The sequence below is a fragment of the Drosophila takahashii genome, chromosome 2L (genome assembly GCF_030179915.1).
Source record: "Drosophila takahashii strain IR98-3 E-12201 chromosome 2L, DtakHiC1v2, whole genome shotgun sequence".
Classification (NCBI taxonomy): domain Eukaryota; kingdom Metazoa; phylum Arthropoda; class Insecta; order Diptera; family Drosophilidae; genus Drosophila; species Drosophila takahashii.
In genome coordinates this window covers 6,477,629-6,712,184 of record NC_091678.1, presented here as the reverse complement: position 1 = coordinate 6,712,184, position 234,556 = coordinate 6,477,629, and the positions used below count along the sequence as shown (strand labels likewise).

The window sequence follows — 234,556 nt, the reverse complement described above, 5'->3', positions numbered from 1 at the left end:
AGCTGGTTCTTTGCAATTTTGCGGCACTTGGCTTGTCGGTTTATTGACACGCCCCGCACACGTCAATCATTGAATGACAGACAGCCAAACACTTGACTTGGAGAGCAGATTGACAGACGATGTTGTGCTGCATCCTTCAGGTTTTTGAGCCAGACATGCAGCTCAAGTGCAACTTTGCCCCCCCGCCCATCGTTTTTCTGACGTTTCTTGTCTACGAATATTTTGTATTCAATCCAAACATTTGTCAAGCCATTCAGCCAGATATGCGATGTCGATGCCTGCCAGTGATTTTCGATTTGCAAAATTGATTCCATTTTGTTGTTGCCAGAGGGTAAGTGCATTTGTTGCCGTCTTTTTGTTTGCACATAATTCATTGCGAATGCATGGCAAATGACCTATGAAAAGCTCAACGTAATTATTCGGCACTCTATAATTAAAGTCATCCGTAATTTAAATGGCAGACAATGTGGCTCATTATGACAAATAAAAAAGAGAGGAATATAGAATCAAATAAAAACACCTCTTAACGAGGTAAAAAACTAGTGACGATCGCACCTTCAACATACAAAAGTTCTGATATCAACATTTGTGACGAAAAATTATTACACTCGTCATTAAATAGACTTTCTAATATTTTTTTATTCGGCCCGCCCTAGCAGACTATTCCAGCCTTTTTCCCTTCACAGGCATTATCTATTGCAGCGTGCCGAATAAAAAAATATTAGAAAGTCTATTTAATGACGAGTGTAATAATTTTTCGTCACAAATGTTGATATCAGAACTTTTGTATGTTGAAGGTGCGATCGTCACTAGTTTTTTACCTCGTTAAGAGGTGTTTTTATTTGATATCAGAAGTTTTTGTTTGTTTACATTTGCTCTCATAGGAGCTAATATATACATTTAAATTTAAATTGGTCAATCATAATTTGTAAGCCATTGTATTTAAACAAATTAAGTTAAAAAGGCGTTTAAGTATTTCAAAATACCTTTTAAACGAGGTATAGCACATGTCGGTACCTTTAGTAGTGTAGAACTTACAAACTAACGAAATTTAGCTATTTTTAGCTTTTTCCCGCTAAAGTAGCGGCTTTTTCCAAAAGTCGTAGAACAAAAGATTCCTATATGGAAGTCTTAAGTGCAAATTTACTGATTCCATGACCCTAAAATACAGTTCGGATACCCTCCCACAAAATTCAATACTCAGGGAGCGTTAATTGTTCGAGCTGGCAACAGTGGCTATTTTCGTATAAAAATAACTTTTAAATGTGACTTTTTACAGTAATGTGTTATATACCAAAATTTAAGGAATCTCAAGGGCTACACAGTTTAAGGTTTTAAAGAAAATCGTTAGAGCCGTTTTTGAGAAAAATAAAAAAAGCTAAAAAAAAAGGTTTAAAAAATTGTCTTTTGTTCATATTTTTTTAACTATTACATTTACACAAATTGCATATAGAAGGCGTTTATAGCATTTCAAAATACCTTTCAAACGAGATGCAGCACAAGTCTGTAGCTTTAGTAGTATAGAAGTTACGGCTTTCCAAATTTTAGCTATTTATAGCTGTTTTCCCGCTAAACTAGCGAGTTTTTCCAAAAGTGGTAGAAGAAAAGTTTTTTATATCGATGTGATGAACGTCATATCAAATTTTCAAAACTTAAAAAATCATTTGATTTTATTTCAAATCATTTGAATTGATTTGATTTGATTTGAATCATGATTTGATTGATTTGATTTGATTTGAATCATGATTTGAAATCAAATGAATCATGATTTGAAATCAAATGATTTGAAATCAAATCAATTCAAATCAAATCAAATCAATGATTCAATGATTTCAAATCATGATTCAAATCAAATCAATTCAATGATTTCAAATCATGATTCAAATCAAATCAAATTTGATTTTATTTCAAATCATTTGAATTGATTTGATTTGATTTGAATCATGATTTGAAATCAAATGAATCATGATTTGAAATCAAATGATTTGAAATCAAATCAATGATTCAATGATTTCAAATCATAATTCAAATCAAATCAAATTTGATTTCAAATCATGATTCAAATTAATTTCAAATTTCATATCATGATTCAAATAAAATCAAATTCAAATCATGATTCAAATCAATTGAATTTGATTTGAATTGATTTAATTTCAAATCATTTGATTGATTTGAATCATGATTCAAATCATTTGATTTTATTTCAAATCATTTGAATTTGATTTGAATCATGATTTGAAATCAAATGAATCAATCAAATGATTTGATTTCAAATTTGATTTCAAATCATGATTCAAATCAATTGAATTGATTTGATTTGAATTGATTTGATTTCAAAGCATTTGATTGATTTGAATCATGATTCAAATCATTTGATTTTATTTCAAATCATTTGAATTTGATTTGAATCATGATTTGAAATCAAATGAATCAATCAAATCATGATTCATTTGATTTCAAATCATGATTTAAATCAAATTCAATTGATTTGAATCATGATTTGAAATCAAATTTGATTTGATTTGAATCATGATTTGAAATCATTGAATCATTGATTTGATTTGATTTGATTTGATTTAAAATCATTTGATTTCAAATCATGATTCAAATCAAATCAAATCATTTGATTGATTCATTTGATTTCAAATCATGATTCATGATTCAAATCAATTCAAATGATTTGAAATAAAATCAAATCAATCAAATGATTTGAAATCAAATCAATTCAAATCAAATTCAATTGATTTGAATCATGAATTTGATTGATTTGAATCATGATTCAAATCATTTAATTTTATTTCAAATCATTTGAATTGATTTGATTTGATTTGAATCATGATTCAATTGTTTGTTTACATTTGCTCTCATAGGAGCTAATATATACATTTAAATTTAAATTGGTCAATCATAATTTGTAAGCCATTGTATTTAAACAAATTAAGTTAAAAAGGCGTTTAAGTATTTCAAAATGTCGGTACCTTTAGTAGTGTAGAACTTACAAACTAACGAAATTTAGCTATTTTTAGCTTTTTCCCGCTAAAGTAGCGGCTTTTTCCAAAAGTCGTAGAACAAAAGATTCCTATATGGAAGTCTTAAGTGCAAATTTACTGATTCCATGACCCTAAAATACAGTTCGGATACCCTCCCACAAAATTCAATACTCAGGGAGCGTTAATTGTTCGAGCTGGCAACAGTGGCTATTTTCGTATAAAAATAACTTTTAAATGTGACTTTTTACAGTAATGTGTTATATACCAAAATTTAAGGAATCTCAAGGGCTACACAGTTTAAGGTTTTAAAGAAAATCGTTAGAGCCGTTTTTGAGAAAAATAAAAAAAGCTAAAAAAAAAGGTTTAAAAAATTGTCTTTTGTTCATATTTTTTTAACTATTACATTTACACAAATTGCATATAGAAGGCGTTTATAGCATTTCAAAATACCTTTCAAACGAGATGCAGCACAAGTCTGATGCTTTAGTAGTATAGAAGTTACGGCTTTCCAAATTTTAGCTATTTATAGCTGTTTTCCCGCTAAACTAGCGAGTTTTTCCAAAAGTGGTAGAAGAAAAGTTTTTTATATCGATGTGATGAACGTCATATCAAATTTTCAAAACTTAAAAAATCATTTGATTTTATTTCAAATCATTTGAATTGATTTGATTTGATTTGAATCATGATTTGATTGATTTGATTTGATTTGAATCATGATTTGAAATCAAATGAATCATGATTGAAATCAAATGATTTGAAATCAAATCAATTCAAATCAAATCAAATCAATGATTCAATGATTTCAAATCATGATTCAAATCAAATCAATTCAATGATTTCAAATCATGATTCAAATCAAATCAAATTTGATTTTATTTCAAATCATTTGAATTGATTTGATTTGATTTGAATCATGATTTGAAATCAAATGAATCATGATTTGAAATCAAATGATTTGAAATCAAATCAATGATTCAATGATTTCAAATCATAATTCAAATCAAATCAAATTTGATTTCAAATCATGATTCAAATTAATTTCAAATTTCATATCATGATTCAAATAAAATCAAATTCAAATCATGATTCAAATCAATTGAATTTGATTTGAATTGATTTAATTTCAAATCATTTGATTGATTTGAATCATGATTCAAATCATTTGATTTTATTTCAAATCATTTGAATTTGATTTGAATCATGATTTGAAATCAAATGAATCAATCAAATGATTTGATTTCAAATTTGATTTCAAATCATGATTCAAATCAATTGAATTGATTTGATTTGAATTGATTTGATTTCAAAGCATTTGATTGATTTGAATCATGATTCAAATCATTTGATTTTATTTCAAATCATTTGAATTTGATTTGAATCATGATTTGAAATCAAATGAATCAATCAAATCATGATTCATTTGATTTCAAATCATGATTTAAATCAAATTCAAATGATTTGAAATAAAATCAAATGATTTGAATCATGATTCAAATCAATCAAATGCTTTGAAATCAAATCAATTCAAATCAAATTCAATTGATTTGAATCATGATTTGAATTTGATTTTATTTGAATCATGATATGAAATTTGAAATTAATTTGAATCATGATTTGAAATCAAATGAATCATGATTTGATTGATTCATTTGATTTCAAATCATGATTCAAATCAAATTCAAATGATTTGAAATAAAATCAAATGATTTGAATCATGATTCAAATCAATCAAATGCTTTGAAATCAAATCAATTCAAATCAAATCAATTCAATTGATTTGAATCATGATTTGAAATCAAATTTGAAATCAAATCATTTGATTGATTCATTTGATTTCAAATCATGATTCAAATCAAATTCAAATGATTTGAAATAAAATGAATCAATCAAATCATGATTCATTTGATTTCAAATCATGATTTAAATCAAATTCAATTGATTTGAATCATGATTTGAAATCAAATTTGATTTGATTTGAATCATGATTTGAAATCATTGAATCATTGATTTGATTTGATTTGATTTAAAATCATTTGATTTCAAATCATGATTCAAATCAAATCAAATCATTTGATTGATTCATTTGATTTCAAATCATGATTCATGATTCAAATCAATTCAAATGATTTGAAATAAAATCAAATCAATCAAATGATTTGATTTGATTTGAATCATGATTTGAAATCAAATGATTTTAAATCAAATCAAATCAAATCAAATCAATGATTCAATGATTTCAAATCATGATTCAAATCAAATCAAATTCAAATCAAAATCAATTGATTTGAATCATGATTTGAATTTGATTTTATTTGAATCATGATTTGAAATCAAATTTGATTTGATTTGAATTATGATTTGAAATCATTGAATCATTGATTTGATTTCAAATCATTTGATTGATTTGAATCATGATTCAAATCATTTGATTTTATTTCAAATTATTTAAATTGATTTGATTTGATTTGAATCATGATTTGAAATCAAATGAATCATGATTTGAAATCAAATGATTTGAAATCAAATCAATGATTCAATGATTTCAAATCATAATTCAAATCAAATCAAATTCGGCACGCTGCAATAGAAAATGCCTGTGAAGGGAAAAAGGCTGGAATAGTTTGCTAGGGCGGGCCGAATGAGAAAATATTAGAAAGTCTATTTAATGAAAAGTGTAATAATTTTTCGTCACAAATGTTGATATCAGAACTTTTGTATGTTGAAGGTGCGATCGTCACTAGTTTTATACCTCGTTAAGAGGTGTTTTTATTTGATATCAGAAGTTTTTGTTTGATTTGATTTGATTTGAATTATGATTTGAAATCATTGAATCATTGATTTGATTTCAAATCATTTGATTGATTTGAATCATGATTCAAATCATTTGATTTTATTTCAAATTATTTAAATTGATTTGATTTGATTTGAATCATGATTTGAAATCAAATGAATCATGATTTGAAATCAAATGATTTGAAATCAAATCAATGATTCAATGATTTCAAATCATAATTCAAATCAAATCAAATTCGGCACGCTGCAATAGAAAATGCCTGTGAAGGGAAAAAGGCTGGAATAGTTTGCTAGGGCGGGCCGAATGAGAAAATATTAGAAAGTCTATTTAATGAAAAGTGTAATAATTTTTCGTCACAAATGTTGATATCAGAACTTTTGTATGTTGAAGGTGCGATCGTCACTAGTTTTATACCTCGTTAAGAGGTGTTTTTATTTGATATCAGAAGTTTTTGTTTGTTTACATTTGCTTTCATAGGAGCTAATATATACATTTAAATTTAAATTGGTCAATCATAATTTGTAAGCCATTGTATTTAAACAAATTAAGTTAAAAAGGCGTTTAAGTATTTCAAAATACCTTTTAAACGAGGTATAGCACATGTCGGTACCTTTAGTAGTGTAGAACTTACAAACTAACGAAATTTAGCTATTTTTAGCTTTTTCCCGCTAAAGTAGCGGCTTTTTCCAAAAGTCGTAGAACAAAAGATTCCTATATGGAACTCTTAAGTGCAAATTTACTGATTCCATGACCCTAAAATACAGTTCGGATACCCTCACACAAAATTCAATACCCAGGAAGCTTTAGTTGTTCGAGCTGGCAAAAGTGGCTATTTTCGTATAAAAATAACTTTTAAACGTGACTTTTTACAGTAATGTGTTATATACCAAAATTTAAGGAATCTCAAGGGCTATACAGTTTCAAGTTTTCAAGAAAATCGTTAGAGCCGTTTTTGAGAAAAATAAAAAAAAGCTAAAAAAAAAGTTTTAAAAAATTGTCTTTTGTTCATATCTTTTTAATTATTACATTTACACAAATTGCATATAGAAGGAGTTTATAGCATTTAAAAATACCTTTCAAACAAGATGCAGCACAAGTCTGTAGCTTTAGTAGTATAGAAGTTACGGTTTTCCGAATTTTAGCTATTTATAGCTGTTTTCCCGCTAAACTAGCGAGTTTTTCCAAAAGTGGTAGAACAAAAGTTTTTTATATCGATGGGATGAACGTCATATTAAATTTTCAAAACTTAAGAAACATGTTTTGGACAAACTGACAAACTGACAAACAGAATTAAATTTTCATTTTGGGAAGAAGAAGGAAATCTTATTTTGGCTATAACTTTTGAACGGAGCGTCGGATTTTGACAAATGACCCCTCATTCGACGGGTATTTTCAAAAGGAATACAACTAAAACATTGCGAGGGGGAATTTATCCCCACCGGCCCCAACAGCTCCAAATTTCGAAATTTTCATTTTTTCACTTTCACCGCTCTCTCTCCCAAGCCAATTGATTTTCTTAAAGTCTTGGTATGCAATCCTTTAAGTTATTGCAATACCTTTCGATTGGTGTATTACTCATTACGATCGGACTATCACAGCAGATTTTCAATTTTGCGGCTATATAATAGTAGTCGCCTTCGCACACTCTCCTGGTGCGCTTCGTCACTACATGGACTGCCGTCCATAGTGATAAATTATTTGCTCTTACAAAAAATCAATATGAGTAACTGCCTATTAATACTGAAAATTTAAAATGAAAAAATTAGAAACTTTAAATTATTAACAATTTAGCAAAAAATTAATATCTGTAAAAATATTTCCTTTCTGTTTAGCTAAGCAATTTTAATTAATTATTATATAGTTTCTGCTATCGATGAGCTAAGAAAATACAAATAAATTCTCCACTAAACTCATACTCCCTAACTCAGCGCGTTAGCCATTTGTCAAATTAAGTATACGCCATGGTGCCACATAAATTGCCGCAGATAGAGTGGCTGGGTAAACGGATACTTTGTCTTGCTCGCATTTTAATTGAGTACATTATATGGCCGCTCGGGATGCTAAGAACCTTTTCTGAATATTAAACGCCATTAAGTGTCCCCCAATCGGCCATTTGGCGAGGACTTCTTTCCTTTCGCCGCTGATTGATTGCCGGCCATTTCGTAATTAGTGACACATTTAACCATTCATTTGTCCATGTTTGCTTGTGGCCCGGCACATGTTTGCACACTTATTTACCCGTTGTTGGCCTGTCCGCAATCCGAAAACAAATGCAAAGTGCAAACAAGCCAGCTTCGAGTGTTCAATTAACAGCAAATTCGAAAATTCAAATTGGCAAATTTTTAGCAAATTGCAATTTGTGCAAATATTTGCAAGGCCTTTCATTAAGGTCCAATTAAAATTCATGTAATAAACCGCAAGCAGCTGTAATAAACTTTGGGAGACGGCGAGCTGAGTATATATTTTCAAATGCTAGGAATAATTTTGGGCATGCAAGGTATTTACACAGAAATTCGATGGCCACTTAATTAACTTATCAAATAAAAACACCTCTTAACGAGGTAAAAAACTAGTGACGATCGCACCTTCAACATACAAAAGTTCTGATATCAACATTTGTGACGAAAAATTATTACACTCGTCATTAAATAGACTTTCTAATATTTTTTTATTCGGCCCGCCCTAGCAGACTATTCCAGCCTTTTTCCCTTCACAGGCATTTTCTATTGCAGCGTGCCGAATAAAAAAATATTAGAAAGTCTATTTAATGACGAGTGTAATAATTTTTCGTCACAAATGTTGATATCAGAACTTTTGTATGTTGAAGGTGCGATCGTCACTAGTTTTTTACCTCGTTAAGAGGTGTTTTTATTTGATATCAGAAGTTTTTGTTTGTTTACATTTGCTCTCATAGGAGCTAATATATACATTTAAATTTAAATTGGTCAATCATAATTTGTAAGCCATTGTATTTAAACAAATTAAGTTAAAAAGGCGTTTAAGTATTTCAAAATACCTTTTAAACGAGGTATAGCACATGTCGGTACCTTTAGTAGTGTAGAACTAAGGGGCTGTCCATATATTACGTAATCACGTTTTTGGTGATTTTTGACCCCCTCCCCCCCCCTGGTGATCAAACGTAATCATTCAAAAAAAAACCCCCCCCCCCCCCCCAATGATTACGTAATCCCAAGAATAAACTTTTTTTTGTTTTAATCTGTGGATTCAAACGGAGATGCAACCCAATCTTATATATTGTTTATAAATGGAGTTTGGTATGACACATTCGGTTCGTCTACGCTGAAATTATCTCCAACATACTCTTCGTCAAGCCATTCCAGGTCTTCGCGTCCTTCGTGTGATTGAACCACTAACAAAATTTTTCTCTGCTTTCCTATCTAAGTTTGTAGATATAATTAAAGGAAAAAAGTTTTTAAATAAATTCTTTAAATAAAAAAATGTATATAAAATGATTACGTAATCATTGTGCAAGACCCCCCTCCCCATGTAATCAAACATAATCATTTCAATGACCCCCTCCCCCCCCCTAGGTGATTACGTAATATATGGACAGCCCCTAACAAACTAACGAAATTTAGCTATTTTTAGCTTTTTCCCGCTAAAGTAGCGGCTTTTTCCAAAAGTCGTAGAACAAAAGATTGCTATATGGAAGTCTTAAGTGCAAATTTACTGATTCCATGACCCTAAAATACAGTTCGGATACCCTCCCACAAAATTCAATACTCAGGGAGCGTTAATTGTTCGAGCTGGCAACAGTGGCTATTTTCGTATAAAAATAACTTTTAAACGTGACTTTTTACAGTAATGTGTTATATACCAAAATTTAAGGAATCTCAAGGGCTACACAGTTTAAGGTTTTAAAGAAAATCGTTAGAGCCGTTTTTGAGAAAAATAAAAAAAGCTAAAAAAAAAAGGTTTAAAAAATTGTCTTTTGTTCATATTTTTTTAACTATTACATTTACACAAATTGCATATAGAAGGCGTTTATAGCATTTCAAAATACCTTTCAAACGAGATGCAGCACAAGTCTGTAGCTTTAGTAGTATAGAAGTTACGGCTTTCCAAATTTTAGCTATTTATAGCTGTTTTCCCGCTAAACTAGCGAGTTTTTCCAAAAGTGGTAGAAGAAAAGTTTTTTATATCGATGTGATGAACGTCATATCAAATTTTCAAAACTTAAAAAATCATTTGATTTTATTTCAAATCATTTGATTTGAATCATGATTTGATTGATTTGATTTGATTTGAATCATGATTTGAAATCAAATGAATCATGATTTGAAATCAAATGATTTGAAATCAAATCAATTCAAATCAAATCAAATCAATGATTCAATGATTTCAAATCATGATTCAAATCAAATCAATTCAATGATTTCAAATCATGATTCAAATTAATTTCAAATTTCATATCATGATTCAAATAAAATCAAATTCAAATCATGATTCAAATCAATTGAATTTGATTTGAATTGATTTGATTTCAAATCATTTGATTTATTTGAATCATGATTCAAATCATTTGATTTTATTTCAAATCATTTGAATTTGATTTGAATCATGATTTGAAATCAAATGAATCAATCAAATGATTTGATTTCAAATTTGATTTTAAATCATGATTCAAATCAATTGAATTGATTTGATTTGAATTGATTTGATTTCAAAGCATTTGATTGATTTGAATCATGATTCAAATCATTTGATTTTATTTCAAATCATTTGAATTTGATTTGAATCATGATTTGAAATCAAATGAATCAATCAAATCATGATTCATTTGATTTCAAATCATGATTTAAATCAAATTCAATTGATTTGAATCATGATTTGAAATCAAATTTGATTTGATTTGAATCATGATTTGAAATCATTGAATCATTGATTTGATTTGATTTGATTCAAATCAAATCAAATTATTTGATTGATTCATTTGATTTCAAATCATGATTTATGATTCAAATCAATTCAAATGATTTGAAATAAAATCAAATCAATCAAATGATTTGAAATCAAATCAATTCAAATCAAATTCAATTGATTTGAATCATGAATTTGATTGATTTGAATCATGATTCAAATCATTTAATTTTATTTCAAATTATTTGAATTGATTTGATTTGATTTGAATCATGATTTGATTTTATTTCAAATCATTTGAATTGATTTGATTTGATTTGAATCATGATTCAATTCAATTAATTTGAATCATGATTTGAAATCAAATTTGATTCAAATCAAATTCAAATCATGATTCAAATCAATTGAATTTGATTTAAATTGATTTGATTTCAAATCATTTGAATTTGATTTGAATCATGATTTAAAATCATTGAATTGATTTGATTTGAATCATGATTTGAAATCATTGAATCATTGATTTGATTTGAATTGATTTGATTTCAAATCATTTGAATTTGATTTGAATCATGATTTGAAATCAAATGAATCTCATGATTCAAATCAAATTCAAATGATTTGAAATAAAATCAAATGATTTGAATCATGATTCAAATCAATCAAATGATTTGAAATCAAATCAATTCAAATCAAAATCAATTGATTTAAATCATGATTTGAATTTGATTTTATTTGAATCATGATTTGAAATCAAATTTGATTTGATTTGAATTATGATTTGAAATCATTGAATCATTGATTTGATTTCAAATCATTTGATTGATTTGAATCATGATTCAAATCATTTGATTTTATTTCAAATTATTTAAATTGATTTGATTTGATTTGAATCATGATTTGAAATCAAATGAATCATGATTTGAAATCAAATGATTTGAAATCAAATCAATGATTCAATGATTTCAAATCATAATTCAAATCAAATCAAATTCGGCACGCTGCAATAGAAAATGCCTGTGAAGGGAAAAAGGCTGGAATAGTTTGCTAGGGCGGGCCGAATGAGAAAATATTAGAAAGTCTATTTAATGAAGAGTGTAATAATTTTTCGTCACAAATGTTGATATCAGAACTTTTGTATGTTGAAGGTGCGATCGTCACTAGTTTTATACCTCGTTAAGAGGTGTTTTTATTTGATATCAGAAGTTTTTGTTTGTTTACATTTGCTTTCATAGGAGCTAATATATACATTTAAATTAAAATTGGTCAATCATAATTTGTAAGCCATTGTATTTAAACAAATTAAGTTAAAAAGGCGTTTAAGTATTTCAAAATACCTTTTAAACGAGGTATAGCACATGTCGGTACCTTTAGTAGTGTAGAACTTACAAACTAACGAAATTTAGCTATTTTTAGCTTTTTCCCGCTAAAGTAGCGGCTTTTTCCAAAAGTCGTAGAACAAAAGATTCCTATATGGAACTCTTAAGTGCAAATTTACTGATTCCATGACCCTAAAATACAGTTCGGATACCCTCACACAAAATTCAATACCCAGGAAGCTTTAGTTGTTCGAGCTGGCAAAAGTGGCTATTTTCGTATAAAAATAACTTTTAAACGTGACTTTTTACAGTAATGTGTTATATACCAAAATTTAAGGAATCTCAAGGGCTATACAGTTTCAAGTTTTCAAGAAAATCGTTAGAGCCGTTTTTGAGAAAAATAAAAAAAAGCTAAAAAAAAAGTTTTAAAAAATTGTCTTTTGTTCATATCTTTTTAATTATTACATTTACACAAATTGCATATAGAAGGAGTTTATAGCATTTAAAAATACCTTTCAAACAAGATGCAGCACAAGTCTGTAGCTGTAGTAGTATAGAAGTTACGGTTTTCCGAATTTTAGCTATTTATAGCTGTTTTCCCGCTAAACTAGCGAGTTTTTCCAAAAGTGGTAGAACAAAAGTTTTTTATATCGATGGGATGAACGTCATATTAAATTTTCAAAACTTAAGAAACATGTTTTGGACAAACTGACAAACTGACAAACAGAATTAAATTTTCATTTTGGGAAGAAGAAGGAAATCTTATTTTGGCTATAACTTTTGAACGGAGCGTCGGACTTTGACAAATGACCCCTCATTCGACGGGTATTTTCAAAAGGAATACAACTAAAACATTGCGAGGGGGAATTTATCCCCACCGGCCCCAACAGCTCCAAATTTCGAAATTTTCATTTTTTCACTTTCACCGCTCTCTCTCCCAAGCCAATTGATTTTCTTAAAGTCTTGGTATGCAATCCTTTAAGTTATTGCAATACCTTTCGATTGGTGTATTACTCATTACGATCGGACTATCACAGCAGATTTTCAATTTTGCGGCTATATAATAGTAGTCGCCTTCGCACACTCTCCTGGTGCGCTTCGTCACTACATGGACTGCCGTCCATAGTGATTGAGTGGCTCAAGATTTAAGGTAGCCAAACACCAAAAATTTGAAATTTAACTGGGGTATTTATGTGGAAAATTTATAAGTAATAAAGGGAATAGCTTTTCACACAATGTTAAGTTTGAAAACCAATTTAAGGGTCATTTTAACACTAAAATGTTGCTATAATTTACTTAAACATCGAAACTATTATTTTTTAAACAATAAACTTTTCTGACAAACGTTGAAAAGCCCTGTATATTAGTTTAATATTCAATTTCTATTACCGGCTCCAATATTTCCTGGCTAAACTATATTCCAAAATTTACCATTAATCATCAAAGTTCAAACGAAATTGCCTAGAAATCGTTAGGCAAGCCAAACAAGCTCAAACTCTTTGCATAAATCTAGGCAAACTTTGGCAGGCGAATAAAATAAAATGAAAACCCAAACTTAAAACTGTTCGAAAAATTCAGCAAAAATGCCTGATGTTATATTCCGCACTTTTCAGTTATTTCTCTTATTATGTCGTAACTAACCAACTCAACGGGAACAATATCTGGAGCAGGCCAACACCATACTCCTTTTGGCCAACAACGAACCGGGCTTTGACAACGCTCTCCGTGCTCCATTCGCAGGATCCAGCGAAGCCAGTTAACCGCAATAATTTATGCCTTTGAGCCGTGTTTGAGTCAAAGTCTTTTGTTTGTCTGTGTGTGTGGTGGTGCTCCCTGTGCGTCTGTGTGTGTATTTGTGTGGCCACATAATTTTGCCTATTAAAGTAAAACACTAACAGCGCTTATCATTACAGCGGAGCACAGGAAAAACAAGGCAAACAACAGCGAGCATCTCAGTTACGTAGCTACGTACCGCATCCTTTCGTCGACGCCATTTTGTTTAGTTTATGCCGTGTCAGTGTGTGTGCGAGTGTATCTGTGTGTGTGTTTGTCTGATGGGGTAGTCCCTGCCTCGCACTTCCTAATGCAAAAAAGCGACTTTTCAGCACAAATTTTTAGCAAAATTAAAATATTTATGTTGCCGACGTGCTTAATGCCCGTGCTGTTTCGCCCCAAAAACCCATGCACCCATCCGTCCATCCACCCACTTTCCGTTACTTTCTACCCCCCTCTTGTTTAGTTTTTGGAGTGTATGGGTTTCCTGGTCCTGACTACGTGCGTGGTCCGGATGCTGGCGATGATGAGCAGCGGCTGGCTACACTATCTAAAAACAGGAATAATACAGACCAACATTAGTCTTTCACAAAGAAATGCGAGGAGAATGGTATTTCAGCACTAAAATTATATTATGTACTTTGGTAATAAAAAAAGAAAGAAAAATATTTTAAATATTGTTTTAATTATGGCTATAAAAAATCATTTAAAAATATTTAATTTTTAGAATTTATTTTAAACATTTTCGAATTTTTAAATTTCCATTTTATTACAAAATTTGTATTTTACTTAGTAAATTTCGAATAAAATGGAAAAAACTTGATTTTTATAGACCCTCTTTTTTTGTAAAGCTTATTAAGGGATATACTACGTCTGCATTAATGCCATTCAGCTTACCCAGAGTATTTTCCATTCGATATTCACCATCCAATTATATATTCCTTTCCTGTTTTAATGTTGCCGTGCACACAAACACAAACAGTTTCGCACACACGAACGCCCGTTCACCCACACTCACGCACCCAGAGGCAAATGCCCTGCATTAACTTCCTTCCTGTCCCGCTCGCACTTTAAGCAAAAAGGACGACATCGCCAGGCGACAGTGCCACTTAATGTTCGCGCTTTAGCAATATGAAACGCAGGACGAGGGTCCTTCGTCTTCCCACCATTTCCGTTTCCGCTGCAAGCTGCAAGCTGCAGTTACTGCCATATTAAAAACAATATATTTGCGTCAACTTTCCCGCCGGTCATTTATGGCCCTTCAATGGCCATTAACTATTTACATTTTGGCCTGCACTTTGTGCGCGTACATGATTTACGCTTTTGTGGGCATTTTTAAAGTGTCATTAAGGTGACGGGCAGAAGAAACTGAAACCGAATCAGAAAAAGACAAATAAAAAGTAGTAAATTAAAGCAAACTCCTTAGGCGCTGTCCCACTTATTCTCCAGATACTTCTTTTGTTATTTTCTATACTTTTTTCCGCTTGCTCTTTACATTTCCCATTTGCCGTCTGCTCCTTGTTAAAAACGCTCGAAATTTATGACTATTTTGGGACCTGCGGCAGCTTGCGGCTGAAATGCTCTTAGATTTTTCCACTCTGCCTTTTGCGGTTTGCCTCCACTGGGCTCTTTTTCCCATCCATTGTCCTGGATTGTGGTCACAGGGTTTAAAGTTTAAACAATTGCAGATTTGCCTTTTAATTGTTGCCTCTGTTTCGGTCCAGAAAGTAAGAGAAACATTAGGCAAACTGTAGAGCTGCAAACTAATTTGAAAAATAAAAACCCATTTTTCGGTTGTACTTTTTGGATGTCAAGGGATGACTTTTTTTTTTACGTACAAGATTTTTCCCTATAAAAGCAAAAACATAAAAAACAATTAGTTTATAAAAACAGTCAATAGAAAAAGATATTGATCTCGAGTTTTTAAAAAAAAGCTGTCTTTCTATATATTTGATAGATTTTATAGTCTGGACTTATAAATTCTACAATCAAACGCCATAGTTTTCCTTATCTTTATTTGACCAACTTAATCTACAAAAATATTATGGCAAATGTTTCACACACAACCCTTCAAATGCTTTACACCACTCAAAGGATGCTCAATTCGAAAGTTTGAACAAAACGCAACAAAAAGAAGTTCTTTCAAAACTCTTCTACTTTTCTCAATTTCTCAGTCGACTGCATTTGATTTCATTTCATTTCTCAAGCCAGCCACGACAGATGGCAAATAAGTTGCCCATACGCCACGTTGTGCAGCACGCAAGAAGGACGAAAAGCAGAAGAAGAAGGAGCTGCCATCGAAAACCTCAAGAAATTCAATTCCATAACAAATGAAGTGCAAAACAGATGTCCATCTGCTCACAAATGTAAACGGTGAACTTTCAAATCGGGCAATGAAAATACAAACGGAAATTAAGTCGACTGCCAGCTGGAAAAATAGTTAAAATATTCAATGTGACTTTTGACCTCTTGCTTTGTTTTCCGTTTCTTCTTTCTTTTTTTTAGTCCCTCAACTTAAATTTAAACAACTAAAAGCTTGTTGGTCTCCCTAGTTGGGCCAAAATGAACAACAAAGCCGCTGCAACTCGCAGAGCAACAAACTAAAACCCACAAAAACCGAAACCGAATGTGGATGACGGAGAGTGTTTGTGTCGATGAGACTGCGGCCGCATTTCGCACAAATATTGACACATGTGCGGGGGGTGAGGCAAAATCCCCGAACCCATTCCCATCCACCTCTCCATCATGATCCCCACCCCTAGAACCCAACGAAAACCCAACCTGTCCCGGCCATTAGATGATTTATAGGTCAGAGATGCCAGACCAAAGCCAAAAAGAAAAACAAAAGCGAAACCGAAATGAAATCGAGGTCCGGCAACTGCAACATCGATTGACAAGAACTGCAGCAAATGAACTTGTGCACTGAGAAAAATGTATATTTTTATTTTATTTTATTATAATTTATATTGATTTTATATTTGTTTTTAAAACAAAAAGTTTGCAAAATTTTTTTATTTGTGGTCTACATTATTTAACAGAAAAAATACAATATTTAATCCTATTTTATTTATATATTTATATTTTAATTTTTTACTCTGCATTATTCGACTCCCGAAAAATTGAAACAGACACTTTACCGACGTGCCTTCAAAGTGTTTTCCCTTTCCCTTTTCCCATCGTTAGTCAGCAGTAATTAACGAAAATTGCTCTAATGAAAAAGGCTCTGGTAAATGTGGATTGCATTGACAGCAGTCAGGTATGGGGAGGGGTATATACTATATGGTGCGGGTTTATCTATATATCTCCGATTCCACACACATGTCGAGTCCGAGTTTGACAGCGGGAAAGTGTTAGGTTCCAATGGCATTGTTCTGTGCGGTCCTATTGTTGATTAATAATTCAGTCGATGTCGGAACAATGGATGGGATAGATTGGGGTCATGGTTTGTTGAAGTCTGGTCGCTAAAACACAGCCTTGGGCACTGCGAGTTGGATATCGGGATGGTCGATATGACAGGCGATATGCAGAGAGCGTCACCATTGTTTTACTCGAGATTTAATGTCTTTGATTTCAAGGGAGAGTTTTGATTTTATGTTTTTAAAGCAATACAAATCTAGAACAATTTTAAATCGCAAGACATTCAAAGAAATCCTACAAACGGGAAATATAAAACAATAAAGAAAATATAAATAAATACTTCAATTTGAAAGAGAAACTAATATAAGTAAATATTCTCATACCTAGGTATTTTTTTAATATTAAAAAAAAAAATTCGATTGCCATTGCTTCAACATTTATTGTATCCTTCATTTCTTCAGATATTTCAAGTCACAATTTAAATATTCCAAAAGCATTTACCAAAAAATCCTCTATTGCTTGCAATGTCGTTCTTTCGTCTCTTCTAACTTTTTCCTTTCACAATCCCATAACATCGTCCTTCTCCTTTCTTTCCCCGCAGTTATTAACTATTCATAACTTTGTGAATTCAATTTTAGCAACCAGCCATCCTGCAAGTCCTTCCCCACCCCGAATCCAATCAGGGAATTCCCCTTGGCCAGGATTGCGATCCCCAAGCAGGTAAACACTTTAAGGTGTCATATGTAGCTAATGTGCTGGCAAAACTTTGTGCGATCAAAACGAGAATGAAAATGAAACGGAGAACCCCACCCGCATGGAGCTGACCACCGCAGCAGGATATCGCAGGTGTTGGCAGGACATAAATTCAAATTTGTAACACAACTTGTTTCGGACTTGGGAAACTGTGCGGAAAGCGGAAAAGTGGAAAAGTGCGAAGGGAAAAAATTGAAATTAAAAATTTGTGCTGTTCGAGGGTATGACAATAACAAGGCACCCACATCAAGCATTTGTCCTGTCGGCATTTGCCTTGCACTCCATCTCCATTTGTATGTCCTTCGTCCATGTGTGTGTGTGTGTAACAGTGTTGCATGAATATTCGTGTGGCACTCGCTCGTTTATTTGCTCGCATTACAATTACCAAAGGACCAAAAGGACCTCGCTGCCCGTACACGTACGCAATTTGTTTGCACACCTCCACCTCTGAAGGGAGCAGGAGCAGAAACAGGACGAAAGGACTAGTGTTAGTTTGCCCAGTTACACAAACAAATTAATTTCAGCCAGACACTCGAAATGTTTAGAACATTTGGCAATGTTTGTAATTGAATATCGTGCTGGGGGACAGGACGAATTTTCACTCCCGAAACGCCAACCGAACAACCAGTGGCTCAAATTATGCAAAACTAATTATGATTATGCGATGAGCATCGCATTGTCGATGGAACGCCAACTGGAATCGAGGCCAGGATGTCACAATAATGCGTCAAATGACGCATGGCCCTGGTAATTCACTAGAGAATTCCATTAGAGAGTTAAAAATGTTCATATTACACGAAAAACACGAAATGTTGGGCATTTATTAGTGCCAACTAATTGGCGTTGGAGGAAAATAATTGATAACATTGAATGATGAGGACCAAAGGCATCAGCTTTTAAAAACACCTATAGACTCTGCTGTAATTACGAAAGTTGACAACGTACATACATTATGCACAATGAGTTTATTTCGCAGATAATTTAGCCATTTTCCGTATAAAGCTGTTACTTTCCATACTTTTATGGGAAGGTATGTATAAATTATAAGTAATCATTCAAATAAGTATTAGCAATAAAATTATTATTTCTTTATTAGAAAAATATACTTTTTAAATTTTGTGAAATATATTCTTTATCTAATATTAAAAAATTATACAAATACTTAATTGTAAATTAAATATTCGCACTTTTTCATTAAAGTTGTAAATTAGTCATATAAAAAGTGAATGTTTGAGCAATTAAAGCCCATTTAAACATATCTTGCAGCAAAAAATAAATATATACCAAAAAAATGAAACCTGCTTTGTTTATTATATTTTATTTATTTGCCAGCGGAAGTTTTGAAGCGGCGCCTGTACACACAGGATATTAAAAGGACACGTAGTCATGCATGTAAAGTGCCGACGGTCACATATGGAGGCTGTCCTCCCATTTCCCCCCACCACTTTCCTTTTGGGCGCGGGAAAATTATGGACCAGCGAGGGTAATGCCTGGCCACAAAACAAGTTCTGTGCTCATTTTTATTTTTGTTAAGTTTCTGCCGCAAAACTTCTTTTGTGAGCTGTCAGAACGTTAAGTGTTGAAAGCGCCTTTGTGGGCCACACAGAGAATTTTAATTAAAACTCCTAATGAATTTTTAACACGAACTCCCGAGCAACTTAAAGAGCAGAAGCCAAACAGATAGCAAAGCCGGAGACAATCCCCGGAGTCGAGTCAGCGAATTGCCTGTGGTTTCTTTGCCTCATCTCCTGGCTTCCTCCCTTTTTTTGTGGCTGAAATTATGACCACAAGAGCAGCGCCAAAAAGTCATCACGTGACCACACAATTGTGTGGTCAACACGTTGACCCCTTGATGACTTTTGGCCGAGAGCCCCGAGAACTGACCCCTTAAACCCCCGAGATTTTGGTGCCAATGACATTTCAACTATTTTAATCTCGTCTCTCCCTCTCTCACTTGGCATTAATTAAATTGCAATTTCTTTTGCCTGCGGTTTTCCCCCTGTATTTACACCAGAGAAAGAAAGCCTATTTTGCGGCCAAAAGTAGGGGAAATCCATGAAGATAAGCCCCAACAACTTCCGATTAAATTGACAACCCAATTAGCTAAGGACCCTCCGGGTAGACCATAAATACTTCGAATATCCGGCAAACAAACAGCAGCAGAAGATTGCATAAATCTCCAGCTGGAAGGGCTGAGCGAAAAAAAGAAAAGGAAGCGATTGCCAGGATAACAAAGCGCCAAGGATGCCGACTCCGTCTGCATTAACCCGATGGCTGCTCTTGGCATTATTTAAAATCACAGAGCCTTCAAATTGCATTTTAATAGAATTTATTGCGCCGAACCGATTTCGCCAAACGGGGAAAATATCCAGAAAAAATATAAAAAAGGGGGCAAAGGGAGGGTGAACAATTCCGAGCGACTGCAACACTTGACTTTCCATGTTGTTTGAAGCAATAAAATGCTATTCTCAAGCAGTCGCATTGATATGCCGGCACTTGGGGAAAAAGAAGGAGGAGAGCGCGAAAAAGGATACGATAACAATGCCAGCTCCTCCCAGCTGGGTTCCTCTGATGGGAGGACGAGGATAAGACCCGGGCTCAGTGCAGTCGAGCGCATCAATTCCGCCATTTCCATACCCTTTCCCATTCCGATTCCCATTCCCATTCCACAATTCAAAATGCGAAATCCGTTGCCAGGACGAAGGATGCACAAATGCAACACAAATTATTACTTGGCTTCGCTCCAGAATGTTTTAAATTACAATTTGAAAAATATATATTTATACGTCTTGCACAGCAGGTTTTTTTTGATGATGCGAAGGGGAAAGCTGGTGAAAAGCGAAGAGCGGAAAACGGGAAAAACTGCAGCCACAGGAAGCCATTTAGTTCGGCTTTTCGCCCCCAAGGCGAGGCCATAATTCTTTCATTAAAATCAACAACCAAATGGCAACTGTTGTCTGTCGCCCAGAAGATAAACTTTGCTTGCCACTTTTGTAAATAAATTATCTGCCATGGTCACCACTGCGTATGCTTGATAATCGTAATTACCATAAGAGGTTTCCAAGAAGTGGCCAAAGAAAATGTATTTCACGCGTAAATTAATGTTTGAAAACGCAGTCTGCACTGAAAACTTTTATGTACCTATTTAAATAAAAAAATGAAATCTACTTGAATCTACTTGAAGTAGACCTATTTGTAGATATTTAATTTGCGTTTTCCCTTCGATACTGTCAAAATATCGAAAATATTGATCATTTTCAAGCTCTAAATTATAGAATGAAAAAATATATATGGGTATAATTTTTTTTTCCAGTATTCACTGTACTTATTTTGGAAGCCTCAATTAATGAGCAAAAGCGACTGTGAATATATCTGTTTTGAAATGCATTCTCTAAAATTATATCATTTATTTAATGAGGTTAGTGAACAATAGGTTAAGCTGCTTATTTTAAACAAAAGCTTGGCAGAAAAGCAATAACATTGTTTGTTTACCGATTTAGTAATCGTCGTTACAACCACTTGCATCTCTCTCAGTAAAAATCCAACAAGTTATCTATATAAAATAAGTTAATAGGCTATTTCACATGCACTCTATAAAGAACGTAGCAGCAGAATGCTGCTCAAAAGTTTTCTGCTAGTTTTATTAGTTTCTGGGATATTTTCGGACTCGCTGTTGGATGAGCTACCTATCGGCATTGGTCAAGTTCCCTGGCAGGCTTCGGTTCAAATAAACGGCAAGCATCATGGCGGAGGAGTTGTATATAGTGAAGATATAGTCCTAACTATAGCAGAGTGTGTAAGAACAACCAATGTGAAATTCATCTCAGTGCGAGTGGGTTCCGCGTTGAAAAACTTCGGAGGTATTGTGGGTTATGTAAAGAAGAAAAGCATCCAAGTTATGGGTCTAAGACCCAGTGATGTTGTTATACTTCAACTGACTAAACCTTTGATATTAAGCGGCAATGTTAGATCCATTGAGTTGGCCACCTCAGTGCCATCGGCTGGAACTAAAGCTACGGTTTCGGGTTGGGGACAACTCTCGTCTTTGATCCCCTCATCGGAAATACTATTGAGGGTGAATCTTAAGATTCAAAACCAAATGATGTGCACTGTACGACATGCTATTAAAGGACGGTTTCTTAATGTGGACGAGATTTGCGCTGCACCCCGGGGAATAGTGCCCCTCGCCTGTCAAGGATTCGTTGGCGGTCCTCTGGTTTCCGGCAACAAACTAATTGGAATCGTCTCCTGGAACAATGCCTGTGATTTCCTCAATACCCCCAGTGTATTCGCCAACATTCCCTGGCTTAAAACCTGGATTGATACCACTGTTCGACTAATGAAAACATTCAACCTATGAAAACAATGTATACATTTCTGAATAAACCAGATTAATGTAATCAGCACTGGCTACTTTAGGTCTCTTCCCACTCAAATATGCATTTCATGCAAAAAAAAATCTGTGCCATCGGAAAAACCAAAATAAAATCCCTGATAAAATGGTACATCCCCAAAAAAACTACACAAATATTTATATTTTCAAATTGTTTTCGTTTACCCATAAAATGTATACATGCGCAGATACGTTTTTTTTTTTTTTTTCTGGCTGCTTGTATTGCAAAATTGAAATTTAATTCATTTGCATTTTATTCTATGATCTGGGGAGTGCGGCACAGATGAATATTATTAATACGGCCCATAAGCCCAATAAATGCTCATGATTCCTCGCGTTGTTCCCGCCGTTGTTGTTCTCGTTCTTGTTTCACTGCTGTTGCTGGTTGGCTGTGCATTTTTTATGGTTATGAGCCGCATTGTAATGACCATTAAAATTGGCATTGTTATGACCGTTGTCAGCCATGAGCCATGAGCCATGAGGGGTTTGACCCACAGAGGATGACAGGGCAAATAAAGCCAGGGATGCAGTTGCGATCAGCAGGGGATTTAAGTGATTTTACTACTGATGAAGGCCCCCAATAATTCTTTTAATTCAGTTTCTTAATTTTATCCCAAGCCATAATATTAAAGATTATTTTTTTTTTCGCTGCTAGGACTCTAAGATCTTAGAAATTCAATAGAATCCCTCCACATATATCTTATATCTTATCATAATAGATTAAACAAAAATTAAACAATAAACGATTAAAAGACTTTTATCAAACTAAAAACTTTATTCAACACCCTTTAATTCGTTGCTTTGGGAAATGCATTTTTTTTAGTTTTATAAATGTATCTGGTTTCAAATCGAAATGCAACCCTGCTCAAATCAGCGGGAAGAGCAGCATCTGCATTGTCAGCTTAATAATTACAACTCACACACGCACACAATGCCTCACACTCACACTCATACTCATGCAAACACACGCACACTGGCAAACAATTGCGTTGCATCTGCGAGCAATTTGAACATGGAAAATTCGCTGGCGAACTGAAAACCTGAAGGGAAAAACCTGCTGGAAAACTGGCAGACATTTGCACGTCGTCAGCGTCGACACATTAAAATAAATGAGACTTTTGCCTTAAAGCAGCTGCTGTTGTTGTTGCCGTTGTTGCTGTTGTTGTTGCCGCTGTTGCAGTTGCAATTATTATTGCCGCTGTTGTTGCAGAAGCATTTCCACGTTTTTCCCAACGCCTTGAAAATTACACGCAAATTACAATGCATAACGAAGAAAGCTTTCACAGAAAGGAACTTCCTTTTCACCCTTCGACTTTCGGTTTTTCTACAGCCTCCTCCTTCTCCACCCCTTCCTTCTGCCACGCCCCCTGACCTCATTTACCCCCGGTTAAAAAGCATAAAAAATAAAAAGTTCCCTGTCTGCTTAATTACATTGTAAAACTCATTGGCAGTCGGCAGGATTCATTGCCAGACTTTGGGATCCAAAGTTTTTGGGCCACCAATGGAAATGCCACACCTTTTGTTGCCCCACTTTCTTTAGTGGTAATTAAATTGAACTTTTGTCTGCGGCTTTTTGACAGTTGAATGCATTTAACCATTCGACAAGGTGTAAAATGGCACAAAGAGTCCTGTGAGTCTGCTAAGGAAACTGCGTGGAACTCGATGGGAAGGAGTTTTTGTGGCTTTATATACTGAAAATTGGAAATTTAAATACGCGAGTAACAAATTTACTTGAAGTTTAAAATATCCCTTAACTTGAGTCTTAAATATCTAATTTCTTTACCAACGCTTTACTTATTCAATTTAAATATCAGATTTTTTAAATATTTTTTTAAACTCAAATAAACAAATCCGCAATTAAAATTAAAATATGCGGGTGACAAATTTACTTAAAGTTTACAATATCCCTTTATATGAGACTTTAATAACTAAATTCTTGAACAACGCTTTTCTTTTTAAATTAAAATATCAGATTTTTTTAATCCTGTAAATATTCAAAATATTTTAAATATTTTTTCTGAACTCAAATAAACATAACCGCAATTATTGCAAATAATATGTTGTAGATCAACAGAATCCTGCAAAAGCTTAAATCTGTATATGAATTTAAAAAAGAGAAGTAAAAATGCTTTTTAAATAATTAAATTCCTGCAAACGTGTCGCCTCGCCATCAAGTTAATTTTTATTTTAACCTGACCCTGTGATGCTTCAAAAAAGAACCTCTTCCACGGGCACCTCTGGGATGCCATGGTTTCAGGACTGCAATATATGGAATTATCACGTACATCAGGACACCAGAGGGTTCCCCCTCCCCCCTCTTGCCAGTCATTTGCTTGCTGAAATTAAAAAAACCGAAAATGCGCCATAAAAATTCATAGTATACTTTTTGGGGACACCCTTATGATCACTTCTTCTCCTTCTTGCCGTCCCTTTCCTGCGTATGTGTGTGTATGTGTATTTAAATTTATCCCGATTTTTTTCTGCTGTTGTTTTGAGCGTTTCTCCACTTTTTTTGTTGACTCGCTTTTGTTGCAGCCAACTGAAATTTCTGTGGCATGATGCCAACCAACTTTGACGTGATGCCAGTAACACGTACGTGTGTACATGTGTGTGTGTCTATGGATATTTGCGATGGTGTGCCTGTCACTTGTTGACGGTGTGAAACTGAGGCCAACAGCAAAAGTCGCCCGCCGTTCGGTTGTCGCCCCTAAAAGTGGTTTATTGGGTTAACGGTTACGGTTACGGGGGCTCAAAGTTATAGCTTCTGCTCCGCACAGATGGCGAATCCGAACACTTTAATGTTCTGCGAATCTGTGTAGAGAAGAATCCGGCATTAATCTGATTTTGCAGAGATTTCTAGAGGTAAACTTACAAACAAGGTAAAAAATCAGTGCAAAGGAAAAAACATCAGAAAAATTTAAATACACAATTTAAAAAAAGTTTTAGTGTAACATTAAGCTATAATTTAATTAAAAGGATATCGTAATATATCAGTAACTTCAGTTTTAGAAATTCAAAATTAAATTACATTAATTTGCTGGCATTTTAATTATCCCCTAACGTTCCAGTCATTAAAATCCAAATATAATTTCATTACCGAAATGAAATCAAGCTAACGATCTAAGCTGAACAGCAATGAATTTACGGAATGCAAATTGAATCATAAATATTTTTATATCCATCAATTCATCACCATACCAAAAACTGCGAGCGTAAAAAATTCCATTTTAATTTCCATGCCCAAGTGACAAACAGTCAATCAAAAAGCAGGCCAACAGGGGGAGGTCAGAGGTCATGGGGAGAAAGAGCTTGCTGCTGCCATAATTTCACCTTGACACCTTTGTGACCCGTCGCCACCCGCTGCTCATCCTCCCCCACGCGGATATTTATGACAGAAATTTAAAATTAATGATGTGTGACGTGGAATTGTCGCCAAAAATACGAAAAAAAAATATTTAAAAAAGAAAAGGCAGGATAAAAAGCGCTAGGATAAGCGGAAAGTCTAGGAAAATGTGGCGACACCCACCCGTTTCATTTTACTTCACTTTTTGGAGCCCCCAAAAATTTCTAGAAATTATTATGAAAAAATAAAATTAAATGGATGAAGAAAATACGCCAGAGAAATGTGGTGAAGAAAATCCTCCTTTCCAGTTAATTCAGCACAATGACACCAAATTCGTTGCCTGCGATCTGAGGAATCGAAATTTGGGCAAGTGCCGCAGCTGTCTCGCACCTTTTTGCCAAAAACCCATTAAGGTGTACCACCATTCCCGGAATTACCTGGCCTGCGAAGTCCAGAGGTCTTTGTCAAAAAAATCCACAAGGTCACTTCCTGCCAATTCTACATCAACGGCAAAAAGGAATATTAAGACAGATCTTAATAATAAATCTCGGTTGCCTTTGTTCGGTTTTAAAGGATGTGAAGAGTGCATAGCTCCAAAGTGCAAAACCTCTTCTAGGTGTTCCATTCTGAGCAAAACGAATTATGAGAAGTCTCTTCTGCAGGAGTTCTATAAAACCAAAGCTCCAAAATTACAAACCAAGGCAGTTAAACAATCTATACTGAGAGAAAACAATAAATATCGAAAACTCCACAACGCCAGTCCCTTGAAAATGGATGCGGAACTAGCTTCATATGCACAGGAGTGGGCAGATGTAGGTGAAACCAACAGATTACTGAGATTATTATTGAGAGATATTCTAGATTTATTTACTCTAACACTTTTTCCCCTTCAGCACCTGGCTGAAAAGAATCTCCTGGAAACTCGACCTCTTCCCCTTTATGGTGAGAACATTATGTGTGTCCGTAAATCACTTTTCTGTGTTGATCAAATAATGAGACTCTGGTATCAAGAGAAGTACAATTACAATTACTATAGGCCAAGTTTCGATCTATATACCGGACATTTTACTCAGATGGTTTGGAGAGAAACAGAGTTCCTGGGAGTGGGCGTGGCCTCCAAGTGGGTTTAGTTATTTAGTAACCATCGAAAACCTGTATATTTAACTAATTTTATTTTTAGTGATTCTCACATATGGATTGTGTGCAATTACCACCCACCTGGTAATGTAAGTGGTCATTACAAGGAGAATGTTCAGCCAAGAAAAAACTTGGTAGACGATTCGGAGGAAATCAAAAGATCTAAAAATATTCGATTCAAGTCGAAACTTAAAACTTTTTACTAATTGTTTCAATAAAATCGTAACAAATATACATAATATAATTCGCTCCTTTTTGTGTGTTGGCATAATGCCGACGTCTTGGACTTCTTGAAGTCTAAGCCGGCATGACCTCGAGTTTGCTAAAAACTTCTCTATAACGAAAAAAGGTCGTATCAAAAAAGCCAAACTTTGGACAAAAAACGGTCAACACGCCGTAAAAGGCTGCTATATGGAAGCCTAAAAATATGCAGTAATGCATATTCTTCACAATCTGCCACGGAACTCTGATAGAGATCAAAGACAGAACAAAGTCCAACACACACTAAGGGCTTGATCAGCTTTTCGAAGTTTACCGATCTGGCGACGCTATAATTCCCAACCAGTTATAGCGCGGCTTACATGGTAACCCACTTCGATCGTTGACTAAGACAGCGATTTCACTGCTGATGATTGTAGTTGGCTACTACATGAAACATGCATGTACAGTGAAGCCTCTTCGCTCCTTTTTGTGTGTTGGCATAATGCCGACGTCTTGGACTTCTTGAAGTCTAAGCCGGCATGACCTCGAGTTTGCTAAAAACTTCTCTATAATATTAATTAATTTTATTATACTTTACATTTCGATAAGTAAAGCCAAAAGATTAGTTTTTAGGAGGCACATTATCTTTGAACAAATTCACAACATTGCCGGGAGGATTGTAGTTGCAAACTACCCACGTTCTGTCCGCTCTGATGACAAGAAATAAATAAATCAAGTTAATATAAATGAACTGAATCTCACTTGCGCGCCACACCCGAGCCCATTTCCTTCGAGGACTTCCAGATGAGCTGCGTAAAATGACCAGCAGTGGGCACGAATTGACCCTTTTGAAAGTCGTAGCTATTGATTTCCCGATACCACATTTCCACTGGCAGATCTCCGGTCACATCCATTCCACCGGATAGGAAAATGTTTTCGCCGTACTTGGGATTGGGTCGGTGTGCCATTGTGTTCTGATCCCGAAGATGCTGGTAATTAAAAATAAATATTTTATATCATTTTAGGTTGTGTTATAATTTTTCTTATCCCACATTAGCCCATTCTTGAGCCAATTTATTCAGCTCCGCATTGATGGTTAAGGCAGGACAGCCATGCATTGCCCGATATTTATTGGTGGTATTAAAGACCTCCTTGAGGAAGAGCTCATTGTTCCCCTTGGTGTCTTGACCTCGCGGTCCCGGGGTTCTTTCATGGGTTTTGGGTATGGGCGCTGCGGATCTCCTGAACATTTTTCTTGGGAACAGGCGAGTGCCCAGGTCCGGTTAAAAAAGTTTACTTAGATCTATTGACATTTCAGGCAGGTTCACTTGATTAAACATAAATATTTCAGGCAACAGTTTGTATTTTAAATTATTTAAAAATTTAGGGAAGTGTACTAATAAATAAAATGTAAATTTTCTCAGCTTTCTTAATTTTTACTAAACACTTGGCCATCAGTCATCCTGTTTGAGAATGTGTCTGCTTACAACTGAAAACCCTTTCAACTCCCCCACATAATCTGGCCTAAACATCGGGATTAACAGTGTGATTGATACCGCAAACACAGGCTGCGGGTTATGGGCACATCCATAGACACAGATTAGACAGACACTTAGGGGGAACCCCCTTCAAGCACATCCCCTGCTGAACCTGACGAATGGATTAACCAACGTGACGTATGAGTGATGTATGCACACGCCGGGTTCGGTTATTAATGAGACAGCGTTTCTTTCGCCTATCCATCGGAGGTATAGGCAAATCAGGCAATTCGAGTGGCATTAATTGCCGATTGAGTCGAGCTGAATATTGTGAGTTGGCTGACATGGAGGCCTCTTATCAAACGCCCGCAGCTCCGCCAATCGATGTGTGCGAATTTCGATGTCGAAACACTCGGAATATTAAATTATTTAAGCGTAAGTGTGTGTCTGTTGGGGGAGAAGGGGTTGGGGAAGTGTGAATCCTTAATGAGTTGTGCAAATGCAAATCAATGACCCAGCCGACCGACCGATGTTGCTGCTCCCGGCAGAGATTAAGCCAGTATTCCGATATGCAGATATATAGCCGCCGGACAATCTGACTCGCTGAAATGATCCTGTTGGCCGGAAGGTAGATAAGGGGTAAGAGGATTGCGTTTGATACACCCATGTACCAGACACTAAATTATGTTCCTGCTCATTGATTTATGGGTATTTCTGTAAGCGGTACTCTAGTAGATAACACTAAGCTTAAAACGGGAAAAAAATAGTTCTTAAAGTTGTGAAATTAATGAAGTACCTAAAAGATAAGGGGATTACAAATTACACGGCAATTGGGTTTAATGTTAATTGATTTTTAATTTATGGTCCTGGAGATTAACAAATTTAATTCAATCCAATTTCATTGAAATACTTGAAAAATATTTCGTTAGTCGTGGACAAAGAACCAGAATTTCACCAAATGGTTAAAAATATAATTTTCTGAGTTCCCAATACGATTATTTGTAGATAATTTTTTTGGTTTCTTTTAAGCCTTCAGTAAAATTTCAATTTTACAATTTTACAAAAAAAAAAACTTTAAATCTATCCGATGAATTTCAGGCTTTCAAGGCTTCTGCTTCAAATGTGATTCACAGTCGCGTCATCCGCACAATGCACAATTCACAATTACGTATGTGGTTGGGTGGTTGAGTGTTTGGGTGGTAGGTGGTGGGTGGTTCGGTGGTTCGGTGGTTGGACGGCTGAATTGTTTGGGTTGTAAACTGGCCGCAGTCAAAGCGTAAAACGCAAAGCGCACACGTTACTTTGCTGTCGATTTAATTAATTTCGCAAATTTGGTTTCGTTTCGTTTATTTATGGATTCCTCGGCGAGTGGGAGATACAGTCCGCGCCATACGCAAAATAAATACTAGCAGCATGCGGGCATTATACGCTGCACACATATGTATGCAGCATACACATATAGGTGGATATATCTGGTATCTGGACAAACAGGCTCGCATTTCCATCTCCCAACTCGATGCAAGGACAACCGCACAGCATCTGCCGCCGGATGCGCTCGATTGCACACACGGATCCTGCATTTAATTCCGATTCCCATTGATTCGAATTGGCCATGTTTTGGCATAAAGGAAGTATCAAACAAAAAATTCAGGCAAAAAACAAATGCACTTTTTATAAGGCTTAAAGGTGGCCGGTAAAAAGTGGAAGAGGCTTAATAAACTTCCTCGCAAATTGAAGCCAAATTAATCTTTTTATATTCAGCCAATAATTGTTATATTTATTGTAAAAGCATTTTTAAATACAAATCGGTAAAATAAGGTCGCAATAATTTCACAGAAAGTTTGTTTAAAATGCATTAAAGGGAGTATAAGTAAACCAAAAAAAACTTTACATGAATCGATGATCATTTTGATATTATGTGGGGTTAAATTTGACTTGATATGCGGCATATCAATTCGATATGATCAAAATGTAAGCAGTTTTCTTTCCCTTCTAGTATATATAATACCATTTTAGTACCTATCACTTTCATTTTAAATGCTTCAACAAAGTGCCAACGGTTAATGAAAAGCTTTTCCGCTTTTCCACTTGCCGCCCACCTGGAATTCAATTAGTCTGATGCCATTTCAGTTGCCTTTGACCCTCGGTAATGTCAATTAACGATAAACTGCAACTGCAGAAATAAGTCAGTGCAAAAAATCGAACAAACAAAGCTTATTCCCCGTCGGTCGACAGGAGCTCCTTGAATCCTTGATCCCCGCGAAGGGCAGTCAAATGGAAATTTTCCACCTAAACGACATAAAATTTGCTACCAAATCGGTTTATGGCAAAGCGAAAACTTTTTCCCTCGCTTTCCCATCTTTTTTCGGCGGGGTTCGCTATCGAGCGACTTAAAACTACAACAACGGAAAATTTTTGGGTTCGCTTTTGCGAACCACATTTCCATAGACGACTTTTTGGGCGTAAAATTTTTTGGAAATTGCATTTGCATGTGTGCGCGCCGACAGTCTGACTGGCAGTCATATTTTGCGCCTTTCGGCCATAAAAGCTAAAATGTTTGCGGCTCAAACGAAAGGCAGCAGGAGGAACAGGACACGAAAGTGGATTACGAACAGTGGCCGCCGTCGCCAAACTTCAGGACTCTACTTCTGAGCTACCTCTTTTTTAAGCAACCATTGCACAGAAAAAAAAAGTGCCAAACTTCTAATATTTTAAAACTTTTATGCAGTAGATAACTTTCTTACACGTTTTGTTTGTAAAAAATGTAAATAAATATTTAAAAAATATTGTTTAACCTTTACCATTATTTTATTTTTGGTTATAAAAATTTTTAGGTTTTTATAGTAATATACTTTTAATATTGAAATTTTCCCACAAACATAAATATGAAATTTATATAACCTCCTCATGTTAAACTTACAGTAGGCTTTAAGCTCTGAATTCCCCTACGTTTTCAAAGTTTAAACGCCAATTTAACTTTTACAAGCAGTCTAGAAAACGACCCTTAGATTAAAAAAAAAGTTTCCATTGGTTTATGGTACCTGTAAACTTTAAGCATATAACGAAGGCAAACAAGCCTTTATTTGTCTCAGTGTAATAACCCCCAATTGTGGCCCTTCTGATCCCCTGCAATCTGGCTGTCATTCTGTCTCCATCAATTTGGCGTTGCACAGAACAGGTGAATTCTGGGCTCCAAACACCCTTCTGTCGATTTCTGAGAGCCTGTTAAAAATGCCACCTCCTGCGCAGTGGGGGGGGGGGTTCCTGGGATTCTGTGTTGAAAGGGGGCGCGTCTGAGAGCCCCTCTTTGTCTATTCAATTGAGCGGGTTACGGAGATCGCCTTTCCTCCGGCTAAATGGCCCTGTTCCGCTCTCTTTTTTTTTTTTATTGGCTTTTGCGTTCTGATGCAATAAACTTGGCTAAAAGTTCTCGCGTCAATCGGTGGTGGGGATTTTTCCGCCGTCAAGCAAAGTGGATGTGAAAAGTGCGTGTATGCGAAGGCAGCGTGATGATGCTGCAGGAAACCAGCTGAATGGCATTGGATTTAAAAACTATAAGCTCGGGCTTAGTTTAAGTAGCTGGAAATGGAGATTTAAACTGGAGCGCTCTACCTATATATTTAAAAAAAATATTAACAAACTATTCATTTGAAACTTATTAAATTACTATATTTATAAAGAGCTCAAATAATTAACAAAACATTAAATAAACTAGTTTAATACTTGAATTTCCATAAAAGTAAATTATTTCAGTAGCATATGTAATCCAAAAAATATTATTATTTTATTGCCTGCCAATAACTGCTGTCCAAATATGGCACTGCATTTTTTAACCGAAATTTGAGGCATTTAAAGGAAAAAGGCAGCTGCCAGTTTCTATTATGCTCATCAAATGGGTATAATTCAATTTTTCCAATCGAGGAAATCGCTGCACGATTCGCTGTTCGCTTTTCGCGTACGTTTAAATAAATGGCGAGGGCCATAAGCACCGAGGGACACGCCCCCAATGGCTCGGCCGCCCCCAAAATCCAACCAATTTCCACAATTTCCATGGGTTCTGCTGCCAACTCCCGAAACGAGTGAAACAATCGTCCATTTTCAAGTTGGGCCATAAATCATTGTGGCATTGCATTTGGTTGCATTGAAAGTTTCAATTTTCCCTTTGCCTTTTGCCGCTTTCCATTTTCCATTTAGTTTTGTTCGACTGGCTGGAAATGCAGTAAAAGGGGTTGGTTCGTTTTTCCGAATACTGTTGACAATGCCACATTAATCATACGCACATGCCGGCAGTCCAAAATGTTTCTTTAAAAGCCCCAAGAAAATTGCTGACGTTTATTAAAACAATAAACAAATCATGCTGTTGCATATCCAAAAAACAAAAAATGAACAAATAAATACAAGTCAGAGGAAAATGGAAAATGCAGCCAAGACTGCTCCCCCAATGACACATAAACATGTGGCTCACGTACAAAGCATAAATATTTTAATTCTACCAAAATTTGCTGATAGTTTTATGGACTTGCCAACGAGACATGTCCCAAGCCTGAAGATCTAACCAAAAAATGCATTTCTATTTTTATTTATTTGCCTCAGCTGTTGACTGGCAAATAATTTATGTGCCTGCCTTGCATTTCAATTTATTTCACAATTTCCGCTCGGCAATGGCAAAAACTTTTGACCAAGAATAAAAATTCAAAGTTCAGTGAAGACAGATGAAAAGTTAAAAATATGATGTGAGCCAAAAGTCTTAAGTGAATAAATGCAATCTAATGGGTTTTGTCAAACCCGAGATGTAATCAAAGTGGATTTCTTTTGTAATTGAATAAGGGAATAATCTGAAATGATGATTAGATTATTTTATTCATGTCAGCAGAGAAGAAACTGACTTCTTTGTGCATTTCCCCCCAGTTGACAAGTTGACTTCGCCCCAAACTAATTTGTCAAAAAATAAAGTTCACAAAGAAACTGTCAAAGAAAATGCAAAAGACCCGGCGAAGCATAAAATTTAAACAAACATATGTAAATATTTGTTTACTCCGGCAAATAGTTGTGTTCCCCTCGAGATTCCTGCACCTTGTCATCTCGAGTCTCGAGTTCCCCCCCTTTTTGCAACTTTTTGTCTGGTTGAAAAGAGAAGGAACCGGCAAAATTTCGATTACCCACTTCAGCCCACTTACTCGGGGCACCCTTTCTCCACTTTTTCCCTCAGTTTTTCTACAGTTTCCTCTCCGCTGTTTACCGATTCTCGTTGCACTTTCCCAAGTGCGCTCCATTGGGATGCAATTAAATACTCCGCATGAGCGGACAAATAACAGTAGCTACGACTTTGAAGCTCCTTGGAAAAAGGGGAAGGTAACGTAAAAATGCCGAAAAACGAAACCGAAACCAAGGGAGAACAATATTTGTATTGGCTCGCTTTGTGAGTTCCTCGGTTCTGTTTGTCATTTCGTGATTCTCCCATTGCACATTGCTTCAGTTTCCCAGCGTTTAATTAAAAAGCCAAAGGTTGTACCACACAGATATTACAAGCCATTGAGTTATATACATTTCGTTTGGTTCTTTGGCATTTCTTGTTTTTGTGTCTTCTATGGCCATCTGATGCTACCTCATAGTATCCTTATTTATTTTAAAGAATTATAAAACTTTCTCTAGAAATAAAGCATCGTATGCAATCGATTCCGATTGATCCATATAAATTTAAAATATTTATTTAACATTTCGCAGGCTCACTACTTGGGAGATTTCGCATTTAGGTGGCTTTCGGGCTGTCCTGGCAAAAGGATAGCAGCTGTTGATTCGCTGCGTTGACGTATTTTAATTTATAATGCAATCGCTGGCTGGAATCGGCTCCTTTTGGGATTCGTGCGACATCCCCATAGGGGCAAAACCTTTACAGCTCCATATTGCTTAACCCCTACGTGGGACACCTTTTCTTTCTCTTGTGTGTGTACTGCAGAAATGCACCGAAAGAAATTTTAGTCCTTAATTCAAACACGTTCAAAAAAATATTTATAAAAACAATAAATCATCAAGGATCTTAATAAATAAATTTATATGAATTAAACTAATTTTATTATTTTGGGAATCAATGCAGAGACCAAACCATATAGTTACTAAATATTTTTACTGTATTGTGGGTTTAATCACTTAATTAATATTTGTATGCAACTAAAGACTAGTAAATACATATATTAAAAATACTGCTCATATTCCAAAAAAAGCTTTAAAAAAATATAAGTTCCATTTTTTAGTTCTTATTAATATCTATCGAAATGAAGACACAATTTTTGAACGCGAACCATTCATTTAAATGCATACATAACTCCATCTCCCTCGCACTTATTTTAGCTGAGTGACGGGCATCTCATAGTATTCTTTTAATTTGCACTTTTATGCATTCTTCAAAATTTGATCACATTTTTGGATTCTAATTTTTCTCCGTGTAGGAGCCTCTTGGCACGCGTGTTGTGTCACCGTCTGTCGCGTTGTCTCCGACTCTCGGATTCCCTATTTCTCTGCGTGTGTTTGCTCTCGTGAGATTTACAACGTGACAGCGCACAAGTCCAAAAGTGGTAATGGAGAAGGGGCCAAAGGGGCATTGGGAATCCGGAACCGAAGACTGAAGACCGGGGGCTGGTGGAGGACCCTTTAGGTTGACCCATGGGTCTTACACCTGGGGAACAAAATGACTTCGACGACGACAGCGACACGTGCCAAGGACACTGATTTATATGTTTTCCATTTTTGTTTTATTAGCGGCCTCGTATCTCCGCACTTCTCTCACTCGGTGGAAAACGTGCATGGAATTAATGAGGGCTTTCCGCTATCTCACTCCGCCAGCTGCAAACCGAGAACACTACACTAGTATTTTCCCCGCCCTTTAAAGCGGTCTGCTGAATGGGCAAATTAAAATGAGCATGAAATAATCATAAATTGCGCATTGGCGCATTAAAATTTCCATCGCTTAAAGTCAAGCTTCCATTTGCCAGACGATTAAGAGGGGGGGTCAGACGATTTCCCGACAGCTGTGGGCGTCCCGTCAAAGTGCCAGGGGGGTGGCAAAGGGGTGCCAAGGTAAAGTGGAAGCTGGCTGCAATGGCGCCGGAAATGGCTGCGTATATCCTGGAATAGGAAGCCATCGCTATCGCCATCGCTGGCAATAGTTTTGCGGTGCTTTGGTCGCAGTTGCATTTGTATTTTACGATATGAATAGATCGCAGATTGGCGGGGCAGCCGGGAAAAGGGCTATTATGAGGCTGTGGGGTGTTGTTCTCAAAAGCAGATTTTATCAAAAGATGTTTATGGTTCTACCGAGATAAAAACTATCCCAAAATAACAATTAAACAAATTTAATATTTGTATATATTGTGTTTGTTTTTATTTAAATATATATAGGGTTAATTTTTAGTCACCTTCCTGACAATTATTATATATTTAATTTAATTAAAATATTTATAAAAACTTTGTTTTAATTTTTGAGTTCTGATTTTTGGAACTCCCCAGGAACTAAATTCTATGCAGGTCCCTATTCCCCCCATCGCCTTTTTATCAGCCATCCACCAGATTTCGTCCGCTAGCCAACCGGCGAACAAAGCCAGAAAACCGCGGCGAGATTTTCATTTCAATTTGCTGCCAAAAATGCCCACAGATTTTGAGCGGGGGTTTCCATGAAAAGCGGGAAAATGGGTAGGGGAATCCAGAATGGTTAGGTGAAATCGGGAGCTCAGCAGACACGCAGTCGTTTGGTCGCTCGTTGGCCAATTCAGTTTTAACGTTGCAGCTGCTGCTTGTGTTATCATTCAATTGCCGTCTGCACTGGAATTTAGCATAACAGGTATAAATATTTAAGGTTAAAGCTTAAAAGGGGGAATTTAACTGAAAGTTATGATGTATCTTAAATTACAAATTATTAAAAAATTAATCAGTAATTTGAAAAATTGTAAATATTAAATAATACAAATTGTACATTTTAATGTGTAAAATATTTACCTTCAGTTTTACAAACTTATCCTCAAAACCTAGAAATTAAATTGATAGCTTTGCTCTAATTTTCCGAGTGCATCAGATCAAATAAAAACACCTCTTAACGAGGTAAAAAACTAGTGACGACCGCACCTTCAACATACAAAAGTTCTGATATCAACATTTGTGACGAAAAATGATTACACTCGTCATTAAATAGACTTTCTAATATTTTTTCATTCGGCCCGCCCTAGCAAACTATTCCAGCCTTTTTCCCTTTACAGGCATTTTCTATTGCAGCGTGACGAATGAGAAAAGATTAGAAAGTCTATTTAATGACGAGTGTAATAATTTATCGTCACAAATGTTGATATCAGAACTTTTGTATGTTGAAGGTGCGGTCGTCACTAGTTTTTTACCTCGTTAAGAGGTGTTTTTATTTGATATCAGAAGTTTTTGTTTGTTTACATTTGCTCTCATAGGAGCTAATATATACATTTAAATTTAAATTGGTCAATCATAATTTTTAAACTATTGTATTTTAACAAATTAAGTTAAAAAGGCGTTGAAGTATTTTAAAATACCTTTTAAACGAGGTATAGCACATGTCTGTACCTTTAGTAGTGTAGAACTTACAAACTAAAGAAATTTAGCTATTTTTAGCTTTTTCCCGCTAAAGTAGCGGCTTTTTCCAAAAGTCGTAGAACAAAAGATTCCTATATGGAACTCTTAAGTGCAAATTTACTGATTCCATGACCCTAAAATACAGTTCGGATACCCTCCCACAAAATTCAATACTCAGGGAGCGTTAATTGTTCGAGCTGGCAAAAGTGGCTATTTTAGTATAAGAATAACTTTTAAACGTGACTTTTTACAGTAATGTGTTATATACCAAAATTTAAGGAATCTCAAGGGCTATACAGTTTAAGGTTTTAAAGAAAATCGTTAGAGCCGTTTTTGAGAAAAAAAAAAAAAAAGCTAAAAAAAAAGTTTTAAAAAATTGTCTTTTGTTAATATTTATTTAATTATTACATTTACACAAATTGCATATAGAAGGCGTTTATAGCATTTAAAAATACCTTTCAAACGAGATGCAGCACAAGTCTGTAGCTTTAGTAGTATATAAGTTACGGATTTCCGAATTTTAGCTATTTATAGCTGTTTTCCCGCTAAACTAGCGAGTTTTTCCAAAAGTGGTAGAACAAAAGTTTTTCATATCGATGTGATGAACGTCATATCAAATTTTCAAAACTTAAAAAACATGTTTTGGACAAACTGACAAACTGACAAACTGACAAACTGACAAACTGACAAACTGACAAACAGAATTAAATTTTCATTTTGGGAAGACGAAGGAAATCTTATTTTGGCTATAACTTTTGAACGGAGCGTCGGATTTTGACAAATGACCCCTCATTCGACGGGTATTTTCAAAAGGAATACAACTAAAACATTTCGAGGGGGCTTTTATCCCCACCGGCCCCAGCAGCTCCAAATTTCGAAATTTTCACTTTTTCACTTTCACCGCTCTCTCTCCCAAGCCAATTAATTTTCTTAGAGTCTTGGTATGCAATCCTGTTAGTTTTCGCAATACCTTTCGATAGGTGTATCATTCATTATGATCGGACCATCACAGTAGATTTTTATTTCTTCGTGTATATATAGTAGTCGCCTTCGCACACTCTCCTGGTGCGCTTCGTCACTACATGGACTGCCGTCCATAGTGATTAGTGCCCATAACTATGAGTAATGACCATTTCGGTATGTAACTCCCATCTGCAGCCCCCTTCAAGGGCTTTAGCCGGATTCTGGTCTAGTTTAATTGGGCGAGGGCAATGCTCACTTGGAGCAGGCCACTTGACTTGCCAGCCTTCGATGAAACGCCTGCTGAAATTAGCTTAACTAACCAACCCCGGGGCAGTCGTATCTGCTCCTCATTCCCAATGTGCCTGACCAACTCCCCCGGATCCCGTTCTCACCTCGACCCCAAAAGGCGATAGTTGTTGACATGGACAACAGCCCGTTGGGCATTTTGACCCGGCGTCAAGTGCATGACTATCTGATTGCATTCTATGCGAATTTTGGCCGGAAAAGCGTTTAAAACATCGAACTGCGTGGGGGAAAACGTGCTCGGAATTTAAGCTGCACAGAAAACAAATTTATTGAAAAGAAAAGCATTTTAAAAAATTGTTGGTCATGATAAAGATTGCTGTATATTTTTTAATTATACTAAAAATACTACCAAAGATTATAATGATTATACATTTTACCAATAAAATAATTCGTGTTTGTTAAATATGTTTAAATTAAAAACAAAAATTAGTAAAAAACAACTAGATATTTAAGGCAGCTATATTCATTTATTCACAGTAATTGAAATCCATACAATTATTAATATTCATATAGCTATTAAATGCTGAATTTTTAAATTAGAATGTTATTAAACGCAAATAAGGCAAAGACAAAAGAAGACCGGATTATTTTTCAGTGTTCCTTAAATAGTATAGGTCCTATATTATAGGATCCTAATCCTAACGAGAGTTTGCTCCACTTGCATACCAAATTGGTTTAATTCAATAAAATTTTCAAACAAACTTGTTTCTGCGGCCACATCGGTTATGAGTAGGGGTTTTAAATTGCTTTTGTTCATTGGCTTGGAGCTCTAAAGCCGCGGGCCATTTTCAGCTATGCTGTTCAAAAGTCCGTAAAGTAATTCTATTAAAAAAATTACAACAAAAAAATAACTACGTTCGGAAAAAATAACTAACTACATCAGCGGCGTTGAACGAGGGGAGGAGGACTAAAAACTCGATAGCATTTTAGCTGGATAAACAAATTTCTTCGGCGAGCGAGCAAGAGCCAAGCAAATATGAAATTCCATTAATTTGATGGATGCTCCGGGCGCCAAGAAGTGGAGGAAATGTGTGTGATAGCGATTCGAGTACAACACCATGCACCCCACGGGGCGTATGATTAATGCAATTTTCTGTTGCCGACAGGCAAGTCAATGTCAGTGAAAACACAATGCATTTATTAATGAAGAACAAATCATTCAGAACGAGAAATCTAATATCGAATTCACTTTGTTAAGGGCTAGTACTCAACCCAACAAAAAGTCGTCCAAAACAAAAACTTTATATGAAACAAAATTTTTTGACGTTGTTTTTCATATGAAGTTTTTTGTTTTGGACGAATTTTTGTTGGGTTGAGTACTAAGCCTAAGTCTTGACTTTGTAAAGTTTTAAATTAAAATTATAGAAGTATGTTAAAGTAGTTGGAAAAAGATTGTTTAAAAATGTGTTATACTACCAAATAAAACTTTAACGTAAATAAAAAATTGTTGAAATTCTGTGATAATAAGTAACAAGTAAGAAATGTCAGCAGCTAGCTGGTTTTCAAACTTTTTCACTTTTGTTATATCTTAATTGACATTTTTCCCTAAACTAATTTATTTGTAATTAGCATTTAACATTTTTGGTTTCACAAGTTTGGTGTAACACTCAAGGGTAAAACTGTATAAAGCCGAAGTATTTCTTGTGGTAAGAACAAACTACTTTCAAAGCAACAGAAACACAGTTCGAAATGTTTTTCCAAGGGCTTAGCCTGCTCTTAGCAATTCCTTTGATGTGCCTTCCTGGAGTTCCTGGAGGTTTCGAGCCTACAGACCGCATCGTTGGTGGAAAAAATATAGCCATCACTGAAGTTCCTTGGCAGGTCTCTCTACAATATAAGGGTCAGCATTTCTGCGGTGGATCCATCTACAGTGAAACCATGATTATCACGGCTGCCCACTGTGTTAAGGATAAGATGACCTTGCCCCTCGAAATTCGAGCGGGATCCTCGAAATACAATAACGGTGGCACTTTGGTAAAAGTAGAAGCCATCCGATATCACGAAAAATTCAGCAGGAGATTGGGCAACGATGTTGCTGTTATAAAATTAAAAAGCCCTCTAACGTTTTCCGATACCATCAAACCCATTTCCTTGGCAGAAAAGGACCCAGCCGTGGGATCGGTGGCCTTATCGACTGGCTGGGGCGCTACAAAAAGGAATAGTGGTCCCCAAGATCTACAGGGAGTTGTAATAAAGATCGAAAGACTATTCTGGTGTAAATTTAGATATCCGTTTATACTTCCCTATATACATAGTAACGACATTTGCGCTGGAACGAGGGGTAAATCAGCAAGTGACGGAGATTCCGGTGGACCATTGGTCGTGAATAGAAAGCTAGTGGGGATCGCTTCACGGAAAGGAAACTTCCTCTGTTGGTCATCTGGATTTTACGTCAGTGTGGCGAAATTCAACAAGTGGATTCAAAAAGCAATCAAGTCCTTTTAAAACTATTTTATTCACTCTTTTCATAATTGGCATTACATCCACAACCATTTCTTGGAAAATTGAAACAAAATGAATATTTATATATTACCCATATAATTCAGGTTTCGACGAAAGTCATTACAAAACTTAAAAACAGTACTTTTAATTTTCTTTTAACCATTAATATATTTTTTATATCATGTATTGAAATTTCACAACAAACTTAAAACAAAGTTATTATAAAATAAAATATTTGTCTATATCGGTAATATATTTTAGACAAATACAAATTGAAATGGAAATTTCAGAACAAACTTAAAACAAAGTAATTATAAAATAAAATATTTGTCTATATCGCTAATATATTTTAGACAAATACAAATAAGCTTATTTTATAAATTTTGGCACCTTTATTGAAAATTATGGACGCCTATTTATGATAATGATAAAAGGAGCAAAAATATTTATTTTATATTTAGACTTTATTGTAATCAAAAAATTAATTAAAATTATGTGATATTAGGTATGTATAATCTAAAAGTACTAAACTTGTTTAATCTTTTAATCTTAATTGAAATTTTTCCCTAGCAAATTTATCTAAAGAAAAGTGTATAATCTAAAAGTACTAAACTTGTTTAATCTTTTAATCTTAATTGAAATTTTTCCCTAGCAAATTTATCTAAAGAAAAGTGTATAATCTAAAAGTACTAAACTTGTTTAATCTTTTAATCTTAATTGAAATTTTTCCCCAGCAAATTTATCTAAAGAAAAGTGTTAAAAAGTAATTAGCATTTTTTGTTTCATAATTGTTGTGTAACACTCAAGTGACAACTCTATAAAGGCGGAGTGTTTCTTGTGGTAAGAACAAACTTCTTTTTACACAAGAGAAACGCAGTTTAGAATGTTATTCCAAGGGTTTCATCTGCTGCTAGCAATTTTTTTGCTGAGTCTTCCTCGAGTTCCCGGCATTTTCGAGCCCACAGACCGCATCATTGGTGGAAGTAAAGTAGCTATCACAGAAGTTCCTTGGCAGGTGTCTCTGCAATATAATGGCCAGCATTTCTGCGGTGGATCCATCTACAGTGAAACCATTATCATAACGGCTGCGCACTGTGTTGAGGATAAGATGACTTTGCCCCTCGACATTCGAGCTGGATCCTCTGATTACCAGAACGGTGGCACTTTGGTACAAGTAGAAGCCATCCGATATCATGCAGAATACAAACGATTGGCCAACGATGTTGCTGTTTTAAAATTGAGATATCCTCTAACTTTTTCGGATGCCATCCAACCAATTTCCTTGGCTGAGAAGAACCCAGCCGAAGGATCGGTGGCCTTAACCACTGGCTGGGGTTCTGTTGGTTTGATTAATGATACACCGCAAGAACTACGGGGAGTTCAAGTCAAGATCGAAAATTGGTTGTGGTGTAGAATAAAATATTTTTTTGTAATGTATTCAGATGACATTTGCGCCGGAAGCGCCTTTCAAGCTATTTGTAGAGGAGACTCCGGTGGACCCTTGGTCGTCGATGGCAAACTGGTGGGCATCACCTCAAGAACTGGAAACTTTTTGTGTTTGGCCTCTGGACTTTACGCGAGTGTGGCGAAATACAACACGTGGATTCACCAGGCAATCGAATCGTTTTAATCGCATTTTCCCCACAACAAGATGTTGAAAAATGTAACAAAACTTTATTTAAACCCAAATAAAATTAAATACAGTATCAGTCAATTAAAATGTGAAAGTGAAAAATATATTTATTGTTCTTATAAATAAATTATTTAACCAAAATAATTTTAGAGTAGTCAGTCTAGTAAGTCTATAAATCTAGTAATTTTTTAAGTGTAGATTAAACAAGCTAGAAAAAACGACTGACAAACTTTAACTCCGACTATTTTGTTAGCATTTTCACTTAAGTTTATCTGACTGAGCATCGGTATTTCAAATATTCGTCAACATTCTTCTTTATTTGTATTTCTGTACGAAAGAGTGTTATTAGCTAAAATTATTATAAAAGCATTCTTCTAACGCCTTCTAGTCACTCGTCTTTTAAACAGCAGTTTAGAATGTTCATCCATTGGATTTTCCTGATCTCATGCGTCACTCTGATCTCCTCCAAAAGGATTCCAGGGCGCATTGTGGGAGGCAAAGTGGTGGCAATTAAGTCGGTTCCCTGGCAGGCTTCCCTTGAAAAGCGCGGAGAACCTTGGTGCGGTGCTGTCATCTATAGTGAGAAAATCGTTATAACAGCAGCTCACTGTACCGAATTTCTTTGGCCTGCCATTCTCTCCGTAAGAGTGGGCTCATCGAACTCCGAATCCGGTGGTCAGGTGGTGAGGGTATCCAGAATCCTGGCACATGAGAAATTTGGCGAATATTATGATATATCCGATGACGTAGCCGTTATTAAACTTAAAACCAGTCTCAAAATGGGCGTCAGTGTCAAATCCATTCCACTGGCGAATAGATCTCCGAAACCTGGATCTTTGGCTTCGGTTTCTGGATGGGGAAGGATAGGATACAGTATGGACCCTTCTAGAACTCTGCTGGAGACCACGGTAGCCATAGTTGATTGGCATAAATGCCGGAAATCGTACTACGGGAGAGTCACGAAGGATATGATTTGTGCCTCCGCCCCGGGAAAGGATTCCTGCGCGGGGGATTCCGGAGGTCCTTTGGTGTTCGGTGGCAAACTGGTTGGAATAGTCTCATTCGGGTACGGATGTGCTGATCCACAGTATCCCGGTGTCTATGCTGATGTGGCTGAGCTCAAGCCATGGATCTTAAAAGCTATCAAACGTCTGTAAAGACGTAGGAAAAGGGATTTACAATCCTTTAATAAAAGCAATGCCAAATTGAAAACTGTTAAATTAATTTATTTAAAGGTTATTTCTTATGCTAGTCTAATAAAATTGTATAGGTGAATTTTAATTGCTTTAGGGGCGTATTGTAAATATTTCTTTATTATTACATGTTTTCTTATTCCACCAATAACTCTATTTCAGAGGGTGTAACTAAATTTAATCCAGTGAAATTCGTTTTTAGATAAAGGCATTGTATGAAAGTTAGAAACACAGTATCAGTCAATTAAAATTATCTTATTATGAAGTATTCTTCATTCTTATCTTGGAAATGGGACAGAAAACGTTTTTTCTTGTTTCTATTTTGTTTGTTTTCAGTAGATACATTGCAACTCCTACACATCCAAAATGAGATGTTTATCAAACGATTATATTTTTTTTGGGAAAATCAGATCCAATTTTTCTATAGCCGAGAATTATTTTAAGGTACCCATTTAGGTTTAAAGTCTTACCTTAATAATTATGACTTCTTTCTATAAATATATATAAAAATGAATATAGCAATTAAATAATTAGTTATTAAAAAAAAATAATAAGTTATTACAAATAACTAACAAATTGACTTCTAAAATTAGTTTTAATAGGTAATATTTTTAAAATTTTTCCATTTGCTTATCTTTAAAGAAAATATTTTTGCAGAAATGAAAATATTATAGGAATTTCCTATTATACATTTTTATAACAGGGTCTATTCTAAATGTAGAAAGATTGGCTCACTCAAGAAGTGTTAACTGTGTCCTATAAAAGAAATTTTCCATTCGAAGTAAATTTATTGTGATCTAAAGTCTCATCCAAACCAGTCGAAATGTTCATCCGGTTGTTTCTGCTGCTATTGGCAATTAGTTCCCTGTCTGCAGGACGAGTTCCCCAACTGGAAGAACGCATTATCGGTGGAAGTGACATTGAAATCGAACAGGCTCCTTGGCAGGTGTCCTTACAAGTTGAAGGACGTCATGTTTGTGGTGGATCGATTTACAGCAAAGATATTATTATCACTGCGGCACATTGCCTTTTTGATGATGATGTACGGCAACAACTTGATGCCAAAAACTTTCGAATTAGCGTAGGATCCTCATTAAAAAACTCTAACGAAAGTCTTGTCAAAGTAGCAGCCATAAAATCTCATGAGAGGTTTCATGATCCTCCTTATAAAAACGACATTGCCGTGATGCGATTGAGTGAGCCGCTCGAGTTTTCCAACAAAGTACAGCCTATTCCTTTAGCCGATAACAATCCTCGTTATGGGACGCCCGCATTTGCTTCTGGCTGGGGAGCTACATCATTCGAATTGGTTTTTGTGAATGGCTCTCTTAAATGGAGCCCTACATATCCCACACATCTTCAAGGCGTATCGCTCCGAATTAGATCATTTTTTTTTATGCCACAAGATATAATTTATGCCGGAGTATTTGGACAAAGTGGTTGCCGAGGCGACTCCGGTGGACCTCTGGTTGTTGACAAACAACTTGTGGGTGTCGTCTCATCAGGTCCGAAATTGTGCGATGGAAAAGGGAAGTTCACCAGTGTCCCTGCCTTCAGGAATTGGATTTTAGATGCCATTAAATCTTTTTGAAAAATATAATAGAGTATAAAAATAAATACAACTTCACAATGGCATGTGTCTAACGAAAACTTTTAAATGCTTTATTTTTGCTTATATCTATTTCTCGATCGATGGCATCTTTTATGATGTTTACAACGCTATAGTTGAGTACTTTGCCTCCTGCTTAAGCAAGTGCAAGGAGATGGATCTTTGCAAGCATATCCGACCATGGCATAACATCGCCATCTGGCCCCTATTTCATTATCTTCTCTTACCCCAAAAAAGATCAGATTTGTAAAAAATTTTGAATTCCGATAGCTTTCAAGAAATGAAATAAAATACAATTTACACTGCAAAAACATCTTTGAAATTGTGGGTGCTTCTTACACTCAAAATAAAATTAACCCTAAAGTCAAGGAAATCGCCCTACTTTTGTCTTCAAGACAAGCTCGCCCTAAATTTTAGGGTCACATTTTTCTATATTTTTGATTTTTTTTGACGTCATATTTCTAAATTTGAGGGTAATTTTACTAAATTTAAGGGCAAAAATTTCTAAAAATTAGGAAATTTTCCTAAAAAATAGAAATTAAAAACAAAACAAAAAAACATGTTTAATCATGATTTTTTTTTGTATATACGTTTATATTATGTACTTCTCCCTATATACATAAGCAGGCGTTGTGTGTCATGTATATTGTGAATGTTAAAGGTTATGTATTTATTATTATGTATTTGCGCTTGGATTTCTTATCTAACCAAAGCCAAATGTGGTTGTAAATGTAGACTACTGGACTGCGGAAGATTGGGAATGTAGAAATTATGATTAGTTAATATTTTATATTCATGAAAAAAACTTACAATTTTTACTTGTCCGTCGTGAGAATCGAACCCGGGTCTCCCGCGCGAGGAGCGAATGGCCTACATACTGGGCCATTGTAGCACTTAAACTTGCTGTGGCAAACCGAGCATTGCATGTAAAGGGTGAAGCGGACAACACATTTGAATACTAATTACATAATTTTGACCATTCGCGTTTTACTTATTTACATACGTATATACATATGTATATATTTATGCTAGCGCAATTTATATTATGTGTAGTATATAGTAAATAGCTGAATATAAACCTAATTATTTTTAGTTTACCGCTTGCCATCAATAAAAAAAGGAATAAAAAAAAGTAAAAAAATAAATAAAAAGAAAACAAAACAAAAAAAAAAAAAATAAAATAACATTAAAAAAAGTTAAAAAATTTTGCTCTGGGGCTCGAACCCGCGTCGATTCGATTGCTAACCAAGTGCTTTAACGGTCTGCGCCACGAGTACAGCCGGCCGGCAGCTGACAAGTTGTGGCATTGAACATTTTGGTGTGCCAGAGCATGTGAAAACAAATATTTCTATTTTTTAGAAAAAAATTTATACTTTTTAGAAAATGTTTCTATTATTTAGGGATGGTTTCATTTTAGGGTTAGGGCACTAATTTTTAGAAAAGGTGTTGCCAAAATATTTTATTATTTTCGTTTGCCTTTCTATTTTTCAGAAAATAATTTCTAATTTTAAGGGCATTTTTTCTAGATTTTAGGGTGATTTTAGTTCATGGTAACCATTTTCTACATTTAAGAAAAACTTCCTGGATCTAAGGAAAACTTTCTTGACTTAAGAAAAATTTCCTTAAATTTAGAAATAACTTTCTTGTATTTAGAAAAAAGAAATTTTAATTGCGATTTTCTAAAATTTAGGGTTTAATTTATTTTGAGTGTACGTTAAATATAGAAAAAATATAAAATTTTATTTATGTGTTTGCTTTACCTAATATATTAACAAAAGTTAATTACCTAAAAATTAGCTTAAATAAGTATTGAAATTTTTCAATTTGCTTATCTTTAAGGAAAATATATTTGCAGAATCATAAGAATTATTGGAATTTTCCTATTATACATTTTTAGAGCTTGCTAAATTTAGAAATTTTTAAAGATAAGCTCACTCAGAAAATGGTTATTCATATCCTATATAAGACGTTTTCTATTTGCAGTAAATTCATTGTGATCTCAAGTCTCATCCAAACAAGTCGAGATGTTCAGGTGTTTTCTGCTGCTTTTGGCATTTGATTTCCTGTCTGCAGGACGAGTTCCCCAACTAGAAGAACGTATTGTCGGAGGAAGTGACATTGAAATCGAACAGGCTCCCTGGCAGGTGTCCTTACAAATTAATGGACAACATTATTGTGGTGGCTCTATTTACAGCAAAGATATTATTATCACTGCCGCACATTGCCGTTTCACTCGCGAAGGCCGACGACTTGAGGCCAAAGACTTTCAAATTAGCGTAGGATCCTCATTGAAAAACACTAACGGAAGTCTTGTCAAAGTGGCAGCCATAAAATCTCATGAAAGGTTTCATGATCCACCTTATAAAAACGACATTGCCGTGATGCGATTGAGTGAGCCGCTCGAGTTTTCCAACAAAGTACAGCCGATTCCTTTGGCTGAGAATTATCCTGCTCTTGGAACGAACGCATTTGCTTCTGGCTGGGGAGCTACATCATTTGAATTGGGTTTTATGAATGGCTTTCTCGAATTGAATCCGATATATCCCGTACATCTCCAAGGCGTATCGCTTCAAATAAGATCAAAACTGCCAGGAGATCTAACTTATGCCGGAATTACTGGACAAACTATTTGCGGTGGCGATTCCGGTGGACCTCTGATTGTTAACAATCAACTTGTGGGTGTCGTCTCATCAGGCCCAATATTTTGCAATGATTTTGGAACTTTCACCAGTATCCCTGCCTTCAGGAATTGGATTTTAGATGCCATTAAATCTATTTGAAAAAAATGTAATAGAAAATACAAAATAAATACAATTTTACAATGGCATTTGTCGAAAAAAAAATTTCATTATTTTACTTGCATTGCAATTTACTTAATTTCGAAAATATACTTATTTGCATATACAATTATTTATACATTATATAAATATATTTGCATATACAATTATTTATACATTATATAAATAATTGTTTATGCAAATAAGTATATCACATAAACCGTGATATGCCAATTTGGGTTCTTTTTTTTCGATAGAGGATTAAAATATAAGGATTAGTTTTTATTTTTATACCCGTTACTCGTAGAGTAAAAGGGTATACTAGATTCGTGCAAAAGTATGTAACAGCTAGAAGGAAGCGTTTCCGACCCCATAAAGTATATATATTCTTGATCAGGGTCACTAGCCGAGTCGAGTTAGCCATGTCCGTCTGTCCGTCTGTCCGTCTGTCTGTCTGTCTGTCTGTCTGTCTGTCTGTCTGTCCGTCTGTCTGTCTGTCTGTCTGTCTGTCCGTCTGTCCGTCTGTCCGTCTGTATGAACGCTGAGATCTCAGAAACTACAAAAGCTAGAAGGTTGGGATTTCCCACACATATTCTTTGGCTTCCTACGCAGCGCAAGTTTATTTAAGCCGAGCGCCACGCCCCCTCTAACGCCCACAATCGCCCACTAACGATTTTAAAATGGGTCCTGCGCCCACATCTTTAAAGATTTCCGAGAACTATAAATGCAATTTTGTTATGTATATTTATACCTATCGAAATGTAGAAGACATTTTTCAAATCGGACCATTCATTAAAAAGTTATACGCAATCAAAAATTATATATCTATCTCCCTCGCACTCCCTTTAGCTGAGTTACGATTATTAGTCGGGACACCAACCCGACAAGGCGTTCGCACTCCCTTTAGCTGAGTGACGGGTATTAGATAGTCGGGACAACAACCCGACTATAGCGTTCTCTCTTGTTTTTTGTTTAACTTCTACGTTTATTTAAAAAAATATTTTTGTAAATTAGCTCAGATTTTTCAGTTACGCAGCACTTCATTCGTTTGAGTTATTTTAATATTTGGTATGCAACTTTGTGGAGTATCATAATATCTTTCAGAAAAATATTTTTAAAATTTTTTAAATTTAAAATTACGTATTTTTTAAGGGAATTTAAATAACTCTGTACGCCGGAATACACGCGATTTCGGCAAAAATTATTATCCTCATGTTGCTTCATCGATTCTTCACGAAGTGGTAAAATACAATTTTTGTATTTGCAAGACCTACTAGTATAGACAATGATTTTAGTTTAGCAACTTTGCATCAAGCAACAACAGCGCATTATTGTTAAATACAACACTATATTCGATTACTTCGACTATACTTGCGCACTCCCCTTGCGAAGCTAAAATCCTTTCAGGTTTGGTAGCGAATATTCTTGGGCCAAGAAAAAGTCTTGATTTTGTTCACCTGTGTTATATTACTATTGGTATTATTTTTACTTTAATTTTGCGATTCTTCTGGGATTAGTTTACTAATCCGGTCCGTTCCGACTTATATACTACCTGCAACAGAAGGAACACTTTTGGAATTTTAAAACTGAGAAACTAGTCTAGGGGTATTATTTAAGTCTGAATTTATGAAAGGAGCAAAAGGAGCCAAAGGATTATCTTGCCCCGCATTTTTTGGTGGCCTTAGATCGTTCCCATACAAAAAGGTACAAAATCAACGGGAACGGAGGCAATCGGCTGGCGGTGTTGGCCTCCCAGCCTTGACCGGTAAGCAATCTTATAATTGGAGTAGTGCTTACTAGTTTTTCTAAAAATATAAAGCAATGTAACATTTAAATTATTTGTTTGTTATAACTAACAAATTAACTTTTATTATTAGCAAAAACAGGTATTGATATTTTTAAAAGGGCTTATCTTTAAAGAAATAAAAACCTTGTTGGAATGGTTCAATTATACATTTTTAGAAAAGGGTCGTTGCTAAATTTAGAAATGTTAAAAGATAAGCTCACACAAAAGGTGTTAACTGTGTCCTATAAAAGACTTTCCTGTTGGTAGTAAATTCATAGTGATCTAAAGCCTCATCCAAACAAGTCGAGATGTTCATCAGGTGCTTTCTGCTGGTACTGGCATTTAATTTACTGTCGGCAGGACGAGTACCCCTGGAAGAACGTATTATCGGAGGAAGTGACATTGAAATAGAAATGGCTCCCTGGCAGGTGTCCTTAGAAGAGGAAGGTCAACATGTTTGTGGTGGCGCGATTTACAGCGAAGATATTATTATCACTGCGGCACATTGCCATTTTGATAAAGAAGGACGACGACTGGAGGCCGAAGTCTTTAACATTCGCGCAGGATCCGCGTTAAAGGAAGAAGGTGGAAGACGTATTCAAGTGGCATCCATAAAATCTCATCAGATGTATAAATTTACTCGCAAAGTATACGACATTGCCGTGATGCGATTGAGTGAACCGCTTGAGTTATCCAACACAGTACAAACAATTCCTTTGGGAGAAACTAATCCGTCTCCTGGAACTCTAGCCTTCATTTCTGGCTGGGGAGGAACATCCGCTATAGGGTATTTAGAAAATGGCGACGAAAAAGTACAGTATATTCCTGCTGAACATCTTCAAGGCGTACGGACCCAGATTATTTCGCTGTGTTCTTTGTCATCATTATATTGTCCTGATCGTCTGGATGTAATTCGTGTCGGATCCTCTCAACAAACTAGTTGCGCTGGAGACTCTGGTGGACCTCTGATTGTTAACAATCAACTTTTGGGTATTGCCTCGCTAGGTGCGAAATATTGCAATGGCTATGCAATATACACCAGTGTCCCTTACTTCCGAAACTGGATTTTAGATGTTATTAAGTCTATTTAATAAAAGGTACAACAACCTTGCTTAGATATGCAAAATAAAAGTATATTGGCAACAGCAGTGCCTAAAGGAAATCTAAAAATATTTTTTTTACATTTTTTTGGGACAAAGAATTGAAATAAACTTTTTCAAATGGCTACCTACCCAAATTCGAAGTTGGAATATAAAGCCAACCAGCAAGGTTGCTTAGAATACAGTCGGAAATTTATCACTAAAAAAAAACATACACTGATAACCCTTGACTGAGACAGATTTGAACCATTTTAACTACGTTAAACTAATTAAAAATATTCATAAAAAATAATCATTAACATTCCACATGATTTGTTTCTACCTTAGGATGATTTCGAAGTCCTTTGGTGGATTTTTCTGATCTCCAGCACTACGCTGATCTCCTCAAAAGGGATTTCGGAGCGAATTATGGGGGGCCGTCGAGTGTCAATTGAATGAGTGCCCTGGCAGGCTTCTCTTCAAAAGTATGGCGAACATATTTGCGGTGCGGTAGTTTACGGTGAGCAAATCGTTTTAACGGCAGCTCACTGTACTGCACGTGCTTCGCCAACTATTTTCTCCGTGAGAGTCGGATCATCAAATTCCGGATTCGGTGGTCAGGTGGTGGAGGTATCCCAAATCCTGGAACATGGGGACTATGACCAGGACGATGATATATCAAATGATATAACCGTGATCCTACTTTAATCCAGTCTTGAAATGGGCATTGGTGTGAAATCCATTGCACTGACAGATAATTCACCTGAACCAGGATCTTCAGCCTCGGTTTCTGGATGGGGACATATTGGAGTTGATAAGGAATCATCTGAGATCCTACTTGAGGCCACGGTGACCATAGTGGATTGGAATAACTGCCTGAATGCCTGGAATGGTGAAATCACGAAGGACATGATTTGTGCCTATGCCCCGGGAAGAGATTCCTGCTCAGGTGATTCAGGAGGTCCTTTGGTGTCCAATGGCAAACTGGTTGGAATAGTGTCCTTTGGACCGGAACCTGATGATCCAGAATCTCCCGCAGTTTATGCTAATGTGGCTGAGCTCAAACCTTGGATCTCAAAAGCAATTCAACGTCTCTAAAGTCACATCAATAATGTTAAAATCTTTTTTAATAACCATTGAATAAATCACAGACAATTATTCTAAAAATATAACTTTTACTGTCATCTTCTTACTTTAATTAGTATACTGTCTATTTATAAGGATTTAGTAATTTCCGCTTATTGTTTACCAGAAATCTAGTTGAATAACATATATTTTCGCTTAGTCGACATGTCCGCATATTTAGTTCTTACAGTAATTGGTTTCTTTTAATTTTCTTATTTATTTTTGCAAAATCCATTAACATTCTTGTGTTACAATGTTTGAAATTGCAGGTTTAAAAAACCTTTAAAGTGGGGTAGAAACGTTTGGTGAAATCACTCTTAGCTGTAACTCCATTTTAAAATGTTCGTTCAGTGGATTTTTCTAATCTCCAGCGTCACTTTGATTTCCTCCAAAGGACTTCCGGAGCGAATTGTGGGCGGTGACTCTGTATCGATTCAGTCGGTACCTTGGCAGGCTTCCCTGCAAAAGTTTGGACTACATGCCTGCGGTGCTGCCATCTACAGTGAAGACATCGTCATAACGGCCGCTCACTGCTTGCGTGACACTTACATTTTCTTCCTTTCCGTGCGAGTGGGCTCATCATACAACCACTTCGGAGGTCAGGTGGTCAAGGCCGCAAAGTTTTTGGCCCACGAGGGTCACTCCAAGCGAATGACCAACGATATTGCCCTGATTCGACTTCAATCCAAGCTCACGATGGACCACAGAGTGAGTTCCATTCCTCTGGCCGACAGTCCACCCCAAAGTGGATCTACAGCTTCGGTTTCGGGATGGGGAGCTCTTGGATTTAACGGACAATTTCCCAACTCTTTAATGGAAGTCAATGTGGACATTGTCGATCAGGATCAGTGTCTAAGATCGTACGGTAGAGTCACCACAAAGGACATGATCTGCGCCGCCGGCCCGGGAAAAGATGCCTGTGCCGGGGATTCGGGAGGTCCTTTGGTCTCCAATGGAAAACTTGTTGGCATTGTATCCTTTGGAACGGAATATGCTCATCCAAAATATCCCGGAGTCTATGCCAATGTGGCTGAGCTTAAGCCCTGGATCCTAAGTGCTATTGAAAGACTTTAAATGATTTAAAAAGTTTTTAATAAAAACACCTCATAATAAAAAGTATCTAAATAAAAAGTGTATTTCTATTTCGTTACACAAAAAGAGAATATTTATTACATGGTACTGTAAAATAAATATATTTTTAAATCTATTTTCCTTTGGTTTTGGTTTTTTTAAATTTATTGCTATAAGATCCAGTACCTTTTTGTTGTTGAATTTTAATTGATAACGTTGTGTTTATGTTTTTAAAAGTTATTTGTTGTAATATTTCGTATCCAATTGGTTCAATAAAGAATAATAATCAATAAAATAGAGACAGATAAGATAGATACAAATTTTAATTACAACACACTTTTATAATCAAAGGACGAAAAGACCACTAACCTTTTAAGTAGGCATACCTGCAAGGGTATATAAGCTTCGGCTGGCCGAAGTTAACTTCCTTTCTTGTTTTTTTTTTCAAAAAACAAATTCTCTAATAATAAGCTTTATAATTAGTTTTAAAAGGTATTGATATTTTTCAATTAGCTTATATTTAAAGTGAAAAATACATTTTGCTGAAAATGAAAACCTCGGTGAATTTTTCAATTATATATTTTTAGAACAGGGCTTTTGCTAAATTTAGAAATTTTACAAGATAACCGGACACAAAAATGGTTATCCGTGTCCTATAAAAGATGTTTCCATTCGCAGTAAGTTCATTGTGATCCTAAGTCTCTTCCAAACTAGTCGAGATGTTCATCAGGGGATTTCTGCTGCTATTCGCACTCAAATTCCTGTCTGCAGGACGAGTTTCTCCACCGGAAGAACGTATTATCGGAGGAAATCCCATTCCAATCGAACAGGTTCCCTGGCAGGTGTCCTTACAAGTTCACGGACATTATCAATGTGGTGGCTCCATTTACAGCAATAATATTATTATCACTGCGGCACACTGCCTTTTTAGTCGCGATGGACGACCTCTTAAGGCCGAAGACTTTCGTATTCGCGTAGGATTCCCATTGAACAACGCATACGGAACTCTTGTCACAGTGGCAGCAAAGAGAATATAAACACTAAGAGGTGTAACGCCCATACAACTGAATGTACGGCAAAATTTTTGGTGTGGATTCAGAAAGTGGATTTATAATTTCTTAGTGTGCGTTGTCCGTGTTAGATTCTTTGGTTGTGTTAGTGTGCAATTTCGTTTGCTCTACTGCGAAATAGGCTCAATGTCGCATCTGTCTGACGTCTCGAAACAAGGCACTGTGGGCTAAAGGTGTAGTCGCTCGACTGCGGATCGTGTCGGACCGAGTTCAACTCCGACTGAACGCAACCTTTTTTTTTAAGTATTTTTTTTTTTAAACATTGTTTATTGAATATATATTTTTTTAAATTGAAAGAAAGGTAAAGACCATTAATGGATTGAATGATTTCGGTGTAAATCAATTCTTTCTAGGGATTGTGTGCTCGCTTTTTTGTTTAAAAAATAAAATTATTGTTATTTTTAGTCCCTGAATTGCATTTAAATTGTATACTTCAATAAAAATTAAACAAAATTATAAAAGTAAACTCGGATGCGTAAAATAAAAAAAAAAATGAAGATAAAAATAAAACCACTTCGCCTCATAGTGGACTCGAACCTCAATCGCATTATTCGCGGGCCACCAACTAACGCAATGCGCCACAGCCCTTTTTGACGATTCCTTTTCGGCAACATAATTCAAGAATCAACAAATGAGACAAAAATTTAATTTCGACTTTTCTGCAGCGCGGAGTTTTGAGAGCGAAAGAGCAAGTGAGCGAGAGAGAGAGAAATCAAGAAACGGCATTCTAAAAATAGACTGAATACGTGTGAGTCGCATTTGACAAAAATGACGCTGCCTCCGTACATTTTCTTGCTCCTCGTTACACATCTTAGTGTTTATAATATCTTTGGTGGCAGCCATAAAACCCCATGAGAAGTTTTTTAATCCTTTTTTTTAAAAACGACTCTATCGTGATGGACCTAGGACCCTATAAGAAGGTTCACATAAACTTTATTGTACACGACTTAGGAGTGATGCGACTGAGTAAACCGCTTAAGTTCAACAACAGAGTTCAACCGATTCCTTTGGCCGAGTCGATTCCTGTTCCTGGAACATACGCACTTTCTTCTGGATGGGGAGCAACGTATTATGTTGATGATACGAATTACATACTTCCTATAGATCTTTAAGGCATATGGGTCAAATTTGATTGGTCGCCATATTGTTTTGGAGTACAGAATATTATTTGCATAAGACATCATGTTGGACCTATTTGTGGAGGCGACTCTGGAGGACCTTTGGTTGTTAGTGGACACCTTGTAGGTGTCGCATATGCATCACATTGCACTGGAGAAGGAATGTATACCAATGTCCCTTATTATCGAGAATGGATTTTAAGTGCCATTGGATCACTTTGATAACATGTCCAAATAAACAAAAATATTTACGAAAGTCTGAGCAAAAAAATCTGTTTACATAAATAAGGGCTTTGAGGGAATAATTTGTTTAAATTCTTTAAAAACTTATAAAATATCTTTTAAAAAAATCTTGAATAAAAAAAAATAAATCAGATACCCGTGACTTAGCTAAAGGGAGTGCAAGGGAGATGGAGATATAAAACTATGATCGGGCATAACTATTTAACGAATGGTCTGATTTGAAAGATTTCTTCTACATTTTGATAGGTATAAAAAAACGCAACAAAATTGCATTTTAAAACCGCACATTTTAAAATCCTTTCTGGGCGATTTTAGGCATTAGACGGGGCGTGGCGCTTGGCTGAAATAAACTTGCGCTGCGTAGGAAACCCAAAAATATGTGTAGTAATCCCAACTTTCTAGCTTTTGTAGTTTCCAAGATCTTAGCGTTCATCCAGAAAGACAGACAGACATGGCTAGATAGACTCGGTTAGTGATCCTGATCAAGAATATATTTACTTTATAGGGTCGGAAACGCTTCCTTCTCTCTGTTACATACTTTTGCACAAATACAATGTACCCTTTTACTTTACGAGTAACGGGTATAAAAACGTATTTCTTTAAAATAGGACTTTGTAAACCTATAAATAAGTGCGTTTTTACCTTTTCTCGTCCGTTTGGGCCAAAACCTTGAGATCGTATGGGAAATCAGAGTTTTATTCCTACTTTAAATTTAACAAGCGGACGAGAAAACGGTCCTAAATAAAATAATATAATAATAAATGTTTTTCTAAGGAAAAAATACACACATATTTACAGAAAACATAATTGTATTCGCTTCTGAAAAGTTGATAAATTTATGAGTGAAACCAATTTTTATATGGATTTGTTCGCTTATCAAAACAAACTATATACGTAAAAGTATTTATCTTTGCTTTTATTAATTGTAACCTTAAATATTTAATTAAAATGTTTGTAATATTACCTAGCTTAAATTGATAGAAAATAGCTTATTTATCACTCAGTTTAATTGCTAAACGTTTTATTTTTAGTAACTTAATAACAAACTATTTATAAACATTCTTGAGTTAATGGGCTACAAATGTAGTTCAGCGTTTAAGATATATAAGAGAAGGGCACACCTGGGTTTAAGTCACTCCTAACTTTAACCCCGTTCGCAATGTTCACTCAGTGGATTCTTTTGATCTCAAGCTTTATCCTGGCGGCTTCTGAAAGGACTCCTGAGAGGATTGTGGGAGGCTACTCGGTGCCCATTTCCTCAGTTCCTTGGCAGGCTTCTCTCCAGAAATTTGGAACGCATAAGTGCGGTGCTGCGATCTATAGTGACCAGATCCTTATAACAGCTGCACACTGCATTCCGCGAAGATATTTCGGATACTCGGTGAGAGTTGGCGCTACGAATAGGAACTTTGGAGGCCAAGTGGCCAGAATAGCAAACATCATTGCTCACGAAGGCTATCGTCGATTACCATTCGGAGCTATCAACGATGTTGCCGTGATTCGACTGAAGACCAGACTCCAGATGGATGACACTGTTCGTCCCATTCCTTTGGCAGATAGTACCCCCGTAATGGGATCTTCCGCCTCGGTTTCTGGATGGGGAAGTGTTGGATATAATCAGCATGAATCCGACATTTTACTAGAGACCACGGTGGCCATAGCAGATTGGAATTCCTGCCGGTATTCCTACAGACATTTGATTGACATAACCAAGGATATGATTTGTGCTGCAGGCCCGGGAAAAGATTCGTGTTATGCTGATTCTGGAGGTCCCCTGGTGTCCGATGGTAAACTTGTTGGCATAGTAAGCTTTGGAGAGGGTTGTGCTAATCCCGATTATCCTGGAGTCTATGCTAATGTGGCTGAATATAAACCCTGGATCCTAAATGCTATTCAAAGAATTTAGGGGCTAAAGAAGTGGCTAATTAGCTTCAAAAATAAAACTGGAATAAAAGAATGTATTTTTTCGAAGTGGTTTTGTATTCGTGTTAAGCGGATATTAATTTCTGTATTATTAGTGAACACATTGGTAAGAATATGATATTATATTATTCAGGCCTTCTGTAAAATGGTATTTTAACGGTTAAATAGCAACCATACTTCGTTAAAGTGGTTTCAGATATCTTAACTATTCATTAACATTTTTGTGCGATAATGTTGGAAAAATAGAATGTAGGAACAATTTATAAAAGGCGGGCTTAACCCTTAGTAAAGTCACTCATAAGTGTCAGTTTGGTTTGGAATGTTCACCCTGTGGATTTTCCTGGTCTTCGTTGTCGTACTGATTTCTGCAGAAGGCATTCCGGAACGGATTTTTGGAGGTCACTCTGTGCCCATTTCTGCCGTTCCCTGGCAGGCTTCTCTGCAACAAAATGGCAAGCATACGTGCGACGCTGTAATCTACAGTGATCAGATTGTTATTACGGCAGCCCATTGCATTCCTTCAAATAATAGTACTGAAATAACAATTCGAGTTGGCTCATCAAAGGGCAATTCCGGTGGTCAGCTGGTAAATGTTTCTACAATCCAAATCCACGAGGGTTTTGGCCAGAGTTGGTCCAACAATATAGCCGTAATCAGACTGAAGACCAGTCTTCGAATGAGTGCTAATGTAAAATCCATTCCACTGGCTGATAGTTCTCCAGAACCCGGATCTTCTGCCTCGGTTTCCGGATGGGGACGTCTAGGATGTTATCAGCTCTTGGAAACTACAGTGAACATCAAGGATCTGAATAGTTGTCAAACGTCCTATGGACAGGGTATTACTAAGGACATGATATGTGCCGCTGCTGAAGGTATAGGTTTTTGTTCCGCGGCTTCTGGAGGACCTTTGGTATCGGAGGGAAAACTGGTTGGCATTGTTTCTTTCGGAAAAGGTTGTGCTCATCCCGACTATCCCGGAATCTATGTTGATGTGGCTCAGCTCAAGTCCTGGATATTGAAGGCTATTAGAAAGCTTTTTTGTCCATGTACAAAAAAAGTGTAAAACAAACAAGCATACTTTAAAAATTTAATTTAAAAAAAAACTGATAATAATTTTAACACAAATAAATTTGTACTGTAAGCTTTTTTTAAAGCTTCAAGAATATGTATAATTTTTATACCATCACCATCTGGGTACTAAAGTTTATCCGCGACGTTGGAAACTATTTGCATTCACCCCTTTTTCTTTCAGTTGGCTCCTTGAAAAGACCGTGATATTCTCCCTTTTTCAGGGATTGTCTGCAACTTAATCTCCTCGCTGAGTTTGGGGGGCAAGAAAAAGCGATTTCCGAGTCATTGGGCAATGCAAACTATGCAATATAATCGCATGATATATGCCTAATCTCTGCTGCAAACTTCCCATCGCCGAGAAAATGGAAAATGGAGCCCGGGTAAAATACCCAGCCGCTAAGCCAGTGGAAGCTGCCGCTGGAGAGTCAATTCCAGCGATTAAATTAAGAATGCATAACTTGCAGGGTTAACAATGTTACAGGACGATGGGGTGGGCATAAGGAATAGGTGGATGGGGGGGATTGGATGGGAGAGAACCCATAGAACAGGGAGCAATTGCCTTGACAGGAGCACGAACGGAGTCCCTGATTTTTATTTGCCATTCTCTTTGCTCCCATTGCCACGAGAGAGTGCAAAAAAAAATGCAGGGAACGGTGCAACTTCTGCTACTTATCTGCTTTTTTCAATTTGCGATTTGTTTGCTGCAACCCCACTGCTATTAAAACACTTCGAAAATTGTTTACGAATTTTGTATTTAAAAAAAATAATATTTTTTCTCTGTCACAACTTTGTTTTCACTTTTAAGTAAAATAAATGTAATTCATTATCTTTAGTTTATCAGATTATAAAATAATTTTAAGTTGTAAAAAAAATTTATTTGAAATCAATAATTTTTAAACTTTATTGTTATTTAGAAAAATAATTTTTTTTTATTCTCGTATTTTAACAAATTTATATTTTTACTGTGTAAAAATATTAAATTTGCAGTTTTCCGAATAATTTACAAATAAGTACAAAATAACATAAATATAATAATAATATTATCATTAATATATTTTTATTTTTCTCAGTGTACTTTTCCTGACCTCAGAGCTGCATTCTCTGCCTCCTTTCTCCCATCAAGAAAGTCATGTCGGAAGGCTTGCTGCTTCTGGTTCCTGTTACCCTTCCTGCTTGCTTATTTGTTTGCACTCTTGGACATGGAACGTGCCTGGTCGGGCCTTTTATAAACATCTTGTATAACTGGCGGGCAGCTTCCTTCATCCGCCACCCACTTTCACCCGTTATCCACACCATACCTCCCCTTATATATTTGTTTTTAATACAATTTCTTTTCTGCTGCGCTTTGCTTTGAGCTCTGCAAATAGTTTTCATAAATGTTGTGGTTATGTAATAATGGTGGAGTATCGTGGATCCCAGAGGGCCATCTCTTTTAATTTGTTCGAAAGCGAGAAAAGGGAAATAAAAGCCAAACAGCTGAGGCCAGGACATGTTGCTATCACAATAGAATTCACCCACACCTTTTTGTTCATTTTTTTTATGGTTACGTTTATGCGGAGCAGTTCGTAATATCTCTTGGGAAAAACAAGCAAGAATATAAAGGCTTCTAAAAGTTTATTAGAGATCTCTTTTTTAAAGCATGCTTTTAGGCACTTTAAAATGTGATTTCAAGCCCCATCAGATTTTTTCAAAAATTTATTTTAATATTAATGTGAATACTTTCTTAACGCTTTTCGTTTATTTCCCCCCATAAATGTGTGTATTTTTTATGCCAGACATATAATTGAATTAATCCCAACTCTCTTTATTCCTTTTTTCTCCACCTCGTTTGTTTACTCCTTTCACAAAATCCCCTCACAGTGCTAAAAAAAAGTTAGCACACATGCACTATTAGCTTACGACAGCATATTTGCGAACGTGTACGTTAACTTTTTTGACCACCAGACATTAAACACACACACATACTTACAACCCGGTGAAAAAAAGAGTTAAGTCCTAACAACAGCAAAAAATATGGGATCTCAGCTGCATTTGTGGGCGCTCGGTTGGTTGGTTAGTTGGAGAAAAGGAGGCGGGACAGAAGGGGCAGCTTGTGCCGTTGTCTTTATTGCCGGCTTTTAAATGTTAACAAAGTGCGTACTTTGTTGTGTGCTTAACTGGCATTAAGAGCGACTAAAGCAACACACACAAAAACCCCAATCATTAACTTGTCTTTTAATGCAGAGTGCACTCCATAAAGAAGGGAAAGAATTTTTAACGAGATGCGTTTAGTTGGCACCACATAAAAAACGACTAATTTGCAATAAAGGTTTTTTATTTTTAGCAGCGATTATGATCTATTGAACTTATTTTAAAGGTTTTGTAACCAAATAACATGTATAGAAATACATATATGTAAAGAAAAATGTTTTTTTTTAAATTTGTATTAGGTATTTAACATTTAAATATTTTATTTTTAATTATTTTATGTAGTGCCTCTTATTAATAGTTTGTGGCAATACATGTTTTGTACATTTAAATTAATTTTGTAAATAAAAATCCATTTTTAATTTAAGGTGAGCATCCAACATTTAAATATTACAAATTTAATTTTTGTATAATAATATAATATTTATCTTTCCAAAATATTTAGTACATCTTATGATAGTTCTTGTATTCATATTTAACCTATGCAGCCTACAAAATTAATGAATACCCAAGCAGATGTCAAATGGTTTCCAATACTCGTTTATTATGTTTGAGCAATGTAGCATTTTGCAAACGAAACCAAAGCCAAAATCTTTTGGTTGCCAGTGGACTGAGATTGCGAACAACTTCTGGCCAAGACGCTTTTGGTAAAGAAACCGCACGACACACTCGACCTGTCAACACATTTTGCCCCTCTGCCTTCCTTTCGGGACTCTCAAGGCTTCTCCTTTCCTTTGGGGCCACACTCGAAGGATTCGCATCTGACATGGCCATATATCGTATATTATTATGCATGCAGTACCAGGCAATGGCCAGAAGAATATTCAAAGCATTTAGCAACTCATTGTCCCTTTCGCCAGCAGCAGCAAACCACCAGCAACATCAGCCAGTAGGAGAAAAGCCCAAGACGATGACGATGAAGACGAACAAAAATGTATTCATGGCCCCCCAAATTATATAATTTAAGTTTGCACATAAAATCACACCGCAAACTTGGAAAAAGGCCCGAAAAGTAGAAAAGTAGAAGCCGCAACAACAACAGCACTCAAGTGAACTGACATAGATACGGATATGTGAATTGCTGGGGGAGCATATACCATATAGGGGAAATTCTTACCGTCCAGGGATGGAGGGTTATATATTGTCGAGGGTCTTTCACATGAAATTAAATAAATAAATAAAGATAACAAACAATTATGATAAAAAAAAATATTATTGAACTCATAGTTTCTAACTTTCCCTAACTGTAATTTAAATTTTAAAAAATCCGCTAAGGATTCTTTACGAATTAAAAAAAAAAATTTCTTCTTACAGAATTATTTTTTCAAATAATACCGAATTAAATAATTTTTTTAATTTGTAAAAAATGTAGCCAATAGTTCTAAATCAAAGACGATTTTGTAAAATTCAACTTTTTGTTTGAACGAAACTATATAAGTAAAATATATTTTTAAAAGGAAAAAATTCTAAAAACTAGATGCATATAAATTAACATTTGACCTGTCATTATAGAGATGGTCGAGCTTTTTTTAAATTCTGCACTTAGATCAATTTAACCTTTACTTGTTTCAGGATCTTTGTCACTCTCAAAATTTCTACGCCCTATAAGCGAATTTTCCCCACCCATTTTCGCACTTTTTCCAAGTCTCCTTTCACCATTTCTCGAATCCGGCCGCCTCTATTACACAGTTGAGCACACAACGGAACCGAATTTAGCAACCATTCCACCCGCACACACATCAAATTTAAATATTTTAAAGAGGAAGCCGGACGCAGGACGCAAGACACACAAAGCACAAAACTTGTGTGCCATAAAATCGCTATAAAATTGCACAAATAGCATCGGAGACGTGAAGATCGAGTAAAGAAATACGGGGTACATATGTAAGTAGAGTTCCTGCCCCGATATCTGCTGACCTAAGTGCGTGTGCACATGAACTTTAACGAGTGAGTGGAGTGAGTGTCCTGCAGGTCCTTTTCCGGCGCCTTTTCAGCCGCTTTTTACCAGCAATGTAAGTCATTGTCATCTCCTTCTCGTATCGGACTCATTTGCCGAGCGGCTATCTCGGTTGCCTTTTGTAACCTTTTGCCACCCGCAAAACGAAACCTGATTTCCTTTTAATTTTTCCTTTCTTTCTTTTGGCTTTTTTCCTTGGGTTTCCTGGGCGACAATCTCAACACCCAACACATCAGCAAAGTTATGGCACTCCAAGGCTTTCACACGGTCCATTTCTGGGCGACAAATTGGTCTTCAGGCTGTCAACGCAAAAGGGTTTCGCCTTTAAGTTCCTGGCTCCTGAATTTTCCGGTGAATTTTTAAGGGTCCTTTGGTCATCAGCTACTCGGGGCTTCATACTTACTACGAACTTGGGAGACATTCTGTGGGCTGCCTTAATTAGAATGCCATAATGGCGTCCACACACACACGGCTCATAAATAATTTATACGCCATGAAAACGAATGTGCAAATTTAAATAATCAAATTCTACATTTGGGGCAGAGGTTGGGGCAAATATTGTGCCCTCGGGCATTCACACACAATCATCAATCGAAAGAAACCACTTTGGGTTAAATCGAATACTTCAAACTATTTGGGATTCGGCAAAAAGGATAAATGAATTTGCATAAAATTTAAGTGAAAGGTGGAAACACCTGAGATTCAAAAGAGCTGCCTTTTCAGTCCGGATTCCGGAACCTCAAAAGATTATTTCTGTGGCTGCCATTCGGCATGGCCGTCAATCTGTCAATTTAAGACAACAATTACGATAAGTGAGTTAGGATATTTATTAAGCCAATCAATGGATTATGTCAAACTTTAATTGTCTTGGCTTGTCAACTTTGTGAGGATGCCAGCAGATATTTCAGCTTTTTGGCAAATATGAAAGAGATTTAATGGACATGTGTTTTCTGTAAAATTATAAAGGAATGCAGTTCAAGTTGTTGACTTTAATGCACCCAAAAAAAAATCGATATGAATCGTAGGTCAATTTGACCTTTTTTAAGATCATTTTTAACTTGATATGGGGCCAGGTAAATGTGATATGGTCGACCAAAACTTATACTAGTGCGAGCGAGAAAACATGCTTTTGAAGTACGTCAGTTCGAATTTCGAATACGTCTTTCTCGCTTCCACTCATGTCATTTTGCTCGCCATATTGATTACTGCGCTCTTTTTCGAAGTTAGAGAATCTCCGAGAGAGAGAATTCAGCAAAATGATATTATTTAATGTACATTTTATGAATATTTCAGGTAAAAACGATATGAGTAGGAATAACCAGAAAATTACCTGGACTTATCGATTTTACGGCGACGTGCTTTTTTTTGTGTGTGGGTAAGCATTTGACTTAAGAGTTTAAATATAATGAAAGGAATTCTTTAGATATTTTATTAAGAAATTCCTGCAATCCAACTTAATTTGTTTTCTCTTAAGAGACACTTAACACTTCATGCCAACTAACAACCAAGCATTCTCAAACTTTCGTAGATAGATCGGATTAAATTAAAAGCCAAAACTTGAGAGCATATACCCATGTATTTTCCACTTCTGCCAACTTTATACCCGAATGCACCTCGTCCACTCTTCAACTTTCTCCCTGGGCTAAACCTCAAACTCAGCACCCACAACAACGACAACTTTAATTAAGTGAAAATTATGATGCTGTCAGGAAAAGAAGGAGACGGCAGGCATCAGCACACTGGGTGGGCGGAGAGGAGAGTGCTTGGGTAAGAGGTCCGCTGGTCACACGTGGCGTATGAATAATGTAAAATCTCAACTAATTAAGCCGAGTAAATGCATTAACAACAACTCGCCGCGGCCTCTGGCCCCCAAAAACTGCAATTTTGTACAGCAGTGCAGCAGCGGCAACCACGATTTAGGTAACATATTGTTTGTTTTAATTAAAATTTTGTTCCAAATATGCGACGAGCCACCAGGACGAAAAACAGCGAGCGGGAAAGCAGGCAGTCTTGAATATCCTGAAACTAAAGAACAAAATTAGCCACTGTTATATAGTATTATGCTGTTGTATATAATACCTTTATATCCAAACCCATAAATCTATATCTGGAAAGTCCATATCCGGCTCAGTGGCCATGGCCGATTCCATTGGAGCTACAGGAATCGGAAATGCTTCTAAAGTGACAAGCAGACTAAAGAACGCAAGACAACAGAACAAACACAACTTCATTTCTACTTTTTTAATTTTTTATCTGTTTTTCAGAAATGTTTTTATTTCGTTTTGACTTTAAGTACAAAGCTGAGGTGCCCAAAAGATCAAGAATCGTTATAATAATCCATTTCGGTATATTTATTTATAATTCTTGGGGTTTGGCATGGGGTTTGTATACATTTCATACAGATTTTAAAAATAGCCGTTTCTTAACTCCCATTCTAGTTCTTTTTTCCTCCCATACTAGTTCCCAATCTGAATTCCATTCTGATTCCCCTTCTGATTCCTCTCCTGACTCCTCTTCTGATTGTCCTTCTGGTTCTCCTTCTAGTTCCCCTTCTATTTCACTTTCGGATTCTTCTCCTGGCTTCTCTTCCGACACCTCTTCTGGCTGTCCGGTTGGTTCTCCTGTTGGTTCTCCTTCTGGTTCCCCTTGTGGTTCTAATTCTAGGTGTCCTTCTGGTTCTCCTTCAATTTCTCCTTCTTCTTCTGGTTTCCCTTCTGATTCCTCTTCTGGCTTCTCTTCCGACTCCTCAGTCGAATCCTGATTTGACTCCTCATTCGATTCCGAGCTCACATCTTCAGTGGTAACATCAGATGTTTGGTCAATGGAACTTTCAGATGATTCACTATTTTCTGTAGGCCATAATAAAGTTTCATCGCCGGGATATTCAGATGATTCTCCAAATATTTCTGTAATTGAATCTCGATCGATTGATATAGTAGCTGGTACGTATTGCCTTTCATTAATTTTACTTGGCACTTCAATTTGATTATTGGAAATTTTCGAACTCAGTTTAGGCCTGGCAGCTACCATGACCAAGAAAACTACACAGTTTAAGCAAAAGCTTTGAGCACGGAACATTTTGATTGCAAATTGGCGAAAGAATGGGTTTGACTTCCGTATTGAAGAGGTTTATATACACATTCAAGAACTTACATTACCAATAGGAATTTCCAGCAGATTTACGCAAGCAGTAGTTGGTTATTTCTTAACAATTGGTTTTGCCATAAAATTTAATTGGTTTGCGAATTTGCAGAGATCTAAAGATAAGAATGTTTGGACAAAAGATGGTTAAGAAGTTTAAGAAAAAGATAATTTATACACGTAATGTTTTTTAAAAATAAAAATTATTTTAATTTCTTAAAGGAATTTGATTTATGTTACTTCATTTTAGATTAAAATAAAAGAGACAACCAACATAAAATTATTTAATTATAATACACTTTTTCACTCTATTATATTAACAGTTGCGCATGCAGATAACATTCTAGATAATATCCTACTCTTCTGTGGAATTCTCAACCTCATCGTCTCGAGGCGGTGGTTCCGTTTGCCACCTGTGACCCATGGCATAAGGTGGTTTCGAGTATGTTTTCACATAGAAGGTTCCATTCTTTGGAATCGATGGCTCGCCACCCATTCGGAATTCTCCATCGCTCAGCAGAAGAATCCAGCTGCCATCCTCATGACGCTCACAGCGGGGTCCCCAAAATCCCGCCGGACTCGTCAGTGTTTCTATGAAATAATCATGGGATCTCTTGTGCGAACAGCCATAAACATAGCACTTCTTTTGATTTTTCCCATAATTCGGATAGAAGGTTGCGTGTCCCACGGGCTGTTCGAAACCAAAACTAACGCTGGTTTGAATGGATTCCACATATGAGGCATCACTAGCATCGATCCGGTACTCATCGCTCTTCTCCCGGAACTGAGGACCCGCCGGATCCAAGGCGTATATGGTGTTAAAACGATACGGCATAATCTGCTTCCCTGCACTGCCAGCAATTTGAGCTCCCAGCGAATGACCAATCACGTAGACATCGTCGAAATGCATATTTGCCTCCTGATTGAGAAATCGCACTAGATCCGCTAGTAAAGCACCCATATCCTCCACCGTCTTGGCCACCTCGTAATAGTTAACATTCGTTGAGGTCTTGCTCCAGTCGCATACGATCACATTGAAGTCCTCGTAACGGGCGGGTTCTCCATTAATTCCCGGATAAGTCAGGCTCAGATAGGCGTTCTTAACCTTCCTTATATGCGAACCCTTGCTCTGACTCATCCAACCGTGAATAACAATTCTATAAAAAAGAGGAATCAGAAACAAAAAGATGAGATGCCTTTCGTAAAAACCCAGTAATATTATATCTTTCCTGGTTTATCAAACTTAAATTTAAAACTAAGTTAAAACTGATCAAATTTTGAAATATATTACTAGCTATTTTACAAAGGAAATGCTTCTAATATTTTAAGTAGAATTGTTAATAAAAGGCCCCAAAAACAAACGTGTTAATTGTTATCTTATCACTACATTAATGTAAAATCGATGTCTCGCATCTGTCATAAAATTCATCAAAACAATTATTATCTATTATCATTTTAATACATATATTAATTTTTAATGGGCAATTATTCAAGTGTCAGGCAAATGGCAATGACTCAAAACGCGATAAACCAAACGAAAGCTCAACGAAAAAATGTAAATATATGAAGCAGAGAACCTGTTTTGGTGTTAGTCGCGAAATATAAAAATTAAATTATTTGCTGAGAGAATTAAGCCAATATTTGTTTTGGTTCTATTCATTAGATTGCTGATTTTTTCTCTCCCATTAATTTGGTGGGCTTAGACGTAAGTAGCATCCATTGAATGGGAATACTGAGTACACTGTCAATTATTTTGTGTTTAAAAGTTTGCACAGCTTTTTTAAGCCATTATCCCACTGTTAAACGAAAACAAATTGATTGTTGCACAATTACTTCCCCACAAACAAAAAGTTCCCCATTCGATTTGCAATCTGGGGTCTTTAATCTACCAGGAAATCCCCCTTACCTCGTTTGATGACGTGCATTGAAGCCCGAGTTCTTAAGGTTTTCCGAATCGCCAACGAATAATTCTTTTCCGCAATCCGCAAAATCCCGCTTGAAGAGTATGAACTGCATTTTACCTCTCGAGCTGGTGAATGGTATCAAGTGCTTGAAGAACTTCTTCCAAAACGAGGGATCCACCCCCAAAGTCTTTTTCTTGACTAGGGTGTAATTGCAGCTGGCATTGGGGTCAAGATCGGTTTTTTCCGAGCTGCTGGCTGAAAATTTCAAATAAAAGATCTTAATGAGCACACAGTACATTTGCAACAAGGTCTCAAACAATATTTTTAATATGCAAGAGTATCTAAATTTAATTTAAGGTATAATTATATTTTTAATTATTTAAATAATGAGACAATGAACGACCATGAACACTCCAAAAATTAACAATCTATTAAATGTTAGGTACACACGTTTGATAGGACTTGAAATATATATTTATTTCTCACCAAGTACGAGGGCCACAAATGCCAAAAGCACCGCACCAATAATGCTAATCCGTCCCAGCTGCGAGATCATGGTTACTCCAAGATATCCCCCTTGGGGCCTCTGACCGATCGAGTAGTGCGTGCGATGACCGATCTCTACCGTTATAGATTTTGCACTCCGGCGGAAAGAGCCGCAGATCTGACCCGCTCAATGGTGCCCAACTAACTGATCAAACTCTCCGACGATCCGAGAATCGGCGAGCGGTACGAGCTCCAATTTCGGAATGGAGAGCACGGCGACCCCAAGTCTGCTCTCACTGATCCACTCACTCTAGTGATAACTGATCACCGGCTCTCTCTTCTTCTCTTTCCACAAATATCGCGATAATTACTGGGGAGCAGAGCATCTCGCCAGAAGCAAAGTGTTAATTCCTAATGAGAGATCATCGATTAAGAAGGAGATGACTAATAAAAAATGATCTTGAAAAGATCTAAAAAGGCACCGAAATCTATTTAAAAATAATTATAGATATGATCCCAAGAATATAATTTCTAGAATATAATAATATTTGTTTATTTAAATTAGTAAACTAACAAATCTTCAAGATCTAACAACTTACAAAAATTGTATTGCTAGTTCCTTTTCCTTTTTCTAAAAACCTCTAAATCATTCCATTAAAATATCATAACAAATCTTGTATAAAATATAAAATCTTTTAATTTATGAACCCTCCTGGCGGTAATTGACTTTCCCCCGTTGCACATGTTTTCGTTAGTACCCGAATGAAAAACACATAAAATTTTAACCGTTTCACCCTTTCTAACCCAGATAAGTTAATTACCCCATTAAGTTGACCTGCTGTACAGGCCCAAAAAAAAGGAAAAGAAGGCTTCGTAATGAGTTTGGTTTTTCAAATCCTGGGGCATCATTTTTATGGCTGTCAGTCAGCAAATGATTATCGCAGATCCCGAAAATGTTCAGACCTATCGGCTAATTGCCTGGCCCCTAATCACATTCGAAACTCGCTCAATTAAGCAGCCCCGAGTGCATAATTCATTAATCCAAACCCAAATGAGGCGACAAATTTTCAGTCACTTAGCGAGTCAATTTTTCGGCTGGCCAAGAAAACTGGAAAATTAGGGCGCATGGCGTGGGGGCGTGGCAGTTCATTGCCTCTCACCTGAGCCACATGAAAACGTTTTAATTATGCAAATTTGGGCGAGCCTTGTTGATTAGAAAATCCGCAAGAGGAAGGCGCGGAACCCTTGACGAGGTTATGCAGTGCACCTTAGAGTGGCACAAAAAGGACCTCCAGGCATCAATCAATATGCAAACAGATCCGAGGGGCAGGAGGATAAACACGCCCCCCTTGGAGACCAATAAATTTGGCCAACCACCAATTAGATGTTGGAAATTAATTGGCAATGCCTCGCGGCCAACTCAAACGGAAAGTGGATGTGAGATAGAAATTTTAAGGCCTGGAGGAGAAATCTGAATTCGGTTCTTGGACAGCGGAAAATTTGGAGACAAATTTACAGCACTTTAGCGTCTTTCCCAAAAACCTTTGTCATGTGTCGAAAAAAGTTTTACTGAGTTTTACTCGCAAACTTCGCCGCCAAAGATTAAAGTTAAAGTGGGATTACTTTATTAGGTTTATTTTGCTTAAAGATTTTTTAAAAATTCGTCGTAAACTAAAATATAATCTAATTTTAATTTGACTATAAACCGAAATTAGAAAATAGTATTATACCAAATTAAAAAAAAAGAAAACATTAAAAAATATTATTTTGTTCGGATAATTTACCTTTGAAAATAAAAATATATTATAGGTACAAAAGTTAAAATAATCATAAATTAAAAATATTTTTAACAATTAAAATTCATCTCCTCCATAAACAAACACTCCTTCACCACACCCCTCCATTTTCCCATCACTTAACCGCCCAAAGTTTCAAAGGAGGCGGGAGGGAAAAACTTTTGTGGCCATGGAAAACGGAAAAACTGTAAATCCACAACTAACATTTTTAAGCATAACAAAGTACGACGAGATTCCGAGAATAAATCTTGACGCCGCTTTTGGTTTAGTCAGGCGTAGCCCCAAAAACGCTTATTATATGGTTCAAGGGGGCAGAAAGCTGGAATGGGGGATGTTTTGTCCTAAGGACTTTTTAGTTTTTGACTCTGCCCAACGATGACTGCAACTTTTTCTATTGACTTAATGCAGTTGGCAAGTGCAGTCAAGTTTGGACTTGGACACGGAAACTTTAAAGATTAACTGCAGGAAGATTCAGGTTTTAAGGGAAGTTGGGGGAGTATTTTTAGATTTAATGCACAACAAAGTTAGTTTTCACACACAACTCATAGACTTTATTGACTAAACAAAAAGTATTACCTTTTATTTTAATTTCTCCGTATAAAATCTAAATTATTGTAGCTGGTATATTGAATAGATGGAAATGCCAGTAAAGGGCATACTAGGTATATTGGCAACTGCCGGCTCTTTTTTCGCATTAGGGGCATATTATCAGCACATTGATGTGATGCGAAATATTCGCCGATTAGAACAAAGAAACCCACATGCCTACTTTATCCGAAGGAAACTGTATGCGTTGGTAAGGGAATATATTTAAGAAAACTTTATAAATGTTCTAAAAAATATTTTTTATTTCTTACTACAGTTGGGAATATTTACTGTGAGAGCAGATAGCAAAGAATTCGACGAGGAACCCGAGGACTGTCACAAACTGGGTGGAATTATGAAGTACGGCTTCCCCAGCACAAACGATATCAGTTTAAATGAGACCTTTGACTTTGTGACGTCATTCGATCGACGAAATTCCGCAGTTCAGTGGATGTGTGAGCGGGTAGATCTTTCGCATAGCGCTATCTATGGGGATTCCTCATCCGTGACTCCAGTTGGAGCCTTTAGCCAGTCGGAGGCTTCGAGGGTATTTTTTCTATCCAACATTAAACCCTTTCTGAACCGAGGATTTAACCTCACCGTTTGGAATCGTTTGCTGCAGTACGTCAATGAGATGAGTCAGAAGCATGGAACCGTGTACGTATATACTGGTTCCATTTATGTACCCCGTGAGCTAAAGTCGAATAATTGGTTCCTGGAGTTCCAAACGGAAGAGAGAACCATGGTGGCCGTACCGACGCATTTCTTCAAGATCCTCGTCATCGATAAAAAGTTCGAGGGGGATACTATTCCATATGCGGAGGCCTTTGTGATGCCCAACACTCCGCTGAACAAAAATATCGAGCTGAAGACCCTGCTCAGCGATGTCCGGGATATAGAAAATGCCACGGGTCTGCGGTTTTTCGAAGGACTCGACCGCAACTTTGTCAATACCCAAGTAACCTCTTCGATAAATCCTCTGACAAATTCTGTAAATAACCCAGTAAGCAGTACTTTTGCCAATCGCAATGCTATGGCACCACTAAGTACTAATGAGTAATAAAGAATAAATACATGTTAAAAAAATCTTAGAAATGATTTGAAAATATCGTCATTTGTTATAGAAGTTGAGGTAAGATCATAAAGTATACCATTTGGATGAAGGAAATGTTGGTTCTCCGTGCAAAAAAAACATTGTTAGCCATGAAAAAACTTTTAGAATTAAAAAATCTACCTTTTGGCTTTAAAGGGGTATAATAAATGGACAGAAAATGGCAGCTGCTAGGATTGGGTTTCGTCCTGGGAGTGACTGCTCTATGTGTCTCCTTTATAGGTGGAATGTATTTTCAACACCAAGATGCCAGAAAACGCTTGCAGAAAATAATACAAACAGATCCTTATGCCTATTATGTCAGCCCCAAAATTGATGAAGTGGTGGGTGAGCGAAAAATAAACCACAGTACTTCAATCGATTTTAAACTAGTTTTCCTACTTTGAGACCCATGATGAGGCTGATCACCGGATGAAGCAAATCATGAAGTACGGTTTTCCAGGTCTTGATGATTTACGGCTCTATAGTGACTTTGTGCTCTCCTACGATCGGCGTAATCGGGTGGCCCACTGGGTGTGTGAGCATCTTCAGGTGGACAGCATCCATCCGAATCGAGGTAGACGAGGTCGCAATCCTTATCAACCAGATTTGAGTGTTCCATCCAACTTTCGCTCCGAACTAACCGACTATCGGAGATCCGGATTCGATCGAGGACACTTGGCAGCCGCTGGAAATCACCATCTACAGCAGAATCACTGCGAGGATACTTTCTTTCTAACCAATATTGCCCCACAAATTGGTCAGGGTTTCAATCGAGGGGCGTGGAACAACCTAGAAAGATATGTTCGAAGTCTCGTTCATCATTTTGGTTCCGTTTTCGTTTGCACTGGTCCCCTTTATAAACCCAAACAAAGATCGGGTGGCAAATTGAGTGTGGAGTACGAAATGATTGGACTGAATATGATAGCTGTGCCGACTCATTTCTTTAAAGTTATTATTGTGGAATCGAAAGTTCATTTGGGAAAACCCTATATGGAGGGTTATGTCATGCCCAATGCTTCTATACCAGATGGTCTGCCTCTTCGATCTTTCCTCTGCGACATTCGTGAGATCGAGCATTATGCGGGATTGAAGTTCTTTGATGGATTGAGGAGAAGTGCCTTGTTTGGCAGCAACTATCCCAGTGAATCGCAGGTTTTTCGGGAGTTTGGTTAGCAATGGGTTTCAAAATTTTAATATTAGTAAAAAGTAGGCTTTCCCAAAGCAACTCTGACATTTCTACAAAATTATATTAGCTTCAAACAGTGAACCAAATTATTGTAAACCCGAATAATGTCTATGAACGAAGCGAGAGCTCATCAATGGGCCCTATATGCACTGGCGGGACTAACAGGATTTGTGTGCGGGGCCTTTGTTCAACAAGAGGCGTCTATAAGGCAACTATTCCAGCAGATTCGAAGGGATCCGTACGTGTACCATCATCGTCATAAATTGTATCCCATGGTGAGTGATACTACTAAATATATATATTTTCTTCATAGTTTCTTTTGTTTTTCCAAAAGTTATCTACCTTTAGGACTGATCATGAAACCCGTTTGTGGAATAGTTCCACTTCTTTGGCTGACAAATTCAGAGAATTGGTGGTTTCACCGATTTTCGATTTTATTAGCGCTGTTTTGATGCTAAAAACTGATACGGCAACTACAACGGATCTTCTGGATTTGCTCAAATACGGACTGCCCAGCACGGAGAACTTGTATGTCCACAAGGACTATATTGTTTCGCAGGATATGTGCACGAATGCCCCCAGATGGATCTGTGAACATTTCCGCGGGGACTATCAAAAATTAGCGCCCGATGAAGGTGGATATAGCAGCCTGAATCTTCGTTACAATGATGTCTACGTTTTGAGCTGTGGTTCGATGAAGATCTGTAAAGTATTTAAGCGAAGAATATGGCACGATCTAGAGAAATATGTTTCCACCAAGGCCCAGGAGTTTGGCTCAGTGTACACTTACACTGGGCCGATTTACACACCCTCATGTCACGAGAATGGCAAATGGACAATGAAGTACGAGGTGTTCGATTGGATTCCTATGCCAGTTCCATCGCATTACTTTAAGGTCCTGATCGTAGAGAGTCGCATTCCAGGCTTGTATCCTTTTATGGAAGGATATATCATCGAAAACAGCCGAACGGTGGGCGGAAAGCTGAGTGATCATCGGGCCAAGATTGAGGAAATAGAGCGTTTCACGGGACTGAAATTCAACAAGATCATGCGACCCGTTGTGCAGTTCGATAGGAAGTCCTTTAAGGTGGACACCAGGGCCTGGGCAGGACGATTCGAGGAGATCTCTGAGCCACTAGTAGCCCTGCCTGCAAATAAGGAAATAAAAGAGTTTTAAAAGTTGTATGCAAAATTTTAAAGACCCAACTGCAAGAAACATTAATTTTTGAAAAATCTATATAAGGTTTTTTAAATAACCGTCCATAAACAGTATAATAAATAAATTGTGTGACAAATTTTAGATCCAAATAGATTGAATACTAATTGAAATGCAAAACTAAACTAATTTCAATTTATTTCAATGACTTCCTGACGTCACTCCGTTTCTTTGCGCCACCTTCTCAACGCATAACAGCTGTTAGCCAACAGCAGCGCTATAACAAATCGGTTGGCAGCTTCGTTAAAAGCCGGTTGGCAGCACCGTTTTTGGTATTTTGTGGTATTTTTGTTTTGGTCAGGTCACGCACACTCCCATACGTGGCAGGCAAAGAGAGCAAAAAAAATCGAATTAGGGAACTGACGTGGAAGTTCGTTTAGCTCGAAATTATTTTTGTTTTTCAACCAGCGTCTCGTGCGCCGCGGCCGTCAAGAGTTGTGGCCAACACCGAGTGGCCAAAGTCGAGGAGTCAGTGGTCAGGAATCCGGCCGAGCAGCCCCCGAAATTGCCAAATCGCCGTGGCGAACTTTGAGCCATCCCGTGTGTGTTTTCTCTTCGATTCGCGTGAAAGTTGTTTGTTGGCTTAGAGCTTCAGAGCCTCTGATCGTTATAAACAGGAGCAAATAACGGAACGGTGACCAATCCGGCCAAGAAATGAATCCGAACATGTACGGGCCGCCGCCCACGCAATTCCAGCAACAACAGCCCCAGTTTGGGGCTCCTCCGCCGACGATTTCCGGAGGTTGGCCACCGCAACAACAACCGCAGCAGCAGCAGCCGCTGCCGCCGCAGCAACAACAACAACAACTGCCTCCGCCGCAGCAGCAGCAGCAACAACAACAACCACAGTATGGAGCACCACCACCAACGTCAGCGGCACCACAGTCTTACCTCAATGGCAACTACCAGCAGCAGGTGAATTTGGATAACTAGGAAGTAGGATCCAGGAAGAAAGTGCTTACAAGCCGGGATTTAATAGTTCAATATAGGTTAATCAGAAAGGAATTGATAGACTGGGATTATATGATAATAACCCAATTTTAGGATTACTTAATAGCAATAGGATAGAGGGATTATAATAGAATATAGTAGTTATAGGGACTGATTTTACTTCTAATCCTATTTTAATAATTATAATACACTTATTGACCAAATTTTATAATATTCCTAAGTAATATATTTATCTTTATTTTTCATGATAAATAATTTCTCATAAATAATAATCACCTAAAATTAAAAAATTACCTTATATGCATTAGTTTAGGTTAGTAAAACAATTAAATAATATCAAAATTAATGAATCCTATACAAGTTATTCGATTTGGTTCCCTAAGATTGTAAACAACCTATGAATTTCGCAAAAGTCTTGCCCAATGACGTTACCCCTTTTAATTACTAGACCACCTTGACCTCTTGATTCACCATGAATAACTACAAAATAACTACCTCTTTTTAAAGCACCAACTAAAAGTATATTCCCAAAAATTAGGTTTTAAAAACAGACAGCAGTAAATAACTATAATTCCGCCTGATAAGCAGTGAGCACTTCATACACTAAAAGAGGTCATCCGTGATTTCGTAATAGAAAAGTGAAGCTGAGCTTGTAGATAAGAAAAGAGCCAAGTGAATTTACTAAAATCCATTCTCTCTTACAGCTGGCCACGTCGATGGGTGGTTTAAGTGTGGGCGGAGGCGGTGGTGGAGCCAATCCCCTGAAGCCACCACTCCCCCAAGGAGCTCCCGCTGCTGTCGCACCACCGCCAACCGGTTTCAATCAGTTCAACTCGAATGCGGCACCACCCCCGACGACCAACAACAATAATGCCGCATTCGGTGCTCCACCACCGACGCAGCAGCAAACCGGTGGCTATGTCAACGGCGTCCTTCCGCCCAGCAGCACGCCGCAGAGCGTGCCCAGTGGGATCAATCAGATGAGCTTGAACAGCGCCAGCTTGGCGGGATTGCCGCATATGCCGCCACCGAAAGCGGCCACGCCTGGAGCAGCAGCTCCTGGTCAGCCGCCAGTGCCGGGAGCTGGCTCCTCCCAGCCACCTTCTCACGGGCAACCGCCACTGCCGGGACAGCCACCACTTCCCGGCCAGATTCCCACATCCCAGCCTGCTCCCGGCCCCTTTGGAGTGCCCAGTTCGCGACCGGGACAGCCTCAGCTGCCTCCTGGCGCCGCTCCGCCGACCTACACGCAACCGGGATTGCCGTCGCAGCAGGGAATCCCGCCCTTGCAGCAGCCAGGATTGCCGACGCAGCAGCAGCAGGGAATCCCGCCATTGCAGCAACCGGGATTACCACTGCAGCAGCCGGGATTTCCCCCACAGCAGCCTGGTTTGCCACCCCAAACGCAACCGGGTTTGCCACCGCAGCCAGGAGCACCTTATGGAGCTCCCCAACCCGGCGGTTATCCCGGTGGCTATCCAGGACAAGCTCCCGGCGGCTTCCCTGGAGCACCACCACCACTTCCAGGGCAGCAGGCAGCAGCTCCGCCGCAATTCGGAGCACCGCAACCGGGTTATCCGGGTCAACAGCCGGGCTATCCGCCGCAACCTGGTCAGCAGCCCATGCCAGGATATCCACCGCAGCCGGGACAACAGGCCGGAGCACCAGGCTATCCACCGCAGCCAGGTGGCGGCTATCCCGGTCAGCCAGGACGTCCTGGATTTAATGTAATGTATTATTCTATAATCAATTTTCACCTAAATAATTCTTATAATCTCTTTTTTAGCAACCTCCCATGCCGGGAGCAGGGAACATGTACCAGCAGGCACCGCAGCCACGTCGCCTGGATCCCGACCAAATGCCGAATCCCATCCAGGTGATGATCGAAAATCAACGTCTGGCCGGCGGACCCTTTGTGACCAATCAGCCGGGTCTGCTGCCTCCATTAGTGACCACCAAATTCGTGGTCCACGACCAGGGCAACTCGTCACCGCGCTTCCTGCGCTCCTCGCTCTACTGCATCCCCAATACCGGTGATCTCCTGAAGACCACAGCTCTTCCGCTGACGATCAATATCTCGCCGTTGGCCAAAACTGCAGAGGGTGAGCTGGAGCCACCGATCGTCAACTTTGGCGACATGGGACCAATTCGTTGCAACAGATGTAAGGCGTACATGTCGCCCAATATGCAGTTCGTGGATGCCGGCCGACGGTTCCAGTGCCTGATGTGCAAAGTTACCTCGGAGGGTGAGTGTTCCTGAAGGAAAGAAAAATAAAAGGAAAGCGGAATAATGTGAATTCTATCATCCAGTTCATCCGGACTACTATCAGCATCTGGACCACACTGGTCAGCGTGTGGACAAGCATGAAAGACCTGAGTTGCTGCTGGGCACCTACGAGTTTCTGGCCACCAAGGATTATTGCCGGGTAAAGCTTTACTCTTTAATAAAAATCGTTATAAAGTGAAAAGTTTTAAAAATCAGGCTAAAGGTTTAATGTTCATTTTGTAAAATTTATTATTATAGTCAGTAAAAGCTAAATATTAAAAATACTAATAACGAAAATGGAAAAGAACAAATATTTATGCTTTTAAAAATAGTTCACTTCAAAGTAGGACAAGATTTATAAACATAGTTCAGAGAACATGTTCAACATATGGTGATATTTTTGGTTTACTTTATGTTTTTCTCAAAGATGACATTGCATTTTTGTACTCCGACGAAATGTACAAGCGCGATCCTAAGAATAGAAAAATCTAGAAAATGTATATTAATTATTTTACCCCTTTATTTTCCAGAACAACACTCCCCCTGAGGTTCCTGCCTTTATCTTCATCATCGATGTCTCGTACAACACGGTGAAGTCGGGTCTGGTTCACCTGCTGTGCGGCCAGATCAAGAACATACTCAAGCATTTGCCAGTGGACCAGGGTCAGGACAAGTCCAAGGTCCGAGTGGGCTTCATCACGTACAACAGCACCGTGCATTTCTACAACATTAAGAGCAGTCTGGCCCAGCCGCAGATGATGGTGGTGGGCGATGTCCAGGAGATGTTCATGCCCCTGCTCGATGGTTTCTTGTGTCACCCCGAGGAATCGGCGGCCGTGATCGATGCATTGATGGAGGAGATTCCTCGCATGTTTGCCGATACCAAGGAAACGGAGACGATTCTGTATCCAGCCATTCAAGCTGGCTTGGAGGCACTCAAGGCTTCCAATGCAGCCGGAAAGCTGCTGGTGTTCAACTCAACGCTGCCCATTGCCGAGGCACCGGGCAAGCTGAAGAATCGCGATGACCGCAAGCTGCTGGGCACGGATAAGGAGAAAACCGTGCTGACGCCGCAAACTACGGTCTACAATCAACTGGGTCAGGAGTGCGTCCAGCAAGGCTGTTCCGTGGATCTGTTTGTGTTTAACAATGCCTACATCGATCTGGCCACAATTGGACAGGTTTCCCGGTTGTCGGGTGGCGAGGTGTTCAAGTACACCTACTTCCAGGCGGACATCGATGGCAAGCGACTGATCGAGGATATCATTAAGAACGTTTCTCGGCCGATTGCTTTCGATGCGGTGATGAGGGTGCGCACATCGGCGGGAATCCGACCCACGGAGTTCTATGGCCACTTCTTTATGTCCAATACAACCGATGTGGAGCTGGCCAGTATTGGTATGTATTTATTATCAGGGTTCTGAAATTGACACACATGTTAAAAACATGAAAAAAACATGAAAAATTATTTTACAGTGTGATTGTATTTTACAAAAGTGTTAAAATGTGACAAATAATTGTTAGCAAACACAGCTCACTTGTGTTTTTTACTCAATGTGTTATTAACACGACGTGTTTTTTACACACTATGTTTTTAGCACAAAAGAAAATTACATTTCACTGACATTAACGAGACGAAGGGAAAATTAAAAACCAATATGTTCGTTTTAGCATTCTTATACTCTGGAAATCGTGAATTTTTTAGATTTTTTAATGTCATAAACGCTGTGTAAAAAAACATGTCGTGTTAATAACACGTCGTGTAAATAACACGAATGACATGTGTGTGTTATTTATGTTTCTAACATATGTAGGATACAATTTTTTACACACAAGTCTATAACTATTTAACACTTTGACATTTAACATGTTACTAACACAAGTTTTTTACAGTGTGTGTTATTTTCCGAGCCCTGGTCATTACCATACTTAATTCTGAATAAATAACTAATTTCCCTATCTTTTATAGACGCCACCAAGTCGGTGAGCATTGAGATCAAGCACGACGACAAGCTGCCGCCGGAGGAGAACGTATACCTTCAGGTTGCCCTGCTGTACACCTCGTGCAGCGGTCAGCGACGTCTGCGTGTCCTTAATCTGGCACTGCGAGTGACCACAACGATTGCGGACGTCTTCAAGAGCTGTGACCTGGACGCGATGATGCTGTTCTTCGCTAAGCAAGCCTGCTTCAAGCTGATGGAGCACTCACCCAAGCAGGTGAAGGATAATCTGATCCATCGATCGGCGCAAATCCTGGCCTGCTACCGCAAGCACTGCACCTCGCCCACTTCCGCCGGCCAGCTAATCCTTCCCGAGTGCCTCAAGCTGCTGCCGCTGTACGCCTCGTGCTTGCTCAAAAACGACGCAATTTCCGGTGGCTCCGACATGACGCTAGACGATCGATCCTATGTTATTCAGTTTATTTTGTCCATGGACCTGAATCAATCGGTCAACTACCTGTATCCTCGTTTCATTCCCATCCACAACGTGGTGCCCGAGGAGACGGATCTGCCGACTCCCGTTCGCTGCACGCACGAAAAGACGCAAGAGGATGGCGCCTACATCCTGGAGAACGGCGTGCATCTGTTCGTCTGGCTGGGCCAGTCGCTGTCGCCCAACTTTGTGCAGTCCGTCTTTGGCGTCCAGGGACTGCAGCAGCTGGCCCTGGAGCGGTTCCACATTGTGCCCGAGACGCCGCTGGCCAAGCGCATACACGGTATTCTGGAGCAGATCATGAAGGAGCGATCGCGTTACATGAGGGTGAGTATTTGAGTATTCTTTATTTCCACAAATTTGTAATACATTTAACCCCTTTTTCAGATCACCTGGTTGCGGCAGAACGACAAACTGGAGAGCGTGTTCCGGCACTTCCTCGTCGAGGATCGCGGCACAGACGGCTCCGCCAGCTACGTGGATTTCCTGTGTCACATGCACAAGGAGATCAAGGATCTGCTGAGTTAGCACGCCGGCTACTCCGGCACGTACAAGCCCGAGCAGCGATGGGCGGACAGCTATTCCCAAAACCGAGCTCGGATGCGTCGCCTGTCGTCCATGCGCAGTCGCCTCGGCAAATAGGAGGAGCAGAGGGTTTAGGATCGAGAGCAAGAGCAAGAACTGGAGCTGACAGCTGGTGGAAACTTCAATTATATTTAAATAAAAATACATATACATATATATTGATTAATGGCTATCATTTTGAGCATTCTTCCATTAATTTTTACATTAAAGTTTCCACATTTTGAATTGTTTTACTTTAAATATATATATATTTATATGTATTTTTTGAAAGCTGCGCTAAAAACAGAACATTTGTTAAACGAGGCAACTGCTAATCTGCAAAATTACTTAGAAAAATTATTCTCTTATGAAAATTCCATGCATATGTTTAATTGTAATTACAAATTACTTACAAATTTCCCACAGTTGAAAACTACTAGTTGATTATAATGGATAGTATAAGAGCACTACCTTGTTTACATCCTTTTTTGGCCTAACCGATGTTAATTTTAATGTATTTTTGCAATAACTTGTGCGCTGCGCCCTGCTTTTTATCATACTTTATGTCATTGAAAGATTATTATATTATAACCTACATGTTTCGTGTGAGAATTATTCGACTTATATGGTATATTGCCCCCTCCTGATTATCGAAAGGAAAACAAAAACTGTGCAAAACGAAAAAACACATTTATTGAGTACGAAAAACGGAATAAAAACTCTTTATTACAAAGCGAATGGAAAAATTTTGTTTTTTAATTTAAGGTTAGTCATTCATGTCACTCAAATGCTAACAATATGGAGTGTAGGTATTAAAATATGAATGAATTATGGATGATAAGGAATAATGAAAGAAATATGGTAGCAGATCAATGCAAAGCGCAGTAGTACTTCCTTCAACAATGAAATATATTTTTGGAAACATTTTTGATAAGAGCAAAAAGATGAATAACCTACAACAAACGAGAATATCTCGATCCAATTGTTTACATTTCTTATGCACCGAGATTGATTTCATCACCCCATTTTCAATAAATTCACAAGTTTACTTCAGTTATATATTTTATATTTGTATTTTATTAGGCCTTTAAATATCTAAGAATTATTATTATTTGACGTGCACATTTACATTTACATAATATTTTTCTTTTCTTCTGTTTGTCCACTTCGTCGTTATTTATTTATTTATTTATCTTTTAGCAGTTAGAAAAGGTTTTTTCAACTTCAATGTTCCCGAAATTCAATAACAATTTAAAATAAAACATTGCCTAGATTGAATGTCGCTCCGTGTGAATTTGTCTGTCTGTTCCTGTGGGTGGGTGTGCACTGTACTTTATGTGTTTAACTATGTTCGAACGTACTAAGGTAAAATTGCGGAGCTCGAGAAAAGTTTTAAACTGATTTTCGTAGCGCAATCAAATAATTGGAAAGGGCTCGAATAAACGTGACAATTAAACACACTTGGAAATTGGAATTTAAATATATATAGGATACTTGACAAAAGACACTTGCACGCAGCTTGCCCATACTTTATCAGTTTTTTTTGTTTTGTTGTCGCTTACAATTAGTATTAGATATATAATTACAAAAACAATGCTGCAGTTTCGAATTCTCCATCTTACATTTTGATTAGCATTGCAAGAGAAATAATCAACTAAACCCTATTTGCCGTGGAACACAACTTACTCAATATGGTTGGAAAACATTGGCATGTCAAAATGTTCAAGGAACGGGAAAAACAAAGGACATGGGAGCAGTTGATACTATTGCAGTTTAGTTAAATATATATTTATATAGGCTTTATGGCTGCATTATAGTCTCGCTTAAAAAATATATTACTGAAACTGATATTTGGGGTGGTTGCCATTCAAGAAAATCCTATCGCCCGATTCGGTTCCGCTCACAGCAAAGTTTCTAAAACAAAAGCAGCGAAATGTATTCCAGATTGGGTGTGTGTATCTCTGTTTTGGGGTGTGTGTGTGTGCTATTGAGAGGAGCGGAGAGGATCAGAGGAGCATCTATTTCGTAAACGCCATGAACACCGCCCACAGAATTTCGTTAGCATTCGGTTTGGCCGACTCCGTCTCGAAGTCGAGATCCAGCAGCTCCCGCACCCGCTTCATGGCCACCTCGTAGTCGTCGTCATTTAGCGGCGCGAAGGCGTTCTCAATCACATCGCTGGCATGGGCTAGAAAGATTAGCGCCAGCATCCGCTTGTCCATGCGCTGCGGATCGTTCACCCACTTGGAGAGCACAGAATCTTGAATCTGTAGGAATACATTTTTAGATATTTTCATAATTTCCTTGATTTGCTTTGAACACACCTTCTTAACCAGGCGACATTTGACCACATTATCGCTCAGCGGATGTGTCGTCATATCGAAGAGTAGAAAATTTTGCTTTTCCGTTGTGAGCACACCCTTCTCCACCAGATTTTTGGCCAGACGTTCGCGTACATTTTTCAGCTGGTAGCGCAATTTCAATGGATTCCAAGTTTCACCTGCCGCATTAATCAGTATTATTATATATCCTGGGCATATTATTATATATCTGAACACATACCACTTAGATATTCAATCCAGCTCTGTACCGTCTCTGGGGGATCTGTTTCCTTAATGTGTTTGAGTGCCTCATCGAGTAGAACATCGCCCGTCTGCTGATCCGATTTCAGAATTAATTTTCTGCAAAAACCAAATAATAATTAGTTTACTTCAGAGATTTGCCTATGAATATGCATCTGCTTTGTTGATATACCTTGTACATAGGCCACGTCGACGCATTCCTGATTTCTCAATCATCACGCGACCGCGCAGTCCAAGTTCTATGAGAATGCATCCGCGCAAACCGCTTGATATGCAGTCGTTCCAGAAAGATGTGTAGCCCTGAGTATAATTAAAATGGTTATTAGTTTTGTGCCATAAAGATCTTAATGGGAATATAAAGATAACAAGGGGTATTGCAAAACTGTGTCTGCATCAAGTAGGAATTTGTATAACAATTTCATAGTTTTATTACTATTTTTGTTTTTCTTTGAGTATAACCTACATTTTTATTTTTAAAACCAAAACAAAGTGTTTCTTTCTCATGATTCAAGGTTTCAAAATTTGTATGTTTAACTCTGAGACTCAAACAATTGAAAAGGCGTTTGTCTTTTCACATATGTTCAGAGTGGAATAAATTAATATTTAAGTTGTTGCCAAGTCTTAAAGCTCTCAGGCGGCAATATTCACCTGTTCAAACATTAAACACTTGAGTTTGCTTAGGCCTTACCTATAAAGGTGTAAGGTGTCATTGTAAAATGAATTTACCTAAGAAATGTTTTGAAAACATAACGAAATTCGGTCATTAAACATGTCTTTTTAAATTATCACACTGCTTTTCAGAGCTATTTTAAATAAAACGTAAAGATAATTTAAGGCATTATAATTGACAATTCAACGTACTAACAGCGTTTCGTGATATTAAAATTTATATAATCATCATCGATAAGGTATCGTTGGGAATAGAAATGTATAAAAGTGAATCATTTGCAGGTTCAATAAAAGAACACGTCGGTTATCAACCACATTGATTATATGAAAATGTCCGTAATGGATGGTTCGGGTCTATACAATACAAGTACATTAAATAATTTCAAAAAATTGAATGACGTATGGCTGATAAGAAAAAATCCAAAGAAAAATGGGAAGCGGATGAATGCAAAGCGAAGAACGGGAGAGCTTTGGTAGTACTTCCTCAAACAATTAACCAAATGGATGAAATGTTTTTGATAAGAGCACAAAGAAGAAGAATGTGAAACAAAACCGAGCAACGAGCACACGTCCCACTGTTTCCATCTCATTTTTCCCCTTGGGGTTGGGGGTGGAACTGGGCACACAAATACACTGCAGGCAAAATAATGAAAACAAATAGACGTGGTGTCACCCACAAAGACACACATGCCGTATTACTATAGGGTATATATGCGAACAGCAATTGAGCGATAAAGCTGCGAGGCAAGTGAAATACAAAAAGGCGAATCCAATGTGGAAATGGGAATCTGCCGGTTCGTTATAATGGGGTACGTATGGATGCCGATTCGGAATCACTTCGGAATCATCCCAAAAATATACGCAGATTTATGAATATTACAATCGTATGCAAATTAACCACTTATTGGAAAACTCGTTTGATGGAATGCTCTCAGAGCTTCGCTTCGAGTTTGCTTGAGTGAAGTTTTTAAAGAGCAATGGTTGTTATACGCAGATATTTAAGGCACAACTACCTACATTTTGATTATCTAATCGAAGCAATATCTTTGGGTGGTATCTTCTCAAGTACTTCCCAAGAAATCACGAATTCTTAGAACAGTTTAGTAAAAGTTTCAAAGTAATTACGCTTCCGAAAAATATTGTAATCATATTATTAAAATGATTTTTATGTTGATAGCTAAAGCCGTACATATATGTTTTAATCCAGTAATTGTATTGATAACCAAAGTGGTTCCAACTGAATGTACATTATAATTTTATGGAAATTTTTCTTTCAACCAGTTATACAACTATTATTGTTTAAACTTTAACGATAAAAATAGTACAACAAAATTAAAACGAAGTCGGAAGCACGTTTTAAGTTTAGAAAGATTAGAAGGAATGCCTGATAAGCCTCTTAAAGAAAGACGTCCAGACTATTGTTTATGGCAACAACACAAGTTGTTAAGAAAATGGTGTTGGCACTCTGGCTAATTGTGCATTACTCACCAGTCTGGTCAAAAGATTTCATAGTGTATTGCTCAACAAACTGGAAAAGCTGAGGAGAAGTTGGTGAGGCAGGGGTGGCGGTCCCATCAGAAAATAGGGGCTTAGCATTAAAGTTAAACAAACATTTCAGGGCTGATTTGTGAGATCAAGATTGGGCAAAAAAATCACAAAACATTAACAATTTAAAGATTGGAATTTCCGATTTGAAGTCAATTAAATTTTTTTTACAATTTCTAGCCACATACCAAAATGTATAATGTTTGGATAAATATTATAATGATAAATTAAAATAGTTAAAAAAAACCCTTCTAGTAACCTTTTTAAAATCTCCAAAATTAATTACAAATATTTCAGAGCATAGAGGTTTATGACCCCTTTGGTTAACCCCCTTTCAACTAAGCCCCTGCTCGAAGATGGACCGCGATGCACTTAAGGCCAAACAAAAGGTTGCGAAAGAGAGAAAACGACGGCAAGAGAGAGACGGCAGTTAACAGGTGAAGGAGAGGCAACCTTTTTGTTGTGAAAGAAACTAATTAATTAGTGGATCCCAAAGTGATAAGAGATAAGGAAAGGATAGGAAGGAAAGGCATTTTCCCTGCCCCCACCCACACCCACCTCCTTGTCCTTGAGTCCCAGCAGCAGGACCTCCTCCATGAGCGTGAGTCGTGTTTCCTTGGAGTCGCCATCGTCGATGTTGTCCTCCTGGTCCTTCAAGCTGTCCAGTGCATCCTGATTGTCATCCGGCGTATTGGCATTCAGTCCGCCCTCGGCGCCCCCGTTTTCCCGGGGTTTCACCGAGCGTCGCACCAATCCGTCCGAGCGATTCATTCCGGAGATTTGGAGATTCGGAAAGCGGTTCTATGGAGTTTTGGAGTTTTGGAGATGTGAGAAGAGCACCTCTGTTTCTGTTTTTTCTGCCACTCTTCGTTCTCTTTCTCCGTTTTGTGTGTGTGGCACAATTTGCTGACTCGACGCTGGAGTTGTATGTGTGTATGGGTGTGCGGGTGTTTTTGCGCTTTTCTCTCTGTGTAGATATTTTGTGTTTTTGTATGTTGTTGCCTCCACTGCTTCTTCTGCGCCCCCCTCTCTTTTTTTACTTTGTATTCTTTTGCACACACGCACTTTTCACACTCTCGCAAAATTGCAGTGGCCCTCTGTGAACTGCGTTTCGTTGTTGTTGCTTTGCTCGGGGGTTTTTCTGCGTTGCAAACTCGACAATTTGTTTCACAATTGGGTGGCGCGTACTAAATGTGCAATTTCATGGTCTTGCATTTACTTGGGAGATGCGAATGCCTGCGCAAAATAAGCTTTTTTTCTAATATTTGTGTCTTTTGTCGTTGCTCCAAGATTTCCGACGTGACATACTTTCGGCACTTAACAGCACTGCAGCCAGGCGGTGTTGGAAAGCGCTGCGATATTAGAGAGGAGTGCAGGAATATATCGCTGATAATTATGATATTTTTGTCTTTTTTTATTATCTTTAAATATTTGTGGCCTAATTTATTTAATTTTTATATTTTTTTCCAAGCCTTTAGAACGAGCTGTACAACGGGACAACGATATTCTAGCATCTATCGATAACAACAGAAGCCGCTAAATAAATGTTAAAAACTAATTTTAAAATTAAGTTGTATACAATTTTTGAAAGTTGATTTATAAAATTATTAATTAAAAACTGAGTTTATTTTTACATATATTTAACACTTTACCGATACCTATCCCTTACCGATAGTTCTACTCCCTGCATGACTCATCTCTAAACAAAAGACAAAACAAACCGTGTATTTGTTGAGCATTTGTTTAATTAGACTGAACACTGCCGTTTAAACGTTTATAATGTCCTATTTGGCAAATTTCAACAATGAGAGTGCCAAGCAAATACTTATGGATATTATACGATGTGTCAATCAGCCGGAAAACTCCAAGAAGCTGTCAGAAGCAAAGGCCTCGGCTGGAAAAGAGATGATTCTCATGATGCAGCATGTAAATAAATAAAATATTTACCATTTTATAATCTTCAATGTTTTCGAATTTGTATAGGTATTTCCCTTGGTAATGCAGCTCCAGTTGGAGGTCATCAAGGGTCACGGTTTTCCAGGGAACCGCGAGGGATTGGTCCAGTTCTCGCAGCTCATCAGGGAAATGGAGCGGGACGACATGGAAATTGCACGCCTGCGCAGTCAGATCCGAGCTATATACCTGCCACCCATAGCTATAAATACCACTAACGATATCCTAATCTAAGCGGGGGGTAAGTCCCCTAAACAAGACTGTAAAAGTGGCCTGTTTCTGGGGTTTGCAATAGTTTTAAGGTAATTAGTCATATGCTTAATATGTTTTATAAGGTCCTAACTCTTATCAACTTTTATTTTATCAATTGAAAAAAAAAATATTTTGTATTTTTCCAAAAAAAAAGGGATAATTTATCTCAAGATCAAGTATTCCTACGAATTTACGCAAAATGTTTATAATTTATAATTAACAACTTAAAGAACTAAACGAATACAAAATCTTTGTATTTTATATGCTTTCCTAGCACAATTAAATAAGTTTAAAATATAATTATTCAAAGTTTTTTATATGCCTCTAGTATAAACGTATTTTGTTTGATTCACAAAAATAAAATAAATAAATCAAAAATCAATAAATTAATCAGACAAAATGTTTTAGTAAACAAAGTTAAGAATCTTTAAAAATCTTTGTTTAATTTAAACCCTGGACAGGCCCATTTAATAGACATAAGTTTGAAGTTCTTATAAAATGCATTTCTTTCGATAAATTTGTGATCTTTTGTGTATTTTGTTGTTGTTGATGTACAAATGTTTTTCTTGTTCTTGCTAACAATAAGTAACATGGCAAAGCTTGCTATAAACAATTAAGGATCTGTGCCGTTCCATCGTCAGCTTTTAGGATCTAGGATATGTCGATCAGTCACGGCCATAAAATAAACAGTTTTCTTCGTACCTATATAATAAGTTCCTTAAAAGCTATACATTTTTATGTACAAGTCAAGTGGTGAGCTGCTCATCCAGCCTTAATATTATTAACAATTAGGCGAGGATAACTAGTAACAAAGTGCGGTTGTCTAATGCGTGCTACCGCCATTTGTGGTGTTGGCATTATTGTTATTCCCGTTTTCGAGGTCTGTTGCTGTCAATTTAACCGCATTAATGTTTCTTATATCGTTTCCGTTGAGCTTCTGCTGCAAATGCTGCAGCTGCTGGGCGAGATGTTCATCCTCCGCCTGCGTAATACTCTCCACATCGATGGACATCGACATGGGCGAATGGGGCGTGAGCGGAGTCACGGGATTGCTGACGCACAGCTCCTCAATGGTCGAGTCACTGTTGCTTGAGGGCGTCGAGGAGCGCGATCGCACTGGATACGAATCGTCCAGGGGGAGGGCAAATCCTTGGGTGATCATCAGATCGCCAATATTCAGTTCACCATTATCGGCAGGATCGAAAAGTTCCACGCCGGGCAGCGGTGTTCCCTCCTTGGCGGCGGAATTGACAGCGGTAGTTGCCTTGGGGCGCTCCTTGTAGGTCACCACGCGAGCAATCAGCTTCCTCCAGTGGGCCACTAAAGTATTCACGGTTTAATCAGAAATATTCATAAAATCTATTGGTTAAAATCATACCCTCTGTCAGCTCCTCAAACTTGGAGATGGATTGTTTTGGCCAGGTAATGGGCTCAGTTTGAATGGTGGACTTTACATTGGCCAAAAAGCATTCCACAGCTTGGAATCTGTAATATTTAATTACGTTCTTGATTAGACTATTATTTTATCTATCCATTTTCCAGATTGTTTCACCTGAGTGTAAGGAAGTCAGTGCGCAGCTCACAAATGTCCGCTGGCGAAATGTATTCGCTGTCCCCGTAGTCCACAAAGTACAGATCGATCACCTGCTCCTTGGGATTGTACTGGTTCGGCATAATGTCCACGATCTCGGCGCGATACCACTTCTCGTCGAACTTGAAGACGGCGGCCACAATCTGACCCACATAGGGAGCGGTGAGCACATGCTTTGCCCTATTCTCGGCACTACTATAGTAGCTAGTCATCTCCTGAACCATATTATCCAGCTTCTTGGACTGCGGCCCGATCAGTTGCACCCAGAATTTGGTGGGCGAGGCGACGGCCGAGACATAAACCTCCATGGGCTTCCCCTCGCCCTTGGAGGCCATCAACTTATCCCTCGGCTGGGTGTGCGAACTCAGCGATGTTTGCGAGGAGTACAAACTGGAGGATGCAATGCTGTTGGTGGGCGAACGACGTGGTTCGCGTCGCTGCTCCACTTCCTCCATGGAACGCAGGAGTTCCTCGTCCTCCTCAATCTGATCATCGAGCATCTTTCGGGCTATGTTCACCTGCTTTTGATTGCCCACAATCGTGATCTTGGCCTTGCCATTCCGCCCGTTCGGATCGATATTCAGCTTGGCCAGCGAATTGCTGCGGATCTCCTGGATGAGTTCGCCACCGCGTCCATTCAGTTTGCTCGCCAGTCGCTGGGGAACCTGCAGTTCCACTTTCACCACCGGTGCCCGCTCAATTTCCTTGATCAGCAGGACACGAGCTGCTTTCACGGCATCGGGCAGGCCGCTAATGTCGCAGAATTTGTGACCACTGTCTTTGTCCCTGTAAGAAAGGTTTTTATTCATTAATAAGGCATTCCTCGGTCGATAAAATTCAAATCCAATTACCGTAATCTTATCTTGGCCAGGGTCTTTTCTTCAATCAGCTTGATATTGGAGCCACCGCGACCCATTATCAGGGGCACATGTTCGTTGTCCACTACGATTTTGAGGCACACTTCCTTCTGGGGCTTCTGTTCCTGGCTCGCCGCCTGTCCTCTAATCCCCGTTGCCTGTTGCTGGTCACGTGAGTCCGCCTCCTCCTCCTCGTCATTGCGGGTCTTGAAGTAGGCATATAGCATGGCGCCCCCAAGGGAGCAGAGTCCAAAGCCCAGGAGTAATTTGTAGGTGGGCGTGGCGCCGAAGGGCGTGTTACGCAACATTATGGCGAGGTGTGTGTGGGGGTGGGTGGATGTTGAACTCTGTTTTTAGGGCAGTCTCTTCAAGTCTGCCACTCGTTTATTTTTGCAAACTGAAATTAGATAATTTAAGTCGGTATTAAAATTTGTTACTAAGAATATTTGTATAATATTATTATAATAAATTTATTTGTATTGAGGAAAAAATTATTTTTTTACAAAATAATTGAACAAAAAATATTTCACACCCCATTAATCATTGGTATTAAGTGGTATCACAAAAGAAAAAATACAAAAACCCACCGAAACAAATTAAAAATAAATAAAAAGCATTAAGACCCCTAGTCAAGGTCTCTTTCATATGTTAATAGCATTGCGTGTGCTTGGAAAAACAAAAATAGAACAAGTTCAAGAGCATTTGATGTCCTAAGACGACTGGTACAAGCATTAATGTCGTCTAATAGAATCAATAAAATGTTAGGGGTTTCTTATATCGATGTACACTCCCCCTTTTCTTGCATAATCCTATCACTCAATGGATATTAATTTTGACAAATAGACAAAGCCAACGAAATTTGGCACACAATTCGCAAGTGACTTCATAATTGAAATTGTTTAGGTAAACACTGCACGGAATAAATAGACAAGTGACGTTATTTGTTGCCGACACTGGGCCACATAATTTAGAAACTTACAGCGATTTAATGCATTGTCAGGCCGATTTTCGCCATTTGAAAACTGCAAATTTATAGACCGGTTGGAAAAGGAACAAAAAATATAAAATTTTTGAATTAAATTTCATGGTTTGCTGTGCCGAAAGTCAAATAATGTAATTTTAGCATTACTATATGAATGAAAACATGTTATTTTTTATTTGTTTCTCAAAAAATCTTGAAATTATACATTAAAATGTTATATTCTTTTTATTAGATGATAAATTCTCTTTGCAATAATCCCGTGTCCGGTATTGTTTTTCCTTATATCTATCAACCACTTGTTGAGCCTCAATAAATCACAATATTTCCTAGCTTTGCACTGGTTCTTCGACAAGTTAAACGGGTTTATGCGCTCATCGGTGTTATCATAATACCGGTTTAACCTTTGTATTCCAAGCATGAATGCATTTCCTCCACGCGAAACAGTCTTTATCTTTAACTGATAAAAATGAGTCCCAATTATTTTTGCTCATATGTAAACAGCCGAAAATACACAATTAATTTCTTTTTTGGCACTGACCTTGATCGTGAATTTCGGTCGATGTTTATTCAAAGTTTTTTCACTAAGTTGGGGCTTTTGTTTGGTATTCGAAAAGCGCTTAAACTCAATCAAGCGTCTTATTTCAAAGCCGTTCGTTGTTTGGATTTCACATTTTCATGTCTCGTTTTTTGTTCGTTTGAAAAATTGTAAATTATATTGTGGGGCAAAGAAAATAATATTTTATTCTCGCGGGCGAAACTTGATTCCGCCTCTACATTTCAGGAATAACTGAGAATAGCTGAGGAAAACTTTGGGAAATAGACGACTAAGCGATTTCGCGAGAGAAACCGACTCGTCAGCTGTTTCACGATTGCAATTCATTCTCTCTATATGGTATCTATATCTCTCTGTTGTTTACTTTGCCGGTTGATTTGCAAATAGCAAATTGTGAATTGTAGGAACTGGTAATTAACAGCGGTACTGGCATAAAGACAAATAATGAAAAGCAAACAACGCATAAATTAGCTAGCGGCCATATGTCTGATGAAAAAATTAAAAAAAGAGGGATCTACACGATGAGAAAATGTTGACACTTATTTTCAGGGAACGTAACTGTTATAAGTTTTATTTTAAAAATCACACTTTAACAGTTATTTTCTGATTTGTAAAGTAAAACTCAAAGAATAACTGTTATTTTTTGAGTTATATAATAAAAGTTGACAAATAACAGTTATTCGACGTGATCAAAATAAAACTCAAACTTGATTTATGGCGATTTTGTGGGTAAACAAAATTTTTAAAAAATATAGGTATAAAATATGCGCGGTTGCCTTTTTTAACAAATTTTTAGTAAGTTATAAAAAGCACGGGTATCATGTTTTTTTTAATTATTTCATTTTTTCAAAAATGTCAAGAGAATAACTGTTATTCATAAAAATCAAAAAATAACAGTTTGTTTTTGAGTTTTATTATAAAAATCAAAAAATAAAAATCATTACGGATTTGTAAACTACAATGGCTAATAAAAATTGTGGTGTATTTAAAAAAATTTTAGGACCCTTCTAAGTGCGTGATTTTTTTGTATGAAAAATTTACAATAACAGTTATTTTCGTTCCCTGCTTATTTTGTCATTCTAATTGGATGCATTAAAAAAACAGTTTTATTTTATTTTGACAGTTACAAGATTTTCTAATTAAAAAAAAAAATTATAAATTTAATAACAATTAAAAATTGAATTTAATTTAAAATAACTTTTTAATCGGGTTGTAACATCATGAAATGTAAAACTTATTTTTATAAGATAAACTTACAGATATATAAATATGGGAACTTATACTTTTCGTTCAATATATTTATTAAAAATGTTGCTGTGTATTTTTCACGGTGTAGAAAAGCTTGAAGAGAGCAAAAAGAGCGTAGTGCGCAGAGTGCTAAATTTAGTGGAGTGACATAATAAACGGTTCGTTTCGTTTAAGTTGTGTTTGGGTTCCGCACTTGATTTATTACCGATTTTTGAATGGAAACAAGAAGCTACTATGATAACAACTAAAGCTTTTCTCAAGTCCCGAACTCTTTCAATTTTTAGCGTTTCATTTGATGGGTTTGCGTATGCTCCACTTCGCCGGCGAAACTCATTCAAAAACGCTGCCAACAACTGTGCGTTTTCGGTTTTCGAAGGGGTCACGCGGTGAAAATGCCTGAGATGCGTCGAATTTTAGTTGGCAATGTTTCAAATTTTTTTCACATACGTATTTATTGTCTCCGATGGCTAAATAAAGCCAGATCAACAAGAAAATAATAATAATCCGCCAAAAGCTATTTGGAAAAACCTTCTTCTTTGATCTTTGATAGCTATTCAGATTTGCATTTTAGATTCGAATGCGCTGCAGGCTTTAAACTTGGGAGTTCTTAATGGAAAACCAGTTTTTGGGCAGTCCGATTAAACAAAAGTCTCAGGTGTAGACACTAAAAAGTTGAAAAGGTCAGGTAAACGGTGCTATGTCAATATTTAAAATATTAAACTTTAGTGAGTGAAACTGCGAATTCCGTAGCACTGCTCACATGCTTCATACATATATTTTCCAGCCCCCAAAATTTGTACCTTCACCCCTTAACTCACCCGCAATATCTCTTTTGTATCGCTGCTGTCTGGTGGTTCTTTCCATTCACTATTTGTATTTATATTTGCCTATTTCTTATCACTTAATATTAACCATTCACTTAAGCTTTACGAGTGGAAGCACGATTTTATGGGCTTAACAATTCCAAATTTACGTCAGAAAGCAACAAAAAACAATAATGCCGCATAAAAACGTGCGAAGCGGTGTGACCGTTAACGGATTTCAAAGATACGGTAATAATCAAGTGTTGCAAAGCGAAGAATTGTAACGTCTACTAATTTCAAATTTAGAGCTTTAATTTAATTTCTTACTAAAAACATTTTAGTGCAGATCATTTTTAGTTTTTACCTCTTACAATATCAATAAAATAAATAATAGATATTTATTTATAATATAGGATATGTATTTTTTATTCCTTCTCTGTTTTGGAATATTTTTAATAATAACATTACACAATTTATTTATTCTTTTATTTTAAAATTTACAAAGCGATCGAGCAGTTGAATGCCTCGGCAAAGGTGGATATGTAAAGCAAGGGATTAAAAGGTCTATATTCTGGATTATAGGTATAGTAAAAGGAACTGTCAAGTTGGTTTTGTGCAAAATGCAGATAGAAAAGTTGTTTCAAAGGCTTGTTTATGAATCTAGGCTGCGTCTGGTCAAATCCTGACCCCTCGGAGAAGTACGCATCCTGCACGAGATTCAAAAGCACTATGGTGATGTCCCGCCAGTTGGTCATCTCGCATTCCCGCGGACTTATGCACCCCGAATGGTCTTCATACTTCTCCAAGTCATCAAATATTCCCACCAGTTCATTATATTTCCGGCAGCCGGATGATGAAGGTCGCTTTGGATACGGAAATAGGGCAGACAACACTTGCTGGGCAATAAGAAAGCCATGCAAGCTTACCTATAAAGATATTAAGTAATATTTCTTCTTTTTTTTTTAATTTATGATTTATTTACCTTAAAAACATCGTGACCTCGGATTGTAAAAAATGGTTCTTCTAGAAGAGAAAGGGGCAGTACGATAGAGGTTCCATTGCCCACCAGAAAGGCATCCGATTCATATCCAGGATACGGTTCGGTGAGCTCAAGGTTCTTTAATTTCTGCAACTTAAGCTGTGCTTCCACGACAGAAACCTTCAAGTGCATAGCGGCGAAGTCATCATCATCTTTTAGATTAATATCAAATAAAAACACCTCTTAACGAGGTAAAAAACTAGTGACGATCGCACCTTCAACGTACAAAAGTTCTGATATCAACTTTTGTGACGAAAAATGATTTTAGATGCGACTAAATAAGTACGCTACCTAAAATTTACTCGTTCGGCCCGCTTTAGCAAATATTTAATATCTACACGAATGTTTTTCTGTTGTAGCGTGCCGAATGAATAAATTTTAGGTAGCGTACTTATTTAGTCGCATCTAAAATCATTTTTCGTCACAAAAGTTGATATCAGAACTTTTGTACGTTGAAGGTGCGATCGTCACTAGTTTTTTACCTCGTTAAGAGGTGTTTTTATTTGATATCAGAAGTTTTTGTTTGTTTACTTTTGCTCTCATAGGTGCTAATATAAACATTTAAATTTAAATTGGTCATAAATCATATTTTTTAAACTATTGTATTTTAACGAATTAAGTTAAAAAGGCGTTGAAGTATTTCAAAATACGAGGTATAGCACATGTCTGTACCTTTAGTAGTGTAGAACTTAAAAACTAACGAAATTTAGCCATTTTTAGCTATTTTCCCGCTAAAGTAGCGGCTTTTTCCAAAAGTCGTAGAACAAAAGATTCCTATATGGAACTCTTAAGTGCAAATTTACTGATTCCATGACCCTAAAATACAGTTCGGATACCCTCCCACAAAATTCAATACTCAGGGAGCGTTAATTGTTCGAGCTGGCAAAAGTGGCTATTTTCGTATAAAAATAACTTTTAAACGTGACTTTTTACAGTAATGTGTTATATACCAAAATTTAAGGAATCTCAAGGGCTATACAGTTTAAAGTTGTAAAGAAAATCGTTAGAGCCGTTTTTGAGAAAATTAAAAAAAAGCTAAAAAGAAAGTTTAAAAAAAATGTCTTTTGTTCATATCTTTTTAACTATTACATTTACACAAATTGCATATAAAGGGCGTTTATAGCATTTAAAAATACCTTTCAAACGAGATGCAGCACAAGCCTGTAGCTTTAGTAGTATAGAAGTTACGGCTTTCCGAATTTTAGCTATTTATAGCTGTTTTCCCGCTAAACTAGCGGGTTTTTCCAAAAGTGGTAGAACAAAAGTTTTTTATATCGATGTGATGTGTGTCATATCAAATTTTCAGAACTTAAAAAACATATTTTGGACAAGTGGACAAGTGGACAAGTGGACAAACAGAAATTAATTTTCATTTTGGGAAGAAGAAGAAAATCTTATTTTGGCTATAACTTTTGAACGGAGAGTCGGATTTTGACAAATGATCCCTCATTCGACGGGTATTTTCAAGAGGAATACAACTAAAACATTGCGAGGGGGCATTTATCCCCACCGGCCCCAACAGCTCCAAATTTCGAAATTTTCAATTTTTCACTTTCACCGCTCTCTCTCCCAAGCCAATTGATTTTCTTAAAGTCTTGGTATGCAATCCTTTAAGTTTTTGCAATACCTTTCGATTGGTGTATTACTCATTACGATCGGACTATCACTGCCGATTTTCAATTTTGCGGCTATATAATAGTAGTCGCCTTCGCACACTCTCCTGGTGCGCTTCGTCACTACATGGACTGCCGTCCATAGTGATCGGCATAAAAATCTGTTAAATAGCGACGATAGCCCTGACTTTTGGGCACATTTCCTACGTTTACTGTAACGGAGCTCAAGATCTTCTTCAGAGATGTTATATGAGAGGTCGTTAGATTTAAGCGATTTCTATTCAATCGTATCTTAAACTGTTTCCGAATCGCTTCAAAAACCCTTTGTACTTGCTCATTGTAATCCCTGACCTTCTTCTGGCCCAATAAATGCTCTTCGTAGAGCAAATAGCTGACAGACTTCATTGAGTTTGTTACATAGCGAACGCATATGAAATCATACTCCCTATAGGTTTCTATGCGATGAGGGGACCTTATGAAATTATCAAAAACCTGCCTTAGATAAATAGCCACAATTTCTGCTTCGTACACTCATAGAAATTTTTACCTAAATACTAGGAAAGTCGCCCTAAAACCGAGGTAGCCCTAAAACTACGAAAAATTTTCTTATTATACGGGTGGCTAGCCCTAAATATACGAAAAATCGCCATGGAAAATATTTTTTAGGGTTAGTTTTTTCAAAAAGGCCAATTTGCCCTACTTTTTAGGGCGAATTTTTATGAGTCGACTCCAAAAGTAATTCCTTCTTTTTAGGGCGAAATCGCCCTAAAACGTAGAACAAAATAGCAAAAAAAATGTTCTGAAATTGCCCTAAAAACAAGGAAGAGTCAAACGAAATTTTAAGACGCAATAAATGGATACATATGTAATACATGTGTGTATGTGTGTGTGGTTGACAGGTCAAAACAAGTGAATGTGTGTGTATATTAGGGCGGACCTTTTTCTATGAATTTTGATGCTGAGCGCATTTGACTTTAGAGAAGTCCACCCTTTTTCTTCTTCTTTGCTACTTTTCGTCCGCTGCAGTGGCAAGGGTGGGGGTAGAAAGAGTTGCATTGTCTAGACTTTGTCATAATTTTTCGGGCGCTTGGAAGTGAATGACGTGTTTTTGAGTAACTATTTGTTTGTGAGAAAGTAAAAAAATGGAAACGGTATTAAAAGACTTGGGAGGCGATTCTTTCTCTGTTTTCTGGTGAGTACATACATATATAATTGTGCAATTTGGATATTAATAACTAATTGAATTTACATATCTGTAACAGAGGAAAGTGCAGCTGAAACTTAAAAGATTTGACTGGAAGCAGCGGTCCAGATGTAGAGTTTTGGAAGTGTGGCAGAACAAAGTAAGAACATTAATAAGAGTATACATATATGTATGTGTATATGTAAATACCCTGTAGTTCTCAAGGGGGCCGGTGGCACTTTCGGGGTAGAAAAGGGATCGACCACCCAGTGGTCCCTTAAGGGTCAATAGGTGGCGTGTGTATTTTTTACAAGAGCAAAAGAGTTATCGGAGAGTGAACACTTCTATGTGAACACTTCTATATGAGTTAAAAAAATTGTAAAATGAAATTTTTGACAAGTATATAATGATTTTAATAACGAATACAACTTTATTTTGTTTATATAAAAAACAAATTTAAAAAAAGTTAAAATAATAAAATAAAAACTTAATAATGAGATAAAATAATATAATAAATGATAGAATTTTATTTCTTTTTATATTATTTATATTTAATAATGAGCAATTTAGCTGCAGGAATATTTTTAACAATAGCGGTGGTTCAGTAGCAAAACGTTTTCTTTCCTTCCATAACAAGCGGATTTTATTGGTGCTTAGATATATAAAATAAATATATAAGTACCTAATTTTATATACATAGAACTAAACAAAAATAATATTAGCGAATGTTTTTATTGCCATCGATTATACGATATCGGTAGTCGCAATATTAATCGTAACGGATTGCCATAACTACCCAACCCCGCTACCATCACTAACCCAACGTTTGCGCCAAATTTTGTAAACATTGTATTTAATTTGTCTTATTGTACATTTAAAGTGTTATATTTTGTTGTGATCTGAAGTGTCGTCAACAGGTGAGTAACACCATGAGTTGTGCAAGTGAAATACCTAATAATGTGTGATATTTAGCCATGAACAGCAACAGGCACATTCGTCGATTTGTTAAAGAGGAGAAGGAGAAATAGTGGTGCAAAGGACTCCTACGTAAGTCTTTTTAAAGGGCGCCTTATAAATATTTTTATGAAATTTTCTTCCTTTTTAGATTAAAGCCATGAGATCGTTGTTGCTGCCAGAAGGGGGTTTAAAAAACTTGCGAAGGGTTCTCACGGATGAGTTTGTTTTGGGATTTAATGTTAAAGGCCTTTCTGGAAAAAAAAGCCGTAAACTCCTTTACACATTTCTATGGTGCACTTCACGGTAGGTTATTTTTATAACTGTATTTTTTATAATACACTTAGTTTCTTGATTCAATTTCAATCTATTTACTTAGAATGCCATCTGTCTTTAATCCTATTTCTTTCTGTCTTTTTCTGCTTTTCACTTTTAAAACATGGTTTGATGTAAACAGGCTTGTATAACAAAATCTAAAAATATATATTTAAACCCATGCAGAGGGAATTATAATTTAGTCCAGAAGTTTGTTACGCAGTAAAGGAGACCTTTTCAAACCTATAAAGTAAATCCATTTAACCATGTCCGTCTGTCTGTCGGTTCAAGTTTCAAAAGCGTGAAATAAGTCTACATTTAACTGTTGGTTATTCTTATTTTATATTTTTGCTTTTCTAGTCACAATTTTATTCCTGAAAGCTGCAAGGGTATTAAAACTTTGGCTTGCCGAAGTTAGTTTCTGTTCTCATTTTATTTTAAAACACTAAAATCTTATTTTTTTTAGATATTGTTTCAGAATCTGGTAATGCAGAAATATTGATTTCCAAGGCAATTCAATTGCAAAAGAAACGATTTTTTAAAATAAATTCAAATCAAATAATAACAACAATGAGGAACTCAACAAAAACGTGTCAGCAGAGGAATTTGTTCAATAAATATAAATTAAAAAAATAGAAAAATTGTCTACTTATAATACAATAAATTAATTTAACAAAAAGTATTTTTTCTTGGGAAGTTTCATAGCATTCAGCTTTTTTGGTATTGAAAACACCAACCCCATTTCATACCCCTTTTCGCCACAAAAGGGACCGATAGGTGGTCCCATTTAATACCCCTTTTCGCCACAAAAGGGACCGATAGGTGGTCCGATAGATGGTCCGATAGGTGGCCCCTTTTGTGGCGAAAAGGGGTATAATATGGGACCACCTATCGGTCCCTTTTGTGGCGAAAGGTAATGCAGAACTTCGCCATATGACCACCGCCTAGGACATGCCGTGGTAAAAGTGGATAGAAATTTACATTGCGGGTGGTATGAACGGGAGTTAGTCCCAAGCCCCCGGTGTATGGCGATTTCGCTAGTTCGGGACCAGTCCCGGCGAACTACAGGGTAATGCTTGAGGCAAAAAGATGATGCAACAGAATACACACATGTGTACAGATGTATATACCCTGTAGTTCGCCGGGACTGGTCCCGAACTAGCGAAATCGCCATACACCGGGGGCTTGGGACTAACTCCCGTTCATACCACCCGCAATGTAAATTTCTATCCACTTTTACCACGGCATGTCCTAGGCGGTGGTCATATGGCGAAGTTCTGCATTACCTTTCGCCACAAAAGGGACCGATAGGTGGTCCCATATTATACCCCTTTTCGCCACAAAAGGGGCCACCTATCGGACCATCTATCGGACCACCTATCGGTCCCTTTTGTGGCGAAAAGGGGTATTAAATGGGACCACCTATCGGTCCCTTTTGTGGCGAAAAGGGGTATGAAATGGGGTTGGTGTTTTCAATACCAAAAAAGCTGAATGCTATGAAACTTCCCAAGAAAAAATACTTTTTGTTAAATTAATTTATTGTATTATAAGTAGACAATTTTTCTATTTTTTTAATTTATATTTATTGAACAAATTCCTCTGCTGACACGTTTTTGTTGAGTTCCTCATTGTTGTTATTATTTGATTTGAATTTATTTTAAAAAATCGTTTCTTTTGCAATTGAATTGCCTTGGAAATCAATATTTCTGCATTACCAGATTCTGAAACAATATCTAAAAAAAATAAGATTTTAGTGTTTTAAAATAAAATGAGAACAGAAACTAACTTCGGCAAGCCAAAGTTTTAATACCCTTGCAGCTTTCAGGAATAAAATTGTGACTAGAAAAGCAAAAATATAAAATAAGAATAACCAACAGTTAAATGTAGACTTATTTCACGCTTTTGAAACTTGAACCGACAGACAGACGGACATGGTTAAATGGATTTACTTTATAGGTTTGAAAAGGTCTCCTTTACTGCGTAACAAACTTCTGGACTAAATTATAATTCCCTCTGCATGGGTTTAAATATATATTTTTAGATTTTGTTATACAAGCCTGTTTACATCAAACCATGTTTTAAAAGTGAAAAGCAGAAAAAGACAGAAAGAAATAGGATTAAAGACAGATGGCATTCTAAGTAAATAGATTGAAATTGAATCAAGAAACTAAGTGTATTATAAAAAATACAGTTATAAAAATAACCTACCGTGAAGTGCACCATAGAAATGTGTAAAGGAGTTTACGGCTTTTTTTTCCAGAAAGGCCTTTAACATTAAATCCCAAAACAAACTCATCCGTGAGAACCCTTCGCAAGTTTTTTAAACCCCCTTCTGGCAGCAACAACGATCTCATGGCTTTAATCTAAAAAGGAAGAAAATTTCATAAAAATATTTATAAGGCGCCCTTTAAAAAGACTTACGTAGGAGTCCTTTGCACCACTATTTCTCCTTCTCCTCTTTAACAAATCGACGAATGTGCCTGTTGCTGTTCATGGCTAAATATCACACATTATTAGGTATTTCACTTGCACAACTCATGGTGTTACTCACCTGTTGACGACACTTCAGATCACAACAAAATATAACACTTTAAATGTACAATAAGACAAATTAAATACAATGTTTACAAAATTTGGCGCAAACGTTGGGTTAGTGATGGTAGCGGGGTTGGGTAGTTATGGCAATCCGTTACGATTAATATTGCGACTACCGATATCGTATAATCGATGGCAATAAAAACATTCGCTAATATTATTTTTGTTTAGTTCTATGTATATAAAATTAGGTACTTATATATTTATTTTATATATCTAAGCACCAATAAAATCCGCTTGTTATGGAAGGAAAGAAAACGTTTTGCTACTGAACCACCGCTATTGTTAAAAATATTCCTGCAGCTAAATTGCTCATTATTAAATATAAATAATATAAAAAGAAATAAAATTCTATCATTTATTATATTATTTTATCTCATTATTAAGTTTTTATTTTATTATTTTAACTTTTATTAAATTTGTTTTTTATATAAACAAAATAAAGTTGTATTCGTTATTAAAATCATTATATACTTGTCAAAAATTTCATTTTACAATTTTTTTAACTCATATAGAAGTGTTCACATAGAAGTGTTCACTCTCCGATAACTCTTTTGCTCTTGTAAAAAATACACACGCCACCTATTGACCCTTAAGGGACCACTGGGTGGTCGATCCCTTTTCTACCCCGAAAGTGCCACCGGCCCCCTTGAGAACTACAGGGTATTTACATATACACATACATATATGTATACTCTTATTAATGTTCTTACTTTGTTCTGCCACACTTCCAAAACTCTACATCTGGACCGCTGCTTCCAGTCAAATCTTTTAAGTTTCAGCTGCACTTTCCTCTGTTACAGATATGTAAATTCAATTAGTTATTAATATCCAAATTGCACAATTATATATGTATGTACTCACCAGAAAACAGAGAAAGAATCGCCTCCCAAGTCTTTTAATACCGTTTCCATTTTTTTACTTTCTCACAAACAAATAGTTACTCAAAAACACGTCATTCACTTCCAAGCGCCCGAAAAATTATGACAAAGTCTAGACAATGCAACTCTTTCTACCCCCACCCTTGCCACTGCAGCGGACGAAAAGTAGCAAAGAAGAAGAAAAAGGGTGGACTTCTCTAAAGTCAAATGCGCTCAGCATCAAAATTCATAGAAAAAGGTCCGCCCTAATATACACACACATTCACTTGTTTTGACCTGTCAACCACACACACATACACACATGTATTACATATGTATCCATTTATTGCGTCTTAAAATTTCGTTTGACTCTTCCTTGTTTTTAGGGCAATTTCAGAACATTTTTTTTGCTATTTTGTTCTACGTTTTAGGGCGATTTCGCCCTAAAAAGAAGGAATTACTTTTGGAGTCGACTCATAAAAATTCGCCCTAAAAAGTAGGGCAAATTGGCCTTTTTGAAAAAACTAACCCTAAAAAATATTTTCCATGGCGATTTTTCGTATATTTAGGGCTAGCCACCCGTATAATAAGAAAATTTTTCGTAGTTTTAGGGCTACCTCGGTTTTAGGGCGACTTTCCTAGTATTTAGGTAAAAATTTCTATGAGTGTAAAGCAAACCCTGTAGAATTGCAACTGATAAGAAAGGTTTAATCGTATTATAGCAAGTAACTGTGGTATTTATAGCACTCCTTGAGGAATTGCTGCTGATAGAGAATATCGATGCTCAAATGTCAATAAACTCACTATATTATAATGGATCATAATACGTACAAGAGAAATTCCACTTTAGAAAATCACTTTTAAATAATATCTATGTGATTCCAGGTGTAATTGGTTATAAAACCTTAATTTTAGTACAAAAAAGAGTTGTAAAAAAAAGTTCATTACAAAAAGTATTGTGTTTATTTGAAGGAAAAGTTAGGAACTAATCTATTATGCTTTGACAATATATCCGATATAAAGATGATATTTGATATTTTTATCTCTGACTTATTTTTTATAAAACATTAAGTTTAATTGTATTGTATTAAAATTGAACTTTACGAGGAGCTCGAACAATTGAAGGTCTCGGCGAAAGCAGGCATGGTGGGTAGAATTTTGTTGAATCCGGAATTATAGTCGGACATAATAAATACGTGTAGGAATCGCTGTCCATATTGCAAAAAGAAAAGCTCCTTTAGCGGCACATCGGTGTAGAAGGGCTGTGATAGGTCAAATCCTGATTCCTTGGAGAAGTAAGCATCGTGAATTAAATCTAGGATAACTAGGTCCAATCTGTTTAGGTCCTCAATTGTCTGGGTTGCTTCGTCAACGCAGAGCAATGTTTTGTGAGTAAATATATCTATATCATCTAAAGATTTCACAAAGTTAGTCAGGTCCTTGCAATCGTAGTCAGCGTCCAAGTTATGAAAGGCTGCGAGTATTTGCCGAGCTAAGAAGTTGCCAATTCCATTGAACTACAATTAAAAAAGATTTTTTAGGCATTTGATATGGAAAATTACGGATATTTTAATTACCTTAAAGACTTCGTGACCACGGGTCATAAACAAAGGTTCGGCCAAAAATGTATAGGGAATGTTGATTGTGTTAAAGTCGACGTCATTGGAGATGTCAAGTGTAAACGGAGATGAGCTCACCGGTTGATCCAATTTTTCCAACATCCGACGAGTGCGTAACATGGATAACTTTAATCGCATGGTATCCAAATTGTCATCGTCATCTAAGTCAAGATCTGCATAGTAATCCATCACAAAGCTTCGGTGATCTTTATCACTTGGCATGCTGCCCACATTTATGGTGATTCCGTCAAGAAACTTTAGAAAAGCAGATATCTGGGAGAGTGGTAAATTCAGGCGATTCCTTTCCAATCTTCGTTTAAATGACTTGATTATAGCTTTAAATATTTGAGGGACCTGGGACTGATAATCCTTCACTTTCTTCTCACCCAGGACATGTTCCTCAAAGAGCAGCAGGCTGCCAAAAAACATATCCGTCCTCACAAGTTCAGCGCAGTTATTCGAGTTAGGCCAGACCTGACTTTCTTCGAAGCGATCCAGTAGGTAGTATATGACAGTCTCTTGGTTGTACGTGCTCAACAGTTTATTAAGTTCCACCAAATATCGAACATCGTCGATCTGTAACTGGAAACTCGGCTCAAACTGCCGTTCAAAGACGATCTCGAGATACTTTTTTAGGGAAACTCCATACTGACTTTCAAGCTGCTGAAGAGTCAAACGCTTTCCATTATATGGATCCGTTTGGCTTTTACGTAGATCTTCTATAGCTTGAGCAAGGGTTCTTAAATCGTGAGCCATGAACCCAGCTTGACTTTTGTTATATAGTTTTTCAGCTACACGGTCCTCGTTGTACCATACATAAATCATGGGCTTGGCTTGCTTGATCACCACCAGGTACTTGGAGTAATCCTCGGGATCCACTTTAAGTCTCAGTTTGAGTAGCACGTCATCCAGGCCAAAGCGATTCAATCGGGCGAGGGTCACAAGCCACTGAAAACGTTCCTTGGGCCACTGAATGCCAAAGCCATATCGAGTGTATTGGGGCCAAGGGATGTCGACGTCTGGCTGAATGGACTTTACATAGTTACCCCTTTCCTTGGCCGTTTGGCAGGTGTTGTACAGCTTGGAAACCATATCCTCTACACTGCCACGTTGGTAGGTTCCATTTTTTAGTTGTTCAAACAGTGAATGGTACTTAAGAGACATATTCTCCTCCGAAATACGTTCCTCAGCTTGTCTTATGGGCTCATCATACTCGTATATTCCAATGAAATAGTGCTTGAAATCCACACATGGGTCTGCAGAACCGTTCTTGGACCGCAGTATATTGTGCAGGATTTCATCATTCTGATTTAAGAACACTTGTCTCTCAGCAGCCTCTGTGGATAATCCAAAAATCAAGAAACATCCGAGCCACTTAAGTATTGTTGCGTTCCCATCCATGTCTGACTATGAACTAAAAAGCCTAAAAAAAAAGGGAAGTCGAAAACTGATTATAGCTTACATAGTTTAAAAGGGCAAAAGACCCAAAAAGCATTACTCGTTCCTGGCACCGATCAGCTTCACAATCGTTCCTAATTTGGAAATCAAACATGTGCTCAACGAAGAAAAAGAACACATAATCTAAAATAAGTATACCCGTTAGTCGTAGACTAAAAGGGTATATTGTATTCGCGAAAAAGTATTGTCCGTCCATGTCCGTCTGTCCGTATGAACGCTAAGATCTCGGGAACTACAAAAGCTAGAAAGTTGGGACCAACACACGCATATTTTTGGGCTTCCTACGCATCGCAAGTTTGTTTCAGCTAACCGCCACGCCCACTCTAAAGCCCACAATCGCCATAGAGAACTTTACAAATGTTGTAAAAATGTAAATGCAATTTTGTTATGTTGATTAATACCCATTAAAATGTAAAAGAAAATTTTTAAAAATTATGAACAAAAAATTAAACAGACACTAGATGGCGCTGACGACTGACTATCTCCATCTCCCTCGGACTACCTTTATCTGAGTAACGGGTATCTGATAGTCGAAATACTCGACTAGCCATCTCCCTTGTTTTCATTAGGAACCTTTTTAAATATAATGAAAAAGACTACTGTATTTTGATCGCCCAGTAGCAGTGGTTTTAAATGCAAATTTATTTATTTGATTCTATGGATATTAGGGTTTCAAATATTAATCTGAACACAATCGAGGTTTTATCTCAAGTTGGAAGAAAAAAACTTTTTATTACAAAGACAACATGTTTCTTATAAACACAGATTTGGGAACTTATCGATTAAAAAAATTCCGGTTTAAAGGCGACATTTGACCACAAAAAGATTACAAGAATTGGTTTTTATCTCTGGTGTATCATAGGAGAATTCGAGCAATTAAAAGCTTCAATGAAAGCGGGCATTGTTAAAAATAATTTTTCGGTTTTGGTACTAAAGTAATATATAAAAAGAGGTAGATGCCTCTGGGCAAATTGTATGAAGAAAAGCTGTTTCAAGGGCACATCAGTGAAAATATGCTGCAGGTGATCATATCCGGATTCTGTAGAGAAGTAGGCATCGTGAACCAAACTCATTAAGTTTAGTTTCACTCCGAGTATGCCACCAATTGTATAGTAAAAGTTCTCAGAGCAGCGAAATGTTTTGTTAGTATATATATCGTGGTCATCTAAAGACTTTCCCAAATTGATAAGATCCTCGCAATTGAAGTCGACGTCCCAGTTATGAAAGGCTCCAAGTACTTTTTCAGCGAGTAATGTGCCAATTGAACCGAACTAAAATTAAGAAAGTGTAAGGCATTTGATAAGCAGTTATAGGGATCTCATATTTACCTTAAAGACCTCGTGACCACGGGTCATAAACAAAGGTTCGGACAAAAGTATATAGGGAATGTTGATTGTGTTAAAGTCCACGCCATTGAAGATGTCGAGTGTAGACGGAGATGAGCTCACCGGTTGATCCAATTTCTCCAGCATCCGACGAGTGCGTAACATGGATAACTTAAGCCTCATGGTATCCAAATTGTCATCGTCATCCAAATCAAGATCTGCATAGTAATCCATCACAAAGCTTCGGTGATCTTTATCACTTGGCATGCTCCCTACATTTATGGTCAATCCGTCCAGAAACTTTATAAAAGCAGATATCTGCGAGAGTGGTAAGTTCAGGCGATTCCTTTCCAACCTTCGTTTAAACGACTTGATTATAGCTTTAAATATTTGAGGGATCTGGTCCTGATACTCCTTGAATTTTTTCTCACCCAGAACATGTTCTTCGAAGAGCAGATCGCTTGCAAACAACATATTCGATTGTACAATGTCACCGCAATCATCATTGTAATGGGTCAACGAGCTCATATAATCTTGAAAGCGTACCATTAGGTAGCAGGCAACAATCTCCTGGTTGTATGTGCTCAAAAGTTGATTAAGTTCCACCAAATAGTTCACATCATCGATCAGTAAGTGGAAACTCGGCGCGAACCGGCGTTCAAAAACAGTCTCGAGATATTTTCTTAGGGAAATTCCATAATCACTTTCTAGCTGCTGAAGGGTCAAACGCTTTCCCTGAAATGATTTGGTTCTTTTCTCATCTAGACTTTCTAAAGCTAGTAGAAGATTGTTTAAGTTTTCAGACATGGACTTAGCTTGACTCCTCTTGAATCCTTTTTCTATTAAATCGTTCTCGTTGAACTCACTGTCAATTCTGTAGTCTCTGAACAAATCTTTATGTCTCGTTTCGGATTGTTTGATCACTACCAAGGGCTCAGTATGATTCTCGCGATCCACTTTGATCTTTAGATTTAGTAACACGTCTTTCATGCCATAGCGTTGCAATCGGGCGAGAGTCACCAGCCATTGGAAACGTTCCTTTGGCCACGGAAGGCCATCTGGAGTATTTAGAGGCCAGGGAAGATTAATGTCCGGCTGCACGTACTTCACATAATCAGATCTTTGGCGTCCGGGGGTTTGGCAGGTGTTATACAGCTTGAAAACCATTTCCTCGACACTGCCCGCTTCGTAGGTTCCATTTTTCAGTCTTTCAAACATCGAATGGAACTTGCGATTAGTCTTCTCCCTCGCATTGTTTTCCTTAGATAGTTGTGCGTACATGTAATCGTCTTTGGCATTTAAATATCCTTTAAAATCCAGACATGGGTCTGCTGTATCGTTAATTGAGCTCAGCATGCTGTGCAGAATTTCATGATTCTGATTTAAAAACACCTGTCTCTCAGCAGCCACTGTGGAAAGTCCCAAAAGGAACAAGCATCCGAGCCACGTAAATGCTGTTGATCTCCCATCCATGTCCAAAGTAAAACTGATAAGTTTAAAAAAATAGCCGTGGAACTATAAGTCTGATTATGGAAAAGTTCAGAAGGGCAAAAGAGCCAAAAAAGTAACAACACATTATTTCCTCTCTGCTCCTAGATAAGAATGAAATCAATAGCTACATTCATGAGATTAATAAGAAAATATAAAAACTTAAATTAAAAACATATTTAAATATAATTAATGGAACTTCCAGGAGCCAACAAGAATTATGTATGTATAAAATATTATACTATTTTTTTTATAAAGTTTAAAAAGGCCAATTTGCAGAAAAACCGCGAATTAAAAAATTTTTTTTTTTAAGTTTGGACTATATTTTGCACCATTATGGGTGTTATTTTTATCTGAAAGCTTGACAAAAATAATAATTTCTGGGTATTTTTATTTATTTTTTACCCCACGTAATTTAAAATTAGAAATAAATTAAACAAAAAAATAACATCGCCATATCTTCGCTTCTGTCAAATGGATTTTTTTATACCCTTGCAGAGGGTATTATGATTTCAGTCAGAAGTTTGCAACGCAGTGAAGGAGACATTTCCGACCCCATAAAGTATATATATTCTTGATCAGCATCACAAGACGAGTCGATCTAGCCATGTCCGTCTGTCCGTCCGTCTGTCCGTCCGTTTCTACGCAAACTAGTCTCTCAGTTTTAAAGCTATCGGGATGAAACTTTCGTAAAAGTCGTATTTCTATTGCAGGTAGTATATATGTCGGAACCAACCGGATCGGACAACTATATCTTATAGCTCCCATAGGAAGGATCAAAAAAAAAAACGTAAAAAAATTCTAGCTCCGGTGTTTTTTGAAATTTTACCTTCTACTCTTGGGAATATTTTTTTTTATATATTTCTGAAATTCGCTTTTTTTGTTTTTTAAATCGGATCACAATATCATATAGCTGCCATAGGAACGGTCGAAAAATTAAATGGAAATTAATGGGAAAAAAATTATATCTTTGTTGGTTTTTATTACATTCCCTTCTACTCTGTGATATGACTATTTTGAAATATTTCCGAATTTCGATTTTAATTTTTAAAAGATCGAACTACTATATCATATAGCTGTGATAGAAACGATCGAAAAATTAATGTGAAATAAAAAGAAATTTAATTTTTGTTAATTTTGCGATTTGAAAATTAATAGAATGATCTGCAAGGGTATATAAGCTTCGGCTTGCCGAAGCTAGCTTCCTTTCTTGTTTTAAATTATTTTTAAATGGTGTGATAGTGTCATAAAAATTAGATATAGTTTTGACACCATGAAGAAAATCTCAATACGTTTCACAAAGAATCACCCATATATTACTTACTACTGAAGGTTCATAATATTTATAGTCCTTTATTTGAATGTAAGTATAAAATGCAATTGAGCAGCTAAAAGCTGGTAGGTCATAAACACTAAATCTACGGGCACATCCCTTGTCTAAGTACAATGAACACTTCTGAGTTTGTTGTTTAAGGCGCGCGCGTTTTGGAACAAATCGAACAACTTAATGCATATGGCATGGGCGAGTAAGGGCTGTGGATGGGCGGAGCTCCGGACAGCTAGGAAATGTCTCTCAAAGTATTCGGCTTGGTGCCGTCCATGTCGAAGCAGCGACAATTGCACGAGGATACGGGGCACTCTGAATTTTGTCTATAAAATGGTTAAATTTCCAGATTAAAATATCAAAATGCTTGAATTCCAACTCACTTGAACCACTGCATGATGTGCTCGGTGTGTCCGCCGTGGCGACAAGTTTGACACCAGGAGAACCACTTCGAGAAGGGCTTCGTCTGCCAGCCGGGAACCTCGGGCGACGTGTTCGGCGTCTCCCCATTGCTCATGTTCACCATGGTGCCCATGTGCATCAGGCAGAGCGAGCAGCGAGGCAGCGGCTTTCGGCAGCTGGGGCAGGAGGAGAGTCGATTGGTGCTGGTGGTGGTGCTCCTCGGACGTGGCTCGTCTAGCAAGGCATTCGAAACAGACTTGCCGCAAAAGTTGCAGGAGAGAAAAACGGTGCGGGAACTGCGCGAAGATGCGCGAATGCCCTCGATCTTGATGTCCAGCTCAGCACGTTTCTCCCAGAGACCCCAGCTGTTCAGGTGATCCAGGTAGCTGGCGATCCAGTACTGAATGCGCTTGTCCGCAAAGTGCTCCTGCCGGAAGTAGTTGATGGCCACCAGGGCTACAGTCTAAAGGATAAAGCACATTAGATTAGTACAAAACCAGGGTTCGGAAAATAACACACACTGTAAATAACTTGTTTTATTAAGATGTTAAATGTCAAAGTTTTAAGTTCAAATAAGTTATTAACATATGTGTTAAAAATTTTAGCCTACATATGCTAGAAACATAAATAACACACATGTCATTTGTGTTATTTACACGACGTGTTTTTTACACAACGTGTTTTTAACACAATGAATTTTTGACATTTAAGTGACAGCTCACCATATATGTAAATAAATTGATTCTGCCTACCGTTACTAATATAATGTGTCTATTTTATAAAAAATTTGTATGTTTTTTCAAATATCTATTGAATTAAAACATTTTGTAACAAAACATAAATATCTTCTAGTAAATAACCTCACCTGCACATCGAAGCTTGTGTCCATGTAGGATTGCAGTATGTTGATTCCATCCAGCGACTCCCCGGTCAACAGCAAGCCATTCAAATCACCGCCATCGATGGCCGCCTGGATTTGCTGAGTCACATAGTCAGCCAGCTTGGTCTCCGAAAGATATTTGCAGGCGAAGGCCATGCGATCCGACATCGAAACGCCTTCTTCCTTCAGCACCGCATCGAAATTATCCTTCTCCATGGTGAGGAAGGAGAAAATAGCTCTCAAATGTGGATCGTGTATCTGCATATTGGCACTGGACCGTTGATTCCGCCACGTGGAGCTGCAGCGATCTGCATTGAAGCTGGACAAGGCGATCACGGTGATCCTGTACATGCTGGGATCCCTCATGTTGTCCGCCGCCGAGGAAAGAATGTTGCAGGCGTGAAAGATTTTGAGGTGGAACACACAGATCATGGCTGCACGGCTGTACTCCTTGTTGGCATACAGCTGATCAATAAAGCGCTCCAGTTCCTGCTCAAAGGCCCAGCCGCAGAGTTGAAGGGCCAGGTCACGTTGCTCGCTCCTAAAAACGTATTTTGGGATTAAAACAAAAGGCGTATAATAGCAAAGCTCATTAGAAACTAGAGCCCTGCGTGAATCATAAATTTTTTGTTTTATCATAGTATGCCATGAAATTTCTGATTTGTTTAATCCAATTCTATGTGAAATAAATTGAATGTTTTTCAAATTAAATTCGAATTGAATGAATGAATGAATATTTTTTATGAATTTTTTTAATTTGCCAGATTTAAAAAAGTGAAAAATTTTTAATACATCAATGTTAACTGCCTAGTAAATTAAATTCAGGCTGATTTAATCACAAAATTATGGGCCTTTCTTCTTCAAAAGAAATTGTCGTTTGAATTATTTCGGAATTCATGCCGTTCATTCATTCAATTCTATTAAACTCAAAATTCAAACTCATTCAATTCTTTTAAACTTAAAATTCTTATTAATTTATTCATATAAAACAAAAAATTCAAAATAGTTCATTGAATCCATTCATGCAGGGCACTAAAAGAAACATACCTGTAACATATCAGCTTATTGGAGTTATTGATTCCCTCTGGCCACTGGAGCACCTGAGATTCGATGCGGGAGCTGGCCATCAAGGCCTCCGAGGTGTGTCCCAGATTGATGCCCAAAGTGGCCTTCAAGCCCGTCAACCGATCCTCGCTGTAGACATTGTTCAGCGTGGACCAAACATTCCGCAGATACGGTGTCAAATGGAGCTCTGCAAATCGCTTGTTATCCGGCTTAATGCCATAATCCTCGAGAGCCCGTTGACGTGTCTCGTCCACAAGGTCGAGTTCAAAGAGTTCCGGCTCTATGAGGTCCACATTCAAGGGCGAACCACCGGGGGTGTTGAAGTCCAGCGAGCTCCCGCTATTCGTGCTGCAGCTGCTCGTGGGCTGTTGCTGCGTGGGCGTGGCCGCTGTGGTGGAAGTAGGAGAAGCAGGTGTATAAAGAGGACGCTGCATGAGCAGTGGCAACTGCCGGCGATTGCTGTGCGCCGTGTGCAGCGTGGCTGGCAGTCGAAAATCCAGGATATTCAGGGCATCCGCCAAAAGAAGAGCCCTTTCGAAATCTCTCGAATGCCACGACAGGCAATTAACAAAAGAAAACTTTCCACTATGCTGATATTTAGCCGGAAAGGGGCTAATCTGCCGTTTGACGTGGTAAATCTCTCCGGAATTCTCGGTATCCACACTCCGAATGTCGTAGAGGGTGATGTAAGAGGAATCCCTTTGCAGGGAGGAGAGCAAGCTCGTTCTCGTGGGACACCAAGCGATCTGCAGATGATTCTTCGAGGACTGAATCTGCCTGAGAGGACTCTTGATGTTTCGCGGATCCCACAGCGTGATCACTGAGTCCACATAGCTGCAGAGGTAGTTGCCATTGGGGGAGACCGAGAGTCCCTGGACTGTCTTTGTTTGAATGCTCTGGCAGGTGGCGTTGCTCTCTGTGGATTGGATAAATATATTACTATAAAATCTATAACTTTGGAACTTTTAGAACTAAAAGGCTACCGCTAATATGCGAAATTACCACAATATATACCATTATATACCCCTATAACTTCATATTTATCTTGATTTAAAGGTATAATTTAGCTGGAAACACTTTCTCTGATATAAACGATAGGGAAATCTCTATAAACCCACTCACGTTTCAGATCGAACAGCTTAAAAACCCAAAAACTTCATAACTAGCTTGATTTCAAGGTTTATTTTAGCTGAAAACTGTCTTCTCGTATAGGATCCATAAAGAAATCTGTATAAACCGACTCACGTCTCAGATCGAACAGCTTATAACCCCTATAACTTCATAACTAGCTTTATTTAAAGGTATAATTTAGCTGGAAAATTTGTTCTCGTATAGGATCCATAAAAAAATTTATATAAACCGACTCACGTCTCAGATCGAACAGCTTAAAAACCCAAAAACTTCATAACTAGCTTGATTTCAAAGGTATAAATTAGCTGAAAACTGTTTTCTCGTATAGGATTGATAAAAAAATCTCTATAAAACGACTCATTTCTCAGATTGAACAGCTTATATGCCCCTATATTTTCATAACCAGTTTGATTTCAAGATATAATTTAGCTGAAAACTGTTTTCCCGTATAGAATCCATAAAGAAATCTGTATAAACCGACTCACGTCTCAGATCGAACAGCTTAATCATCTTTTGGCTCATGCCCGCGATGACAGTGCGATGATTTCGATCCCAGCAGATCGAATTGGCGGACTCGCCGACGCCAAAGAAGTTGGCCGTCTCCTTGGGAACACCTCGTTCGATGTCCCAGATGGTGATGCAGGTGTCATTCCGATGGCGATCGTGGCCAATGGCCAGGATATTGGCGTCCAGCTCGTTCCAGGCGAGGCAGGTGCACATGCGCTGCTGTCGAGGAGCTGCAAAATATGACAGGATTATTAGATAATAAATATCGGGTAATAGGTATCCCTAGTTAACCCACTGTACTCCCAGCTGCTGTCGTAGGTGTCCCGAAAGTTGCATATCCCGATTTTGCCATCCGCCAGACCCACCGCTATAATCGGTTGGTCGCTGTGATAGGAGGTGGCCACGCAGCGGGCATATTGATAGTGCGATTCGTTGGCGAGGTAGTTCACGGATATATAAGGCAGGCGACCTGGAAAATTAAGGGTATTATACAAATCTATAGAGAAATTAAAAACCTTACTTTTCTGGCTGTGATCATCTTTGCGGCGCACCTCGTACAAATGGATTTCCTGGCCCCACGACACGAATTTGTCGGGAAAGTGCGGAAACCAGCTGAGTCCGTGTGTATTGCCGCTCATCGTGGCCGATTTTCCATCGATATGAAAAGTGAATTTTCACTATTAACTAAATTGCGTCGCGTTATCAGTGGGCAAAAACAAAAACGTGAGATAAACAGTGCACTGAGCAAGAAGAAGAAGAAGAGGCACACATACACACACATACTAGCCGGTTGAACAGCTGTTGCGGTTTCTTAACCAACACTGCTCGTCAATCGTTATCGATGTTATCGACTTCTGCGTAAGCAATTTTGTTTTATTTTTTAGAAAGCAAACGTGTTTAATTTTCTAACTCATATTTGCAATGCTGCCCAAGACGCCCAAGCCAGCCATTTGGAGATTCATCAAGGGAAGTGCCAAGACTCTGTTTGTTCTGGAGGCGGTTTGCTTTGCGGCCAGCTACGGTGTCTATTATCGCATGAACACAAATCGAGGTGAGCGGAGGATCTTTATATAAGTACTGTAGATAATTATCCTATTTTTGCAGAGTTCCGTCAGCACATTCACGAAAACTATCCCTTTGTGCTGGACTATTACTATAAAATTGGTGAAATTGTGGGCGATAGTACAGTGCGACAGGCGGATGCGAGTTATTGGAGCGCCCTGAAGAAGAGCGACTAGAATTAGGAACAAAAACCATTCAAAATGCTTAGTAATCCCTATTTGAAGTCCGTCTTGTGGCTGATTGGCTTTGGTGGCATGGGCTATGGCCTGATGGTGCTGACCGAGCCGAATGCCGAGAAAATTGAACGCATCAAGGCATCCGTTTCGAGTTCAAAACTCAGCGCAGATGACCAGCGAAAGGCCCTGTTTATGAAGAAGCTGCAGGAGGCGGCCACCACCAGTACTCCAGTCTACAGACCACCGGCTGACAAATAGGACAATTAGGCAGCTTTACCATTTACGATTCACCAATTTGTTATATTTTTAAATACAAATGTTAAGCATTTAATGTGTTTTGTTGTGTAAACAGTGGTCAGGTAGGGTGTCTCAGTTTTAGGGATAATAAAGTTTTTTTTAAACTAAATAACATGGAACCCCAACATTTCCTGTTAACCGTAACATTTGCTGTTACATATTCTTGACCCACCCTACTTACGTAAGTGTTGCAAAACGCCTGCTTTTAATCAGCATCAATCTCATCTTAGCGCAATTGCATTTAAATTGACAATTAATTGCTTTTATTGACAGAGATTAACGTAAACAAAGACGCACACCATGTCCGCGGGTAATGTGCCCTTGGTGGGCATGGCCAAAGTGCCGCCGGCCATCCAGTTCGATGCCAAGAAGGACTTTCACACGCGGACGCATCAGCAGGAGTTGGATGAAGCTTTTCTGGGCAACGAGCGGCGTCCGTGGATTCGCCAAAAGGCTCGCAAGGACACGCGTCGCGAGCGGGAGATCCTCAATGGGCTGCTCTCGTCCACCACCGTGGAAATGGACTACGCCAGCAGTTGTGTGGACAAGCTGATTGCCGAGGACATTAGCTACCGCGATTTGGCCTCGCTCACCGACGAGGATTTGGAATTGTTCGGCTTCAAGTCGGCGAATCAACGCAAACAGCTACTGGAGATGTTCGACAAGATGCCCAATCAGGATCCTAGCTACGAGTACCTTCGCAGCCATCCGGAGGCCAAGGCCTACAACAATCAGATAATCGGCAACGCGGGCAGCCACTTTATGTCCTTGCGCGCCTCCTTGGCGGTCACCAACTACAAGCTGCAGATCTCCACGCCCGAGGATGTCGTCGTGGGCGACAAACGCTATGCCAGCTGCTTCGCCTTGGAAACGCTTAAGAGCGTCAAGCAGATCACCGAGGAAATAGCCCAGGATCTCAGGAAAATCGAAGCGAATGCCCAGAATGCAAGGAACCAGAAGGAAATTCAGGCTAAGGAGACCAACAAGAAGGTGAAGATAAAATAAGATAGAAAGGATATGCCAAAATAGCTTAGTGTTCTATATTTTGAGCACATATTTTATGTTAGTTTCCTATTATAGCCCTGCAATGATTTATTTTGAATTTTTTGTTAATTTTGAGTTTAATAGATTTGAATGAATGAATGGCATGAATTCCGAAATAATTCAAACGACAATTTCTTTTGAAGAAGAAAGGGCATATTTTTGTGATTAAATCTGCCTGAATTTTATTTACTAGTCAGTTAACATTGATTTGTAAAAAATTTTCCACTTTTTGTTCTCAAAAAAAAAAAACACAAAAAAATTTGGCAAATTCAAAAAATTCATAAAAATTATGTATTTATTCATTTAATTCGAAATGAATTAGAAAAACATTCAATTTATTTCACATAGAATTGAATTAAACAAATCAGAAATTTAATGGCATACTATGATAAAACAAAAATTGAATGATTCACGCAGGGCTCTATTTCCTATTAATATTTTATTAAAACTTATATTTGCTTTTCATTCCAGAAAAAGTTCAGCCTGGCCACCGTTTTTTACTTCACCACCTTGGCCGTTGGATTCTCGTGCGCCTGGTTCTGGTGGTGGACCAAATTCCACAGTGCTCCCCGACTGGAGCGGATCTCTGTTCAGACTTAAGGCACAACGAAGCATTTAATATCTGCCATTTCCATTTTTTTATAGCATCTAAGTTTATAGAATTTACATAGTATTTTTTGTTAAGCTTTCGCATAATCTCAAGTTGTCATGAAGTTTTACTGCCCCAACATGAATAGACACTAAAAGTTGTATTAACAAGTTGAAAAATTGGTGTATTTATTGCCTTAAACTGACTTCTTCGGCGAGAAGGAGAAAACCCAACTGGACATAGGAATCCACGTGCTCGGGAAACTCCCATAAAGTAGTAAACGCGATAAGTTGGCTTCTTTCCGTCGAGTGAGCAATGTTTTCTATAGGAAAAATAATGAATAAATAGTTACTAAAATTATTTTTATATAGGAAGTGCCTTAAATTAAGAAAAAGGGGCATTTTAATTATTTATTATATTAGGAAAACCTTCTTACCGGCAACTTCCTTCTTGACCAAAGCCTCCTGTTCATATCTTTCTGCAAGTTCTTTGGTAAATGCCACAAATTGTGGCAACTTCCAGGACCTGTAGAATATCGTACCCGCTGCGGCGCCTGGCAATTTACAAATTGCTCTAAGTTGTCTAAGGATCTCCTTTGTATTATTCGCTATATCCCCGAAAATCGAGGCTATAATGGCCAACTTGTTGCACGGCAGGAGCAGATCATCCGGATAACTGGAGGTCACCCCGTCGTCCTGGCTTTTTTCCAGGCACTTGGTTTTTTTGGCCTCAATGGCATAGCAAATGGCGGTGCCCCGCTGCTGTGCCAATTGCCATTTGGCGTAATTATCCTGGAGTTGCTTGACTATCGTCTCCAATCTCGTTTTGCAGGTGGCCAAGTTGGAATCATGACTTGTGGGCGATTGCAGGCGGGGACTGTCCAGATCTGTTTGGTAAATAAATAAGTAATTAGTTCCACATATATTTCAAGATTACCCACATCGAACTGGTGTCAGGAAGGCATTTATATTGGGTTCACTGGCTTTTTGCGGAGTTTTATTTGCTTTGGTCATTTTGTAAACAATGTAAAATGTTGTTTACTTTCGGTCAAGTGTGTGCACACCTCTGTGCGAAAAAATGTTAAACACATGTTAGTTAAGTTTGAACGTTTTGCAACACTATTAAATTTTAATATCGATAGTTGGCTTTTTGTGTATAAAAATTATTTAAAAGTAAAAAGTAAATATATAAAAAATCTTTTAATAAATAGTATGTTATTTTCTTTTGCTTATAAGCAAGAGCTTTTATTGGGAAACGTAAAAATTTTAATAAGTTAACTATCGATAAATTCAAAATCGAAAGCCAATGCGTACACACCCTATTCTAGAAAATTTTAAGCTCACAAAAAGTGCCGGTAATTGTCTAGACAAATCCTTCATTTTCCTTTGAATTTTCACTCAGAACGCAACTAAAGACAAATTACAGAAAAAATGTCGACCTGGACTCCACTTGAATCCAATCCCGAGGTGAGAAACTTATACATTTAAATCCTACTTTCGCTACTTGCAGCACTAGCAAATTCCTTTGTTGTGGCTTTTCGCGAAAATGTCGGCTTCCTTTTGGGGGAAAATAAGTGAAAAGACGCCATTAAATTTTCCCATTCCCAGGTCCTGACCAAGTACATACATAAACTGGGCGTGTCGCCAGCCTGGTCGGTAACTGACGTCATCGGACTGGAGGAGGACACTTTGGAATGGATTCCGCGTCCCGTGAAGGCGTTCATTTTGCTCTTTCCTTGCAGCGAAACGGTGGGTTATAATCGGGTTTTTGACTATCTTTAATAACTAATCTTCCACTTTCAGTATGAGAAACATCGCGCCGAAGAGCACGAACGCGTGAAGGATGGGCAGGATCAGCATCCCGCCGATCTCTTCTATATGCGCCAGTTTACCCACAACGCCTGTGGCACCGTCGCCTTGATCCACAGCGTGGCCAACAACAAAGAGTAGGTTAAAAGATTTTAAAATATGTGATTTTCTTACGGTATTTTTATTTTTTTATCGCATTATTAGTTTTAAATTAGGAATTTTTAATACTTAAAACAAATGCTCAGTTCCAGCAAATTTAATAATATTTCTTCCGTTATTACACTCAAAAAGTAATTCTTCCTAAAAATTATAATTCTTGTAGGCAATGGTGCTTTTTTTCCATTAATTTTCAGAAAACATGTTTTTCAAATCAATTTAAAAAAGGTCCCATTCACTTAAAATTTTAAAAAATTCAAAGCGAATACTTTTTTAAGGGTTAAAAACAACTTTTTTACTATTTCAAAATTGTTATAAAAAATTTCCATAGACTGTTCTTATTTGGCAAATTTAAATGATGATTTTTTGTTTTAAATTTAATGTTAAAATTATTTTCTGTCATTCATAAAAATTAGTTTAGAATAACGACATCAAAAGTCATGAAGTTTAGCTACCAATTAAAATCTTATAAGCATGTTATGATATTTTCTTAATATCAATTACACTTAATCTTTTGAGTTTAAAAAAATAGTAAAAATCACTGAAAAATAGTAAAAATTACTCCAGTAATAATTATCGTTTTAATGCGATTTTCATTTATATTTTTTATCTTATATTTTTTTTAGTGTTGACATCGATAGCGGTGTGCTGAAGGCCTTCCTGGAGAAGACCGCCTCGCTTTCGCCGGAGGAACGTGGCAAGGCCTTGGAGACCGACAAGGACTTCACCGCCGATCACCAGGCTCTGGCCCAAGAAGGTCAGACCAATGCCGCCGAGCACGAGACTGTGATCCATCACTTTATCGCCCTGGTCAACAAGGAAGGCACTCTGTACGAGCTGGACGGTCGCAAATCCTTCCCGATCAAGCATGGCTCAACTTCGGAGGAGACCTTTGTCAAGGATGCGGCCAAGGTGTGCAAGGAGTTCATGTCCCGTGATCCCGACGAGGTACGCTTCACTGTTTTGGCCCTGACTGCAGCGCAGGATTAGACTGGAACTGATCTCAAAATAACTTATATACCACCAGAATATACATTTAAATACCCACCATATTTTAAATCCGGCTGCATAGGCGAACGAAGCCCCGCCTTTCAGCCGGCCAACAGTTTACGCATATTTATTACATACGCCTTGAGCCAAAGCCACAAATGTATTGGGAACACTAAGATTGTTATTAAAGAGTGCACTCGAGCTTGATGCAAAGCTTATACTGAATAATGATGGTTTAATGGGTTTAAAAAGAGAGATTACCTATTATATATACCATAACAATTGCCTTGTTATTAGCTATTAGTATTCAAATCTCCCCCTTTGGCCAGCACCCCTGTGCAAACAGCTGATAACGTTGTGGCCTCCAGTGCGCATGCCCCTGGCAATTGGACGTGCTCCACGTAAACGCTTGAACCAGGTTTTTTCTTCAGCTGGTTGTTAAAACTTTTCTTCCCTCGAAGCGGAGCTATTGCCAGGATTATTTAGCGCTGGAAAGGATTAAAACGGAGCTAACTAATCAGCAGGAACCCTCCAAGAGTGCCGCCCATCGCGTTGATGCCGAGGAGGAGCCGTGGAGTTAGGGGGCAGCAGCAGCAGGTAAGAGCCGGACTTTCTGGCCAGGATGAGGCTGCTCAAGGAACTGATGCGTGTGGCCACCCAACATCGTGCCTTCTACTGCTATGTGCTGCTCAGCGTCTGGATATTCCTGCTTATAGCGGGTGAGTACTTAATAATATATCAAACAATCAATGGAAAACTACAAAGTATTTGATGTTAGTAATTAAGTAAGTGGGGAAAATTGTTTAAATATTTTAAAAATAATAATAAGTTAAAAATATCAACTGAATGTGACTAGCGCGATAATTATAATTGTGCACTTGTAGCGCTGGGATATTAAATAAATAAAATTAAAAATTAAATTTAAATGGTTAGAAAATATTTATCTATATCAATATAAATGTCAAATAAATTTAACAACATTTTTTAAACAAATTAAAAATTATAATCTCAATAATTATCCAGTTTTAGCATTACCAAAATCCTAAATAATTTATTAATCTTTTCAGGAATGTATCGCTACATGGGCAATGTTGAGTCGATTTCGGGAGGTGGTGGCTCAGTTTTTGGACCCAGTTCGTCTGGCACCGTCAGTTCCTTGGGCGGCGATCCAATGGCATCCTCCACTGCCCAACGGTTTGCCAAGTACCGAGAACGCTGTGCTCCGCTGCCGCAGCTGCAGCGTTTGGACGATGGCGGCATCTTGGAGGGTTGGAAGCTTCAGGGAGTGCTCCTGGTCATCAGGCACGGGGATCGAGGACCCATTTCTCATGTCCGAAGTGCTGGCATCAATTGCGGCGTGAGTGGAGGTGGCACAGATAGCCTGGTCAACAGGTGGGTTTCTCTTTCGTCTCTTGAAATTATTAATCTTTCCTTAAAACTATTTCCCTTTAGATATCGCAGCTTTTTGTACAACTCGAGCAGCTCCGCTTCGGGCTCGAATCATATGTACTGGAGCAAAGTGGGTCCGTTTCATGGATTTCCGCTGCTTCCAGCCACGGAACGTGGTTGTCCACTGGGTCAGCTGACTTACAAGTAAGGGGAGAAACCAGGGTTCGGAAATTGACACACATGTTGAAAACATAAAAAATTGTATTTTACAGTGTGAGCCAAATTTTTGACATGTGTGTCAAATACAAAAGTGTGAAAAATGTGAAAAATAATTGTTAGCACACACAGCTCACTGTGTTTTTTACACAATGTGTTTTTAGCATGACGTGTTTTTGACACAAATGAAAATTACATTTCACAGACATTACGAGTCGAAGGAAAAATGAAAAACCAATATGGTTTATGATCTCTTATATGTTAGTTTTAACCATTTCAAAGCATTTATGAATTCTTATACTCTAGAAAACCGTGCATTTTTCAGTTTAACGTACAATTCTGACACTTTAATGTCAAAAACTCATTGTGTTAAAAACACGCTGCGTAAAAAACACGTCGTGTAAATAACACAAATGACATGAGTGTGTTATTTATGTTTCTAACATACAATGTAGGATACAATTTTTTTTTGACCTTAACACTTTGTCATTTAACATGTTAATAACAAAAGTTTTTTACAGTACTATTTTGTGCTATTTTCCGAACCCTGGGAGAAACTTTAATTAAATTCCATATTAATTTGACATCCCATCCAAGGGGCATTTCGCAGCTTCTTCACGTTGGCGACATCATGCACCAGGTGTATGCCCATCCCTTGGGTCTGCTGCTCAAACCGAATCCCAATCGCGCTTCAGTGGAAACAACTCCCCACACGCTTCTCAATTCGGACGAAGTGGTGGTCTTCACCACTCGCTATCGTCGTACCTTCCAATCCGCCTTGGCCATGTTGTTCGCCCTGCTGCCGGCGGATAAATGGTTGGCTCTGAATGTCCGGGAATCTCACAGCATGGCCTTCTGTTTCGGGGAGTGCAGCTGTCCACAGTCGGCTTTGCTAAGGAAACGTTTGGAGGCAATGGGAGATAAGCAGCTGCTGAAACGTGCCGATGTCCTGGAAGTGATGCAGTGGATAGGTGGCACCATACTGCAACACACTCCCAATGGCATTAGCAATCCCTTCGAGGTGGTGGATGCCCTGCTTACCGTTCTTTGTCATGATGCTTCGCTGCCATGTCGGCGGAAAAAGCAGGTTTCCACTCCTAAACCTCTGAAAAAGAATTCCAATCAAGAGCTGGTGGATGTAATTAATATAGATCAGGATGAAACGGCTGCCAATCTGTTACAGGTAATTATTTAAGAATTTTATTTATAATTAATTTAATAAAATTAATTATTTTCCAACTGTAGGAGGCACAAAACCAGCAGGAACCCGATTCCCCCGAGCTGCAAAATGGAAATCCTTCGCTGCAGGCTGAGGAATCTCAAGAGGGCTGCGTAGAACCGAGTCATGTGGACACCCTGATGTCCTTCGCCGATGAGCTATCTCAACGTTCCGCTAGCCATTCATACTACAAGCTATCTGGACTTTTAAGATCCTATGGAATGATCCGTCACATTGTCAGCTATATGCTAAAGATGATCTCCGGTGATAGGACAAAGTTTGTGCTGTATTCTGGTCACGATTGCACCATGCAATATCTAACAGCTGCCTTGGGAATCATCACGAGTCAAGGTCAAACTATTGCCTATGCCTCCAGATTGGCTTTCGAAGTTTATCGCAGTGAAGCGCACACGGATTACTATTTTCGGGTAGTTTATAACGGAAAGGATGTGACCCAACAAATCGATTTTTGCGAGGGCGGAAAGAGCCTGAGGGTTACGAGGGATTCCCGGGGAAACAAAGCCGATCTGTGTCCCATCGAGAACATCATTCGCTTCCTGCACGAGGATTACTTTAGTCCACTGAATGCCACCAATTTTAAAGAAGCCTGTGGGGTGATCAATCCACCAAAAGCTGGAGAGTTTTAGTCAGAAGTAGGAGATCCCTTTGCAAACTGTGATAAGTAGTTAAGAAGCCACCCGAAAAAATGGAGGAGTACGATGTCCAGAAAACGACCGCATTTTAGCGACGTTATCTCTTTACACTTAGTTGGAATTTAGTTAATGCATTCAACTTGTTGATCCACAAATCGAAAACGATACATATCAATGGAGCACTTGTTAGCTTTTAAGAACCTGCAATCTAAAAATCCCACTTTTAGGAGAGAAAATTAAAACTAAAATCATAAGCATTTCAGCTTTTTAAAGTTAATTATAAAACAAAAAAAAAGTAAGGAGAAACCTTCCACGATTTTAGAATTTAATATCTAAAAAACATTGGATCGTAAAATACATTTTTAGAAATTAAAGCTAATATTTAGTTAATTAAATAACGTAACAAAACATCTTAAATATATAAAGAATTAAAAAATCTATAATTTAAAAAGAAAAAAAAATGTTTAACTCTAATTTTTAAACGTATATACAATTAAATGGTGGAATTGGAAATGACAACAAACTGAAACGCAAACATATCAAGAAAAAAATAAAAATCTACTTTATAAAACAAAATGTAAAAATAGACTCTACAGAAGTTTTGAATTTAAATAAATGTTCTCAAATTTTAATTAACATAACCTTTTTTTAAACCAATTGGGCGGATGCATTCTTTAAACTATTTTGGTAACCTATTGATAGGTATACGATTTAATTTTCTTTCAAGTTTATATTTTGTGCTAATGCGTGATCTTTTCCCCTATATTGTGTGGCACGTGTCGTAAATTTATCATGATTTATGAGTATTAGTAATTTGTAGGAGGTCAACCATATCGTGGAAAACTACATTTATTTATAGAGTTAAACACCAAATTTAATGGTACACTGAAATATATAAATGCTTCAGCTAATATACAAAAAATTGTAGTCATACCTATTATTCCAAAATTTTTTTGAATTCACTACTTTTAAAAACATAAACTCTGAGGAAAAATAAATCAAAAATCAAAGATAATATTTAAATTTTTATCGTATTTAATCTTTTATGTGTATAAACTATACTATGAGAGAAAACGATCTCTTTTTTATTTTCACACGAGCTTTTCTCTATCACAACGGAAATATTGCTCTAGCTGACACAAACTCATTCGCTCAAAATTCAAATCAAATTAAGCTCTTCATGGAAGCGGTAAGAAATCATTTGCTTAAACCTTTATTATGGTTATTTACAAACTTATTATCTGATTATTATGATTATCGTGATTATTCAATTGTTTGCCAAAATGTGCCTAGACTGAAAATATTATATTTGACACTTTAATATTCAATAAAATTTCATTGTTGTGATAAGGCCCTTATAATCCATCCATCTATGTTTACCAAAGATAAAATTTCTGAGATAATATCAATTTGAACAATCTTAGTTTCATGACCCATTTTAGATCGCCAGACATTTACGGACATTATTGCTGAAAATGTCGCCGAGTATGGACAACTATAGATTCGGAGTTGTTGACTATACCGTGTTTCTGGGTATGACCATAGCATCCATCGCCACAGGACTTTATTACGGATGGATAAAGTAAGTAGGATTTGTAAAAATTAAGTTAGTTAATGATTAAGTATCTAAGTTCATTCTTAAAATGTATAATTTTTTTTTTAATCAACAGAAAATCCAAGAAAAATGCAGAACCTAGCCCGCCACCTGTAGATTCCTCCGAAAGATCCATGCCAAACTTCGGATCGGAAAAAATGAACGAGTATCTCATGGGTTCGCGCAATCTGAAAGTTTTTCCTGTTGGAATGAGTTTGGTAGCCAGGTGAACTGAACAAGATCGAATCCTTTAGACCTTGTTTTAATTTCCATTTAATTAACAGCTTTATTTCGGGCGTTGCAATACTGGGAGCACCTTCAGAGATTTACTATTATGGCACTCAATACAGTCTTATTGTCGTAGCCATTATAATCCAAGGACTTGCCGTAGCCTATATCTACTTGCCTGTGTTTTCAGCTCTTCAAGTTCGCTCATCCTATGAGGTTAGTGCTTTTTAAATTTGTTATCCAAGGATATATTATTTTATTTATTTTATCATTTTCTTAATATCCAGTACTTGGGGATGCGTTTTCACTCGATTATAAGAAGCATAGTTTCTATAATATTCGTCATTGAAGTGGTTAGTTGAATATAGTTCCAAGTTCTATAATGTTATTAATTAAAACGCCATTTTAGATACTTTATATGCCTTTTCTGGTCTTTGTTCCGGCACTAGCTTTAAACCAGGGTAAGTTCTGTTTAAATGACCCTTGACATATTATAACTATATTTTTTCTTAACAACAGTTTCCGGTATTAATATTTATATAATAGAAGTGGTGACTATTATAGTGGTCGTTATTTATACTTTATTGGTAAGACAATTGATAAAATTAATTATTTTTCATTAGCGGATTATAATCGTTAAATCTCTTTATCTGCAGGGCGGTCTGAAGGCGGTGGTTCATACAGATATCTGGCAAGTGGCAATCATGTTTATATCTGTTCTGGTTGTGGCTATACTTGCGACCTGTTATATCAGCGACCTAGATGACCTACTAGAAAAAGTTGAAAAGGGACAAAGACTTATATTTGGCAATATTGATTCCTCGCCATATATCCGAAACACCGTGTGGAGTGTTCTAATCGGGTGTACTTTCTACTTGACCTCAATTAATGCGGTTAATCAGGCGATGGTTCATAGATATATGTCTTTGCCTTCGTTACAAATGGCCCAAAAGTCCATCGCCTTTTTTGTCATTGGAGCTATCATATTTTATTCCGTCCTGTGCTTTTTGGGATTGCTAATCTTTCATATGTACAAAGACTGCGATCCATTGAGTGCAGGATATATTAAGGTGGGTACGGAATATTTATTGATTTGATAACACTGTAATATATATTTTTTTATCTAAACAGAATAACGATCAGTTGGTGCCCTTTTTCGTGGTTCAGAGTGTCGGTCATATCTATGGAATGCCAGGTCTTTTTATAGCTGGTATCTTTGGAGCCGGCTTAAGTTCCCTTTCTGTGTACTTAAACTCCACTTCACTGGTAATTCTTCAGGATATAATCCGTGGTTGTTTTAAAATGCAGCCAGGTGAAAAAGCATCTGCGATTTTTGTGAAGTCCAGCATTGTTATTTTGGGCGTCATCGCTTTTGCCTTGGTGTTTATTCTGGAAAAAGTGAGTGGCGTCCTGAGTATCTGCATATCGTTAGTGGCCATTGGAACTAGTGCCACATTTGGAATCTTCACCCTGGGAATGCTGGTTCCCTGGTCAAATACAGTGGGCACCCTAGTGGGTGGAATCACCGCTTTCCTCTTCACTGGATGGATAACCTTTGGATCGCAATTTGCTGCGGCATCGGGACAACTGAATTCCCAGATACTTCCTGTAACCGTCGAAGGTTGTGTGGGTAATGTAACTCTCCCCGAGAAAGTGTGGGTGGACGAGGAGGAAGTGTTTCCACTGTACCGTCTTTCATTCCACTGGATAAATCCCATTGGTGTGCTTACAGTGGTCGTTGTGGGTTCACTGGTCTCACTGGTGACCAAACCCACAGACATCAAGACTTTGGATTCAGATTTAATATCCCCAGTGATCCACAGGTAATGTCAATAATTTTAAATAATTTTAAACAATAGATTATTTGATTAAAAACCATTCATCTACAGATTCCTTTCTAAAGAATGCTTCAAAAATCACAAGAAGGCGGCCAAGGACATTTCCAATCATTCAGACTTAGCTTAGTTTGTTTTAATCTCCTTAATTCTAAATAATATTTAAGTTTATGGAGTGGCAGACAACGTAAACATGTCAAGCCTAAAATAAAGACAATTTTCAAATAAATTTTTATTTTTATTTATTTTATCAAATTAAAATCAACACTAATTTAATGCAAGGAATTGTTCATTTAAATATTTTCAACATTTATATTAATATGAAATTCTTTTTTTTAATGACTCTAAATATTTAAAGTTAATATAACTAACATCGAATCTAAAATGTTCGACCTTAATTAAAATATTTACAAATTAAATAATACAATTTGTTTTTTTTTTATTTTGTATTCAAATATGTACTACGAATCTTTAAAGTCAATGTGCAGAACTTTTTTAAACCATGAAACGTATCGTTACAAAATAAACTTATTTATAGAATTAGAAACCAAATTAAATGACACACTGAAAAATATTGGTGTACGTACGTTCAGGTAGTAGACAAAAAATTTTAGACATATAAATGCGCCTTTTTTTATGGATGCAAGCAATGAGTATTAATTTGTAACGATTACATTAATACAGAAACTTTGAAACTTTTTGATAAAAAAAACTTGTTGTTTAATTTTTTGTCTACCTATAGTTTTCAAAAAGAGAAGAAAAATGTCTTATATATTAATTTATATGACCTTCTCTCTATCACAACGGAAATATTGCTCTATTTGACACAAACACATTCGCTAAAAAAGCAAATCAAATTAAGAGCTCAATGGAAGCGGTAAGGAACTATTTGTTTAAATCTTTATAATTGTTATTTACATAGTCATTATCTTTGTGGTTATTCAATTGTTGGCTTATATGTGTCTAGACCGGAACTATTATATTTCACACTTAAGCAAGCAATAAAAAGTATTTATTTATTTAATTATTAAGCAATGAACTGCTTGTGAATTGTTAAATAAAAGTATATTGCCATAACCAAAGATAAAGATATGCTTTTAACGATTGTAGTAAATGTTTATGCTTTGATAAGATTTTCATAAGCCTCCATCTATGTTTATCTAAGATAACGTAATTCTACCAATTTTGGCAATCTCAGCAATAGGTGTCATTTTACACCAACAGTCTTTAACCGACCTTTTTACAGACGAGGTCGCCAAGTATGCACAGCTATAGATTCGGAGTCGTGGACTATACCGTGTTCATGGGTATGACGATAATATCCATTGTCACAGGATTGTATTTCGGATGGATTAAGTGAGTAGGATCTAAAAATTTTTTAAACGATAAATTTTTTTTAATTTATAATAATAAAGTGGCTAACAACTGTAATATATTTATTTATTTAATTTTGAAATTTATATTATTTTTTTAACCTACAGAAAGACCAAGAAGAATGCAGAACCTACCCCACCACCCGTTGATTCACCCGAAAACGCCATGCCGTCTTTTGGATCAAAAAAGATGAACGAGTATTTTATGGGTTCGCGCAATCTGAAAGTAGTGCCTGTGGGGATGAGTTTGATAGCCAGGTGAAGTGATCAGGAATTATTTATAATTCATTAAATTTACCATTTTTATATCTCTTTTCTACTTTCAGTTTTATTGCCGGCATTGCAATACTTGGAACACCTTCGGAGATTTACTATTATGGCACTCAATATAGTCTTATTATCGTAGCCATTGTTTTTCAAGGACTTGCCGTAGCCTATATTTATTTGCCAGTGTTTTCGGCTCTTCAAGTTAGCTCGTCCTATGAGGTAAGTGGTCCTTAAAATGATTGTTATATACCCATTTTTTATAATTGTCTGTAATAAATAGTACTTGGAGATGCGTTTTCACTCGATTATACGAAGTATAGCTTCTATATTGTTCGTTACTGAAGTGGTTAGTTGAACTTAATTCCAAATCTTATATTTGTATTAATAAGTAAGCCATTTCAGATGCTATACATGCCTTTTGTAATCTTCGTTCCGGCCTTAGCTCTTAGTCAGGGTAAGTTTAATTTAAATGCCCTTTGATGATCTGTTTACTTATTATTTATTTTCATAACAACAGTTTCTGGCATTAATATTTATCTAATAGAAGTTGTGACTATTGTAGTGGTCGTTATCTATACTTTATTGGTAAGACATTCGATATAATTAATTACACTGTGCAGCATTTTTAGTGCTTTTTAAATTTACCTCGATGGATGCTATATTTTTGGATTCGTTACGAATTCCCAAGTTAAACTGCGTTTTCCAAAAAGTTCCCCGACGCAAGGATTCTTAGCAAAAGGACCTCAAAGTTCAAAAAATGCTGAAATTGGCCAACTTTGCGGAGCTCTCAGAGGCAAATGGATGCATGGTTTGATTCGATGTTAAAGTTTTTTAAAAGATACATCCTTTATCTTTTAAACCCCATACTTAAAAAATTTTTAAGATTTTTTTTAAGGCAGAAACAAATTCTAGAAAACATAGTCAAAAAACATAAAAGTATACAGCTGCGGTCAAAATGGTAGTAGTGTTGCCGCCCTGTGTATTTAAAAGTTTGTTGTTGTAATTGAACTTTTCCTGGTAATATTGTATTGATTATAATTTTACTATTAGACTAATTGGATAAGAAAAAATTACAACATGAAACTTTTAAAAACACAAGGCGGCAACACTGCTACTATTTTGACCGCAGCTGTATGTTTTTCAGTTTTTTGACTATGTTTTTTGGAATTTATTTCTGCCTTAAAAAAAATCCTAAAATTATTTTATGTATGGGGTTTGAAAGATAAAGGGTGTATCTTTTAAAAAACTTTAACATCGAATCAAACCATGCATCCATTTGCCTCTGAGAGCTCCGCAAAGTTGGCCAATTTCAGCATTTTTCGAACTTTGAGGTCCTTTTGCTAAGAATCCTTGCGTCGGGGAACTTTTTGGAAAACGCAGTTTAACTTAGGAATTCGTAAAGCATCCAAAAATATAGCATTCATCGAGGTTTATTTTTGATGCTGCATAGTGTTATTTTTCACTAACGGATTATGTTATAATCGTTTAATCTCTTTATCTGCAGGGCGGTCTAAAAGCGGTGGTTCATACAGATATCTGGCAAGTGGTGATCATGTTTCTTTCTGTTCTGGTTGTGGCTATACTTGCAACCTTTTATATCACCGACTTAGATGACCTCTTTGTGGAATTGAAGCAAGGAGGGCGTCTTACATTTGGCAACATTAATCCCTCGCCATATATTCGTAACACCGTGTGGAGTGTCATAATTGGTGGTATTTTCTACTGGAGCTCACTGAATGCGGTGAATCAGTCGATGGTCCATCGTTATATGTCTTTGCCCACTTTAAAAATGGCTCGAGCTTCCATCGCTTTCTTCGTCATTGGATCTGTAATTTTTTATTCGGTTCTGTGCTTCTTGGGAGTGCTAATCTTTCATATGTACAAGGACTGCGATCCATTGAGCGCAGGATATATTAAGGTGGGTATAAAATTATTTATTATAATACATATTTTAATTCTTATTCTATTTATTTGAGCAGAATAACGATCAGCTGGTGCCCCTCTTTGTGGTTCAAAGTGTCGGTCATATCTATGGAATTCCAGGACTTTTTATAGCCGGTATTTTTGGAGCAGGCCTAAGTTCCCTTTCTGTACTCTTAAACTCCACTTCCCTGGTGCTTCTTCAGGATATAGTCCGTGGTTGTTTCAAAATGCAACCAGGCGAAAAGGCATCCACGATTTTCGTGAAGTCTAGTATTGTTGTTATGGGTGCCATAGCTTTTGCTTTGGTATTCGTTATCGAAAAGGTGAGTGGCGTCCTGAGTATCTGCATGTCCTTAGTGGCCATTGCAACAAGTTCTACTTTTGGAATCTTCACCCTGGGAATGCTGGTTCCCTGGGCAAATACAGTGGGCACCCTAGTGGGTGGAATCACCGGTTTCCTCTTGACCGGATGGATAACCTTTGGCTCGCAAATTGCTGCGGCATCGGGACAACTGAATTCTCAGATACTTCCGGTGTCCGTCGAAGGTTGTGTGGGTAATGTAACTCTCCCCGAGAAAGTGTGGGTGGACGAGGAGGAAGTGTTTCCACTGTACCGTCTTTCATTCCACTGGATAAACCCCATTGGTGTGCTTACAGTGGTCGTTGTGGGTTCTCTGGTCTCTCTGGTTACCAAACCCACTGATATCAAGACTTTGGATTCGAAGTTGATATCTCCAGTCATTCACAGGTAATATTTATTATTTTAATCAAGCCTTTCAACAATATATTATTGGAGTATTTCCATTTGCAGATTCCTTCCCAAAGAATGCTTTAAACTTCGCGAGAAGCCGGACAAGGATATTTCTAGTATCAGTTAAAATAAAATAAATTACACATATATTTTTCTTAACTCATTTGTATATTCTATTTTTATCTATTTTATATATATATTTTTGTTTCGCCATCATGATTTAAAGCCCACCTTCGATTTTGGATTGTTAAAAACAAGAAATGCTTCAATAAATATATTTATAGAATTAAAATCCACCGCTGCTGGTACTTCATTGAAATATATAAGTACAGAAATATTTTCAAAGTAAAACCTAAAAATAAACTGGGTCATGGAAGCAAAAAAGCTTTTATGATTGCGTTTTATAAAGGGCGAACATATATGTATGTTTCCCGGCCTGTAAAACATAATTTAAAATTATTTTACGATCAATAAAATGGGCGTTAAGATAAGATTTATAGCGTCTACTGAAGATAGCAAATCTTAGATAACCCTATAACGCTTTTGACAATCTCCTTGTGCCATTGAAATCATTTCGGCCGGCATTTCAACAGAAGAGACCGCCAAGAATGGACAGCTTCAGATTCGGGACCGTTGATTATACCGTGTTCTTGGGTATGACCATAATATCCATTGCGATAGGTCTGTATTTCGGGTTTATAAAGTGAGTAATCAAATCAAATCAAATCAAAACCTCTGTAATAAAGATAACTAACAAATTACTGTTTTTTTCTTTTTGTTAACTATAGAAAAACCAAAACGGAATCACAACCCACGGAACCCAATAGATCTCATCAGATCTTCGGATCGGAAAAGATGAACGAGTACCTGATGGGATCGCGCAATCTGAAAGTTTTCCCCGTGGGAATGAGTTTGATAGCCAGGTGAGATAATCTGTCTCTTTCTTGTCATCCCTTTCTCATCTTTTTAACTACAGCTCCATATCTGCCGTTGCAATAATAGGCACTCCTTCAGAGATTTACTATTATGGCTCTCAATATTGTCTAACTGTCGTAGCCATTATTCTCCAAGGGCTAATCGTTTCCTATATCTATTTGCCTGTGTTTTCGGCTCTACAAGTTAGCTCGTCCTATGAGGTTAGTGCCCCTAAAAATGATAAAATAGATTTTTTTTAATTTTACTCTGTATTTCTTGTATTTAGTACTTGGGGATGCGCTTCCACTCGGTAATAAGAAGTATAGTTTCCTTCATTTTTTTACTGGATGTGGTTAGTATAATTTAGCTACTTACTAATTAGCTTCTTACTAATTGATAATAAATTTCAGATTCTTTACTTACCCCTTCTTGCTTATCTTCCCGCCTTAGCTTTGAATCAGGGTAAGTTTTATATTTGAAAATCGTCTTGAAACTTACTTGAATATTATCTTAATTACAGTTTCCGGACTTAATATTCATTTAATAGCAGCTTTCACTATAGTGGTGTGCGTTATTTATACTTTATTGGTAAGAAATTGTAATATTTACTTATTATTTAATAATAATAAACCATTTTTTTAGGGCGGTTTTAAGGCGGTGGTTCATACAGATATCTGGCAAGTTGTCATTATGTTTGTTTCCGTTCTGGTTGTTACTATTTTGGCAACCTGTTACATTGACGACCAGGATGACTTTTTTGAGGGATTGAAGCAGGGAGGACGTCTTATATTCCTGAACATTGATCCTTCCCCATACGCTCGTCAAACCGTTTGGAGCGTTATAATCGGTGGCACTTTCTACATTACCTCAATTAGTGCGGTGAACCAGACAGTGGTACATCGTTATATGTCTTTGCCATCCTTGAAAATGGCTAGAGCTTCCATCGCCTTCATGGTGATTGGAGGTGCCTTCTTTACTTCCGTCGTTTGTTTTTTGGGACTGCTTATCTTTGATGCCTATAAAGATTGCGATCCATTGAGAGCTGGTCTAATTATGGTAAGTACTTTCTAACCCATTAAAGATTTGACAATAATGTTTTTTTGCAGAACGACGATCAACTGGTTCCCTTTTTTGTGGTAAACAGTTTGGGTCATATCTATGGAATGCCCGGGTTGTTTATTGCTGGTGTTTTTGGAGCTAGCTTGAGTTCCCTCTCCGTCTACTTGAACTCCACTTCGCTGGTGATCCTTCATGATATAATTCGTGGTTGTTTCAAAATGCAGCCAGGCGAAAGGGCGTCCAATATTGTGGTAAAGTCTAGCATTGTTCTTTTGGGGATTATAGCATTTGCTATGGTATTTCTTCTGGAGAAGGCGAGTGGCATTCTCAGCATCTCCGTCTCCTTGGCGGCCATTGCAGCTAGCTCCACTTTCGGAATCTTCACTCTGGGAATGCTGGTTCCCTGGGCAAATACAATGGGCACCGCAGTGGGTGGAATCACATGTGTTCTGCTGACAGGATGGATTTCCCTTGGATCACAATTTGCCGCGGCATCGGGTCTACTGAATTCCCAAAAACTTCCGGTGTCCGTCGAAGGTTGTGTGGGTAATTTGACGTCCTCTGAAAATGTGTGGTCGGACGAGGAGGAAGTATTTCCACTGTACCGTCTTTCATTCCACTGGATAAGTCCCATTGGCGTGCTAGCCGTTGTCGTTGTGGGTTCTCTGGTCTCTCTGGTGACGAAACCCACAGATATTAAGACATTGGATTCGAAGTTGTTATCTCCAGTAATTCACAGGTAATATTTATTATTTTAATCCATCTTTTCAAGAAGATATTATTTGAGTATTTCCATTTTTTAGATTCCTTCCCAAAGAATGCTTTAAACTTCGCGAGAAGCCGGATAAGGATATTTCTAGTATCAGTTAAAATAAAATAAATTACGTTTTAATAAACACATATATTTCTTAACTCATTTGTATATTTTACTTGTATCTTTTTTATACATTTTTGTTTCGCCATCATGATTTAAAGCCCACCTTCGATTTTAGACACTTGAATAAACTAGGTCATAGAAGCCGAAAAGAATAAGCTGAGTCATGGAAGCAAAAAAGAATATAAGCTTTTATGATTGCGTTTTACAAAGGGCTAACAAATATTTTTCCTCTAAAACAATATTTAAACTTATTTTACCATCAATAAAATGGGCGTCAAGATAAGATTTATAGCGTCTACTGTAGATAGCAAATCGTAGATAACCCTATAATGCCTTTCCCAATCTCCTTGTGCCATTGAAATCATTTCAACCGCCATTTCAACAGAAGAGACCGCCAAGAATGGACAGCTTCAGATTCGGGACCGTTGATTATACCGTGTTCTTGGGTATGACCATAATATCCATTGCGATAGGTCTGTATTTCGGGTTTATAAAGTGAGTAATCAAATCAAATCAAAACCTCTGTAATAAAGATAACTAACAAATTACTGTTTTTTCTTTTTGTTAACTATAGAAAAACGAAAACGGAATCACAACCCACGGAACCCACCATCTTCGGATCGGAAAAGATGAACGAGTACCTGATGGGATCGCGAAATCTGAAAGTTTTCCCCGTGGGAATGAGTTTAATAGCCAGGTGAGCTAATCTCTGATTTTCGTCAAAATCCCTTTCTCACCTTTTTGACTACAGCTGCCTATCTGCCGTTGCAATAATCGGCACTCCTTCAGAGATTTACTATTATGGCTCTCAATATTGTCTAACTGTGGTTGCAATTATTCTCCAAGGGATAATCGTTTCCTTTATCTATTTGCCTGTGTTTTCAGCTCTTCAAGTTACCTCATCCTATGAGGTGAGTGGCCTTAAAATAATACTATAATTTTATAAATTTTTAAATCTTACTGTGTATTACTTGTACTTAGTACTTGGGGATGCGCTTCCACACGGTAATAAGAAGCATAGTTTCGCTCATTTTTTTACTGGATGTGGTTAGTAAACTTACCTACTAATATATTATTTTCATACTAATTAATAAAGAAATTTCAGATTCTATATTTACCCCTTCTTGCCTATCTTCCCGCTTTAGCTCTGAATCAGGGTAAGTTTAATATTCGAAAAATGCTTAGAAATTTACGTAATTATTATTTTTAACAAAGTTTCCGGACTTAATATTCATCTGATAGCAGCTTTTACTATAATGGTGTGCGTTATTTATACTTTATTGGTAAGAAAGTTAAATATTTACTTATTATTTGTAATTATTTTTTAATAATAAAAATAATTTTTTTAGGGCGGTCTAAAAGCTGTGGTGCATACAGATATCTGGCAAGTGGTAATCATGTTCGTTTCCGTTCTGGTTGTTACTATTTTGGCGACCTGTTACATCGAAGACCTGAGTGAGTTTTTTGAAGGATTAAACCAGGGAGGACGTCTTATATTTCTCAACATCGATCCCTCGCCATACGCTCGTCAAACCGTTTGGAGCGTTATAATCGGTGGCACTTTCTACTGGACCTCACTTAATGCGGTAAACCAGACAGTGGTACATCGTTATATGTCCTTGCCTTCCTTAAAAATGGCTAGAACATCCATCGCCTTCATGGTGATTGGAGCTGTCTTTTTCACTTCCGTCGTTTGCTTCTTGGGACTGCTTATATTTGATGCGTATAAGGAATGCGATCCATTGAGTTCTGGTCTAATAATGGTTAGTACATCATATTCTCTTAAAGATTTTACAATAATGTTTTCTTGTAGAACGACGATCAACTGGTTCCCCTTTTCGTGATTAACAGTATGGGTCATATCTATGGAATGCCCGGGTTGTTTATTGCTGGTGTTTTTGGAGCTAGCTTGAGTTCCCTTTCTGTATATCTAAACTCCACTTCGCTGGTGATCCTTCAGGATATAGTCCGTGGTTGTTTTAAAATGCAGCCAGGCGAAAGAGCGTCCTCTATTGTAGTAAAGTCCAGCATCGTACTTTTGGGGATTATAGCATTTGCTATGGTATTTCTTCTGGAGAAAGCGAGTGGCATTCTCAGCATCTCCGTCTCCTTGGCGGCCATTGCAGCTAGCTCCACTTTCGGAATCTTCACTCTGGGAATGCTGGTTCCCTGGGCAAATACAATGGGCACCGCAGTGGGTGGAACCACATGTGTTCTGCTAACAGGATGGATTTCACTTGGATCACAATTTGCCGCGGCATCGGGTCAACTGAATTCCCAAAAACTTCCGGTGTCCGTCGAAGGTTGTGTGGGTAATTTGACGTCCTCTGAAAATGTGTGGTCGGACGAGGAGGAAGTATTTCCACTTTACCGTCTTTCATTCCACTGGATAAATCCCATTGGTGTGCTTACAGTGGTCGTTGTGGGTTCTCTAGTCTCGCTGATGACGAAACCCACAGACATTAAGACCCTTGATTCAAAATTGATATCTCCAGTTATCCATAGGTAATTATAATAATTTTCAATTAAACATAATTTATTATAGAATACCCCTAAAAATTTCAGATTCCTTCCCAAAGAATGCTTTAAAGTCCAAAATACTCACGATAGGGCGGACTAATGTTACTTAACATGTTGTAAATTTAAACATAGTGTTACAAAATAGTTATTGATAGTACTATACATAATTTTAAAATGTTTATGGAAAATTTCTGTATGTGTATCAGAGTATTCTTAAAGTCGTCTTGAAACTTAGGATAATAATATTAATTAGGCTTAAAATAAAAGCATAACATGCTCTTAAGGTTTCCCTTACTTTTGACAATGCATCTCTTTGAAGACTGAGAAGAGAGAATGCAAATGCACTTGCAATTTTTCTCCAATGCAGTGCATTTCGCTCACTCTCTCTCACAAAGCGCATCATTAAAGCAACAATAAAAACAAGAATGATAAAGCAAACGAGAGCAAAGACCCCGCCAAAGGCGAACAGAAAAAAAACGACACAAAAGAGGGGAGTGGAGTGGAGTCATTATAATCCGTGGGGGAGAGGGAAGCTCCAAGAGTGGGGAGAACCAGAGCGCAAGTATAACGCACACACACTCGCACCGCCGCCGCACACACAGTGGGTAAGGAGAGAGCGAGGGAAGGGGGCATCGCGCAATGAGCGCGTGTACCGTACTGAGAACAGCGTAATGTAAAATCGTTGCTCTCCACAAAACTGAGAGCCTGTTGGCATTCAGTACATTTTGTTACTTTTGTGCACGCAGCTCGGCCAAAGAGGAAAAAAGAAGCAACAAAAAAGGCAGGAGCGCCACATTTGCAAGGGGAACATCGGCTAGCAGGAGAAGGTGGAGTTGTAATATGGGGCTACCAGCTTACTCCATCTTATTTTTATTATTTTCCTTTTTTTTTGTGTTAATCCCCCTTACGAAGTCCTGTAAAATCCAGCAACGTACATATGTGTCGTAATGAACCCTAGGGGCAATCTTCGCTCGCATGGTGCATGGTTGTGTTACATTGGGAAAAGGAGCCCAGATTTCGCAGCCAAGCGATGCAATTGCAAAAAAAACAGCCGCGAGGAGCAAGTGCGAGCGAGAGAGAGCTAAACAAAGGGGGCGGAGCAGGTGCGCCCACCGATTCGCGATGAGATTTTTGCACAAATCTCCGATACAATGTTATATGCACCAATACGCGTGCAGCGATGATTACTTCCCTGCTTTTCTGCACGCCGCTGAGTGCGCCTTCGTCTTCTGGGCTGTTTTCGTGTTTTGGCGAGTGGGGGCACAGTTTGCAGCCTGCACTTGGTGGGCAGTTTCGATCCGATTCCGATGCACTTGCATGGTCCCCGACCCCCTCGCCACCTATCCTGTATTTTTTATCGGCTCCTCCTATCGCCGTCTCTCTCTCGCTTGACTGCAGTTACACTTGCAATGGGGAGAAGGGAGAGAGTGGGTTGAGAGAGGGGCCTTGCACTCGCACAGTGGTCCAAACATTGATAAACAATTAAACAAAAACATTATTGTACTCCTAAAAAAATTAAAAAATACTTTATAATGGCTTACATTTTTAGTTACAGAGTCTGCAAAAATTAAAAAAGTATTATATTTACTAATTGGTTAACGAGTCGTTTACGTAATTTCAAAAAATTTTCATAAAATGAAGCTTGTTGATCTGAGAATTTCAATCGGACTAACGGTTTATATAATGGAAACCAATTTCCATATTTGGAAAATTTTAAAGTTTTTCAAAACCATGTTTTGCTTGCGGCTACGAGTCGTATGCGTAATTTTGGTATTTAATCATTTTAATCTTGCTTGATATTGTAAATGAGTTAAAAACGATAAACTCAAGACCATACTTCAGGATTTGTAAGCTTAGTAAAGCATTAAAAGGGACATATCTTTGATTTTTATTTTTTAAATATTTAATTTGATCCCACTGTGCCCTGGCAATCATAAAAATGCATCGCTCTTTTGCTCTTTCTTTCGTTCTGTTTATCTCCACCTCGCTTGCTCGCATGGCAAAAGGCCACAACTCAAACGCACACCAACGCAGAACTGGGGCAGTCGACTGCAGTGCGAGAGGGAGACGGCGAAGGGGAACCGTTGGCGCTGACTGCCTGCCATCTCCCTCCCTCCCTCGATGTCCCTCTCCATGCATTTTTATTTCGTTACACAAGCATTTCGTTTTGCTCAAAGCAGAGGAGCCGCTTTTGCATCGGTGCTGCGCCTCTGTTACAAAATATTGACGAAGAAAAATCATACAACGTTTTTTTTTCAAACTTTTTCTCTCAACCATTTTTCATTGGTGCAACGCCAGCGAAATCCGAGTTTAATCACGAGTTTCGAAGCGAGGGGCTATTCTATTGCGGGGCAAGGTGTGGATTTCTGTGTGCCGTGGAGTTTTCCGTTTTGGGGAAAAACTATGGACAGGATTTTCCTAGGCGCCCGAATAGATGCAACCAGTTGGAGTTGCACACACACAGGTGGGTTGCAAGTTGCAACTGGCTGTTGGCTGTTGCATTTGCCGCCCGGCGGGGAGATCGTCTAACAGAAAATCGAAAGAAAAAAAAACAACGAAAGAGTTTTCCCAAGCACTCGGATCTAGGCTCGCCGAACTAGGCTTCGTTTTTCTGTCTCTGTTTTTTTTCTGCTCTTCGGCTGGCAGATGGCTGAACGTCGGGAGATGCACTCGCTGCACTCGATGCACTTTTCAAATGTGCGAACGCAGGGGCACACAGTTTTCCATCCATCCACATCCACTAACAAAAGCCGAAGGGGGCGGCGATAGGAGCCCTAGGCACCACCCCCTCACCCTCCTCCTTCCCACAACCCCATCCTCACGATTCTTACACTCTCTTGCTCTCACACCCATAGACCACAAACACAGAGAGCCGCATTACACAAAGAAAAAACTAATGTGATGGGAGGATCAATTTCATTTTATACCATTTCGGACAGGAAACCAGTTGGATTTGTTGAATTATTGATAAAGGAATTCTTAATTTGTTCAAAAAGATGGGATAAGAAAAATCGATTTTTTCTTTTGCTTAAAACATATAATTCTAATCAATTTTAAATTCTAATAAAAAGGGATATTTAAAATATTTGTATTGACCATCTTATCATATCATACATATCTGTGTATTTTTCTTTCGGTGTACGAGTATACAAACATTTGCATTCTTAATTTATTGTGGTGTGAATAGATAAATACATTAGACCAGAGTGTAGGGCATCTGCTATTAGCAACAGAAAATTTAGTTTAAATATATGAATACATTTTCAACTTAATATGTATACATTAATATATATTTTCCATAATATCAAAGCTAATTTCATTTTTTTCTGTGTATAATGAGCGGGGGGTGGGGAGCAGAGGCAGATAAGTGCAGCTACGTGCACATAGAAGAAATTGCACACCGTACGAGCATGATGACGTTGGCGTAATTGCAGCACTAAAAGAGCAACAGCTGCTGGTAAAAAGATCAAAAGGGAGGCAAGGGGAGACGTGCCTTAAAAATTATCAGTTGACTTGGCAACAGCAATTGTATAGGCGAAAAAATAGCTTTGAAAAAGTTTATTATCAGAAATTTTGCAAAATAAAACATCAAATTCTTTAATCCACTTCTCAGCCAAACCAAATTACTTTAAACAATATTGTATAATTTTCGTGTATACAAAATATCTGTATTTAAATAACACGATTTCATATGCCAGATAGTCATGCATATGAGATCAGAACCCTCCCTATAAGGGGCATTGAATATCCTACAGCGTCTTGTCACTCCTGTACTCCATATAATCTCACCACCTCTTGTTGTTTTTTTTTTCGAAACCCGAAGAACGAGCGAAGAGAAGAGCGGGAACAAAAAGATTGGAATGAGAAGGGTGCAATGCACTGACCGCGAGTACATTGGCCCCACTCTCACACAGACAGTAGACTTTTGAGTACGACCTTACCTCCCTCCTCCTTGTCTGCCATATATCGCCGTCTCGGTCGCTCCGTTCCGACGCTTTTTGACGCTTTTGCCGTTACGTGTTACGTCATCCGCTTGGAGACCTCTGATCGCCTGTTCCATTAACATCGCATGACGCAAACTCCACCGAAAACGTACATTTCACAACCACACCGAGCACATGCGAACCGAAAGTGGATCCCAGGGCGGCAGATAATGTTCCATCCCCACTTTCTTGGGGAACCAACTCCTTTTTAACAGCGACGGGCATAGAAAATCATTAGAAGTTACCCAAGAGCTACCAAGTTGTCATAGAAATAGCAAAAGTCTGGCCGACACAACTTGGGAACCCAAACCCAGCTGGGGAACTGGGAACTGGGAAACTTGGAAACTGGGAAACTGGAACCGGGAGCTCGAGAAGGGGCCGTGTCGAGTGGAGCTGGAGGATTGGGTTTCAGGTTTTCGCTGGGATTGGTCTCTTCTCGGTTTTCGTTTCGGTCTCTGGTGTGTAATACTACTAGACCCTCTGCTAACATCGATTGGGTGGCTTGCTGGCATGGCTGTAAAAAATTAACATAACAAAAAACCCACTCTTCATCCTCGAACACCCCTCATTTTCCATTTTGCGCATTATAATATAAAATTTTTATAGCGCATTTTCTTAGAGCCTGTTCGTTTATATTTTAAACACACAAACGTCGCGCTTCCGACAGAAATGGCCTAAAGTGGTGCGCCGTTTGGGTTTTCTAGCCACTTTTCGGGCTCGCGGCACGCCTTCTAAAATTATAATTTATTATTATTATATTTCGTTTGCTTAATTACACCAGGAAAACAGAAGTGCTCCCGAGCACCACGGCGGTGCAGAGCCACCGAAACTCCCGACGTGCATTCAAAACCGCAGCAAAGGAAACAGGCCACCATCCTCATCCAGACCATGGCCAGAAAGCCAGATAAATAAACAGTCGAAACCAACCCACTGCCATTACCACTTCGATCGCTCACGGGGAGAAAAAGTTACGTAGCTGTGAGGAGTATTCTGAAAAATACTTAACATATTAAATCTTTATCTTAAATATCTAATTTAATTTTATTTCCAAATTATTCAAAACTTTTTTCTTAAAAAAAATTTTTTTTTGCAGTTTTCGATTGATAATATTATGGTATCCCAAAGATATCATAAAATTCGTAAATCTTTTAACAGATTTCCTCAGTGCATTTTTACTGCAATCCGGGGAATTCACTGTTTTCTGATTTCTGCGCTTTCGTTTTTGTCTTGTTGGGCAAAAAATCGAAAAAGATGGCTACTAGCAGGGCGGGCTAACAGAAATCATAGCAGAGCGGAGCAGAGGCGCCCGCCTAAACGGGGAGCATACGTGTGGCGTTGGTCCACCTCCTCTATAAGATGGGGAAGATGCGGAGAACTCTGCCCCACAACTCGCACTCCCCCAAGAACGGAACGGAAATGGTAAAACAAAGTGGTGGTTTGGTGTTAGATAAAGACGACGGTACTATGTTAAGGGGCAAAGGCCCCAACACCACCACACAACACTAAATCGTAGCCCCACTCGAGAGAGAGACCTTCTCAAGGTCCCGTTCTCCAAATTTCGGGGGGCCTCCACATTTTTAGTCGCAGCGCACACACGCCGACATGGGGAAGTCTTGACTATCGTAGCAGGCGATCAGGAATCACAAAACAGGTGAAAAGGTGGGGCGGTGGTTTGTTCATTTCAATAGGGTGTGCGGGGAAAATCCGATTACCAGGCATTCCAATTGTGTAGACTCGTGTTTGTTGTTTCGCCGTATCAGTCAAATGAGCTGCCATCTCTCTTTCTCCAGCACCGCACTCACTCACTCTTTCCGCTGTTCCGCTTATTTGTTACGTCACGCTATAGCCCCCATATCGGTCTGGATTTCGTAAGGGGAACGCAGGGGAATGAAGAGGGGTATATCGGTGATTATATGGCGACTACATGTGCCTAAGTTTTGGGTACTCGTAAAGCTCAAAGTGCTTGGGGATTTTTAAATGGAAATATATGGGTACTACTCAGGTTCATTGGGTCAGATAACAGAGGCGTCGGGTTTTAAAAATAATCTTCGGAAACGAAAGAATCTTATTTTTCACAGGGAATAATTGTTAAGAAAATAAAAACATTGTTCTAAAGATTATTAGGGATTTTAGTAATGGTTACATTCAAGGGAATCTAAAATATTTTAATTTCCTAATGTAAAAGGATAATGTTTCCAATGTTAATATTTCGGAATCAAAAGAATACACGTTTAAAGGGGTAAAACACACCCTTACAATACAGTTCCCATCCCAATTTCCAGTTCCAGACAACCTCCCATTTAAAAATGTTTTCCCCAACCAAATTTTTTCCACCCCAACGCCTCTGTTTTTCTCCCCCGAAAAAAAATTGCATGCGAGCACCCACATATCAAATCGATATTCTCCAGCTTAGAGGCAAAGTTGACACAATCCACCTGGCCAACAGGTGCGACAGAACGACAATTCGACTCCACCACCATCTGGAATCGGCTGAAAAACCCCATTTGGAAGAACTCTAGGTGTTCTGGGTTTTCTGGGTACTCCGGGTGATTTGCTGGGGGGCCAAACGCCAAAAGGATACTTTCATTTCGTGCCGGCGAGAGAGTGCAAACAATTTTTAGTGAAATTTTCGAATAGGCGAACAGCAAGCTCCCTTTTTTTGCGAGGGGTTTTTGGTTCCGATTCCGATTCTGCCGACGACACTTGATGATGATGATACTCGCTCATACACACACCCGTATTTGGTTTGTTCTGTGTGTTTGTGGTGTGTTATGTTTTTTATTCCGCCTTTTTTTCTGAGCTTTTTTTTGTTGTTTTTGTTCATGCGCACACTGAAAAAGGTTCTAAGTAGCGCCAACAACAACCACTTAGAATGATAAAACAAACACAGAAACAAACAGGAGATACAATAACAACAACTGTAACTCGGAGAGCACACGCACACCACTGCCAAGCAGCAAAAGTGGGTGGTGGGGCGAAGGAGAGGTAACAAGGGGGCGGAGGGTCAGGGCTGTTTGTCTCCCTCGCACTCGCACGACATTGACTTTGAAACACATTTGACAGCCCCAGGCAAAAAAGAAGAAGAACAGAAACAACTCGTGATCACGACTAAAAAGCAGAAGCAGCAACAGCAATGAGATAAACAACAAACAGCCTATAACAATAAACAAAAAAAATAATGGTTAAATCAGAGCTGAAAATTCTTGTTATAAAACATTATATAAAAAGTCTCCATATTTTTACATTTTTCCCACTAACTTCGGTTTTTTTTTATATTACGTATACGTAATCTTAGGCTAAGATGATTTTTTTATTGGCATAGGAAAAAAGATAATTTTTTCCGACTGAAAGACATAACCGACTACCTATTATTATTTATTTACAAATTCTTAATAATTGTAAGAGTTTTTCCACAAAACTGTTTTACATTTTTTTTAATGTTTTTGCAAAACGTATACGTAATATTTGCCTAAAGATTAGTTCATTTTGCATTGGAATCTCATCAAATTCAAACTTTTCTTATAAATATAAAGAAATCAATATTAACCCTTCAAAAATAATGTTTAGCTATAAAAGTAGCTATTTCTCCACTAAATAAAAGCCACCACCAATTGCCCATTCATGTGCTCCCGCCAGGTAATTAGCATTTCTGTCTCTCACCGTCTCCCTCGCACGCACAAGCAACATGACAACCTAATTCACCACGCCAGAGCGAGCGCAAAGGTAAATGAACTGTTTGCCTCTCACTGCTTAACCCCTCCTCCCACTTCCTTCACCCCTTCCTCACCCCTACATACACGTGTGCTGGTTTGCCTGTGTGTGGGTAGAGCATATTTCAATGCCAAGGTGACGGCCTCGCCACATTTTCGCCCTCTCTCTCTCTAACCGCGTCTGTCCACCGTTCGTCTCACTCGCTCTTGCGTCGAATATATCGACCTCCTACACTTTTCTGCTCTACTGTTACCGTTAAAACTTAAACTTAAAACAGTTCAAACATTTTTTACAACACAAAAATCGCCGCCAGAGGAGCGCGAACCGCAACGTATCCACCATTATCGCATTGAATCCCATTCAATCCACTCGGCAAACTCACTCGCCAACTGCCACGCCCCCGGAAAAAGGGGGACGGAGGATAAGAGTACGACTACGAGTACGAGTGAGTGAATAGTGTGAATGCCTTATATTCGTAGCGGTTTTGTGAATTTTGTATTAGGCAAGCAGATTTTCGAGATGGATACACGGATGTGCCGTGTGGGCACGAAAGAGATGAATATATGCCGCAATGTTTGCTCAGTGCCCGTTGGATCCCTGCTCCAATTGCTGGTCGCCTGTTAACTGTTTTAGTTAAAGAGCAATCCATTTTGTTTTGCCCCATGAAAAGGAGTAGCGCCAACGTTCTGTCCCCATCGCAATCGCACATGCCCTATTGCCATCTCAACTCAACACGCAGCAAAGTTGTGGGGGGAATAAATGCGAGAAAGAGTGCGAAAAAAGGCAGCAGATGCAGTGGAGTATTGAGTATCTGGGGGTTATCTATAAACTATTTTCCTCTTTTTTTGCAGTTTTAATTATTTAAATAGCCATTTTAAAGCTTTATTTTCCTTAGAATGATTAAATTTTATTCAGCTACTTAAGCTTAAAGCGCATTTGCACAAAAGCTGAGCAAGAAATTGCAAATTCCAATGGGAAATGCAAAAAACGCAGCTTATTGTTAAAGCTTGGAATTGGAAAAATAGTTTAGAAAAAGAAATTCTTTTGGTTTATAATTTCTTTGTCTTAAAATAATCAAGTCTTCTTTTTTATATGGTTTTTAAAATCATGTATTTATTTGGAAAACCTAAATCCAAAAGAGCTTGATTTCTTTTTAGAGTTAGGGATTCGAGGTTCTGTTTATGTTGGATGAGTTGGAGCTCCGGCTCTCCGGTCTCCCCTTTTCGCATCATTTTGGCTTTTTGATAAAACTTTCAATCCGCAAAGCACGAAAAAAGCATTAACAGCGCTTTCTGCATGTGTGTGTGAGGTGCTTTTGATTTAATAAAGTTTAATCCAAAGATAATAAACATAAGAACAAATAGTTATAAAAATTCCTTAGCCAATAAGGCATTTGAAAGAAAAGATATTTGTGATTTTCTTTATAGATCACACAAAAAACGTTAAAAATTGGCAAACCAATGATCCTAAATGATCGTTCCAGTTCATTCCAGGTTTCCAATTATTTCTCTGACACTTTGAAGTTTTTCAAAATATTTTTTTACTTGATTTTCCAAAGACCTATTATAACTTTGAAATGCAAGGCTTTCGGTTCAAGTTCTTGAACATATTGTGCTTCTTGATTGCCCTAGAACTTTTAAATACTCACTCGGGGGGGGGAAAGTGTGACGTAACTCACTCTTCGAGTGATGATGCAGCTTGCAGAACAAGTTTAGAACTTAAACTTTGCTAGAGGGAGCGCACAGGCACATCAACCCCCGCCGAAAAGGGAGTCAGAGGGAGAAAGGGCTATCGGTACCCCTAAGGTGGCCAACCTGAGAAGAACCCGAGAATGTGTCCAAAGTCTTTCCTTTCCCCTCCGCCCCCAGATAATTTGCTATTTTATTAAAAGCACTCGGAGGTGAACTTGACAGATTTAACTTTTTTCAAGTTTCGTTTCGGAATACCGAAAAGCGGGCCGCTTTTGCCGGCCTCGCAACTTTGGCAAGTTAATTTAGCATGGAAGCTACAGTTTTGAAAGTTCTTTTGCTGGGCGCTGAAAATACCGATGGCTTTAGGAGGGCGATATGATATGTATTTGCTTTGTTTTGAAACAGGTCGTCGATGCTTGAGGGTTTCAAGAGAACGGAGGGGGGTCAACCGATCCGAGCGTAAGCGTTTTATATACTTTTTTTTTTCTTCCGAAAGAGCTTAAGCAGCTTTTTAGTGGGCACATTATACAAAAGAATTTATTTATTGGCCTGCTGCAATGATTGTGTAAACAAATTAAATAAAACCGAGAAACGCGCAAATCGAAAAGTCAACGAAATTTTTAAATTTCTGAATCATCGTTAGGAAAGATAATGAAGTTAATTACCATTATTTTAAACTGATTGTTTTTAATTACATCGTAATTAACTTAAAAGGGCAATTATCTTGAAATATCATCAAAAAATATATGCTCATCCTATGACTTTCTTAAAAAGTTGAACAAGTTGAACAATATACGTTTGTAATTTTAAATTATGCAGTATGCCAAGCTAACAAAAGTGTTTTTGATAATTAAACATGAGAACCTAAGGTGCCAAAGCTCTAATTACACTTAAATTAATAAATACAATTTTTATCTTTCAAAATTAAATTATTTTCACAATTTTAAGTTATAAAGTTAATATTAATCAAAAAAAATTCATTAAATAGATAACGATAAACTACTTTCATTTTTAATTCTTTAATTGCCTCTTTGTAAAAACTTAACAATTTTCCTAATGTTGGTAGAAACAAATCAGTAAGATATTCCGAAAAGTCCTCCGAAAAAGCCCCAAACAGGGAGCCCAGCACCAACCTATTTTTTCCTTTCTCTTTTTTTCTCTCGTCAACAAATTGCACATATAACGAAACGGAAGCAGTTTTTTCAAAGAAATTGCACAACTCATTCGGTGTAGAATTATTGTAATCCCCACCAGGCGCACAGAAACCGTTAGTAGGCGGATATCCCCAAGTGTCTTCGGAGTGCTTTTCGCCGCAAGCGCTTTCCGCCGCGGGTGCGAGCGGGATGGCAGCTGTGCACAGCTTTTGTCGCGCCCCACATTCAGTTGGGGCCGTCTCGCTCGCACCCAGTGTTGCATTGGCGTGCCGGCCATAAATATGAATAGTGCAGAAAAGACGCCAAATCGCTGTCTGTTTCGCCTGAGCGCCTGATGAAAAATTCACAAAAAGCCAAAATAGCGCGGAACATACAATTTTTTCCCGAACGGCGAATCACGACGCAACTCTAAAATCCGGCAGTTGGTATTCAAAATTGGAAATTAATGGAGAGACTTTTAATTGGTAAAAAAGTTATTGATTAAAATTTATTTTTCGCTTTTAATACTTAGTTTAATTTGTGAAATTGGTTTTAGAAATGGTTAGTTACTTACGATTTTAGTTATTCGTCAAACTTTTGAATTTGTAACGTGCGGTGCGTAGCAGCCCGCGAAATTCAAATTATCAGAATTGTAAGAAGAAGAAAAAATGTTAAAAATAAAAGACAAATAATATAAATTAATATATACAGATAAAATATTAATATAAAATCAATCGAGCAGAACATCTAAAATAAATACATATTTTATTTGTTATATTTATTCTAAAACTCAAGGTAAATACAAAATTAAATTTCTCAAACTTGACAACTCTTTGAGTGCATTTATCTTGCATTCCCTTTTGCTTAAAATCATCTGTGAATCTATTTTTATCTGTTACAAGAAATTGCAGCAAGTCAATTGCAATTCGTTAATTGTCGCACGTTTGGAGGTGAGTGTTTTTTAATGTATAAATTTAACTAAAATGAAGAGAAGAATATTAATATATTTTAGAAAGGTTGATAATAAAATCTGTAACTAAAGTTTCTTAAATAACAAATCGTCGTGTTATATTATATTCAACAGTTACATAACAGATCTAAGCAAAAATGGCTTTACCCGATGGACTTTCCAACAAAATGAAGGTTTTCCAGGTGAGTTGTGGAGCCAAAGAACTTAAAATATATTTGAAAACTCTACATTTTTATAGGCCGTCAACGAGTTGCCCGTTTTTTTGAAAGGCGGACCAATTGATAAGGCTTTGTTTGGCATAACTGCTGGATTGTGCGGCGTTGGCGTCCTAAGCTTTATCCATTTGGTCTACACAATGGGATTCGCCAAGAAGAAGGCTTAAATTAAACAATCAAAATATTGCTTTGATTAAAAACCAATTATACTAAGTACATTTTGTTTTATTTTTATTTCAATTCAAAAGAGCCGCCAAAATAAAATATTAAGGGCAACACTGGTTTCTAAAAATTCAGTGGGGTAACACTGTTTTTAGCCACGCAATTGTGAGTCTGGTATTTTGACCAACTGCGGTCACACTCTTTTTGGGAGGAAAAATAAAAACAAAGAAAATTCATCTTTCCTAACAGAATTTAGAATTTAATATATAGTTTAACTCAAAAATACAGCCAAATGGAGCCCAACGATGAGGTGGTCGAACGCCAGAAGCTGGTAAACGATGTGGAAACGGAGGAGGAAGCCCAAAGCCAAAGTGCACCGAAATCAGCCACCCCCGCCTCGCCCGCCGTTCCAAATGTAAGAAGATTACTCTCCTGTTTTTAATGGTGTAGAAACTATAACTTGATTCCTTTTCAGATCAAAATCAAGGGAATCTCCAGTGGAGAGACGACGCGCAGCAGAAACTCCGCCTCCTGTTCAATAGAACGCACGATATCCGAAAAGGAGAAGGACAAAAGTCAGGGACAGGGTCAGGCGGCCACCAAGGTGACATATGTGAACGAACGACGGCCACGCCCACAGGCGCATGTGGGGAGTGGCGGAGGAGGAGGAGGTGATGAAAGATTCGAGTTCAAGACCCGGCCACGAAAATTGCTCAAAGGTAAGTGCAGCCATAAAGCCCACTTACTCATCGTTCTCCCCCTTTTAATGTTTTTTAGTCGCTGTGGATCGCGGTTTTTGGTGTCAGCTGGAAAGTTTCGGTGTTCGGTTTCATTTACAGTAGAAATTGCAAAAAAAAAAAATATGGGCAATATAACTCAATTTTAACGATAAGTCAACACTTTTTAAGATGGCACTCTTACATATCGCATTTTGTTTTATATATTTGTTTTTCAAAACAATTTTTAAAATACTTTAAAAATGGTCTTTAAAGTTTAAATATTTTTTTTTATTCTTGGATTCTTTTAGGGCCGTTTTCTTGTCAGTTTGTTAAATTTAATGTAGGGTTAAAACTTAAATTTAACAGGCGGACGAGAAAACGGCCCTTAGTTTTGATTAGTACAAATATATTTTTTAACCTTTAAATTTGTACATAATTTTTTTTTGCTTTATATAAAAAAAAAGTCCAACAATAATATTTTTCTAGCCATTATATCGATAATTGGAAATGTTCTTTAAAGTAAACAATTTTTTTTTAATCTTATATTTTTGGTTTAGTAACTTTTTTTTTTTAATCTTAAATTTTTTAGTCTTTAATAGTAAAAATATATTTTTTACCATGTAAAAGGTTCTTCTCATACATCTTTTTTTTCCTAGTAAACATATATTACTTACAACAAATATTTCTTATATTAATAATATTCCAGTAATCCCTTTCATTATCCTTTTTTTCCAAATTTACAAAATGCCCAATAATGCTCCTAAATTGATAACGAACTCGACTAATGGTCGGCTATCACGGCCCTCATTGACCTTCGCCAGCGATGACGCACTTTTCCGGTGTCCATATGGCCGGAATACATTACATTCCATTATTCACAGCCGACACACCCGCACACACAGACACTTTGATAGGTCGTTATAATTTCAATAATTGAAATTACAAGCCTCTTGCCTCCCCATGCGAAAAAGCGTAAAAGTAACAGGCTGTCGCAGAAGTTTTTCTTTTCCCTGCTGTTTGGTTTCCCAATCGGTTCAGTTTTCTACGGCAGTGATTTAGTTATTAAATTTTATTAATAGTCGTATATAATTGTTAGTATTTATTTAGTGAGTCACAGTGATTAGATATATTATTTTAATATTTTTATGTATCATTTTTATCCATTTCTTTATGTATTATTGTAAGAACACCTTTGTAATTTCTTAATTTCGTTACTTATGATTTTCCCATTTCTTCTATTTTATTATTTGTACTTCCATATCCCCCACGTTTGATTTGTGTTGACCATGTCATGCCGCGACCAGATCGTGATCCATTGGAACCCACACACAGCAGTGCCAACAGCCTGAATGCAATCACTTTGGTGAGCAGCGAGTGGCTGGCACCTGAACCCACAACTAGCACCATTACACCCAAGAACAGCAACAACAACAACAACGATAGCACAAAACCCAACAATAACAATCAACATAATAACAGCAATCAGAATACACCGAAATCGCAGCGTCGTAAAAATCCGACAGCTTCGATGCCAAATGCCAGTGTCCACAGCAATAAATTCGACGATCGTCCAATAAAACATCATTCCTTTGTTTCCGAAGTTCCCGATGTGAAGCACATGGAGCGAGCCCTTCTAGGATTGCTGGATGATTTCCATTCCGGCAAGCTGAAGGCATTTGGTGAGTGAAGTTTAAAAATCCTAAAGAATTCGCGGTTTTAATAGTTTCTTCTATCCTTAAGCAGGTTCTGGCTGCACAATGGATCAGATGACCAAGATCCGCGAGCAGCAGGAGAGCCTGGCCAAACTGCATTTCGAGCTGGCTGCCGCCGAGGAGGATTCCCTGGAGCATGGCAACGAGTTCAACACCAACAAGGCGCAGGAGAATATGCTGCAGCTGATGCAGCGCCTGGAGCAGCTATCCATTTCCATCGAACAGCTACAGACGAGCCACACGGGTCTCTGAGATTTGGCCCAGCCGCAGGCCTGGGATCAACGCCTGCTTTGGCTCTAAGTACACCGGAAAAAAAGAAGGAAAATCTGGGGAGGATTCAGGAGTTTTACACGAGATTAGCGACGGTCACCTGGGATTTTGTGTAAATATTTTAAGTTGTACGCTTAAGTGGGTGGACTCGATGGGCTTCTTATGCTAAATAGTTTAGCAAACTCGCAGTGATTGTGAAAAACTAATTTAGATTGTCTTCGCATAGCCATAGCAATAGCATTAAATTACAAATAGACGGTGCCAGTTGGTTGGTGCTAAAATGATTAATTTCATTACAATTACAATTCGATTTGATTATTGTGTGCTGCAGGTTATCAGGCTTTGATTACGATGATGAAAAAAATCTGTTCTGCTTATTGTTTGTTATAGTTATTTGCAATATATATAAACACCTAATCATATACATGTACGAAACTCGGAACCTATTAAAGTTATCATTTTTATAATACATACACAAATTGTTTCGTGGAAGCAGCGTTTAATGCTATTTTGAAGTGAGCACTGTGCATTCCGGAATTCCCAAAGAGCACATTGATTAGAAAGGCAATGAATAATACTTAATATTTAAATTTTATATGATTTACTTGATGAGCAATTTGAAGAAGTATTTTTAATATTCCAATCACTATTTTTTCGTGGCGCTTGGAGTGTCTGCATTTTCAACCAGCTTGGTGTTCTAAGGAAACGGAATTCCCCACAATCGAAACGTCGTACGTCCCCAATCCGCCGATTATCGGGGGCTCTCAAAGACGCCCACCGCGGATTCCGTTCTGCATGCACAATTTCCATTTCGGGATGGGCAATATCAAATGTGAGAAGTGAACCTTTGGACAAGTGCATTCGTACATAGGAAATTTTATTCCGCAGTTGCTGTTTCTTGCGGCTTAATTTATGCATTCGTATTCAGCCGGTGTCCTCTGTTTCTTGGGCTGTCATTGCGCAGTCGCAGCCGGGTTATCCGACTTTAATGTTGGGGCTCACTGTCGTTGTTCTTCTTGTTTTTTGTTGATTTCTTTTCTTCTCTTGTTGCCTGCGATCGGTAAAAGTAATTTGTTGTTCATTCTTTCTTTTTAATGCCGGTGTAAATCCGGGTTTCAAATAACAAGAACTGTGCAGTGAAAGAAAATTTTGGAATTTATTTTGGAAGAAGAATTTTAAGCGGTTTTTATAAAAAATACGAATAAAGGGCCCTTAGTTTTTGTTAATATTTTATTTCGAGATTTTATGAAAAGAGGGAAGTAAAACAAATTTTCTAAATCCTACAAAACAAATTTTTTTTTAATACATTTTAAGAGAATTACTTTGTATTTATAAGGATAGTAAAATTCAAATGAATTGCTTTAAGTACATTCTAGAAAAAAAAACCTAAAATCAGGAAAAATATGAGAAATATTTGAATGATATTCTATGCCTATATTTCGTTGATTACGATACCCAATACTTTTTTGAGTGCACTCCCACTTGTTGCTTGTGGCCACCGTTCCCTTTTTGTTTTATTATTTTCTTACCGCTGCCCGTCTTTCAACTTGAGGCCGAATCTCTCGGGTTCTTTTGGGCTTCTCTGTTTGGCTAGCGGTTTAGTGCATTCCTTGGGCCTCCGTCTCCGGTCGCCGGTCTCCCACTCTCCGAAAGAAATGGAGAAATGAACGCTTGGACCGTCGCATCCGCCACACTGCATACAAATGCATTTTGGACAAGGGCGTGGCATTTGAGCATTTGAGCCCGGCAGCAACACGCAACATCTATCCCAAATTGCTGCCACAAGTGCCACTGCCATCGCCATCGCCATCGCCTTAGCCACTTCCACTCATCCTCGATGGATCCACGTTCCATCACGTGCGGGGATTTGGATGGGGGATCCCATCCCGACGGAGGGATTGGACATGGAAATGGGGAATATCCGCGGCATTTTTAACCCAGGCAAGGCCCAACCCTACACTTTGAGAAATTATTTAATTAATTAAGTCCTTATCGGGTTTTTAAATTCAAAGGAGTAAAACATAATTTTATTAAAACAATATTTTTCCATAAAATATTTATATTTTTAAAATTTTTTACTTAATTACTTTTAAAAACCCTTGATTTTTGAAAAATTATATTTTTTAATTCAATATTAAATCAACTCACCGACAATTAATTTACATGAAAATAGTAACAAATTTTAAATTTAATATAAATATTTGTAGACATTAAAAGATTTTTATTTAATGCTTATTGTAGCTTATACAAATCCAAAAGTTATACGATTTTTTTTTGTCCACTTTGGGGTATATTTTTCTAAGTATTGAATGCGACAAGTGGCTGGTTACCTGGGGTGGGTGCAACTTGGGATCCGATTCGTGTCGCATCGCATCGAATCGGATTGGGATCGTTGGCAGTTCATCGAATCGAGTGTTATGTAAAGACGGCAACCGAAAGAAGTCATTAAATATGTGAAGCGCATATCAAATTTCGAATGAATTGAACTTACTTGGCTTGGTCACATGAGAATTTGATGAACTGCCAAGCGGACAAAGAGTCGTTGATACCCACACCTGTTACGGGGACGGGGAGGTGAAGGTGGATATGGTAAGGGTGGGCAGGAGCAGCACTTGTTGCCCGGGCAATCCGATCCGATCCGAAATGCCGTCGCCGTCGTCGGGGCACTTCATTAACCTGAACTCTGACTCCGACAATGAACTTTGCACTCACAAAAAATATGTCATAAATTAATCACAACTAAATAATGGTAAAAAAAAATCCCAAAGAAATCAACAAAAGTCTTTATATTTCGAATTTTAATCAAATATGTAAGGCTTTTCCATATTTTCTTTGACAAGATGTATATTCATGATATTGCTTTAAATTATTTATCATTTTTACAAGTATTAAAATTAAATAAAAAATTTAATTGCAGTCCTTACATTAAATACCATTATTTATAGCGTTAAAAATAAATATAAAAAATAGAAAATATAAACCAAATTGCTAAGAAGAATTTCAATACTTATTCAGTTTACTAAATTTCAATTTTCAGTTTATTCAGTTAAATTCTTTATGACATATTACAGTTATTATAAATAAATATCATTGTTAAATAAGATTATTTAAAAAGTTAATAATAAATATTAAATATATAAAATCTTATTTAATCTAACGCCTTAATACTTATTTATTTTAATTATTTTTTTAAAGTGTGCTCTACCTTTTGAGCATTTTGCTTAAAGTCTGTCCCTGCTCCAGTGGCTGTCTGGACTCTTAATCCTTGCCCACCCAAGAACACTGAGGCAGCTGCTCTGGCTGTGCGGAAATTACGTTGCTGATGAGCAGCTCTGGAAAAGCGGAAGACGCACGAAGCTTTTCCTACCTACAGGAAGTGCGACAAAATTCAAACAGACTCTGGTCCCCGCAGCTCTTCCTCTCCCCTCCTCGCCGCTCCTCTCGAGTCCTCCATCCTGCATCCTGCATCCTGCTGGCAAAGCGGAAGCAAAAAGAGAAGAGTGAAAGGAGCAGGGGGAGGGGGAGTGGGCGGGTGGTAGGTGGTGGGTGGTGGGTCAGTGGGTGGACCTGTGACAGCTCTGGGCTGGCATAAATGCGCACACGGCGCAAGGCAAAAAGTTTCCTGGCAGGAGCCACCAGGACTCCCAAAGAGGAAGTGACTAGTGAGTGGGATGGGTGGTATGGGCGTTTGTTATCGTCATTCCCCTTCGGCAAATAAAAGGGGCGGTGGGCGGCTGAGGGCGACGTACTTTATTTCCTGAAAATGTCCTCGAAAATATGAACATTATATCCCGGAAACGGAAGCTGCAGCATTTGCAAGGAAGTGACGCAAGGGGCAGGAAACACCCAGCTATCCAGCTATCCAAAGCCACCCAAATTCCCAACCCAACCTCGCCCACAGAGCACAAAACATTTCGTGGACATGGACAGGAATGTGGATTTGGATGGGTTGATTAAAGCGGGTAAACAGCAGCGACAGGAGACCAGAACGACAGCGAAAACGAGGACGAAGCGCCAGGACACCGTTGAAATGTACACACAAGTGAAAACGGGCCACAGCACAGGACGACAGAGAAGGCGAAAAAGCCGATTACATTTATCATTCATTCAGATTACTTACAATATTAATAAACGAAGCAAATACACATTAAATTCGGGCATTAAATAGTTGTATTTTTAAAATGTATATCATTATCAAATTTATAATTATTTGGGTAATAAAATCTTTTCCTGTTGCTGAACAAAAATTACAGATTGCTTACAATATTAATAAACGAAATAAATACACGTTAAATTCGGGCATTAAATAGTTGTATTTTTTAAATATATTTTTTTATTTAATTTATAATTATTTGTGTAATAAACTCTTTTCCTGTTGTTGAAAAAAAAAAGAAATTTTTCTTCGACCGTGACAGGACTCGAACCTGCAATCTTCGGATCCGAAGTCCGACGCCTTATCCATTAGGCCACACGGTCACTTGAAAATGCTTGCTCAAAATGTACTCTTAGAAAAGATTATTATTACCATTATTAACAAATACAATTACATTTATTTAAGCTAAGTAAATTCCATCGTATTAATTAAACAAAAAATTAAATCAATAAAAATAAAAAAATTTAAATAAAAATTGTGTTAAAAAATAAAAACTTAAACCACAATTAAAATAAAATTAATTTTTGTACAACTGTTTAATGTTTTTGTTTAGAAGAAATCTATTAATACAAAATATTGGTAAATATTCAAATAATAATCAAAATATTTAAAATTACATTGCTCTAAAGAATTTATAAATTTTTTTCGTATTCAAAAAGTTTTCCGATTTTTTTCCCGTGTTGGTCACAGATGTGACCCAGAAGAGTGCGGAGGCGAATTGGACATCTGACTACGTTGTCGCATCCTGCAGGAAGCGTGACGTTGCCGCCGGCATCTGCGGCTCCCTCTTCGTCCATTTCCCATTTTGCCCCCCGGAAAATGGCAAACGGAATGCGAGAGGCAGAAGCCTTTACGTCAAGGAAATGACGGAAGCAGCCCCAGCAGCAGCTGAATCCTCCATCGTCTCAGCTGCTCCGGACTGCATCTCCGGAAAGTGGACTGTGGACACAGGACACACCGAGGAGCCCACAGGGGAGCATCCTTAGAGGACTCGCACAACTCTGCTTTGGCAGGAAATCATCGTCCCATGGGACGTAAATTAAATTCCATGCAAAGTTAATTTTTCTCACCCACCCAGAGAGAGGGAATAGAGAGCATTGAATCAGGAGAAGCTTAGTCCGGATTCCGGAATCTGGGCTGGCTGGTGAAGTAGTTCCATTTCCGCAAAATGGGAGGATGAGGATGAGGGATTTACGGTGGTGGTACAGATATGGGAAAAGTTTATAAATCAACGTAAACTTTGTCATCGCAGTTCATGTGGTGCTTAAATATCAAATTGAATTGAGATGTAGGTAAAGATGGATAGGTTAAAGTTAAAGGTGATGAAACTGCGATTTATAGTTTACTTAAGGATTAGGAAAAGGGAAACTCGATATGAAACAATGATCGGTTTGATGTTATGTGGTATCAATTCGATATGCTCGAAATGTAAATTTGAATTTTCTTCGAATGCGTCTATCTTTTTTACCATGCGCATATCGATTAAAGCGCAACGTGTTTTTTTTTCGAGTGTGTTAAAAAATAAAAAAAAACTTTATTAATAGTAAGTACCTATTTTAAATCTTGCATAATTTACAACACCTTGATTTCTTGATATTGTTGTCCATAAATTCCATAGCTATATTTTTAGCTACCCACCAGATTCCATTCAAAATGACCGACTTCCTTGGTACGCAATTAGAAAGATGTTACATCCTGCCTGGGATTGCCATTTCCACAAAGATTCCACTTACCCAAATCGAGACTGCCTCTTTCTTCTTCGCACTGAGCCAGAATCTGAGAATCGTTGAAATGTGGGGATATGGGGTTTGCAATTTACCTCATTGATTACCAGACCCCGCCGATCCTCCCATCGGCAATCTATGGCCAATGTACCGCTAGATGATGCGCTGCCTGGTCCATAAACAGAGATCCCAAATGCGAATGGGAAAAGAGCGGGCAAATGTAATTGAGTTCCTCCAGCTGGAAATGGTCAATTGGCAAATAGCAAATAGCAAATAGCAGCGACAATAAATGATTCTTCAGCGGATCCGGCGAGCTGAGAAAGCCAAAGTCTGACTGCCAGAGCCCAAAGAGATTTGTTCGGCTTGGCCAGATTACGTGAAAGGTGAAAGTTGTCGAGAACCGCAAAACAGGGGCCAAAAAGGCGAGGCAGAAGGAGCAGCAGGTGATCAAATACACGCGGATAAATGAGCAAGTTAAATATTTAACTGACTGAGCAAAGATCTGCTAAAATAAGTTGAAAAGTTTTCTTTTTAATTGAAAAAAAATTTAACGTCTTAAGCAAATTAAGAAGAAATTTCTAATGTCTATATTTTGAACGTGTCACATTCAATTTCGCTTTAATAATAAATTGGTTTAATGTTTAATTCGCCAAAAAATCATAAAAAGTCTTTGAGTAACGAGTAAGAAATATCCAGTAAATATACAAAAATTTTTGACACTTCAAAATTAAGTTTTTTACTTTAAAAATAAATTTGAAAAATTTTAAGGAAATTAACAATAAATTTGGAAAATATTGTTAGCCTAAAAAAAACTTTTTTGTATTTCTTATTTTTATCATCTTTAAGGGTTCAAGCTTTAAAAATCATTTACAAATTTGTCCTTTCTTTTATAATTTCCATTTAACTGTCAACATATTTTTGTAATTTATCCACAAATGTAGGCCTATACTTAGTATTTTTTCAGTGATCCGTTGGCCATAGCAGGTCATGCAGAAACGGTGAGAAAACCGATCCAATCCCAACCAATGCGATCTGAACCGAACCGAGCCGAACCGGACCCCACCTGTCGGCGACCTGTTGTCGCTGCAGATATTTCCGTAATCCGAATGTGGAACAGTGGCACAGTGGCCACGGCAGTCGCCTCCATTTCTCCACAGCCGCATCTTCTCCATCGGCTTCATCTTCCCAAAGCTTTTCTTCCCCTTTTTTTGCGATTTCTTGCCATTTATGGCGCATGCGCGCAGTACAGAAGTCGCAGAAACTGACAGCAAGACATCCACATCCAAAGACTTCGACGACCCACTGGCTGACTGCTGGACCAGCTCCTCTCCTCTCCAGATCTCGGGACTGGTTGCCATTACCATCTTGTTCACTGTCTTCTTTGGCGGTGCATTACCGCATTGCAAACCTGAATTCTTCTCATCTTTCATTAATAATACTCTTTAGGGGGGTTATGCAAAAATAATAATGAACCCCTTAAAGGCAAGACAATTTTAATAAACATTTTCAGGGGACTTTAGCAATTGTGTCTTTAAATAGCAGGCAGTATTTTCATAAAAGTTATGATAACACAATTTTTAGATTTTAAATTTTAATCGCTAATTTCATATGCTTATTAAAAAAACTATTTTCTTTTTTTAATATTAAAAGTATAGAGTGTAAAAACTCTAAAATAATACCAATAAAAACAAATTCAAAGTATGAAAAACCACACATAATTTAATAATTTTTACAAGATTTATTATTAACCAATTTGTTTTTGCCTTATAGGTATGTTTTTATTTTTAGTGCATTCACCGATCGTTTTCTCTCCAACAGACCCATATTTCTCCTCGTTTCTTTTCATTTTTGGCATACCGATTCCGGATGCTGTCTCCCTCTTTCTCCAAATCCCGACTTTTAGCTTTGGATTGAAGCCCAGTCCTGGGTGCAACGTGTGGTGGCAAAATAGATTATGAATGTAAGGCAGTGGGTGTCTGGAGACCCCGAGTCGAAATATAATGGTGTGGGTACACACGGAGGTACCCACATCGGATTCGGTATCGCTATCGTTTTGAACGGTAGCGTGTCTGTAACACTTTTGCCTCAGCCGCCTGCCAGAGTTTTGAGTCTAGAGTCTTGGGTGTTTTGGGGCTTGAGCTCTCGTCTGCGGCTGCTCGAGGAAGTTATATAATCGAGACAACATCGCGATATGTCGGCAATATGCCTCAATCAATTTAACATTTATGAGCATGCCTGCACGTGGAAAAATCATATTTTATAAATAAAATTAAAAAATAAATAAATAAAAAAAATTTTTTTTAATTTTGTGTTAGAAATTGTAATTTTTATAGAAATGTACTTATAATTATTGAAAAACCTTTTACAAACATAACAAACAAGACAAAAGAGTTTGATTAAAAATCCGAGCTTATAAAAAATAAATAATTTTCCAAAATTCAAAATTAGATTTAAGCCTAAGCTAATTTTGATTTTTGGAAAAATAATTTTAACTTTACTAAGTTAGCTTGAATTTTAATATTAAGATTTACTGATGGCTAATAAATAATATTTTCTCTCAGTGTCTGCGCTGGCTTTAAAGCCTGAAAGTTAATAACCAAAAAAAAAATGCGAAACTCTCTGGGCTTTGTACCTGGATTATGTGGGTGGGCAATCAGGTTGAGACGATCGGGTAAAGTGCATGAGAAAAGAGTGGGGGAAGTGGAGGCCCATGTAACTGATCCGTTTGACTGCCTACCCAGTTATGTTTTTTTTCGTGCTTCCTCATTAAACTTTGTCGGTGGCTGCTGAGATTCCCATTAGGTGACCGACACGAGGATCAAGTGATCGCTTAACAGAAATCGAGGATCGATCAACCTGTTCGATGTCTTGGGAATTTATGGGAGTTTAATTTACGGTTCAGTGATTAGCTGTTCAGTTTTAACTGGGAAAAGTGGTTGAATATGTAATTGAATTTTCTTGAGATCTGTTCCCATAAGTCCCATATCATAGCATGGTATATAATTAAAAGAAGATAATAAGTTTTCTTTGAAATTATGATTCAGATTCAAATTACTTCCTACATATAATTATAATAATACATCCATTTAATTATCAATATAAAAGATAAAGACCCACCAAATAACTATTCACTTTTTAAACGAGTAGAAATATTCACTTTTAAATACACCTTAATCTCCAAAAAAGTACTTAAACATTTATGACCGATGAAAATTGTGAGTCTGCTTTCCCATCCCATTAAAAACACTTCCTTCTTTCAAAACAGCACATATCTGGCCCAAAGTGTGACTATCTAATTGTTCAGACCGTCGAAGAGCATAAAACTATGGCTAGATTTTCAATTAGAGCCCCGGCACTTTCCAAGTGTTGCCGCTCGTAAAATGGGATATTTATGTTTTTCACGATCGATTTTCATGTGTAATTTCCTTTTGTGCCATAAAGTCGATAAGCCATGTGTTTGGGATAACTTCCTTTCCGTTCACCGTCTGACTTTCCTGAAAGGTTCTCAGGCCACTCGATACCGGGATGTGTTTCCATTCCAACCTGCTGCAGCAACCTGCTTTGTTCTTAAAAAAAAAAAAAGAAACCCCACCTCTCACTGAACCACTCGTTTTTCAAGACCCCCGAGCGATCCTCTCAGTCTGCGTAATTAATTACACAGCATTTTCATTTGGAGTGCGAGTGTGTTCCTCTCGGCTTCTCATTTGCTGCCATTTCCACGCCTCGGAACGTTCGATCTTCCACAGTTTTTGCCGCTGTTCTTCTTCTGGTTTTAAACGATTTCCAAGAAGCGCTCGAAGAGATCGAAGAAGACAAGAGGAGCGGATGTTGGGCACATTTTCCTTTTCCAAGCTGCCCCTCAAATGTAATGTGCGTGCACCATCCTCTATCTCCATCCTAGTTCTTCCTCCAGCTATACAGCTGAGGTCGCTTAAATAGGTCAAAGCAGAGAAAAAAATTTCTAATTCGAAAAACCGCGGATTTTAGTTCACATAAATCATTGCCTACTTTCTGGCGAAGGATTAGAAGATTTAATAAAGTAGAAGTAATAATGGAACCTTTTTTGTGATTGTAATATTTAGTTCTCAGATCGATATGAATTTTGGTATGTGGATAAAAAAAAAAAATAAAAAATTATACCTATTTAGATTTGTTAATTTATATCATTTATTTACCCTTTATCCCATTACATTTTGTATTATATTGAAGGCAAAAGTATTAGAAACCTCGAGCTCTAAAGTTTTACCCACTACTATATCTCCTTCTCTAATTTCCCTTCAGTGCCTTCAGGGCTCAGCTGATGATGATGAGGCCCCTTTCCATACAACATCTTCTGTTCATCTGAGTTAGTGCGTGTGTGTGCGGCGATTATTTAATTGATAAAGATTTCCACATTCCAACGATGCCAGAGGGAAGCCAAACAGTGGGCATGGGGGAACTCTGTTTCGGTTTATCCTGTCGCACAGGATCGGGTCCCGACCTCATATCGAATCTCCGTTGCACAATGCCATCCACTTCGATATACTCGGATTCACCCCAACAACCGACCACGGAACCAGCTGAACCATCTGAAACATTCAAAAGTACAGAGAGAAAAGTACTTATATCGTTTACCAAAATCGGGAAATATTTTTTTCAAAAAGTTTCTTTTAAAATTCTTTTTCTATTTGTCCTCTACATTTGATAGCCATTAAATTGGCTGACCAATGTATTAAATTCTATGTGTTATACTAAAAAAAAAATCTTTTAAAATGTATTAATTGTCCCCTTAGAAAGTACTTTAAATTAAGATTTACTAAAGGAAAACTAAATAGATTTTTTTCTGTGTATGCTTGGTACTTCGACATCCATCGGGAAACATGAAACCCGAAACCTTTCACCGTCATTTGCACTGCGTTCTTGTGGTAAGGTGCTCTCGACACGCACACACGCTCAGATAAACCAACACACTGATAAGGCGAAGAGTGGTGCCTCAACCTGCCAACACTTGTGGATTGCTTCGATCGGCGATCACTTTTTTCATCCCTTAAGTGCACACTTGGGATTTCATATCCTTCAGTGGTCTAACCTATGATGGGGTATATCTGATTTGGTCGAACATAAAATAGGTTATGGAAAAAATTCTAGACGTATACTGTATGAGATCCTATTAATAACGGGGGAAAGCTCATACTTAGGTACTTTTAAGGAAACCTTCCTTAAAACAGTATCTGTAACACAGAAACTTCTTAAAATTTATTTTTTAAATATTAACTTCTTTTAGAGATTGTACACCCCCTAAAAAATCGATATAAAACGTAGATCGATGTTACATCATTTAAGATCAATTTTAATTTGATATGCGGCCAGGTAAATTTGACCTGGTCGAAAAGAGTATTTCATGTAAAAACGATATGGGTTTTGCATGACCTGAAATTTACATGGACATATGTTTATAAACATACATATAGGGTATCTTAAAGTCGAACATCCTGATACCTTAATGCCCCTCCACCGACTTGGTCGTTCTGCTTGGCTGCGCTTCGTTTGGGCGCTAAATTGGAACGATTCTGGGCTGCCATAATCCTGACCAGCAAAGCAAACGTCGCCAGAGATCGATATTTGAGCGTTGGATGGTTTTGGTTCTGAGCCTTCTAGGGTTCTTCGATTCGATCAGTTTTCCGTTTTGGGCCATTGTTCTCTCTCTCGACGACTCTCTTCCTTAACTTCGAGCCGAACCCAGACATTCGGGCAGGTTTCCCACGGTTTCTTCTTTCCTTCTTCTTTTTTTTGTAGCTGGGTGCACATTTCATATCCTGCAGACGCACAACTGTTAGGGCAAATCCTTAATGCGTGCGATGGCGGCAAAAATCTTACAATTACCCATTGTTGCCCGGAGGGGAATGTGTAACAATTAGGCCATGTCTCGAATTCAGGTCGAGGATCATTGCACAGGATCTCTGCGTAATATCCTTTTCAGATGAAATCCAAGAGGAACACAATTCAATTGAGTTTAGGAAAGAAAAAAAAAAAGTGTAACGAAAAGGATCTTCCTGGGTCTTTATTTACCTAATCCTGAAAAATTACGAAATGTTATGTGGGTGGTTTAAGAGGGCGATTCCCTTTGGATCTGCTTCTGCAGGGGTGGGATAGTTGTGTGTTCGGATACACCCCCTGGGATCAATAATAAACCTCTGTAATGAAATAAATAATTAGAGAAATTAAGGTTTTTTTCTTTGAAAACTAATTAGACAATTTATAGAGATTCTGTAAATTGTAATTGTATTTTTTTTTGTACGTACTGTAAGGTTCTATAGGTACTACAGAATCTATGGGGTTAATAAAATCTCAATGCATTAAGATCCATAGTATATTTTAAGATTATATTACAGTAAATACATATTTAAAAGAGTTTACAAAATGTTACTGAAGTAAATAACGTTTAAATTAAAACTAAAGTTCCTTAAATCAATTTTCTCTGTACTTTTCCTATAAATATGTGATTTTGATATATCCGCTCCAGACATTCGTTCGTTTGTTCTTCCTTCACTTGTCGCACACCTTACCTTACCGCTTACCTCACCACCACCTTCATATGTTTAGTAATTGGCAAATTACCAACAACAACGGGAAAAGGGGCAAAAGAGCAAAGAACAAGAAACGAACTATCGTCTGGAAATACTTCCGCATCGGGAGGCGACTTTCTCGGGGCTGCGACCAGATTTATTTATAGATCTGGGACTATACCTTATAGAGCAGGGCATATATCAAATCGCTGCCTGTCTGGCGTGGCTCTCCATCTATATGTGCATATATGTTATGTGCGGGTATATCTGTGTTTTGGTGTCTGATTCTAGAGCACAAGTGGATGCCACTTGGCTGCCTCTGGACATTGGCATTCTATTTTAATGAATTATCTGCACTTAGGCATCGAACTAAGAACTAAGAACTAAGAGCTGTGACTATAGCGATCACCCGAAGAAGAAATCGGGGGGATGGAAATATATAGAGAAAAGAGTGGGAGGTGACGCGCGTACCAGAAGTAAACTGGTTGCATTGCAATGGCAAAATACAGACGTACAAATGCTGATTGGCTCAATTGGACGACTATTTGAACTCTGACCCCTGTGCGATCCTCATCGGCGGCTCTTCCTCTTCTTCCTCCTCCTCCTCCTCCGCCCCCTTCTACATCTACCCACCCACCCCACTTTCCCACCCCTTCACCGTGGAATTTCCCGCTGGGCGACGCACCATGACCGAAGCTACTAATTTGGGCCAGTGATCGTCGTTGTGGCGATCACTTGGAAACGTCGTCATCACCATCGTAGCTAAAGATTTCACTTGAAAAAATTTACCGATTTCAAAAAAGAGGTAAGAAAGATCCAAATTATTTCGAATATTATTTTAATAATCTGGAATCCAAAAAATAAATGAGCAGCTTTAGTTCAAAAAAAAAAAGAAAGAAAGAAAATGATTTCGAATATTTTTTTAATAATCTGGAATCCAAAAAATAAATAAGCAGCTTTAGTTTTAAACCTATTTTAAGAAAGAGCATGTATGCTTACAATAATTCTTTTGTAATATCCTGTAATATTTTTCATTTTTTTCTGCTTAGTATAAAATTACAGGAAATTAGGAATTAATTTTATTTTATTTATTATAGTTTTATAATGTTAGGTCTAGCCTTAAGTGTACCTAAGTATTATTCATTATATTATTAGAAACATAATCAAAAGTAATTTAAAAATCCGACATTTCTTATTTGCCTATAAATAATTTTTTATACCCTTGCAGAGGGTATTATAATTTTGGTCAGAAGTTTGTAACGCAGTGAAGGAGACGTTTCCGACCCCATAAAGTATATATATTCTTGATCAGGATCAATAGGGGAATCGATATAGCCATGTCCGTCTGTCCGTCTGTCCGTCTGTCCGTCTGTATGTCTGTTTCAATACCGTTTGCGAGCTCAGTTTAAAAGCTAGCGCCTTGAAACTTTCACAGTCGTCCTAGAACATGTGTACGCAGATCAAGTTTGAAAGCCGACCCGATCGGACGTCTATATCCTATAGCTCCCATAGGAACAATCGGATATAGCTTTCACAAAAATGAAGATATTTCGCTCAGTGTAAGAGCTATTGGCATGAATCTTTCCAAATCGTATTTTTTTGTGCGTACCTTGATCAGGGTAAAAGCGCGTGCCGATCGGACGTCTATATCTTATAGCTCCCATAGGAACAATAGGGTGAAATCGGTCAAAATTTGACGTTTTTCAGGATATTTCGCGCAAAATATTAGCTATTCCCATGAAACTTTCCAAATCGTATTTTTTTGTGCGTACCTTCATTAGGGTAAACGCGCGTGCCGATCGGGCGTCTATATCCTATAGCTCCCATAGGAACAATAGAGTGAAAAATTTTAAAAATTTATCTTTTCAATTATAAAATATTTTGTTGTTTATTAATTCATGTTGCTAGTCTAGTCAAGTTTTAATTCGTAAAATCTGCAAGGGTATTAAAACTTCGGCTTGCCGAAGTTAGCTTCCGTCCTCGTTTTTAATTAAATTCTTATGATTTCTTGAGAAATACAAAATAAATAACTATACCCTTGGGATACTAAATTTTCTTGAAGTGCAGGGCCACGGAACTGAGGGATGGGAGTGGAGGGCGTGGGCGGGGTCGTCCGGCTGGTCGCCGTTTATGGGCATTTGACTTGAAATGTCAACGTTAACGCTGCTCGGGGAGAAACTGGTTAACCAACTGAGGCGACTCGAGACCCCAAAGCGGATGCAGTGCAACTGAGCGCATCTTTAGACCCACCGACCAATCGACCAACCTGACGAGGAACCCATCCACTTTAAAGCCCCGAACCCCGCCCCCTTTTCCAAAGAGATTTCCAGTCGCAGCGGAGCGGAAATGTTCCAACAATTTATAATTAAAGATTGCCAACTGGTTTCCATGAAGATTCAAGATTTATGGGATCGAAAACACATATCAGCTAGCACCTCGGAACATTTTGTATTACAATAGAGGGTTATTTTTTTCTTAGGCGCGTGGCGCTTAATTTTTTTCACCGGGGTACCGAATACATAATTATTTTAAATAAAGTTAGGAAGACTATCTCACACTGATTACAGTTCCACGTATTTTCTTATCTATGTTTATATGGGCAAAGCTCGCAAATTCTCAACAATCATAATCGACTGGCTACTAAAACTGTTAGATTTTGCAATATCATTATATCTGTATGATACAATATTTTTTCTAAACTTAAATCTTGAACGTTTGGAAAATTGTGAAAATTATATGGCGAACGATTTTAATTTCTTTGGATATTTATAAGTAAACCCCCACTTTTTCGACGCCCATGTCTCTGGTATCAGCATGAATCGTTTGTTTAAACTTTATCTTCTATTGATTAACAACTAAATCGAGGGCCCCACGCGAATTCGACGCCGCCCACAGAAATCGGGTTCCTATTGAGTTGTTCCATAGTAAACTTGGTGGATTTTAAATTATTACCTTAAAAGTTGTTGTTTCTTTTGTTGCCAAGGAAGTGGAAAGAAATCTGTTAGTGCTTACGCACCTAATGATTTGTTTGTAGTCTTTGCATTTGTATACACGCCAGAGTATAATAACATAATCGAGATTATGATCGCAATTGTGGGAATTCAGGAATTTTAAACATTACGAAAATGATTGTTGTGAAATAACAAGTTTAAATATTTAAAAATGATTTTGTTTTATGTTTTCGTGAAAACCAATCGACTTGTTCTTTGCTTAACCCTAGTAACTTTTGGCTTTTAATAGATTTTCCGGCCTGTTCGAGTTTTCACTCGGAAGTGAATTTCATTTCATGCTAGCGGATTTAAGTCCGCCTGTCAAATGCTTGGCGGAAAGTTTCCATGTGAATTTTTCGGAAGTTAACAGAGTAACAACGAGGGATTTTGAAATCCTTGCAATTCTTTCGGAGGTGAGTCCTGAAACTGGTCTAAGAAATTCGATTCCGTGTGAATCTTTCGGAAGTGAAAACTAGAACAGGGCCGATTGCCTGTTTAAAAGTACTCAAACTATCCAAATAAAATATTTATGTATAACCTGACTGTTAATTGATATGCGTCATTTTCTTCATAACTTAATACAGTGTATGCAATTGGAAAAATATTTTTATTTAACTACAAATCATATTTATTTTATTAAAAATTTGTTAGGAATCTTCCCCAATTTATTTTTTTGTTTAACAGACTACAACAAGCTTCCACTGTACTTAAAAAATACGGTTCCGGCTTAAGATATAAATCTTGGACTCTAAAACGGATCAAAGCGCGACTTCCTTAAATAATTATCTTATTTTCGTATTCTTCGCGAGGCGCCAGTTCTCAGAGAGCGCAAAGACGGACAAGAGCAAACACGTTCGCTCGCGCTCTCTTCCCTTCCCCATTCTCGCTCTTTCCGGCTCTCTCCGCTCGTTCGGCACATGCGCTGGCAGCGACGCCGCTGCTTTGTTCGCCCGAAATCGAATCGCCACCAAATCGCCAGCAAAACGCTAGAAACTGTCGTGGGAGGCGGACGTGCTCAAGTGTCGCTCCTGAAAGCAACTAGACATTCGCTGTAAATGCCAAACTAATATGTTTTAAATTGATTAATTCACAATTAATAGAATTTAACTCCTGTGCGCGTTGAGTCGTTGAGGAATAACGGTTCTTCCCGCAGCCAACTTAACGCGGGCGTGTGTTTACTTTACTTTGCCCAAAGTGCGAGAGTGTGTGCGCGAAACGGAAATAAGAAATAAACAAGAGCGACGACAACAACAACAGCAACGCAACAAGAAGTGTAAGCAAAAGTGAAAAGGAAGACGAAAGAGGAAATGCTAAAGTACAGCAACAACAACAACAAGAAGCACAATAAATACACGAACAAAACGCCAGAGTGCAAGTGCATCGCGTGAGTGTCTTACAGTGTGCGTGTGCGTTTGTGTGTTAGCTTGAGTGTGCCTGTGCGAGTGTGTTGGTGAGGCGGCGGAAGTAGAAACGTTTGACTTGTTCTTCTGCGCTGCGCCTTCTTTATTTGCTCCGCTTTGCGGCTGGCATTCGTCGCAGAACGAAGCGAAAATAAAAACAAAAACAGAGAGCCAGGATTAGCCCCAAAAGCACACAACCACCGCCCACTGATTACCCCCCACGAAAAAGAAACAGAAACACAAAAACAACAATGGCAACTTGGCGCGACGCCCTCTTCGTCATCAGCAGATAACAACAAGAAAAACATCGAATTAACAACAACAAAAACAAAGCAAAAAGCTAAAGCATTCTGGGATCTGGACATATCCGCTTCCGCGTTGCTTCTGTCGCTAAAAAGCTCAAGAATCGAATCCGAAGCCCAGCGCAAACAGACAAAATCACTCGCTCACCTCACAGTTCGTCACCACCGTGCACAGTGGAGCAAACAGGTAAGAAAATGGAAAAAATGTACCATCTAACTGGCGTATAATCACTGATTTATGGGAAGAAACGATGCAAGTTTAATCTCACTCAAAATTCAAGTACAATCTACGCTATAGGAATTTTTAAGAACCAAAAAAACTTAAAAGTACACTTTGTTTTGTTCATTCGAACTATTATTAGGACTTTGAAATAAAAAAGATAACATTTGTAAGCATTCAAGTCATGTATATAATAGACATAAAATTTTAAAAATATGCCTTTTTTATAGTCTTTAAATTTGACAAGTTCCAAGCCATTACAGGTTTTTTCTTTAAACAGTGTTAACAGACGTTTTCCTTGTATCAGCATCAGCCCATAATCATTTTTGCTTTATTACGAAATGGTTAAAACACCATCTTTTGGTACATGTATTTCCCATAACTACGTCACAATGGTCATGAAAACACAAAAACTGTCTTGTCTGAGCAGCTGATAAATAATTGCTCCACCTTAATCTGCTGTTGGTTATCTGCTAAATATGACTTCTCCACTTCGCTCCACCCAACGTCTTACAATGTTTGAGTTTTTGGTCTCCGGTTGAGGTCAACAATTTGTCGGATCTACACGTGTAAACAGATAACTTGGGGCTATATTTGGAGCGTACTATATACGAGAGATGGAAGACTCGGCAACAACGGTTTATCTAAGGTTTTATTTGATTTATTTGCGTGTTATTTTAGAGAATCTGATTGTGGCATTTTCATTGGGGCTTGTTTAAATATTAAGAGTTACAATTTTATGGGTGTGTTTCAAAGTTTAATTAATATTTTGGTTATCAGATTGCTTTTACTAAGTACTAATTTATATTTAAATTTATCAGATTTTATATTGACCAGATTTCTTATAAATAAAATGAAAAGTTAACGACTGGAACTTGATCTAAAAAATCATGCGGTCGAGAACCATTATAATATGATATGATAGTAATTTCTCTTCCCAGGCCAACTATTTCGAGTTGTATTGTATTCATTGCACGCTCCACTGATTCCTTAGCATTCTACGATACAAACAAGATCGATTCACTTGGAAAATAGCTTTTCCTATTCACATTCCACGCCACTCCATATTACGGTACCTGGGGTGCTTTTCGTAATGCCTGTTGCATCACATTGGCTAGTCCCAAGTTTTCCGCTTCGAAAATAAAGAAAACCGTAATTATCGAGAGCTCAGTGCATGTCTTGGACTGCATATCGGTATGCTATATGCTATATGGCTGGCTATATGTTATAGAACCGAGCATTCGGGAATGATTCTTCTGTTCGGTTCACGAGTCTCTTGTTGCATGCACTTTTCTATGGAAGTGAAGTGAAACAAAAGCGGAGCGTTGAGCTCCAATTAGGGTGACTCCGACTTCGGCGACTCTGGCAAGCGTCAGCGAAATCTTATCGCATTGGCGCTATGGCGAAAAGAAATATTCACACTCATATAAACGTACAGACGTACAAACATATATAGTAGGTATATAAAAAAAGTAAAACAGCCAGCAGAATTGTGTTTATTTATTTGCCTTTGCCGACCGACGACGTCGAACAAATCAGCCAAACAGTTCCTGCTTCTGCCGCAGCTATAAGGTATTCGTCGTATATATGGGGTATGTGGGGATTTTCACAGGGTGGGACGGGGGGTGCCAACTAGACACACACCTGATCGTGCGCCACCTCCGTTATTTTATAATTTTTTTTTAGATGAGAGCAGAATTTACGCCAATAAATTTCATTATGTACAAAACAAACACGCACAACAGGAGTCGGGTAAACAGGGAAATGATCGAATTGAGATCTAAAACGGTTTCTTTCATTATGGAATTGTGAAATTTTGATATTTCATTATTAAGGTTGTATGACCAAAATTTTTTTATGTTTTATCACTCATAAAGAAATTTATATGTTTTTATTATTTTTTTAAGGACTTACAATTTTCTAAATTATATCGTTTGGTACATGTTTTGGCTATACAAAAAATTAGATCAAAAACTAAAATATTTTTTTAAGGATTTTCATAAGTAGTAATACTGAGTCTTACCTATTTACCTGGTTATGACTGTAAGTGCGGATGTATTAAGATTTGTTTTTCAAAAAAATAAACAGTTTCTCTCTTCAATTAGCGGGAAACGAAATAAAACTTGTAGAAGCTGCGATTTTGCTCGACGGCGGTTTTCCTTTCCTGGTTCTCTCTTTCTCCGCCCCCTTTCGGCCACCCCCCGAGAGACTTGGCCTGGTGACCAGCCGGCGGCAGAAAAGCGGCAAAAGCAGCGTAAATACAATAAATTAAATTCACTTCCGCATTGCTCCCAACAAAAAAAGGCAAAGAAGCAAAAACAACGTAATGGGGGAATGGATGGGTGAGTGTGTGATTGTGTGAGTGGGGCGAAAGACAAACGACGTAAGAGAAAGAGCACGGCAAGTGCACGGAAGCGAGAGAGCGGGTCAAAAGTGTTAGCGGTGGGGAGAGGGGGACAGAGAAAGAGACAGGCGACGATCGCAAGAAAAAGAGGAAGGTGGAGGAGCACAGCAAACAGGTATAAAAACTGTTGATCGTGGGGAAGAGAGGGAGGGAGATGGAGCAAGAAAACATCGACCTATTCCCTCGCACACACACACACTCGGCCAGCAACTGACTCACTCACACTCACACGTGCGAATCACAGCCAAGACAAAAAAAGCAACAACGACAACTATAAGCAGCGGCAAAATAATGAAGGAAAGAGGAAGAAAACGCCAAGCAGCAGCAAAAACAACAATAAAAAACGCCTTAAAGCGGCTGAGATATTAACACAAAATGCCGAACAAGCAAAAAGTGCATGTGAGTGTGTGCGTGTCGCTCTCTTTTTTCCAAGTTTGTAAAAAAATACTAAAAAGAAGTCGGAAAAAAACGACATGACAAGTTCTTTAGAAGGGTCAACTATTTGATGGATAATTTGTGATTAGAGTTGAACGAATCAAATAGTTAGTATAATTTAGAGTTGCTACAATGGAATTATTATTTGTTTTACAACAAATAAGGGAAAAGATATGATAAACCACAAAACCGCCCAGTTTATCAAATTAGTGTCACACAAGGGTTAAGGTCTCGCAAACCTCACACACACACTGATAAATCAATGTTTTTTGTTGTGGTCTTCTTCTTGTTTTTCCTTTATTTTTGGTTTTGTTGTTGGGGCCAATGCTTTAGCAGATTTTCTGCTTCTTGCCCTTTCGCTTCCTTTCCTTCTATTTCGCTTGAATTTTTTGTTGCTTGTTGTAACTTGCATGCGGAAGCTTGCATTCAATACAAATGCCACACATTTACATACATTCAGAGATGCATTAATACATATGTGCATAAGTATGTTTATATTGTTGTTATCGCCCAGCAGATGTTGCTATTGTTGTTGGCCGCTGTTTTTGTACATTTGCATTTATAAAGCAGCGAACGAACCACTTGTGCGTACTATACATCCCATTGTAACCCATTTTATAGTGCAACGAAATCACACTAACCTGAATTTGCCATAAATGCTGCCAGCTTCCATTACGTCGTGTCTCAAATTCGCTAAAAGAAATAAAGAAAGTAGTGCAAAAGGCAGGCGAGAAAAGCAACAACAACAACACTCCAATCAACGATCGTGCGAATTTGCCATTAAAAGCGGTAAAATATACACTTCCCCCTCTCTTCACACTCTTCTCTCTGTCTCTGTTTTACCTGGCAACAACAACAGTGGGTGAGCTTTGGGGATTTTGGGAGTTGCCATTAAGGATGTGTCGTCAGTGCACAGTGGGAATATCTATAGCGGTTGCTCACAGGAAACTTTGATGTTGTGTCTTAATGTCAATGAGATCATGTTCGGAATAATTCCAGCTTTCAGGAAATGATTCACAGTGATACTCGCTATATTTCCGAGTAATGCAATTTTTATTATGCGGTTAAATGATAGAGAGCTAAACCATAAAATGAAATATGTACGTAAATAGTAGCTAGATCATTAAAGTATTTTTTAAAATATATATAAACAGTTTTTGTTGGCGATCGTACTCTTCAAATTACTTATTAATCTTTTAAGAATTTGTTTTGTAAACAAAGAACAAAAATTTCCTACTAAAAAAATCTTTTTAGGTGAATATTTAAGATGATCAATTTCAAAGACTAAAAGTTATTTCAGCAAAATAAAATACCAAAAAAAAATAAACTGACTGGCTGTTTCCGGCATTCGAAATTTATATCCCTAACTTTCCTATGCAATCTACTTAGTTCTGCACTTGCATCTGTTTTCAACGATCTCCACCCAACTGGCGGCCCATTCATCTTGCACTTCTGACAATTTCCCGCAATCTTTTCTCACGATCATCATTTCCCCATGTTTCCCAATTTCTGCCCGCACCGAAAACCCACCAAAACCTAGTACACTAATACTCGTATTACTCCACTAGTGCGATTTGTTGTTTTTGTAGCCTCCTTAGCTGGCTGTCTTGGCTATCGCTGTCTCTATCGCAACGGCCTATACCCGTCTCTTTCGACGCTGTCTGAGTAACCTGTTGTGTGAATTATGTTACGAACGTAACGTGTTTCAAAATATAGGAAGTCTTGCTTGAGTTATAATACTCCGCTCAACTCGACTTTGGTGCTTTAACGGTGACTTGCTATTATCTAACTACACAAAGAGTGGGAGAAGGAGAGAAAGAGAGGGAGAAAGAAGCGAACGAAGCGAAGCAACAAACAGAAAAAGCAAACACACAAACAGCACAAAAATATTCGCCGCATTTTGTGCAGTTTGTGGCACATTTTCCTTTTGGCACACATACGGAAAAGGAGAAAGGGGGCACAGAGGGTGGGTAGAGTGGGTGGCAAAAAGGGGGGCAAAAGTACATCAAGCAAGAAGTGGAGTAAAGTTGTGGAAAGTCGCTTTTAAGTCGTCGTCTGTCGATGCAACACAATTAGGTAATTTTCCTTCTTTCTTCTTATTGAACTCCCATGGGAGGAGAAGAGAGGGGGGTGGTTAACCCCTCCTCCCCTGCCCCCCTAAAGGGGGGAATTGCGTGGTGGATAACGTAACAGTTTTGGGTGCACCTAGCTAAAGCTGATGGCGTAACGCCAAAAAGGAAGTATCCGTAACGCTTGTCTATCGCAAGAGATAAAACCAGAGAGTGAAAAACAAGGAAAAAATTCGAGCTGGAAGAAAGACACGACGGTACGACGGGGGTCTCGAGAGTTACACACCCAAGTTTTATAGACCTGGTAACAAGAGATACTTGAAGCGACCCTTCCTACGTCACCGTTACCGACGATTGTCCATTACTGTCTTTATCTAGTACAAAAGGTAACTGTAACTGTTCGGGACTGATAACTAATACAGTGTGAAAAACCAAAAAGAACACTTGGAAAACACGTTTTTTGATATAGAATTAGTTCTTATAAAGCCTAGTATTGTAAAAAAATAAAAAAATTTCCTTTAAAAAATATTTAGTATACAACAAGTGAATTGTGTTCCAAAAGCATTTAATCCTTAATAATTAATTTATAATTACATTTTAGATATTATCTTTTGGGTTTGCGATTATCTGGATAATGCCATAAATAACGTTCAAATAGACAACCCATAATTTAAAAAAAACTAAAGACCATTTTTTTTCTTTACTGTAACCATTCAGAATGGAAAAGGAATAGAATAGCAGAATAGAATTTACTACCTGTAGGAAATCGAACCCGAACCCCCTACAACCCTAACCTTTGACCTACCTGTTGAACCTACAACAATGAATTGAGTTGAAAGCGGAACAGGTTCGCAACTTTGTGGGTGGTCCCTTGGCAATAATTGTCACTCTCGAGACCCTAACTGTGCGACCCTCTCACGACCCCTCCTCCCGGCAACAACTAGCTCTCGATATGATCCCGACCTAAATCGACCCCTCGACTTGACCCGAGAAAACAAAACGCACAATGAAGTTTTGGCATTTGGCACTTCAAGGAAATTGCATTCAAAAGGCGGAAGAAGGAAGAGCAGTGAAGCGGTGGGCGTTCCGAAACAGCAGGCTCTTCACGGAGAACAATGCAGCAGCAGCTGAGGTTCCTCATCCTCGACGTCATCCTCCCTAATTTTCCTACTTCAAAACTCAGCGGGCAGCGATGAGGAAATTTTGCCATTTATTGAGCCACACTTGCAATGAATTATGTACGAGAAATGCACAATAGTAGTTTGTTTTTAAGGGCGTTTCTAATTTGCGAAAGATTTCTGCCATTTTAAAAATTTCTATATTCGATTGCCACATACTATGATTGTTACTTAAACATTTCTAAAAAACTACTATATCTGTATTTACGCAAATAAATTTTCTTTTTTTTTTTTTGTTTAAATCGCATTTTGGCAAATCTTTCATAAATCAATTTGATTTGAAAGCCGATAGCATAGATAACGAGCTACGAAATTCCTTTTTTCGGGACCCACAAGTTGGTAAATCCTACGTGCATTGGTAGTATATGTACAAACAGGTGTGCGTTTGGCCATAATCAGTCGTTTGGTTTTGGGGCTGACTGATAAGGCAACTGGAAAAAAAAGCAGCACGGAACCAAAGTCATGTGGGTGGTAAAGGGGTGGCAGTGAGGAAGAGGTGCCAAAATGTGTTTACGATAGAGTGAGTGGACTTTGTGGGGTGGTGGTAGGGGGCTTTTGGGGAACCGGAAATGACGGCAGTACAAGAATTTACGCTTTTGCTTTGGATTCGAGTGGTGGTAGTGTTTTTTTCGGTCTTAATTGATACAGTAATCAGTCGCTATCCATGTCACATTTACCATTACCCTTTTTTTTTGTTTTCACCATTATTTATTTATTTTTATTACACTTCTAGTTATACAATGCACATACAAACATACGTAGTTACTCTTTGGGCACACGTATAATCGTAAAATGTGGAAAGAAAAGAAGCAGCCAAAACAAAAGTATTTCGTTTTTATTTTTGGCTCTTTTTTTTGTGTTGCTTTTCCTTTTGTTTAATCATATCGCATGGTATTCACAAGTGTTATTATAATGATTGCAGTTGTTGTTGGGCCGAGAATATTGGGCTGTTCAATTATTTACACCTTGATACGCAGAGATACGAGTTTGGAGATTATTTTATGGCTCCTTTGGTCAGGGCAGCACTTCAAAATGCGTTCACGCAAAGGTGGAACCGCAAAATATAAATAGGGTTAGATCCCAAGGTCGAAAAAGGGTAAAGTGGGGTTGTTTCAAATAGGCGATACGTTGGGATTCGGAAGGATCTTGAGAACTTTTTGTTAAGTGTGTTTTTATTTCATAAAATTAGATAATATTATCATAGTATGTTTAGTTTAAAATATTAATTCCACATTTTTACTAATTCTTCTTTTTTTTATTTATTTTCAGGTAATTAAAAAACATAATACTTGATCTAATGGTTAAGGAAATCGGTTAGAATTTCTAATAAAATATTTGTAAGTCTACATACCATTTTAAAAATTTCTAAGAACTAGAAGATTTTATAATTCTTGCTACTAATCATTGTAATTATCAAAGTAAAAGTGATCGTAAAATATAAGAATATTTATTTACTTAGTTATTTCCAAGATCTAAACAGGCCTAAAGCAATCGTATTAGTTTGGAAAGAGTTCCTCTAAAAACTCATCTCACATCAAAGACCACTTGGCAGTGCTCTTCTTCCTACTCAAGGAAGTCAGTTGTCTCTGCTCAAGTGGCAAAGAATCCTCTTCCTACTCCTCATCCCCAGCAGAGCAGAGCACCTAAGACGAAATTGTTTTATTAATACTGGAATTACAGTTGAGAAATTTTCAAGCGAATGCCGCCCTGTCTGCGGACCAAGTGTCAAATGAAACGACAGCCTCGAAAATACCCTCGGGCCAGATGAGATGAACCCACAAATGAGGGAATGGGATGGGGATGGTATGGGGGTCCGAGTCAAGCAGGAGATTATATTATAATTTTCCAAGTAAGGCAAACACGAATTAAAACAAACAACAAAATTGACACGAACAGCACGTAGCGGCGCAATGATGTTGAAGGAGCTGGAAACAGAAACGGAGATTCAGCTTCAGATTCAGATTCCCGAGCCTCAGATGAAGGCACTCTCCTCTATCCTCTATTGTCGCCAAATTCATAATTAGCAGCAGCTTAAATGAGTTCTTGGCCGCCGGCAATGCGCAGAGCAACCTCAAGAGATCCCCAGATCTTAGAGGGTCTGTCTATTACAATTGTTAGTTCTTGGATAGCCCGATTCTGGGTATTCCTCTTGTCCTCTTGTTGTCTCGTGTGCTGAGTGTTGTGGTTATTTCTTTTTTATCTCATTAGGTCGCTTTGCCACGTTTTAGTGGCTACTTAAGAGCAACTTGCGGCATCGCCAGCAATTGTTTATTATTATTGTGCCCACACTCACTCTTATGCCATTGTCCGTGCTTATCAAGCTTTTGCTTCTAGTCCCCCTGAATATATATACGAATATATGTATATATATATATAATTATCATCATTATTGTGAGCTTGTGTAAAAAACAATCTCTGGAGAAGCCTTTTCAAAATGTGCGCGCTCGCCTTCTAATCAGCTCTCTCTTAAAATAACAAAAGTAATAAGCCAAACTATCGAAGTGCAGTCGGGAAATTCCGCCTGGAAACCGAAATCAAATTGGTTGTAACACTTGAGGAAATGCTTTTTAACCCCGCCCCCTTCTAAGTACGTTGAATGCAATTGATTGATTGATACTACACGTTTCCTTGATGATTAAGAAATCAATAGGTTCGAGAGGTGAAACAGCTTTGCAACGTTTCCGACGAGTCTGGTATTTCCAGCTAATAAATAGTTTACAATCTATCATAATATTTGAAAAAGTAAGATGATTATAATAATTTCCCAAGAGATTATATACAATTTCTTAAATCTCTCTGAAACAATTCACTGGCACTGTTCAATTAAAAGCTGTTCTAGATGGAGTATTTGTTTTAATGTCTTATCTGTAATCCGGTTCCGTTTCCAACGTTTACGATGTTTGTAATGCTCTTGCCCTAATCAATAATTCGTGTGTCGCCCTTTTCCCAAAAACCCCATCGCTTAAAGATATGGGCCAATTTCCTGAACACGCTATAAAGCATTAGCTCATGTATTACATATGGAACCGCGATTATATACTTTTGATTCCCACAATCGAATTGTCGGAGGAAGTGGGTAATGGTCGTAATGAAGACAATGATGATGATGTTACTGATGATGACTTCTCATGCAATTGATAAACAATTCTTCCTGCTGCGTCCTCAACGGACTTGGCATTTCCTTGCCTTTGTAGATGTTTACAACCTGTAGACGGATGGTATTAACTTACGCGCACTTATTCTTTATACGATCAGATTTTTTTTTTTGCATTTCCCTGTTCCCTGCGTCTCTTGGAACCTGATTGTGATTATAGACAAGCGTCAGCGTCTCTCTGTTTCTGTTTTCTGTAGCTTGAACATCCGCTTCCGCATTTATTAAGTGTCTTTCCACGACGACGCTTAAAACGTTCCACACAGCACAGCGCAAGTTAAGTTCAGTTCGGTTCGGTTGGGTTGAGTTCAGTTCGTTTAGAACGTTTTTACAATTCAGGTTTGGCGGGCTAGCTCTTGGCTTTGTTTTTTCTTTGCTATTTTTTTTTTTTTTTTGCTGCTCGTTCTCCTCTGTAATTAAGATGCGAAGCGCGATCGTCAAAGTTCTTTGGCTCCGAATGCGGCGAAGAGGAGGAGGAAGCGGCTTCGCCATGCATGCCTAGATGTTAGCTACACACAAAAAAATTTGCTTGGTAAAATTGACCAACGAAGATAGTTACGTAACTATTAAAATAGTTACGTGTATTTTGTTTTTGCTTTGGGTTTGTGTCTTTGCTAATTGTGTGTATTTTGTTGTTGTGAAATGACAATTTACTTAGTAGAATTGACAATTTTGCTGGTTGGGGCCTGTTTGACAATTATTACAGTTGATTTTACCAAGTTTTTTTTTTGTGTGTATGTATGTGCTTGATTACTAGTGCAAATACTAACTACCGGTTTAGATGCCCGACCAGATTGTGACCAGAAAAAAAAAATAGAAATAGCCGGACGATCGAGTCAGCAAACGATCACTTATTGCACACAGAAAGAATTAGGTTTAAGATCAAGAATATGATCTTAGAAATGGAAAAGAAATTAAAGTCATTGTATTTTGATAATGTTGAATTTTATAAATATATTAAAAATGTTTAAATGTATTTTTACTTTTTATAAATATGAATTTAGTTCTCCGAAAGACATTTTTCCCGCAGTGTAAGTGGCTCAGCTAGCTGAATCGTTGTAGTTGGGTTGCTTTTTCGACGGACTCCGATCTAATTGCCCACAGGAAGCTGGAAGATCAGGCCGATCAATAGTCAAACCACCGGAGCAGGAAGTCGCTAAAAGTCTTTCTTCGATGGGAAGACAGAAGTAAAGTGAAGTGAAGGAGAGTCAGTATGACTGAAGTCCCGAGTCTAGTCAGATTGCTCTATGTATCTATGCGTTATCTTATCTGCGGAGGGGGCATATTTGTTATGAACTTACTGAAACTCAAGCAAATCGTAAACATTTCATAATACATATAAACATTATGGTGGAAGTGTGCGACGACGACGGATAGCGGAACATGTTGTATCTTTTATGTGCTCTGTCTATTTCTGTTGGTCTTTATCAGAGAGCAGCGACACCTAAGACAACAAGTAATCCTAGTTTACAGATATATATCGCCCATGTGAAGCGCCAAAGGCCTCCGCAGCAGGTGTGTGCCGAGGACGGGATCTGGAAATGGAACTGGAATTGGAATTGGGACTACGATTGCGACTGCGACTGGGGATCTTATCAGCTTGATGGACAAGGTTCCTTTAGTGTTCTTCTGTCGGTGCGGCCGGCAGAAGATTGTGTTGATGGGTGGCTTGTGGGTGGTTCAGTGATGATCTTCGGAAATGTTTACTTTTGAAATTAAATGGTATTTAACTTAAGATCAGGGATTAAGGTATTGAAAGTCATGCCATTACAGTGAACATCCTGCATATCAAGGTGATTCTATAATATCTTACGAACATTTACTAGTCAATTTCTTGACTTTTCTAGCTCCCCTTATTGTCTTCCCCGCGTTTTTCAATCTAAACTCTACTTAAGAGTATTTTGTGGTCTTCAAACACGGAAGCAACTCATGTCAACCAACTCAATTGAACCCATACTGACCCCGACCCCAGGCCAAAAAAGACGCACATGACATGTCCACTGCCCGTTGCCATTGCCTCCCCCTTTTTCCTTCGGAATCCCCGCCAGCTTGGCAACCCCCATTCGATATAAGAGGCAAACATTAAATTCTTGCTGCAGGCAGCAGTCCAACAATGATGATGATGATGATGCTGATGACTGCCTTATTAAGTTAGGATGGTGGGCAGAAGGCACAGCATAGTGGAGGAGGGGCGGAGAAGATTGATGCAAGTGCGAGAAAATCGCAAAGAGTTGAAACAAAAACACAGATGCGACTAATTGAATGTAATGGGCACAAATGATGCGGTTGATGCGGTCTAGGTCTATGAGTATCCAGCTCCTCACCAGCAAACCCATCTAAACACTGGGAGAAATGAAATTGAGACGGTCTAAAGAATTTGCGGTTACGTAGCGTTACACAAAATTAGTTTAACTTTTGTTTCAGAAATCTAAAGAAGTTGCGTTTTGTATTTTTTTTGTTTAAATCTGTGTGGGAATTTATATTTTTTTTAAGAGATTACAAGAATGATAGTTTCATTTTCTCTCAGTGCATTTATATCCCCCTACCATCAGCCCCTCCTTTGAGCAAAAACTAGAATGATTTTGAACTCTTGTCTGGGCGTTTGATGAACTCATCCATCGTATGGAAATGGAATATCTGACTAGAGATCTCCAGCATCTTTCTCCCTCTCTCGTTCGCTTTGTGGTTCTTTTTATTTCTAGGTAGTTAGCTACCGATTCGATCATAAGCGTTATGATAATGATCATAACGATGATGCTGTGCCTTTGCGCTCTTTGTTTTCCGATTGTTCCAATGCTCATTATGATCTCGGATATCTCCCTAGTCATGAGAATGATCAGCATAGAAGAGATGTGTGTGTTTTTTTTGTTGTGGTTTGAGTTTGCATATTTATAAAATAAAAAAAAAAACAAAAAATACCGAAAAGGTTATCGAACGTTTGATATCATTAGGCAGTCCATCCATCTCGCTCCCCCTTTCGAGACCCGACGAGCATATAAAGATGAACAATGAGGCAGCAGAAAGAGTTCCACAAAAAAGAGGTAGAAATAAAACAAAAACAAAGAAAACATCGACTTGAAGCCGAGATTTGAGCTACATTAGAACAAACACGTCACGTAACGCCTCCAGCAGCTGTAGATCGCCCCATCTCGTTTTTTATTTTTACTACACCTCTCTTTTTTTCCGATCGAGCAAAACAAAAGAGCTCGGAGCTAAAGCTGGAGAAGAGGAAGAAGATATTAATGTTGGCCAGATCTTGTCGCCTGATCAAAAGAGAAAACTACAGTGGTAAAAAATTTTTTAAAAATATATTTTTAAAAAAAATGTATAATTTTTAGAAACCAATATTAATTCTCTTGGTTAAAAGTAAGAACTTTTCGACTCAGTTTCGAAGTTATTTTCTTTCTGGAGACCACTGTATTATAATGACCCATACAAAGTGTTAGGTGGAAGGGAATTGCCTGTGGCTTTCCTTTCTTTTTTTTATTTAATTTACAGCTACCGCAAGGCTTTGGGTCTGGGACCGATTTGAGATCGGGACTTAAGCTTCTCCAAAAGTGCGTAACGATGATTGATTTGCCTGAGCTTGAGCTTTGAGCTTCCCTTGTTGTTTGAGGGTTTGCCCCAAAAAAAAGGCCGAAGAAATAACAATAAAACAAAAGAAAAATGCCTACGGCGCTTTAAGCTGAGCATATAAACTGACGATCTAGACAGAAAATGAACCGCAGACATTTGGTTTTATTTGCCCGCTTCTTCGCATACTTTTTCTATATATTTATTTCGATTTTTTGCTGCGAAGAAGAACCCGGAATTGGCATTTTTATTTATTTATTTTTTTTTTTTACTTTTTTTTTGTATGAGTGAGGGATACCAATATACCAATACAGCCAAGCAAAGGCAAACACAAATAGCAAACACGATACGCTCACGCGCTTGTTATGCACGCTCAGCAGCGTCTATGAGTGGTGGAAAAAAAGGGGTATTACGGGGCATTCGGGGGCTAAGGTAAATCAAGAGTTACGAGCGTTGTTGCTGTTTCTTAAATATACGAAAGACGACGACGACGAGTGTTGGCCCGCTGGTGAGCAGTTATAAAAGCAAAGCAGGTCGTTGACTTAGCTATTTCGAATTTTGAATATCTTTTTTTATGCTTATTAATTGAGTATTTGATATGAGCGAACCGCACACATAAGGAAATATCTGAAATACACGTGCAAAAAAGTAAACACATCCATAGGAAACCAACTTGAACTCGAACCCTAAGTGAACCTATACCATTATTACTCATTGTTTATTGATTGCCAAATGTCTGTGATATTTGGTTGACTCTTTACAAAATTTACAAGAAAGTTGAAACTTAGAACTTTTTCATTAAAATTTCTATGAGAGAGAAGTCCAATTACTTTACATGATGCATAGTAATAATATGATCTTGACTGTTGAACTGTTATATTACGAAATATAAAGAATAGATATTATATGATTCATTGAAATTCCGAAAGGCAACGATCGGCATTGTAAGATCCTTTATTGGCTGAGTGAATCCCTCGGATTCCCTTACATTTGGCCGTCAAAAGAATATCTTTTATCTACCACTATCGATATGAATCGAACTCAGGACCCCCGAGTAAACTTATTGAATTACAGACAATTTGAGGACTAGGGTCAAATCCCTTGGCTTTAGGGGTTGATTTAGGGCCAGACCAAAAACACCAGCACCACACCGAAAAGAACAGAGATAAACAAAAACGATGCTGCACTTGAGCTCTTGCTCAAGGAAGACCTCATAAAAGAGATCAAATGTCAACGACAGCAACAGCACCACCACTATAAGCACCACATGCCTCGTCATTCTTCCTTTCAGTTACTTCATTCCATTCTTTGATGGGTTTCGAACAGATCCGTAGCCGGGTTTCCAAGAAGTCCTACAAGATGTAAAGCAAAGTGCAGATCAGGTAGGGGAAGGACGGACGCATTTCCTCATTGCTGCTCCTCTACCTGATCATCACACTGAGGGAAAAGTCGGTGTGGGTTCGCAACTAAATTGAAGTCTAAACAAGAGAGAACGTTATAGTCGGGTGCCCCGACTATCAGATACCCGTTACTCAGGTAAAGGGAGTGCGAGGGAGATGGAGATAGAGATAGAAAACGTTGATCACGCATAACTTTTTAACGAATGGACCGATTTGAAAAATTTCTTCTACATTTCGATAGGTATTGATAAACACCATAAAACTGCATTTTTACTTTTCCGAAATATTGAAATTTTTAAAATCGTATATAAGGGATTGTGGGCGTTAGAGGGGGCGTGGCACTCTTTTGAAACAAACTTGCGCTGCGTAGGAACTCCTAGAATCTGCATGCAAAGTGTCAATCTTCTAGCTTTTATAGTTTCCGAGATCTCAGCGTTCATACGGACAGACGGACAGACAGACAGACGGACAGACGGACAGACGGACATGGCTAGATCGACTCGGCTAGTGATCCTGATCAAGAATATATATAGTTTATAGGGTCGGAAACGCTTCCTTCTGCCTGTTACATACTTTTGCACGAATCTAGTATACCCTTTTACTCTACGAGTAACGGGTATAAAAATAATGTTCTAATAAATATTTGGATAAATACTACCTAAGGTTTTGAATTGCGAAAAATATTTTTTATAATTTTTGAAAAGTCTCTCAGTGTAGAAAAGGAGACAGCATTCCTCGCACTCTCTCTTTCTTGCACCTTCCCTTCGATCGAGCGTTGAGCCGTTAATCTTAATACGCCATGGCTGCTGTCGCTTCTGTCTCTCTTCGGGTTCCTTTTCCCCGTCTTTTCTGGCTATCAGATTTTCTTATTTTCCCATCGTTCTTACTGCGCAGCACTTGATGCACACACACAGTATGTGTGCCGGCAGAGGGGCGGGGGCGTGGCGGGGGTTCCGAAGAGAAGAGGATGCGCCTGCGGAAATTACTCATTAACGTTCAACTCCTGCACTCCCGGCACTGGGGTGATTCACTTGCAAGCTGGAATTCCAGCTGCGTCTAGGAGTGCCGATCAAAAATGCCATTCGAGTGTCATCTTAGGGGGCTAAGCGATAGGGAAGTACTATAGTATAGGATTATAAGTGAAATCTGAGCTGGAAGCTACTCTTCAGTTAATATTTCTTTGCTTAATCCTTTGCTCTTTTTGTGAAGGAATTTACTTAAGAATATCCAAATAATTAAAATTTTTTCCATAAAAGGCCTTGGTTCATTAAATTTAAATTTCAATTCTTTCGGAAGCCTTTACTTAGATTTCATACAGTAGATAGGGTTAATAGTGCTAAAATCCAAGCTGGCATGAACGTTTAACTTAATCTTATCTGATTGCTGTCCTTTTTATTCTCTTCTGTAGGAACTCTTACCTCCTCGACTTCCTTATCCGCCTTTCAGATCTTCCATGTCCCATTTTCTAGCGTTTCCGATCCCACGATCCCACACACGAAAGACGCCTTCCTCCACCTTCTCACTCTTTTTTTTCCATCGCCAAAAACGGAAACATTGCAAATACTTGTAGAAAAGACCCCATGAAATTCTTTTAACCCATTTGTATGTTTTTGGTTTTCCAGCTTTCCTTCCACTCCCCCTGGCATTTATTTCTTTTTTCTTTCTTTTCTAAACTGATCGTTTTATAATTTTCGTTTGTAATTTCCGTTGAAACCGGTTCGAGATCGTTCGCATACCATACCTCCGATTTTGAACTACCTGTGTGCCTGAGTTGATTTCGAGTTGTGCCAGAAAGAGAGGTGAGTGAATGCTGCTCTTTTCGGATTCTTCTCTGCCGCGCCTCCTGCGCCGAGATTTAGAAATATTTTACTCTTATTGCGTGCGTGAGACGACTCTGCCTCTCTCCCTCTGCTCCAAACTGTGGCACTGAAAGAAATCTGTAATATTATTTTTAAAATAATACATTTTTCAAAGATTTTCAGCGATTTGCAGCTCAGTATGCAGGGCCCCATGTTGGGCGCCAACTATTTTTTTCAGTTTATTTACAATCGATGAACCACATTGGGTTCCTTGTAAATATTTTTCCCTTCAGTTTTTCAAGTGTATATCCCCAACTCTGCTTCTTCCTTAACTGCTGCCCTGCCCCTTCCTTATTGTTTTCTTTTTGTAGCTATGCTGATGAGCATTCATTTGTCATTTTACTACGTGCCACCGACTCCAACTTTTAGCCGAATGTTTATTTATTTTGTGTTGCTGGTGCTGCGGAACATGTGTGCACTAGAATATATGATTTTATTTTAGTGAAAACTCAACCATGTGTTGTGGCAACCGAAATAACACGTAGGATCGTTTTTGTCCGAGTGTTTGTGTGTCTGTCTGTCTGTGTGTGGAGTGCGCACAATCAGCAGCGGGGCATCAGCATTTACCTCTAGCTCTCTTCGAAAACAAATAGATCGGATCGGTTGTGGATCGGATAGACAGACCCCCTCTAAGCCATGTACATGCACAATAAAATATTCAAGATGATTATTATCATCCCCATCATCGTCATCGTGCTCCCCTCCCCCCAACCACCTCCTTTTTTCCCCATCTCGCCATCACAAATATTTCATGTTCTCTCGCCAGCGCTCACTTGTTGAAAGCGCTTCCCGGAGAATGAGGAAGTTTCTTTCGGGAGAGCAAGGCAGTCGAGTCAGTCGGGGAGTGATGCGAGATAAATCTGAACATGTGTGCAGCGAAAATGTCTGGTCCGGCTATATATGTGGGATACAGCACAGGACAAGGAAATAGTAAGGAAGGATAGTAAATAATTCCCCAAACAGTAAAAAAAAAACCAAAATTCTATTAAAAGAAAATTAAGAAATTTGTAAAGTAGTTTCATGGTTAATGATATATATCCAAAGGAATATTGATATTGTGAATTCCCTGACCACTTGATTGCTTACTTTTGCTGTGAACAGGGTGCCATTCGTTTGGCTTATGCTACTCCCTTACCTTCTCCTCAAGATCCCCGTCTCTTCATCTTCATCTCGATCCACCGACTGAGACTTGCTGCTCTCTTTACCCACTGGCGGATTTATTAGTTGCCCCATCGCAGCAGCGTCTTTCTCCAACACGGGCTACTCCCATCCCACTCCCTCCCTCTTCCTCGGGTGCTGCTGCTTTTGGAAACGGGTTTTCTGTTTGGAATGTGCACTTCCGTTTGCTGCTGCAGCAAGATACGAGAGTGGGCAATGGGCACGGCTTTCAAGTTTCGAGAGACGTTCGACTGGGCCGCTCCCCCCGGGCCCCCGCCCCGCACATTTCTACCCCTTGGTGGCTGGTGTGCCATCAATACATTCGCTTATGTTGAAATCTTTACAGCAAACGATCACCGCCATGTGTGTATACGTCTTTCGGTTTCGGTTGTGTGTCTGCGTTTGGTTTGTACACATCCGGAATGGCAGTGTACTGCCGCCCATGCACACCCATACACCCGAAGAGATCTCACATTTTTGGTGGAAATTACCATATTGAGAAATTTACAATTAAAAAGCTTTTGCTGAAAGACTTTGGCGACTAAGAAATGCTCTAAGAATGTACTTTTAATTTGCACTTCCGAATGGTTATTTTTATTATTCTTTTCTTTTTGGCAACCTTTAATGAAACTTTCGAAAATATAACCGGGAAGTGAAATTGAAACCAAGGTTGTGGAAATTTTTGAATTTATATAGCTTGAGGTGTGAATTGTCGACAAGCGGATATGTCGGATATGAAAGCGGAAGATGCCTAAAGGGGATTTAAGGTAAGGCCCCACGTTGGGCGCCAACTATACTATAACTATTAAAGCCATTAAAAAAAGTAGGGGAAGTAAGATCAATAAGATATTTTATGATCGTCAGGTGTTAAATTATTGTCTCCGTGTAGCGCATTCTCTAGTTCGTTGTGGTTGAATCTTTTTTTATAATATTTTTTTTTGGAACGATCTTCTCCGCTCTTGCTCTTTTTCCCTCTTGTCTGCCTGCGCCGCGGTCGCTGCGGGGGTGTGTTGCTGCCGCTGCCGAAGATGCCCGCTGAGCGGAGATGTCGAGGAGGAACAAGAAGGGAAGGGAAGGCAGGGGAAGAGAGAAAGAGGTCCGGTCCAGACCTCTGCCGCTGCCTGATGATCCTCTGCTGCTGCGACGGCTCTCCCTCTGCCGTCGCTGCCAGTGAGTCACGCTCTTGGCTCTCCGAGATCGAGATCCCGCCGCCAGTTTGCGCCAAGTAGTGTTCGGATGCGCTTGCCCGCTATAGTATATATCGCTATATCATCATCATCGTCCATACACACGCACAAATAGATCGTTCCGTCGCCGCTGTTGTTTTTGTTATTCTTGCGTTCGGCGTTCGGAGGAGAGATATATTATTTGTTTATTTCATCCGCATCCATCGGCTGCCCCGCGACGATTATGAAGAAATCTGATTTGGTTGGAATGCGAATATCTGTCTGAGTGTCGCTCTCCTCGGATCGAATCGAAACGGATTGGATTGGATCGGTATGTGTGGCGTCGGGAGCGGGATCAGAGTGTATATCCCCCTGCCCTGCCAAAAGGCTAGGTGATGTGTCCGCTTAGATATTTCTCTGGCGGAAGTGTGTCGACGAGTGATCAACAACATCCATTGGCCACATCCTTTTGCGATGGAGATTTCTCAGTAGTGAACTTTAAACCGCCAGAAGAACAGTGTGTTTCGGCATCCATGCCAGAATCTGTGGTAGTTTTCCATGAGTGATTTACCCAGTATTTAAAAGAAATAAAATGTTTCGAAAGAAATGATTCAAATGGTTTTGTGAAATCATGTATGATGGGTTTTATGATCGCTAAAAAATTGACAAGTTGTTGAATGCATAACACCATCTAAAAAGTACACCTTCCAAAGGATTTTAAAAGGAACAAATTATTAAAAAATCTAAGTAAAATGGATAACTTCAGTGTTCAGCTCAGTTTCAGTTCAGTGTTTTTCTATGGATGTGATTCATGATGCACAACATTTAGTTGGATTACTCAGGGCAATATCTCAAACGAAGATAGAATAATGCAATGAAAACTTGAAAATATATATATACGAGAAAGTAGTATTCACTTACTCACATATTACTATTTTTATCGGTTACGGACTAAATTTTGAAAGAAATGAATATCAAGTTTTAGTTTGGATAACTTATGGATTATCCCCATTTAATAATATTTGCTTTAGTATGTAATCTTGAAAATGTAAATAATAATCATAAGCCTCTTCTATTTTAATGGCTTTTACGATTAAGTTCCTTTTGGCAATTATAAATTTTTAACCTTTTTCTCCTTCTTCATTTTTAGATAACACAATTTGAAGGCAACTCGAGTGGCTCCTACAGACCAGGAACCAGGACACTTCCTTACAAACTGTGGCTGCATGTCCAAAATGAAAATGCTCCCAGTACAGTTATCATTGAACTCGCTGAATCCCGGCATCTGGAGCGATGTGCTCTGGCGCTGCCCCCCGGCGCCGTCCAGCCAGCTGGCGGAGCTCAAAACACAACTGCCCCCGTCCCTGCCCTCCGATCCGCGCCTCTGGAGCCGCGAGGATGTGCTCGTCTTCCTGCGCTTCTGTGTCCGCGAATTCGATCTCCCCAAGCTCGACTTTGATCTCTTCCAAATGAACGGCAAGGCGCTGTGCCTGCTGACACGAGCGGACTTTGGTCACCGGTGTCCGGGTGCCGGGGATGTGCTACACAATGTGCTGCAGATGTTGATCATAGAGTCCCACATGATGCAGTGGCATCTGCCCAACAGTCCAGTGACGCCCACCAGTCGTTATCCCCTGTCGCCGCACAGTCATCCGCCGACACCGACGTGGCCACCGCTGAATGCTCCGCCGGAGAACAGTCCCTTCCACAATTCGCCACACGGTCTGGCGGGTCATCATTTTATGGCACCGAATTCGGTGACGCTGAGTCCGCCGCCCTCGGTGGATTCCCAGGCGAGTAGTCCACCGCAGGCACCGTATCAGAATGGAGGAGGTGCCACAGGAGGAGCAGCAGCAGGTGGAGTCGTTCCAGCAAACGGAGGAGCTACCACAAGCAATCCCACATCGTCGAGCAGCTCCAGCAGCACCGGAAGTAATGGCTCCTCGCAGCCAAACATAATGCCCATGAAGGGCATTAGCAGTGCCAGCAGCAATCACTCCGATTCCGAGGAGGAGTACTCGGAGACCAGTGGTGGCTTGGGCAAGATGCCACCGGCACCGCCGTCCTACAGCACGGCCAGTCCGCCGGGAACACCGATACTGAAAGACATCAAGCCGAATTGGACGCAACAGCTCACGAATAACTTTGTGAACTCGTGGTCCCAGCAGCAACAACAGCAGCAACAGCAACAGGCTGCTGCAGTGGCCGCCGTAGCAGCAGCTCAGGCGCAGCAGCAACAGTTGCAGCAACAACAGCAGCAGCAACAATTGCCCCAGAAACTGACCCTGGATAATACTGCTGGCCCAGTGGTGGCCCCTGCCGGAGGATCCATCTCCGCACCGACGACGCCCAGTTATATGTACAAAGCCAAAAGGGAGTTCTTCCCCGAGAACTCGGAGCCCAATACAAGTAAGTTGTGAAATCAAGTTATTATACCCGTTACTCGTAGAGTAAAAGGGTATATTGTATTCGTGCAAAAGTATGTAACAGGGAGAAGGCAGCATTTCCGACCCTATAAAGTATATATATAGTATAGCCGAGTCGATATAGCCATGTCCGTCTGTCTGTCCGTCCGTATAAACGCTGAGATCTCGGAATCTACAAAAGCTAGAAGGTTGAGATTTCCCACACATATTCTTGGGCTTCCTATGCAGCGCAAGTTTATTTCAGCCGAGCGCCACGCCCCCTCTAACGCTCACAATCGCCCACTAATCTGGCGCTTACTCCTTTAAAGATTTTCGACAAGTATAAATGTAATTTTGTTGCGTATATTTATACCTATCGAAATGTAGAAGACCTTTTTCAAATCGGACCATTCATTGAAAAGTTATGCTCAATCAAAATGTTATATATCCATATCCCTCGCACTCCCTTTAGCCGATTAACGGGTATTAGATAGTCGGGACACCAACCCGACTATAGCGTTCTCTCTTGCTTTCCTAAACAAAAACTTACCCTTGTTTTACCCTTTCTCAATTATAGATGGTCGCCTGTTGTGGGACTTTCTGCAACAGCTGCTGAACGATCGCAACCAGAAGTACAGCGATCTGATAGCCTGGAAGTGCCGCGATACGGGCGTCTTCAAGATCGTCGATCCCGCTGGGCTGGCCAAGTTGTGGGGCATCCAGAAGAATCATCTGTCCATGAACTACGACAAGATGTCGCGTGCCCTGCGCTATTACTACAGGGTGAACATACTGCGCAAGGTGCAGGGCGAGCGACATTGCTATCAGTTTCTGCGCAATCCCACGGAGCTGAAGAACATTAAGAATATATCGCTGTTGCGGCAAACGACGCCGGCGAATGGCAATGGAGGATCATCAATGCCGCAGGGCAGCAATCAGGCGCCCGGAAGTCCAGCTGGCCAGAATTGGAATACCCAGCAACAGTCGCAGCAGCAGCAACAGCAGCAATCGCCCCAGCGTCCCGCCTCGCGGAATGGCCCCATGAGCCTGCCCGCCGTGGCAGCGGTGGCAGCAGCAGCCGCTGCGGCCTACGGTCCACCGCCCACATCGCCGCTCTTTATGCACGCGATCAATGGAGCCTTCCACTACCTTTCGGCGGCGGCTGCTGGTCCGCCACCCAATTCCCCTGCCCTGAACACCCCGTCCGCTGTCGGAGGACCCGACAAGTTCCAGTTCCACCCGCTGAAGCTGGAGAATGGCTCGGGATCGGGTTCGGGTTCGGAGAGCGCTGGCGAGGATCTGAAGCCCACGGATCTGAGTGTGAGCAGCAAGAGCAACGCCACCAGCAACGAGGACTGCTATCCGTAAGTGGATTGCTTCGAATTCTCTATAAACCAGTGTGTTAATACAATTTTCCGCTCTGCAGGCTCATCCGCAACGCTGACGGCCTGACGACCATCAAGCTGATACGCTATAACGATCACCAGGGAGCCCCTTCGCCAGCGGAGCCCCAATCTCCCAAGCCGGATGACCAACAGCCCAACGCTTCCAATGCCAGCAGCAGCTCACCCAGGCCGATGGATCAGGCCAGTGAACAGGCACAACAGCCGGTGCCAATGGAAAGCGATTGTAATGGCGGCGAGTCGGAGGATTCCTTCCGGCATATGCGGCAGTAGAGGAAGCAGTATCCTGTATCCAGTATCCTTCCCTTCCGAACACACACACAACATTACCTGAGAAAAAAATGGGACCAGCACAAGAAGCGCACAGAACATATAAACAGACACCCTGCTGGACAAAGATCTGGATGCCTTTCGGTTAGGATGGGTCGCTCAGAATGCAAACGAAACGGAGAACTAATCGTTGTAGAAAGTGGAGCTTAAAATGAGAATTCAAAAGAAATTATTTTTCGTTACATATAAATTGGTATTCAATATTCAATTTGAAAATAAGAAAACCTCCTTCTAGTTCTTTGCATATGAAAAACGGCCTGTCTGACTCTCTGTATATAGAAATCACATCTGCATAAACAAAAAAACACACAATCATACATACATATACTTTATACATCAAGCGTATTTATTAAGCTAAACTAAGCGAAAGCAAAATGCATGTAATTTCGTTGTTGTAAGTAGATTTCTTGAGCCGGCGCAGCGCAGCCTTCAAATATGTGCCAATTTCTACATTTATCAAAAAAAAAGAAAAACAAAAAGCCTAACCATAATCAATTAAATGAGTAATAAAGTAGCGATTAAGTAAGAATTAGCCAGTAGCCTAGCGCGTAAGTGTTGCCACCTTTGAGCTTTACAAATGTTGCCTCAACAATGGTTTCAAATTTATGAAAACGAAAAACCAACAAACATTGTTACAATCGAACGAAAGTGAAGGAAATATGAAATTTGAATTGTTGGTGAAATTGTTAATTGATATACAAATCAGCGTAGAAAGAGTTTTTTGTATACAACAAGGCAAATTGATTTCTTGTGATAACAACAACAGAATTATCTTTGATTCACATTGGCTGAATGGTCCCGAAGCAAGAGCATTTCCATAAACGCGAAACTGAAACAGTTTTGTGATCCTTGTGCTGCAAGGATGGGGTTGCTCTGTCTTCATGATCAGCCTGAAAAGAGAGCTTTCAAAATTCAATTTCAATTGAGCCCCTAGCCCTAGATACACTGCAACATGAAAATACACATTATAAACATTTAAAAAAGAAAAACATTGGCTTCCATTTTAATATAGCAATGATGATACACACAAGCATATATGTATACACATTAGTTTTCTATTATTATCATTACTTTTATTATATTATTTGTACGTTAGCTTAGGCGGCTGCAATTAAATGGCAGCCCAGCAGCAGTAGCAGCAAATGAAGGTGTTCATTTAAGCATTAACAACTTTAGTTTGTAAAACGCTTACGATCTTACCACCACCACACACCACCCCACCCACCACCACCACGCCCACTCACCAGCTAAAAACAATGAAACAATAGAAAATGTACATTTGAAGCACTTTATTAATTATATTTAACCGAATGAAGCGAGTTTGGGAGAGAGATATCATCAATGCACGTTCATACATTTAGCCTGTAGTGCAACTGTAATTATTAATTATTGTGTAGATCTATGGTAAAGATAATTTTCTATTTGTTTTTCGTACGCCTTAAGTTTAAACACCGCCAATAGCTAATAATTAGCACTCTAGTGTCGCCACAATACCTGTTCTTCCATTGAAAACGTTATCTTTCGATCAATACATAATTTATATATGTATAAAAAAAAGGAAACAAATTTATATGCAATAAATAAATTGAAAACTGAAATCCGAGATCCTGGGGATCGACTTTATCTTTGCAATTGGGCGTGGAATTTACTGGGCGATATATGTTCAATTATTTCGGCGTTGTTCAGTGAAAAGATTTCTTAAATCTTAAACTTATTTTTGTTAACTCTAGAAACACTTTGATAAATGGTTTTTAGATGATCTCCTGATTGTCCAAGAACTCGCGAATCATATTTCTGCAGGATTTGAGCAGGGACCTGTTGCAGCTGCGCTCACTGCTGGGCATTGGAGTCCTTGCTTTGGCCTTGACTATCGACTTATTGCTCACCGAACTGTCTGACTTGGCTGGGGTCACGGATCTTCTAAGGAGGTGCGATGGTATGGAACGTTTCTTCAGCGGCTGACTGGCGACCGGCGGACGAACAGTCTGATCTTTGGGAGTTGTATTATCGGCGACAGCAGGCGGAGGAGTTGGGGAACAGGACTCGGTGTAGGATATAATATTGTTGCAGGCCTGTCGATCGTATTGGTAGCGAAGCAACAGGAGAGCTGCGGCGGCCTCCAGCTCGAGGGCACTGTGGTTGGCCAGGGATGCGTCGGCGGATGCTTCTCTCACTGGCGAAGGAGTCGCTTGCTTGCGCTTGTTCAACACGGTGCGGTACTTCATGGTTGGACTGTCGAAAAGGAACTGATGTCCTGGTAACTTTAGCGTGAAGTTTATATAGCTCAAAGATTTACCTGTGAGGGGGTCACCCAGTCCTAAGGTTCTACCTACCAATTGGGTGGTAATCCCAGTTGCTCTAATAAGTTACCTTTTGGGAGAAATACAGGTAGGATTTTAGTGATATTTCGCGATTTTTAACACCAGGCTTTTGAAGATCCTAGCATTATTCTGCCTACCACATACCGCTAATCCGCGTAACCGTAATAAGCCAGGTGCAATCCTTTTAAAGGCAAAAGCAGATGGCCTTTAAAAATTTCGGATTTTTTTGAAAATTTATAACTTATTTTTCGACTCTGAAATTATGTTGACAATTCGGATAATAAATAAATTGAATACATGATTTGCCAAATAATACTATTTCGAATTCGTACATCCCTTTTAAAATATATTAATCTAAAATCTAAATAAAATTTGAAAAATAAAACATAGTGCGTTTCAAAGTTCCTATGCTTTATTTAAATCAAAATGAAGACGAAAACGCTTAAATCTAGTTAAATAATGAATGCCTCATGATTGAAAAGCCAGAGTTTTAACAGTGAAAATGCAAAATGTATACAATTCAGGTGGTACGTGCAATTTTGTGTCAATAAATTTTTTTTGGTGCTTCATTTATTAGGAAAAACTACACACAATTCAACAGATATCCTCTCTTATCCACGACTTTTAAATATTTACATGCAGTTACGCATATTGCTGCCACATAACCGTATCAATGTCGTCGACTACAAAAAAAGGTTTATTCCAAAAATAATAAAACTAAAATTTCTGTTGCATTGCGCCATTGCCGTTCTTCGTATCTAGTTGCAGTTGCATATGTACACAGTAAACACACAGTTAAAGGCATTCGGTGCTGACTTATTAGCTTTCCAGGATAATGATAAGTTTCTCTCCTAGGTCCTTTAGGACACTCCGTTCTTTACGCATGAATCTCGAACAGTTTGGCCACCTCATTGAGGTCATCGTACTTCTTATTCTGATTGATTATTGTCCTAGCTAAGCCTATCCGATTGAAGAGGTTCCACAGCAGGATGCCGACGATCTTGTCGTTCTTCAAGTAGAATATCACACCCTTGCCATAGTTGGCCGCCTCATCGGGATCACAGGTAACGCCATCTGTGCCAGCAGTGCTGGCATCATCGCTTTTAGTCGACTGACTGGTGGTCGTGGTAATCGTGGGCACCTCAGGATCCGTGGAATCGGACAGTTGGTCTACGCGCTTGGCGGTATCGGAGGGCAGGGCGAACACGCCAACGGTGGGCAGAGAGGAGTCCACCAGGCCGATTCCCTCGTACCCGATCTCTGGACCCAGATCGGACCAAAACATGCTCTGGTGTTGATAGGGTTTTTCTGCAAGGAAAAGGGAATACATTAGAAACATAAATAACACAGATGTCATTTGTGTTATTTACACGACGTGTTATTAACACGAGGTTTTTTTTAAACAGTTTATTTTTAACACAAAGGATTTTTTGTTTTTAAAGTGTCAGAACTGTACGCAAAATGCACGGTTTTCAGAGCATAAGAATTCATATATGCTTTGAAATGGTTAAAACAAATATTCAAGATATCATGGCCCATATTGGTTTTTCATTTTCTCGTTAATGTCAGTAAAATGTAATTTTCATTTGTGTTAAAAACACAGTGTGTATAAAACATGTAAAAAACACAAGTGAGCTGTGTGTGCTAACAATTATTTTTCACATTTTAACACTTTTGTATTAGACACACGTGTCAACAATTTCGCTAACACTGTAAAATACAATTTTTCATGTTTTTAACATTCTGGAAATGGTTGACTGTATAAAAAGAGACTAATAACTTACTTGCTCCTGTCATGTTCTCGCCGGCCAGCCGACCAGAGACCACCGAGTGATCATGGTGCTCCACCCGCCGTCTGCCCAGCAGAGGATCAAAGAAGCAGGAAGCATCGCCGGCCACGTACAGATTCCGTCTGGCCTCCAGCTCCGCATTGACCACGAATCCGCCTAGACTCCTGTCCACCTCCAATCGGCTGGGCGCCGCCAGCTCTGTGTTGGGTGTGCAGCCCACGCAAACGACCACAATATCGGACATTAAAGTCATACCATTGTTCAGCTCTAATTTCAGATTGCTTTCATCTCGCACCGCCGATCGAATGCTGGCATTCGGGATCACGCAGACGCCCTGCGCCTCCATCTTTGCCATCGTCCAGCGGCTCAAGTAGTTTGGCAAAACCTTTGACATATTCGCGTTCTCCTGGAACACCTGGTACACCTTGCCGCCATTGTTCTCTCGGGAATAGTGGGCCAGCGAGCAGGCCAGCTCGCTGCCGATGAAGCCATTGCCCACAATGGTGATGGAACGCTTCTCGGCCGCCAGCTTGCGTAGGCGATCAAAGTCATCGGGTGTGCGATAGACCATCACCTTTTCGAGCACACTGGGCGGCGCATCGCGGAGCATGGTCAGATTCTTGGGCGCACAGCCCGTGGCAATCAGGCATTCGTCGTAGCTAATTTCATAGCCGTCGTTTAAAGTCACTATGCGCTTTTGCGCATCCACCTTTTTGACAGCGAATCCTTGAGCGACGGCAATTCCACCGTTTACACTGTCATCCAGATCCTCGGGGTCCACGAAAAACTCGTCAGGTTCGAAGAACAAGCTGTTGAGGAATCAATTAATAAATAAGTCTTCTATAGTTTATAATAATAAAGCCCACCTTCTCTCGGAACCCGTCCATTGCTTGAAGCGGTAATCCTTGATGGGATCCTCGTTGGGATTGGGCGTGTACCACAGTTCCTTGGACAGCGGAGGACGCATGTAGGGCTTGCGGAACTCGTTGCTGATCATCAAAACCTTGGCCGTCGCATCGTTGGACTTGATGGCTCGGAAGGCAGAGAAGGCAGCGGTTCCGCCGCCGACAATAAGATACGGCACGTGCTTCGGAAGGTCCTCAGAACTGGGCGGACCTGTGGAAGGAAGACAAACGTGATATAGTATCGAATTTCACCATTTCTAATCGCTTTTATCTATGGTATAGTGGCTTATGATAAGAAACATGACAATTATTTTGTAATTTGCGTGTAATGCTATGACGGTTTTGGGCTATGCAATAGATTGTGCTTATCTGCAAGCGAATGCCGAATTTTTTCCAGTCTAGAAAGATCTTTACTTAAACCCACTTACTCGTAGCTAGTCCAGCTATTAATCTACGTTTCCGTTCCTCCTCCTCTTCCTGGGCCTTTTTGGCTTCACTGTCGTCCGTGTCCCGCGTCATGAACCAGGCGAGCTACAAGGTTGGCCAGAAATTAGAGGTGAACTCCTTGAAATATCGGCTGTAGACATACCAATCCACCGGCTAACAGGGCAGCCAGCGCTCCCAGCAGGCACTTTAATCGCAGGTCCTTCATCCGGCACTCGCACTCCTCATCGCCGCCACCACTGCCACCCGGAGCAGTTCCATCCTCGTTGCAAGGCTGGCAGGTTGTCTCCTTGCGTTTGCGCTGGAACTCCTCACAGGCTTTTGACGGTTTGCAGGAGTCCAGGACAGGCTGACTGGTGCTGAGCCTCGCACTGTCCGACTTGAGCACATCCTTGGCACTGCAGACGCTCTTGACATCAGCAAAGCCCTGAAAATGGAACAATATATTAGTTTGGAAGGTCTGTAGGAGTTTTAGAAGGGGATGCAAACTGATTTTGGATTGGTAACTTGGCTAAAAGCTTTATCGTCTTTTGAATTATGATATTAATTTCACAATACCTTTGAGAAATTGCTAATAACAGTAGGTATTATGGGATAATATTTGATAATATCGGTTAAGAATTATATTATGGCGATATATAATGGAAAAATAAATATAACCAGATTTAAGATGGTTTTAGTTTTAGATAATAGGGGTATAAAAAATATGTTTTGATGATCTTTAAATTAAAATTAACAAATTTGATATTAATTTCACAATACCTTTGAGAAATTTCTAGTAACAGTAGGTATTATGGGATGATATTTGAAAATATCGGTTAAAAATGATATTCTGGCGATATATAATGGAAAATTAAATATAATAAGATTTAAAATGGTTTAAGTTTTAGATAATACCGGTACAAAAAACATATTTTGACGATCCATAAAGGAAAATAATATATAACTTGCTTGAAGAACAGTGATATTACGAGTAATTCTAGCTAATCTGGTAAATATAACTATGGATCTTGGATAAATGGATCGGTAACTACAGTTTCCCGATCTCCCTCGATTTGCATCCCCCAACTTATCCGTCTAAAATGGATGATTCATGTGATGAGCGATGGGATACCACTTTGAAGAGTGGCTCCGACTGGGATGGGGCTTGAAACTGGGCATTGGCGTAGGTGGGAGTGGCTGCGCCCTCGACAACCACGTCGTACTCCTCGCTGGGGGGCGTGGTCGAGGGTTTGGCGACGCAGGCTTGTTGATTCGGATATTTGTTGGCTTGCAATTTGGTGCGCGCCTCAAGGGTGCGTTTCTTTACCATTTGATAGAGACTGCTGTGCGCTGGACGAACTGGAACAGCTAAAATAGAGGAGAACCTCGAGATTAGTAAACATACAAGAAAAACATGAATTGGGCATCCTAAAGGCAACCATAACCTCACTTACCGTATGCCGGCTGCGATCGCTGCGGCGACTGTGCACCCAATATCCTCCTGTTGGCCAGGATGTACGCCTGCCGGATGAACCGCTGCGTCAGACATCGGACACCCCAAAAACTCATCGCGATTTACACTGGGATTCCCGGACCAATTGAGACTCCACAATCCACAAATTGTGTAACGTATGTGCGAAAGAAACGTGTGTGTTGGGCGAGTCTGTGTTTTGTTTACAAAAGAACCAATTTCTATGACAAATTTCTCCCTGTAAAGTCGGCCGGTGTTTAATTGATCTCGACTCCTTTATCCCGCTTTGCTTTTCTTTCGGTTCTCCGTCGTCCGTCTCCTTTTATTTTTCATTCCCTCGCCTGTCTTGCTGTTGTTGTTTTTTCTCCGCTCCGTCTCAGTGTGACCGTGTAATGGTAAAATGTCAAACGCCTTTGGAAACGGATTCGGCTTGGAAAACACCATGAATTTTCGAATATAGTTTTCTGTATGAATTTGAATATTTAGTCAAGGGAAACTGCAGTAATAAAGTTTATATCAATTTTTTATTGTTTTCCTTTTTCAAAAAAAAAAAAGAGTATAATAAAATATAAACGTTAAAATGTAAGAATTTATGAAACATTTCAATTTACTACTTTTATAGAAAGTTTATTTGCTTAAATTAACAAATGTAATTAAAGTTTATATCCGAATTCATCGCTAAGCAATTTCTAAAAACCCGTTAAAAAGTAAGAGTTAAAAATTAATTAATTTTAAAATTAGGATGAACAAAAATTTTAATTTACTACTTTCATAGGTAGTTTATTTTAAAAATTGTAATAAGGATATATGGTTTAATTTATTTTATTACAGTTAAGAGCTTGTTAAAATTAATTATATCGGAACTCATCGCTAATATGAAACCCCCGAAATTCGTTAAAAAAAATTTAAAACATCCTGTAAGCGTTGTCAGTATAATTGTGCAAAAAATATGAAATACAAGCATAGTGAAGTTTAACTTATATTGCCGAAAATTCATTTATCCGCATTCGCTTGATGCAAAGCGGCCGCCGCAGCTGCTCCACTCACAGGCGCCTTGATGTCCATCAGGTGGCACAATTGGTTCCTTAGCGGACGCACCTCCACCAGCGGCATGGTCCAGTCGGTTTCCGAGAGCAGCGTGAGGATCTCATCCATATTGTCCTCGGGCACTTCGGTGACATCGCCGTGCAGAGCCAGCGCTTCGTATAATTTTGTGGCAGCAGTTTTGCGAACATGGACATGCTGCAGTCCAAGGAATACTGAGAGCTTTGACAGAATGCGTCGCGACAAGCGGGGAACCTGGAGCAGCTGGCAAAAAGCACTAATGCTGGTGGCGGTCTTATAGAGCTTCTTGTAGCCCTTAACCTCCAGATTAAGCAGTCTGTAGATGTCCTCTGCAAAGGGATTTGCTTCGTCATGAAGCACCGACTCCACGGTACCAGATCCAATGAGTATATCCAGGAAACTGAGCATGGGATAGGTTACGCGTTCATTCAGCAAATGCTCCTCGAAGATCTGAACAACCTCAGAGCAGAGACGCGGCACAGTCTGGGGATTGGAACGTAAGAACTGGAATAGGGCACTCGAGGCGTACTTAATCTGTAAAGGAAATATTTAATTAATCAATATGGTTAAGAAAAACCTTTATCCAACTCACCAGAGATTCAGTTAATTGACCAATGCTGGCACTCAAACCCAGCAGCACTCTTTTAGAGTAATCCGGCAGAGCGAGCAGCTCACAGAAGAGCGGGAATGTGTGATCGGCAAACAGCCAAAGCACGGAATCCGCATCGGCGGGGAATATTTCCAAAAGTTTCGCATGCTCTCGTATATGCGGTATCCTGGGCTCATGGTGAATCAACTGGCAGCAGAGACGACCGCCTAATCCGCGCGTGCGATCGATCTTCTCCACAGCCTGCTGCATAAAGCCCGCCACAATCAGATGGACGTGCTCCGAGGTGAGCAGAGCAGGCGGACACTGAGTGACGATCTCGTAGAGCGATGACATGGCCGCCTCCCGCACCCAAGCTCCAATATCGCCGCGATTGTCCAGGGTGTATTCGTCCAAGGCTTTTAGCAGACACTTCATAACTTTGTTGAAGTTGGCAGGCTCGGCAAATGAGTCTGGAAAATAATATTTATAATAAGATATAAAGTATGCATATTTATATCCAAAATCTTACAGATTCCTCCTTCATATCCTACAGTTTTCACCACTTTAGTCAAAGCTCTCACGCTTTCTGTTCGCGCCTCGCTCCATCGGTATGTCTGGATATTCTCACGATCTCCCATTTCACCCACTATAACCGCTTGCAAGGGAGTCAGCGAATGCTTCACCAAACTATCCATTACAGCTGCGAGATGGGGACGGATCATAAAGGATGGCAGCACTCCCAGAGCAGCAATGTATCCCATGCGTATATGCTCCTCCAAATCGTTTTCGGCTCCCAGCAAATAAGCATTAATAATGGCTTCGTTCTCCTGGTTTCTGGAATCCAAAGAGTAGTACGTAACACACAGTTCACCAAAGGCCTCCACCGCAGATTCACGAATGGCGGTGGATTTGGTGGTCAGACAGGAATCTATGACCTTTTGCCAGGAAGCTAGAACAAATAAATATATTTAAATATACTTTAGTGGCAGACTATAAACATTTTTCCTACCCAAACACTCTGCTGTGGCCTCTAGCTTAGCCAAACTGCAATTCTTTATGTAGTTGGTAGTGCACGACTTCATCAGCTCGCCGCTCATTCCGCGATAGCAATTTCTGTCCAGGAACGTTTGTATTAGTTCATTCAGCTCCACAATCCTTTGATTGGACAGGTAGGCCACCGGTGGATCACTCTTATTTTCCAGATTCCGCAGCGCCAGTGTAATCTCTCCCATGGCCAAGACGCAGCCATGTCGGCAATTTATATCGATGGTATCGGTTTTGGCCAGCAGTTGTGGCAGCACCACGGCGGCCATATACTCGGGTTCCCTTAGAGAAAGTTTATGCAGGGCTTTGGCTGTCAGCTCCCTTATGGCCGGGTCCCAATGGTTCACTTTATGCTGCACTAGGTGACTAATCAAGGGCTCCCTGTACACCTCAAACTGGGCGATGTAATCGCTGATGTTCAGGTAGGAATTCTGCCGAATGCCCACGGAGTAAAAGTCCGTGGTGGTGGAGATTTCGATGCCGAAGGGAAAGTTGCCCAGGCGGCCGACACTTTCTTGGAAAGCGGCGGAGGCAGCACGCCTGCAGTTAACCTCACGATCAAAAACGGCAACGGTGAGTAAACCAGATGAGATTTTGTGCACGAAAGGTTTGACGTCATCTGGATTGTAGGCCCTGGCGAAGGCCCAGCACATGTAGCAGGCGGAATCGCGAATGTGTTGACCCACCGACATGTAGCCCTTCATTTCATCGTAGAAGAGAGCCTGCATGAGGAGCGGCACCAGCTCCTCCAATCGATGCGGCAGCAGCAATCCCCTTTTGGCCAATTCAGCCAAAGCCAAGCAGGCACCATGCCAGGCTTCGTGGGGCTCCAGTGGGCTGAGTATGTCAATCACTGAGCCAATCACCTCGTCGGCCAGCTCCTTTGGCAGGCGATTGGTGACCCGGCCCAATCCCTTGGCTGCACTCCAGCGTATATCGTTGCCACCGCTTCGCAGGGCCTGCAGCAGCTCCTCAATCACCTCCTCGATGGCATCGGGAACCAGGATCTCCTCGCCTTCCTCGGTTGCAACCTCCATTGCAGCCGATTCACCTCCCGCTCCAGTTGCCTGGCTGAGATTGGTGGCCAGTGAGCGAGTGCCTAGAAAAGGGAGAGTATTTAATATGTTTTCAAGAAAAATAAGACACTCTGTAAAAAACATGTGTTATAAACATGTTAAATGTCAAAGTGTAAAGTTCAAAAAAAGTTATTGACATGTGTGTAAAAAATTGTAGGTTACATATGTTAGAAACATTTTAATTAACACGGCGTGTTTTTTACACAACGTGTATGTGACATTAAAATATATGTTGAGCTAAAAAAATAGTTGAAAAAATTCATGTATGCTTTGAAACGGTTAAAAATAGCAATTAAGATATCCTGGTATATTGATTCTTAATTTTCCCTTCGATACGTTAATGTCCATAAAATGTAATTTTCATTTGTGTTAAAAACACAGTGTGTAAAAAACACGTCGTGTTAATAACACATTGTGTAAAAAACGCAAGTGAGCTGTGTGTGTTAACAATTGTTTTTCATATTTTAACACTTTTGATTTTGACACATATGTAAAAAACTTTACTCACACTGTAAAATTCAATTTTACATGTGTGTTAAATTCCGAACCCTGGATATAACCACCCAAACCCACCTCTTTTGTACCGCCAACTGGCAATCCTCGGCTTCAGGTGCACCAGTCCGATTCTCTGAACGATTTTCACATAGTTCTTGTACTTGAGAAAGTCGTTGCCCTCCTTGTACTGGCATGAGGTGATCCACTGGAGCAGCTTGTCCGCATAGGGCAGCAGATCCTCGCGCTTGCCGTGCTTTAAAATGGCAGCCACGGCAGCCAGTTGGCCAAACTTGACATTCACCGTATCCGCCTGATGCTGCTCCATGATCCAATCGAGGAATCTCTCTAGATACAGATCCTTGATGTCGCTGCGAATGAAGTACTTGGCGGCCAAATAAGCAGCCATGCTGCTGCAGGTGTCGTTGGAGGAGACATACAGCTGGATGAGCTCGAAGATGCGCTCCATCTTGGTGCTCTTCGACTGGACATGGTTGATGGAAATGCAGTTGCTAGTGGGATTGGGATTGGTTTCATAGGCATCCAGTCTTGACATGTGAAAGGGATTCAGTACGAGGATAGACATCCAAAGGAGGAGTATATAGCGCGTCTCCCACTGCTCGAACTCCTTGGGATCCTGCTGGCCCAGCAGATCCAGGACAAACTCCAGATCGCTCAGTTCGTGGGGCATAAATTTGACCAACACTTTGTAGGTGCGAACTTTGGAGATAATATAGAGATACTTGAAGGCCGCATGACGTTCTCCCGTCTCCAAATCCTGCCGGCGAATCTTCTGGAGCAGCTTGCCCAGCAGCTCCTCCAAGTGGGGATCCAGCAGGTGCGGCTGCTCCTGGTAGCGGGACAAAACCTGGGCGTATTGCTCGAATTCCCTTTCAAAGGTCCCAGCCGCAATCGATTTGATGTTCTCGATCATCTCCAGCACCTGCTGCAGTTCGGTGAAGTGCTCCAGCGTGTTTGCGGGCAGCTCCTCATCCTTGCACTCCTCCAGGGGCTGCGACATGGCTGTTTAATTATTTATTTCAGTTTTAAACAACCAGCCGGCAAAAAATAAGCAATTCGTGAATCATTTGTTTCGCCTAGAGTTGCCACCCCCTGCTCAGTGTGACCGTTTTGGTGTTTTCGCCAAAACAGCTGATGGGACAGAGTTGCCAGGTGCCGTTTTTTCGAGTGGCCATTGGCCAAGCGGAGCTGCAAGATTTTATCGCAAGTAAAATTTTTATTTCCCCTTAATTACATTCGAAAGGTGGCAAAGCGAACTCGTTTTTGCTGGCCAAGCTAAATAATATTCTATTGAGCCGCTCACACATTCGTCCAGTTTGCTGTGAGCGCGGTGGGTGGAGAAAAACGCTGTGAAAGTCAACAAACCGCCCGCGGAGCCCTCGGCATTTGTTGACAAACCACTAAAAATTTTTCGCAACCAGTTAATGATGAAGTCGGATAACTTCCGCCTCATAGCCGAGGTGGCCAAGCGGCGGTGTCTGTGGGACACCAACATGGCCATGGCCTACCGCAACCAGGAGGCAGCCGCCCACTGGGCGAGTGTGGCGGAAATAATGCAGCAGGATGGTGAGTTCCTCGGCAGCCCAGGAAACTATAAATAACACCTGGTTCTTTTGCAGTTGCCCGCTGCAAGAAGCGCTTCAAGGGATTGCGGGACAGCTACCGGGCGGAGGTGCGCAAGATCCAGCAGAAGCGCATCCAAATGTCCCACTGGACGTACTTCCGATCGCTGGAGTTCATGCGCCACCTCTTCGATCCCGAGCGTCTGGTGCCCTTTCCGCCGGAGGCCTTTGATTTGGATGCCGAACAGCCGGAGGATTGCGATTCCACACGCCTGTTGGACTTTACCATCGATGTGGATTTGGATAATGATGACTCCGTGGACTTTGAGATCATCGGCGACATATTCAAGCGGGAATCCTCGTTGCCGCAGGATTCGGGCTCAGATGGTGGGTCGCTGATCAAACCCTTGGGCCCTGCCTATCGATCCGACCAGGATCTCTCGCCCGGATTGCATTCGCCCATTCGCTTGCCGCAAAATAACACAAGCCAATTCCTGCCACGACCACCGCCGCCCACGAAGAGGTATCGTCGCCGGAAGACCTCGTCCTCGTACGATGGCCCCATTTCGAATGGCCATGCCAACAAGGCTGCGCCAAATTCAGCCGCTGAAGCCGAAGTCCCCAAGAACGATTCGGATTACAGCTTTATGCTTAGCATGGTGCCGCATTTGAAGTCGCTTTCAGACATCAGCAATCTGAAGTTTCGCATGGAGATGGCACGCGTTTTGGTGGAGCTCCGCAAGGAGGATCAGCAGATGCTGCAAGGTACAGCGGTTCCAGAAAGCACAGGCGGAGTAGGTGGATTGCCGAGACTGACGCCCGCTCCCGAATCCAGTTTCGCCTCTCATCTAGAGGGTTCTATCTATCTATCGAATTCCAGTTACCAAAACGGTAGCCCGCAATCCCCATCCTCGTACGATTACGTGGACAGCTCCATGATTGAGTGCGACGTCAAGATTGAGAACGAACCGCTGCTTTGAGAATCGTGTTTCCAACTTACTACCTAATTAGCAACTATCCAAATTTATATTATGATTTTACTTTCACTAGCAATCGGCCAAATTTATATTATGATTTCTTGATTTTACATGGAATATTCTAAAGAATTTCCCCTTCAATTTATATCAGGCTTTTGTATTGTTATAATTATATTTTAACCATACTCAGTTTTGAGTATGATCTTGGTTTCCCAAGTTTTGTTTATACTTTATCATATAAATACATAATATTAGCTCATTTTTTCACTTGTATACACTTGCTATTAAAACACTTCATTTTGTATTGGGTAAAAGTTGTAAATCTAATAAAAGTGTTCAGATTTGTAACCTTTTAAAGCTAAATTTTAAATATTAAAGGTTAATTCTCAAGATTAAGACCAGAAATATATAAATACATAGCACTTTAAAGAACAGGCAGCTATCGACATAATGTCCTTATTGAAGGTCAAAAAACCTTATCGATTTGGTACCATTTTTAAAACAATTAATCATTGCTTAAACATTTCCGCAGTCTGAGCCTGGTGGGATGCAAATGCACATCTGTAGATTTCCTGAATTTGGTTAGATTTAAGATTGCATTTCAAGAGATTCTCTAATTATATGCGCATACAAATGTATAAAAAAGGTCAATAAATTTAAAACAGACTTGAGGTGGGAGATTTCTTAGAATTTGGGAAAAGGAACACAGTTCAGATGATAAAAACATACAGCTATCTCTATATAGCTTCATACTATTTGAAATTCAAATTTTGAATTTATTTGGGTTGAGTTCAAATTTCAAAGGGTTACGAAAATGTAGTTAAATTGGGTTTAATTGAAAAAAAATTGTATTCGAGTGATAAATAAAGTTGAAACCAGTCATAACTTACATGTATGACTCATACTCATTATCAAAAAGTTCCAAGTCATAAAGAACGTTTTGAAAAACATTTCAAAAATATATTTGCACTTGGTGTTCCATATCAAGCGTACCAAAATAAAAGGTCACCTGAATTGGGAAGAAGTAGGACATTTGCATTTCGCCGCCTGGCATTTCGGTTGGATCGCGGAACGGTCACACTGTGGCACAACATAAAAGTGTGAAAATTTTGTAAAATATTCCGACAAGTACAGCGTTTTGATCGATTCGGGAGCAAAAATCAGCACCCGTAGCAAAGCGCCCGCGTGTTCCACCTGATCCGAGGATGCAGAGATCCACAGACCGGATTCGGCGGCTCAAGAAGCTGAAGAGCGTTACGGGAACGCAGGATGCGAGTGGCGGCGGCGGTGACGGAGCGCCGACGGCGGAGAGCCGCACATCCGAATCGTCGGACACAAACGGCGGAGGAGCAGGCGGCGGATCGGGCAACAAGGATCCCGGCTCCCTGAATCTGGACATCTTCAAGCACTTTGACAAATCCGGACGGAGCGAATTGTACGTGTGTGTGGGGTTCCACTTCCACGCTCAGACACCGATACAGACGCAGCCAGAGATATATATGTATATGCACGCGCACACACACATACACGCACTCGCAGAACAGTGGCTGCCGTCAGTTTGTGTCCTGCTGCTGCTTCTGGATATTCGCGCGCTCTTGTGTCGACTGTTTGGACCCACTGTGTTCCCACCACAACTACTGTTCCCACTAGCTAAATTAAACGTTTACTTCTAGCCTGAAGTACCTCAAGCAGCAGCTGCAGGATGCGGCCGATACGCCCGTCTACGACCAGAACGGCGAGTTCAAGCAGGGCATCTCGCATGCCATCTACCAGCTCCTCTGGCAGGCCCTGCGCCACACCCACAAGAAGGACCTGGTGCTCCATCTGCTCCTGGAAGTCGTGGTGAGTGGGAAAGTAACGAAAGAACTAGGGAAAACTTTATAGGGCTTCTTATGTGTTACTAAGAAATTTATATTTTGATTATGATGATTTTCAGAAACAAAGCAGAAATCTAATTTCTTTTAATATTAACTCAAATATCTAAGAATAAAAATCTCGAATACTAAGTACTTTCAATCAGAAACTTTAGATCATTTTTATTAAAAAAAATTTTTTTTTTTTCATTTCAAAAATTTTACCTATTTCCTCACAAAGTGTGTATAAATTAGTGAATTTGGAGAACAACTACAAATATATTTACGCTTGAATACAAAAAGAACAGAAAGCCATATTGGCTTAAAAAATAAAAAAAATTCTTGAAGACCTATTAGAAAAAAAAGGTTCATGTATTAACCCTGCTTATTATAAAGTGATACACTCTATTGCTACCCTCTTAAATATTAAATTTATGTTTATATTATATTCCAGGCTCTCCATGCGGACTTTCCCAGCCTTATAGTGGACGTGATAAACATTCTGGACAGCGAAACCTCTCTCATTACCGATGACTTTCAAGAGGTGCGACATGCCTTTGTGCAACTTGTCAAGGACTTGGACAAGGTGGTGCCCGAAAGTCTATTAAAGGAGCGTTTGGAAATTGACACGCTACAGGAGGCGGGCATTGTGAAGAACAAGAGCTTTTATTCCAAGTTCATTAAGGTCAAAACCAAGTTGTAGTATGTATTATCAAAGTAATTTGAGGTTTATAAATTATTAAATACCCCCTTCCTTTTTTAAGCTACAAGCAGCGTCGCTTTAATCTTTTCCGTGAGGAGAGCGAGGGCTTTGCCAAGCTTATAACAGAGCTCAATCAGGAATTCGATGAGACAACCACGCCAGAGAGCATTATGGACATCATTAAATCCCTGATAGGTATTATTTTTGTTGTAAACTTCTATAGAGCTTTATATTTTATATTAATTATTTCCTTTTCATAGGCTGCTTTAATCTGGATCCCAATCGCGTGCTGGACATTATTATCGAGTCATTTGAGACCCGCCCGGATCGCTGGAACTTGTTCATTCCCCTGCTGCGCAGCTACATGCCCACCGGTGCCATAATTTGCGAGGTCCTCGGCTACAAGTTCTGCCACTTTAAGGACTCCCGCACTCCACGCTCTTTGTATCATGTGTGCGCCCTTTTGCTGAAGCACGGCGTAATTGAACTGAATGATGTGTATGTGTGGTTGACTCCAAACGATGGGAGCATTAAGGCGGACTGGGAGGAGGAGTTGGCCGATGCCAGGGAAATGGTGCGCAAGCTTAACCTCATTCAAACTAATAAGAAGGAGGACGAAAAGGATCCGCCGCCGCCGCCCTCGGTTAAGAAATTCAATGAGGTATAGTGTGCAAATACTTGCAAAAGAGAATTCTACTAAAATTGCCTTTTTTACCCAGGAAAAATACAATGTCAATCAAAAGTTTGGCCTCTGCGAGGCTCTACTTAAAGTGGGTGACTGGGAGAATGCCTACAAGATCATCCAGAAGCTGCCGGAGCAGGCGGTTGTACTCCAGGAGCCAATTGCCCGTGCCATTGCCGATCTGATTCACCTCTCCGTGGAGAACATCTACTACAAAAAGTGTTTTAAAGCGCCCGCTGGAAGAAGACAGAGTCGAAATCGTTTGTACGACGATTCCAAGTTGGTGGCCAAGATGCAGGCAAAGGAATTCAGCGATTTGCGGAAGTATACCTGGCCAATGGCGAATGTCTTGGGCCCAGCCATGCACTACGACACAGTGCTGATGTACAAGCTCATTCGGATTATGCGGAAATTGGTAGTGGAGATGGGCGTGGATAGCCTTAATGGACCGCCTCCCAATTCGGAGGCGGAGCAGCACTATTATGACATAATGAGCTCGCTGGATGCCTGCATTTTACCCTCGCTTCTCTACTTGGACAACAACTGCTCGATGTCCGAGGAGATTTGGGCCGTGCTCAAGTATTTCCCGTACCATTTCCGTTACAGTTTGTATGCTCGCTGGAAAAACGACAGCTACCAGCTGCATCCGAATTTGATCAGGCGTTGCGGTTTGGCTCAGCGGGATATCAAGGCGCTGATGAAGCGAGTGAGCAAGGAGAACGTTAAGCAGCTGGGTCGCCTGGTGGGCAAATACAGCCATTGTGCCCCAGGACTGCTGTTTGACTATGTAAGTTTAATATAGTTTATTATACAAATATAACTTTTCTTAATTTCGACTTCTCTTTCAACAGATTCTTTTGCAAATTCAGATCTATGACAATCTCATCGGGCCCGTTTGCGACATGCTCAAGTATCTTACTGCCCTCTCCTTCGACTGTCTGGGCTACTGCATCATCGAGTCGCTGACGTTGACGGGTCGTCTCAGGTTCAAGGATGATGGCACCTCCTTATCCTTGTGGCTTCAGAGCCTCGCCTCTTTCTGCGGCACCATTTACAAGAAGTACAGCATCGAGCTGAGTGGATTGCTGCAGTACGTGGCCAATCAGCTGAAGTCACAGAAGAGCCTGGATTTACTGATTTTGCGAGAGATTGTGCACAAGATGGCCGGTGTAGAGTCCTGTGAGGAGATGACTAACGATCAGTTGCAGGCCATGTGTGGTGGCGAGCAGCTCAGGGGAGAGGTAAATATACAACTATCCTTTAAAGGCCATATTTTAAAGCATTTCCTATTACAGGCTGGTTACTTCAGTCAAGTGAGGAATACGAAAAAGTCTTCTAATCGCCTGAAGGAGGCCTTGGCCAACAATGATCTCGCCGTGGCCATTTGCCTGTTGATGGCCCAGCAGAAGCACTGCGTCATTTATCGCGAAACGGCGGCGCACAGTCACTTGAAGTTGGTAGGAAATCTGTATGATCAGTGCCAGGACACGCTCGTCCAGTTTGGCACCTTCCTGGGGTCCACCTATTCGGTGGATGAGTATGTGGAGCGGCTGCCCTCGATTATAACCATGCTGCGGGAGTATCACATCAATACAGATGTGGCCTTCTTCCTGGCCAGGCCCATGTTCACGCATCAAATTAATGTATGGCGGGCAAACTTTATTTTTGTTTGCACTTTTTTTACCTTTAAACTCTTTGCAGCAAAAATACGATCAGTTGCGCAAGGCTGATCCGAATGCCAAGAAGCTGACCACGACGCAAAAGTTGCAAAAGTATTTGGAGGCCACGCAGCTGATAATGAATCCGATTGTCGAGTCAGTTCGACCTCTGCACAGCGCCAAGGTGTGGGAGGACATCAGTCCACAGTTTCTGGTCACCTTTTGGAGTCTGAGCATGTATGATTTGCACGTTCCAAACGACAGCTATCAGCGCGAGATTGGCAAGCTGAAGCAGCTGGCACAGCAGGCGGCCGAGGGCAAGGACTCGAATCAATCGAAGAACAAGAAGGAGCAGGAGCGTTACATTGCGCTAATGGAGAAGCTGAACGACGAGCGCAAGAAGCAGCATGAGCACGTCGACAAGATCTCGCAGCGGCTGCAGGAGCAAAAGGATAGTTGGTTCCTGCTCCGATCTGCCAAGTCGGCCAAGAACGACACAATCACACAGTTCCTGCAGCTCTGCCTCTTCCCGCGTTGCACTTTCACAGCCTTGGATGCATTGTACTGCGCCAAGTTCGTGCACGCCATACACAACCTGAAGACCTCGAACTTCTCCACTTTGCTGTGCTACGATAGGGTAAATCATACTACATTTGGTTAGATTTTTACATAACTTACACATGGTTTTACCTTACAGATCTTCTGCGACATCACCTATTCGGTTACTTCGTGCACGGAGGGCGAGGCCACGCGATATGGTCGCTTCCTGTGCGCCATGCTGGAGACCGTGATGCGCTGGCATGCGGATCAGGCAGTTTTCAACAAGGAGTGTGCCAACTATCCTGGTTTCGTGACCAAGTTCCGTGTGAGCAATCAGTTCTCAGAGGCCAACGATCACGTCGGCTACGAGAACTATCGCCATGTGTGTCACAAGTGGCACTACAAGATCACCAAAGCGATTGTTTTTTGCCTGGACTCCAAGGACTTTATGCAGATTCGAAATGCACTGATTATCTTGATGCGAATCCTGCCCCACTATCCTGTTCTTGCCAAATTGGCGCAAATCATCGAGCGCAAGGTGGACAAGGTGCGCGAGGAGGAGAAGACTAAGCGGCCGGATCTGTATGTCATTGCCTCAAGCTATATTGGTCAGCTGAAGCTGAAGACTGCGCACATGCTCAAGGAGAGCGATTTCCACCAGATGGCCGAGCGGCCCACAAAGGAGTCGCCAGCCAGTGCTGGTGCTCCCAGCGCTGGCATTAAAACGGAGAAATTATCTCCCATATCGCCGCCACTGATTGCACAAGCGACTAAGGTCGCCGGCTCAGCTGCTCCGTTCTACAACAACGAACAAAAGTCGGGCACCAAGGAGCCAGAGGCTAAAGCAGGTGAGGAAATATTAATAGATATTAGAGCCCTGCGTGAATCATTCCATTTTTGTTTCATCATAGTGTGCCATGAAATTTCTGATTTGTTTAATTCAATTCAATGTGAAATGAACTGAATGTTTTTCTAATTCATTTTGAATTGAATGAATCAATGAATAATTTTTATGAATTTTTTGAATTTGCCAGATTTTTTTTGTGCTTTATTTTAGGAACAAAAAGTGAAAAATTTTTAACAAATCAAATAAAATTCAGGCAGATTAAATCACAAAATGATGGCCCTTTCTTCAAAAGAAATTGTCGCTTAAATTATTTTGGAATTCATGCCATTCATTCAATTAACTCAAATTCTAATTAATTCATTTATATAATAAAAAAATTCAAAATAATTCATTGAATCCATTCATGCAGGGCTCTAATAAATATTAAGAAAATAATTCAAATTTAATTATTAATTTAATTAATTAAAAAATCTTTTTAGCTCCCCTCCGCGAATCGAAGAGCCTGAAAAGCGAGGGCAACAGCGTCCCTGTGCTTTCCACAGCCTCCTCGACGGCTTCCAACAACGATCGTGAGAGCAAGCAGCGTGATTTACCAGCGCCACGGGAATCCCAGTCGCGCAGCAAGGATGAGCAGCTGGAGCAGACCAACAACGGTAGCAATGGCAGCCGACAGAGCGAAAGTCGCAATCGCGATGTAGAGCGAGACAGGCAGGATCAGCACGAGCAGCGTCACGGCAGCCTGAGTAGCCATCGGAGCACCAGGGATGCGGTTAGGGTCAAGGAGCCGCGAACTGAGGCCGAACAGCATCAGCGGTCGCGGGAGCGCTCCCAGCGTCTGGAGGAGTTGGAGGCGCAGCAGCGGAAGCGCGAGAAATCATCGCGTCGCGGCGGTGAAGATCGCCATCGGCACGGAGATGGCGTCGAAACGGTTGATCTGGTGGGCAGCACCGATAATCGCCACTACGAGGAGTTCGAGGGACGGATGAGAGATTTGAGTTCAGTGTCCAACGAAAGCAACGGTTCAATGCAGCATCGGCAACGTAGCCATGAGACAATTGAATACGAAAAAGGTAAGTAAATTATCAGAAGATTTTAGAAGGAAATTTGATTAGTAACCCCTAAACCTTTAGTAGATTCAAAGCGTCGCAAATTGGAGTCGTCAACCAGCAGTTCAAAGGTTAGTAGCATATGGTTGCAGACATAAGTACGCTAAGACATCAACAAAAGTAACACAACACAACGATGACGATCCAATCTGGAGGGGCAACTACACGAAGTTCTGAGTTTGCCAGGGAGACTTTACCCGATTTGCAACACCATCTTCTACTCTGCAACTTCAAAATCAACAAATCAGCAACGAACCCACCACCCATCAAAATATCAAAACATATAAACTGATGCTCGATGCGGTGGATCTCATTCTCATCTGCGAAATTCCCTAGTTCTAAGTATCAAATGTAGTTTACTACGGGGTGTTAGTTTTAAGCTAAGACATAAGCGAAAAGTGAAACTTTTTAGACCAATGTGACAGGATCATCGTTATTTTTAAAAAGAAGGAAAACATTTTTTTTATATTCAATTTTGTTAATTAATTGTAATAGTTTAAGAGTAGTTGTTTAATTAACGGACCGAATTGGAGTAATGGGACCATGAAGACGACAATCGAATGCCAAAAGACGAATCTCACTGGAAGCGCGGAGGATATTCTATCAAAGAAAAAGTTTACGACGAAGGAATTTAAAAAAAAAGCCCTTAAATTGAAATGAAGAAGAAATCAACGACGTTATCTGTTCTGGATACTTTTTACGGAATCTACAAAGGAAAAAATACTTAAGAAAATCAGCAAGCCAAATCATCAATAACTGCAATTGCCATACATCACAAAAAAAGTCTTCAATATAACGTACGAATAACCCAAAAATATTCTGGAGTAATATGGCTAAAAAGACTGCAACAAAAACTAACGGAGTTCCAAAAGCATGTACTTAAATTATCAACACTTTGCTAATTTGTGATGATCGATCAAGCTGATCGATAAAAAAAAAACTGAAACAAATTCCCATCGAATCTTTCCAAAAGGAAGTTCATCTTTTTATGGAGCCTACAGAAGTTAAACGACTACAGTAAAAAACGACTATTTCATCTATATTCAACAATATCAATAATCTGGAGTGACGTAAAACCAATATTGGATGACCTTATACTTATACATTTCAAATGGAACAAATTTTGGATAACCTTTTACTTAAACATTCCAAATCCTCAAACGATAAAACCATTTTGCGGACCAATATTTCGATTGCCAACTGGAAACATGAATAATCAACATTATTATAAGTGGATACTGCCATCTAAATATCATATAAAGGAATATTTGAAATATTTGCTGCCGATCATCATTAATAATCCATCAACATCTTCAATGCGGACATCCCCGAAATGCGGACGAAACCCAGTGGATCTTTTTCTTCTGCCGCGACTCAGATTACCTACCTACCTGCCGTTACCTGTGCAGCCCAGTTTAGTTGTTAATTCGTTGATGTTGAGACTGTGCACGGGTAAGTGATGGGCGCGTGGTGGGGCCGACGGACTTATAAACCATATTAGACTTAGGACACTAAACAGACGCAGGCGTAACTGTTTTCGGTTTTTGTTCCAGTTTTAAGTAGTTAGACCCAAACACTTTGTGAAGTTGTAGCGGAGGCGAATATTTCCATATGTTTTTACAACCATTAATCCTGTGCCGTTGCAGAAGGTGGAGGAACTGGTGGACAGCGTGAAGAAGGCTCGCGGCCTCAAGACCAAAGAGCGTAACAAGGACAAGCTGTCGGATGAGGAGCGAGATGCGCGCAAGGATCGCAAGCTGGGGAGGAAGCGCGATCGCACCGAGGAGTCGAATAGCAACGAACATAAGCGCCGGCGCGAAGGTGAGAGAAGAATCATTTACCGGCTATTCAAGACATTCAAGAATGAACAATTTTCAGCACAAAATGGTGAAGAAGAAATACGGGATAGAGAGCGGCATAGGGTGAGTTCAGATTTCTAGACAATATTCTAATATTTTGAACTCTGCCATAACCAAAATTAATACCATTCCCTTAGGAGAAGTCACCGCGGGAGCGTTCACATGAGAAATTCGATAGAGAGCGTGGAGGGGCCAGCAGTTCACGGGGCGAGGACCGGCAATATGTGAGCAAGTCGACTCGCTCCTCCAGAGTCAACTACTAAATGCAGTCGGGGATATTGCTCCCCCGTCCTGTGCATTGTGGAGCGCATTTTGTTTAATTTTTAAAGAATTTTGAATAGTTTATGATGCATCAGGAGCAAATATGTAACAAAGAGCGAAAATCATTTTGAAATGTTTACAATTTTTTAGTGACTATTTTAAAACGAAAAAAATCCAAACAATTACATTGTAAAAATTACTAAACATTTGTGTTCATTTAATGGGACTTTCAAGAGCCATCAAATTTGTTTATTTAGAAAGGTCTATTCCATTACCAACAATATATTCAAAATGTGTTAAACAATGATTTTATGTCCATAATAAAGTTGTATATTTGCAATCAGATTAAGATATAAAATACCAGTTGTATTTATTGACCACCCCGCGGCCCACTGAAAACACCAGCCTTGTATTTCGAATCAAATTTTATTCAATTTAAATTAATTTTTACATTTAACAGTTGAACTTGAGGTTTAATCTCGATTTAAAACACGCATATCCGATATCTAAACAAGCTTGCCACTAACGTTTATCATAATTCTTTCCATTAATTATACCCTTGTAGAGGGTATTATAATTTCAGTCAGATGTTTGCAACGCAGTGAAGGAGACGTTTCCGACCACATAAAGTATATATATTCTTGATCAGCACCAATAGCCGAGTCTATCTAGCCATGTCCGTCTGTCCGTCTGTCCGTCTGTCCGTCTGTCCGTCTGTCCGTTTCTATGCGAACTAGTCTCTCAGTTTTAATGCTATCGCGATGAAACTTTCCCGAAGGTCTTCTTTCTATTGCAGGTAGTACATATGTCGGAGCCAGCCGGATCGGACCACTATATCTTAAGGCTCCCAATCAAATATAAGAAAATTCATTGTAACTTTGTAGGAAGTAGGCGTTTTGATTCTTGACTACTTAAAAACAAAATTGAAATAAATCGAAACGCTGAATCTGGAATCCCTGGAACTGCACCGAGTGAGTATTCTTTTATCTACAAGGGTATATAAGCTTCGGCTGGCCGAAGGTAGCTTCCTTTCTTGTTTTTAATTGTTTTTCAATTTTGTTTTTCTTTTACTTTGAAAGTGTTCCTGAGGTCTTTTTAGGTAGGTACCGTTGTTGGTGTTGTTGATTCGTTTCCACAGTGATGAGAGAACTAATTGAATTGTTTATATTGGATTTTTATTTAATAAAATATTAACAATTCGGGGGCTGTGGCCCATGTTTAGTTGGTTAGTTTTAGTTGTTGCTTTTGGCGCCTAAAATTGGACTTTGACTTTAACAAAAGTAAAGCACATAAATAATAAAATAATATCGAAAATTGATTTAGTTCTGTGGCTGATCCTCCGGCGCTGGCAGCTTCTCCCAGGTGGGCTCAACGCCCCAGATCTCGCGGGCGTACTCGGCGATGGTGCGATCCGACGAGAACTTGCCGCTGGACGCAATGTTGTTGATAGACATCTCCAGCCACTTGGCTTGGTTCTGGAATTCGATCGATAGAAGAGGGGTTTTAAAAAAATTAACGAAGAAAATATTAATTTATACTAATAAAATAGAGCCCCCAAAAATCGGCAAGTTTGTCATGCAGCCAAAACGGCTTGACATAAAAATCTAAAACCAAAAACCGAAATTCGCAAATAATACTAATAGGAAAGTAAGTATTTAATATAAATAAAAATTAAAATTTTAATGCCTAAAAAATCAGTCTTAAAATTTTAAATTTTGAGTCACCGCAGAAAGTAAATACTCTACTCTACGCTTCCTTGAAAATAGAGCACTCTCTCACCTGGTAGGTCTTGGACACCAGATCCTGGGCCTTGATGTACGCCTCGTAGTCGGCCAGCAAGTAGTAGTGGTCGTACTTGAGCAGAATGTCGGCAATGTTCTTGAACTCGTTGGGGTTGCCGGGGCTGAAGAAGCCGCCCTGGATCTGGTCGATGACCTGCTTGACCTCCGGGTTGGTGTTGTAGTAGTCGTAGGCATTGTAGCCCTTCTTCTTGAGGGCCTCCACCTCATCGACGGTCATGCCGAAGATGAAGATGTTATCGAGACCCATCTCCTCGGCCATTTCCACATTGGCACCGTCCAGAGTGCCGATGGTGAGGGCACCGTTCAGCTGGAACTTCATGTTGCCGGTGCCAGAGGCCTCTGTGCCGGCGGTGGAGATCTGCTCGGACAGATCGGCGGCGGGCATGATCTTCTCGGCCAGGGTCACGCGGTAGTTCTCCAGGAAGATAACCTTCAGCTTATCACCGACAATGGGATCGTTGTTCACCACATTGCCGACGGCGCAGATCAGCTTGATGATCTGCTTGGCCACATAGTAACCGGGAGCGGCCTTGCCACCGATCATGATTGTCCTCGGTGTGAAGTTCGCGGTGGGATCCTTCTTGATCCTGTTGTACAGGGTGATGATGTGCAGGCAGTTGAGCAGCTGGCGCTTGTACTCGTGGATGCGCTTCACCTGGATGTCGAACATGGACGAGGCGTTGATCTTGACGCCGTAGTCCTTCTCCAGAATGGCGGCCAGCTTGAGTTTGTTCTCCTGCTTGACGCGGGCCACGTTGCGCTGGAAGTTCGGGTCCTTGGCCCACTTCTTCAGGGCGACCAGCTGGTCCAGATGCACTGGCCACTCGTCGCCGATCTTCTCGGCAATCAGATCGGACAGGCCGGGATTGCAGAGCAGCAACCAACGACGCGGGGTGATGCCGTTCGTCTTGTTCTGGAACTTCTGGGGATCCATCTCATAGAAGTCACGGAACAGCGAGTCCTTCAGGATCTGCGAGTGAATGGCGGCCACACCGTTGACGGCATGCGAGCCCACAATCGACAGATGGGCCATGTTGATGCGCTTCTCGCCATCCTCCTCCACCATCGACATGCGACGCATGCGGTCCAGATCCTCGGGGAACTTCTTCTTTACATTCTCCATGTGCAGGAAGTTAATGTGATAGATGATCTGCAGATGACGGGGCAGGATCGACTCCAGCAGGGAGACGGGCCAGCGCTCCAGGGCCTCCGGCAGAACGGTGTGATTGGTGTAGGCGCAGCTCCTCACGGTGATGTCCCATGCCTTCTCCCAGGTCAGATGCTCCTCGTCGACCAGGATGCGCATCAGCTCGGGAATGGCCAACGACGGATGGGTGTCGTTCAGCTGGATGGCCACCTTGTCGGGGAAGTGATCGAAGGTGTTGCGCACCGCCTCCCGGGAACCGAACTTGGAGGCCTTGTAGCGGCGGATGATGTCCTGCAGCGTGGCGGCGCACATGAAGTACTCCTGCTTCAGACGCAGCTCCTTGCCCTCGAAGAAGTTGTCGTTGGGGTAAAGGACACGGGAGATGTTCTCGGCCAGATTACGATCGAGCACGGCCTGGATGTAGTCACCATCGTTGACTGGAAAGGGTGGATTAAGAAAGGTTTATTTAAGCTTTATTTAGGGTTGATTTCTCAATGTCATGTTAACTTTTGTCGTTGAGTTAACTAGAGTTTTTTTTTTTATGTTAACAAATTGAGAAAACTTCAGGTTAACTTTCTGTGACAGTATACCTCACATTGAAAAATCGGCAGATATCCCATTAGGGCCGATTTCTCAATGTAAGGTTAAATTTTGTCGCTAAGTTAACTAGAGGTTAGACCAAAATTCCCACTAAACAGACAACAGACTCTAAAAACATATCGTTCGTAAAATTAACATCCCATTGAGAAATCGAATTTGGATTTAACTTGAGGTTAATTCTCTCCGACAGTTAACAAGCTAAAGCCTTAACTTGACATTAAGAAATCACATAACCCATTAGATACTTACAGAACTTCAGGTTAAAGTCAATGGGCGACTTGGCGGACCACAGACGCAGCGTGTTCACGTGGTTGTTGTTGTATCCGGGAATGGGGTTGTCGTAGGGCATGGCAAACACCCTCTGGGTGTCCACCCACTTCTTGCCCTCGGGCGTGTCAATCACACGGCCGTAGAAGTTAATCGGCAGCATGAACTCGGGACGTGCCTTCTCCCAGGGGTTGCCATAACGTAGCCAATCATCGGGTTCCTCCACCTGCTCACCGTTCTTGATCTTCTGGGCGAAGATACCGTACTCATAACGGATGCCATAGCCATAGGCGGCCAGACCGAGGGTGGCCATCGAGTCAAGGAAACAGGCGGCCAGGCGACCCAGACCACCATTGCCCAGACCGGCGTCCTCCTCCATCTCCTCGAGATTCTCAATGTCCAGACCCAGCTGGTACATGGCCTCCTCGCACTCGCTCTGGATGCCCAAGTTGATCATGGTGTTGGTCAGGGAGCGACCCATGTAGTACTCCAGCGACAGGTAGTAGACGCGCTACAAAAAAATTGAGGGGATGTCATAAGTTAATTGGTTTGCAATTCAGTTTATTAGCACAAATGAAAATGAAGGAATTAAGTTACAACGTGTAATTTTTAATATGAGTCATGGTCTTTATTAATGAGGAATATAATAGAGGTTGGGATCTAACTATCATAAAATATCTTTTATTTTAATATTAATCAAGATAATTGGAATAAAAAGAAGGGATACTAATCCAAAGCTTAAAAAGTTAAGCAGCTTAAAGAGCTTAATAAAGCAGAGAAGAGTAATAATCGCAGTGGCTAAAAGAGTGGAATTATGGATTTGATTGGAAAACCAGTTTGGTCGTGAATTTCCGCAATGATCAGCCAAGTGCAAGGTCCCAACATTCCAGGCTCAACTGTACAACTACACCCATATACTCCTGATAAGAAGGGCGCCAAGACCTAGTTATGTTTAAACAGAAGGTCACCCAGTTCCCATTTTACGGTTCCCAACGGAATAACATCTTATCAGCGCTGAAAATCGACCGGTAATTTCAGGGCAAACCAAATGGAAAACTATAAATAGAGGAAGGCATTCACAATCACAAATCTATCGATCGATGTTACGAGGGCATTTATTGGGTTAATGGCTATCAACAGATTGCACGGCTGCACTTTGCATGCTGGGCAAACATCATGGCAAAGCATGAATCTATATAACTCGAAATGCGAATAGAAATCGGGATCATTATCACATGCCCATAATCATCGATCGATCACGGATCACCAATCACCAATCACCATTGACGACAACATCGCTGACAGTGTCGCCAGTTAATAGCCTAATGGCTTTAGGGGTATGCTAATCCCAATCCTTATCAGTCTACCTATGTAATCTATGCCCTAAAACGCATACCGCTGGCGCATGCTGATTTCAGATGTCTGATGCTCTGTCATCTGGCAAAAAAAAACTATTGCTAATTATTGCGGAATGTTTGGCGAGCGTGTTTCCATGTGCACATTTGTAGGTGAAAGGGGTTACGGCGCCTATATGGAATCCGGGGATTTTCGATTAGGAATATTTAGCAGATAAGATATGTAGACTGAATAATGGGGAAAATATGATCTGATTTGGAACACGAACATTAAAAGTGGTCAGATAAAAGGTAAAATTGATTATAGTTAGCTAGATTATAACTAAACGATAGGACTTTGTAATATAAAAGATAATACATTGTTTGCTTAGTCTACTGAATTCTTGCAGTCTTTGGAAATCCTTTTAGTAATTTCAAAAGTTATGATTGGTAATGAAATTTTTATCATGACTTATTCATGTGATCATATCAGAAATAATATTACTTATTTTTATAAGTTGATAAAGAAAGATTAGGGTCATTTCAACAAGCAATTCTTGCAAAGTCTTTGGTAATATTCTCAGTAATTTCAAATGTTATGATTGGTAATGAAATATATTACATGACTTATTCATGTGATCATATAAGAAATAATATTACTTTTTTTTTATAAATTGATAAAGAAAGATTATGGTCATTTCAACAAGCAATTACATTTTTTTTCACTTATTATAAACAGTATTGGGCAATGGATTGGTATATAAAATTATATTGGAAAACTCTAAGCTATTTTGAAGAAAATATATTGATAGAGACAATAAAAAATTGATTTAAGATCTACATAGTTATATGTAATTAGAAAACCTTTTGAAATCATTGATCTTTGAACCAATCAAGACGATAAGAATTTCGAAAATATCAAGATAATCAAATCGGGACTAGCGAATCTAAAACCGATTCTAAGCATGACCTTTCCTCTGCACCAAAAAAAAATGTGAATAACCTATTTAGCTTATCTAATCGAAAATACGGAGCTCCACAACAAACCGTGAGTAATCTTTTAGATCCATAAAAAGCTCTCAAAGTCATTCAACTGCCGGTGGTGATATTTTTCACAGCTGATTTTGGTGTAGGGTCTTCCAGATTCGTTCTAGCCAGGTGTACACGCGAATTAGAACCCAGACATATGTTTTTTTGCGGCTTTGATAAAGAACGCCTCGCCAACAAACGAGCGATATTTGTTTGCATTTGTTGTTTATTGTTTTCTTTTTTACCAATATGCAATAAATATATGACAGATGTGCATAGGAAGTTGGAAATGCGATAGTTTTGCTGCCGTGGCATTGAAAATTCATTGATCCCCGATAGCTAAACGCTTTTAATTGGGTTTCCATGTGGGTGATGATAAGTGGGGCAATATTCTCGATTCGATTTGGTCAGCCTGACTGGACTGACTTGTGGAAAACTACAGGGAAATAAATAACTCTTTTATGTGGCTATCAACCCCGCTGAACTTTCTTCAATTTGCATAAATTGCCACAGAATCCAATGGGCGCCAAGTTGTCTTCAATTAACTCTAAGTACTGTGCTACGCATAACAACAGCTGTTCTAAGTATCTGTGAGATACAATCGACAACTAGCTAGATATATATTTCTCTTTCTATTCGAACGGTTGCGTGAGCTAATTGCATGCGAGGGGACAACTAAACAAAATCGGGCCTATAAAAGTTCCACAACCTGAACTAAAAGAACAAATATATATATAGGTTTATATAGATATGCGCACGAACAGCCACCGAAATTGTAGCCAAAATAAAAACTCACAGAGAGAAAGAAAAAATAAAAATGAGGGAAATTTTCCTTGATATTTTTGTCAGTTGGTTGTTGTTAATAACCTTTGATTGACCTTGAAAATATGTGTGTCGCCGTGACGGCAGTTTCCACAAATTAGTTAAATTGAAAATATTTATCACCCAAAAAGTGTATATAGCTTGAACTTCTAGTGGTCGCCGGTCAATGGAAAATTAATAGATACATTTTTTGGTGCTTATGGACAGAAATTGAAAGTGATTTAAGCTGACATTCAGGCAAGGACAAAAATGTTTAGCTACCGCGATGCTGAGAAATTTGCAAATGAAAAGCTCACGCTTCGGGCACGTGCTTGGATATACATATATATATTCATATTGTGTATCTAATGGATACAAGTGCACACTTGATTTACTTAAGATGCATTTTCTGGGGTAATCGTTGAGAAAATTAGTGAGCCAAGGCCCGTAGGGAATTTTAGTTTTCAAAAACTCATAAATTTGTTTGCTTAGATATAGAAGTAGCTCAGCGACAGCTGCTATGTGAAGAGCTATTTTTAAGCTTTTGTTGCTCCGTCAGCTGGCGGAGGGAAATTTTCGAATAGGAGCGGAAAATAAGGGGTGGTGGTTGAAAAATTCGCCGGCTTTTTTGTAGCACCTTTGCAATTTGTTGCAGTGAAAGTGTCACACTTTTTTTTGGCGCATTTCTTGGCATTGATCCCATTTGCAATCTTTGTTTTTTTGTAATTTCGCGGATAATTAAATGAAACGAAACAATTATATAGTAGCAAAACAACGAAAGCGTGGGAAATGCAGGAAAAGCAGAAAGTGCAGAAATACAGTGAATGCTCGAAATATATATTCGATTGAATATGGAGGATAATAAAATACAAAAGTCTTATTTTTCTAAAATGTTACTAATTATTTTGTTAAACTTTTTAGTCTTTGAAGACGAATATTGAATGATATCATGAAAATAATACAAACTATCATTCCAAAAACTTCAACCAGTTGAAATTAGATAAATATTAATTATAATTCAGTTTATAAATATTTTTACTTTTAAATTTAATTGACTTTGGGTCCCTTCTTTCACCTTTTACTCGTAGATTGAAAAGGATTTATTGTTTTTAAGTTAAAATTTTAGTATTTCATTTCGCAGAGAGTTTACTGTAAATAAGTTGGCCAAAGCGCATTGAGGAATAAATCAGAAACGAAAAAAAAGAGAATGGAGCAGGCCGAAAAAAATGTCGTAATAGCCAAAAAAAATTTGAAAAAATATATAAAGGAATTTTTTGAATTGTTTTGGAGGCCCAAAAGGCAGGGTAAACCCGATATAGGGATCCGGAACTCAGATAAAGTTAGGTTAGGTGCCCCAACCACTTCAATTTTTTTTTGGAAAATTCCATGAAGTAAAATCAATAAATGGGTGGCTGGTTGTCACCTGGACTCACCTTGGGATCCTTCTCGTAGTAGTGCTGCTGTGTGCGAATCCAACGGCCCACCATGTTGTCCTTGACGGTGTTGGCCAGGGCGAAGTAGTAGTCCCTCAGGGTGGACACATTGCGATCCTTGACCAGGGTGTAGTGCAAGTGCCGATTGAAGTTCTTCTTCACCTCGGTGACATTGCCCACCTCGGCGATCCCGCGCACCGAGATCTGCTTGCGCCGATCGGCGTCCGATTGGGGCTTCGACATGGTGTCCTAGTTATATCCCTCTGATCTCAGGCCTTCTCTGTGGCAGTACTATATAGCTCGCTGATTCCGTTGCGTGGGTGCGCGTGTGTGTGGCGGAGACCCGTTTGCGTGTGCGACAGCGAAGAGGAGACGGAGAACTGTAGACACTAGACACAACCCAGACCTGAACAGACGACCGTTCGCAGCAAAATCCGGAGCGATTTATATTCTCACTTTATACTTTCATTATACTTTCCAGAGCTTTTTCGGTAAGAGCTTTTCCCGCTCAATTGGCTCTCCTTGCTCTCCTGCAATCTTGTAAACAACTCCCACAGGCACAGTGGGTGTGTTGCTATTGCTACTAACTTGTTTTATGGAAATAAAAAAAAAAAGTATTTCTAATTTGTTAAACTTCGTATTCCACCTACCGCTAATTACCCAAATAAATCCAAAAATATTTAAATATATAAAAAAATTTGTAGAGAAAATACTAGGATTCATTTCTAGCTCTAATCATCTATTCCAGTTTTTATATATTCTTTTTATGGGATTTTTATAAAAACATTTTATTTCACCTTTATTTCGGTTTATAAATTTATCCTACAATTAAAACGCTTATTTTAAAAATATTTTTTGAGTATGTGTTCCACTGTGCCTTGCTGACACAGCCATTCTTATCTCGCCGCTGCACTTCTCCCAATGTTCCTCAATCTTTTTGCATTGCATAGCCCCACTCTCCATTGCTCTCACGCGCTCTCACTCCCTCTCTCTATTCATCGGAGGCGCTCTTGCCCCAGTCACCTTGTGCGAAGGTCATACATGCGTATTTGTATTTTGTTTTCTGTTTTTGTTTCATCTTAAGTCTGTATGCTTTTTGTTATTGCTTGGCGTCAGGCGTAGAAATAAGACTGTGGCGCCCTCTGTAGCGAGTTGGAGCTTCGAGAACAGGCGGCTGTCAAAGGGGAGCTTTGGAAACAGCTGTTCAGTGGGGAGCAGTTTGGCGGGCTATTTTTTGGGGGTGCCAACTTGCCACTTGATTTAAAAAAGAAAATCTAAAAGATACTTTTGTATCTTTAAAATAGTAATGTATCTGAGAGATAATTTTGTACCTACAGAATACTTTTCTGACAATCTAATTGTATCTTAAGGATTATTTAGAATATATTGTAGACTAAAATACAGATGTATTCATTGCTTTAATATTGATAAACATGAGCATTGGTGAGATAGGACAATTCAAAATTATTAAATTCATTTAATATTTAAAGATTTTCGACTAACGTGCTTTAAAATTTTTATTATTAATATTCTGTTTTAAAATTTTATAAACTAAAAATATTAAAAACTTTTGAAATAATAAAATAAATCTTTTCTAAATGTATTAATTCATTTACTTGACATATTCTTTTACACCAAATGTTAGTTATGATATGATTCTCTCGCCTTCACTAACAAATCGTAAATCGGGGCACAGGGCATCTGCACTTCTGCACCAAACAATTCAGTTAGTCCATTTCTTGTTTATTACTTCCCATAATGGCACTCCCATGTTCAACTACTTGGGAATGCATGCGGAAAAAGTCCTTGAAAGGTGCCGAGTAAAAAGGGGGGAATTTCCAAGGGACCAAGGCGCTGTTTGTTTCTTGTGTTCACCATTTGCTTGGCTATTTCGTTGCGAATGAAAATGATTAGCACATTTTGTAGATGGAAAGCGAAAGGAAAACCTTTTTGGACATTTGCCAAGTGAGCTGCCATGCCATCGAAGTGAGCGTCATCATTCATAAGCTTGTCTGCTAAAAATTTAAAACTTAATTGGAATCTGCAGAATCCCGGCAACCGTACGCTTGTTGACTCCTCGCACATATGCTCTACGTTTTGTTTTTCTTTTTTTTTTTTATTCAACTACGAGTATTATGCAAAAGTTACACTTAGGCGGCAAAAAGAGTTCACTGAGAGAAATTGGAGAAATAATAATATTCAAAATATCGAATAATCATTTTTTCCCAGAAATAACAAATAAAATGTTTATATAAATGTCATAGGTTGCATACCAGTGCTGCCATCACTCAGCTTGAAAAACAGGACAGATAAGCCAAAAAAAACTGGGAAAAAAAGGACAAAAAATTTTAAAAAAGGACAAAAAAAGGGACAAAAGTAAATGCGCCTCCATTTTTCTGTTTTACCAATGGGTTATATAATTACTTAATTTAAATGGATTTTATATTAAATTCAATTATGTAATGACCTACTGCGCCCGACTCACATCCTTCTTTGTTTGATCATTTTACCATGGTTAATTTTTGTGCGTATACGTAATAATCTAAAATTATTAAAATAATAAAAGCATTTCAAGTAACTATATTGGTAATACAAAAAAATGCCATATCTGCGTCAAACCCGAATAAGGGCCGGTTTCTCGAGTGCCGGCTAACATTTCTCGAACAGATAAAGTCCCTGCTAAGGCATTTTGGCTTTCTCGAGCATAAATGTGAGAGCTAACTTTGACAGGGACTCGGAGTCCCTGTTAAGCGTTTTCGACTCGATAGAATGACAGCTGATTTCCCAAAGCCAACTAAGAAGAAGAAACGAAATCACAGCTGACTTTTCCTTAAAATTATACCCAAACAGCTGATAAAATAATCGAAGCATGCCATTTTTTGCGCTTCACAGCACAATTCTGTGCGTTAACAGCACTCTGTAATTGTTTCTCGTTCAGATAAATTAAAGCAGTCGAGAAAGCGGATTTGCTTTTACGAACAGTTTATCTGGTATTTAAGTTTTTCGAACAGATAGCTATCAGGGACTTTGACAGGGACTCGAGAAACCGGCCTTAAGAGTCGTTAAAATCTGAAATTTTTTTCTGACAAAAAAGCAGAGGGTAAAAATTGAGAAATTTTTAAAGTGATTTTCTCTTTTTTTGCTACAGAAAAAATCGTACTATATAGAAAATCCATCGACTGCTTTACGTCTCTTTGATAATTTGTAAAAATAATTATTTTTTAAGTGCCGAACTGTAAGATTGATGGTTAAAAAGGCGTTTTAGCATATAAAAACAGGTTTACACACTTTCGACTGGCAAAAATAACACTCAAGACCTTTTTTTTGAAAAAAGGACAGATTTCCGGATAGGGGATGTTTGAAATTTTTTCCGGATAAACCCGTTAAAAAAAGGACAGATCTGTCCGGAAAGAGGACAAAATGGCAGCACTGTTGCATACCAAACATAATAGGACTGAAATTCCCACCGAAAAATATGATGCTATCATCTTTTGTGTTGACTCATTTTTTGAAAAATGTTATTTCTCAAATGTATTGTTAATGTAAATGTTTTCAAATTAATCTAAGCGATAACACTTGCAAGAGAGCGAGAAATCTGAGTTGTTTCATTTTACCCCTGATAAGCTCAACTCTGGGTTATAAAAATATTTTCATTGAGCTCAGAATCATTTCGTTCGAAGAACTCGCCAAGAAATGACTTTATATTTCACATTTCTTCTGCCGCTGCTGCTGATCAGCTTTGCGAACGGTCAACAGTATGGTTATCAGGTATGAATTGTATAAATTAGTAAATAATTGTATTAATGCAGACGGAATATTCGCTTATAGCCACAACGTGTCGGATACAACAGAAATCCGAGTCAGAATCGAGTGGAGAAATTTCCCTGGGTGGTTGCGGTGCTGGACAAGAGGGATTTGCTAACCCGCTACATAGGATCGGGATCTCTGATTAAACCCAATGTGGTCCTCACCGCCGTTCATATTCTGAATGATATATCCGAATCTGATCTGCTGGTGCGTGCTGGCGAATGGAATACTTCGACAACGGAGGATCAGCAGCATGCGGATCTCGAGGTCTTGAAAATCGTTCGCCACGAACAGTTCAACAGGCACAACGCCGAAAACAATGTGGCCTTAATCATTCTGAAAACAGAGTTTAGGATCACAGATAACATCGGTATAATTGGTTTGTACATGGGAGGAGGTAACCGACTAAAATCCTGCTTCTTCAACGGCTGGGGCAAAGAGAAATGGAACTCGGAGGATTATCCCACCACTCTTAAGAAGACCGAAATAGATATTGTATATAATGATATCTGTGCACAACGATTAGGACGGAAGCTATCAGACCGACAATTTTGTGGCGATGGCTTGCAGGGAAAAGATTGCACTGGCGATGGTGGTGCTCCTGTGGTTTGCACAGTAGAGGCAAATCAACCGGTCTTCAAGCAGGTGGGCATCGTCAACTGGGGAGTTCGTAAGCCCGGCGATACCACGCCCACCATTTTCACAGATGTGACCACTCTGTTAGGTTGGATTGATTACCAATTGAGATTACCAGCGAATTTTATTCCCAAATATTAAATAAGTAGAATGGCCTTATGCTTATACAAAAAGTTGTGGCTTTCGAAATTTATTTACTTCTGAAATGATTTTTTGAAATTCTCTGCTCAGTAATAATCTTTAAAAAAAAGAATAAAAAATCATGGGAAATCATACAAAGAATTTATGAATCATTAAAATTCTGAGAGAAGTACTTAAGATGTTTTTTTTAGCTCTGGAGCAAAATATCATTCGAGGAATGAAACAAAGCAAGTAGTCCAGGCACACTTAATCAGTTCAATCACGGCTTTGCAAATATATATAAATATTATAGGGGACCAGCCAGATAATGATATTTTTATTACGGCATTATTATTTCCTAAGTCTTTAAAAAATATATTTAAAATAAAAATTTTTTAAATTTAAATATTTGTTTTAATATTCACATCTAATACGGCTTATTAGTGATACCTTAATTGAAATATAGATCGTTAAAAATTTACATATATATACATTTACATTTATATACATTTTTCCCCCAGTGTACAAAGCAAAGAAAAATAATCTCGGCTAAAAAATTCGCATTCGAAGGAGGGCAGGTAGCTAAAATCTAGCGGGGGGAGGGTGGTGGGGAGTTTTGTGGGTGAAACGCCGTTCAAAAGTTAAAGTGTTGCCATTTTTCATTTTTTTGCACGCTACTTGTTTGTTGTTGTTTGTTTGTTTGTTTGCCGCTGCACAAAGGCAAGTGTGTGTGTGTGTGAGTGTGGGTGGGGAAGGGGCGGGTGGTAGGCGGGTATGCCGCAAACACACGAAACATATGTGAGTTGCGTTTGCCGTGTGAAAAAAAGAGCGATTCGAGTGCTTGTTAGAGGGAGTGCGAGTGCGGTGGGAAAGGGATGCCAAATGGATGTGAATGGATGGGTGTGAGTGAGATCCGGAAACTCGTTTTGCCGCTAATTGGATGCTGAAGGTGTCCTCGGCGTGTGTGTGTGTGTATATGCTGCCTGTGGTCATGTGTGTGTGTGTGCGGTTCGGAGTTGAAGTTGCCAAACATCATTAACAGCTCCCCGACACGCCCACCGCCCACTGACTTTCACACTGAAACAAAATAATAATAATATTTAATAGGAGTTAAATTTCTAGAAAATTAGCAATTTTTAAAAATTAAAAAAAATTATAAAAAATAAATATTATTTACTGTTGTATTGCTTTTGTAATATTATATTACTCAAACAGATATTTTTTCAATTACGTGTGATTTAAAATTAAAATGTGCAGAAAAAACTTAGAAAAAACTTTTTTTTTTAATATTTTATAGGAAATTTTGTTCCAGTGTGACGCCTGTCTGCAACCAAAAAAAGCGCTGTCTCAATAATTACAATTTTTTTGCTCTGCTGCTGCTGCTGCTTTTACAGACACCTCTGATGATGAGATTAAAGTTTTGGCATAATGATGTCTCATTAAATTAAATGGCAACATTTCCAAACAAAACTGATGTAATTTGCCCGTCGTAGTTGCCTGATTAATGTGGCCCGGCACTCGAATGAAAAAGCGGCGGGAAATGGATCTGCTTGCCGTAAACTGTTTGGCTTTTTTGATTTCACTTTAATACGCTCCTTTTGGCCGTTTAAAATGTTTACCATAAAATTGTGTATCAATATCAATATTGGAGGATTGCCCAACCAGTTGGACCCGCTTGCCCTGGCATACACACAAATTGATATTGAATTACAATAAAATCTGCATTTATCAAAAGTTCCCACGCTCACCTGAACACACACGTACGACCTATAGGTATGTGGTATGTACATGCAACAGTTGTAAGTCAGCATTTGTATGCGTAGCATTTGGTAACCTTTAACCCTTTTTATGGCCCGGGCATGAAGAAAAATACCAAGGTGCAATAACAGGCGTAAAAAACAACCCGGAAAAGTTTTGATTGTCCTGAGAACGAATTTTAAATGCCTTTAAATATAAGATTTGAATAAAACTTTATTTAAAAGAATTATTTTAAGCATAGTAGTTTCATATATCTTAATTTTGTAAAAGAATTTTGTATTGAAATAAACATTCTTTAAGAATAATTGTCATTATTTTATAAATGCCTTTTAAAAATATTTTTTATAAAATTTTTTTTATATTTATTTGTTTGTAAATCACATTAGGTATTTAAAAAAAAAAAATAATACTTATAAAAATTGCGAAATATCCTTAGTCAAAATATTGAAACAAACGTTCTGTTAGAATAAAGATTATCACTTATCAAAGTTATTTTTAGAGATATTTCTTATTATTACACTTTTTACCATATTAAGTATTTTAAAAAATAGAATTAAATATTTAGAAATCCGCTCATATCCAGAGTATGAGTACACATGCCCACCTTTGACCAACTTCAAACAAAAACACTTTTACGGGGTGGCGGAAAGACTTTAAGGATGGCCTCCCAATGGGAGCATTTTGGGGCAAGCGTGGCCATTATGAGCTACTTAGCAACCGATTTGTGCAGCACTTGCCGCACCTCACGCACACACAAAAGCACTCTACCGCTGGCATTAGTGTGCGTTTGTGTGTGGTGTGTTTCAGAATTAAGGAACAAATTTTTTGGAAGAAAATCGTAGAGAATTTAAGCGTTTTTGGTTTCAGGTTTCCAGCGAGAGCATCTTCGGTTTCGTTTGTTGAATTGAAATTGCTTAATTTAGCAGATAATTTAGCCAACAAATTGTTTTCTTTCCCCCTCCCCCCACAAAAACACACATTCAGGGAATGTAATTAGCTCGTTTCCTGTTTTTGTTTGCCATTGCTTTCGTGGCTTTGTTCGAGCGATACAAACGCTCCCATGTGGCTATTTGTATGCGATTTATGGAACCAACTTGGTTACGTCCAAGTTGGCACTATTGTTGCGACAACTATTCAATTACTTTCCCCTTTCTCCTCGGGCACACTTTCACTCCCCCAGTTCGACAAGTGACCCCAAAGTCAGTGTTTAATTGGACCCCCTTTTGTCCGGTTTCGAGTTTTCTGGTTAACAATGCGTGGCTTTCGATTTTCAGCTTCGGGGAAAACTTTAAGCACTGAGAGAAAAAAATAATTTAAATGGTCTTGGATTTAATTTTAAGTTTAGGTTCTATAAAATACTTGGTGTTGTTACATATACAATTTGGCAGATTTAATTAATAAACTAATTAGTTGCTAATAAGTTTTATAAAATGCATCTACAACCCAAAATCCTATAAATAATCTAAATGTTACTGAGATAAAGGTGATCGCCTTGACACACAAACAAAAACACAAACAAATTAAATTAAAATTAAACTAAAAGAATTTCTAAAAATAAATAACTCTAACAATTAAAGATAAGTTTAGTTAAGTCCTTTGTAAACAACTATATAGTATTTTTAAGAAATATTGTCAGCTATAAATTTACTATAATTATCAACACGGAGTGACTAGCGTACTAATTCATAAGTTTCAAAAACTTGTAACGCTAGGATACAATAAACAAATAAATTAAATTAAATTAAAACATTTATTTATGGTATTTATTGGCATATTGTCTTAACTATGCACTCCTGGTAAAATTGATATTAAATAATATAATTTGGCGGATTTTTCACTCTCGTAGATTCTCTCACTTATTAATCATTCCAAGTTCACCACTTCCCCTGGTAGAGATTCAAGTTGTGTCTCACAATCAAAAGTTGTGCTCCTTTTAAATATGCTACAAAATAGCGCTCACATTTTCATTTTTAAATTTTTAAAATTGGCGCCCTCTGCTTGCAACCAAATTTACATATTCTAGTGAAAAGTTTGTAGAAGCCAGAATAAATTACACGAAATCTATTTTTGCTGCAGTTTTATTGCTTTTGCATGAAAATGATGTGTAAACTAGCCGCAATATGTTGTTGTTTTCCAAATATGAAAACTTGCTTTTTACCGTATATATGAATATTTGTGCGTTTTAAGTAAACAGAAGCTTATGAACCGTAAAACAGAAATTAAAAGAAGAGTTTATTGCTGATTTTGAACAATATTTGCAAGGGTCAACATATTTTTTCAATTGGAATTTTATTTTTTAATATTTGTGCTTCTGATAAACTGACAAAGGGCAGCCACAATGTCAACGGATATTGTCAATTCATTTAAGTAAAAGAAAACACTTTCTTAATCAATTTATTTAAAATGCCCTTCGTTGTGTTAAGCAATTACTGTTTCATTCAATAGCCATTTTACACAATTTTTTGTTTACAAATCGGATTGCCAGCCACACTTACATATGTTCACATTCATTTATTTATAATACTTTACAGTTCGTATGCGACTTTTGTGGCATGATTATCAGTACTGAAAATATTAAGAGTGAGAGTATAGGGATTTTCTGCTGTTATGTAAGAAGTAATACTTATAAAAGTCTTAACCCTTTATTTAAATCTTAAAATATTATCATAGTAAATTATGTAGTTCAAATATTATATACTAGCTTTAATTATTAATTTATTAAATAATTATTTAATACATTTCTATAAAATATTTTTAAAGTTATTTTAACCTTAATTAAAAACGTAAAATATAATTAAAGGGAATCCCTGAGTTTAAACATTATATGCTACCTTTATTTCTTTGAATTTTATTTTAATACGATTTATCTTTGTCAAGCAGATAAATCAATTTGATACGGATGTGTGAGTCGAATATGATTTATTGTTATCCCATGTGTTCGCACTCTGTGAATCCTTCAGCCTTTTGCTGATATAGTTATGATTGTCATTGTTTGCTGCTGCTGCTGCACAATCTGGTTTATTATTTGGCAGCTCTTATCAATTGCAAAAATTCACAATGTGCATTCAATTTGCTAAGCGGCTTTAGGTGTGCACAAAAAAGTAGTAGCAGTAGTAATAATAACAAAACAATTTGCATATTATTATGTGCTCACTTTGATGGAATCATGCCAGAGGAAAATTGCACAGAGGAAGGAGAGATGAAAACACTTGAATGCCTGGGTAATAAATTTAAATCTGTAGCCAAACTCCCAAAAGACTGTCGAATGGCAAAGGGGCAAACAAAGGAGTTAAATTTATTTGCCCCAGGGCCTTGAATTATTTCAGATTTATTTACTTAAAGTCACTTTGGGGCCGACTCTTTTGACAACTCAACCTTCTGAGCCTGTTCAAGTTGAGTTGTCTCCAGTCAACTGGAAGAGCTGGAAAAACAGGCGATTTCTTTTTGGAGGTTTAACTGGGTTTCGTCCTTTGGCCGACAATCAATAATTCATTGACCTTCTGCGGCCGGCAATGCAGCAATGAGTTTATTTGTTTGTTTTACTTTTGCTGCTGTTTTGTGGTTTATTTTTATTTTAAGCTAAAGTTTATTAGTGTATAAAAATAATAATAAGTCCATAATTATGCAGAACTCAAACTGTAATTTTATTTTCATTTAAGGAATTTTCTTAGATTTTTCAATCCAAAAATAATTGATGTTCAAAAATGCAAGGGACTCTCGTCTAATATCGGCGTTTGATTTATGTTTGCTGGATTACCAAGTCTCCAGTGTGTCAACACCAAATGAAAGGGCTAATCAATAATTGAGGTTGAGTGCTGGCCAAAAATGTATGGGCCCCCGAGCTGTGTGGGGGCTAATTGCAAATATTTGCCCAGTGCATTTAACTGCATATCCGCGCATTCGGAATGCACACAATATATCCAATAATCCCGCCCGATTTCGATGCCTCGGGGTCTCTTTTGCTCGCCCGGCGCCTTTTGTCTGCGGCATAAGCTAATTGCCTGTGTATTTGCTTTGTTGCATAAATAATATCCGTATTCCGTATTTCGCATTTCGCGGAGTGGATAAACTCCTCTTGCACGCAAATCAAATGAAATCGAGCGCAAATAATAATAATAATACTGATATCAGATTCAGAGGCGAGTGTCCTGCTAGCTAAGGCCACTCAATTTATGCAGGAAAATGTGCCAAACAATTATCCCGATAAAACGTGATTGATTATGCCGGCATAGTGGCTCGCAGTTTTTCCGCTTTCCTTGCCTGCCTTTTCCCAACCAGTTTTCCAGCCATCCTCCAGCTAGCAACGAATTTTCAATCAATGAAATAATTACGTGTCCTTCCCCAAGCCCAATGGAGTGTGCAAAATTTTCAATCAACGAATGCGACTGCGAAGGGGAAATCTACTTAACCAAATTGATGACAATGCGATAAGTCAGAGACGGCGAGTTAAGCCGCTTAAATGCTTATAAACTGCCAGTGCCCCCTGAGATCTCCCGTTTTCCCCGATATCGGTCCGGTATAATATATATATATATATTTCGTTCCCATATTAAGCTGAGTCTATGCCAATTGCTTGAGAGGTCTTTTACTTTTTTTTGGCCAGCTATGCGAATTATTTGTGATGCATATGCCGGCATCTCTACATTGCTGAGACTGGGGCTCTGGTTGTGCACTGGAAAAATATTTTTAACACCATTCATTAATACACAGTAGGTTATTAATAAAATATTTCCCATTACAACAGTTTTAAAAATCAAAACAAATATTTCAAAAATTATTTTTGACAGAAAATTTAATTTTTATTTTACAAAAAACGCTAAAACTTCCTCAGTATGGAAACATTTTTTAAAATATTTTTGTTTAGTTGTAATTTTAATACAATTTAATACAATAATAAATATTTTTATGTTATAAAAACTTATTATTATTTTTTAAATAGTAATAAAATAATAATTGCCTTTTTTCTTTTTATATAACAAATTTTGATTCATTAATAAGGTTTCAAACACCCATAAAATTCCTAACAACATTTCTAAATTTTTAATAAAATTCCTTTTAAGGCTTAGTACTCAACCCAACCAAAAGTAGTCCAAAAAAAAAAACTTCATTTGAAAAACAACGTCAAAAAATTTTGTTTCATGTAAAGTTTTTGTTTGGACGACTTTTTGTTGGGTTGAGTACTAGCCCTTAGGTGCGAATTTAAAAATTAAGAAATTTAAAACAATTGTAAAAAGCATATATCTATGTATCTATTTATAGAAATCATATTTTTTGCACTGTGTGATTTTGACTTCGGTTCGATCTAGCATAAATGGTTGACATGCCTGGCCGCATTAAATTCAGAACCAGCACGTACAACAATTTGAGGGTGGCATATCCTCTTGGACCCCCTTTCCTGATCCCCTATTTTTGCCCAGGTTGTGCGTGGGTGTATGTGTGTGTGTGTAGACCGAGCATGATATTGTCGTAAATATATCAAATTTTCGTATCGTGCCATAAATAAGCAAAATAAGCGACTACTTTGCTCTCATAATTGGCAATTTGCGTTTGCCACTCGTTAGTTGGACTGCCCCGGCTCCTTTGGCTCCTTTTTCCGCCCGATCCTTGTGTTAACCTCCGTTTCCGGAAGAGTTACAGCTGCTTATTAGGCAGTGACAAGTGTCAACACAGGAGCAACACATCAAATTACGTATACGCCGTGTCCCCCGCTGCACAAACCACAATTCAATTTCAGTTGTTCTCGATTGCAATTTGTCAAGTTAAAAGCAGAGACGTGTCGAGAGGGAGGGAGGGGGAATTCCTTTGGAGTCCAGAGTCCTAGACATTCCACATACGCCACGTTGTACAACACAAGCAAATTTTCAACTTTGCGGCTGCCCAAGAACTTTCAAGCCACTTTCACTCCATGGCTAAGTCAAAGCAAGCGTTAAAGGTAAGCACAAAGTTGGCCAGCTGAACTGCGAGAAAAGGTATAAATGAAGTTGGAATGAAAGGCTATATCACCGTACAAGTATTTCAATGGGAAAAAGTTAAGAAATGTTGAGCTTGACAAGATGAAAATAGATTGGCCATATAAGTAGAACATTATTTTGGCTAAAAACACTTTAAATATTTTTTAAGCTTTAAATAGTCTTTTAAAAATAATTTAAATAATATATTTTTAAAAATGATACTTTTTACACACAGAAAAAGAAATTCGATATGAAATAGGGTAAATTCTATCTTACTTCATA

At 38.6% G+C, this 234,556-nt stretch overlaps 41 protein-coding genes, 1 long non-coding RNA gene, 1 other non-coding gene and 2 pseudogenes across 58 annotated transcripts; 30 read left to right on the top strand and 15 right to left on the bottom strand.

The window, feature by feature from the left end:
- Positions 1–21,465: 21,465 nt before the first annotated feature.
- On the top strand, positions 21,466–22,265 carry LOC108069188 (trypsin alpha). Its single transcript, XM_017159175.2, has one exon. It carries the CDS (start codon positions 21,478–21,480, stop codon positions 22,222–22,224), a length of 747 nt encoding a protein of 248 aa, XP_017014664.2. The 5' UTR covers positions 21,466–21,477; the 3' UTR covers positions 22,225–22,265.
- Positions 22,266–25,780: 3,515 nt separating this feature from the next.
- On the top strand, positions 25,781–26,979 carry LOC108069186 (uncharacterized). Its single transcript, XM_017159173.3, has 4 exons — positions 25,781–26,412; positions 26,494–26,720; positions 26,781–26,871; positions 26,947–26,979. Exons 1-4 carry the CDS (start codon positions 25,855–25,857, stop codon positions 26,953–26,955), a joined length of 885 nt encoding a protein of 294 aa, XP_017014662.3. The 5' UTR covers positions 25,781–25,854; the 3' UTR covers positions 26,956–26,979.
- Positions 26,980–27,506: 527 nt separating this feature from the next.
- LOC108069187 (Golgi-associated plant pathogenesis-related protein 1) lies at positions 27,507–28,256 on the bottom strand. Its single transcript, XM_017159174.3, has 3 exons — positions 27,991–28,256; positions 27,701–27,927; positions 27,507–27,648 (listed from the first exon to the last, which is right to left on the bottom strand). Exons 1-3 carry the CDS (start codon positions 28,186–28,188, stop codon positions 27,561–27,563), a joined length of 513 nt encoding a protein of 170 aa, XP_017014663.1. The 5' UTR covers positions 28,189–28,256; the 3' UTR covers positions 27,507–27,560.
- A 14,506-nt stretch (positions 28,257–42,762) lies between these two features.
- LOC108069172 (trypsin beta-like) lies at positions 42,763–43,503 on the top strand. The gene has a single exon (XM_017159159.2). The coding sequence runs from the start codon at positions 42,763–42,765 to the stop codon at positions 43,501–43,503; it is 741 nt and encodes a 246-aa protein (XP_017014648.2).
- An 832-nt stretch (positions 43,504–44,335) lies between these two features.
- LOC123003182 (trypsin alpha-like) lies at positions 44,336–45,130 on the top strand. The gene has a single exon (XM_044394829.1). It carries the CDS (start codon positions 44,363–44,365, stop codon positions 45,128–45,130), a length of 768 nt encoding a protein of 255 aa, XP_044250764.1. The 5' UTR covers positions 44,336–44,362.
- A 2,042-nt stretch (positions 45,131–47,172) lies between these two features.
- On the top strand, positions 47,173–48,062 carry LOC108069178 (trypsin alpha-like). The gene has a single exon (XM_017159165.3). The coding sequence runs from the start codon at positions 47,173–47,175 to the stop codon at positions 47,926–47,928; it is 756 nt and encodes a 251-aa protein (XP_017014654.2). The 3' UTR covers positions 47,929–48,062.
- Positions 48,063–50,931: 2,869 nt separating this feature from the next.
- LOC108069165 (trypsin alpha-4-like) lies at positions 50,932–51,888 on the top strand (annotated as a pseudogene).
- A 360-nt stretch (positions 51,889–52,248) lies between these two features.
- On the top strand, positions 52,249–52,989 carry LOC108069173 (trypsin delta-like). The gene has a single exon (XM_017159160.2). It carries the CDS (start codon positions 52,255–52,257, stop codon positions 52,987–52,989), a length of 735 nt encoding a protein of 244 aa, XP_017014649.2. The 5' UTR covers positions 52,249–52,254.
- A 716-nt stretch (positions 52,990–53,705) lies between these two features.
- On the top strand, positions 53,706–55,168 carry LOC123003181 (trypsin iota-like; annotated as a pseudogene).
- Positions 55,169–56,576: 1,408 nt separating this feature from the next.
- LOC108069189 (trypsin delta-like) lies at positions 56,577–57,378 on the top strand. Its single transcript, XM_044394827.2, has one exon. It carries the CDS (start codon positions 56,577–56,579, stop codon positions 57,321–57,323), a length of 747 nt encoding a protein of 248 aa, XP_044250762.2. The 3' UTR covers positions 57,324–57,378.
- Positions 57,379–57,658: 280 nt separating this feature from the next.
- On the top strand, positions 57,659–58,435 carry LOC108069184 (trypsin delta-like). Its single transcript, XM_017159172.3, has one exon. The coding sequence runs from the start codon at positions 57,660–57,662 to the stop codon at positions 58,401–58,403; it is 744 nt and encodes a 247-aa protein (XP_017014661.2). The 5' UTR covers position 57,659; the 3' UTR covers positions 58,404–58,435.
- A 7,445-nt stretch (positions 58,436–65,880) lies between these two features.
- LOC108069169 (phospholipase A1 VesT1.02) lies at positions 65,881–68,303 on the bottom strand. Its single transcript, XM_017159155.3, has 3 exons — positions 68,087–68,303; positions 67,603–67,855; positions 65,881–66,853 (listed from the first exon to the last, which is right to left on the bottom strand). The coding sequence occupies exons 1-3, from the start codon at positions 68,154–68,156 to the stop codon at positions 66,052–66,054; spliced, it is 1,125 nt and encodes a 374-aa protein (XP_017014644.2). The 5' UTR covers positions 68,157–68,303; the 3' UTR covers positions 65,881–66,051.
- A 2,110-nt stretch (positions 68,304–70,413) lies between these two features.
- Positions 70,414–71,553, top strand: Tengl1 (Testis EndoG-Like 1). Its single transcript, XM_017159177.3, has 2 exons — positions 70,414–70,678; positions 70,745–71,553. The coding sequence occupies exons 1-2, from the start codon at positions 70,517–70,519 to the stop codon at positions 71,525–71,527; spliced, it is 945 nt and encodes a 314-aa protein (XP_017014666.2). The 5' UTR covers positions 70,414–70,516; the 3' UTR covers positions 71,528–71,553.
- Positions 71,554–71,642: 89 nt separating this feature from the next.
- On the top strand, positions 71,643–72,733 carry Tengl2 (Testis EndoG-Like 2). Of its 3 annotated transcripts, none has more exons than XM_070212483.1 (2): positions 71,643–71,901; positions 71,966–72,733. In XM_070212483.1, the coding sequence occupies exons 1-2, from the start codon at positions 71,728–71,730 to the stop codon at positions 72,731–72,733; spliced, it is 942 nt and encodes a 313-aa protein (XP_070068584.1). In that variant the 5' UTR covers positions 71,643–71,727. The 3 variants fall into 3 exon arrangements, with proteins under 3 accessions (XP_070068584.1, XP_017014651.2, XP_070068592.1); XM_017159162.3 differs by having other exon boundaries at positions 71,649–71,901; positions 71,951–72,733; XM_070212491.1 differs by having other exon boundaries at positions 71,767–71,905.
- A 117-nt stretch (positions 72,734–72,850) lies between these two features.
- On the top strand, positions 72,851–74,051 carry Tengl3 (Testis EndoG-Like 3). Its single transcript, XM_017159161.3, has 2 exons — positions 72,851–73,021; positions 73,081–74,051. Exons 1-2 carry the CDS (start codon positions 72,851–72,853, stop codon positions 73,921–73,923), a joined length of 1,014 nt encoding a protein of 337 aa, XP_017014650.2. The 3' UTR covers positions 73,924–74,051.
- Positions 74,052–74,272: 221 nt separating this feature from the next.
- On the top strand, positions 74,273–80,914 carry Sec24CD (Secretory 24CD). Its single transcript, XM_017159208.3, has 7 exons — positions 74,273–74,877; positions 75,618–76,640; positions 76,700–77,159; positions 77,224–77,339; positions 77,710–78,577; positions 79,149–79,939; positions 80,000–80,914. Exons 1-7 carry the CDS (start codon positions 74,617–74,619, stop codon positions 80,138–80,140), a joined length of 3,660 nt encoding a protein of 1,219 aa, XP_017014697.2. The 5' UTR covers positions 74,273–74,616; the 3' UTR covers positions 80,141–80,914.
- Positions 80,915–81,230: 316 nt separating this feature from the next.
- On the bottom strand, positions 81,231–86,301 carry sau (Golgi phosphoprotein 3 homolog sauron). The gene is made up of 5 exons (XM_044395137.2): positions 85,531–86,301; positions 82,931–83,058; positions 82,739–82,857; positions 82,501–82,676; positions 81,231–82,443 (listed from the first exon to the last, which is right to left on the bottom strand). The coding sequence occupies exons 1-5, from the start codon at positions 85,741–85,743 to the stop codon at positions 82,195–82,197; spliced, it is 885 nt and encodes a 294-aa protein (XP_044251072.1). The 5' UTR covers positions 85,744–86,301; the 3' UTR covers positions 81,231–82,194.
- A 365-nt stretch (positions 86,302–86,666) lies between these two features.
- LOC108065973 (protein C10) lies at positions 86,667–87,490 on the top strand. The gene is made up of 2 exons (XM_017154270.3): positions 86,667–86,898; positions 86,956–87,490. Exons 1-2 carry the CDS (start codon positions 86,752–86,754, stop codon positions 87,157–87,159), a joined length of 351 nt encoding a protein of 116 aa, XP_017009759.1. The 5' UTR covers positions 86,667–86,751; the 3' UTR covers positions 87,160–87,490.
- Positions 87,491–87,690: 200 nt separating this feature from the next.
- On the bottom strand, positions 87,691–93,404 carry papi (tudor and KH domain containing protein papi). Of its 4 annotated transcripts, XR_011417802.1 has the most exons (6): positions 90,605–90,758; positions 89,620–90,022; positions 88,730–89,554; positions 88,556–88,662; positions 87,880–88,497; positions 87,691–87,828 (listed from the first exon to the last, which is right to left on the bottom strand). XR_011417802.1 is itself a non-coding variant. In XM_017154237.3 (5 exons), the coding sequence occupies exons 2-5, from the start codon at positions 89,931–89,933 to the stop codon at positions 88,001–88,003; spliced, it is 1,743 nt and encodes a 580-aa protein (XP_017009726.2). In that variant the 5' UTR covers positions 89,934–90,022; positions 93,227–93,404; the 3' UTR covers positions 87,691–88,000. The 4 variants fall into 4 exon arrangements, 3 of the variants coding, with proteins under 3 accessions (XP_017009726.2, XP_070068568.1, XP_070068565.1); XM_017154237.3 differs by lacking the exon at positions 90,605–90,758 and adding an exon at positions 93,227–93,404 and having other exon boundaries at positions 87,691–88,497; XM_070212467.1 differs by lacking the exon at positions 90,605–90,758 and adding an exon at positions 92,418–92,573 and having other exon boundaries at positions 87,691–88,497.
- Positions 93,405–93,708: 304 nt separating this feature from the next.
- LOC138912597 (uncharacterized) lies at positions 93,709–98,795 on the bottom strand. The gene is made up of 3 exons (XM_070213701.1): positions 98,376–98,795; positions 94,194–94,402; positions 93,709–94,074 (listed from the first exon to the last, which is right to left on the bottom strand). The coding sequence occupies exons 2-3, from the start codon at positions 94,380–94,382 to the stop codon at positions 93,709–93,711; spliced, it is 555 nt and encodes a 184-aa protein (XP_070069802.1). The 5' UTR covers positions 94,383–94,402; positions 98,376–98,795.
- Positions 98,796–99,835: 1,040 nt separating this feature from the next.
- On the bottom strand, positions 99,836–101,102 carry LOC108061597 (uncharacterized). Its single transcript, XR_006412493.2, has 4 exons — positions 100,867–101,102; positions 100,737–100,811; positions 100,524–100,678; positions 99,836–100,048 (listed from the first exon to the last, which is right to left on the bottom strand). It is a non-coding gene; the product is annotated as an uncharacterized lncRNA (long non-coding RNA).
- Positions 101,103–102,870: 1,768 nt separating this feature from the next.
- On the bottom strand, positions 102,871–104,790 carry LOC108065954 (uncharacterized). The gene is made up of 3 exons (XM_044394825.1): positions 104,428–104,790; positions 103,348–103,971; positions 102,871–103,287 (listed from the first exon to the last, which is right to left on the bottom strand). The coding sequence occupies exons 1-3, from the start codon at positions 104,788–104,790 to the stop codon at positions 102,871–102,873; spliced, it is 1,404 nt and encodes a 467-aa protein (XP_044250760.1).
- Positions 104,791–105,457: 667 nt separating this feature from the next.
- Positions 105,458–107,596, bottom strand: LOC108065944 (neprilysin-1-like). Its single transcript, XM_017154213.3, has 2 exons — positions 106,176–107,596; positions 105,458–106,118 (listed from the first exon to the last, which is right to left on the bottom strand). The coding sequence occupies exons 1-2, from the start codon at positions 107,526–107,528 to the stop codon at positions 105,690–105,692; spliced, it is 1,782 nt and encodes a 593-aa protein (XP_017009702.2). The 5' UTR covers positions 107,529–107,596; the 3' UTR covers positions 105,458–105,689.
- Positions 107,597–108,993: 1,397 nt separating this feature from the next.
- Positions 108,994–113,737, bottom strand: mio (GATOR complex protein mio). The gene is made up of 7 exons (XM_017154321.3): positions 113,490–113,737; positions 113,265–113,438; positions 112,948–113,199; positions 111,314–112,247; positions 110,252–110,807; positions 109,368–109,849; positions 108,994–109,310 (listed from the first exon to the last, which is right to left on the bottom strand). The coding sequence occupies exons 1-7, from the start codon at positions 113,605–113,607 to the stop codon at positions 109,220–109,222; spliced, it is 2,607 nt and encodes an 868-aa protein (XP_017009810.1). The 5' UTR covers positions 113,608–113,737; the 3' UTR covers positions 108,994–109,219.
- Positions 113,738–113,836: 99 nt separating this feature from the next.
- LOC108066005 (protein CEBPZOS) lies at positions 113,837–114,214 on the top strand. The gene is made up of 2 exons (XM_017154322.3): positions 113,837–114,020; positions 114,074–114,214. The coding sequence occupies exons 1-2, from the start codon at positions 113,891–113,893 to the stop codon at positions 114,205–114,207; spliced, it is 264 nt and encodes an 87-aa protein (XP_017009811.1). The 5' UTR covers positions 113,837–113,890; the 3' UTR covers positions 114,208–114,214.
- Positions 114,215–114,231: 17 nt separating this feature from the next.
- LOC108066006 (uncharacterized) lies at positions 114,232–114,538 on the top strand. The gene has a single exon (XM_017154323.3). The coding sequence runs from the start codon at positions 114,232–114,234 to the stop codon at positions 114,463–114,465; it is 234 nt and encodes a 77-aa protein (XP_017009812.1). The 3' UTR covers positions 114,466–114,538.
- Positions 114,539–114,700: 162 nt separating this feature from the next.
- Positions 114,701–116,316, top strand: daed (daedalus). Its single transcript, XM_017154188.3, has 2 exons — positions 114,701–115,494; positions 116,020–116,316. Exons 1-2 carry the CDS (start codon positions 114,805–114,807, stop codon positions 116,146–116,148), a joined length of 819 nt encoding a protein of 272 aa, XP_017009677.3. The 5' UTR covers positions 114,701–114,804; the 3' UTR covers positions 116,149–116,316.
- Positions 116,317–116,323: 7 nt separating this feature from the next.
- LOC108065928 (cyclin-dependent kinase 2-interacting protein) lies at positions 116,324–117,217 on the bottom strand. The gene is made up of 3 exons (XM_017154190.3): positions 117,078–117,217; positions 116,574–117,023; positions 116,324–116,459 (listed from the first exon to the last, which is right to left on the bottom strand). The coding sequence occupies exons 1-3, from the start codon at positions 117,148–117,150 to the stop codon at positions 116,326–116,328; spliced, it is 657 nt and encodes a 218-aa protein (XP_017009679.2). The 5' UTR covers positions 117,151–117,217; the 3' UTR covers positions 116,324–116,325.
- A 228-nt stretch (positions 117,218–117,445) lies between these two features.
- Positions 117,446–119,319, top strand: Uch (Ubiquitin carboxyl-terminal hydrolase). Its single transcript, XM_017154195.3, has 4 exons — positions 117,446–117,603; positions 117,745–117,885; positions 117,940–118,082; positions 118,728–119,319. The coding sequence occupies exons 1-4, from the start codon at positions 117,568–117,570 to the stop codon at positions 119,089–119,091; spliced, it is 684 nt and encodes a 227-aa protein (XP_017009684.1). The 5' UTR covers positions 117,446–117,567; the 3' UTR covers positions 119,092–119,319.
- A 154-nt stretch (positions 119,320–119,473) lies between these two features.
- Positions 119,474–122,877, top strand: LOC108066012 (2-phosphoxylose phosphatase 1). Its single transcript, XM_070216367.1, has 5 exons — positions 119,474–119,810; positions 120,159–120,483; positions 120,544–120,684; positions 121,294–121,879; positions 121,942–122,877. The coding sequence occupies exons 1-5, from the start codon at positions 119,714–119,716 to the stop codon at positions 122,560–122,562; spliced, it is 1,770 nt and encodes a 589-aa protein (XP_070072468.1). The 5' UTR covers positions 119,474–119,713; the 3' UTR covers positions 122,563–122,877.
- Positions 122,878–124,055: 1,178 nt separating this feature from the next.
- On the top strand, positions 124,056–126,432 carry LOC108065922 (sodium-coupled monocarboxylate transporter 1-like). The gene is made up of 9 exons (XM_044395142.2): positions 124,056–124,150; positions 124,239–124,388; positions 124,447–124,606; positions 124,678–124,743; positions 124,800–124,851; positions 124,910–124,977; positions 125,047–125,460; positions 125,522–126,213; positions 126,280–126,432. Exons 1-9 carry the CDS (start codon positions 124,056–124,058, stop codon positions 126,353–126,355), a joined length of 1,773 nt encoding a protein of 590 aa, XP_044251077.2. The 3' UTR covers positions 126,356–126,432.
- A 1,031-nt stretch (positions 126,433–127,463) lies between these two features.
- Positions 127,464–130,762, top strand: LOC108065938 (sodium-coupled monocarboxylate transporter 1-like). The gene is made up of 9 exons (XM_017154204.3): positions 127,464–127,581; positions 127,707–127,856; positions 127,925–128,084; positions 128,146–128,211; positions 128,268–128,319; positions 128,383–128,450; positions 129,370–129,783; positions 129,845–130,536; positions 130,600–130,762. Exons 1-9 carry the CDS (start codon positions 127,487–127,489, stop codon positions 130,664–130,666), a joined length of 1,764 nt encoding a protein of 587 aa, XP_017009693.3. The 5' UTR covers positions 127,464–127,486; the 3' UTR covers positions 130,667–130,762.
- A 385-nt stretch (positions 130,763–131,147) lies between these two features.
- On the top strand, positions 131,148–133,406 carry LOC108065939 (sodium-coupled monocarboxylate transporter 2). Its single transcript, XM_044395094.2, has 9 exons — positions 131,148–131,242; positions 131,328–131,462; positions 131,516–131,675; positions 131,741–131,806; positions 131,865–131,916; positions 131,975–132,042; positions 132,097–132,510; positions 132,561–133,252; positions 133,317–133,406. The coding sequence occupies exons 1-9, from the start codon at positions 131,148–131,150 to the stop codon at positions 133,381–133,383; spliced, it is 1,749 nt and encodes a 582-aa protein (XP_044251029.2). The 3' UTR covers positions 133,384–133,406.
- Positions 133,407–133,790: 384 nt separating this feature from the next.
- On the top strand, positions 133,791–136,010 carry LOC123003237 (sodium-coupled monocarboxylate transporter 2). Its single transcript, XM_044395138.2, has 9 exons — positions 133,791–133,885; positions 133,965–134,087; positions 134,142–134,301; positions 134,372–134,437; positions 134,496–134,547; positions 134,606–134,673; positions 134,740–135,153; positions 135,204–135,895; positions 135,956–136,010. The coding sequence occupies exons 1-9, from the start codon at positions 133,791–133,793 to the stop codon at positions 136,008–136,010; spliced, it is 1,725 nt and encodes a 574-aa protein (XP_044251073.2).
- Positions 136,011–147,293: 11,283 nt separating this feature from the next.
- On the top strand, positions 147,294–147,826 carry COX7AL2 (Cytochrome c oxidase subunit 7A-like 2). Its single transcript, XM_017154214.3, has 3 exons — positions 147,294–147,378; positions 147,513–147,580; positions 147,637–147,826. The coding sequence occupies exons 2-3, from the start codon at positions 147,536–147,538 to the stop codon at positions 147,778–147,780; spliced, it is 189 nt and encodes a 62-aa protein (XP_017009703.1). The 5' UTR covers positions 147,294–147,378; positions 147,513–147,535; the 3' UTR covers positions 147,781–147,826.
- A 144-nt stretch (positions 147,827–147,970) lies between these two features.
- Positions 147,971–150,945, top strand: LOC108066001 (coiled-coil domain-containing protein 28B). Of its 4 annotated transcripts, none has more exons than XM_017154318.3 (4): positions 147,971–148,190; positions 148,251–148,494; positions 150,096–150,173; positions 150,235–150,945. In XM_017154318.3, exons 1-4 carry the CDS (start codon positions 148,068–148,070, stop codon positions 150,456–150,458), a joined length of 669 nt encoding a protein of 222 aa, XP_017009807.2. In that variant the 5' UTR covers positions 147,971–148,067; the 3' UTR covers positions 150,459–150,945. The 4 variants fall into 4 exon arrangements, with proteins under 4 accessions (XP_017009807.2, XP_017009804.2, XP_017009808.2 ...); XM_017154315.3 differs by having other exon boundaries at positions 147,972–148,190; positions 149,799–150,173; XM_017154319.3 differs by having other exon boundaries at positions 147,973–148,190; positions 150,238–150,945.
- Positions 150,946–154,879: 3,934 nt separating this feature from the next.
- Positions 154,880–154,952, bottom strand: TRNAR-UCG (transfer RNA arginine (anticodon UCG)). Its single transcript has one exon. It is a non-coding gene; the product is annotated as a tRNA-Arg (tRNA).
- Positions 154,953–166,873: 11,921 nt separating this feature from the next.
- aop (anterior open) lies at positions 166,874–190,820 on the top strand. Of its 2 annotated transcripts, none has more exons than XM_017154271.3 (4): positions 166,874–167,777; positions 187,354–188,612; positions 189,186–189,972; positions 190,035–190,820. In XM_017154271.3, the coding sequence occupies exons 2-4, from the start codon at positions 187,430–187,432 to the stop codon at positions 190,282–190,284; spliced, it is 2,220 nt and encodes a 739-aa protein (XP_017009760.2). In that variant the 5' UTR covers positions 166,874–167,777; positions 187,354–187,429; the 3' UTR covers positions 190,285–190,820. The 2 variants fall into 2 exon arrangements, with proteins under 2 accessions (XP_017009760.2, XP_017009761.2); XM_017154272.3 differs by lacking the exon at positions 166,874–167,777 and adding an exon at positions 186,425–186,534.
- Positions 190,821–191,937: 1,117 nt separating this feature from the next.
- On the bottom strand, positions 191,938–192,950 carry LOC108065979 (uncharacterized). 3 transcript variants are annotated; one of them, XM_044395191.2, is made up of 3 exons: positions 192,807–192,950; positions 192,638–192,711; positions 191,938–192,587 (listed from the first exon to the last, which is right to left on the bottom strand). In XM_044395191.2, the coding sequence occupies exon 3, from the start codon at positions 192,564–192,566 to the stop codon at positions 192,093–192,095; it is 474 nt and encodes a 157-aa protein (XP_044251126.1). In that variant the 5' UTR covers positions 192,567–192,587; positions 192,638–192,711; positions 192,807–192,950; the 3' UTR covers positions 191,938–192,092. The 3 variants fall into 3 exon arrangements, with proteins under 3 accessions (XP_044251126.1, XP_070067834.1, XP_070067833.1); XM_070211733.1 differs by having other exon boundaries at positions 191,938–192,573; XM_070211732.1 differs by having other exon boundaries at positions 192,800–192,930.
- Positions 192,951–193,199: 249 nt separating this feature from the next.
- On the bottom strand, positions 193,200–197,715 carry AIF (Apoptosis inducing factor). 2 transcript variants are annotated; one of them, XM_017154274.3, is made up of 7 exons: positions 197,238–197,715; positions 196,916–197,151; positions 195,947–196,228; positions 195,786–195,888; positions 195,319–195,568; positions 194,447–195,261; positions 193,200–193,970 (listed from the first exon to the last, which is right to left on the bottom strand). In XM_017154274.3, exons 1-7 carry the CDS (start codon positions 197,350–197,352, stop codon positions 193,540–193,542), a joined length of 2,232 nt encoding a protein of 743 aa, XP_017009763.2. In that variant the 5' UTR covers positions 197,353–197,715; the 3' UTR covers positions 193,200–193,539. The 2 variants fall into 2 exon arrangements, with proteins under 2 accessions (XP_017009763.2, XP_070067832.1); XM_070211731.1 differs by having other exon boundaries at positions 197,111–197,151.
- Positions 197,716–198,167: 452 nt separating this feature from the next.
- Positions 198,168–202,646, bottom strand: Tbcd (tubulin folding cofactor D). Its single transcript, XM_017154320.3, has 5 exons — positions 201,602–202,646; positions 199,918–201,051; positions 199,438–199,857; positions 198,912–199,378; positions 198,168–198,853 (listed from the first exon to the last, which is right to left on the bottom strand). Exons 1-5 carry the CDS (start codon positions 202,539–202,541, stop codon positions 198,248–198,250), a joined length of 3,567 nt encoding a protein of 1,188 aa, XP_017009809.2. The 5' UTR covers positions 202,542–202,646; the 3' UTR covers positions 198,168–198,247.
- A 46-nt stretch (positions 202,647–202,692) lies between these two features.
- Positions 202,693–204,746, top strand: LOC108066014 (uncharacterized). Its single transcript, XM_017154335.3, has 2 exons — positions 202,693–203,107; positions 203,161–204,746. Exons 1-2 carry the CDS (start codon positions 202,966–202,968, stop codon positions 204,081–204,083), a joined length of 1,065 nt encoding a protein of 354 aa, XP_017009824.2. The 5' UTR covers positions 202,693–202,965; the 3' UTR covers positions 204,084–204,746.
- A 374-nt stretch (positions 204,747–205,120) lies between these two features.
- tho2 (THO complex subunit 2-like protein) lies at positions 205,121–213,947 on the top strand. 4 transcript variants are annotated; one of them, XM_017154277.3, is made up of 15 exons: positions 205,121–205,515; positions 205,754–205,922; positions 206,388–206,635; positions 206,698–206,831; positions 206,897–207,297; positions 207,356–208,105; positions 208,170–208,559; positions 208,614–208,961; positions 209,020–209,613; positions 209,674–210,364; positions 210,843–211,433; positions 211,497–211,540; positions 213,116–213,290; positions 213,348–213,391; positions 213,466–213,947. In XM_017154277.3, exons 1-15 carry the CDS (start codon positions 205,286–205,288, stop codon positions 213,589–213,591), a joined length of 4,935 nt encoding a protein of 1,644 aa, XP_017009766.2. In that variant the 5' UTR covers positions 205,121–205,285; the 3' UTR covers positions 213,592–213,947. The 4 variants fall into 4 exon arrangements, with proteins under 4 accessions (XP_017009766.2, XP_070067719.1, XP_070067718.1 ...); XM_017154276.3 differs by having other exon boundaries at positions 205,122–205,515; positions 211,494–211,540; XM_070211618.1 differs by having other exon boundaries at positions 213,116–213,391.
- Positions 213,948–213,996: 49 nt separating this feature from the next.
- Glyp (glycogen phosphorylase) lies at positions 213,997–222,440 on the bottom strand. Its single transcript, XM_017154278.3, has 4 exons — positions 222,003–222,440; positions 217,388–217,916; positions 215,369–216,975; positions 213,997–215,064 (listed from the first exon to the last, which is right to left on the bottom strand). Exons 1-4 carry the CDS (start codon positions 222,243–222,245, stop codon positions 214,909–214,911), a joined length of 2,535 nt encoding a protein of 844 aa, XP_017009767.1. The 5' UTR covers positions 222,246–222,440; the 3' UTR covers positions 213,997–214,908.
- Positions 222,441–225,671: 3,231 nt separating this feature from the next.
- Positions 225,672–226,654, top strand: LOC108065937 (phenoloxidase-activating factor 2). Its single transcript, XM_017154203.3, has 2 exons — positions 225,672–225,770; positions 225,831–226,654. The coding sequence occupies exons 1-2, from the start codon at positions 225,696–225,698 to the stop codon at positions 226,584–226,586; spliced, it is 831 nt and encodes a 276-aa protein (XP_017009692.2). The 5' UTR covers positions 225,672–225,695; the 3' UTR covers positions 226,587–226,654.
- The last annotated feature ends 7,902 nt before the right edge of the window (positions 226,655–234,556 follow it).

Bases quoted from the DNA above. Each gene is read 5' to 3' on its own strand.
- LOC108069188 (XM_017159175.2), top strand. From the start codon at position 21,478: ATGCTGCTCAAAAGTTTTCTGCTAGTTTTATTAGTTTCTGGGATATTT.
- LOC108069186 (XM_017159173.3), top strand. From the start codon at position 25,855: ATGGATGAAGAAAATACGCCAGAGAAATGTGGTGAAGAAAATCCTCCT. The intron at 26,413-26,493 runs GTAGGTGAAACC...TTTCCCCTTCAG, and splicing joins ATGCACAGGAGTGGGCAGAT to CACCTGGCTGAAAAGAATCT. The intron at 26,721-26,780 runs GTGGGTTTAGTT...TTTTATTTTTAG, and splicing joins GGAGTGGGCGTGGCCTCCAA to TGATTCTCACATATGGATTG.
- LOC108069187 (XM_017159174.3), bottom strand. From the start codon at position 28,188: ATGTTCAGGAGATCCGCAGCGCCCATACCCAAAACCCATGAAAGAACC. The intron at 27,928-27,990 runs GTGGGATAAGAA...TTTAATTACCAG, and splicing joins TGGCTCAAGAATGGGCTAAT to CATCTTCGGGATCAGAACAC. The intron at 27,649-27,700 runs GTGAGATTCAGT...TCTTGTCATCAG, and splicing joins GGCTCGGGTGTGGCGCGCAA to AGCGGACAGAACGTGGGTAG.
- LOC108069172 (XM_017159159.2), top strand. From the start codon at position 42,763: ATGTTCATCCATTGGATTTTCCTGATCTCATGCGTCACTCTGATCTCC.
- LOC123003182 (XM_044394829.1), top strand. From the start codon at position 44,363: ATGTTCATCCGGTTGTTTCTGCTGCTATTGGCAATTAGTTCCCTGTCT.
- LOC108069178 (XM_017159165.3), top strand. From the start codon at position 47,173: ATGTTCAGGTGTTTTCTGCTGCTTTTGGCATTTGATTTCCTGTCTGCA.
- LOC108069173 (XM_017159160.2), top strand. From the start codon at position 52,255: ATGTTCGTTCAGTGGATTTTTCTAATCTCCAGCGTCACTTTGATTTCC.
- LOC108069189 (XM_044394827.2), top strand. From the start codon at position 56,577: ATGTTCACTCAGTGGATTCTTTTGATCTCAAGCTTTATCCTGGCGGCT.
- LOC108069184 (XM_017159172.3), top strand. From the start codon at position 57,660: ATGTTCACCCTGTGGATTTTCCTGGTCTTCGTTGTCGTACTGATTTCT.
- LOC108069169 (XM_017159155.3), bottom strand. From the start codon at position 68,156: ATGATCTCGCAGCTGGGACGGATTAGCATTATTGGTGCGGTGCTTTTG. The intron at 67,856-68,086 runs GTGAGAAATAAA...TGAAATTTTCAG, and splicing joins ATTTGTGGCCCTCGTACTTG to CCAGCAGCTCGGAAAAAACC. The intron at 66,854-67,602 runs GTAAGGGGGATT...TCTTTTTTATAG, and splicing joins AATGCACGTCATCAAACGAG to AATTGTTATTCACGGTTGGA.
- Tengl1 (XM_017159177.3), top strand. From the start codon at position 70,517: ATGGAAATGCCAGTAAAGGGCATACTAGGTATATTGGCAACTGCCGGC. The intron at 70,679-70,744 runs GTAAGGGAATAT...TTCTTACTACAG, and splicing joins GAAGGAAACTGTATGCGTTG to TTGGGAATATTTACTGTGAG.
- Tengl2 (XM_017159162.3), top strand. From the start codon at position 71,728: ATGGACAGAAAATGGCAGCTGCTAGGATTGGGTTTCGTCCTGGGAGTG. The intron at 71,902-71,950 runs GTGGGTGAGCGA...ATTTTAAACTAG, and splicing joins GCCCCAAAATTGATGAAGTG to TTTTCCTACTTTGAGACCCA.
- Tengl3 (XM_017159161.3), top strand. From the start codon at position 72,851: ATGTCTATGAACGAAGCGAGAGCTCATCAATGGGCCCTATATGCACTG. The intron at 73,022-73,080 runs GTGAGTGATACT...TTTTTCCAAAAG, and splicing joins GTCATAAATTGTATCCCATG to TTATCTACCTTTAGGACTGA.
- Sec24CD (XM_017159208.3), top strand. From the start codon at position 74,617: ATGAATCCGAACATGTACGGGCCGCCGCCCACGCAATTCCAGCAACAA. The intron at 77,340-77,709 runs GTAAAGCTTTAC...TTTATTTTCCAG, and splicing joins CCACCAAGGATTATTGCCGG to AACAACACTCCCCCTGAGGT. The intron at 78,578-79,148 runs GTATGTATTTAT...TATCTTTTATAG, and splicing joins TGTGGAGCTGGCCAGTATTG to ACGCCACCAAGTCGGTGAGC.
- sau (XM_044395137.2), bottom strand. From the start codon at position 85,743: ATGAATCGCTCGGACGGATTGGTGCGACGCTCGGTGAAACCCCGGGAA. The intron at 83,059-85,530 runs GTGGGTGTGGGT...AATTATACTCAG, and splicing joins TGGGACTCAAGGACAAGGAG to GGCTACACATCTTTCTGGAA. The intron at 82,677-82,738 runs GTATGTGTTCAG...TTAATGCGGCAG, and splicing joins CTGGATTGAATATCTAAGTG to GTGAAACTTGGAATCCATTG.
- LOC108065973 (XM_017154270.3), top strand. From the start codon at position 86,752: ATGTCCTATTTGGCAAATTTCAACAATGAGAGTGCCAAGCAAATACTT. The intron at 86,899-86,955 runs GTAAATAAATAA...GAATTTGTATAG, and splicing joins TGATTCTCATGATGCAGCAT to GTATTTCCCTTGGTAATGCA.
- papi (XM_017154237.3), bottom strand. From the start codon at position 89,933: ATGTTGCGTAACACGCCCTTCGGCGCCACGCCCACCTACAAATTACTC. The intron at 89,555-89,619 runs GTAATTGGATTT...CCTTTCTTACAG, and splicing joins CTGGCCAAGATAAGATTACG to GGACAAAGACAGTGGTCACA. The intron at 88,498-88,555 runs GTATGATTTTAA...TGAATACTTTAG, and splicing joins GTTTGAGGAGCTGACAGAGG to TGGCCCACTGGAGGAAGCTG.
- LOC138912597 (XM_070213701.1), bottom strand. From the start codon at position 94,382: ATGCACTTGAAGGTTTCTGTCGTGGAAGCACAGCTTAAGTTGCAGAAA. The intron at 94,075-94,193 runs GTAAATAAATCA...CCGTATCCAAAG, and splicing joins GAGGTCACGATGTTTTTAAG to CGACCTTCATCATCCGGCTG.
- LOC108065954 (XM_044394825.1), bottom strand. From the start codon at position 104,790: ATGGATGGGAACGCAACAATACTTAAGTGGCTCGGATGTTTCTTGATT. The intron at 103,972-104,427 runs GTAAAGTCCATT...CCGAGTTTCCAG, and splicing joins CCAAGGAAAGGGGTAACTAT to TTACAGATCGACGATGTTCG. The intron at 103,288-103,347 runs GTAATTAAAATA...TTTTAATTGTAG, and splicing joins GTGGTCACGAAGTCTTTAAG to TTCAATGGAATTGGCAACTT.
- LOC108065944 (XM_017154213.3), bottom strand. From the start codon at position 107,528: ATGCTGAGCTCAATTAACGATACAGCAGACCCATGTCTGGATTTTAAA. The intron at 106,119-106,175 runs GTAAATATGAGA...TCTTAATTTTAG, and splicing joins GTGGTCACGAGGTCTTTAAG to TTCGGTTCAATTGGCACATT.
- mio (XM_017154321.3), bottom strand. From the start codon at position 113,607: ATGAGCGGCAATACACACGGACTCAGCTGGTTTCCGCACTTTCCCGAC. The intron at 113,439-113,489 runs GTAAGGTTTTTA...TTAATTTTCCAG, and splicing joins AGATGATCACAGCCAGAAAA to GTCGCCTGCCTTATATATCC. The intron at 109,850-110,251 runs GTGAGGTTATTT...TTTATCCTTTAG, and splicing joins ACACAAGCTTCGATGTGCAG to ACTGTAGCCCTGGTGGCCAT.
- LOC108066005 (XM_017154322.3), top strand. From the start codon at position 113,891: ATGCTGCCCAAGACGCCCAAGCCAGCCATTTGGAGATTCATCAAGGGA. The intron at 114,021-114,073 runs GTGAGCGGAGGA...CTATTTTTGCAG, and splicing joins TCGCATGAACACAAATCGAG to AGTTCCGTCAGCACATTCAC.
- LOC108066006 (XM_017154323.3), top strand. From the start codon at position 114,232: ATGCTTAGTAATCCCTATTTGAAGTCCGTCTTGTGGCTGATTGGCTTT.
- daed (XM_017154188.3), top strand. From the start codon at position 114,805: ATGTCCGCGGGTAATGTGCCCTTGGTGGGCATGGCCAAAGTGCCGCCG. The intron at 115,495-116,019 runs GTGAAGATAAAA...TTTTCATTCCAG, and splicing joins CTAAGGAGACCAACAAGAAG to AAAAAGTTCAGCCTGGCCAC.
- LOC108065928 (XM_017154190.3), bottom strand. From the start codon at position 117,150: ATGACCAAAGCAAATAAAACTCCGCAAAAAGCCAGTGAACCCAATATA. The intron at 117,024-117,077 runs GTGGGTAATCTT...TTTACCAAACAG, and splicing joins CTTCCTGACACCAGTTCGAT to ATCTGGACAGTCCCCGCCTG. The intron at 116,460-116,573 runs GTAAGAAGGTTT...TTTTTCCTATAG, and splicing joins GGTCAAGAAGGAAGTTGCCG to AAAACATTGCTCACTCGACG.
- Uch (XM_017154195.3), top strand. From the start codon at position 117,568: ATGTCGACCTGGACTCCACTTGAATCCAATCCCGAG. The intron at 117,604-117,744 runs GTGAGAAACTTA...TCCCATTCCCAG, and splicing joins CACTTGAATCCAATCCCGAG to GTCCTGACCAAGTACATACA. The intron at 118,083-118,727 runs GTAGGTTAAAAG...TATTTTTTTTAG, and splicing joins AGCGTGGCCAACAACAAAGA to TGTTGACATCGATAGCGGTG.
- LOC108066012 (XM_070216367.1), top strand. From the start codon at position 119,714: ATGAGGCTGCTCAAGGAACTGATGCGTGTGGCCACCCAACATCGTGCC. The intron at 119,811-120,158 runs GTGAGTACTTAA...TAATCTTTTCAG, and splicing joins GATATTCCTGCTTATAGCGG to GAATGTATCGCTACATGGGC. The intron at 120,685-121,293 runs GTAAGGGGAGAA...ATCCCATCCAAG, and splicing joins CTGGGTCAGCTGACTTACAA to GGGCATTTCGCAGCTTCTTC.
- LOC108065922 (XM_044395142.2), top strand. From the start codon at position 124,056: ATGGACAACTATAGATTCGGAGTTGTTGACTATACCGTGTTTCTGGGT. The intron at 124,151-124,238 runs GTAAGTAGGATT...TTTAATCAACAG, and splicing joins CTTTATTACGGATGGATAAA to AAAATCCAAGAAAAATGCAG. The intron at 124,852-124,909 runs GTAAGTTCTGTT...TCTTAACAACAG, and splicing joins GGCACTAGCTTTAAACCAGG to TTTCCGGTATTAATATTTAT.
- LOC108065938 (XM_017154204.3), top strand. From the start codon at position 127,487: ATGCACAGCTATAGATTCGGAGTCGTGGACTATACCGTGTTCATGGGT. The intron at 128,085-128,145 runs GTAAGTGGTCCT...TGTAATAAATAG, and splicing joins AAGTTAGCTCGTCCTATGAG to TACTTGGAGATGCGTTTTCA. The intron at 129,784-129,844 runs GTGGGTATAAAA...TTATTTGAGCAG, and splicing joins TGAGCGCAGGATATATTAAG to AATAACGATCAGCTGGTGCC.
- LOC108065939 (XM_044395094.2), top strand. From the start codon at position 131,148: ATGGACAGCTTCAGATTCGGGACCGTTGATTATACCGTGTTCTTGGGT. The intron at 131,917-131,974 runs GTAAGTTTTATA...TCTTAATTACAG, and splicing joins CGCCTTAGCTTTGAATCAGG to TTTCCGGACTTAATATTCAT. The intron at 132,043-132,096 runs GTAAGAAATTGT...CCATTTTTTTAG, and splicing joins GCGTTATTTATACTTTATTG to GGCGGTTTTAAGGCGGTGGT.
- LOC123003237 (XM_044395138.2), top strand. From the start codon at position 133,791: ATGGACAGCTTCAGATTCGGGACCGTTGATTATACCGTGTTCTTGGGT. The intron at 134,088-134,141 runs GTGAGCTAATCT...TTTTGACTACAG, and splicing joins GGAATGAGTTTAATAGCCAG to CTGCCTATCTGCCGTTGCAA. The intron at 135,896-135,955 runs GTAATTATAATA...TAAAAATTTCAG, and splicing joins ATATCTCCAGTTATCCATAG to ATTCCTTCCCAAAGAATGCT.
- COX7AL2 (XM_017154214.3), top strand. From the start codon at position 147,536: ATGGCTTTACCCGATGGACTTTCCAACAAAATGAAGGTTTTCCAG. The intron at 147,581-147,636 runs GTGAGTTGTGGA...ACATTTTTATAG, and splicing joins ACAAAATGAAGGTTTTCCAG to GCCGTCAACGAGTTGCCCGT.
- LOC108066001 (XM_017154315.3), top strand. From the start codon at position 148,068: ATGGAGCCCAACGATGAGGTGGTCGAACGCCAGAAGCTGGTAAACGAT. The intron at 148,191-148,250 runs GTAAGAAGATTA...ATTCCTTTTCAG, and splicing joins CCTCGCCCGCCGTTCCAAAT to ATCAAAATCAAGGGAATCTC. The intron at 148,495-149,798 runs GTAAGTGCAGCC...TGCCGCGACCAG, and splicing joins GCCACGAAAATTGCTCAAAG to ATCGTGATCCATTGGAACCC.
- aop (XM_017154271.3), top strand. From the start codon at position 187,430: ATGTCCAAAATGAAAATGCTCCCAGTACAGTTATCATTGAACTCGCTG. The intron at 188,613-189,185 runs GTAAGTTGTGAA...TCTCAATTATAG, and splicing joins GAACTCGGAGCCCAATACAA to ATGGTCGCCTGTTGTGGGAC. The intron at 189,973-190,034 runs GTAAGTGGATTG...TCCGCTCTGCAG, and splicing joins AGCAACGAGGACTGCTATCC to GCTCATCCGCAACGCTGACG.
- LOC108065979 (XM_044395191.2), bottom strand. From the start codon at position 192,566: ATGAAGTACCGCACCGTGTTGAACAAGCGCAAGCAAGCGACTCCTTCG.
- AIF (XM_017154274.3), bottom strand. From the start codon at position 197,352: ATGAGTTTTTGGGGTGTCCGATGTCTGACGCAGCGGTTCATCCGGCAG. The intron at 197,152-197,237 runs GTAAGTGAGGTT...CCTCTATTTTAG, and splicing joins GCGATCGCAGCCGGCATACG to CTGTTCCAGTTCGTCCAGCG. The intron at 193,971-194,446 runs GTAAGTTATTAG...TTTTCCTTGCAG, and splicing joins CGAGAACATGACAGGAGCAA to AAAAACCCTATCAACACCAG.
- Tbcd (XM_017154320.3), bottom strand. From the start codon at position 202,541: ATGTCGCAGCCCCTGGAGGAGTGCAAGGATGAGGAGCTGCCCGCAAAC. The intron at 199,858-199,917 runs GTAGGAAAAATG...TATTTGTTCTAG, and splicing joins GGCCACAGCAGAGTGTTTGG to CTTCCTGGCAAAAGGTCATA. The intron at 199,379-199,437 runs GTAAGATTTTGG...ATTATTTTCCAG, and splicing joins AGGATATGAAGGAGGAATCT to ACTCATTTGCCGAGCCTGCC.
- LOC108066014 (XM_017154335.3), top strand. From the start codon at position 202,966: ATGATGAAGTCGGATAACTTCCGCCTCATAGCCGAGGTGGCCAAGCGG. The intron at 203,108-203,160 runs GTGAGTTCCTCG...GTTCTTTTGCAG, and splicing joins GGAAATAATGCAGCAGGATG to TTGCCCGCTGCAAGAAGCGC.
- tho2 (XM_070211617.1), top strand. From the start codon at position 205,286: ATGCAGAGATCCACAGACCGGATTCGGCGGCTCAAGAAGCTGAAGAGC. The intron at 206,636-206,697 runs GTATGTATTATC...TCCTTTTTTAAG, and splicing joins AAGGTCAAAACCAAGTTGTA to CTACAAGCAGCGTCGCTTTA. The intron at 209,614-209,673 runs GTAAATCATACT...TTTACCTTACAG, and splicing joins CTTTGCTGTGCTACGATAGG to ATCTTCTGCGACATCACCTA.
- Glyp (XM_017154278.3), bottom strand. From the start codon at position 222,245: ATGTCGAAGCCCCAATCGGACGCCGATCGGCGCAAGCAGATCTCGGTG. The intron at 216,976-217,387 runs GTAAGTATCTAA...CACCCTTTCCAG, and splicing joins TGACTTTAACCTGAAGTTCT to TCAACGATGGTGACTACATC. The intron at 215,065-215,368 runs GTGAGAGAGTGC...ATCGAATTCCAG, and splicing joins TGGTGTCCAAGACCTACCAG to AACCAAGCCAAGTGGCTGGA.
- LOC108065937 (XM_017154203.3), top strand. From the start codon at position 225,696: ATGACTTTATATTTCACATTTCTTCTGCCGCTGCTGCTGATCAGCTTT. The intron at 225,771-225,830 runs GTATGAATTGTA...ATTCGCTTATAG, and splicing joins GTCAACAGTATGGTTATCAG to CCACAACGTGTCGGATACAA.